The sequence below is a fragment of the Bombyx mandarina genome, chromosome 23, assembly GCF_030267445.1.
Source record: "Bombyx mandarina strain Sakado chromosome 23, ASM3026744v2".
Lineage (NCBI taxonomy): Eukaryota > Metazoa > Arthropoda > Insecta > Lepidoptera > Bombycidae > Bombyx > Bombyx mandarina.
The window spans coordinates 9449348-9737705 of NC_143229.1; the positions used below are offsets into that span (position 1 = coordinate 9449348).

General features: G+C 36.0%; 15 protein-coding genes and 2 long non-coding RNA genes across 29 annotated transcripts; 10 read left to right on the plus strand and 7 right to left on the minus strand.

Moving 5' to 3' along the window:
• Nucleotides 1-6719: 6719 nt before the first annotated feature.
• CPFL2 (cuticular protein CPFL family 2) lies at nucleotides 6720-12518 on the plus strand. The gene is made up of 3 exons (XM_089737659.1): nucleotides 6720-6757; nucleotides 7434-7546; nucleotides 11628-12518. Exons 1-3 carry the CDS (start codon nucleotides 6720-6722, stop codon nucleotides 12425-12427), a joined length of 951 nt encoding a protein of 316 aa, XP_089593785.1. The 3' UTR covers nucleotides 12428-12518.
• Nucleotides 12519-26659: 14141 nt separating this feature from the next.
• On the plus strand, nucleotides 26660-28218 carry CPFL3 (cuticular protein CPFL family 3). The gene is made up of 2 exons (XM_089737537.1): nucleotides 26660-26784; nucleotides 27440-28218. The coding sequence occupies exons 1-2, from the start codon at nucleotides 26773-26775 to the stop codon at nucleotides 28139-28141; spliced, it is 714 nt and encodes a 237-aa protein (XP_089593663.1). The 5' UTR covers nucleotides 26660-26772; the 3' UTR covers nucleotides 28142-28218.
• Nucleotides 28219-34917: 6699 nt separating this feature from the next.
• On the plus strand, nucleotides 34918-37278 carry CPG22 (cuticular protein glycine-rich 22). The gene is made up of 2 exons (XM_028187298.2): nucleotides 34918-35055; nucleotides 36711-37278. Exons 1-2 carry the CDS (start codon nucleotides 35044-35046, stop codon nucleotides 37020-37022), a joined length of 324 nt encoding a protein of 107 aa, XP_028043099.2. The 5' UTR covers nucleotides 34918-35043; the 3' UTR covers nucleotides 37023-37278.
• A 1913-nt stretch (nucleotides 37279-39191) lies between these two features.
• On the plus strand, nucleotides 39192-40100 carry CPG23 (cuticular protein glycine-rich 23). Its single transcript, XM_028187296.2, has 2 exons — nucleotides 39192-39327; nucleotides 39421-40100. The coding sequence occupies exons 1-2, from the start codon at nucleotides 39316-39318 to the stop codon at nucleotides 40048-40050; spliced, it is 642 nt and encodes a 213-aa protein (XP_028043097.2). The 5' UTR covers nucleotides 39192-39315; the 3' UTR covers nucleotides 40051-40100.
• A 2436-nt stretch (nucleotides 40101-42536) lies between these two features.
• LOC114252476 (uncharacterized) lies at nucleotides 42537-44517 on the minus strand. Its single transcript, XM_028186934.2, has 2 exons — nucleotides 44330-44517; nucleotides 42537-44247 (listed from the first exon to the last, which is right to left on the minus strand). The coding sequence occupies exons 1-2, from the start codon at nucleotides 44339-44341 to the stop codon at nucleotides 42619-42621; spliced, it is 1641 nt and encodes a 546-aa protein (XP_028042735.2). The 5' UTR covers nucleotides 44342-44517; the 3' UTR covers nucleotides 42537-42618.
• Nucleotides 44518-45951: 1434 nt separating this feature from the next.
• On the minus strand, nucleotides 45952-47218 carry CPFL4 (cuticular protein CPFL family 4). The gene is made up of 2 exons (XM_028187176.2): nucleotides 47058-47218; nucleotides 45952-46915 (listed from the first exon to the last, which is right to left on the minus strand). The coding sequence occupies exons 1-2, from the start codon at nucleotides 47067-47069 to the stop codon at nucleotides 46010-46012; spliced, it is 918 nt and encodes a 305-aa protein (XP_028042977.2). The 5' UTR covers nucleotides 47070-47218; the 3' UTR covers nucleotides 45952-46009.
• Nucleotides 47219-52364: 5146 nt separating this feature from the next.
• On the plus strand, nucleotides 52365-55975 carry Ir85a (Ionotropic receptor 85a). Its single transcript, XM_028186931.2, has 2 exons — nucleotides 52365-54703; nucleotides 55316-55975. Exons 1-2 carry the CDS (start codon nucleotides 53423-53425, stop codon nucleotides 55940-55942), a joined length of 1908 nt encoding a protein of 635 aa, XP_028042732.2. The 5' UTR covers nucleotides 52365-53422; the 3' UTR covers nucleotides 55943-55975.
• A 9737-nt stretch (nucleotides 55976-65712) lies between these two features.
• LOC114252685 (uncharacterized) lies at nucleotides 65713-79283 on the minus strand. 2 transcript variants are annotated; one of them, XM_089737682.1, is made up of 8 exons: nucleotides 78932-79283; nucleotides 71925-74424; nucleotides 70851-71109; nucleotides 69896-70012; nucleotides 69719-69828; nucleotides 68714-68846; nucleotides 67200-67441; nucleotides 65713-66685 (listed from the first exon to the last, which is right to left on the minus strand). In XM_089737682.1, the coding sequence occupies exons 1-8, from the start codon at nucleotides 79053-79055 to the stop codon at nucleotides 66604-66606; spliced, it is 3567 nt and encodes a 1188-aa protein (XP_089593808.1). In that variant the 5' UTR covers nucleotides 79056-79283; the 3' UTR covers nucleotides 65713-66603. The 2 variants fall into 2 exon arrangements, with proteins under 2 accessions (XP_089593808.1, XP_089593809.1); XM_089737683.1 differs by having other exon boundaries at nucleotides 79124-79263.
• A 4177-nt stretch (nucleotides 79284-83460) lies between these two features.
• Nucleotides 83461-83979, plus strand: LOC149500173 (uncharacterized). Its single transcript, XM_089737660.1, has one exon. The coding sequence runs from the start codon at nucleotides 83461-83463 to the stop codon at nucleotides 83977-83979; it is 519 nt and encodes a 172-aa protein (XP_089593786.1).
• Nucleotides 83980-84114: 135 nt separating this feature from the next.
• LOC149500174 (uncharacterized) lies at nucleotides 84115-89612 on the minus strand. 2 transcript variants are annotated; one of them, XM_089737208.1, is made up of 3 exons: nucleotides 85095-85792; nucleotides 84711-84925; nucleotides 84115-84289 (listed from the first exon to the last, which is right to left on the minus strand). In XM_089737208.1, the coding sequence occupies exons 1-3, from the start codon at nucleotides 85121-85123 to the stop codon at nucleotides 84234-84236; spliced, it is 300 nt and encodes a 99-aa protein (XP_089593334.1). In that variant the 5' UTR covers nucleotides 85124-85792; the 3' UTR covers nucleotides 84115-84233. The 2 variants fall into 2 exon arrangements, 1 of the variants encoding a protein (XP_089593334.1); XR_016325109.1 differs by lacking the exons at nucleotides 84711-84925; nucleotides 85095-85792 and adding an exon at nucleotides 85809-89612.
• Nucleotides 89613-90347: 735 nt separating this feature from the next.
• Cdk8 (cyclin-dependent kinase 8) lies at nucleotides 90348-96802 on the plus strand. The gene is made up of 8 exons (XM_028187181.2): nucleotides 90348-90904; nucleotides 91555-91806; nucleotides 92448-92637; nucleotides 93319-93532; nucleotides 93611-93779; nucleotides 94213-94329; nucleotides 94855-94927; nucleotides 95219-96802. The coding sequence occupies exons 1-8, from the start codon at nucleotides 90659-90661 to the stop codon at nucleotides 95344-95346; spliced, it is 1389 nt and encodes a 462-aa protein (XP_028042982.1). The 5' UTR covers nucleotides 90348-90658; the 3' UTR covers nucleotides 95347-96802.
• LOC114252629 (uncharacterized) lies at nucleotides 96791-103038 on the minus strand. The gene is made up of 4 exons (XM_028187188.2): nucleotides 102894-103038; nucleotides 99895-101232; nucleotides 97972-98436; nucleotides 96791-97113 (listed from the first exon to the last, which is right to left on the minus strand). The coding sequence occupies exons 1-3, from the start codon at nucleotides 102931-102933 to the stop codon at nucleotides 98276-98278; spliced, it is 1539 nt and encodes a 512-aa protein (XP_028042989.2). The 5' UTR covers nucleotides 102934-103038; the 3' UTR covers nucleotides 96791-97113; nucleotides 97972-98275.
• A 2571-nt stretch (nucleotides 103039-105609) lies between these two features.
• Desat1 (acyl-CoA delta-11 desaturase/conjugase) lies at nucleotides 105610-108695 on the plus strand. Its single transcript, XM_028186971.2, has 3 exons — nucleotides 105610-105865; nucleotides 106612-106948; nucleotides 107642-108695. The coding sequence occupies exons 1-3, from the start codon at nucleotides 105655-105657 to the stop codon at nucleotides 108084-108086; spliced, it is 993 nt and encodes a 330-aa protein (XP_028042772.2). The 5' UTR covers nucleotides 105610-105654; the 3' UTR covers nucleotides 108087-108695.
• A 4333-nt stretch (nucleotides 108696-113028) lies between these two features.
• LOC114252475 (trypsin-3) lies at nucleotides 113029-120368 on the minus strand. The gene is made up of 6 exons (XM_028186932.2): nucleotides 120219-120368; nucleotides 118251-118396; nucleotides 117206-117377; nucleotides 115343-115459; nucleotides 114193-114318; nucleotides 113029-113253 (listed from the first exon to the last, which is right to left on the minus strand). Exons 1-6 carry the CDS (start codon nucleotides 120366-120368, stop codon nucleotides 113029-113031), a joined length of 936 nt encoding a protein of 311 aa, XP_028042733.2.
• Nucleotides 120369-142639: 22271 nt separating this feature from the next.
• On the plus strand, nucleotides 142640-208444 carry kn (EBF transcription factor knot). 11 transcript variants are annotated; one of them, XM_089737548.1, is made up of 16 exons: nucleotides 142640-143145; nucleotides 144403-144541; nucleotides 153396-153552; nucleotides 155941-156004; nucleotides 156507-156562; nucleotides 167019-167092; nucleotides 168247-168315; nucleotides 194142-194223; nucleotides 197678-197822; nucleotides 201008-201165; nucleotides 201343-201469; nucleotides 202182-202273; nucleotides 202829-203003; nucleotides 203769-203906; nucleotides 206493-206771; nucleotides 207167-208444. In XM_089737548.1, coding segments are annotated over exons 2-16 (1749 nt in total). In that variant the 5' UTR covers nucleotides 142640-143145; nucleotides 144403-144410; the 3' UTR covers nucleotides 207169-208444. The 11 variants fall into 11 exon arrangements, 7 of the variants coding, with proteins under 7 accessions (XP_089593674.1, XP_089593675.1, XP_089593676.1 ...); XM_089737549.1 differs by having other exon boundaries at nucleotides 202185-202273; XM_089737550.1 differs by having other exon boundaries at nucleotides 197678-197795.
• A 21185-nt stretch (nucleotides 208445-229629) lies between these two features.
• On the minus strand, nucleotides 229630-233578 carry LOC149500175 (uncharacterized). Its single transcript, XR_016325205.1, has 2 exons — nucleotides 232594-233578; nucleotides 229630-232504 (listed from the first exon to the last, which is right to left on the minus strand). It is a non-coding gene; the product is annotated as an uncharacterized LOC149500175 (long non-coding RNA).
• A 20063-nt stretch (nucleotides 233579-253641) lies between these two features.
• On the plus strand, nucleotides 253642-257063 carry LOC149500176 (uncharacterized). Its single transcript, XR_016325151.1, has 3 exons — nucleotides 253642-254877; nucleotides 255333-255453; nucleotides 255545-257063. It is a non-coding gene; the product is annotated as an uncharacterized LOC149500176 (long non-coding RNA).
• Nucleotides 257064-288358: the final 31295 nt, after the last annotated feature.

Consider the following 288358-nt stretch of genomic DNA (forward strand, 5'->3'; position numbering starts at 1 on the left):
TTAGTTTGATTTTTATTTCACGTTATTATTCCTTCACCGTGGAAGTCAACCGTAAATAATTGTTAAATACGTATTTCATTAGATAAACTAGTACCTGCCGTAATCCGAACACCGGCACACTCGCATCGCTCACGAATGCACCAGGCGTCTTATCTCACAGGCCTGGACGGCTTCAAAACAATTATTTTTACACTAATTTTGATAGCAATATAAAATGTAAGTCATTAAAATTAGGACTACAGTAATGTATGTATTCTAGACCAAACGTAGGAAAACTAGTAAATCGTATTGTCGTATATTAAAAGTGATTTCAACCTAATAGACGAAAGTTAGCAAATAGTGCTACAAAATGTATACTGTTTGTAATGATATATAAAAAGATTGGCGGCCAGTTCCCAAGGTTCATGTACACTAGTTTAGCGCTCATTGTAGAATTACTTAAGAACATAACTACTACTTGCGTTATTACACACACATTATTTATGTTGATAAAGTGGCCAGCTGGGAAAACGGAACTCGACTTAAAGTAGCGTGACCAAAACAAACTTTATTTTCATTGAAAAAATCACATAATTATCCCAATAACTGCTTCACATTTAAAGCCTCCAAGCCATGATTTTCTCATGAATTCAGGAAAACATATTCGACATTAGAACCAGTCACTCAGACCTGAAATACTAAATATGTTGTACAAAGCAATTGACTCCAGTAATGAAACCCAAAGCCTGTGTTACCGCTCTCCAAGATCCTAGCCTCTAGTTAAACGAATCAACAATTTTAATACGATTTGTAGATCTATTCTTACTTAAATTCTCGAATCAATCTACGCATTTCCTATTTTTAATAGCAGATAACCAGTGTTGACCGAGTTATTTCATTAACACATATAATATGAAAATAGCATGTCTATCTTTAAAAAATATAAAGACATATTGTATGTGTTTCTAACGTGTAAAATGTTAGAGGAATATTTCTTTATATAGTTTTTCTTTCTAAATTGCAAAATGCGGCCCAATTCATCGTTTTTTTCAATAAAATCTCGTTATTTTCAGTAGTTAAAAATCTATTATTATAAATGTTTTACGTTTAGTTTTTCTTCTGTACATTACAATATTTTGTATTTTTTCGTCCAAATCGACAATTAAAAAGAATATAGCCCGTGCAGACAACTATTGTAATTGTGTTTAAAGAACTTCAGCCTACATTTTTTGTTTGCGGTGTTCGTATGTGGGTATGTGACATCCACACACGTCTGTACGAAGATTCTTCTAAATACTTTTGAAAGAAGTTTTGAGATGCGAATTTTGTACTTGTTTGCTTTAATAACTTCATGCATACGTTTAATCAAAAGTAAATAAAGTCGCGCTTATATAAAATTTATTCGCTGTCGATACAAGAATTTCATATAATCAACATAATAATTATATGGGCACGCAAGGCTGTTGATAGATAAACGTAGTAAGTAGCAACTTTTAGTAAGCAGCAACTAGTATTTACTAAGGTAGCTATATCAAACGCTAAAATGTTGTCATTTAATGTGTTCATTTCTAAATTATAAGCTTTCAACTCCAGTAAACCTATTAACCGTTCATAAAAAGTTTTGAGTGAAGGCCTCCTCCTACGAAAACCAATGTTCCCTATTTTATGCCACTTGTATCCAGCTTGGGCCCGCTGTCCTTGTAATGTCATCCTGCCATCTTATGTGAGGTCTGTGTCTCTTTCCCACTGGACCACCCCATAAAGTAACTCTTTTGGTCTATCTTGCAGCTTGTAGCTTCGCTACGTGGCCTGCCCATTTCCATTTTAGTCTTTGGGCATGGTTTAGAGCTTCGGTGGCTTTTGACATATTTCTTATTTTTGTGTGTCTTATGTTTTCTATTTTATTAATGTTCAGGACATCGTAAGACGCGTCAAATCTGCTCCCTTCAAAGCAATATAACGATCACGACTACTCTGTGAAGAGTGAAACGGTTATAACGAAAATCGCAATATTAAAGACCATTTCAAATTGGTTAGATGACTTATTCAATCACTGCTACTCTAGTGTTAACCAATTACCAGAGCCCGTCGATTTCGCAACGTGAATGACGTAATCTACTTTAAGATATCAGACCGAAGCCTAAATTTTGTTGGAAGACCGCCACTCCTCCTCAATGGGAACGCGTGACGACCTTGCGGCAAAAATAGGCGGGATCTTGACACCTTGATACTTTTTTCCTACCTATGCTTATTGCCTTGAGAGGCAATTTCAGCGTAACCTTAACAAGTAGGTGAGCCGACGGGGCTCAAACTTGACGTCGTTGCTAACACTAACCCTAGCAAGAGTAGTGCTTCCGCCGAATCTACCACCGGATCGGAAACGCGACCCACTGAGAGGATCCGGCGAGGTACCTTGGTACTCGCACCGGCTTACAATATGCCCTATAATAATAAACGCAAATACAAAAAGTGCGGTTTTGACGTTTATTACATTTACTACAGAATACTATCTCTTAAACAGTAAGTAAGTACTATAATAATAAATGGATATCTGCCTGCACGATTTGAACAATGACATGGTCTAGTCGATACTTCATAGTAAGCCGGACGTTGTATCATTTAAGAAACTATTTAAAATGTTCGTGGGCTTGTTGTACATAACAACTGAATTAGCGTATCTTCCAACGAGCAATTATTAAATTTTAATTTATTTTAAAGATAATGTTCATTATTATTAATTTTGATACCTTGTAAATAAAGTCACTTATAAATACAGAACAAGTATTCACACAACGTTCCTTAGTTACAATTTAATGGTGGGCGTGTTACCAAATTAATGAATTCAATACACAGGAATCGAAAGGTGCAATACCGTTAGATGATGATGTTGCAATGTAGACTGTACATTCGAACTCTATAGTTTGTTTTATCATTCTTGATACTTTAATGGGTGGAGGTCTAGATATATTTTTAGCAAACTTTTCGGTTTTAACTTTGTAAGTACATAACAGCAGCATTTTATTTGGCACTAGCGGCCTGCTCCGGCTCCGCTCGGATCTTTAAGAAAAATTTCAACGATATTTGACGTTGTTTTATTTTCTTAACTAAAAGAACACTTATTGCGGCAGAACTATAATAGTTAGACATATGCTGTCGCGACACTTTTTATAAATAATAATGTGTTCTACAAAGTCGTATTACATTATTTTATTCTATCATCAATAGTTTTCGCAGGGCAAGCGATGTAAAGAATATTTTAGGTAATTTTTTTACCCCTTGGGTTACATTATTGGAGTTTTAGTAAGGATCCCAATTTTTTTTCAAAACAGATTATAGCCTATATCATTCGGGAATAGTGTGCCTTCCAAACAGTGACAATTTTTCAAATCGGTTCAGTAGTTTCGGAGCTTATTCAATACGAACAAACAGACAAATCTTTCCTCTTTATAATATTAGTATAGATGAGTGACAAAGGTAAGCTTGAAGATTTTTTTTGATACCTACTTGTCTTTCTTTCATTTCTTAGCTTATCAACCTTTTTTCCCTTTCTATGTTGTCATTACCACTCTATTATAATACGCCGCAATTTAGATAGAGATATCTTTTTTTTTTAAATGACATAAGAAAATTTATTTGTAACACATATTGAACCTAAATTTTGCTGTGTAATCGAATTTCGATCAATAGGCGAACAGTCAAATATACAAATGAATGTAACCTCACCGACAAAGTTTAAGAATAGCTATGTCTACGATAGTAAGACAATCTATAATAATTAAAAAGAGATTGCTAAATTAACACTAATACTCAATTTAAGCTTTAACAATTACTAGACGCCAAGGCTATTTTGCTGTAGCAAGTATAATTGCGAGTCATATCCTCTTCGGACAATAGATTAAGAAATTGGTAATAAATTAACGACCCAATGACGTTACTTTCTGATAGTAGAAAAAGTGGCTCTCAAATATTAATTTACTTTTAATATTTCAACAATTTTAAATGTTCCGTCGTATTTTAAATATTTTTCGGAGGTATTGTTTTCTTGGACTAAAATTCAGTTCAGTTTGTTTTAACCTTAAAACTTTACATTTCTTAAAATTTAAAAAGTGATGTCTTAAAAAAAAGGCATAGAATTTAAACTTGTTTGAAACGGATTTTAACATTACCATTTTACATTTAATTCCTAACACAAGCCCTGTCCTGAACAATTCCATTAGCGATATACATGCGAATAACTATACAATGTGTTAAATTTCGGCGAGACTTTTTAAGCTTTTTCACTCACTCCATATTTACTATTGTTCAGAATAGCTTGAAATGCGGCATTAATGTGATGTTTAACTTTAAGAAAACTATACATGCGTTACTAAAATTATAAACAAATACATGGAAACCTACTTAAAATATACGAATAATATTTATTTTATTGTAATTTATTGATCGATTTTAGATAGTTCAGAAATTCTGCATTTTTTTTTGTTTTTACTTTGACTTGATATAAAGCTTTCCTAAAAAACAAGATCAACCACTTTCGAGATTCGTTATCGAAGATCTCATTCTATGAGTTTGCATAAGCGCCAAATCCAACTGTTCAAAAGGAAAAAATAAAATAAATACTTTAAAACGAATATTGTTATGACAAAAAAAAATCGTCACATTTGGCGCTCATGAAAAAATTGTATATGAAAAATTAAATGCATGTAAAATTAATATGGAAAACGTTACTCCAAAGTGAACGAAACGATCAATTACGTGACGTGTCAGAAGTAAGTGAGCTTGCTACTGATTAAGCACATATTCCAATATTTCTTTCAATACTCGCAGTTGGTTTCGCAAATGTACTACGAAGACAGGAACGTGAGTTCGACACTGGAGCAAATTGCATTTTTTAACTAGTTCAGTCTTCTAGAAGGAGGGTGCCTCCCCTAGAAGGGGACTAATGCCACTATCTTGGGGTTCAAATTTCGCAGGCAAGTATTTTTTTTTAAAATAAACTATGTTCTTTACACATTTTCACGTAAAGCTTTCAGAGAGCCATAATTTTGTGTAACAAAAATTTAATTGGGCTTACAACGGGCCCTACCACCGGTAAAAAGTAGTTTAAAGAAATAACAAATGAACTCTGTTCTTAGGAGGTACAGTAGTAAAAAGTGGAAAAGATGTAATCTCAATTACTTCCTTGTAACTCTCTCCGTAGCAGAAAAAGAACATCTAATGTACCAGATACTCCACATCATCCGAGACCACGGGATTTTAGATCACGCGTGTATCCACATTTGTAGGTAATTGATTCTCGTAACGCTTCCACAGTGATATGTGAGATCAAAGTCTTAGTTATATTCAAAAACAACTGTCACATCCTAGTCTACTTGTTTTACACAAATATTAATTTAAATTAGAATTAAATCATAGACTGTTATAAATCAGATTAAACCAATACGTTTCTCATGATGCAATTTAATAAAATGAACTCAATTTTCTCTGGACCTTGACAATCCCAATTTAAATTACTGTTTAAAAGCAAACCGATCTAGATCCGATACTGTATGCATGACCCATCAAATTATTTCGCAAATTTTAAATTTCAAGGCTCCATGTAAGTAAGTACCTTTATACAGCATCGATAAGTTCAATTTAACCTTTAAAAGTTAAAGTGTTGACTTAAGTGTTCTTATTTTAATTTAATGGCCATGGTCACATACGAACTGAGCTACCTAATTTGTCTTTTAGGTTTTTTTATTATCGTCGATAATAGACCATAAATCCACTTATCTATTGGGAAGCGGTTACGGTTTCCCATGGTGTTTTATTCGAAGAAGGATATGTCGTAGCTCTTAGGTGAAATCATAATTCGTCTTCTTCTTGTTCTTCTTCTCAATCGAGTCACTCTTGAAAAACTGGTCGTGATCGTCGTGTAGTGTTGAAAGGGGCAGACTTGATGCGTCTCACGATGTCCCGCCATCTCTCCCTGCTCGAGGCCATTCTACTGCACTCATTTATGGGACCTCCCACTGCAGTTTTAATTTGGTAGGTCCATCGCATTTGTCACCATCCCACGCGGTCTTTTACCATGAACCCTTCCCTATACAACGTAGCGTTCTATGGACCGGCCATCTCGTCGCGAAACGTGTTCGAAGAAATCCATCATAATTAAAGGTAACTTAAACTTGAGCCAAATTTTCGTTTGACCAATTGAGTTCGACCAAATTCGCACCACACTAGAGATGCCATTCCCCGACGCCCTTGATGCGGCTAATGATCGGAGGCGCTGGAGGGACATTACAAGGAGCAAAATGCTGTCGAAATATAATCGTCACAACCCTCAGCAGTGAGGAAGCAACGGGGGGGAGAAACTTAAGCCAATAGATTGTCCACAACTGTCGTCACACATTAACTGGCAGCCCGCCAACTACAAGTACTTGTGAACACACATCACAGTACGTGTGTATGAGTTTTAAATAATCTGCTGAAATAATGATGGCCAGTTTCGAACCTACGACCGATTGAGCGCCATGCACGATGCGACAGCACTTCCAACTTCAGATACTTTATAAATCAAAATTAGTAATTGAATTAAGAGAGGCTTAAAGAAACCAATTCACTATCGCCCGATTGCCAATGTTCATCTACTGTACTGACTAGTTTATTTCAAAGCGAAAAGCATATTCGTGCACCTATTAGAGCGATCTAAAATAAAAGCATAAATAGAACATTTATGAAGATTGATAAAGATCTTCGAAATGCCATTCCTAAAACAACATTTCTTGGAAGAAAAACGGTTAGCTTCGTAGTTCAACAGGAGTTCTCACTTACTGTCCTATGTATTATTGATGTGTCTCCAAAGGTCTACATTAAACTTTCATGGGCTTATCACACGGTTTCGTGTACAGACCGTAATTGAGCCGCAGCTGTTGTTCAAAGCTCTTATGGAAATCAGTGTGAAGGGCTTTATAAACAGCAAACGTGTTGTTGTTTTATTATCACAGTTGAATGTTTTACATTTCTTCAAAAAATTTTAGTTTACATGGTTCGGCTGTTAAAATAAAAATAAAAATTGTTTTGCTTATAGAAATCAGGAATGTCTGGATACTATCTAACAAAGATCGATACTATTCGAAAATTTAATGTCACTGAATTAATTATATTGAAAACAACCAAAAATATTAAAAAAGCGATAATACTCTTTGTTTATCTTGTAAAACAACCCAAACTTTAACTATATAGCAGAAATGAATTCTGAATATGCCGGCTTTATATACAAACATATACAATGACACGACGAAACAAGTACGGTTCCATTTTATCCCATTCGGCTAAGAAGCCTTATATAAGTACAATTTTCGAGCAATTAAAATACAAAAGGGACATTTTGGTATAGGAATCAATCCAGTGACGGTCAAGACAATAATAAATTTAATCGACTGATTCTTAATGATTTCGACCATTTGCGTAAGATGTTTGTTTTTCGGGGACCATTATTACGTAGCATGTGTTTCCGGTACCCAGAACACAGATAAAATCCCTAACTTGAGGCATTTGGATGTGGAACGTCTGCATATTTTCTCTAGTAAGTGATTATTAGAGTTTTATTACTTAGACGGGTGAACGAGCTCACAGCCCACCTGGTGGTAATGAATACCGGAACCCATAGGCATTGACAACACACATACCGCCACCGGCTTGAAACATGAGTTCTGACGCTCAGTTCTATAGTACAATGGTTGCCCCGCCCTTTAAGCCAGAACGTATTACTGATTTTCGACAGAAAGACGCAGGACGGTGATACCATACGGACTCACAAGACGCTCTATCACCAGTAATGATAATCGGTAATGACAGTAAGGAGGTCATAGCTCAAAAATTATGCCAATTTATATTTGCAATGTTTTTGGTACGACTCAAGACGGAGGGAAACAAATGTTCAAATACACAATTGGTATTGTCGTACATTATCATTTCGAATATACCTATATTTATAGGCACAGGTGAAAACTCACTCATATAATTCAAATTTGAGGAACACGATGTTATCCACGCAAAATAAACACACACAATTGCGCTGACGTCTAACAAACAAAGCTTTGTTACCACATACCACAGACGCGTACATTTCATGAAAATTTCCTTTGCAGTTGTGACATTTACATGACACCGAAACGATTTAAATAGGAGATACAATCTCATTCAGACCACGTAATGTAGGTCACGCCTACACACAACATCCGACATGTACATGTTAACTGATTCTAATACGCTTAAATAGCCCATTGACAAATTCCACTTGCACAAATACTACGAGAACAAACACAAAGATATGTTTTTAATTTTTTTCAATTCAACCAAATTGCAAACTTTGATAAATTCTCTATGCCACAAGAAAAAATACGCTATTCTAGAAACAAAGTATTTTAAATTTTAGAAGTAACATTTGGTCGACAAAAACAGTTACAAACTTGCCGAATTTGATTTTACTAATTTGAAATTACATTACATTACATTATATTACATTACAAGAAAATTTAAATGGAAACAAAGAGAATCGTAGTGATTTTTCCACATACAAATTATTGTTTGTTAGACAACAACGTGGTCGTCGTGGCCTAACGGATAAGACGTCCGGTGCATTCGTGTTGAAGCGATGCACCGGTGTTCGAATCCCGCAGGCGGGTACCAATTTTTCTAATGAAATACGTACTCAACAAATGTTCACGATTGACTTCCACGGTGAAGGAATAACATCGTGTAATAAAAATGAAACCCGCTAAATTATAATTTGCGTAATTACTGGTGGTAGGACCTCTTGTGAGTCCGCACGGGTAGGTACCACCGCCCCGCCTATTTCTGACGTGAAGCAGTAATGCGTTTCGGTTTGAAGGGTGGGGCAGCCGTTGTGACAATACTGAGACCTTAGAACTATATCTCAAGGTGTGTGGCGCATTTACGTTGTAGATGTCTATGGGCTCCAGTAACCACTTAACATCAGGTGGGCTGTGAGCTCGTCCACACAGCTGAGCAATAAAAAAAAAATAAAAAAAAAAAAAACAATATAAAAAACTGAAATATGAATGATACATAAATAAAATTATTTTTGTTAAGTAAAAACGATCGATGCTTATAAAAGCATAATAAATATTTATCAGAATGAATCCGAGACGACTATCTATGATACTACCAAACCAAAACTATTGCGATGGAATATTTATTACATACAATATTCGTAAATTATTTAATTTGACTATTCAGATGAATTGTATAGACATGTATATATTTCTAGCAGGCATTTAGCTGCTAAGCTCGATTAGTTCTAGATTATAATCTCATTGTGTCATATTTCGGTAATCTTCGATTTGGGCCGTGTTAAATTATTCTATTCAGTCTTTCGAAATGAAATAATATAATAAGTTATTTATACTGCCTAAATGTATATTGCAGAATGGAAATCAATGAACCAAAGACCACCCAATGCGTTGGTCTATTAATCAACAACACCGAGAACTAATTAATTCATTCATGAGCTCTATGCATAAAATATTCGAGCCATTTACAACTTGCCCGGGCTAGAGATTTTGTTATTTACGATGATGCAACTTCAATATTCTTCTTGGTCAAATTAATGAATCCTCTCAACGATCCTCTTTCATGAATAAACAGAGCATTCAAAAATGCTAAAAAAAAGCACAAACATTTACAATTTTTCTTAGCACGTTTTTAAAATATTTAACGTTTAGCGATTTAGCGCTGTTCGACCTCCAAACGTTTTGATATTACCGTTAATTCAGTAGAAGAATGAAACACACAGGATTTGCTTACATTTGGTGCATACTTGAACTGGTATCGTGTAATGAAAATCAAACCCGCAAAAATTATAATTTGCGTAATTACTGGTGGTAGGACCTCCTGTGAGTCCGCACGGGTAGGTACCACCATCCCGCCTATTTCTGCCGTGAAGCAGTAATGCATTTCGGTTTGAAGGGCGGGGCAGCCGTTGTAACTATACTGTGACCTTAGAACTTATATCTCAAGGTAGGTGGCGCATTTACGTTGTAGATGTCTATGGGCTCCAGTAACGACTTAATACCAGTTGGACTGTGAGCTCATCCATCTATCTAAGCAATAAAATAAAAAAGGCATGAGATCACGCGGGCGCTCACCAATCCGCTGGACTGACCTAATTAAGAAGGCATCTGAATCCACTTTAGTTGAATGTACTCGAAACGCTTCGAACCGCCATACCTGGAAGCTCATTGCATGGAAGGTGGTTCTCGGCGGGTGACCTAACGGGTCCTTCTGCACATACAGCGTCAGCGCAACCACGAACACTCTGACAAGAGTGTCCAACTGAGAAGAAGGTGCATACTCGAGGCTTCAAGACGACTTATGAATGACTTCAGCAAAATGAATACGTCATGTTAAATTCATAAATCAAACGGCAGTTCTAGTTTTAACTCATTATCATGTTAACAGTAGTAATATTTAGCAAAAATATCTATTGCTTTAATTAAGAAAATAACATCTCGTTTTCACTCAAAAGTCGTGCTATAATACATATACATAAGCAGAAACATAATCCCTCCTGGCTGAGCCTTTGCTCGCCCATCTGCCCTGGTAAAACTGGAAACTGCTTCCTGGCCACCAGTAAATTCTCAAACATAAAAAAAAGAAACATAATTTACAGTGCCCATTTTCTGCGATACACGAGCGTATCCGACCTTGTTACTAATTACACAAATAGTGGGGAATTAATCAATGAATGTCAACCGGATATTTATAGATTACCAAAAATTACGATTGCTGACTTGAAAAAATGAAATCAACAACTATTACATAACTACATAAATAATATAGTTACATCATATGTTCCTGGGTTTCGCCGGTGTTATATCTTAATTGTAGTTAGGGATTATTCACGGCATAAACAACACACAAGTAACTCTTCAGACTATAAATAATCTTAGTATACCCAATTATACAATATGAAAACTTTGAATATTTTAAAATTAATATAGTGTCGTTTTAAATTCAACAATTAAGCTGAGTTTAAAGTTAAAGGTCATCCACCAATCTGATTGTAATACCCTGATGTATTGCTTGTTACTGACGAACAAGGTAACACAGACCTGTAATGATGTTAAATACAAATTTTCGTTTCATATAAAAAGGTTGACTTACAACAAAACTGTCATTCGATTTCGACTTTCCGAAAGAAATTGTGCGAAATGGACTGCAAGGTATCTGATTTTTAACTATATTAAATAGTATATTAATATTAAGTATTACACACATTAAGTAGAATACCCATTAAATAGTACATTCATTATTTATGTCCAAAGTTTTGATAGCCATGAGCCATGTATTTAATTCTTTCGAGTCTGTACCGTCCTGCCTATTATGCCGCAAAGCAGTTATGCAACTCGATTAGAAGAGAATGGTGGAACTCTTATTATGATTCAATTGAGATTCTGACGTCACGGTTCGGGATGGGCGACACCGTTCTTTGTGATTTATATAGCTTTTAATAATAGCTTTAAATCAGGCAGATTGTGTACTCTGTGTAGATTAAATTTTCACATTCTACAAGCAAATTTTGACAGGGTATTCTATCACCATATATACGAAATCTCCACTAGAATAAATCTCAACATTTTGAGTGCTGTTTTATATTGTGCAAGACATTCATACTAAGCCCTTTGACTTCTTTCAGATAATCACTATTCTATGCTACTTAGCTGTAGCTAGAGCAAGTATCATCGATACTGGCTACCCACCTGCAGCATCAGTGTCATATTCTTCAATATCTACGCCAATCAATGGCAAAACTATTATCAACCCAAGCACTGAAGCCAGAAGACGTATAAATTTTTACAAAACAGTCGCACCGGCTCCTGTACACGAAACGTTTTCCGACCACAATAATGCTAGAAATGCTTACTTTTCACCGCTCCACAAAGAAAACCTTGATTATTACAACAATCAAAACTACGATACTCCAGTATATTTTAACACATATCAACACGAACCGATCGGATTTAATCCACATGAAAATATCAACGTGCACGGACCCTTGGTACACTCTGTCTCCACACTAGCTGCACACAAGTCTATTCCTGTGACCTTCGCAACCCATTCTATTCCCTATTCCAAAACGTCTTACTTATCAGACACTCGATCGGCCCCAACTGAACCATCACTTTTTGCTCAAAGTGGCCAATCTTCTGGATTATCAGCATATTCCTCTTATACTCCTGTGTCGTATTTGCCATCAAAATCAAGTCCCATATATCCTAAGTTTTCTGGTGTTAAAACTTACGATATTTATTCACCTCCGATAAACACAGCAGCAGCAAGTTACGAATCTCATCCATCTCTTAAAAATACATTAACGTATTCGGAAGCTCCATTAGTGTCTCATTTGTCTTTTAATGGACATGGAGCTTCTTATAGTTGGTAATTATTATAGTTTTAAATGAAATGTGCGACTGAACTAGCTTGCAAGTTAATTTTAAGATTTATTTATTTAAATAAAATTACTTCCCACAAAACTGTTATTTTATTTGTATTTTTTTTATTTATTTTTTGCCTTTGTAGGCAGACGAGCATACGGCCCACCTGATGGTGAGTGGTTACCGTCGCCCATGGACTTCAGCAATGCCAAGGGCAGAGCCAAGCCGCTGCCTACCGCTTAATACTCTCCACAAGCCTCGTTTGAAGAAGGACATGTCATAGCGCTCGGGAAACACCGTGGAGGGGAGCTCATTCCATAGCCGGATGGTACGTGGCAAAAAAGATCTCTGGAAACGCACTGTGGATGACCACAGTGGCTCCAGTTAGTATGGATGAACTCTACTCCGGTGGCGGGCGGTGCGATGGTAAAAACGAGACGTTGGTATCATCGCGAACAATTCCTCAGAGCACTCCCCATGGAACATGCGGTACAAAATACAGAGGGAACCGAAGTCCCTCCGCAGACCCAGAGGCTCCAAACGATCCGTGAGAATGGGATTATCGACAATCCGAACGGCTCTTGTAGACTGGAGTAGTTTTATTGGAAAAAATGCTTTGGACTTTATATCCACAAATCGGTTATTTTCTATAATTTTGTTTGACAACAAAAATCTACAATGGTTTAAAAAAATCTACCATTAAGACTTTAATTTACAACTTATATTAATCTAATTCAAGTCTAGATTAATTTAACAATAATATTCCGACCTATTTTGGCTAAATAGCTGAAACCTTTGTTAGCTATCACAATTATGTTTTTTCAAGTAAAGAGAAATCTGTTCATAATATTTCAACCGGAGTTCTTATTGACATTAGAAAATAATGTTTTCTTATACGAGATCTTATATTATATTTATATGCGTACATACAAGAAACAACAAATTTAAAAATTAAAGACACAAAGTCAATTTTTAATTTGAATACTGAAGTTGTCATAGGTTATAATGATGATATCATTTTATGTTAGTAATTTATAATTAACTAAAATGCAGTCTAGAAGATGAGGTCACAAAAAACTTGATAAAATATTTAATTTTTTAACCAATAGAAGAAATATTTCAACAGATTTATCGATGTGTTTTTACTAAAAATGAAAATTGGTACATTTTACACCGGAAAAAAAATTGGTCTTTCTCAAAAATCGCAACCGTTTATCATCAAAGTTCAACAAACAGAAGTGGCAACATATAGAGCAACATAATTAATAGAGTTGTGCTTAACGCTTACACGCTTGAACTAGCTCAGATCGTAGTGACCGGTGTGCACGATTGACCTGTCCACGTGTGTCGCAAAACATGTTTCGTAAGGATCAGTGCACAATGGACAACGTTTAAAAATATGGATGTTTTATAAGTACATCATCTCAGACGCAACAGCAAATTCAATTTTTTTTTGTCAAAACGACTTCGTCTGGTGTTGTGTCTATTTAAGAATAGCGCAACCCCGTAACTTCTCTTGACTGTTGTCAAAGAACACATAAGGATTCATCAGCAGTCTGTATTTCTGTAATCGATTTACGTTGTAATCGTAAACCTGCATGGGACCATCGTGGCTATATCTATCGCGGAACAGTCCTAGATTCTTGTTTGAAAGAAGGAACAGTACTTATAATACACAATAGACTTCGATCGCATGTTTCAAGGAGGTTGGCGGAACAAACTTCGTGATGTCTACGGATTCTCAAAAATAATAATTAAAAAAAAAAAAATTGCCATAAAATTCAGACTGCTGAAATCGATTTTTAAAATATGAATAAATGAAAGAACGAATACCTAGTGAGAAATACTTGGTATGACTCTCGTATGCCCGCAGCATATACATCCAATACAATATTTATAGGTTTCCCCAGTTGAAAAGATCAACATAATGTGTGCTTAGTACTAAGCACTTAGCACTTACTTATCACTAAGTACACTAGAATTCAATCATACCACTAGAATATTTTAACATTTAAAATAAACTTTTTGAATGTATTAATTTATTTAATAATAAATATATCATAAATTAATTTCCAACACAATTGTAAACTGAACCTAAGAAACAACCGCCTCAGTTGCCCTTAGCAAGCCACATGAATCTTACGCAACTGAGCCGAGCCTAGCCGGCGGACAATATGTGTCAGACATTGTTATCATTCTAATAAAGTTACTTCTAGTTTTAATTAATCTCAAAATTGTTTGGTTACAAGATACAATAAGATTAAATACAGTATGTCTATAGACATTAAGAATGTTTCTTATTCTGGTGTATTGAAAGAATATTTTTTTTTGTGATATGATTATTTATTTCACTTTTATCGTGTCGTGGTCTGCCCTTTCAATTCTTCGTAGCTTATGCAGCGCTCTGGAACTAGACGGATAATTTGAGCAATGGATAATGAAGAAGACCTAAAGTGCCTCAATGTTCTAGCGACCATGTTGATGTTGCACAACGAATTTGCTGTTAGCACTTAGAGTGATCTTGTTTTGTTTGACATCAGGGGTGGTGCGTGCATATGCTTTCCTACTGTGCTAGGAAAATAGCACTGAAAACTACAATACAGTTTTGGATATTGAAAACCATAAGATAACCATAAGATCGGTGGGCAGCGGCTTGGCTCTGGCCCTGGCATTGCTGACCTCCATGATCGACGGTAACTACTCACCATCAGGCCGTATGCTCGTCTGCCTATTAGGGCAATAAAAAAAAATTATTGGTCTTTAAGGGATCTGCTTTTCATCATGGTTAGACAAGATAATTCTATATTATTCCGTTCACCACGTTCGTACTACATACTAAAAATCTCGTTGAAGAATCTTTATATTAATACGTGAAGCAAAAATGTTGTACCCCTTTTTTCGAAAATTGCGCGGACTGAGAAGTATGAAATTTGCAACATTTATAGAGAATACAGAGAAGGAGTGCAGAATGCTATTCTTTTTTTAGATTATATATTAATAATACATTAAATCAATTAAAAAAAAACCTTACACACACTACCTTGTATTTGACACATACATATATTTTATATATATACTCTTTGTTTATTGTCAAACTTTTGTAATTGCTTAAAGTCAGTGTTCAAATTGAGAATAGGGTAATATTTTTTATCTTTATATTTATTTGTCTATAGTGTAGTCGCAATCTGTGATTATAGAGGTATAATAATAGTCTTTGACAATAGAATCTTAATAACGTTCAAACTGATAATTTCAATTAATTATAGTTGAATTTCGACTACTGCGAGACCACTAGTATATTATAAGTAATTTCAAAAACTTAAACAGTAAGATCATGGTAAGATCATTGTCCACGTCGTATTGCGTCACTCGTTATCAAACCAGCTAGAGAGTAGATACGTTCTTGGCAGGTCAATAGCGACATGCTGTCTGCCAATACAATGTTACGTGCAATTAAGATACATTTGCTAGAACGAATCCGTAGCGTATTCCATGCAAGAGCGTATAGGTTTGCAACCGACTTACAAAATAAGGGGTTCTCAATTAGATTATAATTTTGTGTTTATTATCTCACTACGTCATTTATAAACCGATTTTCATTATTTTATTTGAAAGCAAAAATTTTCAAATTAATCTTATAGAAATTTTAACAAAATAAACTAAGCCGTCCGTAGTATGGTTTTTAAATCAAAATGACTGGGAAAATTTACAGAAGTCAGTTTTAATATTTTTTCTACCTGAAATTGGACATATTTTGTGAATAATTTGTTCTATTGTCGACTTCAATTACCAGCACATTTGAAGGTACGATTAAAAATAATATAGATAAAAGTTGAATACGGAATGACTAACAACACGTAGCTTACATTGCTGAATCTAGAAGCGTGAAATATTACATAGAACGTCTTGATAATATAACGTGGGTGAGCACTAATGATTGATTTTTTACAAAGATTAAGATTTAATAAGAATAAGGTATATTTTAAGTTATTCTTGTTAAAAATATATTAAACGCTTTCAAAAAAACATGATTAAACCAAAGTAACTTAGTTAAAATATAAAACACTTTAGATATGAATAAAAGCCTGTAAAATTTGTTCAGGGTTGTTGCTGATTTCCGGATTACCGTAGTCGAAATTCATTTTTATAAGAATCAAAGTAATTCAAATTTAATTGCATTAATCCGTCAAGGTGCCATACTCAACATTTTTGCACTGTTAATTTTACTAGCCTTGGCCGATATGATCGGAATTGCATAACAAGTGTCACCCTAAGATTTAGATTCTTTTTATGTATTTTATTTTCTAATTTCTCTGTCTCTGTTCTCGCTTGATTCATTTTTTTTTATTGAAGCTTAGGAACTAATTGACTTTATTTTGTTTTCTTCTATTGTTAATAACAAATTTCGTTAATAGCAACAAATAAAAAAAGAGAAAATCATTGACAATTGAAGAAGAAAAAGGCCCTAAAACGAATTCGCCTACTTAAATGTAGATTTATATTACTAAAGCATTGTTAAGGCATTCACTAGTTTATATAAATAAAAAATTAATTTCGATCCTGTGGTCCCTACACTATCACCCAATACAATATAAAATTACATTCATTGATTAAAACGACTTTTTTTTTTTTTTTTTTTTTTATGATTGAAAATTTACTGGTGGCCCGAAGGCCTTTCCAGTTTCACCAGGACAGGTGGGCGAGCAAAGGCTCAGCCAAGAGGGGCGGGATTTGCTAACAACCGCCCGAGCGCCTCCGAAGGAGACCTAACAACTCAAGAGCAATTGTTTCGCGAATGAATCTACTACCGGATCGGAATCGCGACCCGCTGAGAAGATCCGGCGAGAAACTCAGCGGGCTGATGCATGGGTTAGGTTGCACGTCGACCTCTTTGTCGAGTTCGACGAGTACGGTTACCGGGGTCCCTAAGCCTGCCCCTAGTATTAGAGCTGAAGGCATCTAATGCAACGGTTATTGGATCTGATGGATCCGTAAGGACGTGTCTAGGGCGTCGACGGTGACTGGCTCCTGCATGATCAGGATTCGGGGAGTAGTCAGCGGCGGCAACGATAAGGCGATTATCATGACGCATAGCCTTATCGAAGTATCGTTCCGACGCTGACTTCATGTATTTCCGAATTGATTCGAGGCCCAGGTCGTCGTGTAGGTCAACGTTCCTCACGAACCACGGAGCCCCGACAGCTAACCTACAAAAGCGGGATTGTAGGGATTGAAGGGTGTCTATGTGTGTGCGGGCCGCGTGAGCGAACACCACACTCGCGTAAGTCATGACGGGCCTTATGCAAGTTTTGTAAAGTGTCACCTTGTTCCGAAGGGACATTTTACTCCGCTTACAGATCATGGGGTAGAGTCTACCGAGAATAAACGCGGCACGGTCACGGACTGATTTTATATGCGGGCGGAATGTCATCGATGCATCCAGGGTAACGCCCAGGTACTTGACCTTCCTAGCCCAGGGTATGGGTTGTCTAAAGAGAGTAATCGGGGGTGTGAGATTCCTCCTCCTAATCCGGGAGGAAATCCGTGTGGAGCTTCCCCTCTGAAATAGCACCGCAGTACTTTTCGATGGGTTGATGTCTATGCGCCATTTTCGGAACCACTGTCCTAGGGCTAGGGCTGCGCTCTGAAGCTTCTTCGCGATTAGGGACTTATTTCTACTAGAATAGTAAACAGTCGTGTCGTCGGCGAATAAAGCTAAATGGGTCGGCGGCGACCGGGGAATATCGTTGACGAATAAGCTAAATAGGAGGGGTGAGAGGACAGAGCCTTGCGGGACTCCAGCTGTGAGAGGTCGTGGGGAGGAGCGGGTTCCCTCGACTCGATAACGAAAAGAGCGGTTCGACAAGAAGTCCCGTATGATGAGCACGAGACTATCCGGCACGCCCATGTTGAATAGTTTGAAAATCAAACCATTGTGCCAGACTTTGTCGAACGCTTTTGCGACGTCGAAGAAGAGAGCTCCCGTGTATAACGGTTTTGGTCGATTAAGCCCCACAAGAATGTGCTCCGTGAGGCGGTGCACCTGTTGAACGCATGAGTGATTTGTACGGAATCCGAATTGTTCATCGATGAGAATGCCCTTGGATGAGACGAAGTCTCTGAGGCGTTTGTAGAGCAGACGCTCATACAGTTTGCCTAGAGACATGAGGAGGCTAATCGGGCGGTAGCTCGTCGGATGATTTTTTGGTTTACCGGGTTTATGTATGCCGATAACGTCCGCTTCTTTCCACACCGCGGGAAAGATACAGTTCGCCATAGCGGCATTAAAAATAGATGCCAACATCACGATGAGTTGGACGGGTAGAAGTTTAATAACGCGGTTAGATATACCGTCGGAACCGGGAGCCTTGCGAGGACGTAGGTCTTTGATCAAGTCTTTAACTTCCATCGGGGTGACGGGTGGTAACGCATCCGAGGGTGGCAAGGAGGCTCTGCGTTCTACCTCACTGTCTACTAATTCTACATGAACAGGGTCCATGGATTGAGTGCTGGGCGTGCACTGGGTTTGCAGTGTATCGGCCAGCAGCTCTGCTTTTTCATCATCATCGAACGCCGCGAGTTGGCCTGAGGGGCCTACGAGGGGGGGCATAGTTACTACCGTATCCGATTTGAGAGGACGAGCTAAGCGGTAGTAAGACGTTTGGGAGGGCGCGAGTCTTTCTAAGAAATCAGACCATCTGACATCTCGGACTTCGGCGATGCGAGACTTTAGGTCGCGTTGTAGGGCACGCATTCGAGTACGATTATCCACGGTAGGATACCTATCGTAGGCGCGGATCGAGGCGTTCTTAGCTCTAAGGAGTTCCCTAATATCGTCCGGCAATTTGAAGCGGTGAAGGAAGTCCTCCGCTACAACTTGCTTCGATGACCTATTTAATGTCGAGGTGATGTGTGACGTTAAGATGTCTATGGCTTCAGCGGTATCCTGAGGAGACGGGGTAGAGTCCGGGCTAAACGGGAGCGATGGTGGATCAGATTCAGCCAGGCTGATGCCCAGCGTGTGCCAATCCACCACAGTCCTCGTGACGGGAACGGAATCGGGAGCGCGACCGAGCTTCATAACGACGGGACGATGGTCTGAATCTAACTCTGAAACTACTTCGATCGAGTGTAAGCGCAGAGTTACGTTTTTTAATAACGCTATGTCGAGTATATCCGGGCGATGCGCGATATTTAGCGGGTAGTGAGTCGGGGTTAGCGGAGCGACGATATCGAAGGCGAGATCATCGACTAACGCGTCAAGCCGCCTGCCATTCGGGGTTGTGGTGTGCGAGTTCCACCTGACGTGTTTACAATTAAGGTCGCCCGCCAGAATGACAGAGCTTCCCATGCCGAGCAGCGCCTCGATATCGCTGCTTAGAACGATCTTATCCGGTGGAAGATAAACGGACGCGATAACGATCGGCGCGTGTCCAGTCAGTGAGATTCGGCATACTGATGCTTCGATGTTAGAAAGCGCGGGGGGGTCGAGTGGGACGCAGTGCAGGGCTCGTCTATAGTAAATGACGGTACCACCACCACGAGCAGTGAGCCTGTCGTTCCTAACCATGTTATAGTTCGCGATTTTAGGGTCGCGGCGCGCGGGCTTAAGCAGGGTCTCCTGCACCAAAAAGATGTCAATTTGATGGTCACGCAAAAAATCACAAACCTGATCACGTTGATTTGCGAGGCCGTAAGCGTTAAAAAATCCTATCGTTACGGATAGGGGCTTTATTCTACTTATGTACGCCATTGATTACCGGCGGAGCGAGGGGAGGACGTACGTATTTAACGACGCGTATACGTCAGCGTATTCTTGCACAACGGCGATGAAGTTTTGTGCAGTGGAGGCAGCGCGAATGGCGTCACCTAAAGCGTTAACGCGCTCAAAGTTAATCGATTGAAAGAAGTCGATCGCTAGAGCAAGATTGTCGGACGCTGTCGGAGGGAAATTCGCGGGGGAGGGGCGTATCGCGGGGGTGGGACGAGTCGCGGGGGCGGGACGAATCGCGGAGGAGGGAGTTGTAGCCGTGTTCGTGTACGGCAGCGGTCTCGCCCAGGCCGAGCCACTGGGCACCGGCGCCGGAACGAACGCTGGCTTAGCCTGCGACACAGAGGGTGCCGAGGCTTTGATGTCTGGATGGGAAGCTCGGAGGCGGTTTTGGCGGGCGACGCGGCGATTTATTTTCGGGGCTCGGGGGCATCCGCGGTAATTTGCGGGGTGACCCTGTGTTCGACACAGGACGCAGCTAGGCGGTTCCGTCGCGGTTTTTTGATCGCGAGTGCATAGGGCCGTAGCGTGATCGCCTAAACACTTGACGCATCGGGGGCGCGCGTGACAGTTACGGGAAGAATGCCCGTACAGTTGACAGTTATGGCACTGGCTAGGAGTGCCTTTTTTATGGGGGGCTTCGACGGCGATACCGGAGAGCCTACAGACGGTCCGTATGTTAAAAATTTGCTTACCCTCGGGGGTAGGCTGGAGGGCGACTAGAACCATATTATATGGTTCCCTACCGCGGCCGGTGTGCATGCGGTGCACTGAATTTACTGGTAGGCCTTGTTCCAGAAGGTCGGCCTTGACGAGTTCGGCATCCAACTCTTTAGGGATGCCACGTATGACGGCACGGAGTTCGCGTTCCTCCTGGAGCGTATACGTATGGAAACTTATACGCTCCTTACGGAGGTAAGAAGAGAGGGCCCTATGGTCGTCGGGTGTTTGAACCTTAATTTGAATGCCGTTCGCGAGGTTACGGGCATTCGTGAAATTTATATTTTTGGCCTTAAGGGCCAGGCAAACTCGATCCCAAGCTGCCTTCTCCTGAAGGATAACCGGGGGAGGGGTCTGGGTTTTATTTTGAGCCACCGGACGCGGCGACGGAGTGGCACGGGCTGGGGGCGCAACGGGAGTCTGAGGGCGGGGGCGCGACGCGTTCACGGCTTTGCTAATTTTAGCGGCCGCGGGAGCTCGAGACTCCGCGGCACGCTTCTTACCCTTCTGTACCAGGGTGAATCCATCCGTCGATGAGGCGGGGGCGAGGTCGACCTCCATGTCCGAGTCAGAGTCGGAGCACGAGGAGGCGGGTGCAGGCGACCTACGAGCAAGTGTAGGTGCTTTAGAGGGCGCGACGGAGGCCGCGGATGATCGCTCAGCTGAAACGATGGTCACGGCGGACGACGCAGCAGCTTTTCTCGCCAGTATAGGCGACACGGGAGCGGCAGGCACGACAGAGGCTGCGGTGCTCAATGCAGAAGCTCTGCACGCAGGTACAGGCGACGCAGGAGCAGCGAGCGCGGCGGAGTCCTCGAGAGGGCTCGCAGTGTGATTGGCCTTGAAGGCCAGAAACTCTGAGGCGAGCTGTGGGTGGCGAAGTCGGAGGAATTCCGCGAATACAGCGTCCATGATCGCTGAGTACCCAGGTGGGGCGGCCCCGGGTCTTGAAAACACTCGCCTTGCGGCGAGGCCCCAACTTCTCGGACCTGAGCGGTTCTATTGAACACAGGTGGCAATGCGGCGCGATTACTACAGGACAAAGAAAAAGCACAACAAAACAGAAATTACAAAAAGAAACAAAACAAATAAATACTTGCAGGAAAACACTTTGTCGGCAAATGTTCCACGAACACAAAAATAACTAAAACGAAACAAATAAAAGCTTCCAGGAAACACACTTGGTCGGCAGATGTATCACGAACACAGGCCGCGCGAACAATGGCCGGGCTAACAAAAGCCGGGCGAACAAAGACCGGGCGATCGAGTGGACGATGAGCACGTCCGCACGTGACGGGTGCCTCTATCGGAATCATTAAAACGACTAGAGGTTCACTCAGTGTACGCAGATGTGAACCTTTTTGAAATTTCACTGATAACAGTTTAAAACAAAAAAACAATACGTATATTATAAAAATATGGACACGGCTCATTTAATTGTACGTATATTATATGGACACGGCTCATTTAATTGTAAGAAGTGACCGTTGTTCGTGGACCGGCCGAATTTTTTTTTTGTTGCTCATATTGTTGGACGACCTCACAGCCCACCCGATGTTAAGTGGTTACTGGAGCCCATAGACATCTACGACATAAATGCGCCACCCACCTTGAGATATAAGTTCCAAGGTCTCAGTATAGTTACAACGGCTGCCCCACCCTTCAAACCGAAACGCATTAATTGCTTCACGGCAGAAATAAGCGGGGTGGTGGTACCTACCCGTGCGGACTCACAAGAGTTCCTACCACCAGTAAAAATTTCCAGAGAATAGAAAGAAGCTCGCTCCGGTAGCTACTAGTCCAATAACATGACGGTATACCATTCTCCAACTAACTAACTAAAAAAAATGTTTTTATTTACTGATATTTAATTAATCAACTAATGAATTGTAATGTACGTTCACGGTAAACTTCCGTTTTTATATCGTATGTATTTTAATTACACTTCCGTAAATATATTACGTGTTTACCCTCAAATCTTAGTTTCCTATTGACTAATAATAACAATTCCTATATTTGGTACCAAAAATTTGGAGATCTACCTACTCCTTGTGGTAGCGAAATTTTATTTTTCAACTAACATTGACCATACGTTTTTAAAGATATTTTCACTTTGAAATAAGATTTAGGTCGCGATAGAAATAATCAGTGTGCCAATGAGGGCTTACAAATAATTGGCACTTATCAGCACTATATGTGAACCGACATAGTCACATCCCTTGATAGGAGTATACCGAGCATCTTACCATTTAGACCACGACTTTAGATTTTTTTTTTTATTGCTTAGATAGGTGGACGAGCTCACAGCCCACCTGGCTTTAAGTGGTTACTGGAGCCCATAGACATCCACAACGTAAATGTGCCACCCACCTTGAAATATAAGTTCTAAGGTCTCAAGTATAGTTACAACGGCTGCCCCACCCTTCAAACCGAAACGCATTAGTGCTTCACGGCATAAATAGGCGGAGTGGTGGTACCTACCCGGGCGGACTCACAAGAGGTCCTACCACCAGTAACAAATAAAAACCAGTAGGAAGTGTGAATAAAGTACTTTATGAGTGCTAGTAAGAAAATGAAGTACTAAGTATCTATCCGAATCGTTATCCAAACCGAGTTAGTTTTAATTGCTGAAAATAAACCCACAGCTCAACTCTTATGAACTGGTAATTAGAAGTACATAGAATTCACAAATAATACGAAACGAATCGTAAATCATGTGAATACTTGAGGTCTAAGTCTATATTTCATTCTATGAGTGAATGTTTCATCTCATCCTTCAAACCAGAACGCTTGATAACTTTGATACAGAATTACAAGTAGGTGGTACCTATAGGTCCTAAATTATTATGACTGATCTTTAAAGATGTAAAGTAAAATTTTGGAATACGAAAGAAACTGAGACCTTAACTGTAACTATACTGAGACCTTAGAACTTATATCTCAAGGTGGATGGCGTATTTACGTTGTAGATGTCTATGGGCTCCACTTTTTTTTTTCTACCTAAGCTGATAGCCTTGAGAGGCTATTTCAGCGGAACCTTAACTAGTAGGTGAGCTCACGGGGCTCAAACCTGACGACGTTGCTAGCACGAACCCTAGGAAGAGCCGCGCTTCGCAGAATCTACCACCGGATCGGAAACGCGACCCACTGCGAAGATCCGGCGAGAAACTCAGTGGGCAGTGGGCTCCAATAACCACTTAACATCAGGTAAGATGTGAGCTCGTCCTTCGTAGAAACAATAAAAAAAAACACATTTTACAATGTTAACGTGCAAATGAAGCATGTTAATATAGTTTTGTCCTAACTTTTCAATTGACTTACAATTAAAATTTATATTTAACTAGCTAATTTCAAACTCTCCTAGCATCCGGTACAGTCACCATTTTTCACCAGGATGGTCGCGTTGTCGTCAGCTTATGGGAATTTAAAAATAATATATGTACTTATCCACCTTGAAATTTAAATTAAAGGCAGTATGTGACATTTAAAGGTAATTAATAAAGCGTGTCATTGAAATTTAACATTAAATTATACTATTTGTACTCAAATAGTACACTTGGTACTTACTGGTACTCATTATCGGTTTAAATATACCGCAAGCTTGGAAATTCATTTATTTACAAAACTATTAAGAATTTGATTTGTCTTTTGCAAATTGTATCAAATGGACCTGCAAAATACCCATGTAAAGCTTTTATGGCACCCATAACATATAATAATATGCATAATGCTTCCGTGAGATATAAAACTGCTTCCTTGAGATATAAAAATATGAATTGCAAACTTTGTGAGGCAGAAGAAGACTAGTTGCTACCCATGCGGGCTTGCAATAAAGCCTACCATCAGTTAGATAATATCTATGGGGTTCCATATGGTTTTTTATTACTACTGTAGGCAGATAGGTATTCGATTTACCTGATGATGAGGGAATGCTGTCACTCATGGATTCTAGTAATACCAGGGCAAATAATTACTACAGTGCCAGTAGCAACAGCTCTTCAAGGACACTGAGGATCTTCTAGCATCTACTGAGCTAGAAAAACTAAAATACTGATCAAAGCTTGCTTCGTACAGAATAGTTTTTCATCTTCAGCCTACCGTTTTTTTTTTGTTGCTCGTTAAATAAGATCAAGAAGCGAAAAAACCCGTGAAACATTCGCAAACGCAAGCGAATAAGTGTCTTTGATGTTAGTACGGCTGTTAGTCAAATTGCAAATGTTATTTACAAGCGGACGTTCAATGTCTCCGAACGACATAAACTTCAGAGACTCCACTAATATTCTATATAAGTATATTAATAATACGTGAAGGAAAAACTTTGTACACCTTTTTACGAAAATTGCGCGGACGGAGGAGTATGAAATTTCCCATACTTATAGAGAATATAGAGATGGAGTGCCGAATGTTAATTTTTTTTTTAAAATTATGCCTAATAAATACATTACAACAATAATAAAAAAAAACATTACACACACTACCCTGTATTTGACGCACACACGCATGCATACTATTTGTTTATTGTTAAACTTTTGTTCTTGACGTCTGTGGTCAATTTGAGAATAGGTTAAATATTGTTTGTCTTTATTAATATTATTCTATAGTGTATTCTTGGCGAAATTTGTGATTATAGAAGTATCTTTGAAAATAGAATCATAATAGTGTACAAACTTACAATTTCAATTCATTATGGTCGAATTTCGATTACTGCGGGACCACTAGTAATAGATAGTTACTTCAAGTATATTGCTTTTTGACGGATGAACTGTGAGCCCATATGTATTGGTGACACATACGTACGTAGCAGATATCTGTTCCGGTTCGAATAATGGGATAGCCATTTTATAAAATAACAGAGACGTCGATTTTAAGCCAGAAGGTGAATAAAAATTCTAGGCTATTTCTGAACGCTTCGTTAAATAAGATTTTCGTAAGCTTCTTCACTATTGGAAAGTAGTTTGGTTTTCACCAGTGATACCAACGACTGATTATTCATCTGACAGCATCAACGATTAAATCAATGTAACATAATATTACTTTCGTTATTACTAATATGAAAAAGAAAAAAAAATACACAATTTCAACAGAAAAGAAAACCGATTTGTCGTAAATAAGTAGTATATTATGACCAATGAAATCAAATGCTATATGCATTAATAAGGATAACTCGAAAACTACTCGTCGAATCTTTTACTGGATTTTAAATGAAAAAAGCATCATCAAAATCGGTTCAACTAGAAAAACCCTTCTCTGGTTTAAAAATTAGTTTACTAACACACAGACCCTTAGCTTTATTATACCGAACGTGACGCATCCTTAATAGGTTGCATTTTCTCTGCATGAAATAATTTAATAAATGCAGGATTTGTCATCCTTAAAAACATTTAATCAACTTAAAAATATTATGTCATTGCTGATCTGCAAGCCGCGGTAATCAATTTGTATCTGGTGATCCGCATGTTGCAAGTGTACAGGGGCAGTTAAATAAAAACAATATTATGGAGAGACCTATAATTGCGTTACTTTATACAAAATCAACTTCAACATACCTGAACTTAAAACAAAACGACTAACCGTTGATTTAACAGTTTAAAAACAATGGCTAAGGACATTCAATTAAGCATACGGTCGATCAGGGACCCTAAGGTTTCAACACAAATACAAATTACCGTCTAAACTTGACATGTGGACATGCAGGCTACATATCAACTATCTAACATTATTTAGATCATGCGACAGGGCAATATTCATGCACTAACCAGATTTGGTACAAACAGCTTGCGCACGGGGGTAACGAGACCAGTATAAAAGTCCTCGTGAATTGTGTGACTGTATCACTTGCCGTGGTGTACTTTATATAACAAAATGGCAGCTAAGGTATTTTTATAGTGTTTTTTCATCGATGTGTGATTATTTTTTTCGCGGCAAAGCTATGGGATCCGAAATGTTATTGTGGTCAAATAAGGCATTTTAACTTTTTTTTGTTTCCTTTTTTCCTGGACTCATTTATGGTCTCAATTTCTATCCTTAAATTTATCCCAATTATTGATTAATATTTATTTATTATTTAACACAAATTGTCAATTTCTTGTCTGGAAAATTTTAATCCACTTTAAAAAATCATAAAATAATTTTTCCACATTCTTAAAAAAAAAATTTTTTTATAACTAATTGAAATGTGAAAAAAAGTTGAGTACACTAGGATTTCTAATATCGTGAACACTTAAATTCTCATTAATTTAAATTATAAGAACATTTTTAAAACATGCTTATTAAACGTGCTTAATTCATAAGTTTTTATGAAATCAAACTTGATCTAAGCAATTACATTTATCTATTTCTTGATACGTTATGTACTATATATACGCAGTGTACTTGTAGTGGATAATCCATAGTGACTTGCAGAGCCTGTGAAGTATCTCAATTACGACACTAACAAGTTTGGCAACTCAAACATAAAAGTAAAGTTGCTTTGTGTCCACTACAACGGATGTGCGCTTACAACATTTAAATTGTAATTTTCATTTTACAGTTGGTAGTACTTCTGTGCGCTTTAGCGACCGCTCGCGCCGGCGGACTTTACGGAGCATCATACGCCGCACCTATTGCATCATACGCGGCAGCCCCAGTCATCAAGAGCTACGGCGCCCCAGCGTATGCTGCATACTCTGCACCAGCCTACTCAGCATACTCTGCACCAGCCTACTCAGCATACTCTGCACCAGCCTACTCAGCATATGCCGCACCAGCTTACTCGGCATATGCTCCAGCTGCTTATTCAACCTACGCTGCGTCTCCCGTCTACAAGAGCTACTCCGCCCCTGCCGTCGCCGTCTCAGCACCCATCGTTAAGGCCGTTGCACCGGCAGTATCTTCCGTTTCATCCTACTCTACCCAGACATCGCATGGCAGTCCTCTCCTCACCAAAACTATCGCTCCTGTAGCGACTTACGCCGCTGCCGCACCTGTTGCAGCTTACGCTGCGCATGCTGCACCACTCGCAACTTATGCCGCACACGCAGCCCCTGTTGCTTACTCCGCCCCTTACACAACCTATGCCCATGCCGCTCCTTTGGTGACTAAGACATACGCTGCCCCTGTAGCCAGTTATGCTCATGCAGCTCCTCTTACCTACGCTGCCGCCCCCGTCCTTAAATCAGCCATCTCCTACTCAGCCGCCCCCGCTGTTTCCCACGTGTCCTACAGCGGCCTTTCAGGTCACTACGGCTGGTGATCATGAAGTTACCTAATCTGTACAAAAATAGTTATTTATATTTTTTTACAATGCGAATAAATTCTGTGAAAACTTAACTTTATTTTTTTCTTTTGCATTTTATTACAATAGACCTATAACAAAAATACTAGGGACAACAGTGTTAAAATGCATTCATGTTACACCACTAATAAGATAGTTAAATAAGTGACATTACATTACATTACATTGTTTTTGTCGCACAGAAATCTGATGACATCATTCTCATTCAAAAAAGTCACAAGGTATTTGTTTTTTATTACCTCAATAGGTATATGAATAGACGCTCATCTGATGAGAAGTGTTCTACATTTATCACATCCACATTTTTGCTAAAATTTTGCAACAGTTGTGCTGCTACTCAAAATGGTTTTCTTACTCTTAATACCGGTCGATTTTAATAGATCTAAACTTAGACATATTAATGATAAACAAACCGTTTTGACACATTTTGTTTTGTTGGTTGTGTATAAAAGTGCATTGTACGCTGGTAAGAGCCACGCGATCTGTCGTCGAATGGCGGAAGCGAATATCAAAGGAACTAGTAAACTCAAAAACGCTCAAGATGTATAACGCCATCTATTGTCAGACAGCGCAAACACATGTCGAAGCTACTCGACTTGTCAAGAATGTTTTCGATAGTTGTGGAGATGTCCTATCGACTATAAAACCGTTGCAGAGATGACACGAAAACAGAAAAAAAAAAAAAAAAAACTGGAGCAGACGACAGCACGACAGGGAGCTTGTGCTCGGACAGTGGGGTTCGCCTCGAGGCCCGCTCTGTGCCCCCATGAGGGGATACGACGACCCCCTCTTGCTTACGAAGGCAGTCAGTAATCGGATATAGTCGAAGCGAAACAGCGAACGGATCACCTGAAGCGAAGCGGAAGAAGTGAATTGAGAATTTTAAAGTGTACGTTAAGTGTTAATACAGTATTAATTTTTACTTCGGTAGAATTTATATTTATCCCGAACCCCAGAACGTAACAGTATTGATATAGTCTCAATTTGTCGCAAATCAAAAGAACTGTTTCTCGATAAGTTGGTCCTCTAAGCGTGTCTAAGCTTAAGCGATTTTGTTGAAGCACGGTACAGTTATTGATGGTACTTCAGGGCTTCTGAACCTTAACCTTTTCACTATCATCGTACCATAAGTGTGGTGCAAGTAATCAATACAAAAACATGTTAAGGATTTAAAAATAAAGGATTGACAACTGTAACAGATGAAACTGCTTAATTTTCTTGCTCACTAACAATTAATTTGCAGATAGTCTACAGAAAATTTGAATTCCGAATTCTCGATAAAATATTTGTTTTTTCTTGTATCAATAACGTGTGAAATAAAGTAACCAAACACTGTAATTATATATTGACGACGTTCTCAAAGACACACACGAATACAATGACACATTCTTGACAAGAAGATAACGATCATGTTAATCATCATTGTCTTAAGAAGGTCGTTGGTGTCGAAAGTAGACGCAACGGGCCTTGGCTCTCGGCTAATTGTGACAATAATAGTAACAAACATTCGGTAAAGTGTAGGAATATTTACGAAAATTTGTGTTTTTTTTCTATTCATATACCAAAATTAACACTTTCAGTTGAGACTATTGGTGCTATGGAAAATTACTAATTTATGGAGCAGTCTTCGAATTTTATAAGTAAAGAACTTGTTAGATGTCTCCTTCACAGTATAAGACTTTTTTTTATATGCCTCCTTCCACTGTGAAGCTTAGACTTACTTAACCTTGTGCGGGTTCATATTACGCCCTACGAACAATAATTCGATATTAGTCTATATTTTAAAACATTCAATCACTTCAACATGCCAATAAGCTTTTATTTGACTTTGGTTTATTCTTAGTGTAGAACAACAAATTTTATCATAGTATACTATGGAACATATCCTAAGCACTTATGCCTACTTGTAAATCAAATTTAAAAAACATATTATGTTCTATTTACATGCGGTCTAATCCCTTTTTCTGGCAGAGGCAATCTTATAGTTATTTGCGTTTGTATGTCCTATGACTTGCTCATTCGTTTCAAACTCAAATTACGATCGCTCTAAAGAAATTTTCATTTCAATAATTAGAAATAAAGTATTCATCAATATAGATTGAGAATGAATTCATCTTGCCGAATTTCGGTTGAATAAATAAGATTCAGAGTATCGTAATGGCAATTTGGCCCAGAATAAATTTATTTCTCGATTATACCATTAAAATTGATAATTATTATTTTGTGTCCATGGAGCATTATGGTTTTGCATAGTAGGATTGCAATAAATTTGAGATTTCGATCTCACCTGTTAATGTATACGGTTTCTACTAACCACTTTACTAACAAAATAAATTTCTAAATAAGACTGTAAAGACACTTTAAAATAGTCATGACTTTATCACCGATTCGGAGTCCAGTTGCACAAACTCAAGGCTTGGTCTTTTTTTTTTCAAATTACATTTTAACAAGCATTACCGCATTTATCAACTCACTATATACTATAGCATGATCAGAAGTAGATCAAATTATTGAGGCTGACCAAAGAACTGGTTAGTATTGCTACTGTATAAAGGATAATTAAAAATCCAACTGGTATTCCATTTACGCCAGTGAAACAATAATATATGTTCACGAGTGCTTCTCGTCTAGCATGTCACTGTAATACTGTTATACCGTATGGGTCAAAATTAAAAATCATTTTCAAAAACTGTGTCAATTGTGACTCAAGCGAAAACGTGAATGGATTTCGTCCGAGTTGTTTTTTATACGGAGATCGTGACAAGACCCCATTAAATCAAGATCTATATAAGGATTTCTGTAATAAAAGCACGTGATAATCTATAAAACGTACTTTTGATAAACGAAATGAGTTGTAAGAATTTCCGAAATTGATAAGGGTATTTGGCGTAGACGAGGAAAAAAAATGGAATTCCAATTTAAGTGATACACCGACTCACGTCTCAAGAAGGCAGCACGCTATGTTTTTCTATATAACCCGAGAATTACTTTTCATTTGGTGAATCAAAATATCCAAAATACACTAATCTGTGTACTTAAATGCAATTTAGGTAAAGAACATCTGAAATGAATACAGCTGTAGCTCATCTGATTATAATTCAAAGAAGTCTAAAACACAAAAAACTCTACTCATCAATATAAACGTTCAAATAAAATAAAACAATTACTAAAGTCAAAATAAAACACTCAGTGAATTTAGGCAGTAAGTCGAGACTTTGAGATATTGTAAAATGTAATAATACTTTACTTAACATTTAAAATTCACAGTCCAACGTGGTTCCACATTGAAATGGCATACGATAATGCCCTATCATAAAGCCCAAGAGGTTTTTATAGTCGTATCATATTATGTAGTCGGAAGGTCAGAGCTTTGTAATACGAAAACCAGTATATTTTGAGGAAGCGCATCATTTCAATGTGTAAGCTATAAGCTATATACCTTTTTTACTTACATAGAAATTTCATTTCTTGATATCAGCAAAGGCTAGATATATTTTTCAAATCAAATTAAGAGGTTTCGTGTGGTTTATTTTTATTTTCGATCTTCATTCAGCAAGAGTATTACGGAAAAGCTATTAAAAATTATACGTTTTGTTAATAGTCAATACTTATGTAGTTCTATGTGTAGGTAAAGCTTATACGAGTACTAGCGACCCGCCCTCGCTTCGCTTCCGAAACAGTAATTTATTATTGATCTCTCCACTATTTAATGCATGTTATTATACATACAAACATTCCTCTTCAATGACTATATCTATTAAAAAAACCGCATCAAAATCCGTTGCGTAGTTTTAAAGATTTAAGCATACGTAAGGATATAGGGACAGAGAGAGCGACTTTGTTTTATACTATGTAGTAATATGGCGACGTCAAAATTTTTACGAGCGTCAATTAGTTCTATGATATTATAAATTAGGATTCCGCATATATCATAACATTTTATCGTCCACACACGTTATCGTTACACATAGAAACATGTACGAACGACATATGTGGCCGCAAATCGCGTATTGCGATCGCTCGTAATAAAAACCTTCTATCGTCTAATGTGCAGATCGCGTGCTCTGTCTTATAGATTACGATGCAAAATCATCACAGCTCTAAATGAAAAAAGTTCATATAGAGTTCAATTCTTGTTTTATTAATAAGCTAGCGGTTCACTCCGGCTCCGCTCGGGTCTTTAACAAAAAAATTCAACGATATTTATATTAGCTTATTTAGTTAGTTATTTATTTAGTTAGACACATGCTGTCGCGACACTTTTTGTACATAAAAATCTGTTCTACAAAGTCGTACTACGTTATTTTATTCTATTATCAATAGTTTTCGCAGGGCACGCGATGTAAAGAATATTTTAGGTAATTTTTTTACACCTTGGGTTACATTATTGGAGTTTTAGTAAGGATTCCTAATGTTGTTCAAAAAAGATTATACCCTATGTCACTCGGGAATAGTGTAACTTCCAAACAGTGAAAGATTTTTTTTAATCGGTTCAGTACTTTCGGAGTCTATTCAATACAAACAAACAAACAAAACTTTCCTCTTTATAATATTAGTATAAATAACTTCGATGCATGTAAAATCAAATATCGAATGTCATTGGAACATGGGTCATTGAAACATTGGAATACTCTGTCAATAAATATAAGTGATTCAATACATAGTGATCAGACATAGGTGAAAACATTGTTTCATTGAGATTGTGTGTGTTTTATGATAATTTATCTTAGTTTATATGTGTATTATGACAGTTCTGTACTAAACCCGAATATTGTATAAGTTATATTAATAAATAAATCGAAAAGTTTTTTTTTGTCTACTGAAAGCATTGTTACCTTGTATAAGAATCCCTTAAGTAAGGTATTTTATATAAATAGTGTAAAACATAAATATAAATATTATATTCAGTAAGTCGTTTATATTTTCAAGAATCCTGGTATTAGAGCGGAACTTTTCCCAATGTTAACATTTTTTTAGAAAATCGTACAATGTAACGGTATTTTGTTCAGTGGTTGAATGCGTGTTTCAAAAGATTGATCACAGGTTCAAAACTTGATCCCGTCTTGGCATTCTTCCCATTTTTTCGAATTTTCACTTGTATTTAACGTAAAATGTATTTCCGAAAACACATTTTACAATAAATATAGCTTCGGTTTAATAGCAACGACGAACTATCTACCATATCTGAGCAACTTGGCCATTTAGCAGTTAAAAAAAAAATGTAAATTTACTCTCACGACCGTGATGTTACGTAAATAAAACCTTGAATTCTAGGGAAAACGAATCAATCATCGTTCTGTATCAATAAAATTTTGACGGTCAATGAAGAATAACGATGTAACTGTTCACTGATTTCTTAGTCTATGAACACAGATATCATGATACGCCTCATAGGGAACATCGAACTTATATAAAGATATTACAGGTTGCAAATAAGGGCAATATTTTTATAACACAACTATATAGCTGTACCCGAATGCTACGCTGGGCATTTAAAATTAACATTATTATTTCTCACCCCCACAAACGTTCTCATCATTAACACCCCTCCCAAATGGTGTAGGGAGTCCAACACTCGTATAATTATTAGCCTATCCATTAAGTACATGTATTTTCTACATGGATACCAAGTTTCAAGTCAATCGGATGCACGGTTCAGTAGTTATAACGGAACATCCGTAAAAGGCACTGTAGATTTATGTATTAGTATAGATATATCTAAATATAAAATTGGACCGAATAATACTATTTGCAATTAGTATATTTTTACGCTTCAGTAAATACACTAGACAGCGCAAGGACCGTCGTACCTCTTATTGAAAATCAGTATAAAATAGGACAATTTTGTCAAAAATATTTCAGAAACCATCTTAAGTAATGGTTTGTAAAATAATATTTTCCTCAATCTTCTCTGTTTGCGGCTTAAGTTAAATTTTCACGGAATTCTGAAAAAAACTGTTAAACTTGATGGTATCATCCTGATCTTGTTACCTGTTAAAGAATTTTGTATTTTTCGCTCCCATTTCATTATGACGTTTTGTTTAAAAAAAAAGAGGATAAACCTACTTAAATAAATTAACTATACTCAACCGTTTTATTGGAAACTACCACTACACCGCAATTCCATATTGTCTTTGAAAAATAACATAAATGAAATTCTAATGGGATCTCACTCAATTATGGGCTTTATATGCCGATTGTACATTGACTGTCAAAAAATATTATTCAGATTTTATTTTTTATTATTCTGGTATTAAAACAGATTAAACATGTGTATTTTATTAACATTATCAAAAAATTATTTGATTTGTATAGAGAAAAAGCAAATTAAACTTTGCGATGAAAAAAAAAAACTGTTTTTATTTAATTAACCCACTCAAAATACCTTGACGGTACAAGTTTATTGTCTTGATTGAACAATCCAAAACTTAAATCGTTTCTATTCGATATTTTTATGCTTTGTTCGGTTTTTTTTTTCGGCATTGACTTTTCCATACGCACGTGCATGATGATATAATAATAATAGCAGTAAACGATTTAAAATATTGTTTTATCTCTGATTCCTTCGTCTAATTAAATAACGAATGTAAAAAATATCTCGACGCACCAGCACTTCCTAAAACATCGTGGCTTAATTACATTACCTTCGCGAGTAAATTGTAGCAAAATTTAAATATTATTATAATAATAAACGGAGTTTTAACAAGTTGTGTTACAATTACGCATCGTTTTAACTAAAATTAGTGGAGTCTTGACAATGGCGAGGTCGCTTTATTTCCGAGTTTTGGAATTACTATATAAGGTGACGCTTTTGTTTAAACAAACATTCAACAATCAAGAATCAAACAATTAACAGCAAAATGATCGCTAAGGTAAGCCTAACTAAACCTATTTAAATTATGCATAAGTAAATGTGTTTTTTTCTAATGGTAGGGTGGCATATACCAAGTGGTCATACGTCTTCCAATAGATACGTTGTACAATCTTCCATGTCTCAAGAGCTCGAGATGTGTGGTGGCATTGTTACCAAATGGTAGTGGTTACCAGAGGAACAATTTACCAGACGCAACCATTAGTACTACGTGAGTAATAAGCTTGCCAACAAAAAAATGTCTAATGCAAACAATGGAGATTTTAGAGTCCTTAAATCATAAATTTAGCTAAGTTTGGGTCAATTTAAATTCATTATATTTTCTTTAATGTACTTCACACATTTCCTATTTAGTAAATTAGAGTAAATGCAAAATTTACAATACGCAATGTAACGTTTAAAGTATCTTAATTAAAGTGTGATTGCAATGTTTTAATTGGCCATCTTTTACGGCTGTTGAGTTTTTTCATAATACATAGTAAAACAGTTGTAAAGAAATTTACATTTTTTTGTTACGAAAATACAGATTTGAGAGCTATCAGTCACTCACAGCATGATCGATTTCACATAAAGAACATAAATCTGAAGTTAATAGGTAGCTATCGAATAAATAAAACTGTTAAAATCAATGATCATTAATTTCAATTTTAGTGTCATAAGTCAGTATGATATGTAGGTAGTTTGTTGACTTAAAAACAAATTTCAAATACTTAATATGTGAAAACTAATGAGATCCGTAAAACCATAGAAAAAGTATTGCTGGACAGGATAATGCACATAGAGGTTTTATTAATATTACGCCTGAGAAATTAACAAGTCTATTGTATTAAACCTTTAAAAGAATTACATACGCGAATACAGAAACCGTGAATATGGAAAAGCGCGTTTACAAAGGTTATTCGGTTGGATACCTACATATTGAAATCATTTTTATCAATGTGTGTGTACCAATGCACCGATTAGATCTTCGAATAAAGAAATCTTTAGCCGCGAATTGGGTCGAATTTTTGTAATCTGCGAATAGTGAAAACGGGAATTAAGGAAGCACAAATAAGGAGCTTTTACTGTTTCAGGTCGGCTGCAGTTTTACTTATATAAAAAAATTCTATTCGCTTAACTTGTGCAGTACTAAAGACCTTGAGTTTTGAAGTCGTCGTGGCCTAAAGGATAAGACGTCCGGTGCATTCGTATATAGCGATGCACCGGTGTTCGAATCCCGCAGGCGGGTACCAATTTTTCTAATGAAATACGTACTCAACAAATGTTCACGATTGACTTCCACGGTGAAGGAATAATATCGTGTAATAAAAACCAAACCCGCAAAATTGTAATTTGCGTAAGCACTGGTGGTAGGATCTCTTGTGAATCCGCACGGGTAGGTACCACCACCCCGCCTATTTCCGCCGTGAAGCAGTAATGCGTTTCGGTTTGAAGGGTGGGGCAGCCGTTGTAACTATACTTGAGACCTTAGAACTTATATTTCAAGGTGGGTGGCGCATTTACGTTGTGAATGTTATGGACTCCAGTAACCAATTAACACCAGGTGGGCTGTGAGCTCGTCCACCAATCTAAGCAATAAAAAAAATTATTTAAGAAACCGTCGATTTCAGACAAAATGTTTAGTATCTAACGGTATTTTCTGTTTTTATTTATTAGATCGCAGCCCTACTCTGCCTATTCGGTATGGCTCAAGCCGGCTACCTCCATGGCGCGTCAAGTCTTGGCTACGGCACTGGTCTCGGCTACGCATCAGGTCTTGGTTATGGATCAGTCGGCTACCATGGGTATTCGCCATCGTATGTGTCATATGCTCCTGCTATCTCATCTGTTTCGAGGTATGACGTACATTCTCCGGTAGCGTCCTACGGGTATTCTCCTGTTTCCTATGGCGGTTACGGAGGATACGGTGGCATCTATGGATATGGTCACGGTACTTATGGTGGATATGGTAGCAAATACTTGTGGTAGAAAATAATTATAAGTATGTAGCCTTTTTCGGATTATCCATATTCGTGAAATTCTTGCCATATTGCTGTTAAATTACATGTTTTTTGTCCAAATAAATTCGTTTCATAATATTCTTTTTATAGACCGAGCTTCAATTTCATTGTTAGTGTCCATAGTTATAAATTATATGTAATAAACTTTATTTCTCCTTGTTATTTATATACATTTCAACAGAAATAATTTGTGATCGTTTTAAATAAATATTTCTATTTGATAATCTGTTTTTATTTAAATTAAGTAAGCAGGTTCATGCTTGATTTGAACTCATGTGGTATATAAAAAATAACGGATTTACTGTTTCCATGCTATTTTTGCTTCTTTTTTTTAGTGTATGTACATCAAACGTTTTTAATTATCAAGCATTTAATTATATCTGCTTATTTTCAACCTTTACTGTCGTAATATTTTTTGTGAAACATTTTAAAATGTATGAGTAGGTTGGAAAAGAACACATCTGGCAATTAGTATTTACAAAATATATATTTCAGATAGTTATCAGATATTATTTCAGAAGACATGCCAAACATTTAACGTGGTTTTTTTGATTAAAACCATTCAAATTTTAGTTTTAAAATAGTTTAAAAAGCATTTTATGTGTTTGGTGAATGAAATGAAAAGTAAAGTATTTTTTTTTTACACAACACATATTCCACCAGTAGTATCTACTACTCTTAAATTTATATCTTACAAATTACTGTCCTAAAAATGACATAAATCAAGAGCTCTTTACAAAAACGATAAGTTGAGCTACTACGAATGTTTTGACTCACTGGAAACGTGTTCAAGGAAGCTATTTGTTGTCAAATGATAAATTGAATTGAAGCCAAATTGGACAGCTTAGATCAACTGAATCTCAATTTTGATAACCTTACATTATAACGTCTGGATTTAATCAGAAGATACGAGACCTCGACCCATTATACTTCGTGGAGCTACTATGCTTACTTATCCATAGAAGTAATGCCCTCGTTCTCTACCATCTGATCTTGAACACTGGGTTTGACGTAAGCATACGCGGTTCCGTAACCGTCTATTGTTACCACGGAGATGGTCTAATGAGATCGAGAGAAAGAGACAGAGGATATCTGCTGTTTGATCAGAACAAAAATACTAACTTAATGTCAGTTGTGCTTCAATAATATCGTCTAACATCAGCCTGTGATATCATCTGCGTATGCTAATTAAAAGCCACAGTAATAAATTGCGAGAAAAAACCAGTTTAAATTTGCAAAACTGAATAAACATAATACATATAAATTATTCAAATACAATTCAATCGCCACTTTACCGCCGGACAGCCGTTTTACTAGGTATACAAATGAGACAAATGAGAAATGTATGTCTGAAGACGATTGGCGGCATTCACATCTTGATATCAATGGGCTCTGGTTAACACATCGGGTGGGCCGTGAGATTGTTTCAACCATTTACGCACTTTAAAAAAACTCACAACAATGTCTCAGAAATATCACAAGTTCTATGATTATAGATAACAAATTAACACTTGGAAATCTAAAATCTGATTTTTTTAATAATTATGATAAATATGACCACGGAAATATGAGCTTAAAACTATTAATTACTAGTAACTAGTCTAAACCATTTTTTTTGCTTTTTTAAACATTTTTTTTATAAAGAACAAACAAAACAACAATAACAATGTAAAAAATCTTTACATTTCCTTGTAATCTGTTAAACATTGAATGCATTGAACATGTAGATAAATATGTAAGATTACATGTCTTGGCTTAGAATAGGCAGGCTATCAACCAAATAACAAATTTTCGAAGAGAAAAAAAAACAATTTATTAAAACGCTACAATTTTTGCCAATTTTACCAATTTTTTTTTACCAATTTTACATGATCAAGAAAAAAAATCGATGTTTGCTCAAAAAGAACTTCCAGTCCGAATTCGCGAAACGATTCTCTTCCATGAACGCTAGTTTATAAATGATATCCTAACAATAAAACCCTTGAATTAATATCAAATAATGAGCATTTAAAGATGAATTGGAGGTCACTTTTTTTGTTGCAAACAATGAACTTACGCCTTGTACTCGTATTAAATTTTGGAGAACGCGCGTAATTACAGATGTTGCACTTAAACGTAATTAATTCCCGTCATGGTCCGTTTTACAAAATTCTAACAGAACCTTGAGTAAGAATGTATGTTTCCTACGTGTTCAATATATAAGCGTGGAACAATAACCAAAAAAGTATTCAACGCATCACGTTTGAAGAGTAACCAGCAAAATGTTCATCAAGGTAAAAAAAACATAAATAATTATTGAAGTGTAATTTCGGATTTACAAAACCTTTGTAGTTTTGCAACGATCACCATTGAGTATTTTGTTTTAGGTTTTAACCATCGCAGCTTGCCTGTTTGGAGTGGCTTACGCCGGAGCCCTTCACAACGCAGCTCTGAACTACGCTGGCGGCAGTGGCTATGGTGGTTACGGGTATGGGGGCTACGGACACGGCTATGGAGGCTATGGAGCAGGAGGCTATGGCGCCGGCCCCGCCATTTCACACACATCGGTAACTAAAGTGATTCCTGCCGACAACACAGCATACGGCGGCTACTCAGGAGTTGGTCACCTTGGCTCTGGATACTCTGGAATTGGCCACGGCTCTACCTACTCCGGCTTAGGCCACATCGGTGCTGGATACTCCGGGTTAGGACACAGCGGTTCTGGTTACTCTGGACTTGGACACATTGGCTCCGGATACTCCGGTGTTGGCGGATACTCTGGCTATGGCAGTCATGGTCTCGGTGCTGGCTATGGCAGCTATGCCAGTGGTTACGGCTTAGGAGCTGGATACTCTGGTCTTGGATACAATGGAGCTCCTGCTGTATCCCAAGTTTCAGTATACCGTGAGCACAGCAACACTCATAGCGGTGCTTACCTGAATGGTGGATATGGAGGATATGGCGCTAATGCTCTTGGTCATGGCTATGGCGCGTACGGAAACAAGCAAGCTTGGTAATTTTCCAACAAAAGAAAACTCACGGATGAAATTGAAAAATAAAACAAGTTGAATAAGACAGTTCTTTTCTTTTCATGACCGTCTGTAATAACATAATAAATGACCGTTACTTTTTCCAAAAAATAAAATCTTGATCTGGAACACAGTTTATATATATATTTTATAATATTTACTAATCGTTAAAATGGAGTGGCTATAAATGCTCTATCGGCTCTATCGGATAGATGCACTAATCTATTACGTGCTAAATGCTAGTTTTCCGATGAGAATATAATTAGCGAAAACAAGAGTTATTGCGCCAACAGCTACAGTCCAATTGAAACGTCTTCCCCGACGATATAAAGTATTATTTTGTTACTTAACCATAATAACATTGCACCTTTTACAACCATTCCGTCATACATATTAATTAATCAAATTAATTGCACCGATAATTGAGGTGACATCTGTCATGTACTTATTGTTAATTTGTCAATGTTTTGTATTGATGATCACTTTGTTGGTGCAATTAAATATAACTAGTAGTCCCCCAGTAGTCGAAATGCGATTATGATTAATTGAAATTATAAGTTTGAATATTATTACGGTTCTATTGTCAAAGGCTCTTTATTATACTCTTACTTTTATAATCACAGATTTGGCCAAGGCGAAATAACAAATAATATTAAAGACAAACAATAATAATCTATTCTCAATTCGACCACAGACTTTAACAATAAACAAAAGAGTATATATGCGTGGATGTGTGACAAATATATGGTAGTGTGGGTAATTTTTTTTTTAATTATTCAATGTACTTTTAATGCATAATTTAAAAAAAATAGCATTCTGCACTCATTCTCTATATTCTCTATAAGTGTGGGAAATTTCATACTTCTCCATCAGCGCAATTTTCCTAAAAAGGTGTACAAAGCTATTGCTTCACGCATTAATATATGTATAGATAAATAAAAGAAAGTAAAAATATTCACTAATTAAAATCAATATATATATATATATATATATAAAATATAATATAAAAACAACAAAAAAACTCTCAAGCGCAGAAAGCACTCAAGTAGCCGAACTTACAATTATTTTCATCTTTGTTTTAACCTGTTGATACAGTTCAAAATATTGGAGCGAAACTATAAATTTATTGTATTTTCATCGGACGTTACTCATGTGCAATTCTTTTAGTAAATCGTATCGAAATAAGTGAAATTACGCTTAATGATTCCATTACGTACTAACAAACATACCTACACGGCTGAGAAAAACGTAAAGACGAAACACAATAGTAAATATTTGTAGAATTTCAATATCTATAGTCTAGGTATTGTAATGAGATAGCTCATCTGTACAGCTCATCTGGTGTTACGCGATTACCAACGCGTCTACGCTACAAAACATATGAGTCGTCTATTATCAAAGGCGGCAATCTGACTTTTGGACAATGATTGGTAAATCAGAAAAACGAATTATTGACTTTGTATTCCATTGGCAGTCACAAAACTCTTCGGAACGACATCTTAGATAAATAACAGGTTAACTATTAACCTTTATTTAATGCAGGTTTTGAACCGTATTCTTTGAAGGAGACGATTATATTCAAATAAATCTGTATTGACATATCAATAAAAATGTTTTGTCCAAATGTACAGATTGCCGCCTTTGATAATAGACGACTCATATATCACTACGTGTGGGAGTCTAACTGGTTTATCGTCTGATCTTATTGGGCATCCTAAAACAATGATTGATACTAACTTGAACAATCTACTTTTATAATAATTTAATCGGTAAACCATACGATGATTGATTCTAAATTAAGTAATCCATTCTATTATATGTACACTTTTTTCAAAAATCGCATCTTACAAAAACAGTGTAAATTTCGCGTTAAATCCAAGGAACTATTTTTTTTTTGTTTCTTTGAAAGACTTATTACTTCCCATTCAAAATAAAAGTCCTTCCGCAATTTCAAGTAAATTAGATGACAGATTTGTAATGTACGTTTCCCCGTTACAGTTTTATTTTTAACTTATGAATCCGAAATATTTCCGGGATAAAAATTAAAGTTAAGTTAATTATTAATTATTCAAAACATACATTCAACCAAATATTTTTATTATTTAAAGTGCTTTAGAATTATTTTGACCGTATCGAAAATTAACACGGACAAACAATAATAGAAAGATTGAAATTAAATCTTTTTCTTGGTGGTATAATAATTAAGTTCAAACGACTAAGAGTTTATATATAGTTTTTAATTCAATTTCACAGACAAACACTTAATTTTTATTGACTTAGAAGATAGATGAGTATAGTTACGGATCCTGTTGTGGAAACGTGGATTTACATTTTTGAAGTATTATTTGTGATTTCAAGGTCGTTTACTTTTATTTGGCATTTTAACTGTCTTACTTGGACAGGATTACTAAGGCTTTTTTAGAAGATATCGGATATCAAATATTTGAAATATAGGTTGGAAATAAAACGTAATGAACGATCAATGGATTTTATTAATGTTAGAACAAAATAATCAATATACAGAAACAGTCTTATAAAACTCAATAGTGTCCGTTTTTATTGAGCTGGTTGACCGTTGTAATTCACTTGAGGTAATCCAAGTGCAGTGGAATAAGTCGGAGTGGCTGCAGTAGATGAGGGATAACCGGACTGTACCAGACTAGGAGTACTATACGGTGAGCCCGAGTACGTTGGCGTAGCAGCAGTGGATGAAACAAAACTAGACTGTCTCAGATCGGGAACGCTATAAGGCAAAGCTCCTGAATAAGTTTGAGTATATGCTGTAGGAGAACCAAAGTTAGAAAATCCTGGGCGTGGTGCTCCGTTATTTAAAAATCCTGAACCACCTAGGGTCTGAGGAAAAGAAGATTGCCCGACGTTAAACGGTTGAGATACGAATGGCGTTGAAGTTGGTGAAGCTTGAGCTGAATTAAAATTCGAATTTTGATAATTAAACAGTGGTGGGGACGCAGTATTTTGGTAAAAAGTGTTAGTGTTATAACCAAATGGGTAGTTAGATGGGATTTGTGATTGGCCAGGATAAACTATTCTTCCATTCGTAGAATAACTGTTACTATATACTGGCACATTATTGGGAGCAGATAAAGCAGGATTAAAACCAATGCCATTGAACCCGGAAGGTGCAGAGTATACCGAATTACTAGTATAAGGAGAAAAGTTCGAAAAACCATAAGGAGAGTATCCTTGTGCAAAAGCTTGATTCGATATTCCTGTAGGATAAGGGTAAGAGTTTGAGAAGGGTGAGTACACCTGAGTTTTCGGGATTCCGGCTAAAAAATTAGGAGAACCTAAGAAACCATTTGAAGAGTAAGGCTGAGCTGGAGGCGTATACGGTATTCCTGTTGATTGAGGAACATAGCTCAACGGATTATACGGAGACTGTGCTTGAGCAAGAGCTCCGTATGGTTTACTTGTTGAAGATTCAGCTCCAAATCTTACCGAAATTTCAGGGAGGCCAGTATCCACTGGTTTGAGTGAATTCTGTAATGAATTTGAAGTCGAATATGAAGGTTTAATAGAGGAAGTAGATTCACTTTCTTCAGATGTTTGTTGTGATGACGAACCAGAACCTAACTCAGATTTAGAAGAAGTCATAGGAAGATACGATCTTGTATTTTGTTCTAATAACGAAGGTGCTGTCGAGGTTTGTAAGTTCTGAGAATTCGGATTCGGATCTGAAGATATTATGGCCACATTTTCACGATGTAAAGCGCTATTTTGTGCTGAAGACTCAGGTATCTGTTGACTGGAACTAGACGCGTCAGACGTCGGAAATGATGGTTCATTAAAGCCAAAATTTAAGCTGTCGCTTGAATTTGGAAGTGTTGATGTTACTGATTGGGGGAATTCCTGAGAAAATTGTTTAGGGGAACCGATTCGTACTTCGTCATCTGTGCTATTTAATTTTCTTTTACATAAACTGCAATCATAAGCTCCGTGCTGCTGAAATGGGTTAGATGTTGCATATTCTCCAAACGGCACGTTAGAAAAATCTCTTAGCGTCGGATACCTTTGTCCCTGCACTGCAACATTTGCGCCAAACGGTGGGAGTGTCACTGGCGCAGCGGTGGGATTTGTTAAGTAACCATTCGGAGTACTCTGTGCAAACAGCTGTGCTTTGGCAGAAACGACACTCACACCCACTACAGTCAATAGAATGAAAATCTGCAAATAACAACACATGTATAACACTAACACTTAAAAACAAATAGTTAAAATAGTTAAATTAATATTTGCTCGTCCATACCTTATCGTACATCTTAAAACGGCTCTATTGACATATTAATTTTAGAAATGATTTGCATCTACTTTTATACTGTCATTGACAAACTGGTATTAAAAAATATAAATGAGGGCTCATACAATTCAAATCGAAGCTGAGTCATTTAGAATTGACCTTTTCGTCGTGGCGTTAAGAATTGAAATGACTGCTTCTACAAGATTGTCGAATTTTTAACAAAATCAGCTGCTCATTTTATGTTGGTATCGCCGTAGTAAAATTAATTTTAAAAGAAACGTCTTTCATCATGATTTTGGCGGATCGATATCAGGTTCCCATGTTTATGAGAAATGTTTTTTTAAGTTTCTTTCAACATTATGTTGTAATAAACCATTAAATTCGTTTAAATATATATTAAATTCAAATTTGTATAAAGCCTAGTTAGAACCTTCAACTATAATAATGACGTATTGTTTAATAAAACACGCAATTTTGTAGGTATTTTAAATGAGTCGAAATCGTTATAAATTGTTCATATTTAGTAAAATGACATGAAAAGTTCTTAAAAGCAAAAAGTGGTAATCAACTAATTATTAATCAGTGTACATTCTTTTAGAAAAAAGAAGGTCGACTAGTGGCATAGTACCATTTCTTAAATTATAAAAGTATTACGCATAAGTTCAGTCAGCATCATGAGGGATTGATTATTAGTTGACAACAAAGTCAAAACAAGAGTTGTCCCTATCACATCTTATTTTTCTAATCATACCACAATAATTAATGACTCTAATACTGGTACTTTATTAGTCATCGTGGCCTAAAGGATAAGACGTCCGGTGCATTCGTATCTAGCAAAGCAACGGTGTTCGAATCCCGCAAGCGGGTACCAATATTTCTAATGAAATACGTACTTAACAAATGTTCAGGATTGACTTCCACGGTGAGGGAATAATAAAAATCAAACCCGCAAAATTGTAATTTGCGTAATTACTAGTGGACCTCTTGTGAGTCCGCACGGGTAGGTACCACCACCCTGTTTCTGCCGTGAAGCAGTAATGCGTTTCGGTTTGAAGGGTGGGGTAGCCGTTGTAACTATACTGAGACCTTAGAACTTATATCTCAAGGTACCACTAACCACTTAACACCAGGTGGGCTGTGAGCTCGTCCACCCTTAGCTACCCAAAGCCGTAAGGACGGTATTTATCTATCTTATTTTTTTTATTACCTATCTAGGTGATAAAGGCTTATTATTATGATATTATTATAATTTCCAGGCAAGGGATATTATATGCAAATGAGTAAGGCTAAACATAAGATAAGGGGTTTGCAATACTGACTAGTGTTCTTAAGCTTTTACTAATTTCCCTATCGGTAGCATCAGAATTCTTGTCTTTCTGGCCATCGACTACTTACTCCTCAAATTCGTATTTTCGGTACTGAAGGTAGGGTGTATTTTGATTTTTATAAGCCAGCACGGGTTGGTACCACCGTCCTGCTTATTTGTAACATAAAGTAATCTGAATTAGTTTCTTTCCTCGGGGTTCTTGTCTACCTGATCTTATCTCGTAAGTGTTTTGAAAAAACTAATACTATTTAGTACTTAAATAATAATTATAATATTAATAGGGATAAAATAAAAACTTGTATAGTTATATGGCAGATCGTTTATTTTGACTATTTACAGTATTATTTAGTTTTCGATTCAGTTTACCAACCGTATGTGGCACCGTGACCGCTGAAGGAGATATGAGACACAGCGGGGGCAGCAGAGTATGTGACAGCCGACTTTAGAACCGGGGCGGTAGCTGCGTAGGTGGTGACGGCGGGGGCGGCGTAGGTCTTGGCAACCAGGGGACCAGTAGAGTAGGCGGCGTAGGCAGGAGCTGCGTATTTAGCCACGACGGGGGCAGCGGCGTAGGTAGCCACAGCAGGGGCGGCATAAGACTTAGTCACTATCGGTGCAGCGGCATAGGTAGATACAGCGGGGGCAGCGTAGAGTCCTCCGTAAGAACCACCATGGGCTGTGGTAGAGGAGTAAGATGACACAGAAGATACTGCAGGACTGATGGTCTTGGAGACAACCGCAGGTGCAGCGTAAGCTACAGCGGGAGCGATCGCCTTAGCGACAACAGGCGCGGAATACGTCGCAACTGCGGGTGTAGCGTGGGCGGAGTATGCGGCGATGGCTGGAGCACCGTGAGCAGAGTATGTCGCGAAAGATGGTGATCCATGAGCGGTTGTGGACGAGTAAGAAGATACTGACGAAACAGCTGGAGAAATAGTCTTGGTCACAACCGGAGATGCGGCATAAGCGTACGATGGTGCAGCGGCGTACGAATATGCTGGGCCAGTAGCATATGAGTATGCTGGTGCAGCAGCATAAGAGACGGCAGGAGCAGCAATGGTCTTAGTGATGACTGGAGCAGCACCGTAGGCAGCGATGTGGCCACCGTGAGCGGTGTGAGTTGAGTAAGAAGAGACCGAAGACACAGCTGGACTGATGGTTTTAGTTACCACAGCAGGAGCCGCGATAGCGTGGCTGTAAGCCAAGGGAGCAGCTCCGAGGAAACCACCAGCGCGGACTACGCTTACAGCGCACAGAGCAACGATCAGCTGTAATAAAAATATAGTTAATCATAAACTATTATATTATTTTTTAAACTAAATCCTAAAAGGATTCTTGCATCATAAGGTATATGTACTCTATAGTTAACAATCAGCTATGTTAACAATTCATCTATTATACATATCGTACCTTGGTGTACATGTTTGTTCTGTGGATGTTGGCAACTGAATAATTTCGGTAAGAAGTGCTCCGGTTTTTATAGTACTAGTTACACGTCCAGTACCCAATTTACTTTCATTGTCAAGGCAAACTAGCGTACTGAACAAGTAACTAGCCTGCGGGTGCATGAGGCTATGAGTCAGAGAGAGCCTTTCGATTTCATTTGTTCCGTTTGCACTAAGTGTTGTAGAGAAGCATTGGGCGGGTACAAAAGCCTTGACGTAATCTTAATACGTACTCATTTGTAATGTATTACTTATCACTTTCAGTTCCCATGGCATTTTCATCGATGGATTGTCAGCTGGTTCGTTAAATCGAAACCGAATTTATTCCGTAAACAAATTTACAAGGCAGACATGTTACTTGTTTTGTTCTCATTACAATCAGCTTTTAATAAAGTACGTTTTGATAATTATTAGGAATGGTTAGAATATACTAAAATGCAAATGATAGTTAGGATAAATGCATATAATAGCATTTTTATTGCTTAAAAAGCAGAAGAGCATCCAATGTTATTTGTTACAGCAATAGAGATATTGCGAGGATTTCATTATAGTAGGCCAAAATTATCTCTGTAGACGTACTGTTCTCCAAAGTAGTTAGAAACAGTACACGTACTCGTCTGCTCTGGTAGCGGGTAGTGCCATGATAAAAAAAGTAACGGATAACGGGATCATCTGAAAAATTATCCTCAATGGTGTAAAAATTATTATTTTTATAGCTTAGGTAGACGAGCTCACGGCCCACCTGGAGTTAAGTGGTTACCGGAGCCAATAGACATCTACAACATAAATGCCGCCACCTACCTTGAGATATTCGTCTAAGGTATCAACTTTTTTTTGTTTACAGTGCAACGGCTGTCCCACCCTTCGAACCGAAACGCATTACTGCTTCACGACACAAAATAGACAGAGTAGTAGTACCTGCCCCTCTGGACTCACATACTACACTCACTATGAGTTCTATGGTCTCAATTTTTAAAGTATCAGTATCGTATCAGTATTAATATTTCAGTTTTTTTTTTTATCGCGTAGATTGCTTAGATCCCCTACTATTGCTAAGCCTGCCTACTTTCCCATTATCCTTCTCCATCCGAAGTAGTCGTATCCTCAACTTACTCTCCCACATAGCTCAAGTCTCAATTTCTAATGTGAGTACTGAGTACTGATTATATGGCATATTGCTGGATTTAATACATGTTGTCTTGAAAGCACTAATTCATATTGCTTATTATCTCCTAAAAATTTTTTTGTTGCTCATAATGACCGGACAAAACTGAGGATTCCATATATCGACATATCACTACGGAACCTTGACAACAAAAAAACATACACGAAGCTGTACCAGAAAAGCTTTTATACTCTTATAACTTATGAAATCCTATATAAGAAAATAATACAATCAATCGTTTGAGTGCACACAAATACGAGTATTTTCGAAATTGTGTTATAGTAATTATTTTTTGTCAAACATATCTTAAATTGGTATTCCATTACTGCCTATTTAATATAACAAACAGACAAAAACTAAATTGGCAATACCCAGTAACGTCGGCGTATCAAGGACTAATGTATTTCCTTAATCGCGGCTCGATAGAAATGTGGGTGGAAGTTTACCTATTCAAACAAGCAAGTATATTAAACATAGCTTAAAACAGGGGCACCTAATTTAGGAACTAATTTTTCTTTATTAAAGTCCTTGGTTCAGTGCACTTTCGAGGACCACAAGACCTAAAACTATGTCTGAACTGTCTAGGGTCAGAACAAAGTCGTAAATCACTTGACTGTGAGCTTAAACACGTCAATCTCATAAACCATTTCGAATGTGGTGGTAGGGCGTGTTGTGAGCCCGCACTGATAGGTTTCATCACCCTGCCCATTTCTGTCGTGAAGCCGTAATGCGTTTCGATTTGAAGGGTGGGGCAGCCTTTTTACCATAAAACTGAGTCTTAGATCTCTTTTCTCAAGCTGGATGGCGGCATTTACGTTGTTGTCTACGGGATCCGTTAACCATTTAACACCAGGGCCGTGAGCTCGCTACCCATTTGAGTAAAAAGGCGTTTTCAGTAATGGCGTAACGTTTGCTTTAACACTTCTGACATTAATACCAGTAGGAACAATAATAATTTCCAATCAACACGAATATTGGTTTAGGAGGGGGCGTCTTAAAAATAATTGGATAGACTGTGTAGAACAGGATATGCGAAAGGAGGGTGTGAACAAAGAGAGGTCGTATGATAGATAGGCCTGACCGGAAAAAGAACATCCTGCACGGACCCCACGTAGAGGGATAAGGATAAGAAGAAATGAAGTACATTGGTACAGCTTATTGGATCAAACAAATCATATATCTATGAGCCATTATACAGTTTTCCTACCTAACACAGGGCTAAGCGATCCAAAACCTAAACAGCTGCTGTTAATGAAAATGACTTGTAACGGAATTATATTTCGTTTGTTCTGAGGAAAATTAACAACACCATTTTCTTATGTTGTCACGAATCGTATACGTAATTTTTTAATTATTCTTAGACTTACGGTTTAATCTCGCGTTTTTATTGTCATTAAATTGTTCCAGACTTTTAAAATGTCTACGCATAACACAATAGCCGGCCGTGACCACTAAAACTGGATATTATCCGGACTGTCGTAAATAATATAATGAAAATAAAAAAGGCGAGATTATAAGTAAAATAAACGATTACTATAATGTTATTATTATATCTTCTATAGAGCGCGTTTTAATACAGTACGAGTGCACAAACGAATTTATAATTTTAATGGCATTGATTATATAAAGAAATACGCAAACATTTATTTTTACTAGAGGTCCCGCAGTAGTCGAAATTCGACTATAATTAATTTGAATTGTAAGTTTGTACACTATTATGATTCTATTTTATAATTCTATAATCACAAATTTCGCCAAGACTACACTATAGAAAATATTAACAAAGACAAATAATATTTAATCTATTCGCAATTTGACAACAGTCGTGAAGAACAAAAGTTTAACAATAAATAGTATGCATGCGTGTGTGCTTCAAATACATGGTATGTAGGGTGTGTAATGTTTTCTTTATTGAATTAATGTATCTTTTATGCATTATTTAAAAAAAATATTAGCATTGTGCACTTCTTCTCTATATTCTCTATAAGTGTGCAAAATTTCATACTCCTCCGTCCGCGCAATTTTCGTAAAAAGGGATACCAAGTTTTTGCTTCACGTATTAATATATAGATTAATATTTGACGTAAATATGTAGTTGTCAAAGAAACATGCTCAATACTCCAACACTTTGAATCGGTATGATAACTTGTATTAATCTTTGCATCCATTAAAAATTTCGCAACTCAACTAGTACTTATGCTAGTGATTTGCTTAAATTATTATTAGTAATTTATAGCACTTATTAATAGAACCGGTAATCTCAACAGGATACTGATTCGATGTTGGAGTTTGGATTACCTGCGGGTGTTATAGAAAGTAAAAGATTATAGAATACATGAAGGTACGTATACGAATTTGGGAGTGAATTCCAAATTAATTTTTCAAATCAACAACGCTATTTCTTTATTAAGTTTTCTACTTGTTTCGTCTTCTTTAACAGAATCTTCAATTATATTTGCGTAAAATATTCAAGTATTTGTAGAGTTTAGCATTATTAAGCGCAAAAAGGGACATAATTTATAACCATATAATTTTTCGGAAAATAAAACATAATTTCTATCGACCATATATCTAATCATAGTTCATTCAAGACAAATTCGTAAATCTGTCTAAATGTGTTGGGGCGTGCATCGAACCTTCCAAAGAAGTGCCTAAAAGACAAATTTATGTGTTGATTTGAAATACAAAAAGTTAGGATCATATCATTATCCTGCCCTGCCCGAAAAACACTGACTTTGTAGGTAGCCTATAAGTCTATAACCACATAGAAGAGGGCGGAAATCTGACAAAATCCGTCCTGCCCACTGAGTTTCTCGCCGGATCTTCTCAGTGGGTCGCGTTTCCGATCCGGTGGTAGATTCTGAGAAGCACTGCTCTTGCTAGGCTCAATGTTAGCAACACACCTGGTTTGATCCCCGTGAGCTCACGTACACGTCAAGGAGAAGCTGAAATAGCCTCTCAAGGCGATCAGCATAGGTAGAAAAAAAACCGTACTCGTGACGCCTGATCTCCCATGTCCCGACGCCCTCTTTTGCAAAATGTTGAAGTCACAAAAGACGGGCATGTATTTTCATGACTCGTGGCCACGGTCCAGGCCTTATTGAGCGAAGTCACAGCGTTACGCTGTTACGCTAAGGCGAGGATGTGCTTCCTAGCGTCCAAGTCGCTTTGGAACTGGCATTCCGTCAATAAGATGTGGGTATTTAGCGAACTATCTATAACCGGTACCCGGGTGATTCGATTCGACCATTCGTAGATTAACTGTCCAATTGGCAGTCGCCTAATACGCACAATCCTATCCCTAGTAACATAGTGAATCATTCATTTAGAAATTGTTGTCTTACTGTCACAGCCACAGAATCACTACCATAACGGTTTCTTTACGTAATTTTCCACGTTATTAAAATTCGTAGGTATACATACGAAACTATAATATTCAAATAAAAAAAAACATAAAATAATCTTAAAGCCTCGTTAATATCCGCAAATCCCTTTATCATTAACGTATAGGTGAAAGACGCCATCTAAAAGTCGAGGTTAACTGCTCTGACTGTTCCACATATTAACTTTGGGCGCGCGCTTATTTAAATCAATCACGAAGGTTGAGATCAGCAGATTGCTGTCGGACGTTTTTGGAAAATCGTACTGCTATTGTACACCGCGTACAAAATACGAAGTCATAAAGTCGTTTGCAATCGTAACATGGGAAAAAAAACAAAGGGAAGCCTACGTAGATTCTATGTACTTTAATATTATAACAATAATATGGATTATAAACTGCATGCGATTACACACTTACGTACTAGATTTTTTAACATCATATCATGGAAATGGTGTTGTCATATTCTTTTTTAAATTTTTGTAATGGCCATCTTTTTATCGTAACAAGGTTTGATTGATAAATACCGGTGGCAATGACCACCTTTTTTTGATTGATCTGTGTTGATATATAATTTTTCTTCTGTCGTTTGCACTCTTGGCGGGTTTTTTTTTATTGCCCTTGTAGGCCGGCGAGCATACAGCCCACCTGATGGTAAGTGGTTACCGTCGCCCATGGACTTCAACAATGCCAGGAGCAGAGCCAAACCGCTGTCTACCAACCAGGGTGATCGTAGTCATCATTTCTGGTGGTGGTGAGCTTCACGAGACATCGCCATTCCTCACGTACCGCGGCCTTTTATGTGCACTCGTTGACGGGACCGTTTAGAACTGCGTTTATTTGATTGGCCTTTGATATAATATCAAACTGAGCGAATAATGGTTTAAAACCATAATATGTTGTTTTCAAATATTGAAGGCTTAGGCAACGATCAATAAGTCTCCGACAAACAGTTGGCGACAAATAATTTAATGAATTGCGATGAAGAGGATTATAATCAGAAAGGAAGAACGGAAGACAAGTTTTATATTTTTTTTAATTAATTATATTCATATGGATACCTAATATATTTAAGGCTTTATTAGAACGAACAAGGGAATTTATAAATTGTTTGTTTGTATTGTTTATCCTAATTATAAAAAAAATCAACAAAATTAAATGGCAAACAAATAATAAACGTTTTCCGTTCGGGTGGATTATTATTATTTTATGTTATATATTATATTATTATTTTGGGTTTCGAAAACGATTCTGTTGCGTACTGGGAATATTCGAGATCTCTGTGGTATCATAACTCTTTACTGGTAGTAGGACGTCTTGTGAGACCGCGCGGGTAGGTACCACCACCCCGCCTATTTCTGCCATGAAGCAGTAATGCGTTTCGGTTTGAAGGGTGGGGCAGCCGTTGTAACTATACTGAGACCTTAGAACTTATATCTCAAGGTGGGTGGCGCATTTACGTTGTAGATGTCCATGGGCTCCAGTAACCACTTAACACCAGGTGGGCTGTGAGCTCGTCCACCCATCTAAGCAATAAATAAAAATAAAAACTCGTCACGTATTTTAACGTATTTTAACCTCATAAAAAATCGTTATCGTTGAATGAAGTTTAATTAAGTTTCTAGGACATCAAATATTTATCGAAGCACAAAGTAAAAGCAATATTTTCCCTACCGACCCTTAATTGACGTGCTTTTATTGCACTCAATAACTATACGATAACATGCCCACTAATGATATAAACATGTAATAGCTACACCCTAGACTTCGCAGTTCCGTTCTCAACATGAGTCGCAACACACGCAGTTTCAATATACTTATAATTTTAACATTACTTATTTTAATTCATGACGTAACATGTTTTAATGAAACTAACCAGCTTTATCAAGAGATCATGACTTACCATTCTGAAACATCCGCAAAAGCAATATTTGCTTCTGAAGTTGTTAGCAATATTTATAATTCATTTGAGCAGTGGTATTTTACCATTGCCTTTTGTGAATTTTCATACATGGAAAACAGAATAATTAAATATACCGAAAATTACGGTAATGGAAATCCTGTGATGCTCGTAAATACCTGCCCTCGAAACGATAGGGCAAAGTTCAAGCCGAAGTACAATATTCACGGTCAAACCGTTTACATTATAACATCGGAAAATTTACGTTTAGAAGACAGCGAGCAAGCAGTTGAATCTTTAAAACGCACTGGAGTTTTTCAGCCAAGAAGTGCTGTGATTTTTGTCGTAAACATTCCCGTTGAAATAGACAGCTATTTCTTTTATAATGTTAAAATGCACTTTCAATTATTGTGGAGCAGGAGTATCACAAACTCTGTCCTAATGGTCTGGTCGCATAAGTTACGAGCGTACAGTTATAATCCGTTTTTTGACGAAATACGAGACATTACGAACGTCTCAGACGTAAGCGATTTTTTAAATTCACAGTATAAGAATCTTTTCGGGCACGAATTGAGATTAAGCGTTTATAGAACGATATATCTTGATGACGAAATGGGTCCGATACGTTGTCACAAAAATTATCTAGCAAAAACTGTAATCGACAAATTGAACGCTACTTGTAAATCTTTAGTTCCTAGAGACGGTTCGACGGTGGGAGATTTGCTAGACAACGGAACAGCGACGGGAGCCACGTCAGATTTAATTGATGGATACTCCGATATGGAATTGAATTCTAGAATTTTGAAAAATTCCTTTTATGGCTACATTGATACCACATACCCATTAACACAGGACGAACTTTGCTTCATAGTGAAAAAATCAGATAAACAATCCACATTCACAACGGTGTTAAATTTATTAACGAGTGAACTCCTTATTTCCCTAATTTGCTTTGCAATTTGTTTCGTTGGCATCGCGCTCATCGTTCGAAAGATTGAGAAAACTTTAATGAAAATCGAAGATAAGAAAACTGTTGGTTCTGTAATGATTGACATCCTAAAATGTTTCCTGCGACAAACTGCAGAAATAAAATTCTTTGGTCCTGTATTCAGATGCATTACTTTGGCTATTGTCATTTATTCGCTTATTATAAACTCCGTCATAGATGTAAGTAAATTTATTACGTAAGTTTAGTTCTTTAACAAAATGTGTTAGTGTCGCCGCACACGGACCGACAGCTACAGCCACAACACGCAGCCACCGGCCTATTTCCTGTTGTTTTCACACATTTTCGCCGCACCCTGTAGACGCCGGTGGTCGCCACACGCCACAAATCGCCACTGCTCGCCTCTAGTGGTCGGCTCGGCCACAAAATGCCGACACAAGCCACTCACGCGACTCCCCACCCCTCTCTCCCTTCATTTCTTCGTCGAAGTCCATTATGATACTGCAAGTACGCGTTAAACAAAGTAGCAGCCACCGACGGCAAATGTCCAACATGGACCACAAGTGGCTGTCGCGCGCGTCAGCTTCTTTTATAGTCGCTTCTAGCTTCAAATGGCGGCGATTGTGGATGTGACTAGTGGCCCATGTGCGGCGACCCTTATTGATGAATCAATTAACTTCCCGATAACATTTCGAGCATATTGCGAGCTCAAGCGTTTTTAAGTCGACTACAAATACCTAGTAGTATTACTAATTCTGTTTAATGTAAAGTTAAAAAATAAGAAAAAATACATATGTGTATTTTATGATAACTGATTTCTGGTATCTTTTCAGGCAATATTGACATCAGCAATAACTTATCCAAGATACAAACCAGACCTAAATACTATGAATGATCTTGTGAAAAGCAATCTTACCCTCGGAGTGCACAACAGAGATTTTGGAATCTTTAATTCAAGTCTGTACTCGGAGCATTACGAAAGCTTAAAAAACCGTATCGAAATTTTCAGCGACAAAAAAATCAAAAAGTTCATCGACGAGAGACAATTTCAGTACGCTGTGCTGTTGCGTAGGACTGAAGCTGAGAACATAGTGCGGAAACCGGCTAATATGAAAAACGGGAGAAAATTGTTTCATATCGTAGCCGAATGTCCTGTCCCGTGCTCAATGGTCTTCTGCTTGCGTTATGGGAGTCCATTCAAACCTATATTAGAAAGCATACTACATCGATTAAGCCAATACGGTGTACTGAAACATTGGACGGATACAGAAGAATACAATTACAATCGCAACACGCTCGACGCAGAAAACAAAGAGAGGAAGCCGTTGAGCATTTCCAATGTTTACGAGGTTTTTTTGGTGACACTTGGTGGTTTTTTAATTAGTACCATAGTTTTTATAATAGAAGTATTTTTACATGCTTTTGATAGGTACTCACAATTACAAAAAAAAGGTAATTAGTGGATCTACCACTGACACGTGCTAGTAACTAAGTACGTATGTACTAAGTTTTTGAAATGCGCTTATTTTTCGTAACGTTCACGCTATTTATTTGCTTTAATTTTAGGGAAGTTCCCAAAGATAATAGGTACTCCATGAGTACCATAGTGTTTATATGTTACTTCATTTACACGTATCTAGAACTTTGTAAAGGTTCAATATAAACAGCTAAAACTGTGTAAGAACGCACAGCAAACAACAGAACGCGAATAAAAATGGATGGGAATGTAAATTTCACTAATATTCATAAGTACAAAACGAGAATTATATTACAGATATTAGTTAAAGTATTATTAGAATAGGATAGGATATTAGTTAAATTAAAGTATTATTTAATGTTCACGCTCTGTTGAGTTTTAACTTGACCACGTCATTAATACTTATGATAAAGTTCAATAATTACTTTAGAATTTAAAAGTTCATCAGAAGGACACGCTAAGCTTGAATATGAATTTCGAGATAATACAAAAACGGGAGCAGTTTTGTAACGGCCAGATAACATCTGTAATTGATCTTACATGTAGCCTTCATTTACTCGGGGTCAACGACCATGAACAAAACTAAGACCTGAGTGCACTTAATGTCATTTCAACTCGTTTAATCATTGCTAACGTTAAGTTACGTAGCCGCATAAATATCAACCGGTACCTACGACACTGCCTTGATATTTTGAATCCAGTCTCAGTGAAATCGTTTAGTGTTCTTATCTACGAAACTGACAGGACTCTTTTATTATTGTCATAATTTAGAGACGATAGGTAGAAATGGCTATTATACCACAGTTCGAAAACGTAAATTCCCGGCAGACAATTAAATAGACAAGAAAATTGTGCTTTCCGTGCGTGACCTACCTACCACCATAGGTATACCTAGTCTTGCCACAAATACTGAAACAAAGGAAAAAAAATTCTATTGCAAATGACATTTATTACTTTTACAGTGTGTTAGCTTAATACATAAATATAAAACAATTTAAAGTATAAAAAGCTTATTCGAAGTGGTCTCCATTGGCTGCAACACACTTCAACACAGTCCTTTAAACGTTGAGGCCAGTTATCAATAGAGGCACGCACTCTTTCCATGGGAATATTATTCACTGCCAATCGTACGGATTGTTTTAGGGACTCCAAATTATCATGGCGTTTAGAGCAAACCGTACTCTCTAAAACTGACCATAAATCATAATCCAGCGGATTAGGATCGGGACTAGACGACGGCCAGTCTTCAGCTCTGATGAAGTCCGAAACGTTCGTTTCCAACCAAGACTGCGTAGACCGAGCTTTATGACCTGGCGCCGAGTCTTGCTGGAAAGACCATTCTTGATTATTGAACATGGTGTTGTTAAGGGGCTTCACTACCTTTTCAAAAATGGTATCTTGATACACTTGTGACGATGTTTTGATACCTTTTTCACAAAAGTATGGCTCAGTCACTCCTTCATAGCTAATACCCCACCAAACCATCACTGAAGTCGGATAGTGCCCACGTTGCACTCTGTCGACTAATTGGGAAGCTTCCTTAGAGCTTTGAGCATAAATACGGTCATTTTGTTTGTTAAAATGTTGCTCAATTGTAAAAAAAATTTCATCCGTAAACAATTTTTTTCTATGACCTCCCTTTGCGTACCGCTTCAGTAGTTGTTTCGATTTTACTACCCTATTCTCTTTTAAATTATCAGTTAAGAAATGACCAGTACGTCTCTTATAGGCTGCAAGTCCTTAATCATCTTTTAAAATACGCGACATGATTCTAGGTGCTATCTTCATCTCCCGAGATAAAATCTTTTGCTTTCGGACAGGATTTCTTCGAATTATTTCCCTTACTGCTTTGACCACCTTTTTCGTACGAACACTACGTGGATGGCCAGATCTTTTTCTGTCACAAGCAGAGGAGGTCTCATTGCACCTATTATTAGCCCGGTACACAAACATTTTACTAATACCAAGCATATGGAGAGTTTTAAAAATTGCACTTGGCTCCATACCTACTTTGTGTAATGCAATCACAGCGATTCGGTTTTCTTTATCACCCCACTCCATTTTAATATCGCAAAATATTGTACAATGTATTGACGCCAAAATGAGAAAACTCAATGAGCAATCATAAAAATGACAGATTCCAAAATCAAATGTAATATTTTGTTTATTTTTAATTGTAACAGTATTTATGGCCAGTCCCTTCGTAGGTAGTGAAATCTCTCGTAAACAAAATACGTGTGTATTCTTTTCGGTTCTCGCGAGACGTGGACATAATTGAAAGCAGTTTAAAGTTTGCTCTCGCGTTTGTTCGCACAATAACCTCGTGCGTACCCATGTAAACTGGAAATATTCATATCGACGGTATTCATTTGTAAAAGTCCTTTCAATTTTATTACTAATACATATGATTGTTAAGCTGTAACACTACCGTCTTTAGAGACATGACTTCCAATGCACTGGCTTCTATTAGCCTTCCGACAAGTGTTCATGAGCGGCGTCCACAATAAAAGATTAGAATCCGGTTGGTCATAAATCCGGTTCACTGGTGGTAGGACCTCTTGAGTCCGCACGGGTAGGTACCACCACCCCGCCTATTTCTGCCGTGAAGCAGTAATGCGTTTCGGTTTGAAGGGTGGGGCAGTCGTTATAACTATACTGAGACCTTAGAACTTATATCTCATAGTGTGTGGCGCATTTACGTTTTAGATGTCTATGGGTTCCAGTAACCACTTAACACCAGGCGGGCTGTGGGCTCGTCCACCCATCTAAGCAATAAAAAAACGATTAAATCTCAAAATGAATGTAAAGAAAGCGTGATACTGACAATAGGGCGTGTTGTGAGGGTGGGTAGGAACGATCATACTCTCATATACATATCTGTATATACATTCACATATTGATCACATGCATAAGGATTTAAATGATTGAATAAAATTGGCAAATAAGTTTTTTCTTTTATTTGTCTTTTAATTGACAATCAATTAACATCGACTTACAACTAAACACATATTTTACGACGTAGGTATTCGTAGACAAAATAAACAAATTTAAATGAAAGACAGAGCAACGCTGGTCATATTACTAGGTGCGCTGTGCTTATAACTTGACGGGATCAAAATAATCTTATGAGCAATAGACTGCCTAACTACCTACTTCTGCAATAAGTTGCCTTGTCGTAAGCCTTATGAGCAAAGGAAAGTTGCAATACGATGTTGGAGATACATAAATCTCTTCAGATAAGTTTGTAAGCCGCCTCATCTGTACAAGAACTAAACGTCGTCTCGTGTAGATAAACTTATCATATTCACAATATTGGCATTTTCTTTGACAGCTCTACTCTTTAATAATTTCTCTTTAATCTTTTGACCTTTACAACAAAACGACATTCTATGCATAGTTTCAGAAGTTTCCTATATAATAGTCATTAATTTTTTTATTTATTATATCTGCGTAATTCTTTTAATGAATTTCAAAATTATCGCTACAACGAAACATGACGTCACCGTGACGATACATTGACCATAGTGCATCCTTTTTATCACACTTCACCTAGTAATATAACTGCCAAAAACAAGCCTCTTAAATTATAAAAAACACGAACCTCTGCTTCACATATCACGTTGGATACCTTTTATCCAACCATCGATCTAATTCGCTGCTTCGTACGCCTATATGATATGACGATTTTTATTGTCCAAATCTTCATATTGGTTTTACGTTTTCAAATACTAAAATATAATACAAAACGTATGTCTTTTAAATAAAATAAAAAGTTTTATAAACTTCAAAACACATATACGCAAGTAAGTAATATAGGTACAATTATTTTGTTCCGTTTTACCATTAAATTTATAGTTTCAAGTTTACACGTCATACTGAAATAAAACATTTAATGAAATTAAATGTGTTTGTATGTACTCGAGTGATGCCTTTACAAGACCGAAAGTTTCCTCTTTTTTTTAACGTTCGCTAAGAACTTTTCAAACATATCACACTGCACCGTTCTTTCCAAGCACCCAACGTTTTTCATTTCCTACTATCCCAAACAATTACCCCTACACAATTATGTACAATTGTACAAATACATACTTCTTTACGGCCTTCGGCATTAAACAGCTCTGAGCGTATACAACTTAAAACTTACGACGAAATCTTGTTTCACTTAAAATTAATAAAACAACTAAAACTAATTTTATCCAAAAATCAACTTCGTTTTTTTTTTGTGATATTTGAACAAAAATATTCTTACTCTAAATTTACTCGCAAGCTTCGGTCGAGCACGGATCGATTGATGAAACATTGGAATTATGTTTACATATACATAGGTATCCAAACAAAAATGTTTTTAAAGTCAATACTACTTTTGATACTAATATAAAATGAAATAATTTTAAATTCAATTAGTTAACGGAGTTTGTGCGGGTCGACGCGATCCCTTTGAACATCGCGTTTGTGAACTTAAGGCCGCTGAAGTAATGCGAATGACGTCATTACACTGCGTGATATTGAAACATATTTTATAGTAGTATTTGTCGGCCATAAAGACCTAAGTATAGAAATAGACGGCAATGTGAGGAAGAGGCGTCTTAAACGACTTGGATGGACTGTGTGAAAGGGAATATGCGCGAGGTGTCAGTGCAGAGATGACGTATTATAGGCTGAAAGCCCACTGAGTTTCTCGCCGGATCTTCTCAGTGAGTCGCGTTTCCGATCCGGTGGTAGATTCTGCGAAGCACTGCTCTTGCTAGGGCCAGTGTTAGCAACACTCCCGGCTCGAGCCCCGTGAGCTCACCTACACGTCAAGGAGAAGCTGAAATAGCATCTAAAGGCTATCAGCATAGGTAGTGAAAAAACAATAGGCCGAATGGAGAAAAGGACTTGCTGCGCCGACCTCACATCAATGGGTAAAGGCAAGAAGATGAGGAAGAGTAGTATCTGTCGAATATCCAGCAAAAATTCGAAAATAATTGCAATACCTGCGATCACATTAATAATAACCAAAAAACAGGTCTCTTTGTGTATGTATGAAGAATTTGGGTTGTATATGACGTTGATTTTTGCGATTGCCATTTACAACTTGAAACTAGCAATGTACAGCGTGATGACTGAAAATCATGAGAAGATGTGGCCTCGGTGACGTATCTAGATATTCTTTTGTTTTACGTTGCGGGGTACTCTTCCTCTTGAGCCTTGTGATTCAAAATCAATTCACTTCAACAGTGTTTGCGAGCATTAATGTAAAATTGAGTGATCAACTAAAAACATTTTTGTTAAAAAAAAACAAAGCTAACATTCTCTTTAAGCTTTCTCTCCTGTAAAACTGCTGCTGCAGACATTCTATAACAAAATCTGACCTTTAAAGAAACTAAACAATAATCGGACAAAATGTACGATATGGTGGGAGAATCTTATATTTAACATGCATATTATTTGATTATCTTAATCCTAACACCAAAAGCTTATATTCTACAAAAGCATTTTTTGTCGCGCAGAAAACTGAGATCATATTGTGAATTGAAAAGAGTTCCATGTACATTAAATCTGAAACATTGGCGATTGTAAAAACATACGTTGTGTAACAAAATTTAGTTTTTATAGAAATCTTTCAGAATTCAATACAAGCAAAAACAATGACAGACAAGTTCTATAGTGCAAACAGAGTTGTGCGGTCACATTACACACCATTTTCCCGATCATTATTTCTCTTTTAAACCTTATTACGTTTTACGTGGTCATACTTGACTGTTGAAACAAATTATTATTTTGCATCTCATGTTGTGCCCTTAAATTGACCCGTAGGACATTCCACTGTCTCAAAAAAAAAGCGTTGCTGCATAATGCACAATCCAAGCAATCACTGGCATATAATATCTTCGTTCATACTGCAAGTTAAACATTTAGATTAAATAGTAATTTACTATGTGCACTTAGATAATTAATGTACACGTGTAAATATTTTTGTGAAGGCCAAAAAGTCTAATTCTTTAATAATACAAATTAATACGTTATTCCCGGATAAAACCGATGCACAATATCATTGCGATATGATGGACATTTTTTTTCTATTATATCTTCCACAAAAATTTGAGCATTTCTAATCAAAATTAAATCAAAAGTTTACCAAAAATAGTAGGAAGCCTCAGGAAGAAACCTCAGGCTTGTGTTACAATTTTTAATAATTTAAATAATTTGTAACTTTAATTTTATTATCTTACACATTACCGTACCTAACAACGGTACCCATAGGCCGTATACAAGGCAAACAACCAGCACCCATTGTATAATTATTCAACGCTTATTACATTTGGGAATTTTACCTTCGATACTTTTAGTCTATTCAACAGCAGATATCCTTGATTGAAAAGATCTTACGATCCGTGTGCCTAGTGGGAGTTTTTTAACATTCTCGATAGCGTAAAAGTTGACTCAAATTTGTTTGCCTGCGTTTGCCGCTAGGGACGCTGTTCCAAACTTAATGTTCTTGGCTGAGTTAACTTTCACGCTATCGAGAACGTTAAAAAACTCCACTAAGCACACTGGACATTTTATTTAGAAATCGTAGTTTGACATTCACGAAAATTTCATTTTCCGCCAAGAGAAGAAAGAATACTGAATAATCACACAGCAAAGCGGAAAAAATATATCTGTCGAAATTGCTTTGTGCATCAAAGTAAATCAATTAGGTAGTTAGAAAATAGCAAAAAAAAACATTTAGTGGATAGTCACGGTGTTTAAGAACGGTGATGTAACTTTGGGAATTTATGTATACAGGAAAAACTTTAGATACCCAAACCGGTTGAATTCAAAAAATTTCGAATATTACACCCTGTTTAATGTACCAAATTCATATTTTCGAATGCCGAACGACGATTTCCTGTTTTAATAGACGAAAATTACTTCTCATATTTATGTGACCACAACACAACCTAACCATGAGTTATATGATTACGATTTTAAGAGCTACTAGTATCGGGGAGTACGTGCGGAATTTCATGGCATGACTAAGACTTAAAGGTTTTTTTTTTAAATACGACATTGAACACGACACATCCTTAAAACTACGAATACGGATTAAAAATCAAACATAAAAATACGTATTTGTACAATCGGCATAAAAGCAATATAAAATCTTTTAATTTTTTTGTACGAAATTGTTTTTACAAAATATAAAATACAATCTGTTTATTTATTTCGTAGTGTAAATTTATGAAAATATATTTTGCCGATAAAAGGTCAATGCGCTTAATTTTTTATAAGGCCAATTGTACAAAGATAAATAATTTATATGATTGGTCGTAAATGGACAAAAATGTGAAAATAAATTCGGTTTTTTAATAATCGTGTTTCGAGAGGTACAATTTAAACTAAGTCCGATATATTTCACCCTGTAAAAATCACAGACGAACCCATATTAAAAGTTCAAAATGAAAGAAAGATAAACGGGACAACTTAATGAAGTAAATTAATCGAAGAGCTTTAAAATCGATATTAAATCCCTTTTTAATAGAATTGTATAATAACAAACATTGTATATTTAATACTACCGTAGTTCATATTATCGATTTATTGTACTTCTCAATTATAAAATATCTCTATAAAAGGGACTTTTCGTTTGAAAACTCCTCAATTTGTATATATTTTACCACAACACCAATTCCTACTAAAGACAAATAGTATGAAAAATCTGATTAAATTTAATATTATATACACACGTGGGCAATTATGTTTATAAACAGAATACAACCAACTGAATTCGAACCGTTCGGAAAAACTAGTCCTAACTGTAAGTCAGTTAAAACGCTTAGTAGTCGTTTTTTAATATTAAGAATTGCCCACTTAATTGGTACACACTTCGAAAATCAGTGAATACCGACGCTTTACTGAAATTTGTAATTTTTTTTGCAAATAATCTGTCATTTATATTAAAATATCGAAGTGTGACCAGACAAAAAGTAATGTTATCGCGTCTCAGACATTAAATAGGATTATCAGGAAGATAAAATTTAATCGCCGACAACGATCAACGAACAATTAACGTTTTATTTCTCAAATAAAAATTAACTGCGTGAAGTAATCTAATAAAAGAAACATCCATTTATTAACTGTTTCTTTATTATATTTTTTTCTTATTATATTTCTTTTCATATTATTGTTTCTTTTATTCATAGTCATATTTTTCGAATAAGGTTCAACTTTTTATCTCATAAATCGATATAGAATCGAATTGTCCACGATAAACAATGCCAGCTCATTATAATCAGTTTCACCTGGTTATACTTCCGTCTTTTACAGGCCGGCTTAAAACATATCTTATTCTTGATACTCACTTTTGATTCCTTCAAAAATGTGTGTATATCTTGTTTATTACGTGCTCCTATTATTAACAAACGAGTCATTCGTTTTATTAATTTCACTCACTTATTGGCAACCCAAATCCTTCAAATCTGGCTCATTGGATGTATCCACCAGATCTAAATAAGGGCGGTATAGCCAATTTACTTCGATAATATCCGATTTGCGTCACAATATTAGCGACATCGTCGACTCTAAACCAAGTCACGTCCAATCAATAAAGTCATACATGTGTCATCAGGAAATTTCATTTCACTTTCAAAATTTTCATAATAACAGTCCGGGCGTCACTTATTTTAACGATTTCATCAAATAGTTCATTGATTTCCTCAATTTACGTTTACATTTTTTTGCACAAAAGATAACATCAAAGAACGGAAATCGTTGAAGTGTTTGATTGTTATCTCTTTTAAATTACATGTATTACATATTCTGAAGGATTGGATTATCGCTTGTCAGATCCCTCGAATCCACACTCGGTTCTTTTAGGTTCTTCAAGCACCGGTCACCGTCCTCGTCGAACTTTTCGATCGCGACGAAGAGTTCGGCGAGCGAATTATAACATAGCCACAGCCCAATGAGTTTCTCGTCGGATCTTCTCAGTGTGCCGCGATTACGATCCGGCGGAAGATTCTGCGAAACACTGCTCTTGCTAGGGCTAGTGACAGAAAATTCTTTCAGGTTGAGCCCGAGAGCTCACCTACCCGTCCGCGAGAAGCTGGAATAACCCCTTAGGCTACCAACGCATAGATAAGAAAAAAATATGGAATTTCATAGACAATGTAATAGTAACGTTTATTTGTATTTCAAACGCTAGGCGAGCGGGTGAAAAGATTGGTTTAGCTTCACGGTCGTTGATAATGTTTCATTTACGGTAACAAGATTTATAAATTCGTTCGTAATACGAATATTTAAGTCCTTACTATTTAATTACTAATTATATAGCAATGTACACATCTAAACTTGTACAGGTAACTAAAGAGGAGCAATATTATCATGGCATAAATATTATAGAAGGACAAGGGACATTTTTTTCTTAAAATTAAAGAATTACACTTAGAATTCTACTAATATCTTCCGTCTTCATCTCTCCATAGCGTTTTTAATATATTTTATTGATAATATATATCATATTCTTATAAGACAAAAATTGATAATATACTATATTTTATTTAAATTTATTATTTGATTACTATAATATGGAAATAGTGGGTACTTTTTATATGTATTTGTTTCTATTTACTACTACTAAATACTACCGATCTACAAGACAAAAAGTTATTCAGTTTTTTTTAAGGTAATGCAATGTCCATTAAAAATTTTCATATTTTACTCTTCTACATTTTAATAATATATTAAAATTACTAACCACCTAAGTATATTACGACTAGAAAATTGGTATTTTTTTTTTATTTAATTATGAAACGGTTCTTACGAGTATTTTAATTACTTTTGATTCAAGATATATTTATCGATGTTACAATTTGGCACGAATTTGAATATGCTCAGTGTTCTACACATAGAAACTTAATACTATTATTTTTTTTGTTATTACGTCCATTACTACTATGTAAATGGCATAGAAACTGTAAACAAAAGTCAATATTAAATTAATAAGCTCACTAAGTCAATATGTCTTTTGGCATGAATAATCTACCACTAAATGTCTCTATGTTACACTTGCAAGAATAAAATACTGCATACTACTTATGCATTAAAATATATTACTATTTACTGAGCGTGTACTAATAAAGTATTTAATTTTAATATAGAAGATATCAAAATATTAATTCTACAACAATTACCTCAATAGAACAGAGCGTCACTTACCTAATGATGATGTGTATTCTCTTTTATCCATATTACGGAATTGTATTTATTTTTAAACACGCTTTACTTTGCTAAAGCAAAAACTGAGGGGAAAGCGAATATACACTTTTACTTACCATTAATACAAGCATAAAGATATAATCTTACTATGAAATAGGATTTATGAAATCGTTTTAATATTCAATGTGTTCATGTCTAAGCTCCGTATATGTAAACGCTGTTACCATAATAAACACCATAGACGTAACGGTATGCGTTTGGGGAAACTCGCATCATATTAGGGTTCAAAAGGAAATAATTGATATAGGGATTGTAATAAACAGCGCTTGACCACCCGTTGTACATAATGTAATGAGGTCGGTTGTAATTCAATGGATACATCAATACGGGGCATTGCGGTGATTGAGAATTCAAATGATGCGCGGGTTGATTTAATAGAGGCAATGTTGTAGAAAGCTGATCCTAGGAGCTCTGAAGTTGGTACGATAGCTTGTCATCCGCGCATACCTTGGCCGTCAGCATTCCGGGATTGCGCTCAGAGTAGCTGAAAATGTTATATATATATTTTTTTTATATTTATATATTTTATATTTATATTTATAAGAATAACAATAATAATAAATAAACTAATCACGCATGGTCGTCCGACACCAAATAGATTCCTTGTGTTATGGGCACCAGAGACTGACATGCATACGCACTTAAATACGTTTTAAATACAATTTTATTTTTTGCTAACATGGGTGAATAAGCTCACGACCCACCTGGTTACCGGAGCCTATAGACATCTACAGTACAGTATAGTTACAACGGCTGCCCCACCCTTCAAAAAGAAACGCATTATTACTTCACAGCAGAAATAGGCGGGGTGGTGGTACCTACCCGTGCAGGCTCACAAGAGATCCGTAATTCGTTATATATATATATATATATATATATATATATATATTTCACTGGACGCGGTGTACCAATCCAATATATATATGTATATACATATACATACACAAATACCATACCATATCTTTAGCAGTAAAGGTTTTTTTTTTGGGATTACTCACGCAAGGCCCCGTTGAAGCAAACGCTTCTTCACGGCAGGCTTTATCTTCGGTCGTCCGTTGCTGTGAGCGCCCCTGCCGGTGATGAAATACAGCGTGTTGTATCGCGGACCGCCGCGCGCGTGCGACTCCTTCAGCTTGCGAATATGCGTGTCCAGAAAGATGTCAAGTGACTCCTTGGCTTCCAGAACGCGCAGGTAATGAAGATCTATCGTTGCACTGTCCGGATTCCTTGTGGCGTGAACCTGAATTAATGTTTGAATATATTTATATTCCACTGAAGAAACCGCATTTTTGTTTTCATGTACTGATTTAAAATGTGTTTATTTCGTTTTTTATCTTTTTTTTTAACAAAAAATATCCCAAAGGACTTAAGTTATGTGACCAAGCATTGTAGTTTCTTAAATACATATAAATGCGAGGCAAAATAATTTCTTTAAATGTATTTTTTTTTAAAGTAACTTGTAGTACCCGACTATAAATTAACGCATAAAAGTTATAAACACTACGAGTGATTACTATGAGAATAAGAACAAAGCCAAAAAATCTTAAATAAATTATTCATCTAAGGAAAATAATTCACTATTCTTTGTTGAGTTAAAGCAATGGGACTATCGCTTATTCTTTTTAATATATTATTTTTTTGTTATTAGACGATCATACAGTCCAACTGATGGTAAGTGGTTACCGTCACTCATAGACATCAGCAATGTCAGGGGCAGAGTCAAACCGCTGCCTATCATATATTCAACCAGCGTTTGAAACAAGTTTGTGTATAAAAAATCAAATTAGAATTTTTAAATGACAAAAACTCCTATTTCACCGCTATCAATCACTACTATAGTGCGCGCGGAACTAGCTGGCCGCGCCTTGGGTGGCAACAGGGGTGAGGGGGCGGGTTGCCTACTAGTCGCAACGCACATGAGCTTAGACAGTGATAACCAATCTCGAGATATCGAAAACAATAATCGTTCAATTATTGAAACTAATAAATAAATAAAAAATAAACATTTAGAATTTTATATTGTACCTATCTAATTGTAATTAATTCTAATTGTGATTAATTAATTTTGTTTTCGTAGACTTGGAATTTTTATCTCTTCCATAAAACAAAATCATCAACTTGTATTTTCTTTTTTATTTCTTATGGTCTCCAGAACCAAATTTTGCTTCCTCTGTAGTTTACAAGGAAGTTTTACTTTCAGCAATCACTCTCCTTACACTTCGTTCTGATATCCCTGTTGCTTCTGCTACTAATTTATTTATATTCGCATCAATTTTAGATTCTAAACTATTGACATCGGCTTTCCGTTTTTTAAAAAACGAACGCACTTTAAATATGATTTCCTTAGATTGTCTTGTTATCGGCGGACTCATCTCGCTATTACAATCTCATGTGCGTTTTGTCTCCGCCTCTCCGTCCCACCGCTCACATACATAAGGCGCGGCCAACTAGTTCCGCGCACACAATAATAAAGTGACAGATCAATTTCTTTATTATAACAATAAACGCATACCTGTATAAGTGAAGCAACGGCGAGATTTTTGGCGATTTCGTATTTTTGCTTATGGAGATTGGCAGCGTCAATATAATAGTCGGCTACTTGCAGCATCCCCAAACGGATACAGTGTTGCGCCTTGTTATGATTACTATGAAATATTTTATTTAATTTTAAATGTGTCGATTCAAAGCAACAGCACAATATGTAAATGATTGATAGCTTATATCAAACGAAACAAAACAATAATAAAATTCGATTCATATAAATGAAAGATACATACAGCGTAGAAGAGAACTTTTTTTATAGCTTAGTTGGGTGGGCGAGTTCACAGCCCACCTGGTGTTAAATGGTTACTGAAGCCCATAGACACCTACGACGTAAATGCGCCACCCATCTTGAGATATAAGTTCTAAGGTCTCGAGTATAGTTCTCTCAACTCAACTCTGGCAAAATGTTCATTTTCTAATGAAAATATTTATTTCAAATATTTTTTTATTGTGTAATCTAATAAACATCAGTGCGCTAAAACGGTTACCGGAGAATGCGACCATAACGCTACTGCTATCCCCTTGTTTGAGTTGAAGTTGAATCAATGAAGATAGATCTACAATTTTAAGCTTTGTTCGCTTTTTTTTTATTGCTTAGATGTGTGGACGAGCTCACAGCCCACCTGGTGTTAAGTGGTTACTGGAGCCCATAGACATCTACAACGTAAATGCGCCACACACCTTGAGATATAGTTCTAAGGTCTCAGTATAGTCACAACGGCTGCCCCACCCCTCAAACCGAAACGCATTACTGCTTCACGGCAGAAATAGGCGGGGCGGTGGTACCTACCCGTGCGGACTCACAAGAGGTCCTACCACCACCAGTCGCTTGACATTGAAGCTTCACTTGATATGACTTGATTTGAACAATCCGCTTATTATTTTTAGGCTTGGCTTAATAAGGTAACGTTATTCGGTAAATGGTATATTTGTTACATCAATTTGTTAAATTGCATTACATTTCAGTACTCACTAGTTGCGCTGCTCTAAATGCATTTCTGCCTCATCCCGGTAATACTGAACGGTTCCCATTTCGACCACTTCGCTTTTTGGCAGTAAAGGCCACTCCTCTTCCGAAAGAGCCTGCTCATAAAAATGGCGTTTTAAAACTTTTCTTCTGCCGAACAAAGTTGATTTGTATTAATAATACCTTTCTCTCCTGTTCTAGTATAGTCTTTTGTCGCTGAAGTTCCTTCTCCATTACAAACTTGTTTAATCCATTTTCGGCCTCCAAAATATCTGTTCGTCCTATTGACATTAGCAGCACCTGAAAATGAATTACCCTTCTATGAAACACAACCCGCAAAAGATGCAATGATCTTTGTAATTCTTGCACCTAAGCTCAACATTCCCGAATGTTACATATTGAGTTGGATATTTTACTTGTAGGTTAGTGGTGGTAGGACCTCTTGTGAGTCCGCACGGGTAGATACCACCACCCTGCCTATTTCTGCCGTGAAGCAGTAATGCGTTTCGGTTTGAAGGGTGGGGCAACCGTTGTAACTATACTTAAACCTTAGAACTTATATCTCAAGATGGGTGGCGCATTTACGTCGTAGATGTGTATGGGCTCCAGTAACCACTTCATACCAGGTGGGCTGTGAGCTCGTCCACCCATCTAAGCAATAAAAAAAAGGTGCCGTTTATAAAAATGTTCAAGGGCATCCACCATGTTAATAGTAGGTTAAGTAGTGTACATAATTGTTTAATGTATATTTTGAGTAAAATTATTTCCTTAAATTATAAGTTAGGATTGGTTTTCGCTATCGTGTTGTTTTTTGGATAGTTGTAACCATGTGTACAAACCCAGCACATTTGTCTCGGTTAGTCGTGCGCACGTGGTTTATGTTGCAAGCCAGATTTTGTTTTTTTTTTACTTGTTATTTTTTGTGTATATTTTTAGCTTGTAATGTGTATTGTGTGCCTAATAAATAAATATAGTTCATGAGTAAATCGTCCAAAAATACTTTATACATATATCTAGTCAAACAGCTTTCGGGTTGTTAATTTCCTAAGTCAGTATGGGTGTTCGCGCTATTTCGTTTAAGAGAATTACAAAAAATGGAATTATTAACTGAAATCATCGCTCAGTTCGTGTAACTTACCTCAACGGTGGTTTGAAAATTATTTTCGTGGGCCATTAGTAATTCTCCTAGAACATCTTGAGAAATTTCCGGGAACAAGTTGTAAAGTTTTTCTCTTGTCATCTTAGCGGCCAAGTCTTGTGGTTCTTTTTTCTTCCATTTCGCCACATCTTTTTGATACAATGATACTGCAAGATCCATATCCATAATTTCTTTGAAATCCGGCACAACTGGTTCCCTGCCCTCCTGTATAAACTCCAATTCTTTTGAAGCCAGTTGCCTGTAAATTTTTTATTAAATTGTTTCAGGCGAGTTCAGAATTTTAAAACACGAAATGAGAACCATCATTTTTATTTGAAGATTAATAAAATGGTATCAATTCAGTGGCCAAATTCAGTTTCTCTTAACCTATTACTACAATGTTAATGCAGAGTGTACTCTAAAAATTTCCTGTGCAAAATAAGCGCCTATCGCGTCTTCAATTCTTGGATATATAAAAATAAAATTATAGAAATCCATTGCAAGAGGGAATTATTGGCTTTTATGAAAGTTACGAGATGTCAAAACTGTATGCTTATATTTAATATGAATTAAAATTAACGAATGTGATTAGGCCGTTAAGTGCTTGTAAATGTATACAATGTATGCGTTGAATTTCCTCCCCGGCATACTATGAGCGATTCTAGCCTCCTATGTTTATAAGGACATGAACAAATTTATTTCAAGGCGGCTTAGAGTAACTATTTCAGTCTTTGTACAGTTCTTTCAAAGAACACTTTATTTGTGTCAATGTATGTTATAATTATATTTTTACAACATTTAATATGTACAGACAAATTATGATTTCAGTGATATTATGATTATTGGAACCATCTGTCCATCATCATACCTAAGCGCTTTAAATAAGTTAATGAAATAAGCACCTTGATGAAAATTTTACTAGTACATAGATATGAAATCATTTTGGAAGAATGCATATTAAACCTTCCTGCGAGATGTAATCAATAAAAATACTTCATTTACAGCACATTAAACAGACCTTATTCAAGAAATATAATGTTTTCAGTTTGCATCAATTCACGATGCTCCACTTACCTAGCTAGCTCCGCATCTTGTTTCAACATTAAGCAAGCCTGATCAGATTGCTGGTCTAATTGATAAGTTAAAGACTCTACCCATAAGGCGTTTATTTCATTCATTAAAGACATCGGCATACTCGCAACCGGTAGAATGTTTTCCGGATACTGCATTTGTTTTCTATCAAACAGTTCGTCTAAGATTTGAATTAAGCCCTTGCTTAAGTCAACAGTTACATATGTTTCAGAAACCGCTTCGCTATTTGTGTCATCATCACTAATAGAAGATACTTCATTCTCGTTAGATTTAGATTCTAGCTCAGTTGCGGTAGCAGCTGTATTTGAATAATTATTCCCAAGACCGGATGTACTAGGCACAGCCAATAAATCATCATTTGTAGAGTATTCACCACGTCGCAATTGTCTTATTCTCAGAAAATGAGGAGAATAATGTTCTTCTGAAATTTTCACACTTTTTTCTATCTCTTTTTTTAACTGCAATACCGTTTCTGACAAAGAAACTTCTTGTTTCGGACGTTTTTGTTGTAATGGCCGTATTTCTTTGGTTTCATCATTGCTTTCAGGTGCTGTGGAATTCAGTTCAATGGCTTGTGCTCTATCTGGAATTATATTATAAGCAGCTAAACAATCACATTCGTCGGCTATATCTTCTTCTGCATCAGAAGTATCTTGTGCATCACTTTCATCGTAAAGTTTACTCGCCATTCCATCAAATACAATGTCAACTGCCCAATTAACATCACCGCAGCATTTATCGAAAACATCGCGCAAATCAGCTCTGCTTATGTTTTTGAATAACTTCCTGAATGCAACAAAATGCTTTTCTTCATTTTTACACCTGAAAGAATCTGTCATTACTTGCTCATTGGTCATGGTGCTTTTATCTAACATACGCTGGTCTGGAATTTTTTCTTTTCTCGTCGTAGTATAAGAACTATTAATATCTCTTGCTACTGCCGAAATTATTTTGTAGCTGTTTTTACATGGGTCTGTATCGCCTATTTCCACGCAAGTGGTGCTAGTTTTCTTTTCAGTAGGAATAGGCTTATCATTATTTTGGATTGTTTCGGTTTCATCATGCCATGGTGACATGTACATGGAAATCCGACTCCAATCTTCACATTTTTTGACAGATTCCATTAATTTATTAGATTTTGCTTCCACAGAATTTCGTGGAGGTTTAGGGGCAGTTTCGACAGCTGGTAAATTATCATTACTATTATTATTTTTAGTACCGTCCTCCCACATTTCTCCATTTTCCCATTCTTGTTCCACTTCTTCTATCTCTTTTAAGCATTTCTCAGCCTCCTTTAGTTGATTTTGGTTTACTGCTTTATCATGTAATATTATTGAATTTTTTTCTTCAGTAGTTTGTGTATTTTCTTTTTCTAATTCGTCCATTTGGTTGTGGCAAGATGATTTTTGTTCATTATTTTCATTAGCAAAATCATTTTTTGCACTAGAGTACGATGTACATTCCATTTTATCATCACTGATCTCCTTCATTGGTTGAGATGAGTGACTGCAGTTTTCACCGGAGTTACTTATATGTTTATTCTGATTTTCTCGAGCATTTGAGTGAGCTTGTTGATCACAGTTAGCCTGTGTCCACGAAGAATTTTCACCTGCATTTGTTACGACGTTAGTTTCATTTAATACAGGAGGTATTTTTCTCAAAACTGGAGGCGTTAAGTTGATGGGATATGATGCGTTGCTAAACTTTAAGGCCATATCTGTGGTCACATCTCTTTCATATCTATCCAACATTTTTTTAATAGAGGTAAAAGGAACGTGGTGTGTGTTCTTTTTAAACAACAAGTTTGTATTCCACTTCCATGGAGTATTTGGTTCTACGATTTCTATAATGTATCCAAATTGTACACCATAGTAAACAGGAAAATTCATTTCCCACATTTCAGTGTGAGTGTTATCTACTATAATAGGACTCAATCCTTTATTTAATGCAAAGTAGATTCTCCGACTATTCCACTCATGCGCAGCAGATATTTTATTTTTATCAAAAAAATATTTGCCCCGTACTATGAAAAAATCATCAGCACTAAATATGTGGTTGTGAAAGTTATTTGGATCTGATCCCATTATGATTTCTATAATTTTTCTGGCTAAATATGATTTACCGCTACCTGGCAGGCCTCTCATAATAACCATTATTCTAGCACCATTATTATGGTGCATGATAATTTGACGAATTTGGTCTGTCCAAAAATTCATTTGGTTCATTATTTGTCGATCTGGCTTTGGCATTTGTTTAGATTGTGTTTGAGCAGTTTGAGCTGCAGATACATAAGACATGGGGACTTCATCTACACTTGTTCTTTGATTAATAGTGACCGACAATTCAGGAGGCTTTTCGTTGTTCATCGATGTTGCTATATCCAAACTAGCATAATCGTCAACTTCTTGCATTTCAGCTGATTTTGTTTTGGTTGAATTAGAATCACTAGTTATACTCATAATTGCGTCCACTGACAAATCAACTGAAAATAAAGAATTTTCAATTACAATATCACATATTGTTAGCTCTTTTGTTTGATAATTTAGTTTTCTATTTTATTTTGGTTTCTAATTGAGCTGATAAGCGAACGGGCAATGGTGTTAGGTCATACACAGCACGTAAATTCAGAGAAACGTGTAATTATCGAATTTGAGATTCGTCCATGGCTCAAGGCTCCATGGAGACAATCAAGTTGGGGTATTTAGAGGCTCTGCCATATACTCAATAACCTGCTGGAGCTGATTGGCCAAACATTGTACAAGATAATTCTTAGGTGCGCAACTAAATTCTTGCTGTTCGATGATGGCAGCAGAAATAAGTGCGGGTCGATTTTTAGAGACCTAAAACATCGTGAACCAAGTTTAGATATATGATAAACAAATCATTTTGTTAATGTTTTTATTGGCCTTATAGGTAGAGGGGCTCATACGGCCTACATGATGGTGAATGGTTACCGTCGCACATGGACGGCAGCACAGAGGCACAGTCAAGCCGCTGCCTACTACTGCGTACTCTCCGTAAGCGTCGTTCAAAGGACATAGGTATCATAGCGCTCGGAAAACGCCAGACGACCTACCAGGACGAGAGAACGATGTGGCATCACGGATAAGACAGTGATCAAACGATCCTAGTGGAGCGTCGACCATCACACTGTTTCCGGCTGAATAAGTGGTCAGCAGAAGGTTCAACATAGAAGGCATGTGCCCAATATCTAGGTCACAAGTGTTTTAAACGGCGAGTTTTAAATTCTGTTTTAAATTTTGAGAACCATTTTTTCCGTCGCTTCAAAGATGGTGATTTCGATGTTCACGAACGTCAGCGTAAAGGAAAGTGAAAATCTTCGAAAACGGCGACTTTTAGGCATGGCTAGATCCGATTATTGTTTGTCTCGATCGATGGCACATACTGACACCACAGAATAGCTTAATTCGTTAATAGCCTCCAAAGACGATCACTTCTATTGTCAAGGTATTCGTAATCTCCAAGATAGATCGGAAAAAGTCGTGGCTAGTTGCATTTTCATCAAAAAACAGCGAAAACTTAGTTGCGGACCTTAGACTATCTATTATGGTATTATATTAAACTTAATTAAAAAGCGACATCCTATTTACGCTCTCAAACTAATAATTAAATGACATGTTCATAAATAATAAGGAAATAATTTACCGCCAAATTTAATCAACCTAATAATTAAAAATATATTTTAAACAGTTCGGAACTGAGGATTTCGCAATCTTTGCAATATAACATAATATAATCGCTTAAACGATATTATTCTGTCTATAAAACATCAATATTATTTAATTAATAATATTATTTAATTCAAATAACATCAATATTATTTAATTATAAATACCTATTTAATTTAAGTGGTATTGTCAAAGTGTGTTGCACTGTTATTTTTAAGGTGGGCAACATAGAGAAATTTGGTTCAAAATTCATTTATCAATTAAATATGAATTATCATGTGTCAATTGGAACAATAATTGTTGGCCAATGTTGGAAAATATGCTTATATTTTTTTCAATACAATTTCTTATACTATACAATTCTATGTCCTTTTATTTAACAAAAATTAAACTAGAAACACCTTACATAGACAGCGTGCAGAATAAAAGTAATATTTTAAAATGATTTGATCTTTACACTGTACATTTTTTGGATTTGAACTTATTAGACTTCCTCCTTGCATCATATTCCTGAGTGCTGAGGGTTTGTGACCTTTACGGAGCACTTTTGTTTAGACTATGTTCCTCCATTCATCCCTGTCCTCCTATCCTATCCAGTGGATAACGATATTGATGTTTGAGTCCAATGTCGTCTTAATTTGATCAGACCACCGCATGGAACTATACTCCTTTGTCCTATTAGTTTTATTCAATATTAATTAAATTTTTCAATATAAATCAAACATGTATTGCTCATCTCAATTGATCAAATAGGAGATAAAGAAGAAGTTATTTTAGTTTTATTATTTTAATTAAGTACTAGTCAAATATGACTACTCACTAATTGTATAAAAAGACGGATTATCTTAGAACAACTTGTGTTATGTTGATGGCAGGGTTCATCCATATTATCTGGAACCGCTGCGTTCATCGACAGTGCGTTTCCAAAGATCTTTTTTGCCACGTACCATTCGGCTTTGGAATAAACTCCCCTCCACGGTGTTTTCCGAGCGCTATGATATGTCCTTTTTCAAACGTGGCTTGTGGAGAGTACTTTATGGTAGGCAGCGGCTTGGCTCTGCCCCTGGCATTGCTGACATCCATGAGCGACGGTAACCACTTACCATCAGGTGGGCCGTATACTCGTCTGCCTACAAAGGCAATAAAAAAAAACTATGAAATATAATGTAAATCTAGTTTTATTACAATAGTATCGAAACACAGATACTAATTCTACAGGTAAAAATATTTTCATGACTGGTAGTAGGGAGTCTTGTGAGACATATTAGGACATACAGCACCCTTCCTATTTCTATAGCCAAGTAATTATGTGTTCTGTTTTGAATGGTGAGAAAACCATTAACCATACTAAAACATAAACCTCATGTCTGAGGTGGTATTGTCTTGTCTTCATCATCCGTTCTCATGTTTCTATGCTATGGTAACCTAATATCACTTAACCTTTTACAGAGATTGCCTTCATTTAAAATAATAGTTATTACCGATGCAGCATTTTTCTTTTAAGATTTTTTGCCTTCAAAGGCAGACTAGTGTAAAGCATTCGGAAGTCTTAAGTGGTCAACAGGATAAAACACCTGGTGCATTCGTATCGAGCGAAGCAGCTATGCCAGTGCTCGAGCATGTAAGCAGCTACTCATCTTAGTAGCAAAATACATATTAAGGAAGTACTTATACAATGAATAAATAGGATGATATAATAAAAAGCAAACCTGTAAAAACTGTAATTGACGTAATTACTGGTCCTAAATCATTCTATAAATTTGCACTGGTAGGTACCACCATCCAGCCTAGTGCAGAGAAACAATAATATGTTCTGATTTAAAGGATGGGGTAGCCATTAAATTACACAATGGAAGCATAGACCTCATGTCTCAAGGTAGGAGGTGACATTCACTTTGTGATCTCTATGAGCTCCAGTAACCACTTGACAATAAGTGTGCCATCTATGCAATTAATTAAAAAAAAATACAATTTCTTTTCATTTCAAATGTTAAAATAAAATTAGAACCTGAACAATAATGATTAAATTGTTATTTGAAAACTTTTGAATAACACATCATATAAATCTGTAAGTGTCCACATGCATGTATAAACGCATTGCAAATGAAAATTTTTAGTAACATATCATCTAAATCTCATAAAATGTCAACTATAAGCATTGCAAATGTTATACAACAAGCTCTCTCTCGTCTAGATTAAATCCGGAGGGTGGATACACCTGACAGGGGACCACCCCTACATGCCTCCACCTAACAGAAGGGTGAGGTGTTTCGCTAGATTCAAGATCAATCAATCTGTTTACATGTTTTCTCAATCATAATTATTTTGATTAAATAGCTAATTCAACTGTCTCCAAACAATTTCATTTCTTTTTATCCCAGCAACAGCAGTTTAAATGTAATTTCAATTTTGTTTGAACAATTTTACAGTACGAAAATGGCAGGGTGGTAGGAGGGGTTGTTGGGGTGGAAGGAGATATACTCTGTTGTTATAATTAGATCTCCCATCATCCTTTTGGGTGATTTGTGGAGTGGGAAACCACCTCTATCCCAGGCACTAGTCACTTCTCTTTTAAATGACTCCCATTTCGTTTTTGTGTTTTATTTATTTTACTATTCAGATTATTATTATTTTTCCTCCAATAACATCTATTACCATTATGTTAGAAGAGGGTAATAGATTTCAGTATGAATTACTGTCTTTTCACAAATTACATCAATTTAATTCCCAAATTAAGGAATACTATTATGCTTTAGGAAGAAATAGAATACATTCTTAACATTTTGTCTGAGTTTTTAGTGTCATTATATACAGAAATGGAATGAAAACAAAATTAATATATATTCATAAACATTATTTTACAAAAATTATAATACCTAAGTTTATGTTAAAAACTATTTTATTTAATAAAATTGCAAATGCTTATTTTTCTACTTTATTTTGGACCAATAAATAAAAACAATACAAGTTAACCAACTAATTGTTAATGTCCACCACTAAAAAACAAAATAAAAAGCAGTAATTCAACACAACAAAAAATTTGCTACGCAATCAATCACTACGTTAATGAGTGTTGCTATGGAAACTAATCCCTTAAACTGGGTTCCCAGAATGCGTTGTTATTGACAACAGCCAGGGACCATGCATCTATTGATAGCTTTATTTATGTTTGCAATCAGAGGGTGGAAAATCAATACCGCGATTACCTGGGGATGGGGTAGCGTTTGTGCAATTACTAAAGGACCTAAGTACCTGGTATGTACATGGTACATTTAATAACATAAAATATCAGTTACTTACGATTGCCGCAGCAGCTTTCAGCAATAGTTACAATCACATCATTACTCACAATGTTTCCAAACATATTCGTTAAAACATCAATTGCGTTTACTATATTTTCATCACTGTTCCCTTGGTCCTCCATTGTGACTTCTAAAGTGTAACAACTCACACTGGACTGGACATTAAATAATATAAAATGAAATTATTTACCTTGATAAATATGAACACGTTTATTTAATAACAAAGACTAGTAAACAAATTTGTTTAAGCATAAAGATGAAATCCATAAACCTGCTGTCCATTGTCCGACTATTGCGAATTGAATTTATTTTGACACCACACCACAGATAAATTTAGACATATTGACACTGGCAACTGTCAATTAACAGTAGTAGTAGTAGTAGTTATATTTTTCCAACTGTGAAGGCAAAAGTATCATACCATACACCTTAATCGTTTATATTTTTTTTATGAAAAATGATAATATGAAGTGAAATGAAATGAAGATGATTAATTTGTAACATTAATCAATTGGCACGAAATTAAATGAAATAAGATGAGATGATATGGGATCCACTGAAAAAATCTCAGTAAATGATCACCATTTTTCTGAGATTATATTATTTCATGCTATATCATCTCATTTCATTTCATCCCGGTTGATTAATGTTATAAATCAATCGTTTTCATTTCATTTCATTTCACTCCATATTATAATTTTTCATAAAAATAAGAATATAAATTAAAATAAGACATGACCTAAAGATCTTAGTTACCCGGACATAAATTCCCATAAATAATTTGGCGGGAACGCGAGGAGTGAAGTTGTGTGATTTGTTTTATTTTGTCTATTTAGTGTTTCTTCAGGTTTAAATGTGTATTAACGGTGGCTTATTAACTGTTTAATATCTGTGAAAGCGCACAAATGTGGGAAAATGAAACAAAGCCGCTGAACGTAACTTCTCGGGATCCTCCAAAAAGTCCACTTCAAAAGTCTTAGTGAATGACCACCATTTTACTGAGATTTGAAATATAATCCCATATCATTTCATCTCGTTTCATTTCATTTCGTTTTCATTGTATTTCATTTCGTTTTCATCTCATTTCATTTCTATCATTTTTCATATTAAACAAAAGTTTTCATTAAATTAAAATAAGACTTAACCTATAGGTCTTAGTTACAAAATCCCTTAAAAATATGCATAATAATATGGCTACTATAATGATCACAGATGAAACTTAAACTTTTTGGCGGGAACGCGAGGAGTGAAGTTGTGTGATTTGTTTTATTTTGTCTATTTAGTGTTTCTTCAAGTTTAAATGTGTAATAACGGTGGTTTATTAACTGTTTAATTGTTGAGATATAGGACTAGCTGCGTGTCGCCGCACTAGTAATGTTGACTCGTTACCATGGATACATTCACTACTTTATAAGATTGTGTCGTGTAAATAAAATATAATTGATGATAATAAAAGAGTCTGCTTATTCTTCCATACAAAATTTTAACATGGTAGCAAACCACGTGTGCAGTAAGTAAATAAAAATATATTGGGTTGCGATCCACTAGAAATAATATCGGCGAAAATTATATAAAAAAAGAAAGATGACAACTGCGGGGTATCTTCTGCCGATTTTGACTGAAAATTTAAATTTTAGTCATTGGAAATTTAGATTGAAATTACTGCTGGAAGAAAAGCAATTAAGCAATGTATTTTTAAAAGAGAAACCGACGGATAAAGATTACTCACGAGCAAAATCAATTTTGGTACAATGTCTGAGCGACAAATATATTGACATCGTAAAAAATGCGAATACGACCAAAGAAATGTTAACGTCATTGGAGGCCATATTTGAACGAAAAACAGTCTGTAACAAATTTTATTTAAAACGGAAACTCATAACAATGCGCTATGAAAATGAAAGCAACTTACAGCAATATTTCCTAAAATTTGAAGGAATTCTTAGCGAATTAGCGGCAATCAACGTAAACGTCGAAGTAGAAGACCAAATTTGCTATCTACTGTCTTCTCTACCAAAGATATACGATCAAGTAATTACATCAATTGAGACTATGGCTTCCGAGAAACAGCTGAATCTAGAATTTGTTAAAGCAAGACTACTCGATATGGAGACAAAGTTAAAAATGGACAAAAATAGTGAAAGTTATGAGAATAATGCCTTCATCACGTGCCACTTCTGCGGAAAACGTGGACACAAATCATTCGAATGCCGAGGATCAGGACGAGGACAAGGGCCGAGTAGAAGACAGTCATTGACACGAGGACGGAGCTATCCAAGATCGCGTGGACGCTCATTTAGAGGAAATTCAAGTTCACGACATACGTCAACGTATCAACATACTTCAGCAACAGGCAGAGACAACAAAGAAATAGGTTTCATTGCTAGCGATATTATTGCTAATGTGGGTGAATGTGGTAACATAGAATTAATTATAGACTCGGGATGTACGGAGCATTTAATAAATGAAAAATATGAAAATTATATGACGAATATTACGTACTTAGATAAACATGTCAAAATATTCGTAGCTAACGGCCAATGTATTACAACTAGTAAAAGAGGTAAACTTAAAGTAAAATATCAAAATACTACGATTAATATTGATGCTTTAATTGTGAAAGATGTTTCATACAATTTATTATCAGTAAAAAAGATTGTCGAGGCAGGTTTTAACATAAACTTTAATAAATACAATGTTAAAATATTTAATAAAAATACATTTTTATGCGGCACCGTGCAAGGAAAATTGTATAAGCTACAAGCCGAATTATGTAAGTCCGAAGTTTGTAATGTTACTGATGCGGCAGATCTATGGCACAAACGTTTAGGTCACTTAAATAGGAAAAGCCTTAATATACTAAAATTACCTGTATCTGATAGAATTTGCAGTCCCTGTATGGAGGGCAAAGCCACCCGAAGCCCATTCACGCCTATCCCAAAGCCTAGAACGAAAATGACAGCCGAGATGCTTCACACAGACATAGCAGGACCGATCAGACATCAAGGACCTAATGGTGAAAAATATTTTATGACAATTATAGACGATTTCTCTCATTTTTGCGTAGTGTATCCCCTGAAGAGCAAATCTGAAGCAACAGAACGACTGATGAACTATGTATTAAGAATTGAAAACGAAACGGGGAATAAAGTAAAAAGAATTAGATGCGATAATGGTGGAGAGTACACTGCTAATAGTTTGAATTTTTTTTGCATAAATAGAGGTATTAGTTTAGAATACACATTACCGTACACGCCACAACTTAATGGCATATCAGAACGGATGAACCTCACATTATGCGACAAAACAAGGACTCTATTAGCGGAAACCAATTTGCCAAAACATCTGTGGTGCGAAGCGATACAATGTGCAGTTTACCAATTAAACAGATCGCCATCATGGGCCATAAACTTCAAGACACCCAGCGAAATATTTTTTGGTAAAAACGACCTATCGAGGTTGAGAGTATTTGGTTCCAAAGCTTGGGCTACTATAGTACTCAAACCGGACAAGTTAGCCAAGAGAGCAAAAGAAACAAGAATGGTAGGTTATGGAACTGTTGGTTACAGATTATGGGATCCAGAAGAAGATAAGATAGTTATTTCCAGAGATGTAAGATTTGATGAAAGCGACATTAAATTCAAAAATAACGAAGAAGTAAAACAAGTAAGATATATTCAAGACAAAGAAGAAGAAATCAATAAAGAAAAGCAAGATATTGTAGAACAGGAAGATGAATTTAAAGATGCAGAAATGAACACTGATCAAATTGAAGAAGCAATAATCAGACCCAAAAGAACGATAAATCCTCCTGCTTATCTTAAAGATTACGAGACGAATATAGAAAACATAAATGAAACTAACATTGTTATATGTTTGAGTGCAAATGCACCAGAAACTTTCGAAGAAGCTATAAAAGAACCAGAATGGAAAAACACAATCAATAAAGAACTAGATGCACTCCAAAGACTACAAACGTGGGAAGAACAAGAAATAACCGATGGAAGAAAGCTCATAGATACAAAATGGATATTTAAACAAAAAGAAGATGGAACAAAAAAGGCAAGACTGGTAGCTAGAGGCTTCCAACAAAAGAAAAAAGATATTTTTGACAGCGTTTATGCACCCGTTGCTAGACATTCAACCATAAGAATGATCTTATCAAAAGCTGTACAAGATGATTTAAAGATTATTCAACTAGACATTCCCACTGCATTCCTAAATGGAAAATTAAAGTCTGATGTATTTATCAAAATACCCCAAGGATTAGAAATAAAAAATAATAATACAGCATTAAAACTAAAGAGAGCATTGTATGGATTGATTGAATCACCAAAATGTTGGAATGAAACACTTGACGAATTTGCGAAAGCTAACGGATTCCAAAGATCAGAATATGATTACTGTTTGTACTACAAAGAAGATTGCTGGATGCTGATTTACGTGGACGATACCTAATCATTGGAAACGGGGAAGATATTATTTAAAGCACTTAAGGAGAAGTTTAACGCAAAATATATGGGCGAAATGAAGAACTTTCTCGGAATGGAAGTTAAAAGAAATAAAGATACATTAGAACTGAAACAAACTAAAATGATTGAAAAGATATTGACTAAATTCAAAATGGATGAATGTAACGGAATTAAAACTCCCATGGAAAGAAATTACAATATAGAAATAAAGGACAATACAGAAGTTTTGGACGTACCGTATCGAGAACTAATAGGAAGTCTAATTTATCTTACTGTAACAACAAGACGGGATTTAACATTTGCAGTGTCATATCTGAGCAGATTTTTAAATAAACCGAACGAAGAATTATGGAAAGCTGGAAAAAGAGTAGTACGTTATTTGAAAGAAACAAAAGAAAAAGGATTATTATTTAAAAAGACAAATGACAATAATTTATACGGATTTTCTGATGCCGATTGGGCTGGAGATAGAAGCGACAGAAAAAGTGTTAGCGGCGGTATTACAAGGGCAAAACCCCATTGCTTGGTTTTCAAAGAAGCAACAATGCGTAACTTTATCGTCTGCCGAAAGTGAGTACGTAGCTGCCGCATCATTAGCACAGGAAATTGTTAATTTAAAAGGCATATGTAGCACCTAGGTTATGATGTAAATGCCGTGCTATTTGTTGACAACAAAAGTGCGATATCAATGGCCAAGAACTACGAGAACTCTATCTATCTATCTCTTAGGTTTATGGCGTTTCCTTTTAGATTTCGCCAATGTCAAGTGTATATAATACTCTGCTTTCTATAGCGGGCTTCGTGAACGAGCAAGGTCACAGATATTCACTAAGAATTAAGTGAGTAGCTAAGAATGTTTGATGACAGGATCTCTGTTGATTTACCTAAAACAAATAAGACGCACACAATATATATACAGGGGTTAGTTCGATAAAAGACAGACAAACTACAGCTTAATGTTATTTTGGTTAATGAATGAACTAAGAATATAAACGAAAGGAGAGTTGACAAGGGAAAGAAGAGATTTGAGATCAATGGGGCGAGGAATATCAGGAGGAAGGAGATCATAGAGGGAGGAAGATAGACGAGGACAACTGAAAAACATGTGATTTGGAGAGCCTTCGTCAAGACCACATTCGCAAATAGAACTATCCCTGATATGAAGTTTAGCCAGGTGGACGGGGGTACACGTATGGCCTAGCCTTAATCTACAGATCGTACTTGTAACGCGTTTATGTAAATCTTTGAAGTTGCAGAACCAAGGTCGGGGAGGAATAAAGCCTTGAATATCAGCGTAGTGTTTACCTTTATAAAAACTAGTCTTTTGCCAGCAAGAATTCCAAGAAGAAAGCAATCGTTGTTTAGCTATTGGGATTAAATCATTAGAATAAATTCTGTAATGATCCATACAGCCAGTTGTTGTGGCATCTTTGGCACAAAGATCTGCAGTTTCATTACCTAAAATGCCACTGTGGCCAGGCAACCAAGCAAGGACAACTTCAATGTTTTTAGAATGGCAGCTGAAAAGTAAATTTTTAATTTTAAGTATGTAAGGTAATTTAGATTTAGATTTAAATTGGTTAGCAACGATAGCCTGTAAACAACTCTTAGAATCAGTAAGAATAACAGATTTATTTAGTTTATGGGACTCAATGAATGATAGTGCTTCCAGAATAGCTATGGACTCACCAGAGAAGACTGAAGCTTGAGGGGGGCATTTAAAATTGAGAATCATATTGTATTTGGGAATCCAGACAGCGGAGCCAACACAACCCTGGTCTGACAACTTAGAAGCATCAGTGTAAATGATGAGCCAATCGGGCCAATGCTTGGCAATGTATCTATTTAACTGGGAATTTGCAGAATTACATTTTTTTTCTATGCCGAGATCTAAAAGAACTTGAGGCTGAAAGATAAGAGCCTTAAAAGAGATGTCGAAAAGAGGAAATTTTTGATACTGAAATACAGGACAAGGAAGGCGGAGATAGCTGACAAAACTATTGAAAAGGCAGGGATAATCCTTGTGGTACCAATATTTATTAGAAGAGATAAAATCAGAAAGGATATGAAGTTTAGAGATAAGAGGATGATAAGGGGATTGAATGACTTTAGAAAGGAACCGGTCAGATAAGTATTGTCTTCTAAGGAATAAGGGAGCATCGCCGCATTCTACCTGAAGAGCATTAATAGGTGACGATTTCATAGCTCCACAGATTAATCTCAGACATTTAGATTGAAGTTTGTCAAGGGAACTCATAGCAGATTTGTTACAAGGTTCCAGAAGGAAAGTGCCATAGTCTAAGTGACTACGTACTAAGGCGTTATACATAAGTTTTTGAGTATAGGGGTGACAGCCCCACCAGACACCAGATAAGGAACGCAAAATGTTAATATTTTTTTCACATTTTTTAACAATATGATTAATATGATGGACACCAGTTAATCTAGAATCTAATACAACACCAAGAAATTTCACATTGTCTACAACCGAAAAATTATGTTGATCATAAGATATTGAAACGTTAGGACAAGATCTGGACCGAGAGAAAACAACCACTTTGCTTTTAGGAATAGATAGGGACAGACCGTGGTCTGAGAGCCAGTCTTGGAGATAGCCTATACCTGAATTTAGGCGAGAAGAGGCCTCATCAATATTCTTAGAAGAAACATAGAGTGCGAGATCATCAGCATATTGTAGAACTTGACAAAAGGAATTAACCGAAAGCTCTAAATCGTACGTATAAATACTGTAAAGTAACGGGCTGAGGACTGACCCTTGGGGGAGCCCCTTCCACAGCTGTCTGGGAGAGGAAGAATAATTTGGAGCACGAATATATACGAATCTAGGAGACAGGAGATTAAAAATTATGTTTACAATCTTCACAGGAATACTCAGCTGGAGCATTTTCTGCCTGAGCACTGGAAGAAGAACATTGTCATACGCAGATGATATGTCCAGAAAAACACCTACTAAAGACTCATTTTTAGAGAAGGAAATACGAACGTCTGTTAGAAATATGCTTAAACTATCCATAGTACTAAAACCTTTTCGGAATCCAAACTGAGATTTAGCTAATATGTTTCTATTTTCCACAATCCATTCCAAACGATTCTTGATTAAATGTTCCAATATCTTAGCCATTGTACAGGACAAAGCGATTGGCCGATAGCTAGAAGGGTCAGAGCTGGGCTTTCCAAGTTTTAAAATAGGGATGATAATCTGAGTCCTCCATTCGTCAGGTGGAGTTCCAGATAAAAAGATATTATTAAGAATGGAAAGGAATACCCGTTTTACAGAGTTACTGCTTTTGGAAATAAAAGAGTATGGAATCCCGTCAATTCCTGGGGATGAATCACTTAAACCCTCCAAGACAGCTGAAAGTTCCTCCCAAGAAAAAGGAGACTCAAAATCATCAGTAGAATTAGGAGGAAAAAGCGGAGGGAAAGGTTTCTTCCAAGCAAGGTACAGAGGGAGGAGCTAACCTACAAGAAAAATGTTCAATCCAGTCAGAAGGATCGTTAGATGAGATGACAAGAGCAGGAACAGAGCAGCGATATCGTCTCATATTCTTCCAGACTTTAGAAGGGGGAGTAATAGGAGAAAGCTCCTCGCAAAAACGCAACCAACCAAATCTTTTCTTTTCTGATAAAAGCCTTACAGTCTTGGCAGCAATTCTCTGGTAAGAGATGAAATTTTCCGAGCTCATCGCAACCGAATAAGCATTCTCTGCCTCTGATCTGCTCTGGCAAGCTTGAGTGCACTCCGAATCCCACCACGGAGGAGAAGGGATTTTACATCTAACAGTGTTTTTGAGAGGTATAGAATTAGCAGCAGAAGAAAGAAGAGCGTTTCTGAAAATTAGGTAAGAAGAAAGGACATTGACAGGGTTAATCAAAGGAATATTCATTATCTCTTGATCTAAATGAGATCTGAATTGAGACCAATCAGCTCTGTGAATATTAAATTTTAAGAGAGGTGGAAGGGAAGCAGTAGGAATAGAATGAAGGGAATCAGGAATTGACAGAATGATAGTAAAGTGATCACTACCGTGAGTGGAAGAAAGGACAGACCAGGAGAGGCTAGAAGCCAAGGAAGGAGAAGTTAAGGAAAGGTCCACAGCAGTCTTTGGATTCTGAGATGAAGGAACTCTGCGAGTAGGGGACCCGTCATTCAGTAAACACAAATCTAGTTCATCACAGAGATCAAGAAAAGGAAAAGAAATAGAATCACAGTAATAACAACCCCAAGATGTATGGTGAATATTAAAATCACCAAGAATAAGGATAGGTGGAGGAAGACTTGTAATAATAGTTTTTAATTCAGAGAGAATAGCTAAGTTAGGTTCAGGGATGTAGATGGAGAGGAAAGAAATATTATTAGCTCTAACAGCAACAGCAAAAATGCTATTACTGTGGGAAGGAAGGGAGAGTTGTTTAAATATCACATTTCTGGATACTAAAATAGCAGAGCCAGCATAACCATCTGATCTATCGTCCCGGAGACATGAGAAACCCGGGATCCTAAAGTTGGATCCAGGCTTAAGCCATGTCTCCTGGACAGCAAAGATAGAAGGTTTGTATTTGTTAATAAGAGTGATGATATCATTCTTCTTGTGACGAATGCTGTGACAATTCCATTGTAGGAATTTGGGCATTTTTAATAATTTTATTAAGCTCAGTAAGTTTAGACATGACATTGTTCGGTAGTTCAAAGTCCCCAAAACGGGAAAATATATTCAAAATTGTAGACAGTAAGAGTTCCAGGAGATTGTCATTGGGAGATACATCATCTGAAGGATAGGCACTCCCATTAGGGAGACTAGAAGGGGGAGTAATAACGATTGCTTGATGAGCTTGCCTATCATAACCTGGACTGGATGCCGGAGCTGGGGGGGATTTTTGTGTACAGTAAGTGCGACGGTACGAGACTGAATTGGATATGGCTTGGGTGTGTGGAGAAGGTTGGGTTAGGGTTTGGGAAGATTGAGTGGGAAAAAGGGGGGGAGGCGTACGAGAAATGTCTGCAAAAGATCTTCTAACTTGTGGGAACCTGATTGCTGCTTCGTTGTATGAAATGTTCTCTTGTGACATCACCAGTTTGATAGATTTCTGTCTAGAATACTCAGGGCAAGATGTATCTATGGCTTTATGGTTACCAGAGCAAAACAAACAGGTAGGTATCGGAGATAAACTATTACATTCAATGCCAGAGTGAGATTTCGCACAGATAAAACAACGCGCATTTGACCGGCATTGCGTAGCAACATGTCCAAATCTGCAGCAATTATTACATTGAATAGTTGGTAAAATATATGTCTGAACTGGGAGGGAATTGAAAAAGCAGTAAACCCTATCAGGAAGCTTTTGGCCAATAAATGTAAGGACAACTGTCGGAGTAGGAGTCCAAATAGGAGTGTTGTTTTCAAATGATTTTTTATTGAGTCGTCGGGCTCTGATGACACGTCCAAAACCATCAGGAACTTCAATGGAAGAAACTAATTCTTCTAAGGTCCACTCTACGGGAACGCCTCTTACAATACCCATGCGAGTCACATTATAAGAAGGTATAACGGCATTGTATTTGGCTGCGGCAAGACCTGGGTGATCTAGGAAGGAATTTGCGGCAACAGCAGTTTTAAATTGGACTGAGACTCGGTTTCGGCCGATACGTTTAACACCATCTTTAGCAACGTCCTTGATATTGTTGTGATGTAAAAAGTGACCGAACTTAATTGGGCGAAGCGAAGAACTAGACGAAATCTCACAATCTTTACTTACGTGGATTAAAAAGGGAGCAACATCCTGATCCAAATACCGTTTTCTGTTGCCCTCAAACTCTGGTAGAGTGTATACAGACTGAACAGATCCGATAACTTGCGCGACTGTATTTTTTTTTTGAGGTAAAGAATAATCAGAATTTGGGGGAGTTTGTCTTTTTCTTGAAGGATGTAGTGACTCCGTGTCCATTGGGATTGGAGAGTTAGATGGGTCAAGGATATAACCTCCCCCGGGATCGGGGGGGTCGACGCCGTTCATAATTACACTATTTACACTAAACTACTATATTATAATACTTACAAATAAGACAACACACTTATATAAACACAAAACTAATAATTAGTTAATCAACAAGGAATGGAACCCAATAAAACACCCGAGAATTATATAAATAACCAAAACACTTGCTTCGATCACTCAACCACCCTGAATCTCGATTAATGAATCTACGAGAACTCTAAGCGTACAAAACACATTGACATACGGTTTCATTATATAAAAGACTTGGTTGTCAATAAGCTGATTAGCATAGAACATATTTGTACCAATGAAAATTTAGCGGATGTTATGACTAAAAGTTTGAGCACAGACAAGTTTTATAAATGCATTAATAAGTTTTTGTGCTAATTCTTAATTAGTTAGTTTACTGTTTGTTTAGTTAAGTTAGATATAGTTGTGTATTAAATAATAACTGTAAACCATGTTATCATTTAGGAGGACTGTTGAGATATAGGACTAGCTGCGTGTCGCCGCACTAGTAATGTTGACTCGTTACCATGGATACATTCACTACTTTATAAGATTGTGTCGTGTGAATAAAATATAATTGATGATAATAAAAGAGTCTGCTTATTCTTCCATATAAAATTTTAACATTAATATCTGTGAAAGTGCACAAATGTGGGAAAATGAAACAAAGCCGCTGGACGCAACTTCTCGGGATCCTCCAAAAAGTTCACTGAAAAAATCTTAGTAAATGACCACCATTTTACTAAGATTATATTCATCCCATATCATCTCATTTCATTTAATTTCATCCCAGTTGATTAATCATTTTCATTTCATTTCCCTCCATATTATCATTTTTCATAAAAATAAGAATATAAATTAAAATAAGACATGACTTAAAGGTCTTAGTTACCAGGTCATAAAATCACTTAAAGAAAACCCAGATGAAACTATAGATTATACACTTATTATATTTGAGAATGAAACTTAATCTAATTATTTATGCTAGTTTTAGTGTTTTAATTTAAATATTTAGGCTAGTATAGATATAATTTGTACTCATGAACTAGATATAACGGCTTTTGCACTAATTCACGGAGTATAACGTTATAACGTAGTGATTACTTGCTCAGTGAATAACGTCTTGTATAAAACTTGTGAGGGAAGGTATTCAAAATGATTTAAAGTGTAATAAAATATAAATCCTAATTAGTCAGGGATCCAAACTGCATTTCCCGACCGTAACAATGGGAGACAACTTTCAAAATAAGACCATGGCGGCTGTGATGATGGACTACGATTTCAAAATCAAGACTCAAAATGAACGTTCCAAAGTGGAAGACTTGTTCGACTATGAGGGCTGTAAAGTAGGTAGAGGTACATATGGCCATGTATATAAAGCCAGAAGGAAGGATGGCTCCGACACCAAAGATTATGCTTTGAAACAAATTGAAGGAACTGGACTTTCTATGTCAGCATGTAGGGAAATTGCTGTAAGTATAAATACAACATAATTATTTCATTTAAGTAATTTTTTTTAAATTTTAAATAAAAAATTTAAATTTTAAATAATTTATATCTGTGTGAATGTGAATTTATTACCATATGTTCTATGGGGAGTGCTATGAGGAACTGTTTGAAATGATTCCATCATCTCGTTTTTACCATTGCACCGCCGGCCACCGAAATAGAGTTTATCCACACTACCTTGAGCCACTCAGTTCATCCACAGTGTGTTTCCATACATATTTTTGCCATGTACCATACGGCTTTGAAATGAGCTCCCCTTCATGGTGTTCCCCAAGCACTATGACATGCCCTTCTTCAAACGAGGGCTGTGGAGAGTACTTAACAGTAGGCAGGGGCTTGGCTAAGCCCCTGGCTGAAGTCCATGGATGACGGTAACCACTCACCATCACCATGTAAAAAAATGTGCATATTTTGATTCTTGTTTCTATTATTATTTCAAATAATATGTTCATGGGATATTACACCTATTTTGATTGTGTTGTGTTGTATAATTATTGTGTACTGTAAACAAACATTGCATTATCAGCTGTTTTTCTACTTCATATTCGGTCTACAATATAGTAGTGTGGTTTAGATCATAATAAAAAGGTTCGTGTAACAATTTATTTTCTAGCTATTAAGAGAGTTGAAACATCCTAATGTCATAAATCTTATTAGAGTGTTTCTTTCACATACTGACCGAAAAGTCTGGCTGCTATTTGACTATGCAGAACATGATTTGTGGCATATAATCAAATTTCATAGAGCAGCTAAAGCTAATAAAAAATCAGTTATGGTGCCAAAAGGAATGGTGAAGAGCCTCCTCTATCAGATATTGGATGGGATACATTATTTACATTCAAACTGGGTTTTGCATCGAGATCTGGTGAGTGTGATGTATATAGTAATATATATAATGATGAATCGTTCAGATACTATGAGTTCATGTTGTATTGAAATTGTAATTTATACTAAATTAGATAACATAATATATAAAAATATAATAAATATTATATTAAATAAATTACTATAATTGATAGAAATTCTACTGTTGGCCTGGAAGAGATTAGAAAGACTAGGACGGCAGTCTTACTAATCTCTTTTTGTGTTGAATGATGTGCATTTGTTGTTTTTTTCTTTATTTATTACTAGCTGACCCGGCAGACTTTGTAGTGCCTCAATCGATAAATAAAATACCCAAACTTTTGCATAAAATAAACTTAAAACAAACAGAAGGAATCCGTCCGACGGGGGACATATCAAAGGAAAAACAAAATTGTTATTTTTATTTAATTCCGAACATTTTCATATTTATCTACCTTTTAAACCTCTGGACTTCCACAAATAATTCAAGACCAAAATTAACCAAATCGGTCCAGCCATTCTCGAGTTTTAGCGAGACTAATGAACAGCAATTCATTTTTATATATATAGATTATTTTGGTGTACCATAAATCAAACTTAATGAATCGATAAATATTATTTTTGTTCAATATCAATATATGTTATTTACAATTAATACTCCAGAAACCAGCCAACATATTAGTAATGGGTGAAGGACCGGAGCGTGGCCGAGTTAAAATAGCTGACATGGGATTTGCAAGATTATTCAATGCACCTTTGAAACCACTTGCTGACTTAGATCCAGTAGTAGTCACATTTTGGTACAGAGCTCCTGAACTGTTGCTTGGTGCCAGACATTACACTAAGGCCATAGGTATATATTTTATTACTCTTACAATAATTCACCTACAGTCACATAAAATTAAGTACTTACCTTTTACTTACTTAAGTAATTTTTACTTAATTGACGTCTACACTTGGCAGGTAAAACACCTTCTCTTCAGCATGGAATTAACAACTTGGTAGCACTTTATTAAATTCATCATTATTTAAATAAATCCCAAAAAGCTTAGAAAATAAAAACTATTATACTATTTTCATTTTTGGATTGTTACTTAACATAGCTAAAATTCATCTGAAATTTCATTAAACCCGGTCGGTAATTGTGCATTCTGTGAACTACATACCATATCAGTAGTTCATTGTAAACATAAAATATAATGTAATCGAAGAAGAATATAGAAAGATTCCCACCCCATGACACTTGTTTAAAAAAATCAGGATATGGGACTGCAGTAGGCCAAGGCGGCACTCAATTATTTTGAGCTCATGAAGTATAGACTCATTGGTGCAAAATATTATATGTGTATTGTAATGTTAAAATGTTGTTCTTTCACGTCAATACAAACCAATGGATTGACATGATTTTTTTTAAAGTGAAAGTATTCATACTGATACTTTTCCTGGACGAAATTTGTAGAGCCACGGTTTAAAACCAAGTCAAAAGAGATGTAAAAAAAAAAAAGTAATTTAAGAAAATCTCATTTATTTGCAGATATTTGGGCCATAGGATGTATATTCGCAGAACTATTAACATCTGAACCCATTTTCCATTGTCGCCAAGAAGACATTAAAACAAGCAATCCATATCATCATGATCAACTAGATAGAATATTTAATGTTATGGGATTTCCACTTGAAAAAGATTGGGAAGATATAAGGAAAATGCCAGAACATGCAACACTAGTTAAGGATTTCAAGAGATCAAAGTAAATTGAAAAACAAATATTTTGAGGATGCATTGGTCTAAAATGAAATTAAATTTAATATGTTCATATTCATTACAGCTACCAGAACTGCTCACTCAGCAAATATATGGACAGGCATAAGATTAAGCCAGATAGTAAAGCTTTTAGTTTATTACAAAGACTTTTACTGATGGATCCTAACAAAAGAATCACTTCAGAACAGGCTATGCAGGATCCATACTTTGCTGAAGACCCGCTGCCTACTCAAGTATGATATAATGTTTTTGAATTCTTAATAGTCTAAATGGATATATGAGTGACCTGAAGTCGGGAATTACTAGACCCTACAAATATACAATTTGAATCCCACCCACCTTGTAACAAGTCAAATTTCCAACTGTACTATAAATGCTATCCCATTTTGATTATAGTAGGTACCTACCGGTGAGGGCTCACAAAAATTCCCTGTATGGTATAAAACCAATCATTATATATTTTGACTTCATTATGAAATGATGGCATTCATTGATTTGGTAAATGTTTGTGAGCCTGTGCAAGAAACGAAATATTAATAATATTGTAGAGGAACTAGTGGTAATAATATATTGTATTAGGTCACCATAATATACTAATTTAACAGTCAATTTAATTTATATTAATCAAAATGATCACCTAACGATTTAATTACTTTCCGTTAATAGGACGTGTTCGCCGGATGTACAATTCCGTATCCGAAAAGAGAATTTTTGACTGATGACGATCAGGAAGACAAGAGTGATTCAAAAGCCAGACAAAATCAACAGCAACAACAACCAAATGTAACATTTTGACATATGTTATATCCATGTATTCTAACTAGTTTGTTAGCGAATTATACGTAATTTATTGGCTTAATCCTTATGCTGTGTTCATGCTAATATCTGTGGTCATTTGAGGGATTTGCATGGGAATGCATTTTTACTTAACGGTAGAAATAAGCAGGGCATTGGTGATACCTGCTGATGCGATCTCACAAGAAGGGTATCCATCAGGAATATATAAATAATATTTTTGGGCGTTTGATTTTACGCAATATAGTCGCCGTTGAAGTCATTCAATTCATGAGCATGTGTTAATATGTATTCCAAGCCCGTAGAAAAAATGTTACTTGCTTCCAGGATTTAAGCAACATAGTCATATCACTTCATACATGTACACGGAACGTCTTAAACTTTATTTCTCAACAAGCCATGCTTCAAACTTTACACATTCATTGTACAATTGTGTAAATTGTAAACGTGATGAATAATGAGGTATATTGATACCATTTACTAAATTTTATTGTTATTTTTAATTTATTTCAGACCCAACAGAATCAAGTTCAACAGAACAGCCACGATCATGGTGCCAATAATGCCAAAAGGATGAGAATGACGGGTAAAATAACACAAGTTTTAATACAAATTCATAAGTATAAATTTATTTTTTGCTGCATTTTCATGTAGTGCCAACTGATACTGAACAATAAAATTCCCAACCCTTCAGAAAGTTACTTTAAAAACTATTTATGTGCCTAGTAAATGACATATAACCAGACAGGAAGTTAGCTTGTCTACACAGTAGAGTGTTAACCACGAGTAATTAACAACAGTAGGATTTAGTAATCAAGGGCAATAAATAAAATAGAGCAAGGTGTTATCAGACACTTAGTTATATATTTTTTTTCAGGTCCGAACCAAGGCAACAACACTGGTGGTGGCCAGCAGGAATTCCATCAACAGCAACAAATGATGTTCGGTAGTCAGCAGCAGGGAGGAAGCTCCCAACAACAAGGGAACTACCAACAAAGATTCTAATACAATATACCTGAGTCTACGTACTCGGGTGGACTGAATTTAGAACCATATGAATAAAAACGTGCTAATTATAAATTGGTTGATGAGATATTGACTCAAAATCTCTCAGACAGTGCGAATGTGATGTGTCGCCGTACGGTTTCTTTCTTTAAAACTATAGAATTAATGATCCGTCAAACAAAACTAGTGGTATTTCTTGAAATGCGTTTCAGTAAATGTACTCTGTATTTTTGGTGGACTTGTTCAAAATAAACGAAGGAAAAATCTCATGTTGATAGTCATTGTGACAAACACGTGAGAGACATTGGGTGCTATGTTGTAAAAAACTGTTGTAAATCCTATAATACAAAAAGATACTTATTGAAATTGAATATTAATATCAGCAATGTGTTTGAAGTGGCTAATAGATTTGATTACTATCACAAAGCAGTTCACCATTCCGGCTTGAAAAGTAGAAAAGATCTCATAGCACAATAGAATGATATGGTATTGTGACATCTAATGATCTTTGCCTCAAGGCTCATTGTGATGCCCATTGTTTCCAGTAGCTATTTGGTGACAGTTGGGCTATGAGCAAATACGTGCTCATAAGTTATAACAAGACTTTTTGGCGGGAACGCGAGGAGTGAAGTTGTGTGATTTGTTTTCTTTTGTTTATTTAGTGTTTCTTCAGTTTTTTATGTGTAATAACGGTGGTTTGTTAACTGTTTAGTATCTGTGAAAGTGCACAAATGTGGGAAAATGAGACAAAGCCGCCGAAAGTAACTTCTCGGGATCCTCCAAAAAGTCCACTGAAAAAGTCAATAAATGACCATCTATTTTCATCCCATATCATCTCATTTATTTCATTTAATTTCATGTCAGTTGATTAATTTGGGTTTCCTTCGTTTTTTATTATTCATAAACTGTAAATAAATTATTAAAACGGCGAATTATAAAAATCTTATTACTTGACGCTGGCTAATGCACAAACCGTGCCGGAGCCAAAAAATAAAGAAGCTATAACAATAAAGTACTTAATCATTTCGTGTATTAATAGAACTCGCAATTAATTTGTAAAATTGTCCTATTACGAGTCGCAGAGGTTAATACCACCAACCAAATTATACACTACAATTGAGACTCCAACCTCATGTTTCAAAGTAAAAGTCGCCATTCGAATTGTGAAATCATTCAGCTTCGGTATCAGCTAACTCTTGGCAGGTTGTCAGCTCGGTTGCCTTCAATTGGAATTTATACTGTTTTGAGGGTATTTGCCGATTCACATTCTATTCTCTAATATAAATATAATGGGATTACGTTCTCAAGTACGAGCGGCTTGTTGGACAGCAAATAGGTAATTTTATTCAAATTAAATGATATTTATAGACATTTTTATAAATTATCATAATTTTAAGTTGTATGTGATGATAAAGGAAATGTAACGTGTTGTAAATAAAGAGCATTTTCATTTGTAGGTCAATTGTTTATTTTACGCCACTATAATTGCTTCAATTGCGAATGGCTTCACTGTAATTGTCTCGCATTTAAAATTGAAATTAACACGATCAGCCCTCGAAACTTTTTAAACTATAAACTTAATCGTATGATCAATTACTACAAAAGACATAGATCTTGGCTCTTAAATCTTTATTTCTCCAATGCGAAAGCTTTGTTGATATTAAAATTACTTTACAGTAAAACTACATTATCTGTTTAAAAATTTCCCAAATTGTTTTTATTTATTTTTTTACTTAGCTCCTCATTCTTCGCCGTGTTCCAAGTGCACTGAGAAATAGAAATGACCGCGTCATCTTTTTTATACCACGGCACCACTCTTGTTTTGTTATTTATTGCTTAAATGGGTGGACGAGCTCACAGCCCACCTGGTGTAAGGGGTTACTGGAGCCCATAGACAACTACGACGTAAATGCGCCACCCACCTTGAGATATAAGTTCTAAGGTCTCAAGTATAGTTACAACGGCTGCCTCGCCCTTCAAACCGAAACGCATTACTGCTTCACGGCAGAAATAGGTAGGGTGGTGGTACCTACCCGTGCGGACTCTCAAGAGGTCCTACCACCAGTAATCGCCTTATAAACAGAGTTTAAGTCTGCTATATGAAATCGCTTTGACCTTCCACTACATTTCCAGGGATTATTCTTGCAACGCATCATCCAACTGTAATGAACCTCCTTCCACGATGTTTTTGAACGTTACGATAGGTCTTTCTACAAAGGGACCTTTAAATGAGTAATGGATAGACTGCAGCTTGTCTGTAGTTCTGACATTATTATTGACATGGTCGATGAGGAGTACTGACTATATGATATTGGCTTTATGACATGATATTCCAGTAGGCCGTCGAAGAAGGCAAAAGTTCAACAACTTACAAAAGCATTGAATTTAAAACTCAATAATAGTAGTATGTAAATATAAACCTAATTATGAGTTGATTGAAATAATAATTATGAGACTAAGTAAAATAAAGTTCATTTAGTACAAACTATCACTTTAGTGAAATCATAGGTACAGTATCTGTAATACACAGAAATTGCTACGGTATTTTGATTCGGTATGAATTCTAGAAACATGATTTATTATTAATTTATTTTTACTATTTTTATGTGGTGCTATTTGTCTTACCTATTAAATATAAGTTTGTGTTCTCCGAGCTTCGATGTTTTTGCAGGAGTGCCTACACAAACTCGTAGCCCATTCGTAAATCTCTCGCAGTATCGTAGACAGCGGTCGTGAAAACATACGAATGTGAAGCAAGATTTATTTTAAACAATGATCTTTATCGTAGATGCGATTTTTATCTTCCTCGTGTATATACAGGAAAGGACCTCTAAAACTGAACTGGTTTTATTTTGTGTAATTAAATGCTAATTAATATCCCGTTGTTTCTATAACAAACCGGACATACTGATAAATATTTTCAGATAGACTAAACTAAGCCTGTAAACTCAACGATGGTCTTCGGACCGACATTTTCCACAATATACTCGGCCTTTTTCAATTCCGGCCTCTTCAGTCTCTTGTTAGATTCTACAATTCGAATTCGTGAACGTAGCTTTCCGCATCTGCCGTCTATCAATTTTTCGTATGCTGTAAATAATAAAGAGTAAGTTAATATTATTTAATTTAAATAAAAATGAGTCTAAAAATAATATGTTAAAACGTGTGTAAAATACATACAACGGTAACCAAACATTTAGTTTACAGGTGATTTGACCGACCGTGAAAATCGTATTCCAAACGCCGAATATTGTAAAACAAAATGGCTTTACGATTTAACTACGACCGTGGAAACCCAGAAAATAATTAATAATTTTATGTAGTAGCCTTGATATGTTACTAGGAACGAAAGTTCGTAATAGAGATCGAAGTCTCATCTTACTGATCCATCAGATCCAATAACCTTTGCATTAGACGCCTTCAGCTCTAACACTAGGAGCAGGTTTAGGGACCCCGGTAACCGTACTCGTCGAACTCAACAAAGAGGTCAACGTGCAACCTAACCCATGCATCAGCCCGCTGAGTTTCTCGCCGGATCTTCTCAGCGGGTCGCGATTCCGATCCGGTAGATTAATTCAAGCAATTGCTCTTGAGTTGTTAAGTCTCTTTCGGAGGCGCTCGAGCAGTTGTTAGCAAATTCCACCCCTCCTGGCTGAGCCTTTACTCGCCCATCTGTCCTGGTGAAACTGGAAAGGCCTTCGGGCCACCAGTCAGTCGGGCCATCATTCAATCATAAAAAAAATGTTACTAGGAAATATTTGGTCGTCACGCGCATCATATTTTAGAAGTAAAAGAAAAATGAAGTTTTATTACATGCATATGCATCTGGGATACATTACTTTTTAAATACATTTTGTTATGTAACCGTTATTGTAATTACTATTGATTTACAAAACAACCGATTATTTTACTTCGTATATTGCCAGATTACACGCACTGTTAAGCGTTTATGAAACCAGTCTCTATCACCGGTATTAATTATTTGATAAGTAGGTATATGAACAGTTGAAAAAGCAGATTTTATTGAACGAGTTATTGGCACAACTGTTCACATAATTGGACCAACAAGTGGGCATTATAACAATTTGTGAAATATATTAATTAATAAATGATGAAAACAAAAAGAAATTTAAGTTCACAAATACCTATTTGTGTAATATTTTGCGTGGCTCATTCTGGAAAACGGATTTGTAGAACTCTAGGCTTACACAATATAATGTATTTAAACTGCTTGCTTGCCTATCAATGGAAGCTACTTCAAATACATTTAATAAATTCAGAACTCCCTGCGATTCCACCGAGGTTAAAATGAACCACTTTAAAAGAAAAATTTGATTTCATATAATATTAGATAAGTATAATTGTGAAAATTGCCGTTCCGCGTTGCCAAACAAATAAAAAAAAACCAAATGTACAGCCAAAAACTTCATCGTATTGTTTTTCTACACTTCCTCAATATAAAATTAAATATCGATTATACAAGTATCACGGTTGTACTATAGTGTACATACTTAGGTTTAAGGATCTGTAGATTAGAAAAGTACTCACTATCTTTCCTAAAGGAATTGTGGCAAGCCATGTGACATACGGACGGGAAACCCTTGAGAGTCCTCGGGTCTATGTGTCCGCCAGAAATGGGCACTCCACAAATAGGTTCTTTCTTTCCTTTGCACGAATCGATGCAAACATCATATCTATTGCGTTTAGGCTTTGACGTTCGGGTTCGGGTCGTAGTGGGTCTTCTTGTCGTGCTTGTGGGATTTATCTTCACATTTGTGATCGATCCAACTGGGGCTACAACGCGGATCATCCATGGGAATAAAGGCGGTCTTTGAACTATAGCAGTAGGTGTTCCCAATTTTCGGTTGAAACCTTGTGTAGCTCGGTAATTATTAGAAGTCGTAACAATGGTGCGTGTTGTTGATGCCACTAATTTGGCTGTCGAAAGTGTTTCAAACGCGTTTGTTGATGTTAGTGTTTCGGGAATTTTCGAAGACACCGTTTGAACTGTTACTTGTGGTAATGGTTGTGTGGTAGGAGAAAGTGTTGTTGTCGGAATTGTATACGATGGGTTTTGATTGCTTACAAAAGGTGCAACTTGCTGTTGAGGTGGATAATTTTGAATGTTTTGGGGAGCCTGCTGGTAAATAAGAAAGTAGTTAGATGAAGGTGTAACAGATGAAAGTTGTACATTTGGCTGTTGAGTCGAAGGTTGTTCTGACTGGAACCTAGTCGGTGCTGGTTGATTAACAATAGGCTGATTTTGGGGCACTATTTCTAAGCGGATTTGTTGATTTTGAGTTTGAGCTTGCGAAGGACGGGTCTGCGTTTGAGTTTGTTCAGTTGGTTGAATAGGTATTCCTGTTGAAACAGTGCTTACTTGAGGCGGAGTCGTTTGAATAGATTGCACTCCTGGCAGAAGTGGGTCTGTTGTTTGTATTTGTTGAATCGGTTGCTCCGGAGACGCGGATGGTAGCAATGGCTGAATAGGTTGAACTGACTGTATTAATTCCAAAATGGGGGTTTGTTGTATCTCGGTTTGTACTTGAAATGAGATCGGATTGCGTTGTGGTGTTTCTTCTGTTGAATATAGTGGAGTTGATGGTGTCGATGATATCATAGATAGTGTTTCCGTTAAATCTCCTGTAGTACCAGCACTTGAAACTTTCAAAGTCGATGGAGCCAATGTCGTTAAAAGACTAGTCCCTTCTTGAGGTGAACTTGATGCCTTTGGTAAAACAATAATAGGATTTGTAGACGAAAACGTGGATTCAGTAGAAAATATTTCCGAAATTGGCTTCGGTTGAAATCCATCGTTAATGACATTTGCCGAATACCAAGGATCTGGCATGGAGTCCGATATCTCAGCTCGGCATAGTTGTAACACTGGAAATAATAAAATTGACAAACATAAACATAAAAATGGTAATAAGATACAATTCTGCCGGGTCGACTTATCGATAGGTATCAGGATGCTTTCATAGGATTTACTTTGGTTCCGTTTAATCTCCACCAAAAATTAGCAACTACTTAATACACTAACGACCTATTCTACTCGATTACGTGTATTTCATTTCATTCGCGTGTAACTGGTTTTAAAGGTCCACTTTTTCGATCCCTGTTTAAAGGTATTTAAGGTGCCTAAGTATAAATGGTCAAGCACCTCTCTTAGTTACCGATTACCGTGTCATTGAATTGTACGCTCTATAAGGCACCGTATTGCACAATAGTCATCCGGGAAGTAATAAACTTTCTCTAATTCGTTGATGTAATTTTTATCTGTATACGGCTTTTTATGTTAGCTATACTAGCTTTTACACGCGTCGGTGGCGTCAATGTCGATAAAATATTCTATACAGAAGGTGTTTATGCAAAAGTGTTAAGTACATATTTTCTGTGATAATTTGGGACTTGACTGCGGGATTTGAGTACCGGTATAATCTCATTGCTTTATACGACACAACATCAAATGATTCTAGCGACTTCGATCATGCTTCATGGTGGGTGGCGAAATTCACATAATGTTTACGGACTCCAATAAATACCGATTAACACGATATTGTCCGAGATCGTATGTCCAGTTGAAATTCCAAAAGGCAACATGACGTGGTGCTTTACATTCGAAAATCGACTTGGGAGCCTGATCGAGTAGGAATGGTTTGCGTGTTTATTGTGACGTAAAGCAGCTAACGCAAATAACATCATCATCGATCTAAGCAATCTTGTTTGTTCGCAAAAAAGGTATTTTTCGCATGGTCTGCAAAAACTTACATACAATGCAGATAATGTATACCTAGATACATTACAGATAAGTCAAAACAAACTAATTTGTTTTCAGCTTTGGGTAAATTACAATAACAAAAGTAAAACGTTTGTTTGTACCTAGTCTTGTTTTTCCAACTTATCGTATATAACTGTTTTAAAACAGAAATTAATTTTCTTATTCCCGAAGGCCAACTTGATAGTGACTGGGTACTGACAAGCTCATGGACATCAGTAATATCAGGGGTACAGCCTACCGCTTAGCGTGCGTTGTTTTGAACAAATTATCCCTTCGATTATATCTACATATACTAGCAAACGAGATTAGCGAGATTATTTGATTAGTACCTTAAACCAGTCCAGCAAAAGTGGTTTTAACAATATCACAACCAATATTGACTGTGTAAAACATTGTTTTCTGTTTCATTAAGTATTTTTATTTAAGCACTAAGCATTCCAGTAGGTATGTGAAGACTTTAATTGCCGGTGATCCTTCTATACCAAGCATGAAAAAGGATAAGTATTTCAAAAAAACATACAATTGATTTTTTTTCAACGAATATAAATTATATAAATATTGTAAGAAATAAGTAATGTAATAATCACCATGACACCGGCGATGAAATCGATAAAACTTTAATAAATCAAAATTACGTATCTAAGTACACAAGTTACCATACTATGTTTTTGTTACGGCGGTGTAATAAAATGCAACTCACATGTTAAAATTACATTGATACTTTATTACCATGTTTTTGCCGCTAAGAATTAAAAGCAAGACTTACGTGTTAAAACGACGAGCGTGGACCCGTACAAATACGTCATGCTTGTTGGGCGAATGCGGTTTGAATGTTTATGAGCAAAAGAACTGGCCCCTGCAGTTTACCAACTGGACTGTCAACTTATTAGGGAACGAGCCTTGTAGGAGTTCTAGTTATTATCGGTTAAGTACGATATACATTACGTAAATGTCCGCTTTATTTTTAAAACATTAGATAAATTGATCAACTTAATTGTGTGTGATAACCCAAGCACTCTTGATTTTTTTTCAATCGATTAGGGTCCATGTGTATGTAACCGATCATGTTTTTAGTATTATTCAGCTTACCGCTTTATGATGAGTTGTCTTGACTCTCTTAAAAAACCTTAATCAGAAATGGAGTTAGTAGAAGAGCTGGATGGAATGGAGTTAGTAGTTAGAAGATTGATTTTGTTGTTACTGGGGATCGAGAATATAAATTTATCCGTAATCTTTTGAAAATAATAATTGGTTGTGTGTAAAGTCAGTTTACGGACGATAGTTTTACAGGATAACGTCATGAAGAAACATTAATGAAAAATTGCATACTTTTATGAATTTTATTGAATTAATAAATCAAAATTACGTATCTAAGACTAAGTACATACCACGTTTTTGTTACGGCGGTGTAATTATTATCACTAAATTATCAGTATTTTGTACAATACAAAGAAGAAGTTAATTGAAAATTACAAGTTATCTGATCAATTAACACTTGGGTCGATCGTGCCTCTCTATCGCGTGTTTCGTGCTTTCGCTTGCACGCTCGTGCTCAGGCGGAACGTGACACTTTTTCGTATGTGCAGCCGGTGCTCATCAATTTATAAGACGTTATCACGTATCAAAAAATTGACGTAAACTCGAACTGGAAATACCTATACAAAAAAAAGAGACGAATCCATTTTTATATTATTTCCATATTTTTCAAAGCGGGATAGGCTTTAGTATATTTTTAAAATTAAAAATCTTAAATTAAAAAAAAGGCCTGTCCAATACGTGTTTGTAGAAAAAGGAAGAAAAAATAAATTTTTTTTTTCAAATTATGTGCCCGCTAATTATTATAACACTTTTAACTATTATATAAAAAAAGGTTTTTATTGCTTATACCATATGGGTAAGCTCCTAAAGTGCTTACCGAAGCCCATTGACAATTACATCGTGAATACTGGCATTCATCTTGAGACATGTGGTCTCAGTTATATTGCATAGCGACCGTCCCTTTCAAATTGGAACGCATTTCTGCTTCGCGGGTGAGGTCAGGAAGATTGGAAGCACCTATCCATGCGGGCTTTTACAATACGTCCTACTACTAGCAAATGCCGCCCGGCGCACGCAGTACACTAGTATGTGTACTACTGGTATGGTAACATTGCTACCCATTATCTGGTGAATTCTCGAGTCGCCGTTGCAACACCCTCAGTAAAAGATTGGGTGTTACTGTTGTCGTTGGGAGGAAGCAATGGAAGACGTTTGCATAAACCAAAAGGTGGGTTGTGACCTTTTCTTAATTTAACCATTATGTTTGACAAGTAGAAAATAAATAAATAAAAATTGTTATTGCGAAGTGATGTCGCCAATTTTTATAGGAAAATATGAATTCAAATATTGATCAATTAAACATCTTCTAACCAGTAATTGACTCTACTAAGTATAAAAATTGTAACCTACGAACTCCAAAACGCAACGCGGCTTCTATAAAATATTAAATATTTTATTTATGGCCATTAACGTGGTAGATGGTAATCATAAAGTATGTGTTAAAGTGAAAAGTGGTATAACAAGAAATAATAATAGATTGAAATTTTCATGGTCTGAACGATAAAATACTTTTGGTGTAGGTACTCTTAACAGGCGATACGAAATTGCCGCTTCTCAATACTTTTTTGCGGTCTCGGGGCGGATCCCTCTATGACGTTCAACGCCCAGGGTGCGCGGGGATTATGTGTTATGTGATTAAGTCCATGATCGAAGATGATCAAGGCCGGGACCGAAGGTGTTACAGGTCACACCCACTAAATTACTTCCCTGCACTCTCGTCAGAATGAATCAATGGATGGACCGTAAGGTTAGGCAAATAAAAAATGTCCCGATTGTTTCTGCAGGATAGCTGTCGGAGCACCGTGGTGTGTGAGGAATGTTGATCTTCACGACGACCTAAATCTAGAACTGATAGTATCTTAAGGTAAGGAGACGTCAGAACGCTACTTTGGAAACGTAGCGCGACACAATAGCCCTCTTATAACCAACGCTAACTACGTACCCGATCCAGGCGACGGGGTAAAGCAAAGCCACCCTCGCCCAAAACATGTCTTATCAGATCCCCGGATCCACTTGGTGCTTTTAGGCTCTTCAAGCACCGGTAACCATTTTCGTCGAACTCGTCGACTACGACGAAGAGTTCTAGGATCAATAGAATCAACCTTCAAATCCCAATTGAAAAAATTGCCATTACAAATTTTTAACCTGGAAGATTTATAATCACGAATTTATAAAAACGGATTAATATGTATTGGTCCGTGACTTTATTTCTATTATTTTAAGTTATGGTACTTTCAAATCGTAACACAAACGTTGGTGATGTCATTATCAACTGTTTATATAAATTTAACTTTAATGTTATTTCAGTTTAAAGATTTTATGAATTTCAAGAAGTATTGTTCAGAACAGAACTTCTTTAGAAGATATTTTCTATTATAAAATTAAATAACTTATAATAAGTAGATAAAATTGAAATCTAAATTACTAAAATGCCTCCTAATTCAGTGGATAAAACAAATGAAACAGAATACCTCAAGGATAATCATGTTGATTATGAAAAACTCATTGCACCCCAGGCCTCGCCCATCAAACACAAAATTGTAGTGATGAACGTGATACGTTTTAGCTATTTACATATTGCTGGTGTATACGGACTTTATCTCTGTTTCACCTCAGCAAAATTGGCTACATCGGTTTTTGGTAAGCATCATTAAATATTATTTTTGGGTACTTGTAGCAAAATTCAGTACCACTAATAGCGGTAGGATTATTACGGTCGTATGGTTTGATATCACTGTCATGACTTTATCTGGCATAAACAATTTGCGCTTCGATACGATGACTGGGAGTGGGACTGCCTGTATTCCAGTAAAAGACTACGATGTAATTATTATTCTCACAGCCCACCTGGTTTTAAGTGGTTACTGGAGCCCATAGACATCTACAACGTAAATGCGCCACCCACCTTGAGACATAAGTTCTAAGGTCTCAGGTATAGTTACAACGGCTGCTCCACGCTTCAAACCGAAACGCATTAGTGCTTCACGGCAGAAATAAGCAGGGTGATGGTACCTACTCGCGCCGACTCTCAAGAGGTCCTAACACCAGTGATTACGCAAATTATAATTTTGCGAGTTTGATTTTTATTACACGAGGTTATACATTCGCCGCGGAAGTCAATCGTGAACATTTGTTGAGTACATATTTCATTAGAAAAATTGGTACCCGCCTGAGATTCGAACACCGGTGCATCGCTCAACACGAATGCACCGGACGTCTTAATCTTTAGGCCACGACGACTTCAAAATTAACTGGCACCTCAAGGCGGGGTGCGACATTCACGCAGCAGTTAGCCGTATCTATGGACTATGTATGTTTTAAAAAGCCAGGAAGAAAAAAATACATTTAAATCTTAATATCGAGATGTTTTTTTTTTTCTGTTACAGCAATTGTGTTATTCTTCCTTGGGAACTTTGGTATTACAGCTGGAGCTCATCGTCTGTGGTCTCATAATGGTTACAAAGTAAAACTGCCCCTCGAGATCCTGTTGATGGTCTTCAACAGTATTGCTTTTCAGAACACCATTTTCACATGGGTGAGAGATCACAGGCTACATCACAAGTATACGGACACTGATGCAGACCCTCATAATGCTACGAGAGGTTTTTTTTTCTCACACATCGGCTGGTTGTTGGTGCGAAAACATCCAATGGTGAAAATTGCTGGAAAGAGCCTTGACATGTCAGATATTTATTGTAATCCTGTTTTAAGATTCCAGAAAAAGTAAGTATGCATGTAATTAGTGTATTGACATAATATTCCAACTGCCTCAAATAAAAATTACTCCCGTGATTCTTCTTCAATTAGATTCAATTTCAAGCATCTTAGTAGATGATTTAGCGCTAATTACTGGTGGTAGGACCTCTTGTGAGTCCGCACGGGTAGGTACCACCTCCCTGCCTATTTCAGCCGTGAAGCAGTAATGCGTTTCGGTTTGAAGGGTGGGGCAGCCGTTGTAACTATACTGAGACCTTAGAACTTATATCTCAAGGTGCGTGGCGCATTTACGTTGTAGATGTCTATGGGCTCCAGTAACCACTTAACACCAGGTGGGCTGTGAGCTCGTCCACTCATCTAAGCAATAAAAATAATAATAATAATAATTTATTTCTCCTACCTATTCTAGTGATCTCGAGGGGTCATGCTAGATTCACAAAACGAGTAAGCGAGCTCACCTAGCTCTAACCTGGTGACGGTGTTAACCCTAGCCCTAGCAAGAGCAGTGCTTCGCAGAATCTACTACCGGATCAGAAACGCGACCCACTGAGAAGATCTGGTGAGAAACTCAGTGGGTTAATTTACTCGCCGAACCCTTGTACCCGTATGTAGTTACCGGAGGCCACAACAAGAGGGTTTTCGTGTCGTGCTGCTTTTTCGAAATGCCGTTCGCGCTAAAAGAATGTTTATTTGTTTCAGGTACGCAATACCATTTATAGGAACAATATGTTTTATCATACCGACATTAGCTCCAATGTATTTTTGGGGTGAAAGCTTAAACAACGCTTGGCATATTACAGTTTTAAGATACATTTTCAGTCTCAATGGCACTTTTCTTGTAAATAGCGCTGCTCATTTGTGGGGATACAAACCGTACGATAAGAGCCTGAAAGCTACTCAAAGTGGCATGGCAAATGCATTTACTTTTGGTGAAGGATTTCACAATTACCATCACGTTTTTCCGTGGGATTATCGGGCAGACGAATTGGGGGACAGATACATAAATTTGACAACAAGGTTCATAGATTTCTTTGCATGGATGGGATGGGCTTATGATCTGAAAATTGCTTCCACCAATATTATTGAGAAGAGGGCACTAAGAACAGGGGATGGGACTTACAAACGACTAAATGGGTTGAATTGAAACAGTCTTCAAAAAGCTTCTTTGCGTAATATCATTTTTTTGATGAGTTTTGCAAAGTTATTATATTTGCAAAAACAGGCTAGCGGAATATCATATTATAATAATTCTTATCTTTTGAAATAACTTTTAATTTTTGTTGGTAATTTTTGTATTGGGTTTTATTGTATTCATTTAAACTTATACATTTTTTTATTAGTTTTAAGTCAAATTCTCAAGCTAATAATTGGTTATAAAAGGAACATTACTTTATCTCCATAAGCGTGTGAAGTTTCCAAGCTTCGTAACAGTCATTTTATTAAGTAAGGCGTTTGTATATTTTATTTAATACGAATTTTTAAATGCAAAATAGGCGTTTCTTTCCTATATTAAAAAATACATGTGTGCAATTCACACGTGGTAGAAGTGAAATCTTCCAAAATTAAAATACAATTATCCTAAACGTCTTAAGTATATGTAAAATTTTGTCATTCGTAAATAATTGTAAGGTAGCGCCCTCTGTGAATTGATATTTTAATTTCACGTATAATCCTAAATTAAAATTCACTACAAGAGCTTTCATACACACGTTAGTATTAAAAAATCTCACAGATGGCGCTGTATTAAATAGTATGTATACAAATACAAAAGAATGAGACAGTTCTTTTGTATTTGTGTCTCTTACCTGTCGTTGTTTCCGTTGCATCCGGTTTGAAATCACAACGATCCTAAAGAAGTTTTCACTTCAAAATAATTTCGCCTGATTGGGTTTTGTTAGAAAACTTGATAGTGTTTGAAATTTAGATAGAATTTTCAAAAAGTTTTGTGAAATCATGAATAGACATATTGATTTCACTAAAACAGAAGTGTCAGGGAACATGTATATATGAACGTAAAATACGAACCAAATAATTGTGGTGAAGCGTTTTCTCGATAAATGATAAGGATCGTAAAAAAACGTGATCCATTACTGCATTTCGATTCTGCTTTTGAGTCACATAAAATGTTTTCACCCGCTAAATACTAAAACGTTTTATAACCTATAACTATGTCTATACAGCCATTTTGCCGTAATATATTTTAACATAATATTCGTCCAATATTTTTGCAATTCTTTTTTTAGGTTATAGTAAAACATATTTATGGTTACAAAGTTGTTTTACAATAGCGTAGATGCCTGTTATTGGACTAAAATAAGAAGGATAGAATATACATGGTTTTGTACCTAAATAAATTATTTTATCGAATAAATGTTGGAAAACATTTGTTTTATTAGAAATAGTTCCCACTACTTCATCTCCTAATCTGCTTCTATTCATCACTATCCACTATTTGTGTATTTCAGCTTATGTAGGTATTTGGCGGACTATTAAGTTCGGCTATGTAAACTAAACAGGCATTAGCCTAAGCATTATCTACCAGTCAATCAAAGGTAAGTCAAGAAAAACAATGATAGGTAATATTACATCTATTTCTAACACGAAGCAGTCATACGTTCATAGAGAGACTTCAACCGCCGTGCTGTGTGCTTAGTGCGAATTTTTTAACGTTCTCTATAACGTAAAAGTTAGCTCATGTTTGTATGGAATGGGATCGTTTGCTTACGTTTGCCGCTAGGGGCGCTGTTCCAACTGCATACAAAATTGGGCTAACTTTTACGCTAATTATCCTGGTGACACTGGGAATGGGGCTCACCCGGGTTGCGACCTCGCCCCTACGACCGAAGGTCGACTGGGAGCTCTTTAAGAGACGCCTAGTCGACCTTCCCGTAATTCAGGACCCCAACACCCCTGAGGGGGTCGACGACACGGCAGTCCGCCTTGTCGACTCCATCAGGGGAGCGATCGACCAGGCGACGACTCTTGTGCCCAGCGGCGGGCCCAGAGGTATACTCCCGGCCTATCTGAAAGCGATTATTCGCCGGAAGAGGGGCCTGAGGAGGCTCTGGGCGACAACTCGTTGTCCCAGGATCAAGCGCGAGCTTAATGAGCTGGAAGCGGAGTTAGCGGCGAAGATTATGCGTGGGAGGAAAGAATCGAGGAGGCCCGTGAGGACCCCTCGTCCGTGTCCCTCCACCGACTTTGCCGCCAGCTCTCAAATCGGCCTGCCCCGACTTGTCCACTTGTGGACGAGAGGGGCAACCGATGCTTCTCGGCTCAGGCCCGCGCCGATGTCCTGGCCGTAATGCTGGAGCGGCAGTTCGCTCCAAATAACTCTGCACCCTCAGACGCCGCATTCCACCAATTGGTGGAAGAGAGCGTAGCAAGCCTACTCTCCTCCTCGGTGCCACCGTTGGGAGATGGTGATTTCATCACTCCCAGTGAATTGCGCCTCTCCATCCAGCGGATGAAGAGGCGCAAGGCGCCGGGCGAGGACGGTATTCCCTCCCTCGCATTTTTCCACTTCCCCGAAACGGTCGTGTCATTCATGACACGACTGTTCAATTCCATTCTGTCCACAGGACACTTCCCGGGAACTTGGAAATTGGGCAAGGTTATTGCCCTGCCCAAACCCGGCAAGGATAGGAGAAGTCCCTCCAGTTATCGTCCGATCACTCTGCTGTCGCATATGGGCAAGTTGTTCGAGCGGCTGCTGCTGAGAAGGGTGTCGCCGCACATCCTTCTCAGACCCGAGCAATTCGGGTTTCGCAGCGGTCACTCGACAACGCTGCAATTGGTCCGCGTTATGCACCACTTGGCGGATCGGTCCAACGCGCGCCAGTACACGGCCGCAGTCTTTCTCGATATCGAGAAGGCCTTCGACCGTGTCTGGCATGCGGGACTTATCTACAAGCTGTTGCAGAACACGGACCTCCAGCACGCCTATGTGCGACTGCTGGGGTCGTACCTGGAGGGAAGATCCTTCCTTGTCGCAGTCGAGGGCGCAAAGTCGTCGGTGTGCCCAGTCACGGCCGGAGTTCCCCAAGGAAGCGTCCTGGCACCAGTCCTCTACGCTCTCTACACCAACGACATTCCCACGCTTGAGGGCAACCTCCAAGCGTGGGAAGCCGACGTGAAGTTGGCGCTGTTTGCCGACGACAGCGCCTACTTCGCGTCCTCTAATTTCCCTTCTGCGGCCATTTCGAGGATGCAGAGGCTGTTGGACCTACTGCCCCAGTGGCTGGACCGATGGAGGGTCGCGGTCAACGTGGGGAAGACCGCGGCTATCCTCTTCGATCCGGTCCGCACAAGAGTCGTCCCAGGACAGCTCAGTCTCCGTCATGTAGTCAATGTCGAGTTTAGGCCCAGTGTCCGATACCTGGGAGTCAGTATCGACCGGAGTTTGAGGATGACCGCCCACGCCAAGTCGGCGTTGGCGGCCGCCCGCTATGCGAGGTTTCTCCTCCGGCCGGTGTTGGCCTCCGGGTTGCCGACCAGGACTAGACTCGGCATTTACAAGACGTATGTTCGTTCCCGTATCACGTACGCAGCTGCGGCCTGGTATCACCTCATCCCGCAGATCATGCGGGTGAAGTTACAGGCCCAGCAGAATCTGGCTCTTCGCACGATAGTCGGAGCAGGGCGTTACGTCAGAAATGACGTAATCGCCCGGGATCTAGATGTGGAGTCGCTCGAGGAGTTCATTCGGAGGCTAGCTCGTAATATGTACGAGCGGGCTGACGGTGGACCCCACGAGCATCTCCACAATATAGCTCCCTTGCACGCCAGACCGCCTGATGGTAGGGCGCTACCAAGGGAGCTACTGGAACCCCCGGCTATGGTAAGATAGTCGGCTTAACCGGAGTGATATGGGAGTGCTCATAATGAGTGCACCCATGGGACTGAGCTGTCCACACTCTTCATTTCCCCCCAAATTGTTGGGGTGCCCCCTATGGGGACCCATTCTACCGCCCGTTTGGGTCGACCACTCCCTCTTAAGGGGAGTGACTTTACGTCGGTCCCTCCCCGCGACGGTCTTCCCCTTCTGGGGAGCCCTTAGCGGGTGAGCGCCAAACTAGTGCCGCAGCTCCCCCTCTGACTTGTAGAGGTGGGGCCGCGGCATGGGGCCGGTGGCGGGCCCCACGGTGCTGACTGTTGTCCCGCTTTGTATATAATGTAAATAGTTTAGTTAATAGTTAGTATAGTAGTTTAGTTTTAGTTAGTCAGTAGTTAGGGAAAAAAAAAAAAAATTCAAGCAGAGGACAGCAGCCGGCGCCGGGGTGACTCCTCCGCGGGCATCACTCCGCCCAAGAGAACCAAGCCCATCGTATTATGTATATGTATATATGTTTTGTCGATGTTATGCAACCGTATACGCGCTGCGAACAGTCCTCCCCTGTCTCGTCCTGCATCTATACCACCCCTGCCCTATGTGGCAGGGAGCTCCGTCCCGGGTAGTGGGGTTTGCCCCGAGGCCCGTTCCGTGCCCCCGAAAGGGGGTACGACGACCCTTCTTCTTCTCTACGCTATTGAGAAAGTTAAAAAACTCGCACTAAGCACACTGAACGTGAGTGGTGACATTCACGTTCTATTGTCTACGAATTCTGACAGTTTCTTAATATCAAAGAGACCGACGACCTAACTTTTAAAAAAAAGTTGTCCCTCAATACAATTTTTTGCCGTTCTAGAAGTTGACAAGTGTTGTTAGTCCATCATATTAATTAATTAAAGTCACTCATGGACATCTACAATATCAGGGTCAAACAAACTGTTCAGTTTTAAAGACTGTTTTGATTTTTTATGTTACGTTGATGATAGGTACATCTTTTTTCATAATGTTACTAAGAACAAAAAAGAAAATTTCGAACCTAAAATGAATTTAAATCTTCATATGTGAATGGTTATAGGCTGTAATCATCAGCTAGCATTCTATTTAATATTTGTATTTATACGAAATATAAAAGGAGAGTTCTATTCTATTTAATATTTGTATTTATACGAAATATAAAAGGAGAGTTAAGAAAAATACAAACTACCCGTAGCTAACACAGCGAGATGTGCCTCATTTAGGTACTAATAAAACGCATTCAAAATAAAAATAGTTCAAAATTTATTACTGATATCAACATATATAACAATGTTACGTCTCTACAGCTTCCTTTATTTTCGATATACGAATGATAAGACGATACTCTGGTGAAAAAAGAGCCGACACCTCTGCGGTTACCGCTGACAATGCCAAATACCACGCCACGACCTTTGTCGTTAGGGTCGCCGGTGCCTCGGCAAACCAGCGGTCCCCCGGAATCGCCCTACAAGTTAAACATAATCTATTCTACGCTGCGGTGACTAAAATGGCACTTTTTATGATATCATTTGTAGTTCATTATGAAGAGATCCCGATTTCTTATGCAGTCTAAAAGTGATATCTTTTCGATTTTTTTAAACTTGTGATTTTTTACGAAATAATCAGTCACTTCAATCTTATAATACAAATTAAAAAAAATACGATTATAACGTGCCGTCCACGTGTCGTAAGAATGATTGAAAATTCTTAGATTGTGTTGTGTATTTTATGATCTTAGAATTTCTTACGAACTCAGTCTAACGTCTTAAGCGGTTACAAGTTCATCAGAAAATTCAACGAAGTCGTGGTGGCCTAAAGGATAGGTACACACGGGTAGGCTCCACTACTCTAGCTCGAAGCAGTAATGCGTTGGGGTATGAAAACTTTTTTATTTTTTATTGCATAGTTGGGCGGATGAGCTCACAGCCCACCTAGTGTTAAGTGGCCGCAGCTCATAACCATCTACAACGTAAATGCCGCCACCCACCTTGAGCTATGCGTAAGTTCTAAGATCTTAGAATAGTTACAACGGCTGTCTCACTCTTTAAAGCGAAACGTATTACTGCTTTACGGTTGAAACAGGCAGGGTGGTGGTACGTACCCGTGCGGACTCACAAGAGGTCCTACCACCAGTAATTACGCAAATTATAATTTTACTGGAATAGCCGTTTTGATTTACAATTAAGAAAGGTTTGTTTCCTAGTATCACAGGATAGGTGGTGCCATAATCCTTGTGATGTTTATGGACCCCGATATCCCCTTTACATCAAGTGGTCTATGAGCTAGTTCACCCATCTATGTTATAAGTTTATAACCAAAACAATACTGTGGTTGTGAGTTAAATTAAATCGATAGTAAAAGCATTTTAATAAAGTTACACTAAAATCTGTTATAATTTAAATACCTTTTTGACATCACTGATTAGATCTGACGTGCAGACAAAATGTTGCATATTTGTATTGTGTAGTGCGGAACAGAATCTCGCTGGAATTATTTCTAAATCTGCTAGAAGAAGTTTTTCTGATGAAATCTGATAAGAAAAAGTAGATATCAAGTGTTTGAAGCATAGAAAATGAACCAATTTCTTGTAATAGCTAACAGCCACGCTACGACTTAAAAAAATGTAAAGTGTTATTATTTAATGTTAATAACATATTATTACTACTAATTAAAAAACGAAACTGACTATTAATAAAGGATTTTTTTTAATTGTCAATATAGGAATAATGATAATGCCACGAAAAAAAAATTGAAATTTGTTAATAAGTTACGTGCTATAGCAACTGGATCTTGGATAATTGATCTCAAGTTAGGCCTTGAAGCATACAGGCATTCCATTTGGAATTGAGACAGCTATACGCAGTTACAGTTATACAGTACCATAGTACTTTGTAATAATCCACAGCTATGCAATACTATTGAAACATCGACCTCATCTCTCATGGTGAGTGGCAGTATTCAAACAGCGTTACTAATGACCCCCTGTAACCAGTAATAGCCCGGTGAACCGTGAATCTATACACTAAAACCCCTAAATAACACCCATAAAGCAACAACAAAATAGATCACCCTGTATTCCTAACTCACAAATTACCGCCATCTCGAGTACAAGGTAGTAATTAAAAGTATGCGAGTCGAGCTCGTACGACTTAGAACAAGGGGTCTTCATATCTCTAACGAGAAGAAATCATGAGTGAGAGAAAGAGTATAATTTATTGCATACTAAAATGCCATCGTAAGCCATCAACGGGCGGGTATTATTGTACAATAGAGTATCGCTAACAGCTATATTTTTCTCAAAACCGCTTATGATCTACATAAATTTAGAAAAATATATGTACATCAGATTTGTTGTGGTGTACTATTATTAACAATATTTATAGTGGTCTAACAAAAGCTAAATATAAAGCATAAAATAGGCGTAACTGCAATGCTGTCGAGACTTCTATAATACAATGAAATAAATTGTAATTACAGATTGGGTCTAGTAAATCGGACCCTAGATTGAAAACTACAACAGTATGTTTAAAGTCTAAGTATGTATTATATATTACCATTTCTGTAATCCTTCCGTAACCCGAAACTAAGCATTTTCCTCGATAATCGATAAACTGTGACGCCATTGGTATGGAACTTACATATTGGTTGAAAGTAAATGGATGATTCAATGTCTGTGAAAAAATGTATTTTTTATAGACAATGTAACAAAACTACAAAACTCATTAACTTTAAGTACTCAATTTTCTACGTACACTACTTAATTGTAAAGAAATCTAAAGAAACGAACAAAAAGCGATCCGGCGTAAACTAACAGCCTGGCCACGGGACATTCGCCGATACGAATATTCGCGCGGTGCGAACGGCGAAGCGTCTAGCGACTAAAATAAGAGCATAGAAATGTACCTAACAAGCCACGCGCACCGGCGACCGGCGAAGCGACCGGCGGAATGTACCGAGCGAATCGCGCGGGCGACTTACGATGCGGCGGGCGAGCAAAACAAATGCATGAATAAGGACGGCGCAAGCCACGGAGTCGAGCGGTAGTCGCGGCGAATAGTGCAGTGATTAAATGAGTTTAGTTGTTTTCGCCGCGAAAAATGAACGCCGAAATTTTTATATTTTATATTTTTTATTAATTTTTTTTTTTATATTTTTAAACTCGTCGTGGCCGAACGGATAAGACGTCCGGTGTTGAGCGATGCACCGGTACTCGAATATCAGGCGGGTACCAATTTTTGTAATGAAATACGTACTCAACAAATTTTAATGTTCACGATTGATTTCCACGGTGAAGGAATAACATCGTGTAATAAAAATGAAACCCTCAAAATTATAATTTGCGTAATTACTGGGGGTAGGACCTCTTGTGAGTCCACACGGGTGGGTACTACCACCCTGCCTATTTCTGCCGTGAAGTAGTAATGCGTTTCGGTTTGAAGGGTGAGGCAGCCATTATAACTATACTTGAGACCTTAGAACTTATATCTCAAGGTGGGTGGCGTATTTACGTTGTGGATGTCTATGGGCTCCAGTAACCACTTAACACAAGGTGGGCTGTGAGCTCGTCCACCCATCTAAGCAATAAAAAAAAATTAGCTGAAATACTAGCTAGACCAGCTATTTGGAAGTCTAGCCACCCAAAGTATTTCTCGTACTTCTTGTGGAATTCTCCATCTATAGGTATACTCCGATTCTTATTCAAATCATGTACTTCACAATCTTTTCCAAATAATAGGTCCTGAACCAAAAAACTATTAATTTGTAAGCAATATCGAGATAATTTCGATATAGACATTTCGCTGTCGGACTTCCTTACTAGTCGCGGCGGCGAACGTGAGTACCCGTGGCCTGCAAACGGTGCTGCGCGAATGGTCGCCTCGTCCACCGCTTCGCTATTCGCACCGCCGATCCCCGTGGCCAGGCCGTAAGTCCGTTAGATCCGGCGTTTGTAGTAGACATAATTAACTACTTTTATGGTTCTTTAACTCTCAGACACAGCCCACTGAGTTTCTCGCCGGATCTTCTCAGTGGGTCGCGTTTCCGATCAGTAGTAGATTCTGCGAAGCACTACTAAGCTTAGTGTTAGCAAACGTCAGGTTAGAGCCCCATGAGCTCACCCGGTGAATCTAGTATGACCCGTCGAGGTCACTAGAATAGGTAGGAGAAAAAAATGGTTCAATCAGCGGCAGCGGCTTGGCTCTGCCCCTGGCATTGCTGAAGTCCATGAGCAACGGTAACCACTCACCATCAGGTGGGCCGCATGCTCGTCTGCCTAAAAGGGCAATAAAAAAAAACGGTAACTGTGACCACGAGAACTGTATATTTTTAAGAAAAATCGGATACATTAAAATTAAAATAATAAACGCAAGATTAAACTGTAAAACTAGTTTTTAAATTTGTATTGAATGAGAACTTACAATGATCGATATGTCGTGTATCGGGAATCTGTAATTTGTAGGATATATGATATTATAAACGCTCCTCCATTGGCCACTTTGCAAGCTGTCTCTGTAAGAATAAGCTACGATATTCTGAAGATTACCGGCGACGGCAACGACGCGTCTTAAAACACGATCGGATACTTCAGTGCTAAAAAAGATTAATTTCAGAAATAAATAATAATCTATGTGCATATTATTATAAGACAGTCACGCTTTGGTCACCCGTAATGCCAAAAACTAAGCTCTGCTTAACGCTTTATAGTTTTTTCAAACTTCGTCTGCAAAAGAAGACGGTTATAATGCTCAGAAAACGCTGAAGCAACCAAGATCAACATGATAAGTAGTACAAGTGATTATATTTATACATACAAATGCATTGTGTATCAATTCAGCGTTGTATTTTAAGATATTTAGATAGAATAGTAATTATTATTATAATTTTTTATTAATTTTTTATCGCAATGGGTGGACGAATTCACAGCCCACCTGAGGTTAAGTGGTTACTGGAGCCCATGGACATCTACAAGGTAAATGCGCCAACTACCTTGAGATATAAGTTCTGAGGTCTCAGATAGTTACAACGGCTGCCCCACCTTTCAAACCGAAACGCATTACTGCTTTACGGCAGAAATAGGCGGGGTGGTGGTACCTACCCATGCGGATTCACAAGAGGTCCTACCACCATTAATCATTTGAGACCAACGAATGTAATCTTTTTACTATAATCGAAATTGATTCGAGATCGAAATTACTTAGAATAAAAGATTCTGCTGCACAGGTTTAAAGACAAAGCGAATAAAAACGTGTTAAAACATTGAATAGGGTTTTTTTAAAGTTTTAAATTGTTACAAGAAGTTATCTATCTATATAATACAAATAACCAAAATGAAGAAGAAAAATGTAGAAAAACAGTGTAACTACAATTTTCTTAAGCCTATCTTTTTCTTAAGAAGAAAAACCAGTAACTCCTTATGTTTTCGTTTTCACTTTTGCTAGTTATGCAACGAATGTATATTATTACCTCTTACTCCAAAACTTCCGACAGTAAGAATTTTTTTCTTCAAAGCAATGTGCAGCAGAGATCAGCTTCGCAGGCCCTATTATCACACCACCGCAGAAGGTGATGTACAAATTACGAATTCTTGAATACAATGCTTTAAAAGCAACCTGAAAGTTGTATCGAAGACATATTTTTTATTTTCAATGTCTTACATATTATTCATTGTTCAGTTAAAGGTTATTAAAATATGTATATACAGTCAAAATCTGTTATAACGACATCGAAGGGACTGCTCATATTCAGTCGTAAAAACCGATAGTCGTAACAACCGGTGATGCTTAATGTATATCGTGCAAGTACAAACAAATCGATAGGGAATTATTGAAAAATATATTTACATAATACGCGATTTTTCTTCAATATTAATTTGTTTTCTTTTTCTTTGTGACATTTTGAAAGTTTCACGAATAACTCCACAAAGTTTTGGTGCGTCTTGTGTATAGATAAGTAACAAACTAACTGAAGAGATATGAAGAAGCGGACTTTGACTACCGCATTCACGTGTTTTGTTTCTAAGAATTAGAAAAGACCCTACACTAAACTAAATCCTATTGTTTTCTTTCCTGATTTTAAAAGCCATTGAAGACATATGTGGATACCTATTCAAATTGTTTACAATACAGCTGAGCCGGTCGTTCTAACAGATCTAATTCTCCGAAATATTAGTTAAATGTGGTCGTTTTATGAGGTATGTCGTTATTACCAATGTCGTAGAAAGCAATATTTTTAATAAGGCGGTCATATGGCATTCAGCCGGGACCTTTGTTCTTGGTTATTATAACCGGCATGTTGTATTAAACGATGTCGCAGTAAACGGTTTTGACTGTAATTATAAATAAAATTGAGTTACTTGAGAATCTGAAATTATACAGGTGTATTATTTGATTATTTATATTTATTTTGAATATGATTTCTCAAATTTTCTTATAATTTACAGCTTTCATGATCACAGATTCGGCTTTACGCATTAAAAGTGTACAATTTCCAAAAATATTCGAAATTGAGTTAAATTGCGGAATCATTTGGTATCACCAGTATTTCTCTTATAAATACCTACTGTCAAAAGAGCGTAGTTTAGTTTTAGTTTACCTATGTTTTGACTAACTACTAACAAAATTATTACATAATTTTATCTTACTTTAAAAGACAGGAGAAAAATAAAAAATAAATGCTGCAAAGATGATTAATATAATAAATATCACATGTTGAACCTTTAAAACACTCTCCTGTAAAATTAGTAAGTTTTGAGATTATACAGTTTTAATGCGAGAAGACGAATAAGTAAGCTGTTGTTCGTCGACCCTTAAATATTCGAATGTAATTTGTGAATTTAAAAAAAACACGAGATTTATTATCATTTTTAAGTGCTTCATCTTTCAATAAACGGCATGCACGCAATTATTATTAGGTATATCGTTCATTATCTATAACAAATCTCTCAAAGACAAAGATTTAAATAGAAAAAAGAAAGAAAGTATAGTTAGAATTAAAATAGTTTTAAAACTAACCAAGTTTAAAACTAGTTTACAAAATATAATAATAATAATAATAATAATGTTTTTATTGCAAGTAACCATGACTCATATAAATTGTTAATAAGACTTAGACCTATGTTAGTAGTTATATTTACATCACAATGAATTACTGTCGTAACATCCCATGGGAGATGGCACCACAGCGACCCATGTATACACAGTCCAGTCTGCTTGCGATCATGCTCAGGATACTGTTGGAGCTGGCCCTCACTCTGCTTACCAGAGATGCACACCTCTTACGCATGGTAGCGTAAAAACAATCTATGTGCGCGTCTGCAAATATCCCTGATGCGCTACAAAAGCGGGGCAGCACCACCAGCACCCTAAACGCGCTATTATATTGAATACGGAAATATATATTTATATATTTGGATATATACAAAAATAAACATACCTGATACGGTACATCTCCGAGTTTGGCTGCTCTACCATTAGACACCCTCTGCACGAACTCGCTCTTATTAAAATACAAAAAACTATTCATAGAAACACACAACTGTATAAATGATAATAAAATGCTTAATTTACTTAGTAATTTAAACATTCAATGAATGCTCAAGACGAATTCATAAGTTGTAAGAAAATTTAAATTGACATTAGACGTTTGTTGTGTTTTGATTAGCCAAAAAGGTGTACTCATAGAAATTTCTTGATAATAGATTACAGAGTATTTTTCTTGGGTAATTATTTTAAGCGATGATTTCACAGCGTGCCACCCCTCACTTTGAATGATGTCGAATTTTATTTATTAGGTATATTTATTTTTTATTGCCCTTGTAGGCAGACGAGCATACGGCCCTCCTGATGGTGAGTGGTTACCGTCGCCCATGGACTTCAGCAATGCCAGGGGCAGAGCCAAGCCGCTGCCTACCGTTAAAAGTCTCAATCGTATAGTATGTATAAGGGCTGTTCTACGCACGAGGAGTAAAAGCAAAAAGTACGAAGAGTATAAAATCATCTTCATCTATCCGCAGATATGGGAAGGATGGCGGTATCTGCTCGTGTAGCTTTAAAACATACGTTACGAAAAGTAAATGTTGTTGATAATTATTAAAAAATTAACTCTTACCAAATACGAATAAAATAATTATTATTAATATTAGTACCCCTATTCTTTGAATCAATTCCAAAAGTTTCATAAAATATAGTACAGAGCCACCTATTACTAACCAAAGAAACTGTGTTGAAGTGATAAAATCCTGACTAAACAAAGGATTGCGTAGTTCTTGCTGCTATCAACAGATTGCGCTAAGCCAAAACATAAATAATAAAAATCTTACGTTACGGACGTTTTTTCCCGGTTAGGGTACCTCTCCGCATCGTCCCATAAGGATCTTCGTTCCAAAATGGTTTTTATTCAGATATTTCTCCACACGTACCTCCAAATAGCCTTGATGGTGACTTGTAATGCAATTTTTCCATTTCAGGGGAATCGACAAGGAACCGAGGCGTAGCTCTTTTTCTTATTTTACTCAAATATTATATTAGATACTTTACATTACTAAAATGAAACTATGAAACTAAATACATAGTAGTTACATGGATAACGTAGGTAGGTCTCTCACCTAGGACCTGCCAAAGCTTCGGGAAACCGATAGATGCGAGCTACGCTCTTGTGACGAGCCTTATGGGAGGCTTATATCCAGCAAGGTCTGCGGGCTGATGATGATAGCGCAAATTACATATACCAAATGGCTAAAAAAGGTTTTGTTTTCATTAGCATTTACCAAAAACATATTTGGTATGTTTGCTGCAAAGGCAAACTTATAATTAATAAAATATCAATAATGGCATTTAATTAAACTTACGTGCTTTTGCTAAACACATACACTTTTTCATTTAATTTAATTAGGTATTAGAAGAAGCAGCTGATACAATTCATGTTTGAGTCGTCTTTCGTTTTCAGTTAAAATAATTTTGTAAAGTTAGATAAATTCGTATAAAAAAGAAATCTACAGAAGTCAAGTTGTATAATTATACAAATAGTAGTTAATGTAACATCAAAACATATTTTCAAACTCACTTTTAACTCTGACAGAGTCACCTATAATAAAGCTGGCGAACTAGGCACATAAGTCGCAATATGTTCCTCAATATAGTTTCTCAAAATGAAAACAGATGGCGCAGTACACATAGCATGCCCCATATTTTAATTGCATGTTTTGCAAATATGCTTTTTGACTGAATATAACTAAAATGAACTTTATACAATTATTAGGTCTTTAACCTGTTAGTGGCCGTTGCAGTTTTACAATACTGGCCATTTGAATTTTAATTTATGAAAGCCTGGCAAAAAATTCTAAGTTAAAATTTTTTTTTTAAGTATAGAATGTATAGATAATTATATTAGTTTATTTATAACAAATTTAACTGAAGATAATAATTTGAATTCTATTTAAATTTTCAAAATCAATCATTAGTGTAGTGATTAGTGTTTTATATTCACTACATTTGTACCTTTTTTCATCACAAACGGTTCACAACATTAATGAGTAATACAAACGAATACACGGCTTTTTATTGGTTTGAATGTCTCCGATAGTGGAAGCTGAAGATACTCAATCTCCCGCTGAGTTAGCGGCAGCTTTCTCCTTTAGCGTCAAATTGACAAGGTAAAAAACTTAGTTATGAAACGGTCGCCAGTGCATGCAGTATAAAATGTCTTTGAACAATTTGTTGGCCCGTACGCTTGACTTCTTCATGAAAGGTCCTTCCGGCTTGAGCCCCGAGAGCTCACCTACACGCTAGGATGAAGCTGAAATAGCCTTTCAAAGCTATCAGCATAGGTAGGAAAAAAAATTAAATGTATTGAAAAACTATCACTGCGGCGCTGTGGTGCATATTTTGATTGATAGAAATAAAAAAAAAATAATAATATAATAATAACTTAAATTTTCTGTATACTAAACGGCACATCATGGTTAAATACATAATATATAGTAGAATTAGACGTTTCTATTCAATAGTGTGTGTTCGTGTTTAATTTCTTTTCAAAATAAAATAATATCTTAAACTTCTTTATATTATCTTACAATAATATCTTATACCACCGAAATTCTAAGCTGTTGTTGTTATGAATACAGAAAATACTCTTTATTTACATACATTTATTGTGACAATTTAAATTTGAAATAGCTGCACGTAAAACTTGGATTTTAAAGTTTAAAAAATCAGCTATAAAGCAAATTTCGTAACAAATGTTTACCTCCGCCGATGTAGTTGTAGTTTTAAGGAGATCTCAGACGTTTCTGAATTATAAACTACGTGTTTCATTACCACCGGAGCCCCGAGAGGCCGAGAAGGCGCACGCCGGAACTTAGTACATAAATTATAACTTCCGTTAGTTTAGACTTGAGATGACGACGATGCACGAATATACAGGACGCGTATTTTGGTAACATGTGAAAAATAAATGAGAAGTTAAAATAAAATTTCCAAGAATACAATTTTAATATCCACATCCGATATAATTTTAAATAAGATTTGGTGTTGTATAAAAGAGTGTAAATTAGACTCGTTAAACAAAATATGTCAAGCATTACGAATTAGAATTCATAATTAATTTTGGTAACAAATTATTAAGAGAGTTTACCTTAAAATATAAAATGTATGTCATCATCATCATCATTCCTTCCCATTACCCTCTGCTGGGGTGTAGGGCTCGAATCAAATTTTTCCATTTACATCGGTCTTGGGCAGTCTGTTCTAGCTCCTCCCACGTCATGCCCAAGACCCCTAGCTCCTGCTCCACCAAGCGACGCCAAGTTGTTCTGGGGCGGCCTCTCTTCCTCTTGCCAGACACTTTCCAGGTCAGTGCTCCCTTTGATAGGTGGGTATCGGGCTTTCTCAAAATGTGACCAATCCAATGCCACTTCCGCGTAAGGATCTCCTTCTCCATTGGTGTCTGTTTAGTGGTCCTCCACAGCTCTTTGTTGCTGATCTTCTCAGGCCAAACTATTTTCAAAATCTGATGCAGGCACTTATTCACAAACACTTGAAGTTTTCTTATCAAGTCCTTGCGAACAAACCAAGTTTCGCTCCCGTACAGCAGTACAGTCTTTACATTTGAGTTGAAAATCCTCACCTTTGTTCGTCTCGTTAAGGTTGAGGAACTCCACACTGGCCTAAGTTGACTAAACGCGGCTCTGGCTTTATTTATACGAGCCGCAATGTCTGCCTCGGTGCCTCCCCTATCGTCCACAATGCTGCCCAGGTAACAGAAGCTTCCCACCTGCTCGATGAGCCGCCCTTTGATCAACATAGGAGCCGAATCGGTGGTATTTATGCGCATTTCTTTTGTTTTTGAGAAATTAATACGCAGCCCTACCTTTTCAGCTTCATCTACTAGAAAAATGTATATGGTTAGTCATTATTCAGTATGTCAATTATAATATTTAATAGACTCATTTCGATTGCATGTTTAGCTTTTGCGAATGTTTACTAATATTTTATCATAGATTATTACAGTATTAATTTTTTTGTAATATTGAAAAAACATCCGCCTATATAGTCGAACTACCGTAAAATCCGGGCATTGTCTTGACTCGTGAGATTTGTATTTAATTAGTGGGAACTCGAGCATCACGTCGTCCGGATATTAAGTCTTGGCATATGAAGTAGGACGTACTACATATGAGTGAAATGGATTTGAGTTCATAAGCGTATATGCGTAATATATAAGTATGTAATATATGTAATGTAATATATAAGCGTTTTGCTTATATCGGGATTATTTTATAATTTTTTTATGACCCTTGTAGGCATACATTTTTTTTATGACCCTTGTAGGCAGACGAGTATACATACGGCCCGCCTTCTGGTGAGTGGTTACTGTCGCCCATGAACTTCAGCAATGCAAGGGACAGAGCCAAGCCGTTGCCTACCTTCCTACGTTAACAAACGAGGATAAGAAAAAATATCATGTTTATAATTAAAATATACGATAAGTGAGCTGGTAATTTGATTAAGAATACTTGTCGAACCTCGCGTTTATATTTATTATATTTATATAAAATATAATATTATATTTATTAGTAGGCGGGACCTGAAGCACCCGTGTGAAGGTCAACCACGATTGCGTACTAAAATGAAATAAATATAAAAAGGCTTTTTTTTATATTTATTTCAAAATGGATAACTAAAAACCGGTAATGTTTAAAGATATTAGTGTTTTAAATAATTTGTATTCGTAAAGACACATTAATTTGGTTTTGTTTTAAAATATATTTTATATATATGTATGTTATTCACTCGTTGGCGCAGTAGTCAGCGCTTCTGACTGCTGGACTGGTTCGTCGTGGGTTCGGTTCTCACTCCGAGGCTTGTGTGTTATTAGTCTTTGTGTTTAACACCCATAAACCTATAACTTACACAAGTAAGTGTTTATCAATATGTCCTAAAAATTAATTATCTTTATCGGGCAGTAGAAATAGAGTTTGCAAACTCGATTCGGAACCCAGCAAACCATGACAAGTCGGCACTAATTAGGTCTGGAAACTTGAACAGGCTCAGTACATCGTGCCTATCTTAACGCTAATTAAGTGATGCCTGGTTACTGCACTAAGTTCTGTCAAGTTGGCACTAAGTTGTATTGTCTAACTTTGAACGAATTTAAGTTCGAACAGCTGTTTCTCGTGTTCGGAATCTCATTAAATTTTGTTATAAACAATAACAAATTAAAGATTAATTTTTTTTGTCAGTGTATTTAGTGTTATTCCGTGTTTTTATAAATGTTTTATAAACAGAACTAGCTTTTGCTCGCGACTCCGTCCGCATGGAATAGTTACTTTGACATAACGCTAAATTTTAGCCCTTATTTCATTTACGTAGAAAATGAAAATATTTTTAAATTATAGAATGTTAAGGAGCTATTTAAACCCCTATTTTGAAACATTCTTTATTGGTGCTCCGCTTGTATTGATCTTACCGTGATGTTATGTAGCCTATGGTCTTCCTCAATAAATGGGCTATCTAACACTGAAATAATTTTTCAAATCGGACCGGTAGTTCCTGGGATTAGCGCATTCAAACAAACAAACTCTTCAGCTTTATATTATTAATAAAAGTATAGATATAGATAATGCACAATACTTTTATTTGGTTGGTCGCGAATTGTAGTTGTATAATAATTAATACCTACTACTTATACGGTTTAATATTGCCTTTTTTTGTTGTAAAAAGATATTATTCGTCCGTAACCCCGAACACTGTAAAGTATACGAAACGTAGAAAAGAATATCTTAATTAAAGTAAGGTAACCTTTTAAGAACAATCAAACAATTATCGTCTACAGTAAAAAATAAAGCGCAGCATTGAGACATCTTCACAAACTCCAAGAAAATCGCTTTCCTTTCGAGTACACCAATTAAACTTACACCAACTGAGTACCGATTAGCGCCCTTGAAGAAAAAAAAATTGCTTGAGTTTCACAAGTTTTCAGTCTACCTGGCCTCATGTCGCTTTATGGCGTTTCTATGGTGTTTACAATATAGATAGCCGCAACAGATGAAGACAATTTAAAAACAATGTTATTCAACGGGTTCTTATTACGTGTTTTAGTTAACGATTTTCCGATATGTTGGCGGTGTTGCTAGCGCCATGATCACCAGTGTACCAAGATCCTGCGGACCGAATGGTAAACAGTCGACGTCACCCAAAACACGTCATTTCGGATCCTCCCGATCCACTAACGGTGCTTTTAGGTACCCCAAGCACCGGTCATCGTTTTTGTCGAGCCCGTCGCTTGCGACGAAGGGCTTGGTGAGTAAATTAACCCATAGACACAGCCTACTGAGTTTCTCGCCGGATCTTCTCAGTGGGTCGCGTTTCCGATCCGGTGGTAGATTCTGCGAAGCACTGCTCTTACTAGGGTTCGTGTTAGCAACAACGTCAGGTTTGAGCCCCGCGAGCTCACTTACTAGTTCGGCGAATCTAGAATAACCCCTGAGGTTACTAGAATAGGTAAGAAAAAAAAAGGGTGCTCTACCCATCTAATAAAAAAAAAAATTTGTGGAAATAATCGTAAAGGCTTAAAATAATTGATCAATCTTTCTAAGAAGTACTCGATTGTTCATAAAAAAATATTATCGCAAACACTCTTGGGCTTCTTTGATTTAAATGTTGACACAGACTAATTAAGCTTGCATCTAATGTAAATAAAAAATAAATTCAAATGAACAGATGCAGCACAATACCTCGTTACTATGCCACGGCTCCATAAAAATATAATACATCACTTCAAATCGCACAGATGGATAAGTTGTCTCCTAAAACATTGTCCCTTCATAAGCATTGATAAGATTTTTGTAGGGAAAAAATGTTTTTCTCAGATAGGCAAGTCTCAGTTAGCTTGGTTTTAAATGATTGCTGGAGTTCTAACAAAATGCCGATTCCACCATCCAAGCAGAAATTTGAGGTCGTATAGAAAAATAATAATTTAGAGTTGTGTTTTCAAAACATTGTCTGCATCTAAATTTCAATCGCCACAGTCACTTCACTCGAGACAATTAATCGTGTTCTGAGATTCTGCAACAATTGTTTGCTTAATGTGAGTCTGTAGCGATAATATTTCCACAGTAGGTACTTCTTAATTCTTACATTACAGAAAGCACATGCAAAAATTGCTACCATGTTTTGCTAGTACCAATTCCTCTATTCAGAGAGTTGGGGTCAGCAAGTCAATCAATGTCAATCAACATTCATACACGTTTGAAAGAATAAGAATAAAATTAGTTGTCGATAAAGGTCCCCAAAATAAAATAATACCGGACCGATGGTATATTTGAATAGTTCTTTACTAAGCTTGTTGCTCGAAGAAACGTTTGCATGGAGCTTATGTATTAAATTTGATCACGGTTGATTCTGCTTCCGCTCTGAAAAATTTCTAACATTCGTGGATATCTTAATGAGGACTTCGTCGAGCAAAGGCAAAAAAATTCACTCAGGTGATGAGGTAGGTATGTTAATTAAATAATGTCAACAATGAAATTAAATTTGAAAATCCCTAATTCATTTCAAATTCAAATACTTTTAATGATAGAATATTTTAAAAGTTGTGTGATGCTTTAATATTATTATACTGTGGATTTAGATTTCAAGTATCTTTGAATTTTCTTGAACGGAAATTCTTAGAACATCAGGATTACTAACCTATTGATTAATATTGTTCTATCAACTTTCACGTTAAAACAGTCAATAATATTACAATATCTAGTTTAATAAATTGATACATTATTGTATCATAAAAAAGGCACAAGTGTTGTGTTATTTTTTTTGCACTATAAAACACACTTCGAGCTTTTAATGGTATAACAAAACGTTAATAAAGAGTGGGCCAAACTGGCCATTACAGAACAACCGGGGATGCTTATTAAAAATGTGGCCTGAATATCAAATTGCTATCTTCCTATTGTATCGCACCCTACGTCATAAGGGCACATCACTGGCCCTTTGAATTCAGATAAAGTACGCAGAGTAGGGAGATTTAGAGAATCAATAATTTGTAGGATATGTTTTTTAAATAAAAAATAAAAAAAGTTAACAGGCGTCAATAGCGCTTGGGATAGGGAAAATACAGTGATATATAATATAAAGAGAAAATACGATACAGCAAAATTGTTTAATTTTTGTATAAAGTTGCATTCAACCCAAGCAGATAAACGATGCGCGAGGACGAACATTTGATATTATTTTTGTTAAAAAAAAATATGGTATGGCTTGTAAATAGTTACACAATGTGGTGGAATGGAGGTTCAACTGGTATGTCTCTGTATGAGCATGCATAGGAATATTTTTAGCGGTATAGTAAGAAATAGCAGAATCAGGGAAGTACAAACTCGAAATCCTCGTCCTTTTAAGGTTCCTCTACAACTTTTTCATTATAAAACTACTAGCGACCCGCCCTCGCTTCGCTTCGGAAACATTAAAACACACATGAAACCAAAAAATAACATAAAAATAAAATAAAAAAAAAGTAGCCTATGTTCATCAGGGACAATGTCGGCTTCTAATGGAAAAAGAATTTTTCAAATCGGTCCAGTAGTTTCGGAGCCTATTCGAAACAAACAAACAAACAAATCTTTCCTCTTTATAATATTAGTATAGACTATGAATCCCTAATACGTTTCGTTCATATTATCACTAAATGTTCTGAAACAAAGAAATTCGTTGAAACAACTTATGTTCAACTTATAGTACGTTAATGGTATAACAACAAAACTATTTATATTCCCCGGTTTTCATATTATAATTAAAAGTACTTTTACGGTTTTATCTCAGGACTTCATGTTTGCGGACTACTACGAAAACTATGAAGTATTTGAAACGTCCGAAATAAATTAATGACAGTAAAATAATTTAGATTAATCCGTAAAAGTAGACTTAATGATATCTTTTTTCTATTTTTTTTTTCGCTCGATTACATATTCCAGTAATTGACGACTATCTATAAATTGTGGTACTCTGTGCAACAAAACTAAAGCACGAGCAAAAATGTTGTGTTAGTGCACTACTGGTGCCCTCTACAACGACTATTGTTTGTTGTTTTTTTTTTTGTATAAATAAATTCAGTTGTCACATCCGAAATGATAAATGGCCAATCTGACACGGCGCTCATATGGTGGATTTGCCACTTGTTGTCCGTGAAGCTGAGTGGGGCTTGTTATTTTAATGGGCCCACATTTTATTAAAATGTCAAAACTTAACGCACGGTGTAATTTTGGGTAGACTATTGTGATATATGGAAATCACGAGAATAAATAACAGTTTAAAAAAAACTAACAAAATACGCTTTTATAGAAAATCCAACTAAAAAATAGAAAATAAATTTTAATAATTTTGAATTAAAAATAGTGTAAGAAAAAATGATTTTATTGTAAAAATAGCGTGGGGTGCTTTTCAGGATATTATCAAAACAAACCTTCTACTCATATCTGTTCATAAAATATTTATAACTACTGATATCATGCACCCCACGCTTTTCGCATTCGGACTTAAAAGGTATCAGGGTAATTGTTTAATTGAAACTATGAAACTGACGCCTTTAAGGTGGTCAAACCCATTCATATTTTGACGTTTCATTTGTGGGCTATTAAAAATGCTACAGATAACTCTCAGTCTTAATATCTATATATTAATACGTGAAGCAAAAACATTATATCAATAAAGAAAATATTACACACACTACATACCATGTATTTGACGCACACACGCATGCATACTATTTATTGTCAAGAACAAATCTTGACGTCCGTTGTCAAATTGAGAATAGATTAAATATTGTTTGTCTTTGTTAATATTTTTTATAGTGTAGTCTTGGTGAAATTTGTGATTATAGAAGTATAAAATACAATCATAATAGTGTACAAACTTACAATTCCAATTAATTATAGTCGAATTTCGACTACTGCGGGACCTCTAGTTAAAATAAATCTACTTTACGGTATAATCCCACATTTTTTTATTTCCATCATCATTATATTTGAAATATTGATATAAATGAGAATAGTAAACGTGAGAATGAATGTCTACGTCTCGCAAAATTCGGAGATAGTAATATAGTCCTAGTTACCTATGTCTCAACGTTTTTAAGCAGTTCGCGAAGATCGTGGTTAATTTTTGTTGCTCAAGTTAATTAGACAAAAGGATAATAACAGAGTCGATTAGAGGAAATTGCGTTGGAAATTGCCTCGGTTATAAAAAAAGTACGTATTGTCTAAATAACGTTTGCTATACGTAGTTTGCTAACTAAATAAAACCTATCTGCTTGGTGATATATATATATATCTCTAGAATATTATTAATTCATCTATTGACGAATTAAACGTCAGTGGTTCGTGACGTCAGAAATTGTTACATAACTAAAGTAAACTCGAGATTAAACCGTAATATGCTTTACAAAAGAAAAACAAATTATGAAGTTGTGAAGAAAAATTTAAGCCTTAAATAAATAATAAATCCATTTGTTACGGTTTCCGCTTTTTTCGGTCCCATTACGAGGGAGGGCGGCCAATTTGAAAATATTGAATAAGTAAAACAAGCGAAATATGAATGCAGAGATTAAGCGATGTAGACGGACCAAAGCTGATAATTAAATTTCGCTAATCGGAGAACGTGCTCACGGGCTACCTGGTGTTAAGTGGCTAACCGAGCCCAAAGACATCAACAACGTTAATACCACTACCCACTTTGAGACATGAAATCTAAATCTCAGTTCTATAGTTGTATGTCTAACGCACTCTTAAAGACGGAACGCGGTCTTACAAGATAGGCATCTTGATCATGCGATGACCAGTGATGACCGATGATTTTTATTACGCGATGCTATGTTATTTCCTTATCGTGGAAGTGATTCCTTTTAAGTACGTATTACGGGATACGAAAACCGGACCGCCCAAATTTTATATTTTTTTATCTTTCGATAATTTTCCAGACCAGGAATTATTTTTTGCAAATTGGAAACGCGTAGGCAGTTTACCAATCTGTAGATACCAAACATGATCATTTTAATTTACGTAAAATTCTTAATAATATGATTCACATTATTTATACGAACTTACATTAATATCGTTATAAATTTACTTTTTCAGCATCTAACTTAAAACCGATTTGATTTAGCATTGAAATGCTGTCAAGATGTTTACTTGTAATGCAGTGTGTAATAATTTCCATAAAGTACGACGATATTATATTGATTAACACAACTTATCTATTCGTTAATCTTTGAACAAAGGCTGATATGTAAAGGTATTATGACGAGATGCGCTGTATTTTGGCGTGCAGTATAGCATTAGTGATACGCCGTGGAACGTGTGGGAAACGCTATGAAAATACGCTAACACCATTAAAATGATCGGAGCCGGCCCGGTTTTTTTTTGTTTTTTTTGTTTAACGTACACGAATTCAGCATTTCGTTTTCCTTTTACGTTATCCTGACGTTTTCATAGTTCACAGTTACGGTCTTATTACTGCGGCAGACGAGAAAGGCTGTTAGTGTAGTTAAAAACAGACGTGCCTGTTCGTCGGACTATTAAAAATCTTTTCGTTTTATTCGCGGGTTCGGTAGAAATGTTTTCGATGTAACGCTCTTTCGCGGTTTGTGTATGGGATTTGTGGGAGAACCGCATTTTAGAGAGGTTGTTTTTTTTTTTGAAATAAATGTCATCTGTCTTTTAGTCGGCTTTGAAAATGTATATATAGTTATATTGGATAGTTATGGTTGGTTGGTTATTTTTTAAGTAGCTGCAGCTTAATCAACTTTAGAGCACCGTGATCACAATCGTTCGACTAAAACCTCCTGTCGCTCAACAACCAACGTCCAAACCTCGCATGAGACAGAACTCATGAAGAGGCAAAGGGAGGAAAGTGAAGCGTTTAGTGCGGAGCACATCTCTCCCATCACCCTCCCCCTCGGGACGCCGGACCGGCGGTCGTCGGCGCTACGACCACCAGCCCTCTCGGTCGGCAGGCTATCCGAAGCCCGCCTAGATGGCGCCGGTTAGAGTGAGCTATCCTACGGAATACCCCGCTGGACCAGAACCAGCGTGGGTCGAGGATAGCCGGCCTTCCATCACACGGATGCTCTTGCGTAAAACGCGTGCAGAGCAGCTTGCACATCGTCTTCTTAGGCCCCCCTCGCCGGTCCCCAGACCGACATGTGAGGGAGACCCGAAACACTTAGAGGGCCAGGGCTTGGGCGAGATCCGCCTCCCTGGCCTCCGCTCGACGGCGGCGGGATTGTGCGTCTCTCACGCGCCCCGCCGCCTCCTTCTGCGAGATGGTGCACTCGCAGAAGTTGAGCATCGCCTTCCACGACTCGTCGTCGCCGAGCATCGATGCCACAACACTCGGCAACGACAAGTAGTTTCCTATTTTTGCGACGAGGACACGGCGCCACCCCTCCCATGCGGGGCAGGCAACGAGCGTTTGCTCCGCCGTGTCCAAGTCGCAACCACAATGGTGGCACTCTGCCGTCGGCTCGGCTCCGATCCGGTGCAGGAACTCACCGAAGCAACCATGCCCAGTGATCACTTGCGTGAGCCGGAAAGTGAGGCGTCCTCTGTCACGATTCACCCAATCCACAAGGACCGGGCAAATCGCCTCGACGGTCCTACGACCAGCCGAAGGATCAGCCAGCCATTTGGACCATGACTCCAGTACGGACCGCCGAGATTGGGCCCTCCGGGCTCTGACCACACTGGGGCTGGGATGCACCACGCCCCGGGCATGAAGGTCAGCCCACCACTGATAGTCAGCGGCGAGCGCCTCCGCTTCCAGAACCCAAGGTGGCGTCCCAGCCAGCACACACGCCGCCTCAAAGGAGATGGTGCGATAACCACGGATGACCCTGACCGCGATGGTGCGTTGCGGCCGTTGCAGCAGCTTCGCCACCCCCGCGGCCAGGGACTGGCCCCATACAGGCGCCCCATATAGGGCCATTGATCGCACCACCCCCGTAAGAGACGGCGCGTCACCTGATCAGGCCCCCCGACGTTGGGCAGAAGCCGGCTTAACGCGCCGGCCACCCCCAACAAACGAGGGACCAGGTTCTGAAAATGAGCACGGAAGGTCCAACGACTGTCCAGAATGAGGCCGAGGTACTTCAACTGCACCACGACCGCGATACGGACGCCTCCAACCACGATATGGGTATCAACACTTTACCTATTTCAGCCGTAAAGTAGTAATGTGTTTCGATTTGAAGGGCGGGGCGGCCATTGTACTGTAAAAATTGATACCGTAGAATTCGTGTCTCAAGGTGGATATTACGTTTTAGATATCTATTCTATACCTATGTCTATACTTATACTATTCTATATGAAAAGTTTGTGCTATTTACGAGATAATTAATAGGTTTGGGAAAAGTTTCTTCGCATTTTTTTAAGAACATTCACAAAAAATTTTGATATAGTTTATTAACATTTAACTAAAGTATGTAGGTATAATTTTGTTTGATAACTTTTTGCCATCTTGTAGGTAGGGACATGACCCCATTGCTATAGAAATTTTGGGGTTTCTGATCAAAATACCGCGACAATTGGTTTTGGCAGTCCTCTCGTGATGTTAACCCGACACTGCCTAAAGAATTCCGAAGAGACCGAAACAAGTGGAAATCTGAAGGTGCAAGTTCAGGACTATACGGCGGATAACACCTCTCAGCCGAGCTCTCTTAATTTTTACTGACTGGCTAAAGATGTGTGAGGTCTAGCGTTATCATGATGAAAAACCACACCCCTTCTGTTAATTCCGGCCGCTTTCTCTCAACCTCTTGCTTTAATCTCATCAGTTGTTCGTAGTAGAGTTCAGAATCGATGGTCCTGCCTTGTGGTAATAGCTCATAATGAATAATGCCCTTCCAATCCCACCACACAAACAGCATCACCTTGTTGCGAGTTAACCCGGGTTAGTCTGTGAAGCCTGACCGGCCTTTGACCACGACCTTTTTCGCACGTTCTTGTCGTACGTGATCCATTTTTCATCACCAGTTATCAGCTTCTTCAAAAATGGTTCGGTTTCATTACGTCGTAATAAATAATCACAAATGAGTACACGGTTCATTAGGTTTCTTTCAGCAAGCTCGTGAGGTACCCAAATATCGAGCTTTTTTGTGTACCCAGTTTTTTTCAAATGCGCCAAAACTGTTTGTAGTCAATTCCCAGTTCTTTAGCTACGTCGTAACTACTGATATGCCGATCTTGCTCCACTTTTTCAACTTTTCAGGGCGACCAGAGTGACGTTCATCTTTGACATCAAAATTTCCGGATTAAAAACGTTTAAACCAAATTTGTGCTACTCTCACAGGCACTGCACTAGGTTTATAAACATTGCAAATTTTTTTCGCGGCTTGCGTTGCATTTTTACCTTCTTTGTAGTAAAATTTTTAAATGTATCGAATTTCTTCATTAGATTCACTCATCTTGACAGTACGAAAAATAAATAAAAATCAAACGTTTTCCTAATTTGAATTTGGAATTATCTTCATTAAAATTTAAACTTTTACCAAAACCAGCCAGATACAAATAGTATAGCCAAAGAGATTTTATTACAAGTTCACACATACTATAATGCGAAAAGACTTTTTCCCCAACCTATTATTATGTTTTAGTACCAAAACCACAAATTGCTGGGTCACGTTGGATGCAGGTGGCAACGGACCGGCCGCACTGGACATCAGTTGGAGAGGCCTATGTTCAGCAGTGGACAGTAAACAGGCTGAGATGATGATGATGGTCATCCAAAACCACAGAGCTGATTTTGACGAAATTCGTAGTGGAAATACTTTGAACCTTGGAAAATAAAATAGGTTGACCTTTATCCCAGTGCTGAGTACGGATTTTCGGCGCGGGACAACGCTAGACTTTGTGAGCGAAGCTGCGGGACGAAAGAAGCCATAAGACAACTATGTGCCTTAAGCTGCTGCTAATAAATCCCCATACACCTGTAGAAGAGGTATCATTACCTATTTTCCATCAAAACTCTGTGATATATACTTGAAAGTTTTTATTAAAAGTACTGAACATTTTTCGACTGCAGATCATTATTATGTCTCTAGTTGGAGACCAGTATTCATATTGTGCTATCTTTGGGGTCTAGTGGTCAATTAACAATGCGTGGCAGTAAAATCAATTGGTCAATTAATTTAATTAAATCTCTCAATTATTAAGACCCGGATTTATTCATAAGAGATCAGTTAAGAACCAAAATAATACATAAATAGACATTGTGAGCATTTGAAACTGTAAAATTGATTACGTTAGCAACACCACTTTTCAAAGGTTTTATGAATTCCATTCATGTGGTAAGAAGATTGTTTGGTTTTGGTTTAGCAGGAATCAAATAACGGAATATTTTTAGAATCACACAAACAAAAGCACAGCGTGATACCGTTAATACCCGCCTACTTACCAGAAAATTGTCGGTAAAACATCAAAACAGTAGTCGTAACCGTTTCGCAGCTACGTATTTTAATGTTATCATTCGAATGTATGCTTAGTGAAGGATACTAAAGACCCGTTTTTACGTTCGTTGTCAGTTGACGGAGTTTGTCTTCACAGCGGGAAAGGATCTTGAAAGGAAATGAACTGGTAAATTTGGTTTAACGATTTTTAATAAAAATATTAAGTAGTGGTGAAACACGAGTCTCGCTAATCAATCGCTTGAAACTAACTACTCGTGCGCCATCTGTAGTAATATGCTGTGCTGTGTTATGGCTTAGTTTTGATTTGAATGTTTAAATTATATCATTAAGAAATTCTTTCAAAATCCGACAAGTTTTTGAGTTAAAAGTAATCAAAATCCAATTATATTGACAAAGATTGATTGATAAACAAACCGCGGTTATATTTGCAAAAATAATCAGAAATACTCAATAGTTAGGATAGGACCTAGTTTGATTTTTTTCTGAAAAAATAACTGTCCGGAATATGATTTGAGTAATTTTTGTACATGTCATTCAGATAAAAAAAACATATAAATAGATGTACTGACCGAAATTAAAGAAAGTTTAAAAAGCCTATATTTCTAGATCGCATAAATACACTTGAGTTTTATCTAACCGTAATACGAGTAGGTGCATGTCTCAATTATTTTTTTGTGCTATGGCCTCACGTGTCAAAAAGTATTTCCTACCCATAAATAATACGCTAAATGAAGTTAGTGTTATGGTTTGAAATCCACTTGAGAAGTGTGACTATTCACACGCAAAAAAATAAATCCACTTAACCACGAAACAACACAATCAGATTACCCAACTATTAAAAACTTCCGGTTTGACTACAAATTTAAATGTGTGATGAAAAACTCGCCTTTGATCTATTTGCATAGAACACAAATTCCAACACCAAAATGAATTTTGTCATCCATCGTGCGTACATCTGTCCGTTTTTGCAAGGGACACTCCGCGCTGTCCCTTCATAGAAAAGCAATCGGGTAGTCGTAAACGTTAAGGGTCTGGAAGCACCCCCCGGGGGGCATCTAAGGGCAATACGATGTTTCTTGAAACTGGTAGAAAAAGCCGTTGGTAGCCCCTAATCCGGTACAGGCATCAGGGGTGTTATAAGGGAAGCAAAAAGTGTAATTTAAAGCTGACTTAAGGTTTCGAATTAAAATGAAGAGGCGTTGAAGGACCACGATTATTCACGGACCTTGACCGGATAACGTTTTTAGTTACTTCCTTGTTTATAGCGTAATATTTCGTACATAATATATGACTCTATTTTTATATAAGCTTTTTAACTACTCTCCTCATAGATATTGAAAACAATCGCGGTACAACCATAATATTCAAATGTAAAAAAAACCTGATTCTTCTGTTTGAGTACAAAAACTGTATTTTCTGTAAACGTCTTTAACATTAAATTGAAATTATTCAGCCGTCTACAACTGATGAAAAACGCAGAAAGTACAGATATAAATTAATACAAAATAGCGTGTTTGAAAGTTTGAATTTTAAATTAATTAAAGCGACCGTTCAATAAAATCAATTACTCATTCAGGAGGATCGGTAGCCATATGCAAATTCTGTGCTCCCAGATGACCGTACTCTAGTTGCATAAAGTATCGGTATTTTGCTGCTGTCTTTAATTAACATTTATTGAAAACTTTGATACGAACCTCCTTTTTTCCTCGCTTTTCAATGAGAAGATACACTTATGGCGCATTATGTAGTATCATAGCGTGATAATCTTGTCCCGTGAATACCCAATTACGTTGTAATAGGGACTGTCCTACTTTTGCCAAAATGTACCTATCTCTGAAATTTATTCCTCGTGTGAAGTACAGCCCCCACCTCTGGGTCGGGGCCCCGAAGTAACAGCTACTTCCATTTGACTCCATACAGAAGTTCGCAATGTCGATAATCCGATTCTCACGGATCCTTTGGAACCTCCGGGTGTGCGAAAAGACTTTGGTTCTCTCTGTATTTTGTACCGTATGCTCCATGGGGAGTGGTCTGAGGAATTGCTTGGGATAATCTCATCATATCTTTTTACTAGCGCAACGCCCGCCATCGGGTAGAGTTTATCCATACAACCTAGAACCGTTGCTTTGATCCACAACGCACTTCCAGAGATCTTTCTGGCACCTACCATCCAGCTTTGGAATGACTTCCCGTCCCGTGTTTGCCGAGCGCTATGACATGTTTGTCTTCAAATGAGGCTTGTGGAGAGTACTTTACAGTAGGCAGCAGGCTAGCTGTGCCATTGGCATTGCTAAAATTGGTGGACGAACTCACGGCTCACCTGGTATCTAGTGATTGTCAGAGCCCGTGGACATCAACAACATAAATGCCGTCACGCACATTGACACATGAGTTCTAAGTCTCCGTTTTTACAGTACAACGGCTGCCCCGTTCTTCAAACCGAAACGCATTACTGCTTCACGGTAGAAGTATGCCGAGTGGTGTTACCTACCCGTGTGAACTCACAAGACGCCATGCCACCAGAAATCACACAAATTCAAATTTTTGCGGGTTTGATTTTTGTTACGCTAAGTTATTCCTTCATCGTGGAAGTCATTCTTTAGTGAAATTTTTACTAAAAAACAAGGGCCTTAGTGTGGATCTATGCAATTGTCTGGAACAGCTCATATGATTTAAACAAGCGACGAGGAAAAAGCTCGTCTGGCTTCGATGATTTAAAAAAAAGCTTAGAAATGATTTACAGAGTACAACAATGCCACATTAATAGAAAATCTAGAACTAGCTTATAGTCGTGAACGGATTGAATAATTCAATTTCCTGACTTACCTTTTGTAGAACAATGTGATCTAATTCGATGCATTTATAATCATTGTATACTCTGTCGACTGTCAATTCGCTACTTACATTTGTCAGTTTCAAAACACTAACAATAGAATGAATAATAGATAGGTTAACAAATAAAAAAAAATATATATTCACGGCTGCCTTAAAAAATTCTGTACAGTAAATCTAAAAGCGCAGAAAATAAAATCTCTTATGACAGTTCATACGTAATAGATGATGTCTATGGGCTACGGTTACAACTTAACACCAGGTGGGCTGTGAGCTCATCTATTTATGCAATAATAAAGACTGTTTTCAAACCACGTTCTTGGAACGTTAAGAAGCAATTTAGTCATATATTCCTTTGTTCGCTTTTATAATTAAACAGTTTTTAAAACTGACCATACACCTGATGGTAGTACAGAGCAAAGGAGTAGGGTATCAGACAACATGCGAACTCTAGTCAAGCTGCAATGAAGTGCCTCCTGCACGTAAGTACCAGCCGACCTGCAGAAACAGGGGTGTGGCGCCAGGTACTAAAAATGAAACACTAAACACATCGCTCTGCGAAGAGCTTATTGACGAGGAAGAAGAAAGAAATGTAAAAGCATTCACATGTTCATTGAATAACTTCCAAGATTCCAAATTAAATTAATGACTAGTGATGGCCGTGGTGGGTTTTTTTATTGCCTTAATGTTAGGTCAAAAAACTATATTAGCAAATGTATGAAAATTGAATCTACAACAATCTTTGGGTATCCGAGGTATCCGAGAAACATTATTGTTAATTCTCAACAAATACCTTGGGCCAATCGAACAATTCGTTTGGCATATTTATGATATAATATCTACATATACCTGCAGTCATCTGGGTTCTCAAGTACATTCAAATCTCTAGGCACTCAGAGGGCGGGGCAGGGTGTGGGCGTGGTCTCGGCTGGGCGGTCCCTTTGAGACCTCCCAGAGCAGAAACCCGAGAGGTTTTGACTTTTTGTTCTGAACTTGTATCAGTAATTTTGTTGTTAGGTATTGCTGTCATGAAATACGCATTTAAATAATATGTGGCAAAATGCATTAATTATTTATTGAAAATCTCTACTGTCTATTTTTGCTCAGATGACACTTTGACTGCGTTTTTCGTTACAATTGACACATTATTTTACTGAACAAAGATCTATCTAAATACCTTGTTGGCAGGAAATACATAGTAGGTCGAAGTGCCTACCGAACTCAGTATCTCACTTATTTTGTGCCATATTTCTTTAATTACCATTACATTTCCGAGACACATAGTTGTTAACTTTCATTCGAAACATGGTCGTTTACCGATTGTATTGAACAGTAAAAAATAGCTCGATACAAGATTTTTTACTTGTATGGTGTTAATGAATTCCATATTCAATTATCTCTTAATGTGAACAAATGGTTTTAAATTATCAATGTAGAGATATGAGAAGATCGTATTCATTTTGTTCAAATAGTACAATAATATAGTTTCACGAATAGAAGAATATTGATTTGGTAAACAAACGATCACTGTCAAATTTGAATCGTTTCGAACAAAAGGTAGATTATCTCACAAATTTAAGGAAAAAATTCAAACAAAATTAGAACATTTTCCCGATCTTCAATGTTGATGAGATTCAAAATGAGTAGATGATATTGATTCGTATTTATATTGGTTTTCGTATGTATTATATTATCTATCGTACTAGTATAGATTATCTGCCTAAACTATTATAAATATCAGTAAATCCAGAAGGAGATTGATTTTATCTAATTGTAAAAAATATATTTTATCGTCTCATAAACAATTCATTAATACGGAAAAGCTCTCCAAGTATGTAATATTGTTTAAATTTTTCGAATATGATTATCGGAACCATTTGAAACTTTTCTAAGTAAGCACGCAACGAAATAGGATTACGCATAAAATTTAACTTTTCAATATAAAAACAAATATGCTAATTTGCAACAAAGAATCGGGTCTCATTTTTATTTGTGATATTACAATTTATAATTAGATTCGTTTTGCCAGACCACACGAACATGTACCACTATCACGCCTATTTATTTGGTGGTAGGATCTTTTGTAAGTCCACGCGGATAGGTACCACCACCCTGCCTATTTCTGCCGTGAAGCAGTAATGCCTTTTGGTTTGAAGGGTGAGGCAGCCGAACTATACTTGAGACCTTAGAACTTATATCTCAAGGTGGGTGGCGCATTCACGTTGTAGATGTCTATGGGCTCCAGTAACCATTTAACATCAGGTGCTGTGAGGTCGTCGACCCATCTAAGCAAAAAATAAATAAAAATAAAATTATGTCGTAAAGCAGAGGTGCATTTCAGTTTGATGGTGGCAACTGTACTTATAAGTACAATACAACGGAGACTTCGACATCACGTTTCAAAGTGCGTGGCGGAATTCACGTGTGGTGTTTATCCGAAGCCCATAAATCACTATGCAATAGAATAATAAAACTGGTATCACAATTTTGTTATTCGAAAATATTATCTATAGCGACTGCGTTAAAGTTGCTTTTCGTTTTTTAAACTTTTATATTAATGCGATGTTTTAATTATGAGTTAGAGAGTCAAGGGAATATCATCAAGGAAATCGCAATAAGAGGTTGAAGTGTTTTATTTGTATCAGAATTAACGGTTGTTTCGCAAGAGCAATAAAGAATAGTTGAAATAATCCAAACAACTGGTGGTAGGATCTCTTGAGAGTCCGCGCAGTTGGGTACCACTACCCTGCCTATTTCTGCCATGAAGCAGTAATGCGTTTCGGTTTGAAGGGTGGGGCAGCCGTTGTAACTATACTTGAGACCTTAGAACTTACATCTCAAGGTGGGGGGCGCATTCACGTTGGATGTCTATGGGCTCCAGTAACCAATTAACACCAGATGGGCTGTGAGCTCGATCACCCATCAAAGCAATAAAAAAAAAACAATATATCTTACCACCTGTAAATAGAATACGTTTGCATATTCCTATTGCTTTTTCGGGAACAGGCGATAATGTGACGTCTTGTGTGACTCGAAAATGGCTACCTATCATTTTCAAAGTTTTTAAATTACGAATTACCGATCAATTTCGTGTCGAACGAATATGCTACTAGTAACATAAGTAGATACTTATAGTTGTAAAAATAAATAATATGATGTAGCATTCGCAACTGGAATATATCTATTGAGTATCTAATACAAAATATTTATAATGTTTTTTAAGGATTAACGCTATCGCTTTTCGTTCAATTAAAGGCAAATAAAAAAAAATGCACTACCACGCGAGCTACCCAATTTAAAGACTGTTTATCAGAATAAAATACATTCATGTTTTCATAAAATAGTCAGAGTTGTCCAATTAAAAAATTAATTCGTTAACTTTTTACACAAAGTTATTATATTCACCCTAAGTTCCTACGTGAAGAAAAACTGCTTCTATTTCACATTTTCTAAATTATTACTCAGTTAGATGAAGCGATCCCCAAGTTGAAACAATCTGAAACGTTCATCAGTTGAGTTGAGCGAGTGAGGTGTCACTTTAATGGTACTATCAGCGTGACGCAATTTATACACGTTCACATCACACACGCTTTTCATATAATTAATGAGGCGGCAAAACCTCATCTCGCGAACAGTTAAAGTCAATTCCCACTGAAATTTCATCATCGTCAATCTAACTTGGGTTTAATAAGTAATACTTGCGCTGTGGGCCGTCCCCGAGCAGCCGGGCTGGTCCAGCGAGATATTTTGCGTCTCAAGTATTCAGTTGTCCCTTACCCACGCGCGGATCCTGTATTCTCTGAGGAAAACCTCGAATCCGACCTTTTGTTAGCGTAACACAAGTCCTAAGCTCCAATAGCTGTTTCATTAGTACAAATAAAAAAATAAAAAAAATATATTCGTAGTGAATCGTTAGTTAAATACGTCATTTTTTTGTTAAAAAATGTGTCTTAAAAATAATATAAGTGGCGCCACCTGTGCTCTTGTTGTCGTCCTGCTCTTGAGGCGAGGGCGTGTCCCAAGGGCGCCTCCCACAGTCCGCGGGGACGGACGGGGGCGCTTCGAAGCCCGGGCACTCGGCGGCGCGCTCCCGCGACGCTTGTTAGTGTTCCACAAATTCACAGCGGGATCGCCCGCACAACCGGGACGCAATCCCCTAACGCACGTACGATAACACAGAGCCGTCTACTGGCCCTTTATCCACCCAAAAGATATTTCAATTTTTTCACATCTCAGAAACTTAAGTGTCTAGATTTAAAAGTGGTCTAAAAATTATTTTGTGTCGATTTTTCTATGATGCAACAACGGTTTTATTTAATTTAAGAACGAGTGCTTTCGTTTGAATTTCGAGCGTAATTTCTATTGGAGGTCGCGATTTTTCGGTAACGTTCGCTTCTTTCCGGGGGTGTTCGTACGCTCTCGGGTGACACGGGGCGCTTGTCGTGGTCCGAGATTCGGTCGGACGAGTTAAACGCGGCGGCGGGCGGGTACACGGGCTCGCCGTGGCCGCCGCTCGAGCTCGACCCCGTGGGATGGGGTCGGAAACTATATCCATCAGGAACGCCAAGATCCTCAGGTACGTCTAAATTTTCAATTCAATTTTTTTTATAATTTTTAAGGCCATAAAACGAGTTTTGCTCTTTAAAACCTCTTTAATAATTTCTGATAATTGATTTCAAGCTTTTTTCCTATTTTATTAATAAAATTCCAAAAAAGTGCCTAATAAAGTAAGGAATTTGAGTGCAATAATATTTTTTATTTAACGTCGATTTAAAGTGAACTTGAAATAAGTACCTAGAGAAAGGTAATGTTAATGATGCAAGGAAGCAATTATCACAAACAAAGACACATATCTACGACGCTACGAATCGTCGACAGCCGTACTACGCTACGAATCGTCGACGGCCGGCTACGGCGTAGCATAATAAATGAGCGCCAGTTGTTGTTGCAATAAATTAAAACAACGTCTGATTAGATCTCGGAAAATGTTGTAACATAAATTTAATTTTTAAAATAACTTTTTCGAATAAACTTTTCTTAGATATTTCTATAAAATATATTATGTAGATTGCTTGCTCCTTTAAAACTTTTTGATTGTTACTGAGAGTTTGATATTTTACTATCCTTGTGTACATTTGGTTGTAACAAATAATAAATAAAAGTTAGTAAAATAAATTTACTGTAAACTTTACAAAAAAATTAGAAAATTTACTGCTATACATTTAGTCTTTCATCAATTACATGAGTCAATATTGTGAAATGCGTAAAACGCTGTTTTATTAGACATAATTACATATATTATCAAGTAACATTATTTGCATTAAACATTAAATCAATATGCTGGTTTATGATATTAATCTGGAGAATTATATAAATTCTGTCTACAATTATTCATTTACAAGTTAATATACAATAACTAAAGTTGATTCTCGTTCAGAAGTGACGTACATATGTACGAATAAAAAATATTATTAATTTAATTTATTGAAAGCTACATTTTGGTTTTTCGTTAAACTTACTTCAAACATCTAAAATTAACAGACAAGAGCAGATATTAGTCGCATTTTATGTGTGTATTTAATATTTTCATTGATTTGGTACAAAATCTCTTAGTACTATAAGGTTATTTCTTAAAATGCCTTCGATTTCCATAATTTTTTCATACCAACAATTTAAAGTAGTGGTGACCGTTTGCAAAAATTGAGCGATAGACATCTTATCGTAATTAATATTCCCGTCTACATCGTTATAGGAGACGGGAACGAAGAGCTGATTTAGAATATAAATAGACTTTACTCTTTACCCTTTTTGTTAAGTGTTCATGTACTTACAGGCGGACTGATGTTCGGGCTCCACCACCAGGAGGCGGCTGGTGGTCTCCATGCCCAACCTCGAGGACCCGTCACCTCTCTCAAAGAAGAACCGCTTACACGAGCATGGATGACGCCGAGTTCCCTAGTTGATAATACGAAGTAAGTATTGTACTAACAATAAAATTTATTTTGGGTACCTTCTGAATATTTCATCCATTGAACTGACTTTAAACATTATATTTCAATTTGACAGATACATACAGATTTTAAAATTGGAATAAGACGCCTTTTTTATTATAGCTTATGAATGTTATAAACTTTGAAGATGATAATGGATTTCGTTGTTGTGGTAACTATAATGGTGGCCGCTTTCAATGTCCGACCGGAGTCAGTGTTTTTGTAAAAGATAGATGGTATTTGGAGCCTGTTTGTTCTTGTCGCGTATGCGTTTCGGACATCCCTGAAACAGTAGATTTTATTTCTAATATAAACAAAAGCGATAATGTGTCATCAAGTCTGTCAAAATTTACAAGTAAAAGTACTTATGACAGAGTTTATTGGGAACAATTATGGGCAGGTATCTCAATTATATCTATTGCTATTTAGTAAAGTATCTTGAGGCCTCAAAGTAACATATCAAGGTTGGTGGCATTTACTTTGTAATATCAATGGGTAACTATAAAATACCAGCATAGCCCTTTTTTAACGCTAATCCGACTATCTATCCTAAAGAAAAGTTTCAAAATACTGTACTGTCAGTAAATATTTATGAACTCAATCAACTTTTTTTTATTGCATAGATTTTTTTTTTTATTTTTTTTTTATTGCTTAGATGAGTGGACGAGCTCACAGCCCACCTGGTGTTAAGTGGTTACTGGAGCCCATAGACATCTACAACGTAAATGCGCCACCCACCTTGAGATATAAGTTCTAAGGTCTCAATTATAGTTACAACGGCTGCCCCACCCTTCAAACCGAAACGCATTACTGCTTCACGGCAGAAATAGGCAGGGTGGTGGTACCTACCCGTGCGGACTCACAAGAGGTCCTACCACCAGTAATTACGCAAATTATAATTTTGCGGGTTTCATTTCTATTGCACGATGTTATTCCTTCACCGTGGAAATCAATCGTGAACATTTGTTGAGTACGTATTTCATTACAAAAATTGGTACCCGCCAGCGGGATTCGAACACCGATGCATCGCTAAACACGAATGTACCGGACGTCTTATCCGTTAGGCCACGACGACTTCATTGGTACCCGCCAGCGGGATTCGAACACCGATGCATCGCTAAACACGAATGTACCGGACGTCTTATCCGTTAGGCCACGACGACTTCATAATTCGATGTTTGAACGAGCTCACAGCCCACCTGGTGTTAAGTGGTTACCGGAGCACGTAGACATAAATACCGCCACCCACCTTGAGATATGAGTTCTAAGGTCTCAGTATAGCTACAACGGTTACCCCACCCTACAAACCGAAACACATTACTGCTTCACGGCAGAAATAGGCAGGTTCTTTCACAACACAAAATATCACAAATGTCCAATCCCTATAAAAATATTATTTGTATACCACTTACGCACACTAATACCATTAGCAACAAAGTCTATAAACGAGCAACTGTTGATACAGTTTTGATACACAGCCAGTGGTCGAAAAGAGCAACACAGTAAGCTTATTACGGATAACTAAATTGTATTAGGCGGCGTTCGGTAAACTCAGCAAGCCGATACAAATGTACGCCGGGCTCATACCGAATAACCGAACGGGATTAAGTTTTGAACCGCGCTGACTGTGTCGGGACTGTGTGGACTAATTTTTACTTATCGAATACTTATACTATCGAAATGATTCTGCTAACAGCGAGAACATGAGAACCATGTATAGGTAGTCCCGTAGATTTAGTAGCGGAAAATTTGCTGCTTTAGAGATTTCAAAACATCTTTCAGCGCCGGAACTCTACATTTATTGGCAGTACAGCATGATGTGAGCCGATACTGGTAGATGTCATTATTCTAGTTAGTTTTTGTTGTGAAACAGGGTGGGAATGCCATTATCCAATATTGAGGCTTTGGCCTCATCTTTTAAGGTGGCGTTTACATTGTCTTTTGTCTATGAAGTTAGAGATTTGTTCAATGATTTTTTTAAACTAATTAGTCCTAAGATATATCGTGAAGTTGTTTCTGCACTGCGAGTCTGTAATTGGATCAGATGCCAATATTTCTACAGCAAATCGGCATAAAAGTGTGAAAAGGCGTAAAGGTGTGTGATTAATACGCGTATTTACTACCGTCTTAACTCTCAGACACAGCCCACTGAGTTTCTCGCCGGATCTTCTCAGTGGGTCGCGTTTCCGATCCAGTGGTAGATTCTGCGAAGCACGGCTCTTGCTAGGGTTCGTGTTAGCAACGTCATCAGGTTTGAGCCCCGTGAGCTCACCTACAAACATTAGGGTTACGCTGAAATAGCACCTAAGGCTATCAGCTTAGGTACTAAAAAAAAACTACCGTTAGGGAGTTGGTGTGTATTAATTACCGCATGAGCTATTTGTACGGCGAAACATTCGCAGTCTAACAGGGTATTTGTAGGTTTTTTTTATTTAAAACAAAGTGAGATGCGAACACATTTGTCTATTCACGCTAGTAAAAAAAAGGAGGTGTGGTGTCGTGGGACACCGGATAGGAACGCAGTTCCTTATCATGAAAATATTAATTTTAAGTTCTATTCGAGGTATAAAGCCAATAATTATTCGGGTATACATTTTTATTATGATTTTTTTGATATAAAAATAATTTAAAAAACTATTTATACTTTACCAAGTTATCAACTTTATTTTATCCACAATGATTTATAAAAAATATACAATTAAAAAATATGTAATTTTTTGTACGTTATTACAAAGTTAAGTCGTACACTGTGTGCATTACTAATTTGTACGTTATCACAAAGTAAAGCCATACACTGTGTGCATTACTAATAAAAATCTTACGTTACGGACGTTTTTTCCCGGTTAGGGTACCCCTCCGCATCGTCCCATAAGGAACTTCGTTCCAAAAAAAAGTATTATCTATGAAAACCAGCAGGAAGTACAAACGAATAAAATGTCTTTGTACATCGTAAACTATACTTCGGGATATGTTTATCTGGTCAAAGTATCTAGAATACTCCACGAACATTGCATTTGCCAAATTGCACAGCACTGACCGAGCATAATGACGATAACACAACGCGCTCATCCAATCAGGGACGAGCGAATTCCGCACGCCCGATAATGAACCGGTCTATAACAAGTGCGTATTCATAAGCGGAAGGGGCGTCATAAATCGTCCGACACAGGGGCTAGCGCAGCAACAATTGTGTGCATCACTGTACTTGTCGAATTAAATTTAAAATAATTGTGTTTTTTTTTTTCAATGACTGTACACGTTTAAGTTTTTGAATATTTGGTAACGATTGTTTTGTATTATGAGATTAGACGAGTATTTATGGGAGTCCATAGACCACATAACGAATAGAATCGCTTATCTTCCAAGAGGAGAGCGCTGGAAAAAAATACCGAAATTCGTAGCGGAATTGTGCACGATACCTAAAGGTGGGAACTCGCAATGTGACCACCAATACTTGATTTGATTTTATGCTCCAACTTTATTCTCTCATCGTGGAAGTTATTCGTGAACAGTACATACAACAGGTAAGTACTACCACTGTCCTGTTTGTCTACCACGAAGTAGTTATACGTACAATTGAGACTTCAACCTCATTTCTCAAAGAGGGAGACGGTATTAATAGTCATATTTATGGGCACGAGTAACCCCTTAACTCGTGGCGAGAGCTTTATCTACTATTATATGCAATAATTAAAAAAAGTGTGCGTAACTTTATTGATTATACCGTGTGATTGAAATTAAGTCATCTTTTTTTTTTTAATTGCTTAAATGGGTAGACGAGCTCACAGCTCACCTGGTGTTAAGTGGTTACTAGAGCCCATAGACATCTACAATGTAAATGCGCCACCCACCTTGTGATATAAGTTCTAAGGTCTCAGTATAGTTACAACGGCTACCCCACCCTTCAAATCGAAACGTATTACCTACTGCTTCACGGCAGAAATAGGCAGGATGGTGGTACCTACCCGTGCGGACTGACAAGAGGTCCTACCACCATTAAAAATCATGAATAGTAGCAACGACTGATAAAGTGTTTGAATGAAATTGTTACTTCAAACATCATACTGTCTTTTATACTCACTTATTAGCTCAGTCAATACAATGAATATATGTACTTCTTAACTTTTTAATGCATCTACATAGTAACATACTAAACTAAAATGGGGTGGCTTCAGGGATAATGATCAACCTCGTCGACTATATTATTCTGAGTTTGCGTTATACATCTTTCTGTCGTCACTGATGACCTGCCTATTAACATTATGTCGCTTTGACCCTTTAATCGTTTTGAAAATATTAACAATGTCGTTATTACGATAACGTTCATGGGTAAAATTACTAAATGGTGTTCTGAATATCCTATTTCATTTTATAAATATGAAAGTACTAGCTGACCCGCAGACTTCGTAGTGGCTCAATCGATAAATAAAATACATAAACATTTGTATAAAATAAACTTAAAACAACACATCACGCATCAAACGGAAAACAAAAGTGTTATTTTTATTTAATTCCGGGCATTTTCATATTTATCTACCTTTTAAACCTTCAAGACTAAAATTAGCTAAATATTCTATCTCAATCAATTAGCTATCCTTATAACAAAGACTTGGATCGTAATGATCATTTAGATTAATAGTTGATCCAACCGTTATCACGGACAAAATCCGTGTGGTCGCTACCCATATGCTTATATATTTTAATTAATCAAATTCTCTTAATAAAAAGTACTTCAAATAAATTAAAGAGCAAACAGATAAACAACTTGAATCGTTCAAACATCAACTAGGGTCGAAATACACTCACAATGATTCGGTCCCACTCAGTGAATCTCAATGGCGGAGTGTGTGAGCAGGAAGGAGTGTTTGGTAAAAGTGCGGTTTGGATCTCTTAGTAAAAAGCGACAGATGTGGTACACAGCTCAGCTCTGCACTCCGTGAGCACAATGCGCACTAATTCCTGATGGTAAACATCAATATGTCATAAATACACCGTACCAAATGGTGTTACGCAAATGATGTTAGGTATACAATTGTTTATTAAGTAACATAGAAGTGTTTTTTTTTTTCGATCTTAATGTTATCATTTTCTTGATGTTGCTCGCTTAACTATTAAGGTGGAAGGTGGTGGAAGCAAGTTTAGTAAAATCGTTTATTTTGCAAGCTATACGTGGCCAGATAGATAAGGTGCCCGAAGTATTTGTAATCTCATGCATTTGGTGATAAGCGATTACTAGAGCCTATGTTTATTACTACGTCAATTCATCAAGATGTTTACTTTAAAAAAAAATCTACCTATTTGCTGGCTGCCTCAGGGTTTATTTCAGCTACCCCCGGACAGGTAGGTGAGCTCACGGGCTTAATCTGAGAGAATTTACTAACACTAGCCTCAGCAGTGCTTCGCAGAATTTACCACCGGAATCGCAAGCCACTGAGAATATTCGGCGAGTAACACAGTAGACTGTAGTTATGAGATTTAGTTAAACTGTTACGTCGCATCAAGAGATAGATATCTAGAAGAGGTGGTTTAGACAAAATGCATATTTAAGTTAAATAGCACTCGCATGACCTATACTCGTAAAACTCAAAAAAAGTAGGGTTCCGATATTGTAAAAAAAAAACTTAAAAACCCAAAGACTGACAAAACGAAATCGATACGTGAGTGAGAAAATCGCTGCAACCTAATCGCAAGCGTTCCGCTGAAACTGGTTGCGATAAATAAAACAATGGAGTGTCGCTCGCGAGAGTATAAAATGGCAATCGCGAAACCAATTTGTTTACGCAAATTCTGCAGCGGGGAGAGATGAATGGGCAACCATAGCGTAATACGCTCCTGGCCGGGTAATGTTCTGTAGTGCTTGCAACGATTTTATCGACATCGAGAGCTGTGTCGAAGATAATAACCTAAACACAAGAATAATTGAAGATTGATCATAAGATTCAATTATGAAATTGTTGCGAAATAGATTTAAGGTAATTATTATATTTATTTGTTAATACGGTAACTTTATAGTTATCTTTCGAAAACAAATTAACATAAATTAAACTTAACTGCAAATAATTGAAACACCAAAGTAATGCGTGACAAGTATAAATTTTTGGTGCAAAAGGCACGTACTTAATACGAATTGTGACACAGGAAAGATTTATGAATAAAAATTTGCAAAATATATTTTGTTGGATACCGGTAGTCTGAGGGACTAGAAGCTGACACGGCTAGGCATCCTGACTGTATCTATCCTCAATTCCGATGTGAAAGATAGGCCAGCTAATTCACAAATCAATACAGGCCCCGACCTCAAGGTGGGTGGCGGCTCCACATTGTGGTGTCAAAGAGCATCGCCAATACAAAACAACAACAAAAAAACATGAAGTAGGCACCCATATTGGAAATATTTTTGCATCGATATATTGATTGCTAGTATTGATGATAAATATAGAAATACTGTTTTTCTAATTTTAATGTTAAAGCATTGGTGTTAAAAGAGAAATTGGCATAGCAATAGTTGAAGCAATCCAACCTCGTGTCAATATCGACGCGTGTGGTGCTATTCGTTTATCGTCACCTAATTTGCGTGAACCTTTAAATATCGGTCCCATATTTACAACAACTGTTACAACTGTTGTTTTTATTATATTATCCATTAGAATTGTTAAACAGTAAAAACTTTTAGTAATATTTTTTTAAGTTGCCTCGTTTCTCAAATAATTTTACGGATGTCATTTATTTCTAACATTTCTATTTTTGTGATCATTGTCAACGTTTACAGTACGGGATATGAAACTTTTGTTAAGAAGAATGAATGCAAAAGTAGTGACTTGCAAAATGTCTTTCCCCTTTTAGCAACATAACCTTGTAATGACGTTAAAGGGATTATGATAGGTTCTTTTGTTTATTCAAACTTGCGGTTTTAAATAGAAGAATCATTTACTGTGTATTGTTTAAGTTTGTCAGAAGTCATTGATAAATTTACGACTTCCCTTTTCATAATTTTTGTAGCTCATATTAAAAATTAGCTGTCGTCTCTGGTAACCCCTTCCTTTGTGGCGCACCTTGCTTCAGTTTTGGTGTGAAAAGTTAGGGATTGGCAACGGTTTAAATCTGCATCTTCCATTAACATCGTCGAGCGGTGAATAATCTTCGGTGCTGTGTAAAAGTCGTTTGCCTTCATCGATTGTTTGAAAAACTAGAAAACATAAAGTAACAATACAGTCGCATGCTTATTTTGGAATTTCTGCGGTTTTTCATTTGAGATCTACAGATTTATCGGAATCCCTTAACTTTGCACTTAACGCAAATAAAAAGTAGCATATTTGCAAATAAATACATATACAATTTTCAGGGAACTGATTTCAATGGCGAAATGGTAATATGATTACTTTTTTTTATAACAACGAAAATGGAAAATAAAGTTAATATGTCATAGTTTTTCTCTGATTCCAGTGAGTCGTAGACACAATTAAGACTACTTTTGCAGTTCAATTTTCGCATTTATTACTTTTATTACACTATTTCCGCTACCAAATATCGACGAATAACACCTTAAACTGGCGTAAACACGATTACTAGTGTAGGGTTGGAAAATGGTGTAGGGTTGGAAAAGTCAGATATAAGAGAATGAAAATTTGCACTGCTAGTAAATCAGTTCGATAAGCTAGAAATGTAAGTTTTCGAGGACTCATAAACAACCATACTCATGTTGAGCTAATATCAGATAATTTACTTCGTCAGCTGATGTTATTCTACGTTCTGTTAATATACATAAATCATATAGATATTACAACCTTGTTTACCAAGATTGAAGTTTTAATTCAAGGCTTATAACGGCTGTCTCAGCTTTCAAAATACGCCACTTATTACCAGTTCATAAACCCACTGCTGTTCCTTATAAACGTGTTCAAATATCAGAAAGTTTTGATATCGACTATATTTTTTTATGGGCGTTAAACTTTACATTAACATTTTTACATAGAGCTTTTTTTCTAGGTGAAGCTAATTTCTTGATAGTTTGTAACCCACTGTTTCTAATCTGGTCCCATTTATATTTTACCAACATCTGACCAGTAGATTTTTGAGTCATTCATTAGTAATGCAAATTTACTTCGACCGCAATGCTGATACATGTTATTCTATTGAAGTCGCTGTTATTTTTAGAACGAAGTTCCTTATGGGACGATGCGGAGAGGTCCCTAACCGGGTAAAGACGTCCGTAACGTAAGATTTTTATTAGTACTGCACACAGGGTACGACTTAGCTTTGTAATAACGTACAAATTAGTAATGCACACAGTGTACGATTTAACTATGTAATAGCGTACAAAAAATAACATATTTTTTTATCATTCATTGACCACGATCTCAGAGCGTTCGTTTGCGCAATACACTAACTCTTATGCAAACAGCAGTGAGTGAAGTGTACCACAATAAGTTCGCACGTTACCGAATGACCGTGAATTGTTGCGAAACCTCCAGTTTTATTTTCTTTATACCTCGAATAGAACTTTAAATTAATATTTTTATAATAAGGAACTTCGTTCCTATCCAGTGTCCCACGACACCAAAGATCTTTTTTACATTAACATTTTTACATGGAAAATTTTTTTCTAGTTGAAACTATTTTCTTGATAGCTTGTAACTTACTGCTTTTAATCTGGCCCCATTTATATTTTACCAACATCTGACCAGTGGATTTTAGGGTCACCATTAGTAATGCAAATTTAATTCGACCACATGTTAATCTATTGAAGTCGCTGTAATTTTTTATAAAAATTTTGTGTTATTAACTATTTATTTTCCTTAAATTCTACAGTATGTGTGTGTGTTTGTTTCGTTCGCAGTAGCGTGGGCGTTGGGCGTGCGCATTTCGAGAAGCAACCGCCTAGCAACCTGCGCAAGAGCAACTTCTTCCATTTCGTCGTAGCATTGTACGATCGCGCCGGGCAACCGGTCGAGATTGAACGGACAGCGTTCATAGGCTTCATTGAAAAGGACCAGGTATGAACATCCAAATAATAGCTAGTACGAGTAATAGGCAAATAATAGCGATTCGAACTCCGTATTTGCTACAATTCAATGGGATTGTAGTATCGTAAAATATAAGATACTATTGTGATCTTAGATATTTTTGTTGACTCGTGTATCTGGAATATTTTATCTGACGTACTTAGACGAACATCTGCTGTGATTAAAGTGTAACAGCTTAAAAACCTTCCAGGATATAATGCTATAGGAACAAACTAAATTAATTACCTTGATAAAATTCCAAATTGAACACAAAATTGTTTTATGACTTGATCATGACTTGGCGTTACGATTTAAACAGTTTAAATTGTCAAGCTAATTTTAAAGACATTAAATTCCTTTCAATACTTACGTATTATTATTTGTTATTTTATCAATTCGGGATATCAAAATTTTAATCAGAGAGAGTCATCAATCAGGATCGGCGTGACATGATGTCTATTGTATGCACTGAACCTATTTACATATTGCGCGTTGGTGGCATGTGTTAAATATATCGAGTTCCCTGTTTGTTCTTTAAAAACATACATTTTACTAGAAATGATTTTCATTGGGATATTATTTGTGTTTAGTTGTACAAAACACGTGTTAATGTATTTTGACATGAAAACAATGTTAAGGCCAAATGTCTACATTTGACCTGCCCATTTAGTTTAATGAGAAACACATGAATTATGTTGTATATTTGGCATTGGTACATTTAACAATATTTTTTATTGCAAACTGAAAATGTTTACAAATAATAAATTCGTAAATAATTGTCAATTAATTATTAGAAAAATAAAATTTAACCAATACAAAAATTTCGATTGTGTGGTGTCGCTGTAGACTGGTATTATCTCATCTATTCACATGGGTGTCGTAAAGGGGGCCTGTGGATTCATAGAAGAAGAGCAGCGTTCTTTGAGTGTCATACTAGCATACTGCCATCGCCAATCCGTATCCACCTAGACGTTTTATTGTGAGCCAGCACGTGTCGATAGTACCATTCTACCCATTAAGGGGAGATCGCCATATACAATATAACTGAGACATCAGTCTCGTATTTCCAGGCGCATTCACATTGTGATGTCCACGGGCTCCGGTTACCACTTTACAACAGGAGGGCCGCAAACTCATTCTCGTATTTTACCATGTACGCACAAGTGTAGGTACTCGAAATCATTGATCCAATTCGTAATGGTATTAAGCAAACAAACACAGACCGGTGTTCAGATATTAATTGTTTATAAATATATTGTTTTTTTAATTTATTGTTTATAATTAGGTTTATTAATCAATACAATAAAAAATAGAGGAATTACATTCCTTTGCTGTTGTTTAATAACACGAAGGGTATTTAAATAAGAAAACTCACGTCGAGTGGACTGTGTCGCCAGAGCGCTTTCACACATCTTGTTTGGTGGCAAATACGAGCGTATTAATTATTCACGTTTGTAAACGTTCCACGCGTTCAGCTTACGTTTTTAGCTGTACGTGTGTCACGCTCTTTATTGTGTACTGTTCAGATAAAGCATCAAACATTGTAATTTTTTATACACATTCTACTAATATTATAAACGCGAAAGTTTGTAAGAAAATAACTCGATGGATTTTGATGAAACTTTACAATAATATAGCTGATACATTATAATAGCATATAGACTATCTTATATATAAAATTCTCGTGTCACAATGTTAGTTACCATACTCCTCTGAAACCGACCGGTATGACCGATTTTTATGAAATTTTATATGCATGTTCAGTAGGTCTGAGAATCGGCTACTATCTATTTTTCATAACCCTAAGTGATAAGGGTTGTAACCCCTAACATTACTTTTTTTATTTTTTGGCCAATTTTTTTGTTATATTTTTTTATATATTTTTGTATATATTTTTTTGTATATTGAGGCATTATGTGGTTGAATGAGGTTTTTGTTATTTTTATATTCCCTCATCGTTCACAGCGCTACATGCCTCTTTCACTCATTTACCACATCCTTACACACTTACAATAAGTTAGCTTTTTTTTATACACTAGAAATTCCCTAGAAATCTTATATATGGCAAAACAACGTTTATCGGGTCAGCTAGTAATTTATAAAGATATAGTGTGAATTACCCAAAATATAATGATAAGTGTCAAGTAAGTAGGAAAAAATCTGCCGTCATATTCAATAATAAGGTAAATGTTTCCGAAGCAAAGCGACGGCGGGTCGGCAGTATATATTATATTTTTAATTATAAATATTATAATCTGTCTATTTTTAATTAACTTTCTCTTTTAAATTAAGTGTTAAGTGAGTCTAATCATAACAAATAGATTAGAGTAAGATTAGAGACCGCTATATTTTTTTAGTACAAGATTATTTTTGTTGCAGGAGCCTGACGGACAGAAAACAAATAATGGCATACAATATAGACTGCAATTACTTTACGCTAATGGTATGTATTATACTGTTTTGGAAAATTCAAATTTGTTTTATTTTAAATTATCATTTCTTAATATTCCTGTCAAGAACTAACTTTTCACCAGAATCATATTTTCAATTTGTATTTTTAACTGTAAGTTCTGATCTTTGTCACCATAATTATACCACGAAGTCCATCATCCGAAACGCGTTGCACTATTCGTTGAATTGTACAAACAATAATGGCCTCTATATTTATTGCGTTAAAGCCTTCGATTCCTATCAAACGTTCTTCATCTTGTATTCAACGGACGATGACAACGTTATAGAAGCGATAGTTGCACAGTAAATATTTGCCGTCTTGCCTTCAACAAGGATAATGGAAAATCGACACAGAGTACAAGGTCCTGATATATGAATCTCTGATAGCCACTAAGCTGTACGATCTGTGTGTGTGTGATTTTCTTTTTGTAGTTATATAGAGTTCTCAAAAAAGAAGATGAAACTGAATTAAAAAAAAGTATGCTTTATTTCAGGTATTAGACAAGAACAGGATATTTTCGTCCGTCTCATCGATTCGGTAACGAAACAGGTAAGCTTCAAGTGCATTTTATAATACACATGGGCAACGGCATGCGGTCCACGTGATGATAAGTAGTGACCATCGCCTGTGAGCAGTGCTATTGCCAGGGATACAGTCAAGCTGGTGCATACCGCCTTCTTTCAGACTTCAGTTGAAGATAGGCAGAGCACTTAGCAAACACCGTGGAAGGGCGAGTTCATTCCAGAGCGGTTGACCAAAATTATCACACCGCTTATCAAAGCTATTTATAGGAAATTGACCTCTGAGGCATAAAAAAACCACAATAAATCTTTATTTTTAATCATCGCTCATCAAATATACTATATTAGTACCTCCTGTTACAATCGCAAATACAAGGGAACATGGATATAGAAAGTCATCACCCATTACGGCCCTACCGAACCGTCGTCAAAGAATCCCTCCGACGACCACGTGACCAGCACGCGACAGATTGTCATCGGCGTCGTCCGATTAGGCGTAATCCCCACGCCCCTTGGTCAATGCAATTGCATTGCGTTCGGAACAATAATTATCATTATCTCTTGTTACAATTTTACTCTCACTTCACAATTGGCGGGTGTCGGTTTAAGATTTTGATCGACACTTTAGAAAGGGTTAGGCCTTTTGATAAATTGTCAGTCTTTTGATAAAGCGCGAGTTGTTCAGTTGATTTGAAATAGGATCACGGATTATACTTTCAATAACAATGTATTATCCGTAATTATCTGAATTATTTGGTGAAATTTTATTTGTCGTATTCAATACATCTCTAAACATAATATTTGTATTTTTTTTGGCACTTTCCAAAATCATCGCTGGCTTAGAAAATCTAAATAGAACAGTCTAGTGGCTTTGGATAACTGTGATTTAAACTTTCAAATTGCCAAAGCAATAATAATATCGTCAATATTTTTTAACTATACTACTTTATATATACTTTTAATTACTGCTGGTAGGACCTCTTACGAGTCCGCACGGATAGGTACCACCACCCTGCCTATTTCTGCCGTGAAACAATAATGCATTTCGGTTTGAAGGGTGGGGCAGCCGTTGTAACTAATCTGAGACCTTAGAGCTCATATTTCAAGGAGGGTGGCGGTATTCACGTTGTGGATGTCTATGGGTTCCACTAACCACTTAGCACCTTTTTTTTTATTGCTTAGCTTATGGTTTTTTTATATTAATCTTAGCAATAAAAAAAATTCAGATGGGCAGTTCAACTTACGGCCCGTCCGGTGTAGTAATTAGAAACCGTAGACATGAAGCCCAGTGACCTTGAGTAATTACTTAATTACTTACATGACATTAAAATACTAAACAGGATTAAACCTACTCCTACAAGCTTGTGTTTGTCTGCAAATGACTTCGTATCACTGGCCAAATCAACAGTCGAAACAAACTTGTCTGAATCAAAATTATCTTATACATTTAAACGAGCAATTCTTGTATATACTTACATATATTATTAAATATATAATCTGAATCTCGGAAACGGCTCCAACGATTTTCATAAAATTTAGTGTGCAGGGGATTTCGGGGGCGTTAAATCGATCTAGCTACGATTTATTTTCAGAAGATGTTGTTTTATTCGTATTTTCAATAATCAACTCTTCTCGACATCTATTGGCGAATAATAATACTATTTTTCTTAAGTGAGGGCAACTAACCGCTTTAAAGACACAACAAGAGGGCGTTATCACAAAAAAAAAAAACGAGCAAAGCTCGGTCATCATCTAGTGCAAATAAAAGTGTAATACAAACCTTCGAACGTTTTCGAATTGAAGAAAACTAATTACTATCAAAAGCCCTTTATAACATCTCGGTGCACCTCACATATATAATTTCAACACGTCGTACGCTGTTAGTATTGTGTAACAAGAAGCCAATTACTAAAGATTTATGCCGTGAGTATAATTAACTTAGGCCGAACGTTGTTAACCAAGAATTACTGAATTTCGTATGTATTTGCTTAGGTAAAGTAATCAAAGAACGCGTAAGACCAAAGAAATTCAGAAGTAAAAAAATAGCTGTTACTTTCTTGTTTTTATTTTCTCATAATTTTCATATAGTTAGGATTTGGTAATAAGATTATTTTATGATAACAGGATTTTTGTTTGGTCCCAATCTTAATTAAAAGTAATCTTCTTGAGTTAATTTGAAAATAAAATATTTTATTGCGCAACACAGTTGAACGATCATATGTCTTTTTAAATAAAATGAGGTGTTACGTAAGAAATTAAATCAGATGTGGAACTTATTATGTTTATATATAAACAGAATTTGTACGACATAGTGACAAAAATATGTATTTTAATTAAATAAATATTATAAATAAAACTTTGAAACGAGCTAATACACGACGTACATGTCACAAATGTCAACACGCGAAACAGTCATTGGGTAATATACACTGGTAATATAGTAATGAAAGATGGCGTCTAGGTAATAGCTACATCTGTTTAATAAAATTGCATTGAAATCTTAAGCTATGCACGTACGGTCAATCAATTACGCATTTTATAAAAGCGAACCATACTTTTTTATTTTTGTTCTAAACTACTCCTTTTTTTTTAACGCTGGGTAATCCATTTACGAATACCCGGTCAAGGGGGCTAAAAATAAAAAAAAACATAACCAATTAATTAAAAAAATAATTAATTGAATTAATTAATTTAAATTCTAAACGACTCCTGGTGTTTTAAGACCCTATGGTAATCGGAGTCTATAGACATCATAGCGTAATTGTATGTATCTGTCTATTTTGAGAACTTAATTGTATTTTCTAACAGGTGTACCACTTTGAAAGTGGAAATAATGGTTGCGTCGTACTTACCAGTACTTACTTACGCATTACCTCCAGTTATTATGAAAACTATAAATTTTAGATTTCCTGTGCTTCCTCATCTCATGTGTGTAATGTAATGAAAATCTTTAAAATAGGTTTTGTTATTTCAATAATAACCTTGAGTTAAATGATAAGTAAATATTTACTAATTTAATTATTTCTAATGTCCGAATCTTTGAGTTTTGAATTGTAAGTTGTGATTCACGATCCGGACTAATAACAGTAATAACAATTCATCTAATTGTACGAAAACATTAGGCCGGGGCAAATTGTCAATTACCTAATGTTCGGTGCATGCAAACTAAACACGCAACTCTCTTAGAAACGGGAGAATATTGGAATCTGCCGTTTAATGATGATTATTATGGTATTTATTCGCTTAATTAAGATGCTTAAAATAAATTTGGAGTGAACTTTGATTGTTTTTATCTATGAATATACATATTTTACTGCAACAAAGATATACGACAATATGAATGTACTAATACACCTTCAGACCGAGGGTAAAAAACTGAAATGTATTCTAAAAAGGATGCCCCATCCTTCAAACAGGAATATATTACTTCTTTGCGGCAGAATCAAGCCTACCAGTATGGACTGTTATCCTACCACCAGAAATAAATTTTTTCATTAAATTACTCATATTCGATTTTTTTGTCATATTTTTCAGCCCTACATTATTACATTAGCTAGTATTACATTACCTAATAAGTCTAACATCGCATTTTCCTCCAGGCTATTCAAGCTAGAACTCAAACGCTTAAGTTCGTTTTTAACACGCGTATCTAAAACTTAAATGTATTTTATAAAATGAGCCTTATGGAGATGCCATAATTTAATTATTAATAATGATTTATATTATTAATATTAATAATAATATAGCAGTAACTTTTTTTAAGTATACAATCTTTATTCCATGACTTACCTTATTGTTAGATAATGTTCTATTTTCTGGAGCAAACTATTAATAACCGGATTATTTATGTTCCCATACTAAATCACTATCATATCAATATCTAAAACATCAATCTGCCCACCCCCTGTTTGTGTTTAGTCTTAAGATAGTGATTCTATATTCCACGGAATGAGATTCGGTCAAATCCCATAGAACAACCAGCGGTTTGAATGGGAAGGCGTGCGCTGTGCACGTGCGTTCATGATTATGTTTACTTAACTATATTCAAACAACATATTAATTTGATGGCTTCTCGTTGGCTGACTGTGAGAAAGTGCTGCCTGAAAAATAGAGTAGTTTCAAATTTAATACAAATTTAAAAATTCTAGAGGTCCCGCAGTAATCGAAATTCGACTATAATTAATTGGAATTGTAAGTTTGTACACTATTATGGTTGTATTTTATACTTTTATAATCACAAATTTTGCCAAGGCTACACTATAAAAAATATTAATAAAGACAAACAATATTTAATCTATTCTCAATTTGACCACAGACGTCAAGAACAAAAGTTTGACAGTAAATAGTATGCATGCGTGTGTGCGTCAAATACATGATTTGTAGTGTGTGTAATGTTTTCTTTATTGATTTAATGTATCTTTTATGCACTATTTAAAAAAAAATTCGCATTGTGCACTTCTTCTCTATATTCTCTATAAGTGTGGAAAATTTCATACTCCTCCGTCCGCGCAATTTTCGTAAAAAGGTATACAAAGTTTTTGTTTCACGTATTAATATATAGATAAATGTAATAACCGTCTTTAATTTAATGAGATTTGCTGCTACTAGTATACAATATAGGTACAATATAGTATACAACATACAATAAGGTCGTTAATAAAACTTTTAAAGTGCACCTAGAATTTTTACTATCTCATCACTAAAGAAATATTATCACGGTTCTTTCGGAACATAAAACGTAATAAAGTTAATAATACTGACCACAGAATAGTTATTTATCTATTCCGTGATGCTGACGCATTTAGCAGTTCTTAAATAAATAGCATCAATAAAACCTGTTATAACTATGAAATGTTTGTTCGCTCGAATAACTGTTATTACCGGAAAAGCATTGTTGTGAGTGGACACGTAAATCATTGTAGACTTTTAATGTTCTTCTGTTTATTCTTTAGTATTTTAATTTATTTTCAAAGATTTTCGTCGGCCATTTTTGTGTTTTACTAACATCAGAATCGTAAAATTGCGAAGTGACCTTTCTGATTGTTACTTATTTGAATAATTCAAAACGAGTTATATTTTTATGAAATTGTTTTTTTTTTAAACTTTAATATTATTAATTAAGGAAAAGAAAGGAAGGATTAACAAAATTCTAGGTGTTTAGTATCTTTGGATAGGTATTTAAATATTTTCCTATTTGTTTTTGCCAAAACTTAATGAAATATGCTCCAAACAGATTTTTTATAGATGAATCAAATTAAAACGATTCTTGACGGCGATTAGCATTTTCAAATGGAACTAACAGAAATACTATTTAATTAAACAAACAAAAATATATACGAAGAAATACTGTTATACGACTTTTAATGTGCTAATATTAACAAAATATTCGCTTAGTAATTGACCGGTTTTTTGGCATTACTTAATATTAAAAAAATGCAGTCTATGTATGACTTTGTATTTCAAGTGGACAAATGCAGTCAAAAAGATCGCCAAGTCCCATTTCGTTGTCGGTCATGTAAATCACAGTGTTGTTTTGCGAGTTGGTACTACGTCTTGTCGTACTGTAGGAAGCTTTTATTTCGTCCTGGTTCATAAATTCAAGGCAGCACTGATCTTATACTATTATACTGTTTACTATCTAAAATTGCAAATTTTTAAGTTTGTAATGTATCAAAGCATTTTTTATAATTAGGCGTTTCAAAATTATGTCATATTTTTTTTTTATTTAGATGATTTAGACTCAGTTTCTGAGTATTACTTGGTTATCGAAAATTCCAGTTTACATATGACATTTGCCGCCATTCGCTCAATGTTTTGTGATGCGTTAATGCTTCGCTGGAAATTTAGGCAAGATAGGTAATCTAATATTTATTTTGATAGAGCTTGGTCATATCCAAGAGCCCCGCTAACTAAATACTAAGTGATCCCTTAAATAATATAAAAATAAAATAAAACATATTTAAACAATTAATGCGGCCACCAACATTGAGAAATATGGTCCATTGAAATATGAGTTTCAGTTGCATTAAAACAAATAATAATATTACCGTTGATGTTCAAATGAACTGTTTCGCGTTAGGGAAATCATATTACTACTAGTCCAGGTCCGAAATGTAATTACAAATAAATTTCATAATTTTAATATTATTACATAGCGTTGTTATTTTAATTACTTCGACAAATCAATATTGCCCGACGGCCTTCGATGTAGTCCGATAAATCAATTTTGTACATTAAGTGAAGAGTCCAAAAATAATCGAAACTGTTACCACAACACTTATTTATCATTCAAATTGTATTTACCAACAGAAGCCACACTGGTCAGTATTTTTTTTCAACCCCATAATTCCCAAGAGATTGAATCCCATGCGACGCTATGCCCAGCGGTCGACTCGCCCCGATCCTGAGGGACTTTAGTTAGGGATCTAGAAAAATGATGGCTAGTTCCCTTTGCAACTGTTTATTTGAACAGGGTATTTTATAAGAAAAACTTGCAAAGTTTTGCTTATTCATACGATGTACTAAACGTAAGCGGTTTTGAAATTTGAAACCGTTGTAAGCTGATACCCGAGTTTTAAAATCGAATAAAATGGTGAATTTTGGAAATTTAGTAAGTGTTCGTTTTTAATATTGGCTTCTGTTTACGAATATCTTATACCTTTAAACGAGGAATTCTTGTATATTAATATATATATAATCTGAATCTCGGAAACGGCTCCAACGACTTTCATAAAATTTAGTATACCTACAGGGGATTTCGGGGGTGATAAATCGATCTAGCTATGATTTATTTTTAGAAAATGTTGTTTTATTCGTGTTTTCAATAATCAGCTCTTCCCGACATCTATTCGCGAATAATAATACTATTCTTCTTAATTGAGTGCAACTAACCGCTTTAAAGACACAACAAGATGGCGTTATCAAAAAAAACGGTCATCATCTAGTATGAATTATAACAATATAAAAACGCGTCTATGTAATCTATGTAGGAAGCCGCCATTAAAAAAAACAATCTTATAAGAATAATCTCTCAAATATAACACATTTTTCTATAATGAATAGTGACTTATTTCATTTACAATCACACCTGATACCAGTCCCCCACTAATATTCCCCGAAGCACCCCCAAGCCATTTTGTCTGCTTAAATACTATCCTATGACCCTTGAAAAACACCCTTACGTAGACGTAATCCCTACAAATCCTTAGTACAAAAGACGATAATGCTAGACCATTTCATATTCAATTAAGTATTTTGCTAGGGATCAAAAAATGTATCTCGATTTTTGCGGGATCTGGTAGTTAATGCTCCGTGCAACATTAGAAAAATAATACTGACTTGTACATAATAGAAAAATTTGAGTTTACTGTGTAACTAAAAATCTTTTGTTGTGTTAACATTAATAAATTAAAATTGTTTCTGAATTGTGATAATTTGATATATGTATATAAATATATGCATGTAATATATGTATGTAAAATATATGATATAACTAGTCAGGTCATAAGTATTGTCACACAGTAAAAACTTTTATTTTAGAATGCTGGCCACAAAAAAGTTTATTGAATTCGAATTTCGAATTGTTCATGAAAATAAAAATGTATACTTTTAGAATTTTACTCATTTTTAAATATGGAGTGGACGCTTAAAGAAGACCGTGTTGCAGTTATTGCGTTGCATAGTTGCGGTTACGCGCCAATTCAAATTTTTAATATACTGAAAAATTTGAATATAACCAAAAGATTCGTTTATCGTACCATCAAACGATACAATGAAGACTCTAGTGTAGATGACAGGTCAAGAAGTGGTCGCCCTCGGTCTGTTAGGACTCCAGCAGTGATAAAAGCTGTGAAGGCGCGAATTCAAAGAAATCCCAAACGTAAGCAGAAACTGTTGGCCCTTCAGATGGGGTTAAGCAGAACCACGGTGAAAAGGGTTTTAAATGAAGACTTAGGGCTTCGGGCATATCGAAGAAAAACAGGACATCGTTTGAATGCTCGTCTAATGGACCTGAGACTGAAGAGATGCTGCGCTTTGTTGAAGCGGTACACGGGAAAAAAATATCGGGAAATTCTTTTTTCGGATGAAAAAATTTTTACCGTAGAAGAGAGCTACAACAAACAAAATGATAAGGTGTGCGCACACAGTAGTGAAGAAGCGAGCAACCGTATTCCGCGTGTCCAACGAGGTCATTTTCATCCTCGCTCATGGTATGGTTGGGAGTTTCTTATTGGGGCTTAACAGAGGTACATTTTTGTGAGAAAGGTGTAAAAACGAATGCAGTTGTGTATCAAAATACAGTCCTGACGAACCTTGTGGAACCTGTTTCTTATACCATGTTCAATAACAGCCACTGGGCATTCCAACAAGATTCGGCGTCAGCTCATAGAGCGAAGAGCACACAAGACTGGCTGGCGGCGCGTGAAATCGACTTCATCCGGCACGAAGACTGGCCCTCCTCCAGTCCAGATTTGAGTCCGTTAGATTACAAGATATGGCAACACTTGGAGGAAAAGGCGTGCTCAAAGCCTCATCCCAATTTGGAGTCACTCAAGACATCCTTGATTAAGGCAGCCGCCGATATTGACATGGACCTCGTTCGTGCTGCGATAGACGACTGGCCGCGCAGATTGAAGGCCTGTATTCAAAATCACGGAGGTCATTTTGAATAAACTTTAGTGTCATAAGAATCTATGTTTTGTTAAATTCATTTTGGTATATGAATGGTTACATAATGAATAAACTTGTTTCAATTATTTTACATTAAACATGTGACAGAATTTATGACCTGACTAGGTATAAATAATGTTTATTATTTAATTTATAATAATCTTTATTTTTAATTCATAAAAATATGTCGGAAAATTAGTATAGCCAGTATATTCTGTAAATAGAACGCATACCTAGTATTTGTTCTTACAATTCATGGGAAAAACGAAACACGATAAATTTAACACATCCGCCTGCTAAAATAGAGGTTACAATTCCTAATTAGTTATTAATAGCGAACGAAACCGACACGTGCTCACCAGTAGGGGTGTATTTTAGTGTGGTAGGCAACAAAAACATTTTAGTCTAGTTTAGCTACGCAAAATATATTAAATTTTATGAACTAAAATATTTAGTGCAGTACAACAAAATTATTGTTTTTAAATTATTGTTTTTATTTTTTTATTGCTCACACGGGTGGACGAGCTCACAGCTCACCTGGTGTTAAGTGGTTACTGGAACCCATAGAAATTCACAACGTAAATGCGCCACCCACCTTGAGATATAAGTTCTAAGGTCTCAAGTATAGTTACAACGGCTTCCCCACCCTTCAAACCGAAACGCATTACTGCTTCACGGCAGAAATAGGCAGGGTGGTGGTACCCACCCGCGCGGACTCACAAGAGGTCCTACCACCGAATAAGTACCACCTAAATTAAGACTAATTGACTAAAAAAATAATTTTGTTTTTTATTTTTACCTTGAACATAGCTTTAGCGTCATTTCAATACAATAATTCTCCTCTTAGTTGCTCTTCTTTTAGTTGTGAATGTTCGTTATTTCCTATTCATTTGTAATTTTATTTTGGTTTTGTTCTTAAATTTTTGGGGATGTTACTTCGGGACTAATGCAAATCAGTTTTTGGTTTTGATAATAAAATGCAATCACGCAGAAGGGTGCATAAATTATAATATTTTTGTTATCTACGATAAACTTTTCAATGCATCGGAGATAACAGTCCTAATATTATCTTATCTGAAATATAATCAGGGAATGTTTTTTTATAGAAGCGTAAATTATGTTGAATTTTTGGTTCGTTATAATCTGTAATAATAAAAATTTAAAATGTTTTTATTTAAGTAGGACTTCACAAACACTTTCAAATCGTCATATCTTTACCAAAATACGTAAATAGGTAACTGGTTTAATTAGGAGTGTTTGTTGATATATTTAGAATTTATTATTTACTGAAATAAACTACTTATATGACGCAGCTACCATATGATAAAAAAAACAATGATATAAAAAAAATTTAATCTCCTAGATTATTTTAACATTAGATAGTTGGATGAGCTTACCCCTCACCTAATGTTAGGCTGCCTGAAACTTAGCTGTGTGTTTTCGGTCTAACCCATGTCTTCTCATGAGCGTCGTAAAATCGGTTCACGTAACCATGTTGAGATATGATGACTCATTTTTAAAGTATAACTGCGCGTCCTCTGAAATTGGAATATTTTTTAACCGGTATTGTAAGATGAGAAGCACAAAACCTACCTGACAGTAACAAAAGTCACCGTTGCTCATAGATGTCAGCAATCCCAAGGGCATAGCCAAGCCACTACCCATGAGTGGATCGTGGTAGAAATAGGCAGGATCCCCGCGGGCCCATAATCACCAATAATTACGCAAGTTAAACAAGATTGCGATTTGATACATCAGTAATATTGAGATTGAAATAATAACTAAGATTGTTATAAATAAATTATTTGTTCCAGCCGATTGTTTATGAAGGTCAAGATAAGAATCCAGAAATGTGCAGGGTTTTACTCACGCATGAGGTCATGTGCAGGTAAATTTCATACGCTTTTATGTCACAGTCTTATTTGAAACCCTTTCCTAAAATCTTATGTAATTATCATATTTCTGATACAAAATACCTAAGTCTGTTAGTATGCGAAGGTAATCAACTAATAAGTAAGTTTCCAATCTAGGAAAATCTTATAAAATACATGATTGTAATTTCCTATTATGAACTATCAACAAAAGGTTCACGCAGTTAAGGATTTCTAAAGTAAATACGAGCTTCGAATAATATGACTTGAGTCGTTTTTAATTTAATATACAGTAATTATAAAAGTAATTTGTCATCGAAAGAAATCTACTGTGGTATTTTACCAAAAAGCCCGATTTCATTTATAATTACAAAAGTTACGATTCTTGTAAAATAATAATGCGCTATCCACTCAATAACAAAACTGACAACGTAGTTTATTTCATCACATACAAATATATAATTCGGAAGTCATGAAACAATTTTTACCTACTACTACTAATTACCTAGATAGATATAAAAGTAGCTAAAAAGAATATGTTAAAACATTTTCAATCACTGAAGTTTCTGCACTGTGACCACAGACCAAAAAGCTAGTGTTTGACAACAGACCGTGTCTGCGTGAGCAATTAAAATTTTATTCCACCTAAGACTGCATATCTCTATCTCTGTTTGCGAGATATGCGTGTCTCTGTCGCGCGTCTTCAGGGGAGGAGTCTCAAGGGAGTCTGTCCTTTCAATGTCTTTGCCCTTTGCGTCAAGGAGCTCTCTGTAGGGCGCAACACGGGTTCGCTTTACGTGGAACATCTTTTTGTTTGTCCGTCCGTTTACACGCGGTTGATTACAACAGTAGGACGGTATGTCAGAAACAAAAATTAATTCAGTAAACAATTTTTTGAAATAGCTTTGCCGGATTCATTGATCAAACGAAGCTTATAGTTTATTTTACATTAAAGCGTAACCTAAAATCGTAAGGAAATGTGCTGATAAGCTTTTTCTTTACCTTGCGTTACCTTATAAAAATACTAATTAATATTCGGCCTGTTTATTAATTCGTCATGGAACTGTAAAACAACAGACTGTCTTTCGTTATTCTTAAGTTTAATTATACTTCATAATTTCATGTACTCAATGAAAGAATTTTGTGAGTTATTCTTCTATTATTTTTACAGTCGCTGCTGTGATAAGAAAAGTTGTGGTAACAGAAACGAAACACCTTCGGATCCCGTCATCATCGACAGGTAAGTCTTGCTGAGTTAGATTAGCACAGTTTTCTATGTTCATACGTCGACAAAGAACACCTTAAAGCTTACCGGAATTCATCACAGATACTAAACAAAAACATAACCACATGAATGTTGCCAAACCGTTTTGAGATTTCAGGTCTATGTTTCAACTGTGTAGGAATTACGCAAATTATAATTTTTGGGTGTTCGACTTTTTAGTCGAACACCCAAAAATGCACGATGTTAATTCCTTCATGAAGCTAGTTTGGGAACAGCGAATAAGTATGTAGCCAGATAGAAAACGGACCAGCTCGCGGGTTTTGAACACGGGCATAGCAGCATCGCCCGGTATGAATGTATCAAGTGCCCTATTTTTAGGCCACGACGACTTTACAAATAACAAAATGTGAATAATAAACGCAAGATGATCAACGAGAGACGCAAAAACGGAAGGAAATACTAATAAATCTTTGCATAGTTTAGTAACTTAACATTTTTTTCCATTTAATTTAACGTATCTTACTGCCGTTTTCGGCTACGGCAACTGTAGTATTTTCGCGTCGTAGGGTTGCTCATTTAATTATAATATTATTTGTGTTTATACAAATCGGGTAAGCACTTAAATTTGGTAAGTAACCGTATAATGGTTCATTTAAACTTATCAGTATTGATTTATTCAAGCTCATCATTGAACGCCTATTTAAGGAATCATAAGTTTTTTTTTTTTTTTTGCTTAGATGGGTAGACGAGCTCACAGCCCACGTGATGTTAAATGGTTACTGGAGCTCATAGACATCTACAACGTAAATGCGCCACCCATCTTGAGGTTTATGTTCTAAGGTCTCAAGTGTAGTTACAACAGCTGCCCTACCCTTCAAACCGAAGCGCATTACAAGGTATTTTAGAAGGTAAGGCATTTTGAAGAAGAAAAAACGTTTCGGTAAAATTAAAAATGCGAATAAAACCATGGGTAGAGTCGCACTCAAAACTTTAGTCATAAATTAACAAAGTAAATGTATTATAAATAATTGGTGAGCGTAAAAATCTAAATAAAGGACAGCTGTGCAAATTAAAGCAGTTCGCGATTCATCAACAGTTGTTGACGGCGTTCTCAAAACTTTGCTCGAGCCAAATGCATTTTCACGATATACGAAACTTTGGAGGTTTTCTGTTTCCATTGTTCGTTTGGTTTATGGTGATTGTGAAGTTTTAGCGGTCGCTACATTTATTTTTACATTTATCACAAATTTGTTTTCCAGTGTACGCATTATTGACATATTTTACTTTAAAACAAATAAAACGGCTTGGGAATAACCTCCAAGAGGTGCCATGCTGTACCCCTCACAATAATATAAATTCACTGTAAATCATTTCAAATCCACATGTAGTCTAATCTTTACCACATTCAGGATTCGAACCCAAAATTTTTAAAAGTTCCAATCTAAAACCATAAACAACACCTACCGATTGAAAAAAAAAACAATCAAATGTGAACGCAAAATTTTTTGAATGTCGACTTCACGCTGAGTCATTCAAACAGATTCGATAAAGAACAATTCGTATAGGAGGAGCGCTGGCTAATCAGGCTGACAAATATCAATATTTCAATGGAGCACTATTTGATAGGTGAGGGGACTCGTACCTACTCACTGCTTTTTATTTTTCCTTTTTCGGGAATTCAATAGAGATAGGCGTCTCCCGTTTTGTACGTTCGATATTTGAATGTTAGGGTTGGTAGTGAGAAAATATTTTTTAAAGAAATGATTTTCTCTATTATAATAATCTTGTTTTATTTGCTCACTTTCATTATAAAATAAGTTATTTATGTCTCTACAAAATGTTATTATTCTTGCAGGAAAATATTTTTGTGATACAACACAAATATAATGCAATACTACTCGTTAAAAATACCTATGTAAAGTTACAAAAACAATTAACATTCTGAGTATTAGACTTTAACCATAAACCAAATTCACAGACCTACAATCGAAATATCTAAAGTAAACTAAAACGGACAGCCCTACAAAATCGAACGTCGCGCGTCGGTTTTGTAATTCGCTCGATTCAAATTTTTTGTACCTTGGAAACAAAAAAATCAACGACGACCCTTTGTGCGATCTCTCCTTTGCTTTTCAATGACTCATGAATCTACTCGTTGGAATATGAGACACGAACGAAGTCGATTTTTTAACTTTTGATGTAAATGAAAATCGTTTCAATCACGGTTTCAACATTAAAGGAAACGAATGCGATTTATAAAAGGTTCTCTATTCTGTTTCACTTTGGTTACGTTTGTGATGAGTTAAAAATTAAAAAAATTGTGTATTCTAAATCTAAATGTAATAATAAATAATAATTTCTAAACGTGAATGATTTCAGTAAATTAGCTGTTATATTTGTTGTTGATGAACAAATTTTGTTTCGTGTTTGATTTCTTTTATTTTAGAAATAACTACGCTAATGCTAGTTTTCCTTTTAGCAAAATTTGACGTAATCTTCGATAATTATATGTATCAGGATAAAGTGTAATTCATCAGGCGTGTGTCGCCACGCCCATACGTCGCATGCTACGTACAAACTAATGCTATAATTGAAATTGTGCAATTGCGTGCAAAACTCGGGCCGAATTCATTATGTACATGTTTTTGCAATTTATTTTTCGGGCGTCGTTTTTTTCTGCTGTCGCTACGTATGAAGTGATACCCGTGCCCGTCGCAATGAATTAATTGGATGCGTCACACTTATTCAATCAATTAAATTGTAGTACTGTAGAATGTAAGTCCGAAATGCGTCAGTTTAAATATCCAGGTAACTCAGATGAAACAATGGAATCAAAATTTTATTTAGGTACGATTTTTATTATTTTTTGGCGAGTGTTAATTGATTAACAGTTTTCACAATATACGACACACTATCGATGTATCTCTATCATGCGTATTTCAGAAACAGTCATGTGAATGATATGATATGATAGGAAAAGAATCATTAAAATTTGTTAGATCTGTTTCATGCTAAAAACAAACACTTACACTTATTCAATCAATTAAATTGTAGTAGTGTAGTAACGTAATTCCGAAATGTATCAGTTTAAATATCCAGGTAACTCAGATGAAACAATGGAATCAAATTTTTTATTTAGGAACGATTTTTATTATTTGTCGAGTACTAATCGATTAACAGTTTTCACAATATACTATCGATGGTTGCCTATCATGCGTATTTTAAAAACAGGCATGAGAATGATACGATATAATATGAAAAAAATCATTGTTTGGATCTGTTTCGTGCTAAAAACAAACACTTATAAAGTTGAAATTTCGTAAACTCGATTAGGAGTGTTGAAAGAAATCTCGTTTCGCGTATCGATAGCACGTCGAATAATTGACGCGAAGGTAAAAGCGGCCAACAATCCAGAACCCTACGAATCAGCAGCAATTTGTTAAGTGGATTTTTGCCCGAGACACGCTCGCGGCTCGTTGCGCTCCTGTACACAATTTCATTATCTGTGCCTGCCTGCTCGCGGACGGCTATACTATTAACTTATACGATATTCTGTGCTGCTATGGAAATTATTTAAAAATTAGTTTTTATTTCAATTCCTTTGTTTTTATGAACGTTTCAAATTTGACAGACTTTTTGGCGGGAACGCGAGGAGTGAAGTTGTGCGATTTGTTTTATTTTCTCTATTTAGTTTTTCTTCAGGTTTAAACGTGTAAGAACGGTGGCTTATTAACTGTTTAATATCTGTGAAAGTGCACAAATGTGGGAAAATGAAACAATGCTGCTGGACGTAACTTCTCGGGATCCTCCAAAAAGTCCAATGAAAAAATCTCAGTAAATGACCACCATTTTACTGAGATTATATTTCATCCCATATCATCTCATTTTATTTAATTTCGTCCCAGTTGATTAATGTTCTAAATTAATCATTTTCATTTCATTTCATTTCACTCCATATTATCATCTCTCATAAAATTAAGAATATAAATTCAAATGAGACGTGACTTAAAGGCCTTAGTTACCAGGTCATAAAAAAAATCAAATTTGACATCTATATTTTTTCTTTAATATCACATTGTCTCTCTCTATCCATTTCTAAAAAACATACAGTAACGAAAACTTTATGATTACCGCGTTATATTTAGATAAATCAATTACAATTTTGTTCCAAAACAATAAAACATTCTATGAAAACGTTTCTAAATAACCATTACGCAATTTATAAGACCGGGGGTACTTTAAAAATGGACATTTCAAATCAATTCGTGCCCACGCAATCGAGTCCCCAATGCAATCACTTAAGAATTTTATGAACCGTAATGATTAAGATGTTTTGTCGTGCTTTATATAGGGGTTCGAAGTCATTCGATTAACTAACCGATTTAGACATATTGTAACTGGAATAACTATTAAAGGATTACGTGCAGTTAAAAGTACTATTTTGACTGAGGGGTCTTAAAAATATTGACCTAAAAGTCGGATGTAACATCCACTGATGGTTAAAATTAATCTAATTTCAAAATGGGTACGATGCTCAGAATTCGGATAACGAGTTGGAGTTTGGATATTATACTTCTACGGCGTATCCATGCTCGATATTCAACTGGTCAAATAATCAGTATTAAAGTTTCTAAGGCATTCGTAAGTCGTAGACATAACTAATACCTATCTTACTGACCTACCTACCTAATAACTACCTTACCTTACCAGCTAATTTCAGCAGGTCCTTGGTTCACTTCATTGGTTGTCTACCCATGTTACGACATCCAGTTTAAGGTCTCCACTCCAGTACTGGAACATGATCACCACTCCTTAAATTTATAGTCAAACTCGCTCGTATTAGACAATATCTTAGATCTTGGGACACGATGATAAATAGCGCCTAATCCAAATGCTGATACGGTGATGATACGTGGCAAAATCGTCTTCTGAAACAGAACTGTTGATTTATTCATTTGTATTCGGTAGTGGAGAAGAATAATAACCGGGTAGGGGGTGGCGCTATTGTAAAAGGTGGTAGGACCTTTTGTGAGTCCGCATGGGTAGGTACCAGCACCCTGCCTCTTTCTGCCGAGAAGCAGTAATGCGTTTCGGTTTAAAGGGCGGGGCAGCCGATGTAATTATACTGAGACCTTAGAACTCATATCTCAAGGTGAGTGTAGGCATTTAAGTTGTCAATGTCTATGGGCTCCGGTAACCACTTAACATCAGGTGGGCCGTGAGCTCGTCCACCCATCTAAGTAATAAAAAAAAACATAATTACTTTTGTACAAGCAAATTGATATAAAAGTTACAAAGATTTTAGTTTTGTGTGGAAATAAGTAAACGAACAGCTATAATATTATGTCATTAGATACGCACCAATGCCGCGCCGTGCTTGCTTTTCTATTTGCTAAATAAATTTCTTTTTGCCGTAGGTAAATCTATACTAGTCCCGTATTTTAATACAACCTTTTTTAAATTGGCTCGTGCTACGGAAACAAGTTTCCATCGAAGACAGTAAATTCACATTATAAATAGTTACCAACTGCAAATTTGTTGGCGCGAAACCTCGTTTCGGCTTCCGACCAGTTACACTGTTAAAGTTCCTATACTTTAAGCGTCCTTATTAATAACGTGGAACTTTGCTCTCGCGGGTTTGCAGCCGTATATATCCCGAGCGGGTTAGAAAATCTCTTTTGATTTATTTAATACGAATCCCTAAGAAAACGAAGTAAACACAATACAAATCATGTAAATCTGTACAAAAAGGGGCGCAACAAAAGAATTCGGCACACTTACAACGTAATGTAAACCAAAAAAGAAAACTGGTCCCAAAAGCATACCCCGGGGAACATTCGCGCGCTTCTCTCGGCCCGATACAGACACGACGACTGGTGATTAGGCTTCTTATCCACAAGATAGCGACAGAAACTGTGCAAGACTTAACAACTAGGACCGTTTTCTTATTCCCTCCTACCAAGCATTTTCTTACCCGTCGACTTATCTAATGTTTCTGTTCGGCTTAAAATTCCTATGTTATAATGTTAGTGGCTAAGTTCTGTTGCTTACGATTTTTTATGATCGATACAACTTTTTTCCGTATTATAATTTTAAGAAACCTACCAAAATAAATCTTCATTAGCCAAAAATGTTTCAATTTACTTATATTACTAGTGCGTGCCTTCCCCATTTTTTCAAGTCAATGAGACTGGTGACGATCGTAAATTGAAATATGATAAAGTCAGTAATAATCCCGAGTAATCGTATCGACCCTCCATTGCATTAGTCTCTTGAGTTACGATATGAGACTTCATGCCAATTTACTTGAACGTCACGATAAATTATACGATACTTGTGTACATATTCCCCTATCGATATTGTTTCGTTTAGAATTTAATCGCCTACCAGTTATATTTTTGCTTTCCTAGACTACGTGATTAGTTTTAATATTTATATTTTCTGGTTCCTTTTACCCGACCATGACTGAGTATTCTATCTCAATTTCAACCTCATTTTCGATTCCAATACGTGATTCGTCGGTTCGCAAATTATTCGGTGAAAATTCACCATCTCGTTAGAATGTGCGATCAGGGCGAGCCGGGCGAACCGCTTGATAAATTGTCTGGAATAATAATGATGAATTGCATCTACCCCGATCTTGATCTAATCTATAGCGAAAATTTTACTATCCAAAGCTATTATTACCTTTGTTTTATATGTAAGCTGTTTTTTTCTTTTTATTGCTTAGATGGGTGGACGAGCTCATAGCCCACCTGGTGTTAAGTGGTTACTGGAGCCCATAGACATCTACAACATAAATGCGCCACCCACCTTAAGATATAAGTTCTAAGATCTCAGTATAGTTACAACGGCTGCCCTACTCTTCAGACCGAAACGCATTACTGCTTTACGGCAGAAATAGGCAAGGCGGTGGTACCTACCTGCGCGGCCTCACAAGAGGTCCTACCACCAGTAAATAATGTTCTTAACATTATTATATGTAAGTGTTCGTTATATAGGTGTATTTGTATTACTGTTTCTATCTCTTTACTGTTGGAAAAAAATAAGATCTGTTGTGAAATTGATTCATTGTTTGAGTGTATAGGTACATTACCGCTTATAGACATTGTTATTAGAAATATCATTCAGTATTTAAATGCCAATTAATATAATTATATGCATAATCTAATATTGTCTTTAATTACTTTAGTTCAACAATGTAATTTAAATCATTATTTCGTATAAACTTAGGAAAAAGAAAAACTTTTAAGGATTACGTTTTATAATAAACATATTTCTAAATTAAATTTAATTCGACGCTTGATATTACGTCGGGTCGGCCAAATTACTTCAAATTAGCGACAAATCTATTAAGAATGAGACGTCTTGGGCCCATTTAATTAGTGACGGGGTTTTATCATCCCCTCTTCGCTTTCGTTCCTTCAGAATTTCAACGGTAATACCGCCATATTGGCGAAGCTTAAATAATATTGAGAATAATACAGCATCCCTGAAAATTTAGAGACATTTTATTACGTTTGTTTCTGAACGAAATTTATCAGATCTATATTATATATCTAACATATTATTGTATTGATTAATTTAATATTGATCACAATATCTTAGAAATTTAAATCTGAAGGACATTTTTGTATATTAATGATATTTATATCAGGAAGAATAGAACAAATGCGCGATTCGCATATCTTCAAAATTTTTCTTTTAAATGCATCCTGATTGATAGCAAAATTAAAACCACGATCTGGTATTTTCTATTTTTACTAAGGGTCATAAAAGCGGTAATGTAATGGGATCATTAAATTTAAATACGCATTCAGTGGTTCCATCTTCTTTGAAGACAAACGCGCTGGAATGACAGCGGGCTGTAAAACAAACTACACCGTTAATTGTTACTTTTATGATGATATCGCGTGAGCTGGGGTCAGACACCGGACTAATTGTTGCTTTTATTTAGTATTTCGTGGGTACTTGACCGAACGAATGTGGAAAATTAGGTTTGCTCGTACGAATATAATCCGAAGTATCAGTAAATAAAATAAAAAGTTAAATTTTAATGAAAATTCTTTTAGATTTCCGTAGTACATCTTTCGTAATCTTTGATAAGGAAAATTATCGATGTCTTTAAATAACACTGTATATAGGCAAATAGGATAATCACACGCTCATTTAAAGAAAGTGAACAATTGCTGCCCCCTTAAAGGTATTAAGATATTTTAAGATAGGTCTTAATATTTTTTCCCCGTTTTTCAATCTTTTTATACTATTAACTACACGAAGTAAAAAAAAATGTAACATCACTTACATTCAATTTGTACGAGTGGATTTACTTATCTACATTTGAATGTAATAATTCCCTTTTACCTGATTGATGGTCTATTCAATCTTCTCCAATTTTACGTTTAACTAATTGAGGTACACGAAATCAACTGTTTTTTGGACATCCATTAGGTTGATGATAGTGCGCTTTCATTGCTATTAAGATTTCATGTAATTGATGTTTTGTTTATTTGAAGTATCTAGTTTTATGTGCGCGTAAATTGATATTGCGCATTGAAAAAATGTAGTACATTCAATAAAAGTAATGTGATTGACTGAATTGCAATTTTTCATTAATTGATTTGTGTTAGTTAATTTAGAAAATTTCATGGTATTCGAGTGCTTAAAATTAAATCTGGTCACTTTGTGAAGAAGAAATTGTTTGATTGAAAATATGTGGAAATTCATTGAAAACAAAGGAGGCGGTAATCTCCAAGTTAAACTGAAGAGCTTAATGTCAAAAGTAATCTAATTGGAATTACCATTTCCAAACAAGCATAAACGTATTAGAGTTAACATAGCATATATGTACAGAGCTGTTACTACCGACTCTAGCTTCAAGACGTCAGCGCATTTAAGCGCCAATTAATTATTAAGGAGCACAGAGCTCCTTCCTTTGCTCTTTGACGGCGACTGTACAACAATGTGGCTACGTCTAGTGATTGCCTGCTTTGTAAATTGCATTACAAGTGCTTCCCTGTTTGTTTACGTGTATCGTTACGTGAGTTATCGAGACAAATTATTTACTTGATTAAGGCATTGGACATATGCTAAATTCGAAGTTTTGCTTTAGACTTGATTTTTTGTAACATTTTGAATTTAATTGATATCACAATTACAACATTAATAAAATCAATTAAGAAAAAAATCAGTTATTAAACAGAAGAATTTATAATTTATAGTGGACAACAAACGTGAGATTTAAAAATGAAATTGTAATATTGAATTCAACAGTTCAAATGTATAAGAGATAAAGGAGTCAAGAATTCACGCGTGTAAGGATATAGAGTGCTTTTAAAGTGTATTTCGACAAACATGTAGCGGGGTCGCTTTTGATGGAAGCGCCTTTTTCAATTGTCAGTTTTAAATCCAATTTTCACTTTATATTGGTAGTTTCACATATCAGAGGGTGCACTTTTCTGAGAGACATTTTTAGTATGTTGTCGATTGTCGTGAGGGAATATTGATCCATGGTAACTTTGAAATGTTTTTAAATGGACAAAAATATCTTTGAAAAAGAGAATCATACTTCGGAGAGTATTGGGACTCTTAGGGTCGACGCTTCGAGTGGTGTTCAGTATCGGAGACATTTGGTGGGTTACGCGAACTTTACTACTAAGATGTTGGGAACTTTCATCAGAGCGAAGCGGTGCTCCACGCCTGGACAAATAGTTATTCTTTAAAGCTCAGGCTCGGCCTCACGTGGAGTGGTACTTTTAATAATCCCGTAACTAATAATTCCATTATCCCCTTTTCCATCGCATCACTAGGATCAAAATGCATTCATACTATTTCTAAAACCATTGCCTTCTTCCAATATGCTTTCCCAAAGATCCTTTTTGTCAAGTACCTTAAGGTCTATGGCATGTCTTCTTCAAACTAGACTCTGAGAAATTTTCTCAGTGGTAGATAGTAGGCAGCAGATAAATTTTTCGCAGTTCTCTTCTCCGCTATCTTTGTCTTCGATGTTGCTTTTAGAAACTTTATATTTGTACATGTTTTAGTATTAAATGTTCGCAACATAACTTGGACTACGACTGTTGACGAAATTTTTCAGTTTCTTACGAAATCTAGTGTCTTGGCGATAGATTATTGCTAATAATTAGAGTGAAAATGGAGTAATTTACTTTTTGATGAAATAAATGAACTGTACTCGCTAATTCAAGATTTCTGTTCGTCACCGAAAAGGGGAAACGGTGTAGAAAAATTCACTTATACAGAGCTAGGGTAGATTAAATTGCATTGAGCTGGAACCATTAACGCCTTGTCTGATCGGATCTCGATTTCATACATCTGATAAATTCGATATATTGCATCCAAACGACACACTGTCAAATGGAACTTGGATTTGTTTAGATACGTTCTCAACGAAGTGCTGAATGAATACCTACAGGATTTTAGGGATAAGAGAGTAAAATATTTTACGATATTTTTTTTACTGGTGGTAGGACTTCTTGTGAGTCTGCGCGGGTAGGTGCCACCGCCTTGCCTATTTCTGCCGTGAAGCAGTAATGCGTTTCGGTTTGAAGGGTGGGGCAGCCGTTGTAACTATACTGAGATCTTAGAACTTATATCTCAAGGTGGGTGGCGCATTTACGTTGTAGATGTCCATGGGTTCCAGTAACCACTTAACACCAGGTGGGCTGTGAGCTCGTTCACCCATCCAAGCAATAAAAAAAAATCTAGACAAACTAAACATGCTCTGACTGCAGAGCCAAGGGTCTTGGGTTCGATCCCCGCATCGGGCAAACATTTGGTTCATGAACAAATTTATTTGCTCTCGGTGCTTAATATATGTGTTTATAAGTATATATGTTAGCCTCTGGTTCCCGTAGTTGGTACAGGGAATCTTAGTTTGGGACCAGATGACCATTTGTAACTTGTCCCCCGTTATTGTTATTACCCAAAATCTCTAATGAATATTTGTAGCGCCCAATCTTCAGAAATGGATAATTTATTTTCAATATTTTTTTGTTTATCGGATGGAGCAAAGCATAAATGTGTAATAAAACTAAAGATAAGGACGCGCGGACACGCTCCTTACAATCTCAGTCTATCTTGTTAATTTATATTAGCAGGCACATAATGAGATGTGGGGGTGAACGTTTTAAAATGAAATAAAAATGGCTAGTAACTATAAATTAGATTGGGCCGAACTCAAAAGAGATGTTCGTTTCATTTGTTTTCGTTTGCCTTACAATTTTTCCCGTTGTCACGAGGAGTTAATGAAAGAATTAGCTTTCATTACATCTGATACGATTCCTTAAAGGGATTCCCGAATGAAGACGAAGTGCCTTCGTAACCTTTCCGATGGGCGGGTATCATGAGGAGGTCGGCCGCTTATCTCGGATTAGTTTTTTTGGGACATGCTCTTACGAAGTTTACGTGTTAGAATCGCTTTTGGTTAAGATTGATAGTGTGACTAGTTTCGACCTCGGGATGGATCTTTCGCACGATATGTTCATAATTTTAAATATCTAAATAATCTTAAATTTATACCTAAATAATTAATTAGTTTATGCATTATACGGCTTTAACTGCGTGATGATGATGATGAAATTCATTTGAGATACACTTGGTAGGTATTACTCCTTTGAGGAGTATTCAAATAATCGACGACCTAAAGGCCGTTGCAAGCTCTACGTGGAAGAGGAAATGCCACGACTGGGACTTATGGCCGGATTTGGGGGAGGGCTATGCGAAAGCAAAACTATCTTTGCCGGTGTAAAATGTATAGAAAAATTACATTAATAGTATATACCGATATAGGAGTTAGAGTTGTTAATAAAGGCATCTTAACCTTTATCTTTATCTAATTAATTAGTATTTCGAATTCGTTCAAAAAACATTTGGCATTACAGTTTAAATGTTCATATGTTAACAGGAAAATAAATGAAATGTTTTTCATCACAAATGCTTTAATAATAATTTTACCAATACGCAACACTGCGGCGAGACAAAAGCGAGTGTAATAATAATACAGATAAAAGCTTTTCAGGAATGAAACGTCGTACTTTCAACTCTAATGCATTAATTAAGCGGCGCCGATCCCCAAAAATCGTCTACAAACTCACTCCGTTTAAATTAGTGCAGAATGAATTTTCCTTTTTTTTTTTAATTCGTCTTCCAAATTCAAATAAGATTTCTTTTTTATTACGTCGCGCCGCATAGAAGGGGGTATACCAGGATTCGTCGCTCCGGCCGTTCTCTTTGAAACGCTAATTCCTCTTCGTTCCATGATACTGATTGGACGATATATTTAACAATGGTACGGACCCGCTCCTCTGTGAAAAAAATACATCTTGGATACTACCTTTTTTCCTCGAGATTCCTTTATTTTCTTATTTTCCATTCTATTTCGCGACCGAAGGCCAAAAGACGCTGTCTGCGGTGCACGCGTTAATGATTCTAATACAAATTAGTGGAAGGTTGGGTTTGGCTTGTACGTGGTTGGTGTTTAGTTATTCGTTTTACTGACTGTATAAGCATATTACGAGGCACCCAGCCCATGGAGGGTCTTAACGGGAGGTCGTTTGCTGCGCTGCCAGCCTCCTAAGATTAATGACATTACGCCAAGACAGTTTGTAAGAGACAAAACGTGACAAAAAACTGAGTTGTAATTAAGTGGATCGAATGAATAGATTTCTATGAAGTAGTACTGTGAAGGGCTTTCTCAAGTGAAAATTAATCGAAGATTACGCATTGATTGTGACAAATCGAATCGATTATTTCGTACATAACAAAACGTTATATCGTCTACGTTCAAGAAAAATATTTTTTATATAGCGTTAAAGTTAGGAAACTTAACTTCAGATACAGTGGAGACCGCGACGACCCGACCGAGACGGCAAGCCTTGCGTCGGCACTGGACATCATAAAATATTTAACACTCATATCTCTTGAACTGGACCAAATATTATCGACTTGTCGATAAAACGTAAAACTGCAGAAAAAGACAGGCATACACATTTTAACTGTAGTGTAAAAAGGACGAAAGCCGTTGTGCGATCTTTGGAAATTCGTCGGAAACGTTTGGTTTCTTTTCCATCGTTTTTATCACGGTCGTTATATTTTGATAGAGCAGTTCAGTAGGATCGCCGATATAACGTTTATGTTTTGGTTTTCTTATACCTTTCGCGGGCTTTGTACGTATTCTTTTCTTTACCGGTTCTTAGCTTGTTAAAGTGAATAGCTTAAAAATTTATATCGTAACACGAAGTTAATATGTTTCAATATGCTATTGCTTAGCTATTCAGAAACTAAATAGGACCATTTGTCTGAAAATTCCTATTTTAGTGATTCATCGTCTCCGAAGGCAAAAAAGAGGCACCCATCTGATGCTGAATACCCGTAGCCGATGGATGTGAACATACACAGACTTGCCGCTGTGGAGTATTCATATGTGATTGTAATACATTCGGTAATCTAACCTCAAATCTCAAATAATGTTATATAGTAATCGTTTACTACAACTAGGCTATCCTAGCACTTCACTTTACGGTAGATAAAAGATGGTGTTTTTTTTTCAGAAGTAAAACTATTTAGTCCAGGATTTGTTATTGTTACCACAAATTTCGGTTTCGACTTTCGATCGAACAGTGACGTAGATATGCCAATACAAGTAATGCCGTTGAATGAAATCCTAATGAAAGTCTACTGCCCACTAGCCGAATTCTCGTCCAACACTGGGTGACATAATACTCTTTTCCCATTGGACCCGGAAGAGACTAAATGCGCTCCTGCGGTCTGAGTATCTTTTTTGAATATAAATGCGCCACCCACCTTGAGATATAAGCTCTAAGGTCTGAGTATAGTCACAATGGCTGCCCCCCCCTTCAAACTGAAACGCATTACTGCTTCACGGCAGAAATAGGCAGGGCGGTGGTACCTAACCATGCGGACTTAAGAGGGCTTACCACCAGTAATTACGCAAATTATAATTTTGCGGGTTTGATTTTTATTACACGATGTTATTCCCGCACCGTGGAAGTCAATCATGAAAATTGGTTAATTGCGTATTTAATTAGAAAAATTGGTACCCGTCTGCAGGATTAGAACACCGGTCCATCGCTAGATACGAATGCACCGGGCGTCTTATCCTTTAGGCCACGACGGCTTAAATGTACTTTAAATAAATAAATATGCTTTTGGGTAAATATACTTTTGTTGTGTGCATTCTCGATATCAATAACACAAAAAGCCCTACTTTGAGGCTCTTGAAGATTTTAATACATAAAAACAATGAAAATGTGTCAAATAAGTTTTTCTTAATCTTCATCTTGCATTGCAAAAATCGATACGATTTTAGAAATCGCATTTACGAGATGTACCTACTCGTAGAACGAATATGCTTACCTTAAGTTTTCTAGTGATAAATACTTAGCAGGTTTCACGAATTCCGGGCATTTTTGTACAGTCGACGCCAAAGTATTATTTTACACTTAATCTTTTTTAATAACAATAATTTACTACTTTGGGATGTGATACAACATAATTTGGAGTATTAACAAAAACAAAAAAGAAATGCTTTTTTGCATTGAACAAAATTTATATTTATTTTTTTAATACCTACATGTAATTTTTTTATAGTTTCAGTTATCGCTTGTTTATACCAGAACTACAGTAGTGATGTTTGGTATTGGTGTATACATATAAATTTGTATCTCATTTCAATCTACACGGAACGACATTGAAAAAGGGAAGAATTAAATAGTGGGTGTGAAGCAAAATGCATTCTGAAGAGTGGAAAAGTATTAAAATAAATAAAAATAGAACTTCTGGACGCGTCTGTACTTAGCGTACAATAACTCAACGTGGGACCCTCTTACGGATATGATACAGTGTACATTGCTTCTGCGTATATTTTTCATTTGAGGGTCGAAACCCTAATGTTTATAGTAGCGACAAAACGGCTATAAGTTTCTTATGCTTGTTTGTGTTCTTTAGGAGTTTTTGGAAACATTTTGTAACGCAGAGGGGTTGAGTTCACAGCCACTGCTGAAATTGGTACCTGTAGAGATATTTGGTGGAAATCTTTTTAATATATTTTTTATAAATTTTCAACGCTATCCCCATATGTATATTCAGACCACGAAACCACTATAACTGGCCCTTAGATATAGTAGGTGATTATTTTAATAAGAATATGTCCTGTTACATCTTTTTTTTTCCCTACCTAAGCCTCACCGGGCGAGTAGGTGAGCTCAAGGGGCTCAAACCTGATGTTGTTACTAGCACGAACCCTAGCAAAAGCCGTGCTTCGCAGAATCTACCACCGGATCGCAAACGCGACCCACTGAGAAGATCCGGCGAGAAACTCAGTGGGCTGTGTCTATGGGTTAATTTACTCCCCGAGCCCTTCGTCGCAAGCGACGGGTTCGACGAGAACGATGACCGATGCTTGAGGTACCTAAAAGCACCGTTAGTGGATCGGGAGGATTCGAAATGACGTGTTTTGGGCAACGTCGACTGTCTACCTTTCGGTACGCAGGATCGAGAATGAAACTATTACATCTTTCCAATCGGAATGCACAATAAATATAGACAGAAACACCCAAACCCACACATACCTATCTATTTATTGATCGTCAAAGTTATACATGAGCGAAAGTTATATGCAAAACTTGCTTAAAAATAATTGAAGAAATATCTGCTCAATGATCCATGGATTATTATTTAAATATTTGAAAGTGAAAAACCAACAAATTAGTGACAGTTAGTTATATCGTGTAATTTAACACGTAGGTAGTTAACTTCTAGTTCACACAATACAAAGCAAAATGAAAGCTACATCTAACTACACTGCCTTAGTTAATAACTAATACCTACTAACTATTTAACATAATTATGTTTTTTTTTAAATATCTACACAAACAAATTTTCGGACAAAAGTAACATTTTTAATAATAAAACTTTTTCATATAAAATTTTCAGCGAGCCGTTAAAACACTCGTGAATTCGGGTATGAAAATACGCGTCCGCGAATTTCCCAATAATAAATTATACTCCTTGTCCGCTTACCTCGGGTTAACCGGCTTTTATAAACTACCCTGGTAATTTATAACTATTACCCGGCCGAAAACGATCACGTGATATCACTTTATAGCGTATTCATCCGGTAAATATGAGGGAAGCATGTTATAATTTTACCCTGGTCTACTTTAGTAGTACCGATGTTTTTATTTGAATGCGGTTAAAGTTTACATAGGCATAAATGGAAATAAATATACATTGCTTTATTTAAGAAAATAATAACAAATTTTTTATATAATAAATAAATTTTACCTTAGGTTTTCACGAGTCGTAGATATTATTTAAAGTTAGTTTTAAATAAGATAAATAATACTTTAAAAAACTAACAAAATACGCTTTTATAGAAAATCTAACTTAAAAAATAGAAACTAAATTTTAATAAATTTGAATTAAAAATAGTGTAAGAAAAAAATATTTTATTGTAAATAATGTAATGTAATGTAATAAGTATACCAAATTTCGAGTTAATCCGACGTTTTGAAGGGGTCAAAATCATGTTCAAAGATTCCGTTACATACTAACATACATACGTCTGAAGCTAATAAAAGCGCATTAAAAATAGACAAATCTAAGTCAATACCATCGATCTTTAACATAAATATAATTCAGATAGAGAATATTGGTGGTTGCAAATAGTCCGCGCTGATTTTTCGGCATACTGTTTCAAATAGTTCGTTTTATCGATTTCAGAATTATATGTGGGGGACTATATCAAGCTAGGATGAAAGAAAATTGTTAAATCTCAGAAAAAACATGAATATATTATATAAATTTTAATAAGACTGCTAAATTAAAAGTTGATAATTCCAAAATAAAAACACATTTACGCATTTAATATATACATGTATAACTATAAATTCTTGTAAATGTCAGAAAAGAACAATCTACAAAAATTCTCTAAACCTTTAAAGCACAGTTAAATTTATAATAATTTATATATTGAATATGTACTAGCCATTCTAACGTTTTACATTGGCTATGAACTCTCAACTATTCGCAGCGAATACCGACTCCAAACAATTATATCAGAAATTTCCGGACCCAACTATCTAATCTAAGCAATACAAGTACGTACTTAATGTAATCGCACTCAATATCCTTTGTTCACTTTCAGACTCATTAAAAAGGCGATGCAATTTAATGAGTTGATAGTGTGCGTTAACCCTCCGCTACGTTTGCGAATATTGCCGTTTCACGTCACTAAAGATTCAACCTAATGTTAAGTCGGATAAAGTGTGTTTTTCACTGTTAAAGTATTGGTTGTGAGGGGGTCGAAGATTAGTGGCACACGCCTACCCGGCGGAGCGCTGAGCGGCTGATAGTGCCCAAGAGTGTAGTTACAATTAGAGCGGTGCCCACAATGAAGTGATGCCCGCGTAATGTTGGCCCTTGTCTTTGTATGTTGATTGTGCCCGAAAGAGGTCGGCGTGTTACCGTATAGTGTTAATGTGTTCTGCTAATCCAGTCTTATGAATATTGCAGCCTCAACTTGATCTTTGGAAGTCGCACGGTTTTGGTTTTTTTTGGAAATGATTTATGATATATTATGAATATGTGGTTTTGTGTTCTGTAACTATGATTTGAACACGGTATCATCGTTTTCCTTACATACCCTATCCTGTGGACCGAATGGTAAGCAGTCGACGTCGCCCTAAACACGTCATTACGAATCCTTCCGATCCATTAATGGTGTTTTTAAGTACCTCCAGCATCGGTCATCCCCAACCCATCGCTTACGACGAATGGCTCGACGAGTAAATAACCCATAGACACAGCCTACTGAGTTTCTCGCCGGATCTTCTCAGTGGGTCGCGTTTCCGGTCCGGTGGTAGATTCTGCGAAGCACTGCTCTTGCAAGGACCCGTGTTAGCAACACTTCCGGTTTGAGTCCCGAGAGCTCACCTACACGCTAGGGTAAAGCGGAAATAGCCTCTCAAGGCTATCAGCATAGGTAGAGGATAATAAAGTATTTTCCTATTTGTCGGACGACAAAAACTCCGGTATAAAATTCTTACAGTACTTAATTCCCTAAAATATTTTCCATCGAATTTATTCCATCATCGCTATAATAAAGGATAACAAGAAACTGTACCATATTATGACAATATAGGTAGGTACATTTTTAGCCCCTGGCATTGCTGAAGTCCATGTGCGACGGTAACCACTCACCATCAGGTGGCCCGTATGCCCGTCTGCCTACAAAGGCAATAAAAAAAAAAAAAAAAAAAAATAAAAATTAGTTGAATTCTGGAATGACAGGGCCGTATTTCACAGGTTTTTTTGTATTTCATATTTTTAATCATTAATAGACTTACAAGACACTGCCTGCTTATAGATTTAGAAGTATGTAATTAAAATATATTTCAAGCTATGAGACGAATAACTAAAATTTTCTTGTAAATACTTAACATCAGTAGTTCTAAAATAACAGTAAGTCAATTTATTGTTTTCGAAATGTTAATACAATTGACACAGCCGCAGGAAATAAATACATATTACGCAGATAATATCAGAATTTTTCTTTTATTGTGCTCCACACTCTCAGCTGCTACACGGAATGCACTATAGACAGTAGACATATGTGTGTATATTAAAATACTTTGGGTACGAAAACAAGTATAATTTTTTTTATAATTAGTGATTAAGAAAATCAAATCGTATTTTAGAGAAATTTTGATTTACGCATCTATACGTAATACATGCTTACAGTTTTTTTTTTCATTTTCTTTTAGGATTATTGAACTAGATTACTAAATAAATAAAACTATTTTTTGAAGTTGAAGGAGTTTATTTCTGCTTCTCTCATTTCTGATTACCTATCTGAGCTAGGTCGAGGGGATAAAGGCGCTTACAAGCCGCGAGCGATTGCCCCGTCTCTACCAGTAGGTATATTGTCAATTGGAAACTACTCGCGCTCAGAGCACAAGCGCTGGATTTGAAAGAGTACGCGAATATAGTATGAATAAGAAATGCAGAAAAATTCCTGCGTACGTTGTTGGAAATATTTAATGTTTTTTTTTTATTATTACCATGTTTTAATATGAATAATTCCAATAAACCAAAGTAAATAACTTAAACGTCATTCATGCCCTTCTTTACATATTTGTTTACCTCGACATTATTCTTGTAAATGATTTAATTTTTTTACGGTCAGAGAACAGGTTACGTTCAATGAAAATCAAAGACTTACAAAACTTGTACATACAATGAATATTATTTCATATCAAAACTCAAACATATACTACGCAGTGGGCTATGAAAAGGCGAGGTTTTATCGCGTTGCCATGACGACGGCGGGATGCCGCGTCGCCCGCGATACCCTCTTCGCACTCGGCACATCGGAAAAACTACTACAGTGCTTTATATTTACTGCCACTCGATATGTACGTATACATACACGTTTTATGTAGATTTTGACTAGGACAAGCTGATAGAAGTGCTTTGAAAAGGAATTTTCTTTTCTTCGAACTCTTTCTTGGTTTTGTTCTCAGTTTGAGTGTTGTTTGTTTAATCAGTATACAGTTCGTGTATTCATAATGTATGCTTATTGATATCAAAACAATTTCTGTGTGATTCTTTTGAGCAAAAATTACTAGAAAGAAAAAATGAAAATTGAAAATTCTGCAACAGAGCAGGCTGTACATTCAATAAGCATATTTAATTCAAATCTCTACATAGGTGACATTTCAGTTTTTTTCCGAAGATATAATAATGCTCACGGTATGGTTTAAATAATCCGATATAGCATAATATGGTAAAAGAGTTGTGAATGACAAGAGAGTTTGACATTGGCCAACAAAGACAAATTTCTCATCAAATAAAAACGTGCGATAATCCAAAAAATAATTTGACAAAATACTCGTATATAATTTCGTATTAGTGCATTCGGTGGCGATTAAGGACAGCCCATGTTACACACGAGGTCGAAATCCGAATGAAATAAAAGCCATATCTTTAAACGAGAACTAATGGTTACTTTGTCCAAGGATAAGGCAGGTATCACCCGTGCACACGCCCCGCCACCACAGCGTATTGACTTAGAGCCTTTTTTTTTCTAACGTTCAATAGTACGCATGCATGTTTGCAACAGAGGGGCGCAGTTAACCCTTGAATTCAACGTGTACTGAAATATTAACGCTTGCTGTAGAAGCACGCGGAAAAACAAAGTCGAAAACTGGCACCGTTATGGGCCCGTCGCGTGTACGACATAGAATATGAGACAAGCTCTTTACGTGTGTAGATGTGAAATTTTTAATTATTACTATCTGTAACCTAGATTTCCCGAACCCTATAACATATTCATCAAATGAGGCTTGTAGAGAGTATTAAACGGTATGGCATTGCTAACGTCCATGAGCGACGGTAGCCACTCACCATCAGGTGGGCCGTAAGCTCGTCTGCTTACACGGCCACAAAAGAAAAAAAAGAAAAAGGTTGACTTCTATAACATGTTCTACTTCGAAAGAAATTCGAAAATAACTCTGAGCAACCGCTGACAACCGTCAGCAGTTTGGCTGTGCTCATTTTTGCGAGTGGTATTCTTGGGGGGATGGGTTAATGTGTACATGACTCTGCTTCAGATGCTGATAACACAAGAGAAAATTCTCAGTGGTGACTTTTGATAAGGAGCATGAAAGGATGTGTTGGTGTTTGAGGTGTTTTGTTTGGTTTTATATTTGGATGATAATCTAATCAGATATGCTTAAAAATTGTTTTGATTAATACCTAGTATGTCAAAAATGTTAGAATTTTCAATAATTCAGCACTGAGGCAAGACTCTGGTAGTAATAATTACACCTGGTGTTTTAGGATAAAATTATTATTAATTAATCATTTTTTCTTTATTTTATTTTAAAAAAACATCAACACAAGAATTGGTTATAACTTTTTGAATCATTGGCAATCTTTGTATTCAACTCACGGATCAAGATGATCAGTATCGTTCTCTTACAACATTCAAAATTCAGTAATTAAATAATTTATTTCAAACTATTAATCTCAAATTCTTCAAATTATTAATTTATTTCAACAAATTTTTGTATGACTAGTCTATCTATTGGAGTAATCTTTGTCATCCGCATGGCGTGTCGGTATTGAGTGGTGGCAGGGGGCGTACAGGGAGTCGATGCCGGCCCTGGGGACCGCCTCCCGAGGGACGTGCGCCCGCGGGGCGTACGGGGGACGAAAGGTTAAAAGGGAAAAGTTATAAGAGACCGCTTGTTGCCCGATCGCGCTTTCCAACTTCGATTTGTGATATGGCGGACTTTTTTATTAGCAAGGTTTTAAGTGCACGCATCAACATCGCTTACCCAATGCAATTGTAGTAAACTGGTGATTGGACCTCTTATGAGTCCGCTCGGGTAGGTACCACCGCCCTGCCTATTTCTGCCGTGAAGCAGTAATGCGTTTCGGCTTGAAGGGTGTGGGGCAGCCGTTGTAACTATACTGAGACCTTACAACTTATATCTCAAGGTGGGTGGCGCTTTTACGTTGTAGATGTCTATGGGCTCCAGTAACCTCTTAACACCAGGTGGGCTGTGAGCTCGTCCACCCAACTAAGCAATAAAAAAAATTTATAATTTCTTTGATTAAGTAATAATTGTTTTTGTTAATATTTTCTCATAAAAATAGACAGTTACAGTTTTAGTTCCTTTGTTTTTAAGTCCAAAAATTCAATTAAATATAATCGTGAAACTTACAATATGTACTTTAGAAGTCGATTTTATTGTTCATTTAACGAGTAATTTTATATTAATTAAACTTTGAAGAATAACCAACCAAGTGTACAGCATTCCTTAGTAAGTTCAACATGACGTAATAATTTATTATGATTCGAAAAGTAATTATTTTCTAGTCATAAATCAATTATATGAATTTATTCAATGAATGACGTTATTAGTGATATTTATTAAATAATATCACGGGAATGTTCAAGAAATTCAATGTGGGAAAGTTCATGCGTCAGATCAGTAGTGTGGGGTGGGTGGCATAGGTGTTCTAGCGCGAAAGTCAACAGTCGTTTTTGCGACTAAGACCATACAGAATTTTTACGAAACTCTTCATGAAAGAAAAAAAAAAGTGAGATTCCTTTTGATTTCATTGTTTTCAAAACACTACATCTAGGTACATCTCTGAATGTTTCTCGTGTTCTCAATGAAACAATTTTTTTTCGTCATATTTTAATCATAAAAAACCTATCAAATGCCAACCGGCAAATATTGTCAAGTAATTTTCTCGTATGCCTACATAAATATCTACATCAACTCAAATAAATTAACCGACAATCCAAATAATGTATTCTCGCCTTTAAATACGAAGGCAATGCAAACATTTTCGCCTTAAAATTGGCTCCGAACAAAACATTCGTAACAAAATTCAGAAGAAGTTTTATTCAAATGCAAATAAAAATAGCGTATGGCTCGAGTAATACCTACTAGCGTAGTGGGTGGGTGACGTAAGTGCTCTGACTTGAAAGAAACCGACCGCGTCGATGCGGACTCAATAGTTTACTCGATTTATCAAAGTAAAAAATATATAAAGCATAAAGCTAACATTAACAAATATATCCTACTAATATTATAATCGCCAAAAATTTATAAGAATGTGTGTTTGTTAGTCTTTCACGCAAAAATTACTGAATGTATTTTGATGAAACTTTATAATAATATAGCTTACACATCAGAATAACACATATTATAAAGATTTAGTGTGAATTATTCAAAATACAAGTTTTCAAAGTTGTGTCAAACAAACAGATTCTTTATAAGAGACGGCCATAATTTTTCGTCTTACCACTCACATTTGTAAGGAGCACTCAACACTCCCGAAAGGTCTATTTAATATGAATAAATAAATTAAAGTAAAGAGAAGAAAATAATGAATTCAAAATGATTTTTTTATTGCTTAGATTATAGATGGTCGAGCTCACGGCTCATCTGGCTTTAAGTGGTTACCGGAATCGATAGGCATCAATAACGTAAATGCCATCACCCACTTCAAATCTATAGAAATGAACCTAAAGATTTTAGTGTTGTCTTTATATTTTTTCTATCCATGTGAGATATCTTGTCTAAAGGGGTATCACGGCGTTCTTTATTCTGCTTAAAGTTAATTTCTTATTATAAAGACCAGCACGACGAAAGTATAAAGATTAAGATCAATATTTTTATTGACAATGTCTGTAATTGTGATGTGCGTCATTTATTTATTTATTTATTTATAGATGTGTGGACGAGCTCACAGTCCACTTGATGTTAAGTGGTTACCGGAGCCCATAGACATCTACAACGTAAATGCCGCCACCCACTTTGAGATATAAGTTCTAAGGTCTCAGTATAGTTACAACGGCTACCCCACCCTTCAAACCGAAACGCATTACTGCTTCACAGCAGAAATAGGCGGGGTGGTGGTACCTACCCGTGCGGACTCACAAGAGGTCCCACCACCAGTCCTACCACCATTTTTCTACGTATTAATGTCCTAGTTTCGACGTTTCGGTTTTTATTGATCGTTTCTGATAAATGAATCTTCCACGCGTAGTATTTTGTAGTACAATAAAAATTTCATTCATACGGTTCACATGACGGAGGCTCAAACTCGTAACTCGCGATATTGTGACATAAGGTGTTTAACATAAATAATGCGGAGAGAGCGGCAACAGATGTGTTGTGCCCGCGGCACGGCAAATACGTTCGCCGTACGTCGTTTGTCGGATTTATATAGAGGTGGTCGTGAGCAAAATGGGTAATTTGAGGTAAAAACGTGCTGAAATTAATAGTGTACTCTAAAGCAAATAAATTCACTCCTAAAATTGTACATCATCGATTTGAGTTTAGAATTTTTAATGTTACGGTAACAAGGATTTATTTCAAAAAAATTGATGATATATACAAGAATGAAGTAATAAAATAAATGCAATAAGGAATGACAAATACTTTAAGCTTACGTGACAAAAACTCAACACAGCAACATTATATTTTATCATAAAAGCAAAAAAACAATTTAAGGCAATAAAATAAATCGCGCAAAAATATTAGTGGCTGTTATGGCGACAAAAACAAAAAAAAGATTGTATCTACTCTATTGAATACAAATGTGTTGGCACGGCAATATTCGTCGGCAGCTTTAGCGATGCCTCGGGCTATGTAAAATATTTCTGCAAAAGCATTCATCGTGATCGCCTGTCTGATCGCGTTCTCTACTCTGTGCTTTCGCAAAGCTTACTTTACCCACTTAAAATCAAACCAATACAACCTAAAATTAGTTGAAACACACCGAAATTGTACAATCCATTAAACTACTCAATTTCTAATGGACTATCTGTTAATTATTCTAAAAGTATTACATAACGGATTTATTTCAAAAAACTATATAAAACGACTTCATGTCACGTTTTTATGATAGCAAAGAATCTAATATACATAATTATTACTTTTATCGAATTCCGAACACTTACTCTATATTTTTACTTATTTATTAATTATTTAGAACTTTTATTAAATTCTTACACACACTTTATATGTTCACTTATTTCTACCCGAATTAAACACATTTTCCATTTTTTTCTCAATTCGTGTAGTTTTCATCAAACCGTTAAATAACGGAAACTAATTTACGTGTAAAAATAAAATCCATAATGCTAAAAATTGAAAAAAAAAACACGTTTTCGTCAAAACGTTACTTTACGAAAAGAAACAAATAAAATCCAAATAAAATTCACACATTTGGTTCAATACTAACAAAAAAAAATAAACAAAAAACTTATGAGACTTACCGAAACAGCGGAAAGGACAAATTTTACAGCACAAATAATAAATTAATAGTGACTGAGCGCCAATCTGTTTGAAGTCAAGTAGAAACATCTGGTGTTTCTGCTTGTAGCGATTTGTTGATTTTTGTTAATAATTTGCTGTAGCAAAAACATGCTTTATAGGATTAACATAATTAATTGATAATAGGTATTTTCGTAATTGGGTCTTTATGTAGTATACTGTAATTTTATACTGGTGGTAGGACCTCTTGTGAGGCCGCGCCTCCACCACCCTGCCTACTTCTGCCGTGAAGCAGTAATGCGTTTCGGTTTGAAGGGTGGGGCAGCCGTTGTAACTATACTTGAGACCTTAGAACTTATATCTCAAGGTGGGTGGGCATTTATGTCGTAGATGTCAATGGGCTCCAGTAACCACTTAACACCAGGTGGGCTGTGAGCTCCAGTCCACCCATGTAAGCAATAAATAAAAAAGTAGTTCTTGAATATTAATGTTGACTATCTTTAGTTAGTACTCATGTAGTTCACAGATTAGAGGTTTCTAAAGGAACCATAAAGAACTTTTTTTTTTTAAAATCCAGTTTTAAAAATGAAACAAATTAACCAAAATAGTGTTGTAAAAACACCATTATCAAAACCCAATTTTCGCAGGAAGCACTTCGTTAATTTCCAATAACGTAACCTCTGATTTATGCGTCCGCATCGTTTCTGTCAACATTATCTGTTCACACTGTACGAACCCTACTTTATGAACGCAACTACGTATTTTATGTTGACAAATTACGCACGTTTTACCGGGTGTTGAGTTTCCAAACTGAACCATCATTGTACGAACCCTCAAGATGGATCTAGAAATGCTGTTTAATACCTTCAAAAATTCTCTTCGTAATCTCCAAACAGTCATAGCTTATCGTCGACGGCCAATTTTTTTTGTTAATACTGAAATTAATCGAAAACCAATTTCTTAATCTTCGTCGTCCTAATTTTACCATTTTTGTTTAAGGTTTTTTCTCAAATTCTTCCTGAAATGCAACCAGAATTGTTTGAAGAACGCTGGCAACCCGAGAGACATGAGAAGATTTCAAGTAAGTTTTCTTATATGTCTTATCTAATAATAAAACTTAACAATCGCTGACAAATAATCCATCACTATTTTTTAGGAAGAAGGAAATAAAATATATTTGACAGTTAAACTAGTCTTAAAATTCATCGAAAAATTTACATTCTAATCTTTTTTAATGCGCGTGGACTAGATTTGTTAATTACACGCGCCAATAAAATAACATAGATATAAAAAAACTCCAATTACCGAAAACAAAGCGAATGCCAAAGTGACTTGTTCAGGTTTGAATTTGGTTTCTAAGCATTTGTTTATTATACACTATTTTAAGGATAAAAAACATTAACCTCGCTACATTTACTGCCGAATTTTGTTTGAAATCATCAATTATATGATAAAAGTAGAGTTAAGTTGAATTGTAAAAAAAAAGGAATCGTTAAGCTTGTAACTTAGGACAAAGGTTTCATTGAACCGCCCTTAACAGTAGGAAGAGTTACGTTCACGACTTTTGAATATTTGAAGCGCCTCCAATTTACGAAGGGGTGAAATTAAATTTATTTATACGTCTTTATGTACTTACTTTGCAACTGATCTGCTTTTGTTTTTGTGGCGTTTCATCTTTGATTTTACTAGTATTAATACTCAACCGTATTTTAGGCCCTGTTTTGGCTTCTTGAAATGCTTACTATATGTATTTCAAGTAGTATATAACGTCGACTTTTATTAATTTAAATCGGTTTAATTACAAATAAGCACGAATGCATTGAACTGAGAGGTAATATAACAGTGTTGGGTGAAATTAAATTTAAATGGCCCTAATTATTGGTGTTAAAGGCTGAACCGACATCAAAAACAGAATCAACTTAAAAAATTATAATTTAGAAATACTTTAATTAGTCGCAACCCTAACGATTCTCATAGATGGTGCATTCCGTTTATGAGTATAAATTTCCCTTCTGTAACTTTGCTGAAACAATATTTATCTTACTTGTCCTCACACTAACTTTGGCTTAATATTGATGGTGTGTATCAAGTCACTTTGTTGTGTTCTTTCGTAGCTTTTAGTTTGATTATTATTTCTTTTGGAAGAATGTTTTACGTATTCATTAAGATGCTCATACTTCAAATACGTGTTGTTAATAAAATTGTTTATAACGTATTTACTAAGTTTGCTGGAACAAGGACTCTCCGTGTGAATTAATTCTGCGTGGATCGTAAAACTGTAATGTTTTCCAGTTTTAAGGATAACAATTTCTACAAGAATTGGATATTTCCATTTTACTTCTTAGGGCTTGGGGATGTAATATATACATAAATAGATACCAAAAATGAAATTTTTTTTTAAGAAACGTACATCAATAAAACATTCCACATATGAATAGAAAAATATTAAATTTTCATTAAAAATGAACATAATATATATGTACGTATTATTATTAAAAAATCACATCCCTTTGGATTTAAAGCTGTAATAATTACGTTCTGCAAAATTGAATTTGTAAGACAATCATGATTCTAAGTCGAAATAAAATAGATGCTTAATCTTACTTGTTCTTATATATGTATTTCTTCTATAGTTTTAAGGACTGTCTGCAGAGGGGTGACCGCGTCTGTGTGTGTAGTTATGTCTATATTTGGGTTTCTGTGTGTCATTGAATAATTCAGTGGTCGTTCCCCAATGTTTCAAGGGTAAGAATATATGTCTATGGTTTCGTGGGTATATTTATATGTACGAAGATAGTCGACTGTAAGAACGATTTGTAGTAGAATTAGTAGTTGAAGTAAAAGTATTTAATACAACTCTCTCATATTTTAAACTAACAGTTACCTTTCAGAAAGGTAAAATCACATTGTATAAAAATTCTCCTTAAAACTGGAATTTTTTTAATATACATTTTTTTTTTCACTTTATTTTTCACATATCGTAGTGATAGAACTTTCAATATTTTTTTGTATCTGTCTTCTTAAATTGTTCCATATGATATTGATAAATATGAACCGTACAGAATCTTAAAAACGAAAGGTTAGTAACCCTGGTTAGTTTAGTACGCAGTGAAAATTTTACTACAGCGGAATGTGTTAGAAAACACTTTATACAAATATAACTGAAATAATATTACTAAAATTTGCAGTAACAGTGTAAAAAGCTATAAGATCAAATTTGGTAAATGGGGAGATGCAGTTATTTGACCCCGGCCATCTCGATTTGCTACTATTTCACTTATTAGTAAACTAATTGTTTTCGTACCTACCTATCCTCCTCTCAGGAGTTTCCTATATTGAGTATTCACAAACACAAATCAGTACAAATACTTCCTTATCTTACGTACCCTATCTGCAAAATAATCATCTCCAAACGGGGAGCCTAATATTTTTTATTCAATTAATTGAAACTTCGGTCTAATGAAATTAGTGAGTAAAAAAATTGAAATTAATTCAATTAACGAGTCAAAAACATGTGAGGAAGCATTGGCAGTTTTGTAATAGACCACCCACATACTCGATATGTGCACACAATGCATTTCCTTGCACACCTATTGGAAGAGTTTCGTCCATTTTGCGTCCCAAGACGGCTCCACCTCCCCAGGGACTCTCCCTTTCCTTCCCTTTGGTATGTGTGCGTCGGAATCCTATGTATGTTCGACGGGTGAATATTTTTGCCTTGATGCGTTTTATTTTAGATGTGTCACCTTGAATGGTGTTGGGTTTGTGAGTAAAATTCAAATTAGGTTAAAACTACTTTAGGATATGGTAGCGTAAAACTTTGAATTACCATAAAATTATCAGCGTAAAGAAACGATCTAAGAAATAAGTTTAAGATACCTTTCATTTTCTGATAGTTTTAGAATTCTGTATGATTCTTTGACCATTATTGTTATCAATTGGGTCGTTCCCTAAATTGTCTGATTTTAATTTTATCGAAAAGTTCCAAGGGTAACAGGTAACATCAGTTATAATAAATAGTTACCGGAGCCTTAGAATAAGGTGTCGTGTATTATATGTCCCATTTTGAGACATGAAGACATGGTCGGAGCCTCGAATATGTACAGTAATAGTCGCATAGTTTGGCATAGTGATACTTGATCTGACTCTCAATACGGTCTACTAACAGTGTGTACACAAAAACACTGAAGCAAAGGCAAAACCATAGCTGTTGTTATTTATTCTACCAGGTATTTACCAGATATTTACCGGAGTAAAGTTCATCCATACTACCTGGAGCCAATGCGTTCATCACAGTACAGCGCTTCCAGAGTAGTTTTTGCCACGTACCATCCGGCTTTGGAATGAGCTCCCCTCGACGGTGTTTCCCGCTTGTGGAGACTACTTCACGGTAGGCAGCGGCTTGGCTCTACTCCTGGCATTGCTGAAATCCATGAGCGACGGTAACCACTCACCATCAGGTGGGACGTATGCTCGTCTGATTACAAGGGCTATAAAAAAAAATATTTATTTACGGAACGATATTTTTTCAACAGGTAGTAATATCAACGCAAGTGATGGTGGACGGGCCGTTGCTAGCGATATCGGACAACATGTTTGTCCACAACAACAGCAAGCACGGCCGCAGAGCGAAAAGGCTCGATCCCACTGAAGGTATTGACGCCGCGCCCGAGACTCACTGTACGTTTTTTTGTTTTGTTTTTGTTTTTTTTTTTTGATTGGTTAATCTAAAACATTTATTTTTAGATTATAATTTTGAATAGTTTTATTAGATAACAAGTAATACAATGCTTGACACACATTAGAGATGCTCTTCCTTTCCAAAAAAAAAAAAAATTAGAATTGGAAATCTAATTCTAGCATTTGTTACAAGATTTCAATCTGTTTTTTTTTGGTTTTTAATTTACCTTCTAACGAATAATTTTCATTTTTATTATGATCACATATATCTATAGTTTATAATATAAATACCACACATTATATGTATATACCCATACATTTGCATATGTACATCAATAAGTTAAAATTTGTTATATACCTAAACTTTTTTACAGGTAATTTTGAAAAGTACTAACTATGTATACTTTACATTAAACAATCTGAGATTGGTTCATTTTGTTCTTCACAATTTGATTGAAACCTTTTTCGATTCTTTCAATACCTATTGAAATCATTTAAAATCTTTTGTCAATTTCGATTGCGTTTGATCAAGAATTAATCCGTAATAAAATGGTTTATTAAAAATACTGTTTCGTAGTAGTCATCAATTTCCGCCCGAACTACGTGTTGAATTTAGCAGTCAATTGACGATAAAAATGTGCAAAAGTCATAATCCGGCCGTTTTAAGATGTCGTTTGTATTCAAGGAATCACTGTAGACATTTCGCAAAGAACTTCAGGCGGGGGGCGATTACGCGGGGGTGGGCGAAACGAACATGAACCGAAAATAGGTAATTTAGTGAGGAAGCAGACCTTTTTGCGTTTTGTTAATTGTTCATCAAATCGTTTATGAATGTGAGTCTTACTAAGCGTAAATAATAGTTGGGTTCAACATTTTTTCCATACGTCTTCCAATTTTAAATTTAATTTAATTTAAATTAGGAATAATAGAAACATAATTTTATTTTGAATACCTAAGGCGTAACGGGAATTGAACAGATATAATTGCGTTTTACGAAATTTTAAGAAGAAAATCAAAATATTTGTATGTACCGTTAATGTTAACCTGTGGATAACTCGTGAAATGTTTAATGTCCCATCGTTTATATGCTACACCAGAAATGTTACATGTGGTTACAAAAACAAATGCACAAAGTCGAAAAACATGAAACATGAAAAAAAGAATCAAATTACAAACACACCAGAAAATCAATTTAAGATAGTGAATAAGTTATTGAGATTTCGAAAAAGTCAACTGCTTTAGTCCGTATCTGGTAAAAACAATGTTTGTATAACACAATGGATTATATTCCAAGTGGTGTCAGTAATAGAAAATAGTTTATTTTTATTGGTTATTGCTTACTACCTTTTTTTATTGTTTAGATGGGTGGACAAGCTCGCAGCCCACCCAGTGTTAAGTGGTTACTAGAGCCCATAGACATCTACAATGTAAATGTGCCACCTACCTTGAGATATAAGTTCTAAGGTCTCAGAATAGTTACAACGGCTGTCTCACTCTTTAAAGCGAAACGTATTACTGCTTCACGGGAGAAAAGGCGGGGTAGTGGTACCTACGCGTGCGGACTCAAAAAAGTTCCTACCACCAGTTTCTTACCACATCCTAGCAGATTTCCATCTATCAACTTTGATGTGTCAAGTTCGATTTTTTACCATCCTATAGACAAGCTACATTTAAAATAATCATCTCCGTACAAAGTTAGCGTAAAAGTTCTCAAGGAGACTAGACGGCGTGAAACCAACGCGAAGGATTACTCGGCGCGGATGAGAAAATTTAGAAAACTTTTATACGCGCACTCGACTGTTTCCCATAAGTATTGTTTTCATATCACTTATCCCAAGTATTTTTTTATTTGAGGACAGCTTTCATCAAATATTTCTGTGTCGATTTAGTTGGCAATTTATATGATATTTAGGAATAATCAAAACGAATAAAAATTTTCTTAACGTAGCTATTGTTTTCCAAATGACAACAGATAGCATGACTGTACTTTATTTACTCACGAACTTAAATTGCTTGAATACATATTACCTTTATAATTTAAAGAGGAGGATTTTAATATTAGTCAAATTAAAAAGGACCACCGATATAATCTGCTTTCGTCCCCTTAAATTCACTTTCTCTTCTCTTTATTACAACGGCGTTTTGTTCGTAAGATTTGTGCCCCCCTTACGGAGCCGCCGCTCCCCCACACTAGAACCTTCTTGCAACCACCTCGTAAAATTCGTAACGTCACAACGACTTTGAAAGTGCAAGCGTAAATCAATTTTATGCCTATTACTTAAAACTTATTTTTAATTTCACGTCGATGTTTCTTAGAGTTAAATAGTCTGTTTCGTGTTTTACTGCATGCAATTGTCCTTTTTCTGAAACGACTCGGAGCGAATAAATAAGTAGGATGGAATGAGTTTTGGTGTTTTGCCATTTATTCGACTTTCCAGTTGTTGGGATGTACGCCTCTTCACAGGCCAAGTTTAAAACGATGGCATTTACAACCCTGACGTAGTTTTCCGGAAGAAAGATTATATTTAATAAAACTCTCTTCGTAACTTTCCTTATATGTTTTACTACAACAGAACTTTCCATCAAAATTCCAATATATAATACATTTAAAAGAAATGGAACATATACGATTAATAGTATCTAACTATACAGAAAAACTAGTCCGGTGAATTAGTTACGCCGACTCTTCTCAGAGCTGTGGCTATTTTTTTAAGCCGGTCGTAAACATAGCATGTTTTGAGATTCAACAAGTATGTTTTAATGCCAAGTTGAAACCTTTTTCTCTTCATCGCTTTCTTCATTACTGAAGGTCGTGTCCCTGTTACGTGATCGTGGCCTGTCTCGTGAGCTGTTTCCACCTCCACCAGTCCTCAGCTTCTCGTAGGCCGGTTGTGACTGGCAGCCAAGTCACACAAGTTGAAACAATTATTGTTTTTTTTTTAATAATGAAGTTTTAATATATGTTTCGCACGCCTTCTTCGAGGTGGGTGGCGCATTTACGTTGTAGATGTCTATGGGCTCCAGTAACCACTTAACACCAGGTGGGCTGTGAGCTCGTCCATCCATCAATGCAATAAAAAAAAAAAAAAAAAAAAAAACGTAGGTAATCGTTTCAAATAAATGATTAGTTCATCATTATCTTCTAATCTTGTTGGTAAATAATTATTATTTTTCTCTTATCATAGCTGGCTTATACCCACCTTTGCCGGTCGCTACGCCGTGCATCAAGGCCATCTCGCCCAGCGAAGGCTGGACGTCAGGAGGTTCCACCGTGATTATAGTAGGAGACAACTTCTTCGACGGATTGCAAGTCGTGTTCGGAACCATGCTAGTCTGGAGTGAGGTTAGGAATACTTGACATTAACAAAATATATTCAAATGTTTATCTTAAATTCAGTTTTTTTTTCTAGCTCATTTCGATTATTACGCAATTTCATTAAATAAGTAATTTAACAGTTAGCGAAACTCTTGAAAGTTCTAGAAGGTGTTTTTAAATAAAAATTAACATTTGTTTCTATAGTTAATAACATCACACGCGATACGAGTTCAAACACCGCCAAGACACATACCGGGGGTAGTTGAAGTGACATTATCATACAAGAGCAAGCAATTCTGTAAAGGAGCGCCCGGCAGATTTGTTTATGTTTGTGAGTACAAATTGAAATTCTAGACCTTTTTTTTATTGCTCGTTTAGGCAGACGAGCATATGGCCCACCTGATGGTGAGTGGTTACCGTCGCCCATTGACTTCAGCAATGCCAGGGGCATAGCCAAGCCGCTGCCTACCGCTATGTACTCTCCACAAGCCTAGTTTAAAGAAGGATATGTCATAGCGATCGGGAAACACCATGGAGGGGAGCTCTTTCCAAAGCCGGATAGTACGTGGCAAAAAAGATCTCTGGAAGCGCACTGTGGATGAACGGAGTGGCTCCAGGTAGTATGGATGAACTCTTTTCCGGTGGCGGGCGGTGCGGTGGTAAAAAACGAGATGATAGAATCATCTCAAACAATTCCTCAGAGTACTCATAGATCTATACCGTTTTTTTTATAAATAATCCGCTTCGTCTTTGTTAATTGCTCAACATGAAGCGATCTCTATTAAGAATACCATTCCAAATAGAAATAGCCATGATATGACGTAAATAACCAAGATGAATAGTTTGGTAATCAAATCAAATAAATATTGAAATAAAATGTAGCAGTTCGAAATACATCATTATAATAATCTACAAATTTCTTTTTCCTCAAACCAAGACGTAATTAGGGAAACTCTACGCAATCTCTTATACGATCCATCAATTAGGCTTCCATTTGTTCGGGCCACCTAATGATTGATTTTGTTTTTGTGTTTTTCGCATAGCAGCACTCAACGAACCGACGATAGATTACGGATTCCAGAGGCTACAGAAACTTATACCGAGACATCCCGGTGACCCGGAAAAACTGCCAAAGGTAACCTATCTTGAGTATAATATGGCTTTTCGTTATAGTTAAAATCTATATTTAATATTATAAAGTTTATTTATTTATCTATATCTATATCTATACTAATATTATAAAGAGGAAAGATTTGTTTGTTTGTTTGTTTCGAATAGGCTCCGAAACTACTGGACCGATTTGAAAAATTCTTTTTCCGTTAGAAGCCGACATTGTCCCTGATGAACATAGGCTACTTTTTTTATTTTATTTTTTATTTTTTTTTTGGTTTCATGTGTGTTTTAATGTTTCCGAAGCGAAGCGAGGGCGGGTCGCTAGTACTATATAAATACATCATTTAAAAATGTTTTTCAAATTAAATTCTAATTTTAATTTTTTTATTAATGAATGTAATTGTTCTAAGCTCACAAACCCTTAATCACTTAACATGGAGCACCCATGAACTTTATCTCCAGATAAATACAAAAAATATTTCAAGTCCTATTTTGCGTTTTGACTGAATACCACTTTTGTTTTCAATTTTTATTTCGTCAGTTCGTTTTCTGATGTTCTTCCTTTCTCTTCTCTTAGGAAATCATTCTAAAACGAGCGGCTGACTTAGCGGAAGCATTGTATTCGATGCCAAGGAACAATCAGCTTGGATTAGGAGCGCCAAGGTCCCCTCCAGCCAGCATGCCTTTCAACTCGTATACTGGACAGTTGGCGGTCAGCGTGCAGGACACTGCGGCATCGCAGTGGACCGAAGGTGGGTTTCAAAAATATAATCGTGAACGGAAATGAAATAGATTTACTTTTAATGGCCGTACCTACTGAGAGTGAAGTTCCTAAACATAACAAAATCTAAAATCTGAAAGGACGGATTTAATTCGGATAAACCTTTCCAAATAAGTATTAAGTTCTTGAACAATTTAACTGTCAATGCTACTATCCTATCGTAATAAACTGATATTTAATGACTTTGATATTGACTGACTGATATTTAATGGTCTCAATAATTATATCAACTAAGGTAATTATGGTACCAATTTTTTTTTTTTTTTTCATTGCTTTAGTCGGTGGACTTGCTCACGACCCACCTGGTGTTAAGTGGTTACCAGAACCCATAGACATCTATAACGTAAATGCCGCCACCTACCTTGAGATATGAGTTCTAAGGTCTCAGTTTAGTTACAACAGCCGCCCCACTCTTCAAACCGAAACGCATTACTGCTTCACGGCAGAAATAAGCAGAGTGGTGGTACTTACTCGTATCCGGACTCACAAGACGTCCTACCACCAGTAACTACGCAAATTATAATTTTGCGGGTTCGATTTTTAATACACGATGTTATTCTTTCACCGTGAAAATCAATCGTGAATATTTGATAAAGTACGTATTTCATTTAAAAATAAATCCGGACACCGGCCGTCTTATCCTTTAGGCCACAATGGCTTCCAATTAAAGTTATTGACTGACAAACCGAATGGTCCTAACTGTAATTTTGTGTTGATCCCAGGCTTTTTCTTTTAGAAGAGTACGCGCGTAGTGGCGGCTCCGTTTCGCCGCGGTACTGCTCCGCCGCGTCTACCCCGCACGCCGCGCCCGCGTCCTACCCTCATCCACAGCACTACCCCGCACCTCCCACCTCGCTATTCAATACTACCTCACGTGAGTACTCAGACGTATAAAACAGTACTGTGAATTAGGCTGACAAAAAAAAATACTTTTCATTTAAACCAAATAAATAATAGTTTAAAAAAATTCAAAAAATACGCTGTTATAGAAATACCAACTAAAAAATTGAAAATAAATTTTAATAAATTTGAATTAAAAATAGTGTAAGAAAAAAAATTATTGCGTGGGGTATTATCAAAATAACCCTTCTACTCATATCTGTTCATAAAATATTTGTAACTACTGATACCATGCACCCCTCGCTTTTTTTTACAATAAAATAATTTTTTCTTACATTATTTTTAATTCAAATATATTAAAATTTATTTTCAATTTTTTAGTTGGATTTTCTATAAAAGCGTATTTTGTTAGTTTTTTTAAACTTTATTTATTTTTTAGTTGAATTTCAATTTTTTCTAATTTTTTTAATTATTGAATTGTCATCGGTCCTTAATAAGTTTTTTTTTTTACTGCTTTGGTTGCTGGAGGAGCTCACAGCCCACCTGGTGTTAAGTGGTTACTGGAGCCCAACGACATCCACAACGTAAATGCGTCACCCACCTTGAGAATAAGTTCTAAGGTCTCAAGTATAGTTACAACGGCTACCCCACCCTTCAAACCGAAACGCATTACTGCTTCACGGCAGAAATAGGCAGGGTAGTGGTACATACTCACGCGAACTCACAAGAGGTCCTACCACTAGTAAATACGCAAATTATAATTTTGCGGGTGTGATTTTTATTACACGATCTTATTCCTTCACCGTGGAAGTCAATCGTGAACATTTGTTGAGTACGTATTTCGTTAGAAAAATTGGTACCCGCCTGAGATTCGAACACCGGTGCATCGCTCAACACAAATGCATCAGACGTCTTATCCGTTAGGCCACGACGACTTCAAGTATACCAAATTTCAAGTTGATCCGACGTTTTGAAGGGGTCAAAATCATGTTCAAAGATTCCGTTACAAACATACGTCTGAAGCTAATAAAAGCGTATTAATAAATTCATCTTTTCTTTTTGTTGAATTGTAAAATATATTAGGATACTGTTTAATAAAGCAGAATAGGGTAGTCAGCTGTAATGGCAACTATTTGACTAACACAGTACGTTTAGCGAAAATCTGGGGATTTTTTTGGTTTGACCTGGAATACTACCAACCTGCATATTTCCATGAGTGATGTAATAGGTGACTTAGGGATACACCAGAGAATGGGCAGCAGCATTCTCCAAGTATTATAGAACTAATTGATCGGTTATTTCCAGTGGTAGCCCGTATTGTAAGCCCGCACTGTAGATAGCTTCTTTTTTCCCTACCTAATCACTGGTACCGAGAGGGCTGGTGGTCGCGGCGCCGACGACCACCGGTACGGCGTCCCAAGGGGAAGTGTGATGCACACTAAGCTCCGCACTAAACGCTTCACTTTCCCCCCTTTGCCTTTTCATGAGTTCTGTTTCATGCGAGCTTCAAATTTAGGTTGTTGAGCGACAGGAGGATTTTAGTCGGTTCGTCTCCGACATACCCGGTCCTTCATCCCCAGTAGAGGGCAGAAGTCCGGCGATTTCCTCCTGATCAAAAAGAAAGTTGTAAATTCGATCTTAGATATTCAATTTCATCGCTATGTACATTTTCGATACGAGGGGTTTTTAATTCGAAGAAAAATGTGCCATAACATTAGAAAAAAACTAATTTCATTTGATAATAGGGTAATACGTATTAGAAGTACATGAGTACTAGTAATTATTCAATAAAATGAAACTCGTTCGTCACCCTCACTAGCTTAGTCATAAGAACTTCATAATACAAAACACAGCATGTTCAAAGTCAATTAGTTGTGTTTGAAATTATGTTAAGTATGTAGGCGTGTAGGTATGTACCCATCACAATACCATTTATCACTTGATAGTTTATTAATATCTAATATATAATAAAATATAGTTTATTAATATCTAATATATAATAAAATATATTTACCCGTTAACCGTACTCGTCGCACTCGACAAAGAATTCGACGTGCAACTTAACCCATGCACCAGCTCGCTAAGTTTCTCGCCTGATCTTCTCAGTGGGTCGCGATTCCGATCCGGTAGTAGATACATTCGAGAAGCAGATGCTCTTGAGCTGTTGGGTCTCCTTCGGAGGCGCTCGGGTAGATGTTAGCAAATCCCACCCCTCCTGGCTGAGCCTTTGCTCGTCCACCTGTCCTGGTGAAACTGGAAAGGCCTCCGGGCCACCAGTAATCCTTCAATAATAAAAAAATATATATTTAAAAATAAATCAAGGATTCATGCAAAGTTTATTGGAGCGTATCTAAGACCAAGTCAAGTCTCTATATAATATTTTTACGGTTAACAAATCACTGAAGTTTATGTTTTTATTTTTATTATATTAGCATGCCAGCTAAAGTAGATTTTGCTTTAGAAAATTCTCATTCTTTTCCCCGCAACGAACGTGAACATTTCAACTCAGCTTATCTCGTGCTGTAACAAAACAAACAAGATTTCACATTTGCAACGCTTTCTCCGCACCGCTGTTCGTTTGTGTCGCTTTATGTTAACCCCATGTTTTCTTACCGACCAGTGTCTCTCGGACCGTATCACCCGGCCAACATGAATGGACATTTATCTTCTGACCATCACTATAACGCGTATAATACGAGAGATAGCGGACATTTTGAAAGGAACGCTTCTAAAGGCGCCGACTGTCCGGCAAACACTCATTCGAAATGCGCCGCGAATGATATGAAAGGGCATCAAAATAAAGAGGAAAAGTCTAGAAGCGCCTTTGCGGTCGTGAGACAGAGCCCGCCGCGAGTTCCCAACGTACACCTACAGAGTTGGCACCATCTCGCAGTTCAATGTTAGTAGCGTTCTGTTTTGTTTACGTCACGTTGCTTTTCTATATGATTAGTGCGAGTTTTTTAACGTTCTCGATAGCGTAAAAGTTAACTCGAATTTGTATGGAGTTGAAACGTTTGCCTACGTTTGACGCTAGAGGCGCTGTTCCATCTGCATAAAAAGTTATGTTAACTTTTACGCTATCGAGAACGTTAAGAAACTCGCACTAAGCACACTGGTCATAATTTTATCTGAAGTCTGAAAGGTATAGCCTAGCGAGATGAACGATCACCGAAGAAAGTTTTAGTTGCATTTCAAATGCTTGTTTAGATTTTTCAATTGCACGAAAATTAAGAGCATGCGTGAATATTTGATTACGTGTTCTTTGATTGAAATATACTATTTCTTTGTTCTCAGGAATGGGCGGTCTCGTCTCGTCTCCGTTCAGTATGAATCCGTTTTCCTTACCGACCTGCAGTTCCCAGCAGTACGCTCAGACAGCTCCACTAGCGTCCAAGTAAACTTTGGACAACTTCTTAAAAAGGTCCAACAATGAGCAATGGAATGAAGGTAAAAAAAATAAACACGATATGTGTGTAATTTTTTTATTTATTTTATCTGGTCTACGATTTTCGGAAACTAAACAAAATAATAAAAGTATTTTTAATGGTGAAAATCATGTTTCATAACTATGTTCTAGATTATTTTACGCAACCACTAAACATTTTTAAAATTTACAATAAAAGTAAAAAATGAGTAAATCGATACCCTGAAAAGGCTTTCTTTAAAATATTTGCAAGCTACATAGCAAAGATTTTATTGAATCGAAGTGAAAATTCATGTTCTAAAAGCAGATAAAAATATATTTTGTAGGTGGCCGTGTGGGTAATGTAAATACAATTGTAATAATATACATATAATTGTGTAAATATAGTGTATTTGACGGTGTATAGAATATGAATAATATCAAAATGATTCAATGAATGTTTGGTTCTAAATTATTTAAATACATTTTAGTAACTTTTTAGTAACCTAATCCTGGAAATGCTCAGGAGTTTGTAAATTTTAAATTACGTTTTTTTTTTCCGTTTGTTTGTGTCGATTTTGTTTTTGTAAAATCTGTGATATATTTATCGTAAGAACTGTAAATTATTAACGTAACAATAATTGTAAATTTGTCTAATTTGTTTAATAAGATTACGTTTCGTACTTGGGATAGTTCTACGTGCATTAAAAATTATTTGATCTTTATAAAACATATTGCAGTTCAATAACTTATTACGTATCTAATAATGTAGATCTATCCTGCGTGCAACATTTTAATATAGAAAAGGCGAATGGTAAATTTGTTACTCAAATCGAATCTGAATTATTCAAATGACGCTTTAGTTTACGGGTTTGCCTTTTGTCTTTTAAATAAGCGACCATATCTAGAAACAAAACATATCGATACAAAATATTATATCTAAACTATAAGTAAACATCGGATACTATCAAAATAAATGTGTATACGAAATCCATTTGGAGACGGCTTCGATTCAGAGAAATTCATTTTTTTTTCCGTCGGTTATCCAAAAATAATGGAATATGTAGTGACGTATTATATAACTCGAATTGTATCGATAAGATGTATAAATTGTAATCGTTCACGAAAGAAATATTAAGAAATACGAAATTAAACTACATTAATAATTACTTGACCTTTTATTTTCAATCGACAACATTTCTTATTGTATGTAATTGTAAATCAATCACTTCAAATATAATAAGTACATATATAAACGCTTCTCAGACCACAAAGAGATATTGAAAATGAGCAATCTATATGTAATAGTTATTAAATATATCATAATTTTTACAGAATGCCCTCATTCGTCATTGTCCTATCACATGTGACTCGAACAAAAACTCACTTTTAAACTATTGTGATTCCACACATGGTACTCTTTCGCCCTACTTGAAATATTATACTAACAATTTTACTCCAAGGGTAATGTTTCTATTGTTATCATGACTAGATAATGTATGGGTTTATCGCTGTCTCTAATTGAACTACCAAAGAATGGGGATCGTGTTACTGCTGATTAGCATAAAAATGCCAAATAGCCCTATCTTAGCTCGCGCTTTTTGTATGAGTAAACTAATTAAACAAATTTCATATTAACTAGCAAGGGATTTACATATATATGCCAAGGTACTAATGGTTATGATTATTTTAAGGAATTAGAACCTTCTTTTTTTTCAACCTATGCTGATAGCCTTGAGAGGCTATTTCAGCTTTTCCTTGACGTGTAGGTGAGCTCACTGGGCTCAAACCGGGTGTGTTGCTAACGCTGGCCCTAGCAAGAGCAGTGCTTCGCAGAATCTACCACCGGATCGGAAACGCGACCCACTGAGAAGATTCGGCTAGAAACTCAGTGGGCTGTGTCTGTGGGTTAATTTTCTCGTCGAGCCCTTCGTCGCAAGCCACGGTCTCGGCGAGTACGGTGATCGGTGCTTGAGGCACCTAAAGGCACCGTTAATCAATCGGGAGGATTCGTAATGATGTGCTTAGGGCGACGTCGACTGTTTACCATTCGGTCCACAGGATCGGGTATGCGAACCTTGTTGTGGACAGGTGCGTTTTTATATATGTACTGCATAATTCTTTTAGACGTGCGTTGGTACTGTGTGGGTATAGCTCTTCCAAAGCGAAGGATTTTAGTATTTTATTAGATTCATAATTGGACCCGGTAGGTGGCAAATCGCAGATTTACGACTAAGCTCATAATTTTCATATTCATTTTTTTTTCATTTTCAAGACTGGGCAGGTCTCAGTGTTACAGATTCGACCCCCGGCCCGCAAATAAGTAAAAGTAAAATCAAGAAAAGAATTTAATAAAGTAATTATTATTTTCTCCAAATAAGTTTCAATCGCATTGTCTGAAAACAGGTAAGTAAAAGTATTATAAGTACGCTAAAATATCACAATACGTAATATTAAATTCTAGCTTCTAATAAGCTAAGTAAAATGATGATTTCAGTTAAATTGATATTCAATCTCGTAGAAGGCTGCCGGTACACGAACCACTTTGTCTAAGTTGATTGCGATACAATAATCCAAATGAACGACTAGTCGACCGACCTCGTTTGTCGTCGTGTGCGGGGCACGTGCTTGTGTCTCCCGCACGCGTCCGTCCGGTCGTCGCGACACAACGCATTGTTTGTTACATATTTAGAATAATCTTTTTAAGGTGTGCGTTTGCATAATGTAAGATTGTGAATGCAAATTAATTGAGTCCATAGTTATCTGCTTTGCTCGATGCAAGCAACGCAGGAACGTTGTGGTGAGGCTTGGTGGAGCCCTATGTGCAGCATTGGACTGATATAATAGGGGATGTGTGGGCTGATAGAATAGAAAATAGTTTTTTTTTGTTTTAATACTGTTAACTTGAAAAGCAGCAAAAATGCGAATGCTCAACATGGATGTGTGGAGTGATAAGAAAAGACTAGATAAGGAATTAAAAAATAAAAGAGCGGACGGCTAGCGTGGTATGGACATGTGATGCGTAGAGAGGAGATGCGTGTGATTAGGAGATGTATGGAAATGGTAGTGCGAGGTAGAGGGGGAAGAAGTCGACCGAAGAAGACATGGATGGAGTGTGTGAATGACGATATGAGAGAGAGGAGTGAGTGTTGAGCTGACTGTTGATAGAAGAAAATGGAATAGAAAATTTCGCTGTGCCGAACTAGTGGGATAAAGTAGAGAAAAAAAAAGAAGAACTTGAAAAACGTTAATTGTATTATACTTTAAAAATATGCATTAAATCAAAGCTTTTACCACAGTTTACGCTAATAGTGATTTGAATTTTAAAACTACATGCCACATTCTAATAATGTTACATGTTTTTACGATTATTCCTAGTACGAGTTCAGTTCACTGTTTGGCTGTCTTTTAAGATAAACAAGTTAAGTGAACAAATCGTCCGGTGCCGTCAATCTGTCGCGTGGCGGTCGCGGGTCACGTGGCTGTCGCGTGCCGAAGTCGCACATTACCAAATTAGCGTCCGGTGTACAACCAGCCTTAAATCGTATTAAGTGAGGGAGGATCGCATTACTGATTGGTTTTTCTTTTTTTAAGAAATTTGAGTGGCTCTCCAATTTTGTTTTATGACCGAATTTTTTTGCGCGGCTTAAATCGGCAGACGAGCTTAAGGCCTTGCGACACGAGACTGAAATCTATGTCGTTAGAGTGATAGCGATCCTAAACTACAAGACGGAATGCAAACAGCTTCGCGGCAGAAATGAGCCGGGCAATTTTTCCGACCGTGTGTACTTCCAATACGTCATTCTAATAGTCCATAATACAACTACATATACCTAGTCAGGTCATAAATTCTGTCACATGTTTAATGTAAAATAATTGAAACAAGTTTATTCATTATATAACCATTCATATACCAAAATGAATTTAACAAAACATAGATTCTTATGACACTAAAGTTTATTCAAAATGACCTCCGTGATTTTGAATACAGGCCTTTTTTTTTTTTTTTTTTTATTGCTTAGATGGGTGGACGAGCTCACAGCCCACCTGGTGTTAAGTGGTTACTGGAGCCCATAGACATCCACAACGTAAATGCGCCACCCACCTTGAGATACAAGTTCTAAAGTTTCCCGTATAGTTACAACGGCTGCCCCACCCTTCAAACCGAAACGCATTACTGCTTCACGGCAGAAATAGGCAGGGTGGTGGTACCCACCCGCGCGGACTCACAAGAGGTCCTACCACCAGTAATTACGCAAATTATAATTTTGCGGGTTTCATTTTTATTACACGATGTTATTCCTTCACCGTGGAAGTCAATCGTGAACATTTGTTGAGTACGTATTTCATTAGAAAAATTGGTACCCGCCTGCGGGATTCGAACGCCGGTGCATCGCTCAACACGAATGCACCGGACGTCTTATCCGTTAGGCCACGACGACTTCCGGCCTTCAATCTGCGCGGCCAGTCGTCTATCGCAGCACGAACGAGGTCCATGTCAATATCGGCGGCTGCCTTAATCAAGGATATCTTGAGTGACTCCAAATTGGGATGAGGCTTTGAGCACGCCTTTTCCTCCAAGTGTTGCCATATCTTGTAATCTAACGGATTCAAATCTGGACTGGAGGAGGGCCAGTCTTCGTGCCGGATGAAGTCGATTTCACGCGCCGCCAGCCAGTCTTGTGTGCCCTTCGCTCTATGAGCTGGCGCCGAATCTTGTTGGAATACCCAGTGCCTGTTATTGAACATGGTATGAGAAACAGGTTCCACAAGGTTCGTCAGGACTGTATTTTGATACACAACTGCATTCGTTTTTACACCTTTCTCACAAAAATGTACCTCTGTTAAGCCCCAATAAGAAACTCCCAACCATACCATGAGCAAGGATGGAAAATGACCTCGTTGGACACGCGGAATACGGTTGCTCGCTTTTTCACTACTGTGTGCGTACACCTTATCATTTTGTTTGTTGTAGCTCTCTTCTACGGTAAAAATTTTTTCATCCGAAAAAAGAATTTCCTGATATTTTTTTCCCGCGTACCGCTTCAACAAAGCGCGGCATCTCTTCAGTCTCAGGTCCATTAGACGAGCATTCAAACGATGTCCTGTTTTTCTTCGATATGCCCGAAGCCCTAAGTCTTCATTTAACACCCTTTTCACCGTGGTTCTGCTTAACCCCATCTGAAGGGCCAACAGTTTCTGCTTACGTTTGGGATTTCTTTGAATTCGCGCCTTCGCAGCTTTTATCACTGCTGGAGTCCTAACAGACCGAGGGCGACCACTTCTTGACCTGTCATTTACACTAGAGTCTTCATTGTATCGTTTGATGGTACGATAAACGAATTCTTTTGGTTATGTTAAAATTTTTCAGTATGTTAAAAATTTGAATTGGCGCGTAACCGCAACGATGCAACGCAATAACTGCAACACGGTCTTCTTTAAGCGTCCACTCCATATTTAAAAATGAGTAAAATTCTAAAAGTATACATTTTTATTTTCATGAACAATTCGAAATTCGAATTCAATAAACTTTTTTGTGGCCAGCATTCTAAAAGAAAAGTTTTTACTGTGTGACAATACTTATGACCTGACTAGTTATAATTCTTTTATTTCCGTTAAAAACAGGGGAGCACACTGAGTATCTGACCTTGAATAGCCCCGTCCATCCACGGACACAAACCTCGCTTGAAAAATAACTCGGAAAACAACGAGAAGCGAAGTTTATTTTGGAGCCAAATTTTGTGTTACATATAGGACTACGATAAAAGTATATTAACTAAGATCGTCTAAAAAAAAATTCTTTTATCGTAGTCCCCAGACTACCACAAATAGCAGAATAGTTCCAATTTCAGATTAAAACAAAATGTCCAATATGTTTTATTTAATATTACAAATATAATTAAAAATTCATAAGAATTCGACACATTTGAGATTCCCATCATTTTGTCATTGTACTGAACTTGGAAATAAATTAGATTCTTACAATTAGATTTCGAATCAACATCGTAAAATTGTAACACGTTGATTACAAGGAGATGATAGACACACCGTGACTTAGGTTCAATGTCTGCATTCATATTCGACCTGCAAATGGTTTACTCGGTAACATCTCGAAATGTCTGTCGGTATGCCTCTTATACATTATCGATATTGAACCTTAACGCAAAAATATTGAAAAATAACTTTCTAAGCCTACAGAATAAAACGTAAAACGCATAAGAAAGTCGTAAGGCGACCGGGTGGAAAATAAGGATGGGGAAACAGGGGGTGGCCGACAATAGGTGTACAGATAACTTTCCTTCCATAGTAGAGTCAATACCGACCCCAGGGAGTTTTACCCTCGAGGTTCGGTCGCTTGGGAAAACTAGACCCAACAATATGAAACGAGACGCCTTTATGCGGATCGCAAACGTTAGAAGAGTGCACCAGATTATACTTATGTATTAATAATATATAGAGGAAAAATGTCGAGGACGTACGTCGGGTGATATGTTGCGACTGTTAGCGAGAGCGGGATGGATGACATCAATTTGTCGTGTCGTGATGGGGTTTGATTTTGTTTCGACTTTAGATATATATTTTTTGCAAACTATTTTCAGTTTATTATTAAACGAGTAGCATTTCGTTTTTTTTTTTCACTTCTATGTACATCTTAACTTTATCTAAGAAAATGTCTACATTGAATCCTTTCATTTATGTTTCTTCGTGATAAAATTACTAATTAGGTTTGTTGTCTCAATTATACTGCAAATACAGAGAGGAAATTAGATTCGACACTCATTTATTAAGAAAAATATTTTTGTAGACAATATTTTCAATATTACGTTCATCAGAAAATTCGTTAAAAATATTGTCTGATTTACTTTACTACGAAGCGACTGCATATTCATGACTTATAAAGCTATAAATTCATACCACACGTTATTTTTTTTTAAGTTCACCTAATAGACAGCGGCTTGGCTCTGCCCCTGGCATTGCTGAAGTCCATGGGCGACGATAATCACTCACCGTCAAGTGGGCCGTATGCTCGTCTGCCTACAAGTCAATAAAAAAAATACTCGTCTGTCTACAAGGGCAATAAAAAATAATAATAATAATCATTCATAATAAGCACGTTTTATTTATATATTTAGTATATTTAATCTAAACTGCATCAGAAGGTTTTTGACTATTTATCATTAAGAATTAAATAGCTTCAGTAAATAGGTATTAACAAAGTAGTATTTGTTTCATATTAAAGGTCTTATTTAAAGGGAAATAATTCAGCTCTAACCAAGTATTCTTTATTTTTGAAGTATATTTATCTTACTGATAATAGAACTTAAACATAAAATAACACAGTTAAACATAATTAATCGAAATAATAAAAAAATACTGGTATTGAATAGATCAAAATAATATTTGGATAGATTTATTACAGATACGACGCCTCAATTTGAGAGTGGCAATTAATAATACAACAATACAACGAAAAATATTTACATTTTAAGGTCTGCTTTTGAACAAAATAAAAATAATAACAATTTTTTACGTCTTAGAATATTTACATGTTCTTTCTTAGTTGTAAGGTGTAACATGAATAAAATCGTAAAACGATTTATGCGTGGCATCGGAGCGTGTCAACAGGCGTTAAGAGAAATTGAGGCAAAGTCGAGTTAAAGTATTAAAAGTTTTCAGCTAGCAAACTCTGCAAGGAAGCGAAACAGGCTCCGCTCCGCACACCTGTAGGGATGCGAATACGACGTTATCGGTATGTACTGTAGGCGTTCATATCGATGAAAATAAAAATATGGTACGACTAGAGCTTATAAATATTTCTATACATATAATTTATTGTAGACTATTGCTGTGTGATTTTGACAATGTTTTTCAAATGTAGTATTTAAATTAGGTTTTTTTATATCAGCATTACCCTAGCGTGTAGGTGAGTTCTCGGGGCTCAAACTGGAGGTGCTGTTAACACTGGTGGTAGGACCTCTTGTGAGTCCACACGGGTAGGTACCACCGCCCCGCCTATTTCTGCCGTGAAGCAGTAATGCGTTTCGGTTAGAAGGGTGGGGCAGCCGTTGTAACTATACTGAGACCTTAGAACTTATATCTCAAGGTGTGTGGCGCATTTACGTCGTAGATGTCTATGGGTTCCAGTAACCACTTAACACCAGGTAAAAAAAAAAAACACTGACCCTAGCAAGAAAAGTGCTTCGCAGAATCTACCACCGCATCAGAAACGGGGCCCACTGATTTAGTTTGTACTGTGAGTATACCGTTGGACTTAGTACCGTTAAATCGATATTACAATGGCGGGACTTAATAATAGCTAGAAAATATTACACCAGCATAGAATTTAAGAGTGCGTTCTGAAATTTGCGAACGAATACAAAAGGCATAATATATCAAAGATCCGTGGACGTCACTATTTCCTTAACACGGTGTAAGTTAATAATGTAATAGAATTACGAGGGAAAAACTGTTGAACTCCGTCGGAGCGGGGCGCTACTTAATTGTAGCACTTTGTATCTACGAGTCACTGTCTGACATCGCCAGACACAAACCTATATATGTTTACGTGTGGCATGCAATACTTGTTTACTATTTACTTTTAATTATATCGAAATATAATATATTATTTTTAGATTATACATAGTCAGGTCATAAATTCTGTCACATGTTTAATGTAAAATAATTGAAACAAGTTTATTCATTATGTAACCATTCATATACCAAAATGAACTTAACAAAACATAGATTCTTATGACAGTAAAGCTTATTCAAAATGACCTCCGTGATTTTGAAAACAGGCCTTCAATCTGCGCGGCCAGTCGTCTATCGCAGCACGAACGAGGTCCATGTCAATATCGGCGGCTGCCTTAATCAAGGATGTCTTGAGTGACTCCAAACTGGGATAAGGCTTTGAGCACGCCTTTTCCTCCAAGTGTTGCCATATCTTGTAATCTAACGGATTCAAATCTGGACTGGAGGAGGGCCAGTCTTCGTGCCGGATGAAGTCGATTTCACGCGCCGCCAGCCAGTCTTGTGTGCTCTTCGCTCTATGAGCTGGCGCCGAATCTTGTTGGAATACCCAGTGCCTGTTATTGAACATGGTATGAGAAACAGGTTCCACAAGGTTCGTCAGGACTGTATTTTGATACACAACTGCATTCGTTTTTACACCTTTCTGACAAAAATGTACCTCTGTTAAGCCCCAATAAGAAACTCCCAACCATACCATGAGCGAGGATGGAAAATGACCTCGTTGGACACGCGGAATACGGTTGCTCGCTTCTTCACTACTGTGTGCGTACACCTTATCATTTTGTTTGTTGTAGCTCTCTTCTAAGGTAAAAATTTTTTCATCCGAAAAAAGAATTTCCCGATATTTTTTTCCCGCGTACCGCTTCAACAAAGCGCGGCATCTCTTCAGTCTCAGGTCCATTAGACGAGCATTCAAACGATGTCCTGTTTTTCTTCGATATACCCGAAGCCCTAAGTTTTCATTTAACACCCTTTTCACCGTGGTTCTGCTTAACCCCATCTGAAGGGCCAACAGTTTCTGCTTACGTTTGGGATTTCTTTGAATTCGCGCCTTCACAGCTTTTATCACTGCTGGAGTCCTAACAGACCGAGGGCGACCACTTATTGACCTGTCATCTACACTAGAGTCTTCATTGTATCGTTTGATGGTACGATGAACGAATCTTTTGGTTATATTAAAATTTTTCAGTATGTTAAAAATTTGAATTGGCGCGTAACCGCAACGATGCAACGCAATAACTGCAACACGGTCTTCTTTAAGCGTCCACTCCATATTTAAAAATGAGTAAAAGTCTAAAAGTATACATTTTTATTTTCATGAACAATTCGAAATTCGAATTCAATAAACTTTTTTGTGGCCAGCATTCTAAAAGAAAAGTTTTTACTGTGTGACAATACTTATGACCTGACTAGTTAAATAACTAAAATTATTACTGAAGTTTTGCATCTACCAAATGTGCATGAAGGGTACATAAGTTTGAAGAAATATATTTTTTTAATTCCGAGAATCAAGAGTGGATAAATCTAATGAATTTTGATAGCCTTGTTAATCTGGTGGTTGAATATAATGTGACAGCCGCCGAAATGGACCAATTTCGTTGTTGGGTATAATTGTTTTTTTTTTTTCAAAATATCCATACCATACATATATTAGGTAATTGTTTTTTTAGGTAATTAAATAATACCTACGAAATAGTCGTTTATTAAACAGAAAATTAAAGTAATTTTTTTAATATATTTTTTTTAAATCTATGAATCAACATATGCACATATGTTAACGATACACCTATGCAAGCGCAATGGTAATTTTTCAATGCCCTTGTCGAAAAAGTCAGGTTTGGGGGAGCCAAGCAAACTCTTCAAAGGTACTGCATCTCGATTATTACTTTTTTTCTTGTCAAGAAGTTGTATAAACTTTGGTAATAGTCAAAATCTATTGGCATTAATACAATTCAAATCAATAGGCATAATTAATATGAATAAATAATGGGACGATGGTAGAGAATGCCTCAAGTATTAAGTCCGCCATTGTACTTCTGTGCATTAAGTTAAATAAATAAATAAATGATCTCAAGAATGCCGAGGACCAAGCAAATTGACGGAGTTTAAGTAGACAAGCGGACACTGGCACTAGACCGGGAAAACGTTAGAAAGAAGAAGAAGAATGTGATGATCTCAAAATACACTTTCACCAATTTGAAAATACTTTTGGTTTTATCTCAAGACCTTTTATACATTTATCACATTTAGTAAGCGTAACTTGTATGCATGTGCTTCAGGAACTGTCGATCACATAACTACGCAACCTTAAGAATGGTCTTTACAAAATCGAATACTTAATATTTACAATTAAATCTTAAGACCTTCATGGCCTCTGATCTCAAATAGACACCGTACATAAGTACATGTCTGAACCAGGAAATTCGTGAAGACATTCCGAATTTTTTATTTTTATGGCGAATCTAGAAGCATCATTTTAAAAAACAAGGAACGTTTTTTCTCTTAACAATTTCATTTGTAAGCCATCATCTAAAACTGCAGCAGCAAAACAAAGCCCACGCTATTTGAATATGCATAGGAGTTGATAGAGTAGAATTCAAATTTACTAGAATGTTCTGGAAATTTTCCTCATTTATGCCTCGGCGGACCGCCAACTATCTGACTAAAGTTTCAAAAATCATGCTGCAGTAATGGAAGTTAACAAAAAATTTACAAAACTCAGACATGTACCGTCTAAAATTTACATTTCGGACGCACGTTCGAATGGAGTTTCTGAAATATCACATTGTGTGTTCAATTAAAGTTAGTGATGTTATTATTAACTGCTTTTATTTTTAGTTGTAATGTTTTTGAATTTACTGTTTCATTGGCTGTGTTGAAAAATGCTCAATTGTGATGTCACTTGGAGAGTGCTATGTTCAGCAGTGGACATTGCACAGGCTGAGATGATGATGATGATGATGAATAAAATATATAAATCAATCTGGCGTTTTTGGAATGATATGTGCCTCCTGCATCCTGTTACAGTTTGAAGTGCAGTTTTGATTGGAAATACACAAAATTTGTTATATTAATAAAGGTAATTAAAGATGGCGTATCGAAAGCTCTCACGGGCAAATTTTTTATTTATTGATTAGATGGGTGGACGAGCTCACAGCCCACCTGGTGTTAAGTGGTTACTAGAGCCCATAGACATCTACGACGTAAATGCGCCACCCACCTTGAGATATAAGCTCTAAGGTCTCAAGTATAGTTACAACGGTTGCCCCACCCTTCAAACCGATACGCATTACTGTTTCACGGCAGAAATAGGCGGGGTGGTGGTACCTACCAGCGCGGACTCACAAGAGGTCCTGCCAGTAAAGCCTCCATTCTCCGTTTTTGGCGGCTTTTACGTTAAGTTGTCTATAGGCTCTAGTGAGCTGCAGATGTACCGTTGACTAGTTCACCTATTTGGGTGATAAAAATGATAGATGAGGTGGACTAGTTCATTGTACATGTCAAAGCGACTTTGCTTTGCGCTGATTTGCGTATCGGTCCTATACATATGTGCGTATTCGGAATCCACCACTAGCATCACACGTACTTACTTCTCGAACCGAATCCAACTCGAAGTTTCGAGATTGAACGCGAAAACCTTTAGTAACGTTAAATATTTTTACGCGTGCTCACGTTTAGTGGTCCAATAGCACGGTAAAGTTAACACCATTAATAGTACGAGCAGCGGTTTTTGAAGCAAAAAAAACACACATGCAACGAAAATTCCACGAGCAAATTGATGAAACTTCATAAAATGTTATTATTTATTTCAATATACATAAAGTACTGGTTTGGTTAACATTGTCTTTATGCAATACACTAGGCTTCGAGTCTTAAGGTATGTGGCGGAATTATCATTGAACTTGTCTGTCAAGTTAGTACACATATAAAGGAACACTGCTTCTTTTAAAGTTCACTTATACGACCTTGAACTTCTACCTTCATTCACAGTGCGTTTTCAGAGCTCTTTTTTGCCACATACCATCCCGCTTTAGAATCAACTTGCCTCTGCGGTGTTTTCTAGGCGCTATGTCTTGTCTTTCTACAAATGAAGTCTGAGGACTAAGCGACCTGGATGTAACTTTTGTATTCCTGACGTCCATAAACGACGGTAACCATTCACCACCAGCTGGGCCGTGTGCTCGTCTTCATGGAAAGACAATAAAAAAGTCTTTAAACACGATAGTTCAACAAAACAAAAAGAACAATTTCTAAGTCTAATTTGCATTGCGCGGACACTGGCTATAAATATCGTACGAGCGCACTTTACGTCCATATAACCTCTGTAGATACAGTTCCGTTGTCGATTTTCACGAGTCCCTTATCATGATCTCGCCGAGTTTTATGGGTCTAATCGCGGCGGCCGCAAATTGGACCCGAGCGAGTCATTTCCTAACCTGCCCGATTATGGGATTATGGCTAATTACCTATTACCGATATATGGTAGCGGTGTTTTACGCGATCGCTGTGTTTTTTGTATGAATTATCTGTATTGGTTATAGTAGTTTAGTTACAGATTAGTGTTTCGTTCTAATCGCGTTACCAAGGAAAAAAAACAGTTTCCAACTGAAAACACGTTGCGAACTGGCTGGTACCAGCGTCTTAACGAAATCACTCGGCACGTGTCACACGCACACGTTCCATTTTGAATAGTAAAGTAGCGGTCGAGATCCACCCAAGTTGAACGGCCTAGTTTACCTGGTGATGTCTGTAGACTCCTTTGCTTATATAGGTACACTAACTATTGAAGCTTACAGCTTAAAAAAGAAGAAAACACGACAGCAATATTAAGCCGAACTAAGCATGACATTCATAAACTTATTAGGTATAATTATTATAATTACCTATCGGTTTTTTACACATGTGCAATTTTTTACGTGACAACGTCTTATAATTCGATGGATCCGGCTGCACGCACGAAAAAAAAATGACTCATTGAGGCGTTCCATTTAAGGCTTGAAGTGCAAGCGAGAGCGCGCAACGAGCGACAAAGAGGCACAATCGGACTCCGCGTTCGGCAGCGTTCGACATCTGTCTCTCTTCTACTTGAGTGAGCGATGCATCCGCGTGGACAGCTGCTATACAATAATACATTTACATGTTTTCGTCAAGTATGAAGTTCAACTAAAAAGTGAATGTGGTGTCAATTGTCCATACAAAATATCTATCAAACAAATAAAATTAAAATTATCTTTTGAAAAATGAAACCATTCCATCAGTATTTTCTTATGACGTTGTCACGTTCAACTATCGTCAGTAAACCGATTTTACAGACAACCGATTTTTATTTTTGAGCTAGTTAGACATCCGGTCTTGATGCTAGTGAGAATGACGCCAGGAAATACACAACATATACAATTGAGAGGTCGAGCTCGTGTTTATTGTCTGTGGACATAATTAACCATTGAATAATAACCATAAAATAAGTTGAACCGCGAGCGGTTGAGTACCAAAATAAATAATAGTTTAAAAAAACTAACAAAATACGCTTATCTAGAAAATCCAACTAAAAAATAGAAAATAAATGCGTGAAGTGCTTTTCAGGATATTATCAAAATAACCCTTCTACACATATCTGTTCATTAAATATTTATAACTACTAATACCATACACCCCACGCTTTTTTTTACAATAAAATCATTTTACTTACACTATTTTTAATTCAAATTTATTAAAATTTATTTTCTACTTTTTAGTTGGATTTTCTGTAAAAACAGATTTTGTTAGTTTTTTTAAACTATGATTTATTTTTCACTTTTTAGTTGAATTTAATTTTTTTCAATATATTTTTTTTTAATTTTTTTAAAATATTGAAATGTCATTGGTCCTTATTAAGTATACCAAATTTCGATTTAATCCCACGTTTTGAAGGGGGTCAAAATCATGTTCAAAGATTCCGTTACATACTAACATACATACGTCTGAAGCTAATAAAAGCGTAATAAAAAGGTGTCTACCCTGTTAATACTGTATTTGTTTTTTTAACATCTTTAAAAACATGATTTACGCAAAAATATATTGCGGTACTAATTTCGAAAAAAAATTAAGAGAAACGCGTATTACCACTGTAATTAATGCTTAATGTCCATTAAACCAATAAAGCTTTTGTTGCGTCGTGACAGCAGCGATATTTTAACAACTAAAACATATTAGATACTAGCTTCCGCCCGCAATTTCCCTCACGTTGACTACACTTTATCCTTAGACGTTGACTACACTGTAATCGAGGGCGGAGACTCTTACTTATCAGTGGGATAAAGTAGCCCATATCAATACTACGCTATATAATTATTATTATCCTTGGGCGTCTAAATTACAATTAATTTATAACATGAGTATAATTCATAATGATAAAAAAATACTCAGATATTGCCTTATAAATAACAATATTACTCTGTTAGGATACCACATTTTCTCCAACGTTTTTCATACTAGACATCAATTTATTTAAGAGATAAACAATGTGTCTTACATTTTTGAAATCGATTCGTATCTATTCGAAGTTTTTTTTTCAATGCAGTATTATCAGAATCACCAACAATCAGTCAACTGAAGTTGAACTTCTGTGCCATTAAAGAGCAATTGCTTGTTTGAATTTAAAAATTAATTGTAAAACGTCTTTATTTTATTTGAGTAAACTGTTTAAATTAAAAAATATACGTTTTACTTAAGACCTTGCTATTTTTAGATTAAAAGAGAATTTTACAAATGAATTATCACTTTTAATTACCAAAAAGCACCTAAACAGTGAAATAAAGTTTCAAACATTAGGTATGTACTAACAACCTTTAAAAGCATATACGAAGACCATCGGCGCCATCTTACCGATGCGAATGTCCACGTAGTTCTATAAGAATATAATAGATGTCGCTGTACCGCCTCTCGGGACTTCGACGCGAACCCATTTTCACAGCGCACCGTCCTGAAACACAACGCAGCACCTTGAGAAAGGGAGAGAAGAATTCTCAAGGCTCCTGTATTTTGAAACATTCGACCGGTGTATTGCGATGTTCGCTTTGTAAGACTAGTGGGAGGTTACAACTCAGGCCAATAGGAGGGAATGCTTTAGGACCGACCACTCCCACCCTGTTCCTGATGCCTACTGGGACTTAGCTGAACAAAAATGTTGGTAATAGGTAATTGTGTACGCCGTTCGGTTGGTGACGCAATTGTGAATTTATAGCTGGAACGAACGTTGTTTGTTGAGGCTTAAATTTGATTGATTGAAACGAAACAGTAAATGGATTTTTACCAAAGTCTTTCGTGCATGTTTTCAAGATAGTCTTTAATTCGACTACTTTTCTAAAAGCGTCCAATTTGTAGTGCGCATTGTATTTGTTTTCACAGGCTAAGCATTTCTCACTTATACCTGTACTATATTTAAAAATATTTATGTAGGTATTGATTAAAAACGTTAACGCTGGGTTTTTTGTTGAAAGTGCAACTCTCTCACAGAATAGAAGATATTTGGCAAAAAACTGGATGACGCCTGCATAATTTCCTTAAAAGCGGACCGTCGCGTCGGTGTGCCGAGCACAGATACGCTGGCTGAACGATCTTCCTGACACAAAACCATACCCTATAAACTTCACTTATACTTCACTTTAAATATGTTATCAACATCCACTTTCACAGTTCGACCCAAGTCATCAACGACAGTTGTCCGTTAGCAGGCTAACATCGCAGACCTAAAACGTCGCAGTCGACAAATCGCACTCCCTATTCCTGCATCACGCATCCTTTCTACTACATTATACCGCTATAGTCTACCGCCGCCCAGGATTGAACCAGCTCTCACAAGCCCAAGTTTTCCGCATGCCGACTCTGCACGTAGGTAATACCCTCAACATTGACGCAGCAATCAAACTCGGTTTCGACACTTCGAAGGCTTTAAGTAGCACTGAATCCCGAACAAGCTACTATCAGCACAGATATGGTTAGTTAACTAGCATGATCTCCGGTCCTAGAGGGAAGGGCGTGGCGGCAACTTTTCTATATCAGAACAAAACCTGAATCACAACAACAACATTTTCAAGATAACTTAGCATATTTCCAAGTTCCAGAGAAAGTGCAAGCCCGCGTTTTATAACATGGAAGCTCTTCTTTCGTGATTTCCTCCAAAAAATTAATGGTTTGTGTCATAATTTTGTATGAGAATCAACGCTGAGTTTTCTAAAATCTAACTATCAGGTGCATCAGCACGTCATAGAATTACCTCAAGATTCAACGACCAATCTTTCACAACCTGTGTACAGTGGATCCCTGAACTTCTCTGGATCGTAACGATCCCATAAGGTAGATTGAATCTAGATTAGGTAAGTAGATTGAATCTACCTTATGGGATGCTACCCACATTACGCATTACACTACGTGGTCGTCATTGTATTGACCACACTGTCACTACGACTTCCCAATAGCGCCAGCTCAATATCATTAATTATTCTATAAACGAAAGAGAAGTATAACACCTATCATTAGTTTCCATGTGCCGCCTGTGGATATAGGTAATATCCCTATTTTCTTTAAAAGTAAATTTAAACAATTTTGATAATTTTATTCGGCATGGAAGTGTATAGGTATTGTGAATCTGACATTTAATATTGTATCCTAAAATGGGTGACGATATTTACGTTGTTCCATCTAGGAGAGCCGGTAACCATCTAACTTCAGATCGGTCGCAAATTCAATTATCCATTTGCAATAATTAAAAAGTTTACTAAACTCATTTTTTTAGAAATTAGTCAATGTTGAAGTCTCAACTTACTGAACGCAAAAGTTTTATAGTTTGTCTTCGAAAGACACCGACCTACTGGGTTAAAATGTTAACCTAGAAAAGCTTATACCCATAAAGTTGCGTTCCCCATATGCAAAGATATATTGATGGATAAGCGCCCTGTCCCTGGGAATAGCGCGGTCTCAACACGGCTTACCACTTTTAACAAAGTTTCGTCACTCCAGACACTATGGGGAAACTGCTTTTAGCACTTCCATTGGAGTGGTTATGGAAAGTTTAGGTGACGTTTATGTAAATTACTGAAATAAACGGTCTCATTTTTGGAGGATGGCCGTCTTTTAAATAGTGATATTTTGAACTTATTTGTATACATGAATGTGACGCCTCAAAAAACTTCTATCGATATTTTTTTGATTCCGTTAACCGTGATCTCAAGATGACTGAACTAATATATATATAGGTATATACTTTTTCCAGGTAAATATGTACCTATAAACCAGTTTATAACACAGATCTGTTGAGAATATTTTGTATGTCAAGCCATGTGTTTCTTGCCGATTCTTCACAGCGATGCAACTTTATTCCGAATCGGTCATGATGTTCTAAAAACGCTAATCTAATATTTGTTTGATTAATTATTGACGAGTTTTAGTGTCAACAATTAAAAAAATTGAAACTAATGTGTGTACTTTTAAATATTTAACACAATATTTTTCCACCTTTACTATCACGAAGAAATAGATGCATCTAATACATAAAAATAAATCTTGAGTATGCTGCCGAATTGTGTCCGAATTTCGATCATTGGGCGAACACCTAGTTATTGTTAAGATGCTTAAAGCAAACCCGTTATTAAAATTATTACTCTAACCTCACGTCTCAAAGGAGGCTTATTATTTATTAGGTTTTAGTATTAGTAGGTTTATTAAAGTAGGTATTGACGTTGTGATCTCAAAAAACGGCATTAACCATCTCACATCTTGTGACTCCATCATTTTGTATTAGAGGATCTAACCCGAGACTAGACTGTTCAGTTATTAAGCAGGAGATTCAATGCTGGCCGCTATTTGTACTATTGGTACTATTTGTACAACAATACTACAACAATAATAATACTATTTCCTTCTCTTACCGGTGGTAGGACCTCTTGTGAGTCCGCACGGGTAGATACCACCGCCCTACCTATAACTGCCGTGAAGCAGTGGTGCGTTTCGGTTTGAACGGTGGGGCAGCCGTTGTAACTATACTTGAGACCTTAGAACTGATATTTTCTTCTTCTATAGAAGTAGAATGTCCAGAGTTTTATATCGGCCACAGCCGATTTCGTCAGTATTTGATATCGATTCCAATACTGTTTGTTGTTCGCAGTTTGTTTGAGTAACGTAATAAAATAAATTGTAATCGAGTTTTACGTAGAAAACATAAAAACAACCCTTTGAATGCCTCATTACAAGACTGAGCATAATTTTTTCTGTCACCTATTGTACTGCCGTCACCCCTTTCGCCATAATACCATGTGTCACTGCAATTACCACGAATGCTACCACCACAATGCCGAGTAACAAGTGCGAAAATTTGACAAGCAATAAATTCAATTTCAATTATCCTATTGTTAGGTTTATGAAATGAAGATATTCGGCAAAATGATTTTTGTGGCTGTTATGCTCAGATGAAAATTCCGTTTGGTAAAGATGTACATTATGTACATTTTGTAGTCGTCGTGGCCTAACGGATGAGACGTCCGGTGTATTCGTGTTGAAGCGATGCACCGGTGTTCGAATCCCGCAGGCGGGTACCAATTTTTCTAATGAAATACGTACTCAACAAATGTTGACGATTGACTTCCACGGTGAAGGAATAACATCGTGTAATAAAAATGAAACCCGCAAAATTATAATTTGCGTAATTACTGGTGGTAGGACCTCTTGTGAGTCCGCGCGGGTGGGTACCACCGCCCTGCCTATTTCTGCCGTGAAGCAGTAATGCGTTTCGGTTTGAAGGGTGGGGCAGCCGTTGTAACTATACTTGAGACCTTAGAACTTGTATCTCAAGGTGGGTGGCGCATTTACGTTGTGGATGTCTATGGGCTCCAGTAACCACTTAACACCAGGTGGGCTGTGAGCTCGTCCACCCATCTAAGCAATAAAAAAAAAAAAAAAAAAAAAACATTATGTATGTGGTTTGTTATTTACTACCACACTATCGGGAAATTTGCACTCAGAAATAAATAAGTGGAACTTTTTGGCGGGAACGCGAGGAGTGAAGTTGTTCGTTTTATTTTGTCTATTTAGTGTTTCTTCGGTTTTAAATATGGTAAGTGCACGAATATGGGAAAATGAAACATAGCCGCTAACTTCTCGGGATCCTCGAAAAAGTCCACTGAAAAAATCTTAGTAAATGACCACAATTTTACTGAAATTATGTTTCATCCCATATCATTTCATTATTTTCATTTAATTTCATGCCAATTGATTAAGTTTCCTTCGATTTTTATTATTCATAAACTGTGAATAAATTATTAAAACGGTAAATTATAAAAATCTTATTACTTGACGCTGGCTGATGCACGGAGCGTGCCGGAGCCAAAAATAAAAAAAAAGTCCATCACACTATTTTATAAACACTTATAGTTTTGGTAGTATAAAGTATTTTATAATATTAACAAGAAACGGCGAAAAGTTGAAGAGAAAACAAAAGCTAGGCACTAGGATAATAGTCATATTATATTCCGAAGATATTTAAGTTACACATTAGATAGTAAATACTTTTATTATTTAAGCAATATTGTTTAGTATTAAAAATGTAGTATTTTCGGTTTTCATGAGTTGTAGAATTAATTAAAACTATTTTTATTGTTTAATCACGCGTTTTTACTGTCATGAAATATAAAGAAATCATTTCCGTATAAATGTTATCGAATGCGTATTAAAACCACATGTGGTAATGTATCAATTAATTCGATAAAATAACGGAGCGGATTGAGTTGTCGTTGAGATTTATCGACATTATGTTTTATTTTTTATCAATATTATTTATTTTATATCACAGATGATTGATACACAAGTCACAAAGAGTATTTATCATGATTTTTACCTACAACATGAACCTGAAAATATAAAAAAAAAAACTTCCTTTTTTATTAGTTTACACACACAGTTACTGCTTTATAAGCACATACATACATAATTAGATGTACCTAACTATATATGTGTGTTTTTCTTTTATGTAATTACTCTAAATATTTATTTTATGTAAAATTAATTAAATTCAACACGCATTTACATATTAACTGCATATAAGAGTAATATGTAGAATATGATAAACAGAATATATTATAAGCAAGAAAAAGTATTAATATTGTTTTTTACATTATACAATTACTAGTATTTATAGTTCTCAATTATAACAAAACTCCATTACCATAATTTTCTACAGTATTAAAATATAAGTACATTCTCAGCTCACTAAATCACGATGAAAGCGAATAAGGCGGAAGTCTACGTTGAAATCTCGTGAAAATCATTAATATCCCGCCTCATGTAACGATCCGCGACAGGTGAGGCGGAAGCCGACACGTTCTTAAATTGAAATTCTTTCAAATAAACAAACGCACTTATCAGATTTATTTTCCCCTTGAAGATTGCGTGTTTATAAAGCGAACGGTGTGCAAATGTGGTAATCATTGTACGCATATTACTGTTCAGGGATTTTGAATGCTGCCTTGAAATCTGTGTGCAGCTTAGGAACAATTTTATTTTTGTGTTAAACGCGTAAAAAGTCTGTGTGTGTGCGTGTAAAAAGTGAGTATATATTTCTAATTAGTTATACTCGTGGCTAATCATATTACATTTACGGAAATAAATAATTCAGTATAACATGATTTAAGTTAGGTATAGTACAATAGTTGTGGTAATCTAATTCCATTTTTAATTATTATAACGAAGACAAATCCCTAGAATACTTAAAAGCCATTGAAACAATAAGCTGTTTATGTTATATAATAAATAATTCCAAAGTGAGATGGCCAAATTAAAGAAGAAAAAAAAAACAAAAAAAAACTCTTGAAATAATCTATCAAATATACTCCTTCTAATAAATTTTGTAAGCCCAATATAAAGGATTCTTCTCAACACATTTCACATCACAGCGCCGTGATTAAATTTATTAGACGCGATAAACGAGATGAGACAGGTATCTCGTGAAGAAATATTATCTGAAGGAAGCTTCGTGAAACAGTTTCAATGTAGCACTAAAAAATGTTTACTTTAGTGAGATTACTGACAACAGTCTTGTTTTTTAAACAGTTTAGCGATTGAAACACGCATGTAAGTCACATAATCATTTTAGTAACAATTCAGAAATTTAATGTGCCAACTCACGCATACCTATTAGTAATCAATATCTATCAATAAACTCATTAGATTCCAACAAAAACCCCAAAAGAGTTGTTTGAAATGATTTACACTTTTCGAATTCAGTTTTTTGAACCTCTAAACTTTATCTAATTCGTTTCCTTTCCGGATCATTTGCTGGCGAACGTTCTCAATGGCGTAACTATAAACACAATCTTATTATGCAATTGTAAATTGTATTCGTATTGCTATTGTGTCACACAAAGCAATGTAGCAGATGTATTACATTACAACTTCATTTCGTTCATCGTAATCGAGCGGGGTTCAAAGTAACGACCCTGCGAGCAAGGTTGATGATAGACGAAACATGGATATGTTTAATTTACAAAAAAATAATACTCAATTTAAAATGAGTGAATTTAATGCTCAGTCTATATATTAAGTGTATATGAGTATTCATGGAAGTAAATTTATGTAAATATTTTCATTACTGCTAGATTAAAGTCGTTAGATATTAGATGTTTTAATTAAAATGTTTCCAAATCAAATTGAGAATACTATTGGGAGTAGTCCTAGTTATTTGAAATGACTCGTGTCTATCATACTCTCTGGTCATACTACTACATGGATATGTGTATGTCGGCGTTAAGCCAGGATTTACACACATAACTTCTTTTACAATGAAAATACAATACAATTCTATAAAACTTTAACATTACTTGTTTACAACAAAAAGCCACGCCTGAGTTATTCAGTGGTTTTTACACAATTAGCCATTTTGTGTTGGTTATAGCAACTACAACTTCTTTTATACAAACAAATGTAATTACTGCGAAACAATTCACAAAACATAGCTTAATATTCAAAATACATATTTTAGTGATTTTACATGACTCACATTTAATTTATTTTACATGAATTACTTTTAAGTAATATTAACTAACATTGTTATTATCCAGCCTAATAATAGATGGCGCCAACAACATCATTGCAAAACAATTACAATACTTAATTAAATTATTAGTACTGTTAATTATAATATAAATTATTATTAATATTTATGCTTTATTCATATTTAATCATTTATACAGTCATTTGTGTTTTTAAACAATAATATAAACATTAAACATATTCTGAACATTTTCACATCAAAACAGTGTCTGCTAATTATTAAATATGGTAGAATAACAGTTTTGTTGCTAATAATAAATAAATGTTAATATAGAATAAACTAATCTATATATTATTATGTTAATTATTGCCAACAGTGGCGTTTGCGCCCATACGGCCATACTGATTCCAGCGCGTCCCTTGCGCTGTTTTAGCATTTCACATAACAGTAAACAAGTCATATCCCCTACTGGGATCTACCCAATACACAAGGCACCATTCACCCTTACGAGATCTAGCTAACACACAAGAGGATCACCCAACGGGATTTACCCAACACACAAAGCATCACTCATACAGGTCTAGTTAACTCGCAAGCCATCACCCTTACAGTATCTAGCCAACTTACCAGGCATCACCCTTACGGGATCTAGCCAACACACTCGGCATCACCCATTCGGGATCTAGCCAACTCACAAGGCATCACACATTTGGGATCTAGCCAACCCACAAGGCATCACCCTCTCGGGATCTAGCCAACCCAAAAGGCATCACCCATTCGGGATCTAGCCAACTCATAAGGCATCACCCATTCGGGATCTAGCCAACTCACAAGGCATCACCCATTTGGGATCTAGCCAACCCACAAGGCATCACCCTCTCGGGATCTAGCCAACCCAAAAGGCATCACCCATTCGGGATCTAGCCAACTCATAAGGCATCACCCATTCGGGATCTAGCCAACTCATAAGGCATCACCCATTCGGGATCTAGCCAACTCATAAGGCATCACCCATACGGGATCTAGCCAACTCATAAGGCATCACCCATACGGGATCTAGCCAACTCATAAGGCATCACCCATACGGGATCTAGCCAACAAGACCAGGTTTAAGGATTCGCATGGTGGCCCGCCAGCGTTTTAGGAAGGATAATTGGATAGGAAAATAAAAGTAGATACCATAACAAATTATAAATCATTTTACAGCAGAACAAATCTCTTTGCCCATACGGTCAATCAGAATCCTCTGACATTAAGAGGATAGATTTACCTATATCAAACCGTTACCATTACCAAACCTTTACCTTTACCAAAACACATTAGATGACAGAGACCGCTCGTCCATCCATTTTTTACCAGCTGATTCAACTTCCCCTAATTCATCATTCAGCGGACCATTTTCAATTTGCTTTATTTTAATGACTGGTAGGGAACATCATCCTTCTAATGCCTCTGCATTTTTGTTTTATTGTTGTGCTGCAGATTTTAATCAACTGTAATTCTTAAAGCTGCCTGTCAGATCTTATTAATTGATATTTTACAAACATGTGACATTTATGACCCATCAATAGTTCAGCATGCCTGTTGACCATGCTCGCTCTCTTTGCAATAATGTGGTACTGAATTTCATATTGTTCACAAGTTTTTGAAACTCCTGAATTATCTTTTATCTTGGTGAATTTTTAAAAGTGACAGGTTTCCAAAAATGGAACTAAGATTTTAAAAACAGAAATCACATAGAGATCTGTGCCATCCTTTTTCTTGACTAATAATAAAGCAGCACCCCCACTAGAAACCTAGGGTGCAGAGAGTTAATCACTCATCCAAAAATAAATAATTATGAAAGGAAAAGTAATAATATGGAGCTGCTGAACAGGGATGAGCTGTCTCTTATTATGGCATATTATTAAAAGTTTATTTTTATTTTTATTGTAATATGCTTGAACTCCTCACAATAAACAGGAGACATACAGTATGTACAGCGTTGTACTATCCTATCCAAATTAATTATTTCAAATCCAACTTTTATCTGCCTGATCACCATCTATGAGACATGATTTGCAAAAGTTACATGATGATTGAATAATGACTCCAAACTTGAGCATTCACTGGATAGAAACTTATAAAAATAGATAAGTTCTCCTCAAAGAGTGCAACACTGAGAAGTTATTTTTAAAAGATTAAAACCTATTAGGATGTCAGCAAGACTGTCAGTATTACCATATGATTATGATTACCATATGAAATTCTATAATAGTTCTAGTATTTTTCTCCATTAAAAGTCACAATGCTTTGTTTTGAAATCAGTTGACTCCTTATGCTCAAAAACTTTACATGAAGTTGTTTAGCTTACTAAACTAGATCTGCAATGATTTAAGTCTTAATTGTGGTGATACGTTTGTCATCTTGACGGCGGTAACAAGTTTTCTCGAAATGACGCAAGTGACGCAGTAACCACATTTAAAACCTTAGTGTTACTAAAAGTGCCACGAAAACTGAAGGAATCATTATGTGATTGTGATAAAACTGAGTTATGTTTAGATTATTAACATTATATTTACAGTATATTTTCAATTTGACGCTTTCGGAACGTTTTTAGAATCGATATTATTTAGGAAGCGAAATACATACCACAGCGTATTTCTCAATAACTTGGATCGAATAAATTTAAGATAAATACCTGAAATCAGTATTTTTACCATCTCAGCGTCAGTAGCTTTTCCAAAACATCCACGGTCTAGAACTCATTTTAAATATCCACAACTTTACTGAATGCATGGATCAGTTCGTCCCTCACTTGCTCCAATGCGGTTCAATACAAAGACCAGATATCGGCTTATGTCTTGCTTGCTCTTTTGAACTCGATGTTCATGCGATGAAACAATTAGCTTCATGATAGTTTCGTCCACATTTCCGCATCGGTCTTGATGTCACGCCCTCATCGGAGTTGAACGGCGGCAAATAAAAGTTATAATGCCACTACAAGGGTACAGCATTTGCAGCTATCATCACTTTTCGCCTTTTTAATACAGGTTGAGAGACCCATCACTTGTTCAACAGTGGGCTACTTCATTCGGAGGCTTACGATTAATTTTGGGGCTGTGATCCCACTTCTGATGTCGGCGTTAAGCCAGGATTTACACACATAACTTCTTTTACAATGAAAATACAATACAATTCTATAAAACTTTAACATTACTTGTTTACAACAAAAAGCCACGCCTGAGTTATTCAGTGGTTTTTACACAATTAGCCATTTTGTGTTGGTTATAGCAACTACAACTTCTTTTATACAAACAAATGTAATTACTGCGAAACAATTCACAAAACATAGCTTAATATTCAAAATACATATTTTAGTGATTTTACATGACTCACATTTAATTTATTTTACATGAATTACTTTTAAGTAATATTAACTAACATTGTTATTATCCAGCCTAATAATAGATGGCGCCAACAACATCATTGCAAAACAATTACAATACTTAATTAAATTATTAGTACTGTTAATTATAATATAAATTATTATTAATATTTATGCTTTATTCATATTTAATCATTTATACAGTCATTTGTGTTTTTAAACAATAATATAAACATTAAACATATTCTGAACATTTTCACATCAAAACAGTGTCTGCTAATTATTAAATATGGTAGAATAACAGTTTTGTTGCTAATAATAAATAAATGTTAATATAGAATAAACTAATCTATATATTATTATGTTAATTATTGCCAACAGTGGCGTTTGCGCCCATATGTATGTACTAAATACTTACGAAAGCAAGACGTGGAAAATCACAGTACGGCGAGTCCGTCAGTTCAAGGTCGTTCTGTGAGCTATGGACAGAACCATGTTCGGAGCTTCTCTGGACGTTAAAATCAGGAATGAGGTTTTTCGACAGAGAACCAAAGTCATCGGCAATCGGCAAGTGGGCACGACATGCATGCTTTAGAACCGACTACGGATATAAATCGTACCCCAATATTACGTGTTGGAAAAGGCCTAGACATGGACGAAGATTATTAAAATGTCCATTAGTATTTTAAATCGTAAATTATCCACCTTACTCCAATGTGACCCCTCAAAGCGCGTACGCGCAAGCCCCGGAATTGTGTAAAGTACAAAATAATTTCACGCATCACGTGTCCCGCTCCCGGATAATGACCCGGGAATCCGAATGTCCCGGGCCGACCAAAACAAACAAGCTCCCGACTAATAAGAGTGAATAAGTTTCCTTTAAGGATCCCTTCACTGAAAGAAATCGAGCCAGTTGATGTCTTTTGTTGTGGAACGATTAGCTTTTTCTTGATAAGATTCGTAGCGTTTATTTCTGGATTAAATACTGACAAACTTGATTTTTAAATCTCAAAGCGTTTCTAGAGTTTTAAAAAGTTTCCTAGTTGCTATTAGACTGATGGAAAGGCATCATTTAAAAATGTTACCATATATTATTCCTAAAAACATAATAAACTTAGCGATTAATATTGTTAGTATTCATGAGAATTTATAGTATCTGAGATTGATTAATCAACTTCAAAATACAGTGCTCCTAAGATTCTGCAACAAGAATAAAATATCACAATACGTACCTATTTAATTTAAAATTACGGTATTAAATGTATATATAAACATCAACAGGATTCTCAGCTAATATAGAACATGAAAGGTTATTTTTACAGCTGTTGATAACTATTTTATTTTTTTATTTTATTGCTCAGATGAGTAGAAAAGCTCACGGCCCGCTTGGTGTTAAGTGGTTACCAGAGTCCATGGTCATGTTTAGTCTGTGCTTATATATAGAGCATGTCACGTCGGGGTCACCACTGTTGAGTCTGTACTGTGCTGTGTGTAAGATGATAATTACTAAAAAGACACGACAGCTTGGAACCTGTTTATTGTACGACGACTCAAAACAGACTAAACTAAACTAAGCCCGCTACAGCCAATTTAAACCCTTGAGACCCACCCCATCCCACTTTGAGACATTAGTTCTAAGTTTCAATTTTTCCAATAGAACGGCTGTCCCGCCCTTCAAACCGAAACGCAATACTGCTTCATGGCATATATAGACAACGTGGTGGCAATTATCAGCTGTTTATATATAAAAATCATATATGTGATATGTAAAAATCATAAAAAATTTAAAAATTGATTCTTTCAACTTAGCTATCGTATTAAAAATAGCGGTAGGTGAGTGGCTTGGCTCTGCCCCTGGCATTGTTGAAGTCCATGGGCGACGGTAACCACTCACCATCAGGTGGGCCGTACGCTCGTTTGCCTTCAAGAGTAATAAAAAAAAACTTTCATAAAATTAAAATAATTAATAAATTATTATATAAAAATGAACTGTAATATTTTTCGCAATGAGTATTGTAAAGTTAGTGATACTGTTGATTGTTAAAAGCTATTATGAACACCAAGCATCGTACTGTTTATTTTGTTTATAATAACACTTACAAATACAACTACAATACAGTACAAAATAATACAAAGACATTTTTTTAAGATGGTGATAAAATAGCGGTATTAGTTTTTAATCAAAATTAACAGTTTGTGTTAAGTGATTTTTTAAGTAACCATCACAACCTAAATCTTGCCACAATTTTCATATATGAGGTTGGGGTATCAATTGCATTAAACAAAGCAACACCTACCTATCGTTCAAATAGGAATGAAGACGGCTAGCAGCAGAAATTGTGGTACCTATAATACCTGTGTAGGGCCCACGGAATTAGGGCCATAGTGCAACTTACCACAAGCCATCGTTCCGAATTATTTTTTTCAATTCTGATTCGTAAAAAAACTTGATTAGGTACTCTTTGTTTTCTCTGATCGAGTTGAATTCTCGGTAAGAAATTGAAAACCCTTTCTAAAAAATGGTAAATATCAATCAACAGAAACCAATATGCCCGATTCAACAATACATCAAACAATCCAGACCCTAGCAATCACACCACGTTGGCTCCTGTGTTGACAGAACCAATGAACATTCTTAATTATTTGTTTTGCTGTGTAAACAATGACCCTATATAAGCAACCATCATAGATTGAACTCTGTTCTAATAAAAATTTAGAATTTACGTTCACATTTAAGGTTCGTTATAAATTGGTTTTCGAAACTATTGCTTGACAGCATAGGGTCTGTCCCAATTAAAAATATTGCAAACGAGGCAAACATTTGTCGCATGTACTTCGAGTTTTAATTGGCTGTTTGGTTTGGATAGATATAAATCTTTATTGGTTTTGGAAATTTATTATTTGACGTCGTACAATAGATAGAGACGTCTGTTGTTTTTTACTTTTGAATGATATGTTTTTATTAAAAAATAGATATCCATGCAGTGTATGTTATCTAAAAGAAAGGTATTACTTACTTATCTATTTACTTTACGTGCGCAAGTAAATAGCTAATAAGATACATTGGGTTCATTCTGAAACTAGACGTGCTTTGCCGGCGTTCAATATGTAATTCAGAAATTATGAATCACGTATCTTCCTTCGATAAAGCGTTGCTTAGGTGTTTCTGTAGTTCTTCATTTAACAGTCGATTTTTAAATCCGTATTCAAAAGATCCAAGCTAGGTTTTTTCTCGGTGTGATGATTCCCGATCATATACCGGAAACACATAAAATACAAGAACAGGTACATCCATAAGACGAAAAATCATCCCTCCGATCAAGCATCTAATCTCGACCCTGTAGCTAGTCTAGCTAGTAGCTAATCTAGATGACTAACCGTTTGATCAACGAGTCGACCTCAAAACAGAAATATCCTTGTTTGGCTTTTACTGGACGTCATAGTTCAAGTAATTGTAGAGCCACCAAAATATCTACTAAAGTCCGGACGCTAAAGGAATATCTTCTCTATGTAAAGTCGTAATAGAGAACGAAGTAGTAATGAAGTGTTGTTAAGTTTTAGATGGTTATTTTTTCTATTGTTAATTTGCTATTATTAACCAAATTTTGGAAAATACGTATAGTTTCAACCTGGGGGTAAAGTTAATTTATCCCTCAAGCTCATTTGGGTTAATCACATTTTCTCGGCGGTCAGAAAAAAGGTTACAAGTCTGATCCGACGACTTAAAGAATAAAACAAGAAGTATCATTATAATCGGTTCAATAATTTTAAGTAATGCCCGACGGAAGGAAACCGATACAAACAAACATAGACAAAAAATCTGAGGTTTGAGTAAACGTTTGACGCCATTACATTTTTATCTTGTACATATCTCCAATTTTCAGATATGCCTTTGTCGTCGCTTTCTAATACTAAATAGACACTGATATTCTATAAATTAAAATATTTAGGCGTATTCAAAGTCCCAACAGAGTATGTGGTCATTTTATCAGTAAAGTCACAGGACATTTCGAGCTTATCTGCGGCTACCATCTCGTGGGGTGGTCTGGAGTGACCGTCAAGATGAAAAGCTTGTTACGAAAGGGGTTCCGGGCTAATGAGTTTAGTGGATTTTCGAATTGAGTTAATTTCTGTTATCTGTTTCGGACATGTGGTAGTCCAGTTGTTGTTACCGAGTTTAAATTTATAATAATTATTGTTTTGCGGCAACTGTTTACAAAATGTACCTAACTAGGACCTACCTGGACCTATTATGGATGGTGTGATTTATAATTAGTTACAGTATAGCTAAGTAAGTTTTAAAGAAACCATAGGTAATATCCATCACAAAATTTAATGTCTTAAGTCGAAGTTTGTTGTATTTTGCTAACGACTACCCAAGTCGCCACGCGTGTTTTGTGGCAAAAATAGACAGGACAATTATATTATTCATAAATGTATTGGTGGTAATGTTATGATGATTTGATATTAACGAAGTGCATGTAAAGGGCTACTTATATAAAAATCAGTCATTTCGATTGAATGTCGGTTGACAATAGGTCTTACGGTAAGCTTAGATATAAATATTTTCGACTTTTATGACACAATGATATTCCTCTATCGTGGAAGTGGCTTATGAACACCTACTGGCTTCATGTTAACTTAAAATCTGTTATTACCTTCCTAAATTCCAGTTATAGTCACATCACTTGATAGAACTAGACCTGCCCACTGAGTTTCTCGCGGATCTTCTCAGTGGGTCGCGCTTTCAATCCGGTGGTACACTCTGCGAAGCACTACTCTTGCTAGGGCCAGTGCTAACAACACTGCCGGTTTGAGCCCCGTGAGCTCACCTACACGTCAAGGCGAAGCTGATTAGCCTTGAGAGGCTATTAGTATAGGTAGAGAAAAAAACAAGTAGACCATATGCAGATATATCCGTTGTTAAACAATAAAACAAAAATATTTACTATTAAAGTAAAATCAGCAAACAATCGTAATTAGTCAAAACCTAATATAAAATACCAGTCAAAACATAAAATATCCCGTATTATATTGTTTCTCGCACCGCACGTCAACCGTGACGGGAATGCATAATCAATCAGAAATACAGTCGCGTTCCCATACTGACGTGCAAATCGCATGGGATTCGAATTTTTTGCGAAAGATTCGAACCTTTATTTTTCTTTATGGCTATGCTGAAGCGTTATACCTTGTCTAATGTTCGCCTATAATCGACGGATTGTGCATTTAAAACATTGACGGATATGTTTTTGTTTATTGTTTAGTTGATCCAATATTGCGCTGGAATATTGGTCTACAATTTAGAAATGAGACTTTAGCAGCTTAACTTTAACATATGTTGCAATTTTGTGGTTTCAATTGCACATCTATTTAAAAATCGGCTATCTCCACTGCCAAGTCGATCGGTAACTAATTAATGTCTAAACGCAATCTCAAATTGCACGTTACATTCATGTAGACAATTTTTTCCTTGTTTTCTTACATTTTCTATCGCCACCTCCCAATGCTCCGTTGGCATGCCCAAATCGTTTCATCTCATTACAATACCGCCTGTTTATCTTTGAATTTCTTCCGCATTTACAACTAAAGGGAGTTGACAAAGAAAACCGAATGAATACGAATTTTTCAAAGCTTTTAAGAATGTTTTTTCGGCATTTGCTTCGTGCCCTCTGGGAGTCAGCCATTATAGATGTTTTGACTTCTCGTATTTAGAGAGATGATTATTGTAATGGATTGTTAGATGGTTTATGAAAAAAAGGTAACTTTGCTGTTATAAAAACATTTGTATCCGTAGTAACAGCAATGGACCAGAAAATATAAATTCTTTAGTGGCGTGTCCGTTTACATATTATTATGTATATATATATCATGGAATAGTAGGATTTGTTGGACTCAAGCGATTCAAAAGCTAATCGTTAACCAACTTTACTTAATAATTAAAAATGTTTTTTTTTTAATTGTGTCGATACACAAATTGGCCATTTAATGTAGGATAAGATCTATACGTCATCGTCAATCGAAAGGCTTAATAATTTTTTGCCTCGGTTCGTATATGAAATTTATGAAACAGATTTATTAACATAAATTTCTCTAGATAAATGTACATTAAAAAATACGAAGATACTTGATTTCTTTGCATTCTTAAGCAGCGCAGGTTGTGTTGCCAAGATTTAATAAATAAAAATACTAACCCCACATTTCTTGGTCAAATGAGCACATTGGTCACCAAAGTTATCTTGATCTAGTGCTGTACGATTATTATCCTTAAAGGCATACACTTAAAGGTGACAACAATCTAAACATAATTTTGTAACTGTAGACGCACGTCATAACCGCTGAGCGAAATTGAGGAAAGTGTGTGAGATAAATCGTGTTACAGATATAACGTTTACACTACGAGACTTTTTTTATTTCAATTAATAATTATTTTTCTATTTTTGTAGTATATTTTATAATAATAAAATCAGTTTAAATTACTTGATGACCATCGTTCATGATCGTAAAGTTCCTTTACCGCAGTGCCTATTTCGATAATCATTATAAAAATCGTATATATAGTTTGTGTTAGTTTTGAAATTCGTAACTACATGTACTGTACATCATGTGTTTATTGGCGTTACCGCAAGAACCAGTTTTCTTCAATTCAACTAAAATGCACATGCTGGAACCGTTTTGACATTTATAAACGATTGTTTTGCTTGTATGTCTTTAATAACTATATAATTTAGGACAAATGTGGAAAACAAATGTTGTCATAATATATATTGCGGTGTCTTAGTGTGGCCACGTAGTGGAGCAATGAGCAATTCCGACGGCCGTGATTGGTCGAATTTCCCATGAGGGCACCGATGCTACTCAACTTTTAATTTCTTGTTCCGGGTATCTGTTATCGTCTTTTCAAAACCTTAACGCAAAGGATTTTATTTGATATACTTTACTCGATTATTTCAATAATAGAGAAGTCGAAATGTATTCTGTAACATTATTTTCTTATTTAAACATAACACATTATTTTTCGTGCCAAACATATATCTATCCATATAATAAAATAAGATTTGTAATTACTTCAATTTTAAAATAATCCAGAACAATGGTGTTTCCAGTCATAACCCTCTTTCAGCCATGCGGAAGACTGCGCCCGTGTCGCACGCGGAATTAATGAATATTAAGTACACGCGTACCAATCCACTTCATAACGCCATCTCGCGACACGATCCGCACTTAATTTTCTTAAAACCCGCGGGAATTTGACTTTAGATATTTATTTTTGCTTGCCGATCCTCTACGAATATTCTTGTACCTATTCTTATTTCGGTATCTACATATTACCAAAACGATTTGTTAAAAATTAGTTTTTATTAAGCATGAACAATGAAAAAAAAAACAAAGTTATAGTCTGTTTATTTCACTCAAATCGGAAACTCAGTGGATATTTTCTGTGGACTAGTTTTTAAAAGATCAATAATGATATATGCTAAATATTTAGTGGGGGAAGGGGAAGGGAGAGGGAACTACTCCTAGAATAAACTGTTCCGTTCCATTGTACTCCAATGAGGCTACATTATTATAGCCGACGCGGACGATGATGGATAGTAAGCATCCAAATCGCATGAGATTTGCGGTGCCCGTATAACGCGGTACAAAAATATAATTTTTTTTTGCCAATTTATGTCTTATCATGATATTATGTTTCTGAACTGTAATATCTACTGATTGTATTGAATTTTAATCGGTGAACTTGAACTAGTTTCCGAACGTTTCGAAGTTTCCGAACTTGAACTACATAGTTACACCGATACTGATAATGGAGGTAAAACGAAAAAACGGTCAGACCTCACGATAAAAATACCTTAATCGTCTGCGACCACAAAAACTCTAAAGCATTTTAACCATCGGAGGTATTATAATGACACTAAAAACGCGAAATTATACCGTAAAAATAGTTTTAATAAACGAACAAAAACAAAAATAAGTAACAAAAGCGTTAGTGTAATGTCATAAAAATCGACTAACTTCCATTTTCTAGTATATTGAAAGCATTTTTTTTTTAATACTTTATTTCGTATTTTAAGCCATTTAAGCAATAAAATCAACTGTGATTCCGTTTCATTCATTTTCAAATACAAAATGTCCAAAAAGTCATAGATTCCTGGGCCGTCCAACGCTGGCTTCCTAAGATTAACATCGGATGTGTCCCGCTCCCTGTAACCCCGGTGTAAATATTTGACAAGGTTGTGACGACTCGCCGCAGACTGGCTTATGCTTAATTTATTTTGACAAATCATCTTCCCTTTGTACGAATACTGCGAAGGTGTATTTGTTGAGAAGCGCGGTACGAAGAATTGAGTTTTTTTTTTTCGGTCACCGAAGAGGGCTGACGTTTTTTTAAACGTGTTTTTTTTTTTTAATTTTACCTTTCCTTAGTTACATGTATTTTTATATTGATTTTACATTTGAAATAATCACGACAAACATTAATGCTACCAATTTGTCTAAGCAAATATGTTGAAGGAAAAGTATTATGTATGAAAAAACGAAATTTATTGATTTATGTCAAACACAATTTGGTAGTGTTGTATAACCTTAAACCTATAATATTGTTTTATTTCGAGAAGAAATGTGTCCTAGTAAAGATTTTATTAGTACTTAAGTTATTATAAATACATGTAATATTTGAAGGTAAATCTGACAGTATTGTAATTTCCCACTTAGTAAATGCTAAATAGATCGCTTGATAATATTGAGCACAGTGTAAGACACAAAATAATTATTGATATAAATCATAAATCAGTATTAAATAATTTAGCTTATGCAAATATTGAAGGCGAAATAGTTTAAGTTAAAGTTAAATAAGTCAGCTTCTAGCAAATCCCTAAAGGTCGTGACATCCGACATCCGGTGCGCCTTATTTCGGTTCTATGTTTAACCGAACCATATAGAGGGTGTTGTAATTGAAAATTATTTGAAAACTACTGAAAATTAATTTTCATCATTCAGGGAATGTTTCTAGTTTCTACTGGGACTGTTGTTCTCAACCTTGATACTTGTGGGGTATATCTAAATTCGATTAGTGTGATGTTTATCCTTGTTAAAGCGGCGGTGCATGTACGTGTATCGCTAACATTTTCTTACGTTTATTAATAATTAATCAATTAATTATTTTTTCCCACCTAAGCTAATGGTCTAGGGAGACCATATCATCGTAACCTTACCTAGTAAGTGAGCTCACGGGGCTCAAACCTGACGATGTAGCTAACACGAACCCCAGCAAGAGCCGTGCTTCGCAGAATCTACCAGAGGATCGGAAACGCGACCCACTGAGAAGATCCGGCGAGAAACTCAGTGGGCTGTGTTTGTGGGTTAATTTACTCGCGGAGCCCTTCGTCGCAAGCGACGGGTTCTACGAGAACGATGACCGGTGCTTGGGTTACCTAAAAGCACCGTTAGTGGATCGGGAGGTTCCGAAAGACGAGTTTTGGGCGACGTCGACTTAATTAATTAATAATTACTATTTAATAACATTATATGTTAAATTAATTGATGAAATCAAAAGAAAAGTTAATAGATCAGTGAAGATAACTGTTTAAAAAAAAAATTATATCCTGAATTCAGAATCTACACTTTTTTATTCTAAGTCAGCAAAAATGTTTTTAATAACATCCTGTAGATCAGTCGGTCCACATTTGACATAGCTTCATAATATATGAGATGAGTTAACAAGCATGTAGTTACTGGCTACCTCATATGGCAGTTAATCTCTAGAGATATCTTGCTAGTATGGAAATAGCTTCGTTTAAGGTTTGTACATTGAAAAATCTTTAACATATATGCATATAAATTTCCTGTATACATTTTTTTACCTATACAAATACACCAATATGCTTAGAACATCAAACATACTTTTTTGTTCAGAATGGTAATTCAATATACTAAATAACTGCACATTATAATGAGCATTATGTAGATAATCGTACTATCATTCCTGTGAATTTTAAAATGTTAGAACTAAATAAATATACTAGGGTATATAACTTTATTCAGGGTGTCCCTTGCCCCTCTGCGTTGAGATGGTCATTCGATATCATTTGATTGAAATTCTGTCTCTATCTGTAGAGCCTCATTAGCAGAATCTTGGTATATATCTGTGTCCACAAATATAATAATAAATCAAACCTAAACTGCATAAGCCATGTCCGTACTCGGATATCAAAACAAAGAAATCGAAATACCAAATTTTAAATATCCAACTTCAGTTATCTATTTGAACTGTCCGCGGTCCCCTGAACGTATAAGGAGCGACATTATCGGCCCGTACGTAATTACGTGGGGACCAAATGTTTGAGAACCACATTTGTTTAATATTTCAGTAGGGTTAGTTCGGGACTGCGTTCGATAGAAACTGCCTCTTTATTTAGTCTGAATCGTTTCCAATTTTGACGACCTTTTTTTCTTTTTTACTTTGCTTTGAATATTCCGCGTTTTGAAGCATCGGATTTTCCTGTATATGTTTTGACTTTGTATCGAATTCAAAATGACAGTGTATATGTTACCGGAAATGTATGAAATCAAGGAATTGTATACAAATCCTAGGAAATGTGTACAATTCCGATACTATTTAGGAAATGTATAAAATATTGTTTGAAAAACTATTTAATACATAGATATCCTAGGAAATGTATAAATTTCCTCGGAATTGTATATAATTCCAATATCGTATTAGGAAATGTATAAAGTAAATGCTTTCCGTAATAAAACACGTTGTTAATATATATTTTTTATTATAACACTTATTTGAGACAATCGGGTAACAGTCATACCGTAAAATAATAATAATATTTTTATATAATCTTACTAATTAAATCTTCTAAAATCAACTATCTATTAACTTATAACGTATCACAAAATCAACCTATATTTATTCTTATAAAATCAAATTTTCATTTGGCAAGTAATCAGTCTGGTAATTAAGTAATTATAAATGTCAAAGTATAAAAGTAAATCTTGATATTATAATACTTTGTCAGTCCATATAGCTATTTATTTTTGCAGGGTTAGCTCGAATGGGATTTGGAAGTACATAATACTTTATTTTTAAAACACAGACATCTTGCTGTAGCACAGTTTTTCTTGCAAAGGCACTTCTTCAATCCCTGGCAGCAGTGTTTTTAGCGTTTGTTAATATTCGTTACCACGCTATCCCCGCGTACCCTCCAATATCTTAAATGTTTTACATTTCCGATTGCTATTTAGGAAATGTATAGATTTCCTAGGAAATGTGTAATGTGTAAGTATAATATAATTTATTTCACACATTTCCGTGCGATTTTAGGAATTACATACATTTCCTAGGAATTGTATACAATGACGGATTACATACATTTCCGTTAACATATATATTGGTTAACGATTTAAACCACGGAAACAAAAATAATAAAAAAAATTAAGTTTACTTTTGAAGTAAAACTTATTTAGGCGCGTTGAGAGTAAAATTTAACTCGCGGCAGATTCGTTACGGCTAAAGAGAAAAGATACAATTTAGGACTAGCGAGAGTGAGAAAATAGACAGATCGTCACGCGAACCACTCGACCTTGGAGAGAGGGAGAAAGCGAGCTAAGTTGTTTCTCTTGTACACATTCTCTTTACGGGCGTCGGCCACTAAATGGCTAGTTATTAGTTTGCTATTACATTGCTCCTGTAGATGGCAGTAACATATTAGCTATCTTATATTTAACTTATAATGAAGTACTTAAAATAAATTATTTATTTTTCTATATATAATATAAAATATATATAAATGGTGAAGAGATCGTTTCTCTCATACACAACATTCCCTATTACAAGAGAAATTTGATTTAAGGATTAAAAATGAAGAAAACCACAATACTCCACCTCACAAAAGAAGTTTTACTTCTTTCACGTACCTACACCAAGTTGCACGCGCACCATTTTCTTTCAAATCATTACCGAAAGTTTTAAGCGTTGTCTATTCATTAAATATGTAGCTAGTAATAACCATTTAAACTAATCCACAAACATAATTAGTTGAGTTAATTCGCAATATTAATAGCAATCCGCCATTCGGTCAGATACGGCACTTCTGACCGAAACTAATCTGTCTCCTTAATTGTGTTACAGACAACTTTGATCCGACGTCGCCTCCCTCAGGATATGATCTGACAAGAAATTATATTAGTTGTAGTTAGCCTCGCTAATATGGGACGGAAAGTTTGTGGAATTCTCGTGTTCATGTACTATGGGAATGTTTTTTTTTTTTCATACGCATACTTTGTCCTTGAACAGGATTTTAAATTTTTAATACTTTACAACATTAAATCATAGCTTAGAGATTGATTAATTATAATGATTTGGCAGACTATTGTTTATATGATTGTCAAAATATGTCATAGTTCTTGAATATCTACTGGTGTTTATAAAGTTACGTTTAATACGAGATATTAAGGTTGAAATAAAAATAAAAATGCCTATTTCTGCGGTGAAACAGTAATGCGTTTCGGTTTGAAGGGCGGGGCAGCCGTTGTACTGTAAAAAATGAGACCTTAGAACTCATGTTTCAAGGTGGGTGGGGGCATTTATGTTGTATATGTCTATGGACTCCGGTTACCACTTAACACCAGGTGGGCCGTGAGCTCGTCCATCCATTTAAGCTATAAAAAAACATCAATTTGTTTTCTTAAAATCAAATATCGGAAAATGGAGATTCAATAACATGTTTCTACAAATTAGTGCGTCTTTGATAATCGTACAATTAATAAATCCTTAGCGCACAGTTGTTTTATATCGAAGACGCCAAGAGAAATTCTTAAAAAAAAAAAAAAAATTATGCATGAAGCAATGTAATTCAATGAGGTGTACAAAATTCTCTTTCGCCCTACGTCTCTTGTTTAATATTTAAAACGACCGATGTCTCGCCGTCGTGAAATTCATTACATGGCCGCGTAAAAAATACCTCCCCTTCTTTGTTTAAACGAAAAATCACAATAAACTTTTCCCGTAATGGGATATGCATTTTGCGTGTTCTTTTAATCAACATGCGCTTTGTTATATTACCGCAAAAGTTTAAATTGAATTTTTTAGCGTCTGCAAGCTTGATATTTTTTTATTTTATTTTTATTTTACGAAAGAGCGTAAGAATAAATGTAAAATTGCGATAAATATGGTCTCACAATATAGTTTCATTCCGCACACATAACACAGAACGGTTTAATCTAATTCCCTCGGATTTGAAGCCACAAAGCCGAATCTCCGTCTGTCTGGTCAGTCCCTAAAGACTCGGTCAGTCAAATATTAGAATGTCCTCCAGACTATTCGCAACTACATTAAAACTACGTATGGTAGCAATAATCTTTTGTCACGAGTAATTTAATAACTATTCATAAATAAATTCAAAAATTATTCATGAATAATTTCAGAATCTAAATGTAAAATGTAAATGAATAAAAAAATTTAAGTTTAAAATCATTAATCAACGATAATTTTCATGAGAATGAGAGAATGCCTAAATGGATGTAGTGATGTAACTATTATTATTAATGTACGCCGTATATCAATTTGAAGTCGTCGTGGCCTAAAGGATAAGGCGTCCGGTGCATTCGTGTATAGCGATGTAACGATGTTCGAATCCCGCAGACGGGTAGGTACCAATTTTTCCAATGAAATATGTACTTAACAAATGTTCTCGATTGACTTCCACGGTGAAGGAATAATCTCGTGTTATAAAAATCGAACCCGTAAAATTATAATTTGCGTAATTACTGGTGGTAGGACGTCTTGTGAGTACGCACGGGTAGGTACCACCGCCCTGCTTATTTCTGCCGTTAAGCAGTAATGCCTTTCGGTTTGAAGGCTGGGGCAGCCGTTGTAACTACATTGAGACCTTAGAACTTATGTCTCAAGGTGGGTGGCGCATTTAAGTTGTAGATGTCTATGGGCTTCAGTAACCATTGAACACCAGGTGGGATGTGAGCTCATCCACCCACTGAGCAATAAAAAAAAACCAGGGGTTAAGTACACATATCATGAACATACGGCCTACCTGATAGTGAGTGATTACTGTCACAGGAGCAGATAATTAGCAATACAAGAACAACATAACCGCTTAGCACTCTCCTCAAACATCTTATAGTGCTTTAAATTATACAACACAATCTAGGGATATAATCACACACTCAATATTAGAAGCTTAAAGTAGGTTTTTTAATTGCTTTTATACGTATTCGTATGCAGCCAATGGAAATGTAATTACCTACCGTTTGGAAGTCAAATTTTTTTATCGGAACAATGATTTAATATTATTATGATTTCCATAACATAAATAACAACAGACTAAAATAATTTCGTTGCGAAATATTAAATTTAAATCTATTATGCGACCTTTTGTAACGAAGCGTAAAGCATTTAAATTTGCCTGTTTCATCGGCAAATGAACCGGCAATCGACAATTTTGCATCATTATCGTCGATATTTTGGACCTTTGGATAGTTTAAATGAATCCTCAATGGATTATTGTGTTCATGTTACATAGCAGGTTGGGATTACTTGATTAACTCATGAATATTGAATGCGTACATATTTTGTTTACTCTTTTTTACGTAAAGTATCTAAATATATAATAATATAGATACAGTAAACATAGAATTAAGATCATAATAATAATAATAATAAATTTTTATTTCAGAATTAAATTCCATATGAAGTGTTAGTAATACAAGATCATTCTTAAAAAAAGCAGTTAATTTTATTTATTTTACATTGACCATGGCTGGTCAACGTAAAATAAATAAGTAAGGAAGTTTTGTTTTGATGTTGCGCAGATAGTGCATTATTTTGGTATAGTAACACGGACGTGAACAGAATCAAAGGAAAAATTCGTATTATTTATTACCTCGACTACGACTGGTTGAGTCACTTAACTCGCTCACTGTTTTAGTGAAACTGAAATGGCCCTTGGGTCATCCAGGCATCACTCCAAAAAAAAATATTTTTTTATTGCTTTGATGGGTGGACGAGCTCACAGCCCACCTGGTGGTTACTGGAGCCCATAGACATCTACGACATAAATGCGCCACCCACCTTGAGATATAAGTTCTAAAATCTCAAGTATAGTTACAGCGGCTGCCTGACCCTTCAAACCGAAACGCATCACTACTTTACGGCAGAAATAAGCAGGATGGTGGTACCTACCCGTGCGGACTCACCAGAGGTCCTACCACCAGTAAAAAATTTCAAAGTTATTATTATTTGTAAACATTTCAAAGTTTTTATTCTTTGTATACATAATATGTACGACTACAAACGCTCTGTTATAGAGAGATCAATACGTTTATAGTAAATTTTGAATTGTATGAATAGTGAGCCAATGTATTCCGGGTCACAATTAACATGACTCGCTTAATTACTCGTACATAAATTTTCTGCAATATTCAGTGCTTCCAGCTCACATTGTGCTTAAGAACAACAGTTGGACACGGCTTATATTTTTTATAATATTAATTATTTAACCTTTATTGTGACAAAAAAAATTTAAACTTGATAAACTTTTAAATAACATGTAGATAAGCGAGCTTAATCCATTCACGCATTTTGTACCGGTAAATTTCAATCGTTACACATATAGATAGACTTCTAATCCTCTGCGGGCTGCGTTTACTAATCAAAATCGAAGGAGGTCCTTCAAATCTGCGAAAAAAATATTTTATGCCATATCTATTATTTCGCAAATGAAGTACAATTACGCTCATAAATATGGCGAACAAATACCCGACAAAGCGTTCCGTTTGTCGCATGTTGTGCGCGTAAATAATAACGCGGGATGAACGCAACTTTATCGTGCCTTATTTATTGGCTCATTATCAGTGGAATATTGTCTGGTCATAGTTGTAACAAGAGGTATGGATCATTCCAGATTCATTTTATGGTAAAGGAAAAAAAAAAAAAAAAAAAAAAAAAAAAAAAAAAAAAAAAAAAAAAAAAAAACGCTTTCTTGGCACCAAGTTGATTTGAACAATCTAATTTGAAATTTTTATAAATTACTTGTCATCATCAGCCTGCGGCAGTCCACTGCTGGACATAGGCCTCCCCCAAAGCTCGCCACTGAACCCGATCTTCGGTTCTACGCATCCAGTTACTGCCAGCTGCCTTGCGCAGGTCGTCGCTCCATCTAGCAGGAGGGCGTCCTACACTACGTTTGCCGGTTCGCCTTCTCCACTCCAGAACACGTCTACCCCAACGGTTATCGGTTTTGCGATATATGTGACCAATTATATTAATAAATTACTTACCTATCTACATTTACAAAATTGTAATGTATGACCAATATCTAGCCATTGTTTTAACTTGAATGCTTTGACATAACTAAATTTTGATTCATCTAGCGTGTTTGGATACAGATTAATTTATCGTTTAACAAGTTGTGTACCGAATGGATCAAGTAGGGTAATTTACCTGAAAAAGTCGAGACAGGGGCAGTAAATCTTGTGAATCCAAACGTTTTTTGGTTAAACAAATGTGAGTATAAATTAAGTGAAGGCTGATGAGGGTCGCACCGATGGTTCAACGTCGGTAATTACGTTTCAGCGAATTTTAATGAGAACATTTACAGGAGAAAGACACGTGTGTTTTTCTCGTCATGGAAGTCTACAGCAATTTATAATAAGGTTTCCTAAGTTTGTTAAAATAATAATTAAAATGAAACTTGTATAAATTATATATCTATATATATAAAAATGAATTGCTGTTCGTTAGTCTCGCTAAAACTAGAGAACGGCTGGACCGATTTGGCTAATTTTGGTCTTGAATTATTCGTGGAAGCCCAGAGAAGGTTTAAAAGGTAGATAAATGAATGAAAATTCTCGGAATTAAATAAAAATAACAATTTTGTTTTTCCTTTGATGTGTCCCCCGTCGGACGGATTCCTTTTGTTTGTTTTAAGTTTATTTTATACAAAAGCTTAGGTCTTCTATTTATCGATTGAGGCACTACGAAGTCTGCCGGGTCAGCTAGTAAATAATAAATTTGTAATAGATCTTAAATTTTTAAGCGTGTATAAAACAAGAATAGATATATTATGCTGTGAAATAATAACTAAAAAAATTTTTTTTGTTCAGAAGATTAAATTATACACAGTATTTTCTTTAGATTTATACACAGTATAGCCAACTGCTACAATAAATATAAATACCGTAAGCAGCGGATTGGCTCTGCCCCTGGCATTACTGATGTCCATGGGCGACGTTAACCACTCAGCATTGGGTGGGTCGTATGCTTTTCTGCCTACAAGGGCAATAAAAGTAAATAAATAATAAGAAACTATTAAAAAAAACAACAATTATTTGTGTATTCTCATTTTAATGTTATTCTTTGTTAGATATTCCTGTGAAGTTGAAATGCAGCGGTTTGATTTGCATTGCTTTAATAGCTTTAAACAAAGAATATTTATGGTGTGAAATCTAATTTAAATGTTCGTATACCAGGCCGATGATGGATGTAATGATGAGTGGGGAAAAGTCTTCTATTTGTGACTTTAAAAGACCTGATCGTCCATATTGAACGTCCGTTCGTATTGAAACGATGATCAAAATAGTAAAGAAAGGAAAATGAATCCTGTAGGAAAGCATAAGATTATTTCCAGAAAATTTAAAATACCACGCATCACCATATCGCGTATTATGTTTTATTTCATTGGGTCGCAAACCTCTTTCAATACATCTAAATCTACTCCTTTTTTGAGCACTCTTTTAGAGAGTATGGCGTGATTTGAATGCTGTTATAATTTGGACAATTGTGCAGGGAACATGTTCCATAAGATTGGCAGTGGCGAATTTTTTTATATAGTAAGTGCGAAATTTTATCGGATTCAGCATGGAGGTAATAAATAGCAGTTAGTTTCATAATTAAACATAATATAACAATCGTTTAGAATCTAACGTACACTGCAGTAATATACAATGTTTCATTGTGTAAGGGAAAAATGTTTTCATTGTAACCAAATTTATAGTAAATTAAATATGTTTTTGAACCAAATAATGTTCAGAGTTCAGACTTGTTCTTAGACTCACTTTCAACTCAAACTTGCTTGCTATGAAGCTATACATAATATAAGTGTATTCATACAATACACATATACGCAAACCGTGTGTACAATAGTGTGCTAATTGCGTTTATTGTCCCTCCGAGACTAAAGACACGCCTCACTTAATTGTCATGTCAGTTACTAAGTACAACAACACCAGTATAGTTTTGTTTTGATGTACATACGCAATGAATAGTATAATAGGTAACATGATTTCCAATTAACAAAAATAGAGATTATACTAATTAAAGCAATTTGTTTTTCTGATTCTATAGAGACTATGTATATTCAACATTTTAATATTATATTGTTAAATATTTAATTGCAGGATTCTACTTAAGTAATCACATAAGCACGTAACGTAACGGCTTAAGTAATGACGTAATCATCACACTAACTCTTTCTATCACCTTTCCCTAAAGCTTAAAGAAATTCATCCATTAATTTTTCATTGTCATTTATATATTAACTTCTGGTCAGAATAAAAGTGAGCTTAGAGTGTAAGCTTGGAATCGAAAATTTGTCTGGGAAGTTCGTCACTTTTGAGGGAAGAAGCATGAAAATGAATATTGAATACTAGCGACCCGGCCTCGCTTCGCTTCGGAAACTGTAATTTATTATTGATTTATCCACTATTTAATGGATGTTATTATACATATAAACCTTCCTCTTTGATCACTTTATTTAATCACTATCTATTAAAAAAACTGCATCAAAATCTGTTGCGTAGTTTTAAAGATTTAAGCATACATAAGGACATAGGGACAGAGAAAGCGACTTTGTTTTATACTATGTAGTGATTGTTTAGGGAAATATAATATATTATTATATTATCAGATTATTTTTTGCATGCGAAACAAAGCACGTTACTAGTAATATTTACTTACTTAAATACAACATATATTTACCTACTTATACAAGTAGAAACAGTTACCTATTTATTACCTTATTATATTACCTTACTTTTATGTAATTACACAAATAAAATAACAGCTGCTAAAAACTGCTTTCAACATTTGTGTATAAATTTTTTTTAATAGCTGAAATAGCTTGGATTTCTTGCTTATCAGGGCTTCCTAAAAGCTAAAAATATAATTTAGTTACGTCCTAAGCTCTCTAAGTATTAATACACTTTAAATCTTTATAAAAATTGCTACAAGAATTCCGGGTTCCCTTGGGTTCTAACTTGACCACCGTACATCCAGATTGCTCATCTATTCTTTTTGTAATAGTTAAATTGAGCTGCTGATGTATTTTTTTTCCAAAATACTTATTGATTTAAAAGAGTAAAAAAAAATTCTGCTTCAGATATAAAATTTAATTTTACAACAAAACAAAATCTCTGGTCCGCAATTGTGTGACTTGTGACATTGACGTCCTGTCGCTTCACCGGACATTTATTACTGGTTTCAGAAATACAATGAGTATCCTTATCGATTGTAATTGTATTACTTTAAAATCAATAATTTAAAAATAATTATTTTGTTCTCAAATGGTCACGAAGGGCTCGACGAGCGAACTAACCCATAGACACAGCCCGCTGAGCTTCTCGCCGGATCTTCTCAGTAGGTCGCGTTTCCGATCCGGTGGTAGATTCTGCGAAGCTGCTAGGGCCAGTGTTAGCAACACTCCGGTTTGAGCCCCGTGAGCTCACCTACATGTTAGGGCGAAGATGAAATAGCCTCTCAAGGCTCTCAGCACAGGTGAAAAAAGAAAAAAAAATCAATTTGTGTTGCAATTTATCAGCAGCATTTTGCCTGTTATCAAATTAAATTAAATTTCATGAAGTTCAGTTTAATTAGGGCAAGAAGCTCTATAATGATAATATAATCTGAAGCTCTCTAGAAGCTCAAATAAATCTTAACAATAGAACCGTTTGGTTGGAAATCTTTGATTATATTCAATAATCATATTTTTACTTTCATAAAAGAAGACTTTCTTCAAATGCGTACTATTTGAGAGCGAGCAACTATTTGTGACTAATTGCCGATAACAATGTCTCTTGTCACTGTTAGCATTATCTCCCGATGAATTCAATATTTAAAAAAAATATAATGCTCAAAAAATTTCTATGAACACCATTCAGTTCTCTGTTCCTAGAACGTCGTGCATACATCACCGTGCGTGGACCATTATTCTAATTGGTCACAAATTATGCCTGATCGGGTTAGCCAGGGGAGTGCAACTCCCATACAAAGGAAAATAACATACAACTAGCGTCATCTTTAGGAACCGGCGAGGTCATTTTTGAAACGTTTTGGCCTTAATGAACTAATAAACTCACTAGATGGCAGATACGAGTTCTGACTCAATAAAAAAGGTTAGCATACTTTGAAGCAGTGCTTCCATTTTTAGGGAATTCTCCCTTTTTTAGGGAAAAATAGCTGATATTTTGGATGATAAAGACAATTTAAAAAATATAAAAAGCAAAGCCTATACTAGTAACTGTTGTGAATTTTAAAATAAACGGTTTTTAAAGTAAAACAATGAACATTTTATTTTATGGAGAGAGAATGACATTAAGTCGAGTTGACAAGTAAAAGAATAAAACAGAGTTGTGTATAAAAACTATTAAGAAGGTTTGATTCAACAGTAACCCTCTAGTAAAGTAAATCATAGATTAAGCCACTGCTTTTTTCTTAGGGATTCCCCAGAATCCCAATAAGTATAATCCGCCAAACTTTTATTTACCTATTTTCGTTGATGTCACCAGAACTTACTTGTATTGTAATATACAGGTACTTCATGTACCATGAAAGATTATCATGGTAATTTCATTTACGAAAACCTTGTAATTGTCATTTCACTTTTGCTAGCAGTTCCTTCTTCAAAGACTGAGGTGGAAAGATTATTCAGTGTTCTCAAATGTAAAAACTGACAAAAGAAACAGGCTTTCTAATGAAACCCTGAACGGCTTGCTTCATAGAAAGTTCCCAACTTTGCCAGCAAACAATTGCTCAATTTTAGAACCGAACAGTGTTAGGTTGCGTGCAGCAAAAGAATATAAAAGAAATGCGTCGACTTCCTTGAAAATTCTAATCCTATAGATCTATGATCTTCTGGGGGCGTTTATATTATATATACCTACATTAAATAATATGCTGTGGTTTATTTTCTGTATTTTATTTATGCTTTCTATATAAAGGATTTATGAAAGTTGTCTAGGAAATTTTAGGGATAAATTCAAAAGAAACTAGGGTAAAATGTGTTAAAAAAAACTTAAGTGGAAACACTGCTTTGAAGTTTTCAAAATTCCAGGGCCGTAAAACAATCTCAAAAAAAAAAAAAAAGTTTTCAAAATGTCGTAACGATTTAATTTTTTAAATCGTTTTTTTTTTGTCTTGGTGTGAGTTATTTTACGTTGTAGTATTAATTTAGAGCATCTTTTAGCTTTATGAGAATATTAGACGATTAGACATTGAGAAACTCTGTTTTGAATTCTCTTTAGACATAACTTGGTTCCAATACTTTTTTCTTCGTTAGCGTTTCGTAAGCCTGTGTAACTATTTTCGTTTCTTACAGAAAGTTTATTATTAAAAATCAGCATGCCTCGAAGATCGAAAATGAAATGCTATTTCGGATGCCTTGATAACGGTGAGTTTACACTATTTTCCCGGTATATTATTTGCTAACAGAATTATTATTCATAATATAATTAAATGAATTAGCACCAACTAATGGTCCTTCCTATTTCTGCTGCCTAGCTATCATATATGTTAAGTTTGATTAAAACAGTCGGTGTTAAGTCTCGTACTATCACACACACAACTCAGATAATAAAATTGTCTCGAGTGGGTGGAAGTATTTATGTTTTGCAACTCAGCGTATTATATGCTTATTGTCAAGTGGGCCCGAACTAGTTTTTTGGAATGATCAATCAGTCATGCTTTCCTGTTTAAATAAAATACAGCACAATTGATCTCACATCCAAAGTTAGATGATGGCATTCACATTTTGTTTCCTGGTGTTTGATAACCAAGTTACACCAAGTGGCCTGTGACCACGTTCATCCTTCTACCCAATATAAAATAATGTTTTTATTTTTGTAGACAAAGGTTTGATAATGACAAAATTTTATGGAAAAATTATAAGGAGCACTAAAATGTCTGAAACATGAAAAGATTGATGCACTATATTTGAACCAGAACGTGTTATGTAATATATTAATTTGTAAGTATGATTACATTAACACTAAATTTTTCATGGTCGTATTTTTTCAATATTTGTTACATACTTAAGATACTTTGTTTCTCCGTTTCAGAAGAGAAACTGATTCAGCAAGGAATGTGAACTCACAAGGGATCTTAATTTTTTTAAAATATGTTTATAATTTATAAATTAATAGATGAAATAGTTCATAAGAACTAAATTGATGCCAATTTTGTTTTAAAATAGGTTGTTTAGTTCTTATAGTTATACTATTACGTTTGAATAGTTGTAATTAGTAAGTTAGTAATATATGAAAATACTGATATAAATTTTTGTAAATGAGCTTTTGTAAATTCTACGAGAAGATGATTTTAATTAATGATCAAAAGTCAACGATCTTCAAAAGCATTATTTGCAATTATTTAGATTAACTGTGGAATATATTTGCTAACTTGTGTTTTCTGTATGAGCAGATATAAATGAAAATGCCCAAACATGATTATGTTTCTTACATTTTCATTATGTGAAATCAATATGCTTGTGACTGAGTATATTAATAATTTATTAAAACTTAAGTGATAGACAGCAACCCCTATGACACTGCTGAAGTTTATAAGCACTGGTGACCACTTATCATGAGCCGGGTTGTGTGCTCGTCTGCTGTTGAGTGCAATAAAAATTTTCGAGACCCTTTCTATTATTTAGATGTAATATTAATGTACATTTAATTTGGATTAAAAGATAAATTTACATTTTATGTTTGCATGTGTATGTTTATAATTCATTTGCATGTAACGAACATCAGTTTCTTTTGTAACAAAATGCAAACTAATGGTTTGTAATGAATGTAATTAACTTTAAGATGATTTTCTTTCAATCTGCTGTTTGTTTCATCTAGTATTACCAAAGCTAAAGCATCAGAAACGTCAGAATAGAAATAATTTAGTTAAAGAATAAAAGTATAACTATTGTAATCATGTCTAAGATTACTATAAGTGTCATTAAGTACAAACTATCAAATTTTAAGAGTACTTTAAATCATCATTACATTTTTTAAACATTTTTTTGTTTTTTTTTTGTTTTTCAAATCATGTAACAAAACGTTTGTGCAGAACAAAATGTCACATGTTATGAACATGATTGTGGGTTGATCGTTTCTTAAATTTCTAAATGTTTATAAGAATGCTAAGAATAATTTAGTATTCACTTTAGTGTGTGTATTATCTCTACAATGCTAGTTTAAATGACAATTATTGTATGACGAAGCATAGGTAGTATTTATAGATGTAATATTTTCATACAAGGTCATGATCTGTCACGATCAACTTTAAGCAAGAACTGCTATCATTAAGAAACAAATTTATTAAATTTAATTCAAATTGTCTACTATGTTTATAATGGAAAGCTGACATGTTTATATTTCGCACAAATGACTTAATTGACATTGAATGATTTGATTATCTAGACTTAATTAACTTTTAGATAACTTTCGATTTAATGTTAATAAGTACGCTAGTAGGATTAATCTAGAGGAGTTATTGTTATTCGAAGTTTTATACAATTGTACGTTCATACAATCTTTTAACCGAAAATTGTTTGTAATATAGGGAAATTAAATAGCTTACAGAGAATTACAGCTTTTTATTTTAAAAAACTGTTTTCTCTCTGTATGAAAAGATCTTATCGATTAGAATGCTGAACACAATCAAACATTCCTTAATATCTCATAAGTACTACCGGGAATTCCAGCGATTCTAAACGATAAGATTTTTTCATAAAGAGAGTTATTAAAAATATTAAAATTACTAAAAAAGCCACCTGGTGGGGGGTAGGGAGACTAATAATCGACCGTAGCGACGCCTGCTGGACCGGGCTTTAACTAAAGCAAAAATAAAAACGAGAGTTGCGCATCTATCTCTAATATATTAAGTGTATAATCTATGGGGTTAGCATTTAGCTCAGTATAGATGGGGTGACCAGTCCGGCGCTAATTCGGTTTGTCTAGTGCAGTTCACTGCGGGATTTAATTGTTCTATTGTTTGATTAGTGATTATTTATCAACTTATTATAATATGTAAAATTTTCTTTCTATGTCATTTCGGAATTTCATTAACTAGGAATTCAATAATACAATTTTGTAATTTAGGAGCATCTTCAGTTCTTCGTGAAAAGTGTGACGTTGTCTTCAGAAAATATATGATCAGAACGTTTTAAAATATCAACATTAGGAGTTATACAAAACTGAGTACATAATTATGTAAATTGATCAATAAAAAATAGCTTTTATAATTAAATCAATCGTCTGCGACCACGAACACTTTAAAGTATTTGACGCATACAACATTACATGATATAAGGACAATAATAAAGGAGAGATTAGGCCGTAAAAGTAATGCTACTTATGTCTACAACCCTCAAAAACCGAAAATAATCCTAACTAGCTTTTGGTTTTTTTAGGTTCTTCGCGATTAGACCTATAAAAAAGACTTCTACGGCTTAATCTTTTGAGTAGGTAATATTTTGCGTAAAAAAGTGTTATAGTATTTCTCTGAGAATTAGATTGATTAATTAATAATAATTTAGCCATCCATAATATGGCCATGGCTATTCATAATGGAGGCTTATAATTATAAGCCAGCAAGGGTTCATTTATGAATGAACTCTATCAGTAATATCGATCGTCCTCGACGTAATAAAAATTTTGCAATATCAGCAAAATTACGAAAAGTTGCTATAGCATAACTGGCGTAAATCACACAAATACGTACTATTCGAGACTAAACGGAGAAATATACAGAGAAAGAGAGAGAATGTTATGATTCAAATTTAATAGATTAAAAAAGAAAAGCATCCTCACATTAGCATAACACGAAAACCCCATAAACATATGACATTTGTTTTAAACACCCTTCTGGGTAAGCAACGAATCGTCTGAGTTCCCCTTTCGGATCCCTTGTATATATTATAATAAGCGTATATTTTAAATGTATATCTATGTTTACAAAATATTATTATTTTTGGTATATCGTTCATTGCTTGCTGCAACCTTGTAAAGTTTTAGCACAAAACGAGTAATATAAGTATTCCGATAAAAAGTCTATTTGGCTTGGAGGATAAGACGACCAGTGTACTCGTATGGAGTGATGCGACTATGCCGGTGTTCAAATCCTGCAGGTAGGTAGGCAAATTTTTTTTAAATTAAATTCTAACCGCACGAATGGCCTTGAAAGAAAATTTCAATAGTCTCGAATTCTGGCTTCACCGGGTGTGTAGAAGAAACTCACTCGTTCAGCTTGAGACACTTTGCTAACAACGTCCCTAGATTAGATAGATTGCTCTACCACTGGATCAGAATCGCGATCCACTGAGTAGATCAGGCGAGAAATTCAACGGGTTGTGTCTATGGGTTAAGTTGCCCTTCGAACTCTTCCACCCGACCATTTCGACGAGAACGGTGACCGGTGCTCAGAATTCGTAAAAGTACCGAGAGTGGATCGGGAGGCTGAAAAAGAACGTATTTTAGGCAATGTCTGTGTTTTGCCTGGTCGTCTGGGACGGGTATGCAATTTGAGGCGGTCATGATAAGAGGGTTATCGTGTCACGTCGCTATTTCGAAGAAGCCTTCTAACGCTATCTTGAAAGACTTCAGAGAGTATTGGTTTTAAACTTAGGTCGTCGTGAAGACCTGCATTCTTGACGTACCACGCTCCCACAGCTATTTTGCAGAAGCGGGGCTATACGACTTCGACGGTGTTTATCTGTGTGCGGGCCGAATGAACGAACACTACATTTGCATGACTCATGATCGGGTTAAATTATAATTTGCATAATTACAATACGCCTTACTGTAAGCCCATTCAGCTGAATTCGGTAGGCAGCGGCTTGGCTCTGCCTCTGGCATTGCTGCAGTCCATGGGCGACGGTAACCACTCACCATCAGGTGGCCCGTATGCCCGTCTGCCTACAAAGGCAAAAAAAAAAAAAACCGCCGCGAAACAGTCATGCTTTTTCCTTATTATAATTTTTTTTTTTTACCTGTAGGCAAACTGGCATATGGCCCACTTGATGATGAGTGGCTACCGTGACTCATGGACGTCTGCAATGCCCCCTGGCATTGAGGTAATAATAAATAATCATTTGAAGGGTGGAAGAGCATTCAATACAAAGGAAACGTAGACATAGTGTTACAAAGAGGATAGTGGAAATCACATTGTGATGTCCATAGGCCTCATTAACCAATACAATTCAACATCTTGTGGGCTATGAGCACCTCCACTAACTGCAATAAATTATTTACAAATCGATATACGGACCGATTGTTGTTAAAACTAAAGACAATAAATATACTATGATTAAAATTATTATTGCTACTTTATTTCTTTAACCTCCTTATTACTTTAGATTACCGTATACAGATTGAGACAAAAATTAATAATCCTATTACATCATCTATAGGTAATGGGACAAAGTAGTGCCTATGGAACAAATACCTTGAATTCCATTCATGGCTTTTTTAATACGGGTATTATTACAATTGATTGTCTTCTAAACCACATAGTTTCCAATCAGAATCAATATCTTATGTTTCCGGTATACATAAGGACGGATAAAAATCCTAGCTTTGAGCCATTGGGTGTAGAACGTTTACTGTAATTATAAAATTCGTTATCCAAAATGTTCACTTTGCTTGAAGGCAGAGAAAGAGCTAGAAATCAGTTGACGAGCATGGTCTACTGTCTCGTGTGACGATCGACCATAGAGTTAATTCACTAATACAATTTAAAACTCCAATAATCCCCCGGGTGGCTTGAGGCTTCGTTTGCCTTTCCAGAGGAATTATAAAAAAAAACTAACAGTTCATTTCAAATACAGTTTCCAAGTCCACAGAAATGAAAATGTCAAAGTAGTTATATGCTTATATTATTTAATGCTACATTCGTACGTTTAACAAGCTAAGATTTTTACGTTAAGAAAAAAAAAAAACGAACCCGCGGAAACCAAGCGAGCCCGGCAATGTTTTATTCAAATTTACTTACATTTATACTAACGTGAACGACCTTTGCTATCCTGAATTGTATTCCCTCGCCGCACAATATATCTTCTTCACGGTCGCTTCTACCCCGTAGTTATTTGTTTTTGGAACGTACAAGCTGCTATAAATAATGTGTTTGTTGTTAAAAATAAAAAAGCTAAGATTAGTGGCGGTCTTCCAGATTTTTTTGGCGAAGTTTTCCGGAAATTGTTCCTTATGACGATTAAGATAATTGTTTACGACGAATCGAGAACACTATCCTTTTTAAACAAACATAAGTCATGAGCGAATACGTCAGGATCTCAGAGAATGTTTAAGCTAATGCCATTTCTTGTTTTCGTCTGGTCCACTAAAACTGAATTATTTTTCACATAAACTTAACCAAGGCTACAAATCTATGAAGAAGAATTTCTACTCCATAATCTTATCGCGTTGATTATTTCGGTTAAAAAAATGTGCCTTAATAAAATTTAATCTATAGGTATATTGTAATATTTCATTTGACATTTAGGGTATTTTCAAGAAGGTTCAACTGTACGATACAATCAAATCACACCAAAAAATTAATTTAACTGAGATTCTTACCAAAATGCGTTCTATAATTTGGGATCAAACCACATCCTTGCTATAAATATGGATGTTATAAACGACTTGATATTTACCTTGTCGTATTCCCCACCTGTAAACTACGGTTTGCCGATATTCCAAGTTAGTTCACGTATAATAAATAATACAGGGTGTCTTATAAATTATTATCGTGTTAGCTCACTGCTCATTTGCTGACGAAGTTCAATCCCCTCGAGACTCGAACCAATCACGGCGGAGATGTGAAGTTATTATGAGAAAAAGTATGGATGGACTTCTGCCGAAAGGATGGAATGCCGTAAAAAAAAACATACATTCGTTGGAAAGTATTTCATTTTAATTTCTATATATGTTGAGTTGTAAATATGAATGACAATTTTTTATTAGCTTTTTTATTTTTTATTGCATTCTTAAAAAAATTAAAATAAATGCACTATTTTGAGTGTATATTCTAAATTAGATGAATTGTTTAAAAATATTTTGCTATTAAGCTATATCAGTGATACTTATTTGTTATGTTCTTAATAATCACCCTCGAATAAGGTTAAATCTAAAAAAATACTATGGAAGTCAATTCAATTTCAAATCTTGTTTGAAAAATCAACTGGTATTTTATACAAAACATTACGGCTGAAGTCAGCGATGCGATACGTCATCAGGTTATTACGGATGAGGCGCCAAAGCCTCTGATGGTGACAATTTTTCACAGTAAAACTGGGAACGAAACAATCCTTGATTAATCCGCCGGTGAGAATGGCTATTGAAGCGAGTGTTAATGAGCGCGACAAAATAATCTTGATACTTTAACATTATTACTGCACATTTAGGCGAGTCTTAAGACATCTAACAGACAGCGATCTAAATGCGATAAAGATGCAACTACGCCGTATCTAATACAGATAGGAGCCATTTTTGTTAACGACTTGTACACATAATAAATATATTTAATGATAAATCATAACCACAAAATTTTGGGAAATTCCATCATAAGAATAAGATATCCATCTCGTCTATTTTTGCCGTGAAGCAGACGTGTCTTCCGATTTGAAAGACGTGACAGCCATTATCCACTACACAATTGAGACCACTTAAGTTCCGATCTATACTTGTACATTCTTCTAGTGCACTAAAAATTTCTTAGACTTTATTACCTTTCAGAATTTTATCAAAAAAAGTCTGTTAATTAGTATTGAATCTGTTTATTTATATTATGAATATATTTTTAAAGAAACAATATTTTCACAATTATATTAATAAAAAAGTCGAATTTCATTGAGAAATTTGATTGGTACGATTAAGATTAATAAAAGGAATACATGGTTGGTATTGCCTTGAAAATAATGGGAGAGATATTTCGAGATTTTTCGAACAGTTTAAAGTTGTATAGATACTGACGTGTACTGACCATATTATTATTAATAGTACTCGCAGTATAGTTCGAGCAGCTTAATCATCGGTTACTTGTATATGTTTCATAAATAAAAATAAATGTTCTTTTTGCGGAATTTTAAATTCCGAATTATTCACAAAAAAATTAAAAGTATCAAAACTTACGATTCCGAAAATGCGTTCTTCAATACTTACCATAGAACCGCTGCATTAATATTTTGGTTCAGTTTTTTGCCGCCTTCAATTCCCGCGAGCGAGTCTCGGGAAAAGTGGGGGAAAATTATAGATAGGGGGGGTATCATACTCCGTCTCAATAAATTATTGGAGATGAGAAGGTACATTAACTAATTAGACGGTAGACTGAGGAAAATTACAAAGGAAATTCCAGAATCCATATTACACGGTAAAGACATTCCTTATTAAATATTATTTCTCTTTTTTGGCTAATTTATATGGGGCTTTGAGTGGTAAATCCAATAGTTTTTTTCATAAAGCGTATATTGCGTCAAATCTACGTATGTAAGACAAAGGTTAATATTGCAATTGCTGGATACATACATGCACTTTTGCGGTTCAAGTTTACATTTTATTTAATCGTTCTAAATTTTATTTTCGACTATTGCCTGTAATCGTTTCAAAGAGTTGACACGACAATTTCAGAGCAATTGTAAAATCCCTCTAGTCATATCAGTGACTAATAAAATAAGGAATATCTTGGAACACACCGATGAATTAAGTGAACATTTTGTTATAGTGCGCGGTGCTGGGAATAATTCCCAATTATGTATTTATTTTTCGATCTTTTTATTTAGAATTTAGAATATAAACTAAATCAAGCTTAAAAGCTTTTGATAATAAGCCAAAAAATATGTGTATTGATATTTTTTTTATAATTTTAGGCGATGTTGCTGTTTCATCATAGTTAGTCGATCGACAGTACGAATTAGCCAAGAATTAACTCTTGAAACTGATTACGTACTAGAGAATTTAAGTCCTGCCACAATCACATTCAGAATCAGTACATTTAGAAGCTTCAATGATATCTATTAAGGACAAGGATTTGTTTTACTTGTATATAAAGCTGTATGAGATATTTTTACATACCCACATATACTGCGCGGGTAGGTATCACCACACTGCCTATTTCTGTCGTGTAGCAGTAATGCGTTTTGGTTTGAAGGGTGGGGCAGCCGTTGTAACTATACTGAGACCTCAGAACTTATGTCTCAAGGTGGATGACGCATTTACGTTGTAGGTGTCTATGGGTTCCAGTAACCACTTAACACCAGGTGGGCTGTGAGCTCGTCCACCCATCTAAGCAATAAAAAAAAAGTTTCTCCAACTGAAACACAGCTCAAATCCGCGGCGTTGCAAGCGTAATGCAAATCCAGACGTTTCACCCTTTAACCGTATATATTTAATTCAACGGAACGGAATGCAGGTAACAATCGCGAGCGAAACACCGGTAACTGTTGTAAGTGTAAACGAAGAGAAAGTAGAAAATTTTTCCCCTGTACGCGAGAGGAAAAAACAACAAAGTGAAACTCAGCCTTCCTTATTTCCCCTGGCGATGCCCCGCCGACGCTCCCGTTTTTCCCCGGAAATGGAAAATATTGCGATAAGGCGCATTATAGATTAAACACGAACCGTTACTTTAATGCGTTTTACGGTGATCAAGTGTATCCGATACCATGTGTGTGCGAGTCTTTGCAAGTTGTAATGATGTCGGTAAATTATGAACGATAAGATGCTCTTTATGCAAACTGCTTTACTTCGGCACTTTAACTTGTTTTCAATGTATTTTTCTCATTCGAAAACCTATTTTAAGCTATTGCGTATCTAACAATAATGTGACGGACTGTCTCACTGAGATATCGTAAAGCCTGTACCGATGGATCTAAAGATTTTTATTTTTATTTATTGCTTAGATGGGTGGACGAGCTCACAGCCCACCTGGTTTTAAGTGGTTACAACGGCTGCCCCACCCTTCAAACCGAAATGCATTACTGCTTCACGGCAGAGATAGGTGAGATGGAGGTGGTGGTACCTACCCGTGCGGAGTCACAAGAGGTCCTACCATTTTGATCATACATTCTATTATTATTTTCCTACCTAAGCTGATTACCTTGAGAGGCTATGTCAGCGTAACCGGGCGAATAGGTGAGCTCACGGCGCTGAAACTGGGAGTGCTGCTAGCACTGGCCCTAGCAAGAGCAGTGCTTCGCAGAATCTTCCACCGGATCGGAAACGCGACCCACTGAGAAGATCCGGAGAGAAACTCAGTGGGCTATGTCTATGGGTTAATTTACTTGTGGAGCCCTTCGTCGCACGTGACGGGTTCGGTGAGGACGGTAACCGGTGCTTGAGGTAAATTCAATGAGTACTATAATGTTGCACTAAAAAGGTTTCTTATTAAATGAAACCCCGAAGCATACAAGATTATATGTAGTTAAGTTACAACTATGAGATTTTTTTCAATAAGATTTATAAATATTGAAGTACGTGGTTCGAGAGGCACACAACTTGTGTATCATTTGAAGCGTTAATATTTAATAAATTATTAATAATCATCGACAATCAGTTGTTCATAATTTTTAATTTATATACAAGCTTCTGCCATCACAAAGTCTCAGGAGCATTGTATTTAAAAGATCACTTAATAGTGAAGTTCAAATATCTACGATTGTAATCGTTATTCGATTTAAACCTAAAACCGCACGCACATGTTCCGTACTCCGATTACGTTTTAGACAATCACCCTTATTTCGTGCTCGACAACCGAGATAATTAATGTGTATACCCAATCTTTTTAAATAACATTTTAAACATTTTTTTTGGCTATTTGATGGCAATTGGTGGTCGAAGTTTTAACAGAGTTATGATAATATATATTACATATTATTCTACTGTTCTACATGAGACATAAGATTTATCTTTCATCAGACATAATTCAGATTCAGACGTAATTCTGTTCGCATATTCGTATCATCATTGTTCTAAATCGTCTATTAAAGTTTAATTAGCAATATTATTTTTAACATTTTTTTACAATAGACATGCTTATTTTAAATATTGTATTGTTGTTAAAATTTATTATTTTTGTCTATTGTTCCTCATAATTCTGATTAATTAATATTTTTGATAATATGGTAATGCAGTTTTGGAACCTGCACTAATTAATGCCATCGCGTCCATATCATTGAACGTTAATAATAAGGGAATTGCAGCAATTACATTTATAATGGTGGAAATAGGCCGAATACTTCTATTTTTATCCTTCAAAAAAAAATCAGCTCAGAAAATAAATAGAAAAAAACAACTGTAACTGAATTGCTCTTCGAAAGCCACACAAAATGTAATACTGATTTTTCTTATTATTTTGGATGTTTGTTTGAACACTTTATTTGAACACTTCAACGGCCGTCTAGTGTAGTGGTATGTGACATGGTCACTACACAAGGGGTCGCGGGTTCGAATCCCGCCAAGGGAAGATATTTCTATGATAAATATAAAATGTCTTTTCCAGGGTTATGGATGTATATTGTATGTATAAAAATCTTATATTTATTTCCGTTATCTGGTACCTGTAATACAAGTTCTTTACGAACTTAGCACGGGACTAGTTAACGTGGCGTGATTGTTAGTAAATATTTATTATTTATTTATTTATTATTACTTTAGATTAAGCAAATTTGAAAATGAAACGCGGAAACCGCTTTGAACGCTCGAGAACATTTGATGATAGAAATTCAGATCCTAACCAGATAAATTTAAATTTGACCTTAAAATAAAATGCTTCGAAAGCATGCGATGTGATTTATTTATTTATCTCCCTCTATTTTATATTTGCTTTGAATCCAAAAATGAACAGCTCAAGCCAATGTGTAACACAAGTAGAAGCGCATATGGTAAGACTAATTCCACACACTGGCCCCTTAGGTTGGGGTTGAAATAAAATAAAAACCAAATTAGGGGAAGATGATGCAACGACACACCCCTTCGATTTTTGATAAATTCCATTATACTTCTCGTATGGCTGATCCATTAGCTACTTAGCATTCGCGTTTAGTAATTCACGAGGAACATTATGCCTGACAGTTATAGATTGAGTAATATTTTCTTTCTAATCATTATTGGAACCAAAATAGTATCTTGGTTCCAAATAGTACACCAAACAATAGTATCCTGGATGACATAAAATACCCCGAAAATTAATTAGTACCATGAGCTTACCTATCTACAGAATTAAAAATATCGTCCAATATAAAATGCTTCTCGTGAAGACCATGATCACTGTCCTGATATCCGTTCTGATATCAGGTGAACATTCACCGTCTGAAGAACCGTATGGTTGATTGTATTCTAAGGTATCAAAAACTTTGTGCGCTGAAAATTTCAATTGTCAGTTATTAAAACCGTAAAATTGAGTATGTATGTACATAGGTGCATTATATTATTGTAGTTACTTTTCTGAATGTGTTCGTTCAGTTCCATGGTGATCTGAGCTGTATAGGTTTTATTTTTCGCCATCGAATTCAGATGAGCGCACGATTCATCTGGTTGTATGTAGTCTTTATCGCCCACTAACACCAGCAATTCCAGAAGCAGAAACCTTTGACTACCACAGTAAAATATTTTCAAATGTTGAATGAAAAAACATATCTACAGACAGAAATTGAGCGTGAGCTTGCCCCGCTTGCGGCTGGTGCCGACTAGGGACGACTCATAGAAGCCCTCAGAACATTCTAGAGATTCTATTTTTTTTTTATTAATTGCCTAAATGGGTGGACGAGCTCACAGCCCACCTGGTGTTCAGTGGTTACTGGAGCCCATAGACAACTACAACGTAAATGCGCCACCCACTTTGAGATATAAGTTCTAAGGTCTCAGTATAGTTACAACGGCTGCCCCACCCTTCAAACCGAAACGCATTACTCCTTCACGGCAGAAATAAGCAGGGTGGTGGTACCTACCCGTGCGGACTCCCAAGACGTCCTACCACCACCCAGTCACCGTCCTAGTCGAACCCGTCGCTTGCGACGAAGGGCTCGACGGGCGAACTAACCCATAGACACAGCCCACTGAGTTTCTCGCCGGATCTTCTCAGTGGGTCGCGTTTCCGATCCGGTGGTAGATTCTGCGAAGCACTGCTCTTGCTAGGGTCAGTGTTAGTAACTCTCCGGTCGAGCCCCGTGAGCTCACCTACAAACGTTAGGGCGAAGCTGAAATAGCCTCTCAAAGCTATCAGCATATGTAGGAAAAAAAAAACCTTTCACCAGTAAACTATTTTTGTAGATTTGAAACTGAGCCGTTACCAATAAGTTAATTTTTTGCGAGTCCTGTGTACATAAAATGTAATATTTTTACGAGTTAAAGCTAATTAGCCATAGTTGAATCACTTTCTAAGATTTTTAGCAGAGCAGCGTTTTGAAACACCCAAAAAATACAGTGAATTAAATGAGTTAAATTCCCCATTCCGATCCTCGTTCGTGATTGTATTTTTCTCGTTTGCAAATTTACAAAAAAAAAAAACGTAATCTCCTCGATTTCCATAAAAATAATAAACATATCGATTTCGCGAAAGGCCCACATGTTAACTAATTTGAGAAGAGCAACACCCGCTGCGCTGAATAAATTACACCGCACGCCCCTACGCTATCAAAATCATTATTTGTTACAACAAAGGATACTTGATTATGTGAGTTATGAATTTTAGTTATCGTGTGCTATTTTCGTTTTGCTTTACGATGATTGGAAGGACAAGTGGCGTTTGTTTAGAAGGCAGTCGGAACGACATAATAATATCTACGATGTATTTGTATGTTCGTGGGACTATTACGGGATATTTACTCCGGTTTGAGCCCCGTGAGCTCACCTGCTAGTTAAGGTTACGCTGAAATAGCCTCTCAAGGATATCAGCTTATGTAAGAAAGAAAAAAGGATCTAGAGTGTGGAGAGAACATCATTGAAATAAAACTATTTGAAGTAAATCTCTTCTAATGAAATAAGTACTTAGTAATATTCACGAATGTCTGCCACGGTGAAGAAATAATATCGTGTGTGTAATAAAAATCAGGGCCGTAAAAATTTTAATTTTCGTAATTACTGGTAGACTATCTTGTAAGCCCACACTGGCAGGTACCACCACCTTACCTATTTCTGCCGTGAATTAGTAATGCGTTTTGGTTTGAAGGGTGGGGCCCGTTGTACTGTAAAATCTGAGACCTTGTAACTCGTGTGTCAAGATGGCATTGACATGGTTGATGTCTATGAACCCCGGTGACCACTTAGTACCAGGTGAGCTGTGAATTGGTCCAAAGTCCAAACAACACCCACAAAAAAAAACATACAGTAAAAAATAGTACGCGTGCAACTTGGTGTACGTGAAAGAAGTAAAACTTCTTTTGTGGTGTGTAGTATTGTAGTTTTCTTCTTTTTTCATGCTTAAATCAAATTTCTCTTGTAATAGGGAATTCTGTGTACAAGAAAAACGACCTCTTCACCAATTATCCATATTTTAAATTACTAGAGGTCCCGCAGTAGTCGAAATCCGACTATAATTAATTGGAATTGTAAGTTTGTACACTATTATGATTGTATTTTATACTTCTATAATCATAAATTTCGCCAAGACTACACTATAAAAAATATTGACAAAGACAAGCAATATTTAATCTATTCTCAATTTGACCACAGACGTCAAGAACAAAAGTTTGACAATAAATAGTAAGCATGCGTGTGTGCGTCAAATACATGATATGCAGTGTGTGAAATGTTTTCTTTATTGATTTAATGTATCTTTTATGCATTATTTTAAAAAAATATTAGCATTGTGCACTTCTTCTCTATATTCTCTATAAGTGTGGAAAATTTCATACGCCTCCGTCCACGCAATTTTCGTTAAAATGGATACAAAGTTTTTGCTTCACGTATTAATATATAGATATATAGATTTTTTAAATCCTTCATTATAAATAAAATCTACAGGAGCATTTCTTGGACAGCTATTAGAACCAATGTCTCCATCTTCGAAGAGCTGAAGGTCACCAAGCGCCCGCTGACTACGTGCCAGGAAAGAATCCGGAGTTTCTTTGGACACATAATGCGATCCCCATTGCACAGCTTGGAGAAACTCATCATCCTTGGACAAATGGAGGGGAAACGCGCTAGAGGAATAGCGCCAGCTAGATGGGTAGACCAACTCAAGGAGGTGACTGGAGGCCAGATACAGGGAGCGGTACATATGGCGCAGAACCGGACCGAGTGGAGAAGATTGACATACAGTCACGATCCTCAACATTGAGGGAATGACCAGAAAAAAACAGGAATTATACAAAGCGTAGTTTTTATTGGTCTGATGAGAAAATGGATCTATAACATAAACTGAAGCCATCATAGATGTAGGCGGCGACGTTCTATTTATATAGCTTACACAATATGTATAGAATAATAATAATATTATTCTCCCTTCGTGGAAGTCTTCGTTGAACATATTGAACATATTCGTTGAACATACATAAGTATTAAAATAAAAAATCGACGGATATCTAATTAAAATCGTCAACCCGATAAAAATTACAATGTTTCCGAATTGACTGTTTGGGCGTTTATGGAACATTCTATTTTTTTTTTTTTATTGCTTAGATGTGTGGACGAGCTCACAGCCCACCTGGTGTTAAGTAGTTACTGGAGCCCATAGACATCTACAACGTAAATGTGCCACACACCTTGAGATATAGTTCTAAGGTCTCAGTATAGTCACAACGGCTGCCCCACCCATCAAACCGAAACGCATTACTGCTTCACGGCAGAAATAGGCGGGGCGGTGGTACCTACCCGTGCGGACTCATCCGGACTCATGCCCTCCAGTGGGAAGATACTTATTCTCGCTGCCAAGAAGTGATGTATTCCAGACTGAAGTGTGGGACAGTTGCAATATAATACAATTGAAACATCGACCACAAGTCACTGAGTGAGTAGAGGAATTAACATTGAAACGTCTAGGTGCTTCAGTAACCATTTACCAGATTGGGCATTGAGCTTCGTAGCTCATATTTTCCTATGTATTCCAGAATTGATTTCCAATTCAATTGGATCCGTTTTCACATCTATGTTCACATCTTAGATCCAATTTAAAATCCATTGTTTCCGTACACCTCTTTGATCTTTGGTTATGTTACGTAATAAATCTGAAAGTAGACGGTTCGGCCAGTGCTGAACGTATTGGGAATTGATCAAGAGTAAAGTCACGATTGTAGCAACGTCCGGGAACATTCCTACGGGATTCATTATCCGGGTTCGGAGCGACTGATTGCCGGCACTGTTGCGGATGCACGGCCGTCGGTCGTGGGAGTTGTCGGGCAAAGGGAAGGTTTGCTTGAAATACGTTCTGAATAAATAAAGAATAGGCACAGCACGTTGTTATAGATTAACACAAAAAAATCGGATACTGTTAACAATGACCTAATCTATGCTAGGGTTATCTAGAATACATAGATTCATCTTATAAATAGACAAAACAAAACTGGAATTTACTACAGGATTAAAATAAGTAGCTCTGACAATTTCGGTAGACAGATACCGTGTTCTGGCTTAAAGATATTCCCATAGTGATGGAGACTTTAACTTGCAAATCAACTGCAGAATTTGAACCCCAACGTAGTGACATCGCTTGACAAGATTTTTGAAATACAACCAAAAAAAAAATATAAATTTTTAGTGTATGACCGCACGTCCCCTCTGGTGTTAAGTTGTTACCAGAGCCCATCGACATAAACAATGTAAATGCCGACATCCACCTTGGGACATGAATTTTTAGTTTCAGTTTTAAAGTACAACAGTTGTCCCACCCTACAAACCGAAACGCATTATGCTTCATCGCAGAAATAGGCAGGGCGATTGGCACATACACACGGAGGCTCACAAGACGCCGTACCGCGAGGAACTAAATAAAAATTCAATAAAAGATTAACTAAATTAAATAAAAAGTACTCCAATAGTGTCAGTATCGATCTAAATCTTAGGTTAACAAGTTGATTCACACAACCCTCCTGTGTATTAAGCCAATAACACAAAAAAGAGGGGCAGAGAGTCCTAAATGAGCCGTCTCTTGTTACTTGTGAATATTTATGAGTAGCTATCCGCTTGTTAAGATAGCGAGAATTTTAATCCATTTTGTTAGTGTTTTGTAGTCTATTAAAAATAAAACATTGTAAGGTATAAACAATTTGAAGGAAACAATCTTTTAATTAATTAAAAATATAGAGAACGAGAATACTTGATTTTAAAATCCAAAAACTAAAACAAATATAAACCATTTATTGCTTGCATGTCATACAGGCTTCAGGTTAACAAACACTGGTATTAACAATTTTCCAATTAATGAACCGGTTGAAAATTTAGGGATTTAGTTTAAAGTAAGAAACATTCGTCATTTTAAAGAAAAACCTTGATACCTTGAGGTATTTCTTTTTGAAATTCGCCCTTATGTTAAATTATTACCAAAGAGAGAGAGAGAAAAAATCAAAAGTGGCCGTATTTTTCCCTGACAAGTATTTTATTCGTAGTCTTCAAGACAGAAACCTTATTATCAAATAACAAAGTAACACCGGCCACTTTGATCAACGCGAAAATCTACATATATATGACAGTACGAAGTGTCGAGTTCAGACTACAATAAAGCAATTATAACTGTCATATTTCATCCATATTCTGCATTTACATTTATATTGGACGCCACTAGAGGCATTCGCTCGATTTGGGTATGCTCCTGATTTTAGAAGTATCAAGACGAGTTTTATTTAGACAATAACAATCTTCTATATAAATTTGTATGTATGTAAATTTTACATATTCTTCTCATAAGGTATAATGAAATTTAAGAATAGGGGAATTCATTGGTCACTAAAGACCATAGATACAAACCGAAGCTCATCCTGAGGTGTGATGAGGTTTTTATTTTATTACTTACACCGGTGAACCAGCTTATGACGAACTTAGTATTAAGTGATTATCGAACCCCATCAACAACGTAAGTGTCGCCACCCGCCTTGAGACAAGAGTCTCAGTTCTATAGTACTAAGGCTGCTTAGGCGGATTAGTGATACCTATTCGAGCCGGCTCACAAGACGCCACATCACTAGTTACTTTTTCAAGAGCATTATAAAGTCGGACCTCGTACTTCTGAAAATAAAGAATTCTTCACTAAATTAAAAACTAAAATCACTCTATAAGAATGAAAAAAAGAGAGGTTATTTTGTCGAAAATTGTTTTGTTTGGAACGTGTGATATGCCAATGCTTCCAATTTCAACTTGAGAACACAATAATGTAATAATTCAACACTAAGACATCGAAAGAAATATAGATTATATATCGGATAAGCTACATTTTCGATGTACACAGAATAAAGTTGGCGATGTATGCGTATTTGCAATTCGGTCCACGACTGAGCCTGCACTCTTACTGATTCCATTTGGGAATTACTCTGTCGCCGCAACTCGCAAATCAGTACTTTCATTAGATCCTTTTGCATCGTATCATTTGAGATGATATATAGAACTTGTTATATTTTCGAAAAAGTTAATGCAAATTTATTTTAATGGATATTTACAGTATTATAAAGATAATTTTCTTAGCGAATATCTACGTGGAACGTGCTTACGAACAACTTTATTCGAATAAAGAGAAATTTTATTTAATAAGCTCAAACTCGTTAAATCTTCGTACTTCTTGGAGAACTAGTACGCTAACACGATTGTCTTGTTTTTTACTTTCCTAAAATATATAATTTCGCATTCAAGTACGAAGAAATATGTTTTTTTTTTTTAAATCACTTAGCATCAGTTGGGCCGTGACCGTGACTCGATTAACAATAAAGAAAGATAATGAAAGTGTTTCAATTGTTTTACTGATAATAAGTAATCAGTTTGTTTCGTTGACATCGGCATTGCCAGACGTCCGACTTATTTATTCTCTTTAGCCGCAGCATTCACAGGTGCTCGTCAACTTCAAGTTCCGATAACCAATAAAACTTCAAATCCCATGACACAATAGAAATTCTCGACATGCCTCTCCCGAATAAATAACATTGACAGTGGCCATAATAGCTTTCCTACCGGACAATGTGTGGGGCCACGTTTTTATCCCATTATTGTTACTGAGAAATTGTTACAGTTTTGACGAGTGACCTGACCGTTTTTCTTGCCGGTGGTCGAGCAGAATGAAAAATTTTCAAGTTGGCCCCCAAGGTCCCCAGGGGGCCGTAAAATTCAGCCGGACGCGGGATAGTCCGGAGGCTGACCGCCGTCGGACAATTTGTCATATTCATATGTTAACGTGTCCCGTCTTTTCTTGCAAAAAGCGGATAACTTAATTCCGGCACGGTACGGTGCCGGCGGACGGATTATTCGATTTGCGGACATTCAAATTTCACGTCTTGTTATGTTAATATACATAGGTGTTGTTTCTGTGTTATTCGTGTATCTTTGAATGTTTTGTTTTGTTTCAATTTCGAACTAGAACGGAATTAATATCTCAAGGTAGGTGGCGCATTTACGTTGTAAATAACTATGGACTCCAGTTACCGGTTAACACCAGGTGGGCAGTGAGCTCGTCCACCCATCTAAGCTATAAATAAAAAATACATAGTATAATTTATACATTTATCGGGCACGATGACGTCGCCTTAATATTAACCAGATAACAGAGTTCTTAGCTAACACAGCGTAAAAGTCGTCATTTACACGCGGTCATACCACCGACCTGCCTATTTCTGCCGCGAAGTACATTGCAGATGTCTATGGGCTCCGGCAACCTAACATCAGATGGGCCTTGAAGTTCACCACCAATCTAAGCAATAAAAAAAGGCTCACGATACGTCTGAGCACCAGGAACTTCCACTTAACATAAGAGCATTAAGCAAATAAATTTTCTATCACGTCACAGTCAAGTGACCGCAACTGTGTGCAACTCTACCCAACCAATATCAATAACATAGGGCAATTGATGACTTGTCCGATTTGTTTCGACCACACATCTCTCACTCACTTTACGATGGACGTGTTTCGTTTTGACATAACTGCATGTTCACTTTGGTCCTGTAAAAAGGACCTTTTAGATTAAGTTAAATTAAATTACCAAGATTCGTTTGCCGAAATATGTATTATATATGTATATAATAAGTTACTAACGACAATCTAGTCGAAAACGATCTGTAATAGTTTTTATAAACAAAACGTTAAACGGACTCATAGCAATAATGTTGCGTGAGAGAGATTTATTAGTTAATATTTTTCTATTCAAAAATGATTTATGGAAAAATGACTAACTATGTTTTTCAAAACTTCAGCTAAAACGTGACTTAATTTTTATTGAGTTCGTTCGGGTTGTTGTATTAAAAAAACAATCGTTATTTGATTTTCCCACCAGCGTGAAACCTCTAAAATAAACAAGCTACCTATTTGATTAAGTCCACTTCATTAGCATCCTTATCTTTACCCACCTTATTACTTTAAACGAAGATCCCGCAGTCATTTCATCGCTGTGGGGTAAGCAAACAGAATTTTTGTCACCATGTCCAATGAAATTAACATCGGCCGCTCTGTATTCCTTTAACTTATGATGGGACGGCACGCGATCGTGTCACAGTAATGACAGAATAATAAATTATGCCGTAATAACTTATTATAATGTATTTTAAGGCTTATGATAGCCCCGTGTGTCCGTAAATGGGTGTGGGGTAAGTGGGTTTAATTAGCGAATTTCGTAAATTGAGTTTTCGTGCAAGCTTAAGTAATAAAGGGTTATTACAAAATGTTACGTCATTTTAACGTTCGCGATGATTAAATTTTTGATGACGAATCGTCTAGACACACCCACATTTTGTATTAAAGTAATTGTAAAAAGTCCAACTATCGCTTTAAAATACCAAATTTATTCGTTCAGCTGAATTGTAGATTTATGGTTATCATCTTTTTCTTTTAGAACGTTTCTCTAGTTAACCTAATTAGCTAATTCTACCGTTTTCACACTTAATAGCATTACAGAGATAAAGTGACATAATTTCACAGCACACATGAATTCAGTTTTTCGAAGGAATCATGCATTTTCGTATGCAAGTCTCGAATGAAGTACAATCCAATTAAGAATATCTTAGGTAACGTGGTGCTATTCTCCTTACGGTGTGCCTAAGGGCTACAGTAATTTCCAGTACTTACTACTAACAGTACCTAAGTAACAGTACTTAATACTAATGGCCGTTGATTCAAATACTGTTTACGGCAATAAAAGATACGTGCTTTTTTTTAAAAAAAAGCCCGCTGAGTTTGTTTCGCCGGTTCTTCTCAGGACTGTGGCTTTTTTTGGAACCGGTGGTAGAGTTAACATTGTTATTTGTATTTTGACATTCAACAAGTGTGTCATACTGACATCTAAGTTGAAATAAATGATTTTGAATTTGAATTTGAATTTGCTACATTCGCTGTGTGCCGGCTCATGTCAACGTCGAGGCAGTCCATCGGAGTCCGGCACGGCACTCGGACACGTATACAATAAATAATTATGAGTGATATGATTTTCCTTTGAGACTGACCCACACATAACTCCGCACAGTGGTGACCCCGACGTGATTTGAACACGCAACCTTCTGATGGAACTCAAAACACTCATCACATAGATCAAGTTTTTTTAACAAATTAACCTAAGCAATTAGTTATATAAAATGTCAATACGGCAAACGTTCATGTTGTAAACTACAATACTTTATTATCGTGTTTTAAAAAACGGACGTGTTGGCTATCTGTTTGTTTAATATGCACCCTCTTGAAAGCTTTGATAGAATAAAATTGTAAATTTTTAATTACACTTTTACTACGGACATCCCATCCAATTAACAAAAAAATATCAGTAAGACATATTCGCTATACCTTAATAAAAATTTAAAAATAAATATTTTTAATGTAAAAAATAATTCATTGAATATCAGTACTGCTTGCAATCTTTATCGTAAATGCGGCATTAACTTACTAAATTACTATTAAAGATATTACAATTATTTTGTTATTATTAGCATTGTTTTTCGATTCTGGATGTAGTTTTGTAAAATTATCATAGATTTATTTTCCAATTAAAACCTCCTAATTTTATAGTAGCATAGCTCATTTGCTCGTCTTTTTTTTATTGCTTAGATGGGTGGATGAGCTCACAGCCCACCTGGTGTTAAGTGGTTACTGGAGCCCATAGACATCTACAAAGTAAATGCGCCACCCACCTTAAGATATAAGCTCTAAGGTCTCAAGTATAGTTACAGCGGCTGCCCCACCCTTCAAACCGAAACGCATTACTGCTTCACGGCAGAAATAGGCAGGGCGGTAGTACCTTGAGATAAACTACATCACTTACAATAAATATGTACTTATGTATGTATTATTACCCTTGAATTAATTGTGAAATAATAATTTAGTTTATGTACTTTTGCTGTTAAAATTGCAGTAGATACTCAAATATATAAGATAAATACATAAGATTATGGTTTATACATTTGCCATGTAAACTGTATTTACATAAGCGGGTAAGCAAATTAATTAGCCATTGCAATTTAAAGGTGGATCTGACGTGATTTTTTTTAAAGGGTTGTAGTGTTTGTGTCTGTCAGATGCCAAATAATCGATAGTACACATATTAAAAAATAACCAGAGGCCCCGCAGTAGTCGAAATTCGACTATAATTAATTGGAATTGTAGGATAGGTTTGTACACTATTATGATTGTATTTTATACTTCTATAATCACAAATTTCGCCAAGGCTACACTATAAAAAAATATTAATAATGACAAACAATATTTAATCTATTCTCAATTTGATCACAGACGTCAACAACAAAAGTTTGACAATAAATCATCAATAAATAGTATACATGCGTGTGTGCGTCAAATACATGGTATGTAGTGTGTGTAATGTTTTCTTTATTGATTTAATGTATCTTTTATGCATTATTTTAAAAAAAATATTAGCTTTGTGCACTTCTCTATATTCTTTATAAGTGTGAAAAATTTCATACTTCTCCGTCCGCGCAATTTTCGTAAAAAGGGATACAAAGTTTTTGCTTCACGTATTAATATATAGATTTTGCTTGCATCACAATATTCGGAGAGGAAATATGAAATATAAAAACATTATTTATCGTATAATTTTTTCCACTAATACCACATCTAATAATCCGAAGTATTCCTAAGCATATGGAGAATGCACCAGCAGGATCGGTAAATAATCAAAATAAAATATATCAGTCTACCCACCTTATCCGTTTCCTCATTAGAACTTAATATGAAAAAAATTGTAAATGACAATATGACCGAGGAACTTAAATTTGAGAAGGGGAAGAAGAGAAAACAAAAGATCCAAATAAAAATATGTTTAAATTTAAAACCCCTGATCCCTAGATTTGATTTCAATAGAGCACCTAATTTTTGTTTCACTACAAACTTGTACTATCAATCACAGACGAGATTAAGCTAATTCGTTTTCGAGTCACATCCGAAGACGATTCGCGAAATAGGTCGCTTACAGCTAAAAGAAAACCCTTTGAAATTCGATCCTCGAACCACCACGATGTAAATCTGTATTCCCCGTGCTTTCACCCGATACGCATACGATATGTGTTATCAGCAATGCCACTTGGGATATGAGAGTAGTGCTTTGTACTCAAAGGTTTCTGTTTATTTTTAAGTCTGTTTTGATTCCATTCAATGTGTACATACTTAAATCTATAAAATATACTATACGATGCGGTATATTAGTATCTAAATACGTTTATTGAATTTACGATTCGAATATAACCATTTTATCTATCAAGTAATCCAAACTCCAATTATCCAAATACCAAATAATCCAATATATTACTGCAATACTTACTCTATTGAAAACCCGTAATTATCGCAATTTGTATCACTGCATACCTAAATTTCACCATTCCTTTTATGCCGAAACCTCTCATTTAGATCTTTGATATATAACGATCAAACTCTAGAATCATGCAGATTATATTTTAATCCTTAATAACTGTAATGATCTACCAATAAACGGTTCTATGATGTTGCCAGATGAATTAAAATAACTGATGGCTGAGTAAACAGGAACTTTATTTGTTCATGTAACAAATTATACAAAACACACGGATACGTAGATATTACAGTAAACGTACAATTCCTAAGGGTGGTTCTTGGAACGGGCTGCGGGGCTACCGCGTTCCTTAACCTCCTAGCTGATGCTTTTTCTGAGGGCTGCGGGGCTACCGCTCAGATCAACTTGGGCAGACGAGTGGACTGCGGGGCTATCGCACTCGTTGCCGTCTAGCTATCGAATGTCATAACTGGCGCGCTGCGGCCTCTTAAATAGCGATCGTTGACGCCGTAGTGGGGTGGCGATGCGTAGATTACTCATGGTTATCGTTGTGTGAGTGAGCGCGTCACAGTGCAGCGTTGTAGGTAAAATGTAGCATTGCTATATCCTCCCCCTCTGGTACTCTAAAGTCGTCTCGACAGAGTATCAGCACCTTAGGTTTTACGTGGTCGTCCTCGACGACGTATTGGATAAGTCGGCTGGACTATGCTATCAGCTCTCTTCTCAAATTTTGTTATTGCAGAGGAGTGGTATTTCCCAATTGATATATCTGGTGAATCTGGGTGTGCAACATCATAGGTAGAAGTACCGTGTTTCTTCATTATCACATAAGGACCATCTCGCTTTGGTGCAAATTTGGCAGAAAATTGCTTGTTAACATTACTAATAGGATGGGATTCTATTAAGACTAGATCTCCAACTTTATGTCCTGGGTCTGGTCTTCTCTTATTATTTGATTTATGCCGAGCTTCATCCATGTTGATCTCTGCATTTTCTCTTGCTAGCTTCAAATCCTGGGCTAGTTGTTTTAGCTTAGGTGTGATTTCTGCCAGAAAATTTTCAGATGCTACTATCGAATTAAGGTCATGAGTCAATTCGTACGGTGTTCGTAATTCTCTTCCAAACGTTAAGTAGGCTGGTGAAAAGCATGTAGATCGACAACGAGCTGTATTCATTGCAAATCGTATAGCTGGAAGTGTTGACGGCCACAAATTGTGTTTGTCTTTAACCATTATAGCTATTTGTGTTTTCATGTCTCTATTCTTTCTTTCAACTACATTCGGTTCAGGATGATATACTGGAGTGAAAATTTGTTGGATTTCTAAGCAGTATGTAAGTTTTTGCATTACTGCCGATATAAACTGTACTCCATTATCACAAACAATTTTTCGTGGTAATCCGTATCGGAGAAATATTTCATTTAGCAAAATCAAAGCGCAGCTTTCACCTGTAGCTTCTCTCAACGGAAACATTTCAACCCATCGTGAAGCCATGTCTTCTATTATAAATATCCATTTTTCACCAGAAAGGCCTTTTGGTAACGGACCAACCAAGTCTACTGATAATACTTCAAACCTCTGGGTATTTGGAGTAGATTGATATAAACCTGCTGGTTTCTGATTTGAAGGTTTATATTTCTGACATTCTTCACACGTTTTCACGTATTTTATGACATCTTTTCGTTGCCCTTTCCAGTAAAATTTATTTATGATTCGCTGAAGAGTTCTTTCTGCTCCCATATGTCCAGCAGTATGGGAATCGTGAAACGCTTTAAGGACGTTAGTTATTTCGTGACAAGGGACTACTAACTTTGCATTTTCGTCGTCTTGTTCTGGAGTGTAAAGATACAAAACACCTTTATGTAGTATATATCCTTTTTTAACATATTCAGCATAGTTTATGGAATGTCCTCCTTCTTCTAAAGTTTCAATTATATTTTTTAGAACTTCATCTTTTAATTGTTCGTCTCTTAAATGTTTTTCATTAAGTTTCGGCATCTCGAGATCTATACGACAAATGGTACAATCGTCATCATGATCCTGACATGGTGGTCGAGATAGTGTGTCGGCCACGACATTAGTTCGTCCTGGAGAATACTTAATTTGGAAATCATAGGGTTGTAACTGGAGTGCCCAACGTGCTAGGCGAACCGTTGGAGTTTTTAGGTTCATTAACCACTTCAGCGGTTGGTGATCTGTTATAGTCACAAATTTTGTTCCTTCTATGTATCCTCGGAACTTTGAAATAGCCCAAACTATGGCTAATGCTTCTTTCTCAGTTACAGTGTAATTGCATTCAGCTGTATTCAGGAGTCTACTTGCGTATTCTACTGGGTGTTCTTCTTCTCCCTCCCCCTGCACTAAAGCTGCTCCTATAGCATACTGGCTTGCATCTGTTTTAATTGTGAAAGGTAAATTAGCGTTAGCTTGTCTTAAGACTGGGGCAGTCGTCAAAGCGAGCTTTAATTTGTCGAAAGCTTCTTGTTGTTTTGATTCCCATTTCCAACTTACTTTCTTCTTTGTTAGATTGGTTAAAGGTTGTGCAATTTGTGCAAAATTTCTTATGAATCTTCGATACCATGACGCAGTTTGGAGAAACGACGTTAATTGTTTCATTGTTTTGGGTTTGTTGAGTTTCATAATTGCTGATACCTTTTCTGGGTCAGACTTTATTCCATCAGGTACAATAATATGTCCTAGGTATTTTATTTCTGTGCACCCGAATTTACATTTGTTTCTGTTAGCTCTGAGATTATACTCACGTAGCTTATTAAATATTTCTCGCAGATTCTCTACATGCTCTTTAAAGGAGTATGCTCTTGTTATGCAATCATCTAAGTATGCTAGTGTGTACTTTGTCTTTAAGCCTTGTATAAATTTATCCATTAGCCTTTGAAAAGTTGCTGGAGCATTTCGTAATCCAAATGGCATTCTTTTAAAACGAAAATTTCCAAACGGTGATATAAAGCTCGTTTCTACTACGTTCGAGTTTGCATAGACTATAGAAAACTAAATGAAATCACAAAACCAGATAGTTATCCATGACCACGTATTGATGACCTGCTTCATCAAGCAAAGGGGTTGCCATATATGTCTACACTCGACTTACAATCAGGATACTATCAAATAGTGGTAAATCCAGACGATCAAGACAAAACGAGCTTTATATCACCGCTTGGAAATTTTCGTTTTAAAAGAATGCCATTTGGATTACGAAATGCTCCAGCAACTTTTCAAAGGCTAATGGATAAATTTATACAAGGCTTAAAGACAAAGTACACACTAGCATACTTAGATGATTGCATAACAAGAGCATACTCCTTTAAAGAGCATGTAGAGAATCTGCGAGAAATATTTAATAAGCTACGTGAGTATAATCTCAGAGCTAACAGAAACAAATGTAAATTCGGGTGCACAGAAATAAAATACCTAGGACATATTATTGTACCTGATGGAATAAAGTCTGACCCAGAAAAGGTATCAGCAATTATGAAACTCAACAAACCCAAAACAATGAAACAATTAACGTCGTTTCTCCAAACTGCGTCATGGTATCGAAGATTCATAAGAAATTTTGCACAAATTGCACAACCTTTAACCAATCTAACAAAGAAGAAAGTAAGTTGGAAATGGGAATCAAAACAACAAGAAGCTTTCGACAAATTAAAGCTCGCTTTGACGACTGCCCCAGTCTTAAGACAAGCTAACACTAATTTACCTTTCACAATTAAAACAGATGCAAGCCAGTATGCTATAGGAGCAGCTTTAGTGCAGGGGGAGGGAGAAGAAGAACACCCAGTAGAATACGCAAGTAGACTCCTGAATACAGCTGAATGCAATTACACTGTAACTGAGAAAGAAGCATTAGCCATAGTTTGGGCTATTTCAAAGTTCCGAGGATACATAGAAGGAACAAAATTTGTGACTATAACAGATCACCAACCGCTGAAGTGGTTAATGAACCTAAAAACTCCAACGGGTCGCCTAGCACGTTGGGCACTCCAGTTACAACCCTATGATTTCCAAATTAAGTATTCTCCAGGACGAACTAATGTCGTGGCCGACACACTATCTCGACCACCATGTCAGGATCATGATGACGATTGTACCATTTGTCGTATAGATCTCGAGATGCCGAAACGTAATGAAAAACATTTAAGAGACGAACAATTAAAAGATGAAGTTCTAAAAAATATAATTGAAACTTTAGAAGAAGGAGGACATTCCATAAACTATGCTGAATATGTTAAAAAAGGATATATACTACATAAAGGTGTTTTGTATCTTTACACTCCAGAACAAGACGACGAAAATGCAAAGTTAGTAGTCCCTTGTCACGAAATAACTAACGTCCTTAAAGCGTTTCACGATTCCCATACTGCTGGATATATGGGAGCAGAAAGAACTCTTCAGCGAATCATAAATAAATTTTACTGGAAAGGGCAACGAAAAGATGTCATAAAATACGTGAAAACGTGTGAAGAATGTCAGAAATATAAACCTTCAAATCAGAAACCAGCAGGTTTATATCAATCTACTCCAAATACCCAGAGGTTTGAAGTATTATCAGTAGACTTGGTTGGTCCGTTACCAAAAGGCCTTTCTGGTGAAAAATGGATATTTATAATAGAAGACATGGCTTCACGATGGGTTGAAATGTTTCCGTTGAGAGAAGCTACAGGTGAAAGCTGCGCTTTGATTTTGCTAAATGAAATATTTCTCCGATACGGATTACCACGAAAAATTGTTTGTGATAATGGAGTACAGTTTATATCGGCAGTAATGCAAAAACTTACATACTGCTTAGAAATCCAACAAATTTTCACTCCAGTATATCATCCTGAACCGAATGTAGTTGAAAGAAAGAATAGAGACATGAAAACACAAATAGCTATAATGGTTAAAGACAAACACAATTTGTGGCCGTCAACACTTCCAGCTATACGATTTGCAATGAATACAGCTCGTTGTCGATCTACATGCTTTTCACCAGCCTACTTAACGTTTGGAAGAGAATTACGAACACCGTACGAATTGACTCATGACCTTAATTCGATAGTAGCATCTGAAAATTTTCTGGCAGAAATCACACCTAAGCTAAAACAACTAGCCCAGGATTTGAAGCTAGCAAGAGAAAATGCAGAGATCAACATGGATGAAGCTCGGCATAAATCAAATAATAAGAGAAGACCAGACCCAGGACATAAAGTTGGAGATAAGGGTAGGCAACGCACTGGCGTAAACGCTGGTGACCGTGGGCGGCGGTGAATCACTTACCATCAGGTGACCCGTCTTGCTCGTTTGCCTCCTACTTGTTATAAAAAAAAAAAAAAAAGAGATCTAGTCTTAATAGAATCCCATCCTATTAGTAATGTTAACAAGCAATTTTCTGCCAAATTTGCACCAAAGCGAGATGGTCCTTATGTGATAATGAAGAAACACGGTACTTCTACCTATGATGTTGCACACCCAGATTCACCAGATATATCAATTGGGAAATACCACTCCTCTGCAATAACAAAATTTGAGAAGAGAGCTGATAGCATAGTCCAGCCGACTTATCCAATACGTCGTCGAGGACGACCACGTAAAACCTAAGGTGCTGATACTCTGTCGAGACGACTTTAGAGTACCAGAGGGGGAGGATATAGCAATGCTACATTTTACCTACAACGCTGCACTGTGACGCGCTCACTCACACAACGATAACCATGAGTAATCTACGCATCGCCACCCCACTACGGCGTCAACGATCGCTATTTAAGATACCGCAGCGCGCCAGTTATGACATTCGATAGCTAGACGGCAACGAGTGCGATAGCCCCGCAGTCCACTCGTCTGCCCAAGTTGATCTGAGCGGTAGCCCCGCAGCCCTCAGAAACAGCATCAGCTAGGAGGTTAAGGAACGCGGTAGCCCCGCAGCCCGTTCCAAGAACCACCCTTAGGAATTGTACGTTTACTGTAATATCTACGTATCCGTGTGTTTTGTATAATTTGTTACATGAACAAATAAAGTTCCTGTTTACTCAGCCATCAGTTATTTTAATTCATCTGGCAACATCATATTTCTATATAATATTCATAATTAAATAAAATACAGGAACTGTTCACATAACAAACCTATTTATTGAATAATATTATACCAACTACAACTTATCTTGAATGATAAACTTAAATGTCGTTGACTACTTTTTGCCAAACATGACGACAACAATGTGAATTAAAATTCAACTCTGTTCAAGTTCAAATCAAAAATCATAAATCAATCCATTAACCAAAAAAACTAGTTTGTTCGTTATGGAAGTCATTCGTGAATATGGGCAAAAATTGTATTTGATTAGAAAAAAAATACCTACATGCCGAATTTGAAATCCGACATGGGCGCATGTTTCAATACGACTATATATGCCATCTTATCCTTTAGTCGACAACTACTACTAATATCAGCTTACATTTTTTTTATCCCTACCTATGCTGATAGCCTTGAGAGGCTATTTCAGCTTCTCCTTGACGTGCAGATGAGCTCATGGGCCTCTAACCGGGAGTGTGCTAACACTGGCCCTAGTAAGAGCAGTGCTTCGCAGAATCAACCACCGGATTGGAAACGCGATCCAACCCACAGACGTCCACTTTTGGCAATAGGCCTCCCTCACCCAGCGGATTATCTTTATTAGGTCATTAGTCAACCTTACGGGTGGTCAGTCCACATATGTAATTTTTTTGCCAAACTTATCCTAGTAACATTGAAGGCTTATACTGGGTTTGCAAAACGTGTAGGGGCCTGATGCTCACATACTGGCGAGAACTTTTTGGCGTAGCAGCCATCTACATCTTGCTACAGGCAATGTATTCTGCGCATTGCCACTTCAACGTCGCAATCTTTGCGCTTCTTATAATGGCCGTCCTGTGAATCTCCTGGTTCCTCCTCCTCATCCTCGCAGGGAAACTCGAAGCATAGCCTTTCGGTTCTGTTTGGATGACTTTTAGCCTTCTAATAAGGCCTGTTTTCTCACTGCTTTTATCGCGCTATAGCAAAACACACTGTGTAAAGACGAGTGTATTGTCATAGACTGTTAAGTGTCTTGGGACACTGTCGGTATTAAAAAATATTCTACACAGCTTCCCAAACGCTGCTCATTCGATTTGGATTTGACGATTGACCTCTTTCAAGAAGTTCTACCTACCTAGCTGAACAGTGTGCTCATATAAGTATATGCACTCGACAACAACTTTAAGGGTAGAGTTTCCGATCTTTACTGAAATGGACGCTATATGGGAATTCGACGTAATTTTTGTCTTGTCCAAGTAAATACTAATGCCCATTCGGATAGAAAATCTACCGAATTCATCGCGCTTTATCTTGAGATCTTCAACGGTTTCAGAAATAACTTCAAAATCGGCGGTAAGCCGAAAGTAAATTATTTACTCACCGTTATAATTGAAGGCTAAGCCAAGCCCACGACGACTATGAAGTAGTACCTTATTAAAAATCATTGCCATTTGAATATACGAGTATCATGGTTTTCGGAAAAACCGGTTTTCCTAAGCATGCCACAAATACAGCGATTCGAATGATTAATTTGAGCAAAGTTCAGAACAACATACAAATGCACTCAAATTCGCGTTACCATTTATCAGTCAATAAATATGGTAAAAAGTATTATTGGGGCGAGAATGTTCCCGTCGGGACAAAAAAGGGTATGTATATTGTTTTTATTTTCATCCCTTTACGCGAATGCTACTGAACGTATGTGTTTTATTGAAATTATCTTTGATATAAAGATTTATTGCATAAGTTTTCGGTCAGGTTCGGCTGCGTGGTCTCAAAAAGTTTTGAAACTTTTCTAAATCGAACTGTGGTTCCTTTTCTAAATTCAAATAATTTATCCCGAGGATAATTACTCTAGGATACTATGATATCACGTACTTAGCGAGCGATATGATTCATCGTCGTATCAAACTTCCTAACAGCCCTTCGACATTCGACGGTCTCGAAATAATATATAAGCCGAATTCGACTCAGTGGTATGACGTGATTCTGCTCAAAATATATGCTAGAAAAGTTCATTGCGCTCAACACACGACAGACTTGCTATACCAATTGCTCGCCCGACTTGCAATCATAACGGTGTCTGAACGGAGCATTTGAGCAATGCAATAAACAAATATAATTTTGTTTAAAATTCAGATTTCTTAATCTTAATCGCATGTTTAGATCGTTTTCTGTAATATGTCGGTCACATAGCCCGTAGAAACCCTAATAACGTGAAAAAGGTCATTGTTAATAGAAAAACGGAAGGCAAAAACCTAGAAGTCGAGCCCAAAGCGGTGATCTTACGAAGCTACTCAGTTGAAAATGCCAGTTAACGAAGCTCTTCACCAGCCAGAGGACAGAAACATGTGGAGAGAAAGAGTACACGAGAACAGAACAGAAAGATTTCAACGTGAAACGATAGTTTCCTTGACTCTTTGAACAGTTGCTATTTTTGTTACGCTATTGTAAATTACTCTTGCGATTTTTAATATGTTTACACGTTCCAACAACTAATTCTTTACAAAACTACGAGTATATAATAAAACAAATAAAACAAGATTAAAAAACTTCTATACATCAAACCGACGAATATATCTCGTATTTCCAACACCTATAAATAGTCTTATCTGCTTATTTAAGCCAATCCACTAATATCCTATGTTAATATTAATTCAATAAAAATTATAAAAACAACTATACACGCACTATCATTTTTCGATTTCACACCCCATTATCGCAGTCAAAGCTCTGTAAACTTTCCAATAACGCGCTTTCCCCAACCAATAACCGTTTGGTTAATTTTTCATGTAAACAAAACAAGCCAATATTGTCTCCAATAGTCAGGCAATAACAGGGTAAACGTCCCAGTTGGCGGCGCATCCTTATTTACTTATTGTAAACTCACATGACAGGTTCCTTAATGGGCGAAATAACATGGCGGGTGCGGCGCCGGCAACCGCGTCAAAGAGTACAATACTTCTACTAGATGAAACCTATGGTGTTCATTGATTTTTATGTGAGTGTTCATGTAGTAATTGCAGGCTCTTGGGAGCGTTGTGCCAGAGATGGCTAGGCTCTTGGAGAGCACTTAACGGTACGCAGCAGCTTGGCTCTGCCCCTGGCATTGCTGATGTCTATGGGAGACAGTAATCACTGACTATCAGGTGCGCCGTATACTCGTTTGCCCATAAGGGCAATAAAAAAAAGACCTGCTCTTCGTAAGCTAAGTCGTAGTGTTGTTTTTTTTTGTTGTTTGTTTTGTCTAGTTACAAAATTTGGATTATTAATTAAGTCATTCTAATCATATCATATTATATATACTTTTCTTAAGAATTAAATTATGTTAATGCTTGTTATCTTGCAATACGTAAGAATGCCAAATTTAATTTATTCATATGTATATTTCCAAATTTGATGATGAAAGAAAATACGTGTTATATATAATATAATATTTTAGCTAACTTAATACTAACTTAACTAACTTAACTAGAATAACTTAATATTTTAGCAATATTATTTAGAACAACCAGAATGCTCCATCTGAACTTATTCAATCTATGGTTACGGTGAACGTAGACCTCATGGGAAATCGAGTGTTGCTCGCTAGTTACGGGTAGGTGCTGCGACGTAACCCGGGCGCGGCACTGCCTATAACCGTAATTAATTAATTATCGATTTTACCGCACTTCATCCCCATATATTCTGTGGATGTATTATATGTTTGTTATAAACTCTAATGATATACAGTAAAAAAAAAATTGGTACCCGCCTGCGGGATTCGAACACCGGCGCATCGCAAGACACGAATGCACCGGACGTCTTATCCTTTAGGCCACGACGACTACAAATGTTCACGATTGACTTCCACTGTGAAGAAATTACGTCGTGTAATAAAAATCAAACCCACAAAATTATAATTTGCGTAATTACTGGTGGTAGGACATCTTGTGAGTCCCCACAGGTAGGTACCACCGCCCTGCCTATTTCTG

Bases quoted from the DNA above. Each gene is read 5' to 3' on its own strand.
- CPFL2 (XM_089737659.1), top strand. From the start codon at position 6,720: ATGCCATTCCTAAAACAACATTTCTTGGAAGAAAAACG. The intron at 6,758-7,433 runs GTTAGCTTCGTA...CATTTGCGTAAG, and splicing joins CATTTCTTGGAAGAAAAACG to ATGTTTGTTTTTCGGGGACC. The intron at 7,547-11,627 runs GTAAGTGATTAT...CAACATTTTGAG, and splicing joins ACGTCTGCATATTTTCTCTA to TGCTGTTTTATATTGTGCAA.
- Ir85a (XM_028186931.2), top strand. From the start codon at position 53,423: ATGAGTCGCAACACACGCAGTTTCAATATACTTATAATTTTAACATTA. The intron at 54,704-55,315 runs GTAAGTAAATTT...GTATCTTTTCAG, and splicing joins TTATAAACTCCGTCATAGAT to GCAATATTGACATCAGCAAT.
- LOC114252685 (XM_089737682.1), bottom strand. From the start codon at position 79,055: ATGGAGGACCAAGGGAACAGTGATGAAAATATAGTAAACGCAATTGAT. The intron at 74,425-78,931 runs GTAAGTAACTGA...CTTTATTTTCAG, and splicing joins TGAAAGCTGCTGCGGCAATC to TTGATTTGTCAGTGGACGCA. The intron at 69,829-69,895 runs GTATTATTAATA...TTTTATGAGCAG, and splicing joins TACTAGAACAGGAGAGAAAG to GCTCTTTCGGAAGAGGAGTG.
- LOC149500173 (XM_089737660.1), top strand. From the start codon at position 83,461: ATGAAGAACTTTCTCGGAATGGAAGTTAAAAGAAATAAAGATACATTA.
- LOC149500174 (XM_089737208.1), bottom strand. From the start codon at position 85,123: ATGCCCCCCTCAAGCTTCAGTCTTCTCTG. The intron at 84,926-85,094 runs GTGAGTCCATAG...TTTACTTTTCAG, and splicing joins TCAAGCTTCAGTCTTCTCTG to CTGCCATTCTAAAAACATTG. The intron at 84,290-84,710 runs GTAAACACTACG...TATTTGTTTTAG, and splicing joins AAAGACTAGTTTTTATAAAG to GTAAATCAACAGAGATCCTG.
- Cdk8 (XM_028187181.2), top strand. From the start codon at position 90,659: ATGGGAGACAACTTTCAAAATAAGACCATGGCGGCTGTGATGATGGAC. The intron at 91,807-92,447 runs GTGAGTGTGATG...TTAATACTCCAG, and splicing joins GGGTTTTGCATCGAGATCTG to AAACCAGCCAACATATTAGT. The intron at 92,638-93,318 runs GTATATATTTTA...ATTTATTTGCAG, and splicing joins ACATTACACTAAGGCCATAG to ATATTTGGGCCATAGGATGT.
- LOC114252629 (XM_028187188.2), bottom strand. From the start codon at position 102,933: ATGACGTATTTGTACGGGTCCACGCTCGTCGTTTTAACAC. The intron at 101,233-102,893 runs GTAAGTCTTGCT...TATTATTTCCAG, and splicing joins CACGCTCGTCGTTTTAACAC to TGTTACAACTATGCCGAGCT. The intron at 98,437-99,894 runs GTGAGTACTTTT...TATTATTTACAG, and splicing joins CAATTCCTTTAGGAAAGATA to CATACGAAAAATTGATAGAC.
- Desat1 (XM_028186971.2), top strand. From the start codon at position 105,655: ATGCCTCCTAATTCAGTGGATAAAACAAATGAAACAGAATACCTCAAG. The intron at 105,866-106,611 runs GTAAGCATCATT...TTTCTGTTACAG, and splicing joins ATTGGCTACATCGGTTTTTG to CAATTGTGTTATTCTTCCTT. The intron at 106,949-107,641 runs GTAAGTATGCAT...TATTTGTTTCAG, and splicing joins GTTTTAAGATTCCAGAAAAA to GTACGCAATACCATTTATAG.
- LOC114252475 (XM_028186932.2), bottom strand. From the start codon at position 120,368: ATGTTTAAATTACTAAGTAAATTAAGCATTTTATTATCATTTATACAG. The intron at 117,378-118,250 runs GTAATAATATAC...AATCTTTTTTAG, and splicing joins CGGAAGTTTTGGAGTAAGAG to CACTGAAGTATCCGATCGTG. The intron at 115,460-117,205 runs GTAAGTTCTCAT...ATTTTTTCACAG, and splicing joins TACACGACATATCGATCATT to ACATTGAATCATCCATTTAC.
- kn (XM_089737548.1), top strand. From the start codon at position 144,411: ATGTTCGGGCTCCACCACCAGGAGGCGGCTGGTGGTCTCCATGCCCAA. The intron at 144,542-153,395 runs GTAAGTATTGTA...TTTCGTTCGCAG, and splicing joins TCCCTAGTTGATAATACGAA to TAGCGTGGGCGTTGGGCGTG. The intron at 156,563-167,018 runs GTAAGCTTCAAG...TATTTGTTCCAG, and splicing joins TCGATTCGGTAACGAAACAG to CCGATTGTTTATGAAGGTCA.